This window comes from Mesocricetus auratus, unplaced genomic scaffold, assembly GCF_017639785.1.
Source record: "Mesocricetus auratus isolate SY011 unplaced genomic scaffold, BCM_Maur_2.0 Super-Scaffold_100023, whole genome shotgun sequence".
In the NCBI taxonomy this organism is placed as follows: Eukaryota; Metazoa; Chordata; class Mammalia; order Rodentia; family Cricetidae; genus Mesocricetus; species Mesocricetus auratus.
Window position 1 is genome coordinate 30,669,134 of NW_024429204.1, and position 288,358 is coordinate 30,957,491.

The 288,358-nt window shown below is 38.9% G+C and overlaps 1 protein-coding gene across 1 annotated transcript; it reads right to left on the reverse strand.

Annotated features, from left to right (window-relative positions):
• Positions 1 to 282,023: 282,023 nt before the first annotated feature.
• On the reverse strand, positions 282,024 to 282,323 carry LOC110342560 (60S ribosomal protein L23a-like). The gene has a single exon (XM_040730594.1). The coding sequence runs from the start codon at positions 282,319 to 282,321 to the stop codon at positions 282,076 to 282,078; it is 246 nt and encodes an 81-aa protein (XP_040586528.1). The 5' UTR covers positions 282,322 to 282,323; the 3' UTR covers positions 282,024 to 282,075.
• Positions 282,324 to 288,358: the final 6,035 nt, after the last annotated feature.

Below are 288,358 nucleotides of genomic sequence, written 5' to 3' on the forward strand. Positions count from 1 at the left end.
GCTCTCCTCTGTTCTTACCTCAACTCAACCTTCCTGCTCCCCTCCTCTTATCACCCTCTGTTTGTGCGCTAGCATGTGCATGCACACACACGTGTAAATATGTGTGTGTGTGTGTGTGTGATAATCACAAAACTGTGTGATATGGATTGGTATAAAATCGTTTTTAATTGCCAGCTTTTTTAACTTTAAGATTTTGAAAAGTGAAGTACATAATTTTAATAATAATGTAACTGTCAAAATAAAAATATATTATTCTTCTTTGAGATTCTTAAAATTCTTTTCAAGTGCTCACATTCACGTTTTTTGTTTTAGAGGCAAGATGAGACACATAATGGCCTCTATTTGTGCAACACTCTGGCATAGAGACTCTTTCCTTATGGCTGTCTGCAAGCACGCGTTATATTAGGAATATCCAAACCAGTGTGTGGTTTTGCATTTTGATTAGTACCAGGAACCATGCATTCTAAAGAAGGCATTTTCTATGGGCAGAGATATAAATAGAATGCAATAGTTCTTAATAAGGTCCTGAGCTATCATGACACTCACTGCATTTGTGTTCTAAGAGCCTTTCCTTTGAGAGTCATCATGGGGCTATCCAGAAACCTGGCACCAGGGAAATGCCCCTTTATCCACAAGGATGACCCCAGCTAAGACTTTAGGCATCTGTGGAAAGGTGCCTGAACTGGCCTTCCCCTGTAATCAGATTCATAACTATCTGTATTATCATCATAGAACCTTCATCCAGCAACTGATGGAGGCAGATTCAGAGATCCACAGCTAAGCACTGGGCTAAGCTCCCAGAGTCCACTTGAAGAGAGGGCCAAGAGATAATGTGAGCAAAGGGGTGAAGACCATGATAAGGAAACTCACAAAAGCAGCTGACTCTTGACTGATGGCCAGGGAACTCGCATAAGACCAGACTAGACCCTCTGAATGTGGGTGACAATAGTGTGACTTGGACAGTCTGTGGGGTCACTGGCAGTAGGACCAGGATTTATCCGTAGTACTTGAACAAGCTTCGTGGAGCTCATTCTCTTTGGAGAGATGACTGGCTCAGCCTAAATGTGGGGGGAGGGGAGGGTCTTGGTCCTGCCTCAAAGTAAGGTGCCAGAGTTGTTGGCTCCCCCTGGGAAGCCTTACCCTCTCTGAGGAGTCAATGTGGAATGTGGTGGGAAGATGTATGCAGTACAAGGAACAGGAGAGGGAGTGGGAACTGGGATTGGTATGTAAAATGTGAAAAGACAGTTTATAAAATTTTAAAAAATGATTAAAAAGAGAACCATCCCTATGAAATCATGGGTTTCAGACCACACAGTCCCACCTGCTTACTCTGGGTTAGCATAACAGCTAGGAGCAGATCATGCATGCACAGCATACCAGGTTCACTTACCTAATTTGCACACGAGGCTAGAAACAGGTTCATCATCTATCTACTCGCCATACTGGGCTGGCTTCCAAGGACATGGGCCAGTGGCCTCTGTACAGTTCTTTCTGTCTAGAGAGGAACACCGTGGTAGATCCAAGATGCAGGAAAAAGTATAAAGAAAAAAAAATGTTGTTTTGAAATGACCATAAGATGTGTTTTATGATTTTCACATTATAGGTAGATGTATGGGAAGGCTAGTTCTTGCTGCATTGAAAGGATGGAATGGTGTTAAGTAGTAAGAACAAGTAGTACCTGTATTGGTTAATGACACAAAGAAAATATGTAGTGTTTTAATCCAGACAGGCATACACAGATAACCACAGGCATATGAAGGCACACATATACACATAACACACACAGACAATATGTCGTGATACACAGATACTCAGAGACACACACATACTATACAACACACACATTGCAATGCACACATATATAGCCAACACACATATAGAGATATGTAGATACAGACACACACGTGCTACACAACACACTGAGACACATGTAGACACCCACTATGTCACATAATGGCATATAGCCCATGACACATATGCAGAGACACATATAAAACCACAGAGATACACAGACTTGCACAGACACACATCTAACCCTAACAATAAACATAAGCATAAACAGATATGTCACTACACACCACACACAGACACACAGATACTCAGGCAGACACATACATGACCAAATTGATGTGAACAATAGGATATTTATTCCTCGTGCCTTTATTCGGTCCTTTATCCAGATTTGATTGCAAGATCTGTCATTATAAGCACTTGCTTAAACTACTTTCCAGACTAGTGGTGCTAGACACGTGTCTTAGACACTACCTCCTGATGATTTTTTGCTGTAATGATACATTTCCTTAGTCAGAAAAAGTATTATTTGCCTTAGGAAGCCCCAGATACTCACTATGTCACCCCCATGATACCATCCCCTCCTCTTTCAAATGAAACCCATGTGAAACCCATTATCTTTCTGTGCTGGGCACAGGTTGACTTGTCTCGTAGAGTCAGACATTTGTGAAGAAAAATGACAACCACTGACCACTCATCTCGTCTGCTTTCCCACTCGTAAGCACCTGCGGCATCTGGGACTTTCTATCAGTAAACAGCAGGACTTAATTCTCTTCAGCCTTCTCCTCCCTGTTCTCCCGGGTGCACTTTATATGTTTCTTCCCCATTCTTTCAAAGTCTGGTACCGCCTCTCTGGTCTTCATTGTTAGCCATTGACTTCATTTTCTGGTTCTATAGTAAGAAGAAATAGAAGAACAAATTTTTTTTTTAAATCCTGAACTCTAGATGTCCCACTTGACTTCTATAGTATGTGTGTCAGTTAGAAAACCCTTAGTACAAATTACTTCAAACTGCTGCAACATTTTAAATTTAAATTTAAAACAATCTTCTTTTACATACCAATCTCAGTTCCCTCTCCCTCCTTTCCCCCCACTCCCCCCCACCATCTCCCCATCCACCCCTCATCCACTCCTCATAGAGGGTAAGGCCTCCCATGGAGGACCATCAATGTCTGTCACATTAACTGGAGCACGACCAAGCCCCTCCCCGCCAGATCTAGGCTGTAATATACTCGATAAAATACTGGCAAACCGAATCCTACTGCATCACTGTGGCACAGTGGAGCTGCATTTGTTCTAGGGCTTGGCTTGGCTCATCTCACCGGGGGTCCTTCCTGTGTCTGTTCTCCCTGGGTAGCTGCCTTCAGTAACATGTGCCTGGGTTACTTGATATCTACATGCCAGATGCCCTTCTGGCCAGCTAATCCAGGCCTGCTGACCTCGTGAGAAGAACACAAAACACAGGGTGTGTCTTCCATCTCCTGGCCACTGCCAAAAATGCTACCCACAAAGACTAGCATTATTTTTAGTGTGGATGCAGGGAAGAGGAGGTAAGAAAGCTTGACCTCACGCATGACTCAACTTGCTAATAGCCATATAATTCCTTCTTACTGCCTTTGTCAAACTAACCACCATTTCTGAACTTGATTTTCATAGCTTCTCTTAAGCACGATCCTTGACTCAGACCTGGCTCCTTTATTGGCCAAACTCAACAAGGCAGACACAGTGATTCTATTAAGTGTTAATTCACATCCATCATGCTAGTCTTTGATCAAATCTTTCCTAAAACCCTCTTACTACATTTCTTATGTCATCCCATATGGTACATCATTCTGTATGGTGCTTTTCTTTCTGGCACCATGGCTTAGTTGATATTTCTTGAAAGTTCTCAAGGCGTTTGTGTTCAGTTTGGGCTGGTATTTTTCCAGAGCGCACCAGATGACAGTGACTAGCCTAATGAAGATCTCCCAGACTGAGCTATTTAAAATAATTACTCTCTCTCACCCCTCACTTCTGCCTTATCCTGGTGTGTTTTTCTCTCCTTGTAGTGTATGGTATATGGAAGATAATTACTTAGCGTTGTTCTGCTTGGGGCTTTTGACTTTCCAGTGGTATTAAAATGATGGGCACTTACTAGAAACTGTAGATGGAAGGCTGATTCTTTGTTCCTTTTTCTGGACAGAGATGTAGTTTATGAGCTGCACTGGCAATGCAGTGCAGTAATAGTGTGCTTCAGCTTTCAGTCAGCACACCCCCAACCTGGTCACGACTGTGAACTACTTACCGAATTCTGTGAATGCTAAGGGTGATGTTTCATAGGCTAGGTAGACAAAATTCGTTTCCAGCTTACAGTATTTTCAGCGTGGGAGTGATACTACAAGCCTCTACATTTGAATGTATTTCCTTCTTTACTTTGGACTCTGACTCACATGAAGACACAATAGCATTTGTTTATTGCTTTTTCCTAGTTGGCTACCACAGAGTTTGGTAGTGGGTATGTTTCCAGATTCATTTGTAGGCCAAGTGAATGGATAGATGAATGAGGAAACAGTAGAACATTATTGTCAGTTCAATTTATGCTAGTGTTCCTTTGGGTTAATTGTGGTATATTATCACTTAGAGCTTCCCCGAAGCCAGAGACAATATATCAATACAATAGACACCCACAGAGGTGGGTTAGTTGCATATGATAGAATAAAAAAGCAAACCACAGGAGAACTCTGGGAACAACCAACATAAACTTCATATTTCACTAACCATACTCAGGAGCTACAAGTGAACATTTTGCCTCTCAATATAGGGCTCAGCCTTCCCTTTCTTGGAAGCATGATGTCTCACGGCAGATCCACCATGATCACACAGCCATGCCAGAGACAGAAGTGATAGGAAAACTCAAGCAACTGACTGAGAAGTCTGAGTCCTCCCTTTTAGCTCACCACCCTGAGGGGAAGTCACTAATTATCCTCCAAAGTAAATTTTATTCACACTCCTATGCAAGTGGCATGAGTTTGAGATGATATCTTTTGGACATGCATAAAATTAGCAGATGTTTCAAACACGTAGATCAACACATGATTCCTAGGCTCTGCAAAGCAATTAGGCAGGTAATGTCTGTGTTCTCTGAGTAATTCATTGGTCAAAAGGAACAATACCTAATTATCTATTTGGAAACCACTTTGATAATGACCCACAGAATGAGACAAAGTGAATAAGACAATATGTTCCCTAGACACTGCAGCATTTGTGGTATAAGGACTATTGGGTCAGAGGGACCCAAGTTAAAACTCTAAGTCTATAATTTACAAGCTGCATATTCTTGGACTAATTGTGCAAGTTTTTTGAACCTTTATTTTCAGTTATTTTTTCTTCTGAAAAAAGAAAAAAATGTTAGATATTTAGTATATACTCTTCACTTTTGTCCCTGACCATCCAATAACCAAAGGAAAAAGAAAATCAGTGTAAAAGTTTGTTTCTCACCATACTTGGATTACTGCTTAAAGATTTCTCAGAATACATAGGAGAGGGAATAAGAACTCTACTACTTGTTTGGAGACAGGGATAAAGCAACTGCAGAAACCAGGTAAGTGTAGTCCTCACCTCTCATCAAGGAAACTTCTCTTTACAATGGCTAGAGGCCATTATGGGAAACTGCAACAATCAAAATGCAGAGTTGTGCTGCCCATTCCCAATGGATGTATATGTAATATAATTTCAACACTTAAGGCTCAGGGAACATTACAGAAGAGTCTGTGGAAAAAGTATAAGAGCCAGAGGACTAGGAATTTGCTATGAGACTGGTTTTCCTAGTAATTTCAGAAAAGTTTCACTGGCATGAGCCTAAACATGAGCTAAACAAGGACAACAATAGCAGTGCCCAAGTGGCTGTGGCTGGGTATGGGGTAAGCAGGGGTGGTAGGAGGCCTTAACTGTAGATGCGAAAGTAGAGTCAACCAAAGGATGTTGAGAGCCTGAGAGTGGAAGACATTCCATTCCCAAGGAAGAGAATACCAACTGCTTATCCAATTCCAAATGCTCGTTCCTAAAACCCAACATACCAGTAATATACAGACGGCGTAGGTTGTATTTATGTATTGAGGAATGTAAGTATACATATGCATGTACATGAATTATATTACAACAATAATGAAAAAAGAGGACATGGATCTGAAAGAGAGCATGGAGGGTGTATGGGATGATTTGAGTGGAGGAAAGGGAAGGCAGGGATGATAGAACTATAACGAATTTTTTAAATGAACAGCAAAGCTATGGTTAGACATGGTGAAGATTTCTGAATTGTTCTAGAGAACAATGCGAATTGTGCCAAGTGAATGGAAAAGGCATCAAAGAGGAGGTTGATGTTTACATCGGGGGTTAAAGGGATGTAGAAGGAAGAAGGTAGTATCATACAAGGGAGAGGCGAACATAGTGTTTTCATATAGTTATACATACTGTCTGAACTCAAGCCTCCATAGCCCTGAAAACTATATGGAAGCTACATTGCACCATCGGCATAGAAATTCAGTTTCATAATCATATTTTTGATTTTTTTCTCTTTCTCTGCATGTTTCTAATTTAAAATTTTAGTATTTGGTTGACCAGTGAGTGCATAAATACTGTAGCAAACCATGGAAATGTTTACTCTAATGGGTTAACTCCAGACTCGACTCAGCAGTTCAGACATTTCATCCTTCAAAAGAGCTCATGAAAAAGTTCAGTCTTCAAAGAGTCACAATATAGAGACAGCTTAGGAAAGCCACAAGGAAGAAACTTGACCATACAAAACAATACTTGGCCAGTCTGAGATAAACATCTTACAAAACCACTTAGGGCAGAGGTCCAACAGAAGAAATGTTTGACCCGTATCTCACTTACTGCTTGGTAGACATGTTCCTCCTTGCTTTGAATAAGCCATGAAAATTAGGGGGCTCTCTGGAGAAATCTGGGTTGTCACATAGTAATTAACACAAATAGCAATCTGCACTTGATGGATTATGTCTGAAAAATCATTTTTGACAGAGCACATCTCCGAATCCTAGGGAAGTCATGACAAATAAGTGTTTTCTCCCTCTAATGGCTTGAATTGCAAGATATTTCAGAAACAGGATCAGCAGAATACCAATTTGCCTGACAAGAGAAAAAGAATGTGAGGCATGCTTTTCTGACGTTTTTTCCCCTTGAGATGCCAGAGATTTAACTTGGATCTGCCACTCTTTGTCTTATTAGCAGTGAGTTCCAGAAGCAGGGGTTAGTGCCCTGGGCTCTGATGTGGTTCACATTATGCAAACACAAAGCACCCTATCAACATACTCATCTTGAGAAAGTCTCTTAGACTCTATTAAAAAATCTTTTCAAAGGAATTCTTGAGCCAAGACCTGGAGTATAAGGAATGCACACACACCTTAGTTTTCTCTGAGCTTTAAATTTTTCATGTTAAAACAAAAACAGAAGTTTCTTACTGCAGAAAACAGTGATCACCTGGGGATGATGAGCACCCCCTTCCAGTGAGTTTAATACCCTCAGTTTACCAATCTGGGTTTACATCCTCACATTTCTCCAGCTGGGAAGACACCCTAGGTGAGGTGTCCTTTTGTTTAGGATCTTTAAATGACAGGTTGTACTGGGTCTGTTCAAATTGACTAAGGTCAGATGATTCAAAAGTCAATGCCAGGCTAAGATTGTTGCCAGAACTGAGTTTTTAAAAAAAAACAAAAAGAGTCCAACAGATGGCATGCATTTGAATCTTAGGAACAGGGACAATATTGAAATCTTAAGGACAGGGACAATGTTTGAGTGTCAAGAGGATTTGGAATGGAATGGGAGAGACAGGTTTGCCCAGGACAAGCATCCATTTCAAATCAAGTAATTCCAGGTCAGAAACGCATTCCTTCACATAGTAGATGTGTGATTTTTAGCAAGCCATTTAAATTTTTCTGAGTGCCAAGGCATCATTTCTCCATCTCAAATGCAAAGAAAACACTGTCAACTTGTGCTTATTCTGAGGCTTTAACAAGAAAACAGAAGGGGGATATATATGAAGGAGACAACTATTCTCATGGGATGATATCATGGATGTAACAAGAAAGACTGACGAAGATGGTGAGGTGATGATCGTAATAGGCTGAAGAAATTCAGACACCCCCCACAGTGACTGGGAGCTGGAATAAGTGTAGCTTCGATGAGAAATCATTTGGCACATGGGAATTTTAAAACAGCATTGGAAGGACACACATCAACTTAGGGACTGATATGTTGGCTGAATGGAAACTGAACATTCTTCTCTTCCCGTTGTCATACCTTCCTTCATTTGCTTAGGGAACAGAGGTGAGTATAGCAGACAGAATGCTGCTGTCTGGTGGAATGTATCTTCTAGGGAGGAAGATAATAACCATTAAAGTGTCAAATCAATACAGGAGATGTGTTTAGGGTGTGGCAAAACATTTTAAAATTATATTACAGTCCGTGTATGGGGAGAGCTGTGCTGTTTGTTCTGTTTATATCTGGAGATGCCAGAAAGTCTAGAAAGTAGAAATTTTGAACTGAGTCAGAATGATTAAGATAGAATAATCTAGTTATATAAGGTTGCATACATCAAAATTTGGCTTGTTTTTAAGTGAAAAGGAAACTGCTTAGGGCCTTAAGCAGCAGATAACATAATCTGATTAGGATTTAGAGAGATTACTCTGATCTCTGAGTGTGGGATATTAAATTCTTGGGAGGGTGTGGATAAAGGAAAACAGAAATAGCAGCTAAGGAGTCCATTGCTGAAGTCCAGAAAAGAGGAGACTGCCCTGGACCCTTGGTCATGGAGAAATATGAATTATTGAAACTGGGCTGTAGGGCCATGGGGACAGACATTCCTTGTACTTAGAATGAATCTCGAGGTCCACAACTGAACTTCAAACTCTGTTTACATTCTTTCCCTTATTGCTTACATGTAGTCTAATCATGTGCACATGTGTATATGTGTGTGTGTGTGTGTGCAGTTTTCTCTCTCAATGCTACTTTAGTTCTCATTGTAGTATGTGAATGCTAGTGTGTATGCGCTACAGAAAATGTGTGGCGCTCTCAAGGCCCTTGTTTGAGATAGGTCTTTTTGGGTTTTCGTTGTTGTATGCGCCAGGCTAGGTAGCTCACAAGCTTCAGGGCTTCCTCCCATTTCACTGTAGAAACACTGGGTTCACAGGCATGAACTACTGTTCTGTCTTACATGAGAGTTATGGCTCTAAAGCAGGTTCTCATATTTGTGTAGGGAGCGTTTTCCTAAGTAAATTATTTTCTAGGCAACCTCAACACATACTTATTTGCATCAACCCTTTTGGTCCTGTGACCTTTACTCAGGCTGGTCTTCTGTCCTGGCTGCTGTTGAAAGCATCCCAGTCTCCTTTCCCTCTACCCTAATCTGTCTTCTAACACTATAGTTAAATGTCACTGCTTTGGAAATATTTTGGCTACACAGACTAACTTACCCTTCCCATCTCATGTACACTGGTTAGGACCTAGAACTACTTGGTAAAAACAATGCAATTAGTTGGTGTTGTTTTCCAAGGGGTTTCTGTGGAGTGATCACTTGCAGGCAGTTCACGTGAATTATATGGCTTTTCTTCATAGCAACATCATGCCTTTACATAGCTATGCTGTCTCCATTTCACACACAAGTAGTCTGGATAAGACAACTCTTAAGAGATGGGCCTGGCTTTTGATCAAGGATGACTGACTCAAAGTCTTCATTTTGAACTCTTAGCCTCTCTGATAGCCTGACTGTGACCTCCATGTTGCTTAGATTATGTTGCTTATATTTGTTTTCTCTGGGGTTTGAAGCATCATTAGATTTCTAAGTATGCCTGGATTGTTTTGAAATGTTGTGATGGTAACTGAGGGTCTAGTACAGACCCTGGGTGACAAATATTTGTTAATTGTTCATTATTATTTCAAACCAAAGGCATGTTGGAATGAAACCCATGGGGCTATGACAAGATATTCCTATAATGTTGAACCTGTCCTATGCTCTTGATAGCGATTTGGGCTCATGAGACACTTAAAGGTCACAATGAGGTCATGCCAAATGGATTTTATCCTCTGTTCATATCCCCTGAGTGACATAGTCACAACACTCTACAGCAGACACTTCCTTTGGAACAACCTGGAGAATTGCTGTACAGGTTTAAAGTCAGTGACTAGGAGGGTGGATTCTTGGGCACAGAGGGACATCAAACATTCATAGGAGAAACAGAGCTGCATTCATCTTGTCCAGTGGTCAAAGCATGTTAATATGGAAGCTTTTCTCCTGACTAAGGGGCTCATTCCTGAGACATGTACGTTTGACTCTGAAAAACTACTGTGTGACAGAGCCTTCTCTTGTACACAAACAAGTAAGATATCAGTGTGCATCTCTTCACAAGGGGCAGCTGGGAATCTGGATTCTATCATTCAGAAAGCTACATGTGTATGGATGTGAATCAGGATCTTCTTTTTTTTGGGAAACTCAGACCCCTCTACTACATGTGGAGAAGACATCATCTAGAATCCCATGAATTGGTGGCCAACTGTCTAAAACACTCTCTCTCATAAAACAACCTTCCTTTGTTCCTAGCTCTTTTCAGAGTAGAGAACTTAGTCATAACACACTCAGTTGTCCTTAAGTTCATGGGAATTCTAATTTTTAACTTCAGGCAATCACTTAGAAGACAATTATTCTGGCCTGGTGTATAAATAATAACAACATTGGCCAGGGAATGCCATGAACAAATAACAGCATCAAGAAAAGTGATAACAATGAGAAGAAATCTAGGGCCTGAGAGATGACTCAGTGGATATGGATACTTGTAACATGTAGTTTTTCCCACCAGCCTGGTCCCAGAGCCTTGACAGTCCCAAATGAACACACAGAACCTTATATCAATTATGAAGCTGTTGGCCATTTGCTTGGTTTCTTATTTGGCTATCTCTGACTTAATTACTAAGCCATAACTGCTAATCTGAGTATTTTCATGTGGTATTCTTTTACCAGAGAAAGGGTCCAGACCTCTTATTCCTCTGGTGTCCTACATCATGACTGACTGTGCCTCTGTTTCCCAGAATGCTCCGGACTCCTATTCCCACCTATCTTGCTTCCCTATTGGCCAACAGTGCTTTATTTAATCAACCAGTAGGACAACATATACACAGAAGGACTTTCCCCCATCAGATACTGATGACCAAGGTTGATGATCTGAATTTCACCTGAGTTATCCATGATGCTAACCGTTTGTTTCCATCAGAGTTCTATTCCCACTGTCTACATGGAAGCAGAAATCTCATTTTTTGATTGGTTAGAATCTTCCCACTTCCAGGTCTGCTTTTCCAATCACTCTGCCTCCCACTAGAAGTGATTCATTTAGACTTGTTTCCCACGGAGAAGACAGAACATATTCAGTTTCCTGGGGCCTGGAAAAATAAAGAGATGCCCATGGGGGATTTGTTGAGTGTGAATGTCCTCTGGTATTCCTGCTCATGTCAAGGAGTTAAAAATAGAATGCAGTAAACAAACCGTATTTTCTTCATGGAAAAAATTCTTTAGCTCATTGTGTGTGTGTGTGTGTGTGTGTTTGAGGGGGGGGATCCCTGGCTATCCTGAATTCACTCTGTATACCAGTTTGACCTCAAATTCAAGAGATCTGCTTGTTTATGCTTCCCAAGTGTTGGGAATAAAGGCATGTGCCACCACTGTAGGGCTTCTATATTAGCTCTTAATGCCATAAAATTGAAATGCTATTTCATTTTACATACTATATTTTAAGTGGAATAAGAAGTTGTCATTGAACTGGTGAGGTGTATTGCCATCAAAGATATTAAAACCAAGCTATGCCTCCAGCAAGCAACTTATATCTTCTTGACAGAAACAGAAATAAGAAAGAAATTCAGAATTGTATTAATTTATCAATAGGTACAATTACAGGGTTATCAAGGTTTATTGTAAGATCTAGTCCTGGAAAGTTCACAAAGGGCTCCATGGAAGAGGTGATATTTGGCATTTAAATGGCCATTATCTATGGGACCGATGGCCACATTCATTACCAAAGAGGCAGAAAATATCACGACTCATTTATAGAACCATGAAACATGGCTAGAAAGTACACATAGAAGACAGAGGATGAGGTAGGGTAAGGAAGACGTGGGGAGAGCAACACAGAATCATCCTGTTCTGTGTCCAAAATGAAGATGCCAAGGTCCAGGTGGTCTTAGACCAGTTTCCCATCATTGATGTTGTCTTGTGAAAAGATTTGAGGTCATAAGGTCAAATACAGCAAGCACCTTCCCAGAGCCGGCGGCAGAAGAGACTCTAGTGTGCTTTCAGTCCTGCTCTGTACAGGATGGAATTGGAAATGCTGATGAGCAGGTCAGGCATATGTTTGCTGGGGTGGCATCATGGCATGGACAAAAGAAGGAGAGATTCCTGAGTCCTCTTACAAGATTCAGAAAACCAAACAATTCTAATTTAGAGACACTGAGCTTCTGGACCAGAGCCCCACTGATTCTGTCTGGGGAATTCTTGGGCAGTGCAGAGAAAAAGCACCTGGGTCTTGATTTATAGTGATGTCCATGCCAATGACCTTGTGCAATATGGCCTGCACTGCAAGGTGTGAATTAGCCCCACAGAGAGGTGAGAGTCTGCTATTGTGGCTTTCCTAGACAATGACCTTGCTCTCTCGTCCCTTCCACTGTGCCCTGTCACGGTTAAGCCACCTACATAAACTCATTTTTTTACCTGTCTGGATTTCCCAAGAACTCCACGAAGCAGAAAGAGTCATCTCCAGATAGCACACTAAGCCAGAACTTACATCAGAGAGGCAAGTGGTACTCAAATGGTTTCCCCACATGCTTCACACTCATGCGCAGATGTCACAGAAGCTTCTCCCAGTGTGAGCTGAGCTGTCACACCGACTCACAGCACAGCCGTGCCAACATTAACTCCCATTTGCAGGTAGATGTCATCACCTAAGCTGGGGTAGCTGGCTGGCCCAACATTCAATGCTGAAGAAGGAATTGTGATGCTGGAGATGCGATTTTGTGTGTGTGTGCGGAGTATCCTGCATAGACATCCTTTTGCATCACAGTAATTCAGCAGCTGATTTAGGGATCTGTAAGCAGGGACTCAGAAAAAAAAAAAAGAGAAAATTTAGTATTCAATAAGAGTGTATGGAAATTTGCGCTTAAGAAAAAAGTCTAGAATTCTAGAGAGGTATTTTTAATCCTCCCATGTATATAACTTTTCTATTCTGTGTAGTAATACAATATTTTGAATTACGTTTATCTACATAGGGATATAGCATTGTCTTTTAGGGTACAGGGCTCTTAGGAAACGCATCAGGCCTACTCTCAACCATTCTAATATCCACCAGGCCAGCTGCCTTACCTGTACCCCATTTCATTTCTACAGTTACATCAACGCCCTTTCTCCCCACACATGCCTGTGTCTTCCTTTCTTTATGAGCCCATGGGTGCATAGCTCACTCACAAGCTCTTTGTTGTTGTTGTTTTGATGTTACAAGGATACCTGTGTGTCCTTCACTTTTCTTCCCTTCTGATTCCTCCTCAGTTGACACTGCGTCTTCACTCTCCACCCCGAACACCATCCTAGTATCCATCTATGAGCCTGAAGCCTCCTGCTTCTGAGCTTTCATATATCTTCTTTGAAAATGCACTTTTCAGCTTGCACTGCCATTTTGATGGTATTGTCCTTCTCAACTGGCTAACAAGAACTCAAAAGAGGATGTATACTCGCTATCTTTATGTTACAGAACATGATAGGATATATGGAAGTGTTATATTTACAATATAAACACACACACACATACACACACACAGCAGGAAGAAAGAGAAGGAGGAATGGAACCTAACATCACAGATCACCTGCATTTAGCAAAATTACCCCAGTACCTGCCCTCTACTCAGAAGCCAGGGACCACATTTTGGCTGAGTCTTCAATAGAACATGTGTCAAGAAACAAGATCTAGGGTGAGATTTCAAACACCAAATAGGAACAAGCTGAATGCAAAGTTGAAGTAAGTTAGTAAAGCATGAGGAGACAGGCATTTGGGTTTTTTCTGTGTGATGAACAGCATCATCTCTTCAAGGGCACAGGCTGAGTCACACCCAGCATGCAAGAGAGACATGGCTGGGTTCTGGAAAGGTGCCTGATTGCTCATGTCTAGATTAGTGCTGGTGACCATATCCTATCCTGTTGCCTATGCAGATCTTGGTCCTAAGCCTAAGCAGCTGACTGTACAAAGTACACAACGGAGGATGCATGGTATCCTATAAGCCTTCCAGTCTGATTTGTAGGAATCCTCCATGCTCTCCCCCATGTAACCTTTTGTTTGCAACTTTCCTAGATACATAAATAATAAAACTACAGATTCTATTTGGCTTAAATGGAATAACTTTTTGGTTGAAAATGATGGGATTGAAAAATAACAGTTTAAATTCTGGTTTTGCTACTTTATAATGCCGTGACCTTGGGACATGCCCTTTAGCTCTTTGAATCCCCCAAAATAACAATTTTAAATATATTCTCTATTCTGTAGACTTAATCAAATTGTAAGAAGGATCAAATTACCAAGTTCAGGGCAGTTTGGTGAAGCATATGGGGCTACTCAAAGCTGAATTGTTGTTAGTATTTCTCTATTTCTTTATTTACTTTGAATATTTGTATCCACACTTTAAAAGCAACTGACTTTCAAGAATCTTAAACAGGAGAGGAAACTTTAAGCTCTACCCTGTTACAGGAGATTGTCTTCCTTGCTATCACTTACTGGCCATTGAGTCTAGTCTTCCTGTGTGTATATTATTGCTGATAATCCAAGACAACAAGCAGAGTAAACTTTTGTAGCTTTTCCTGTTGGGGAAGTCCTGTTATTTGCCTGTGCATTTGTCAATAAAGTACTGTCTGGCCAATAGAAAACCTAGATAGGAGGGACTAGGAGTCGAGGAGGATTCTGGGAAGGGGAAACACAAGAGAGTCGAGATGTAACGCCATGAGGTAGGACCCCAGAACTATTCTCTGGTAAGAGACATACTTAGATTAACAATTATGGGGTAATTACTTAAAGCAGAGCTAGCCAGTAAGAGACAAGCAAGGCCAACAGCTTCATAATGAATATAGCTTCCTGTGTGTTTATTTGGGACTCATGCGGATCTAGAAACAGGCTCGCGTGGCAGAGTCCAGGCGGCTGGTGGGGGATAAACCAAAGCGGCTAGCAAAGAAAAAGCTTCTCTTAACATTTTCCTATTTCATTGAAAAGATGAAAGCAAGATCAAGAAATATAAATTAACTCTTTCAACGTGACATATCTGTAGGATGCAAAGTTGAAAATAAGAGACAAACTCTGTCAAAGTTGGTCTCCAAAGCATTTGTTGTTGGAAAGGATCACACAAGGATGCTGTCTGTGGATGTCTGCCTGGACCACACTGTCGGCTTGTCAAAAATGATGACGGTGTTCGGATAATGTAGCAGAGTCAGTCATCCCCTGGAAAAGTTCATCATGGCTATATATAGAAACAAAGAAATTTCTTGATGATGATTTGCCTCAGAGGATGACCTAATAAGATGGGAGTTGAAAATTTCACCCTTCATCTTTCCTTGTATGTCCTTCTCACTAATATCTTTATTCATATTCACGAATCTTATTCCATTGGATACTTTTGATAAATTCTGTGAGAATTGATCCTTTCAACTCAGAGAAGTGTACAGGCCAGGAGATATTTAGCCACTTGAAGAGCATTTGTGGGCACTATGTGTGCAGGAAACTCCAGTTACTTTGTAAACACTGAATAGAAGAACAAAGGAGGTGACAGAGACCTTTAACTCAATTTTCTACCTTAGATTGCCTTCTACATTCCCAAAGCAAGATACAGAGCATATATTATAGAGGCACAGAAATATTTGTCTGATTTTACTGGCTAAAGTGACACGTTCAAGTCTGAAACAGAGTTCCAGAGAAAGAATGAAGGGGAAAGTTCTGGAGAAGGCAGGTTCTGAATCCACCCCAGGTGGACTCACACACAGGCAAGGTGCAACACACTGATCTCATCCACTCACAAGGCAAAGCTGAATGAGAATTAGAGTTGACTACCTTTGTTTCATTGATGGGGTAATGTATCTAACAGAAGTAACTGAAGAAAGGATTTACTGTGGCTCACAGTTTGAGGGTGCAGTCTATCATGGTGGAGATGTCATGACAGAAGGAGCATGAGGAGGCTTCTCACATTGTATCTGCAGCCAAGAATCAGAGAGGAATGAATTCTGGTGCTTATCTCAATTCCTGCATGGAATCAGTCTAAGACTCCAGTCTATGACATAACACTGCCCACATATGGGTAGTCTGTTCTTGCTCAGTTAAAGGTTTCTGGAAATATCTTCGATGATATGCCCAGAGATGTGTTTTCATGGCAATTCTAAATCTAGTCAAGTTGAACCTCGCTCGATATTAACCATAACAATACCTAAATGGAATACTGATTTTTTGAAGTAATCCATTATATCAGACCAATCACTAGATCTTCTAGTCTTGTGGAGACCTAACTAAAAAAACAGAATTACTTCATTTAACCCAGAGTTCAGCCTACTCCCTAAGGGACAGTCACCTTTCCCCAGTATTTCATCATAGTCCTCCATATGTTAGTCCTCTTACTAGAGCTCCAACACCCTGTCTCACACATTCTCACCTTCCCTAGTACACTCTACACTCCTTATTACAGTAATACTTTTCTTTCAATATTTCCCCTATGGTTCCTCAAAATCATGTTAGTATTTTAGGCATCTGTCCCAGCTCTTTAGCACATTACTCAGCATCTTTCCCAAGCTTATCATCTTCCCAGTGTTCCGGTATCCTTCTCAGTGTGTCCTCATCATTCCCATCGCTTCAACTTCCTTCCAGTGTTTTCATTCATTACTTCAGCATCTTTCCCAAGCTTATCATCTTCCCAGTGTTCCGGTATCCTTCTCAGTGCGTCCTCATCATTCCCGTCGCTTCAACTTCCTTCCAGTGTTTTCATTCATTACTTCAGCATCTTCCCCAAGCTTAGCATCTTCTCAGGGTTCCGGTATCCTTCTCAGTGTGTCCTCATCATTCCCGTCGCTTCAACTTCCTTCCAGTGTTTTCATACATTACTTCAGCATCTTTTCCGTTGCATCAGCATCTTTTCCCTAGCATTTTAATCAGTAATCTCTCTCCTGCTCCACCATTCTTCCTTGTGTTTATATAATCATTCCAGGTACTTAGTATGCTCTCTCTTCCCAGTGCAGTAGCAAATTCCCCATGATTGCAGCATCTCAGTTAAAAGATCTCTAAGTTCCTCAGTGTACTGACCAATACTTCACCATTCATGCTGAGTAGTTCAAAAATTCTTTCCAGTGTCTCAGAATCATCTTTGATTCATTTTATTTTGTTTTGTTATCTTTATTTTTTTTTAAAGAAAAAACAAATCTTTATTATTTAATATACATACTATAAAGGAGACATGAACTGAAATGGAGAGAAAATAGGTTTTGTGGATCTGGGGGTGTGGATCCCTTGATAGTACTTGTAGGAAGCCCTGGCTCTGATTATATCTGAGGGTACATGATAATTGGGGAAGATTTCTCTTTTATTAGCCAATGTAGGAATATAGGGAAAGTAGGAAAATGTTCCTTACAACAAGTAAAATTTGACTTTTGAAATAAAAATACTAAACAAAACATTCCCAAATGGGCACATCCCTCAGTACATTGCAGCTATATTATTATTTACTTCTTTATTTCATGATTATTTCCCAGTGAGATTTGGCCTCTTATTTCCACTACTTGACTTTCAGTTCATGGCAACAGGATACTTATCTGATTTATATTTTTATTGGCTGTATACTTAGCAGATAAAAAGAACTAAATAAATGTTAGTGTAATATGTGACATTGTTTCGTGTCTACACATATAATCACAGCAGACTAATGAGGGGTTAGCAACTCTGCAGTAAATTTGAACAGAAGTTTAACTCTTCTGTACTGAACACTGACAAAAACACAAAAAGCCAGGGTGGTGGTGTGCTATTGTGTGACTTTTGTTTGTGAGTTTGAAAACTGTCCACTCACTCTAGATAAGGCACTGATAACAGTACAGGGACACTATTCCATCCAAGGTTAGCTAGATTGGTGATGAATGAATTGTTTGGGCTCGCTTACAGGAGATCACATGTGTGAGTTGTAGCTGTACTACCTAAAAACCCACTCCATCGTGTACACAAAAGTTTGTTTATCCCTCGAATACTAACAGACATCGTGTGTCTATAACACAAAGAGGGTTGCTCTCTCTGCCTGGACTCTTAGGGAAGTGCCTGGATACTACCCTGAATGAAATGATAGACTCTAGATATCCCCTATGCGGAAGGAATTGGCAATGGGGTGGGAGGATGGGGCAGATGGTGGGGAGGGGTGCGGGAGGAGAGGAGGGAGAGGGAACTGGGATTGACATGTAAAACAAGCTATTTAAAATTTTTAAAAAATGAAAAAAAAAGTTGTAACCACAGAGCTTCCTATACAACATGCAAGGTACTACTCCAGAGAGTCTATTCCCCAGTAGTTCTGCATCAATTGTTTGCTATTTGTGCAACCCGGAGGAGAGGTCCTCTGTGTGGTAAATTTCTGTGACTCCTGAGGCTTGTAAATTTCCCAAGCTTTTTGAGTTTTATGAGCCTTCTTCCTCTTTCCAGGAGGGAATGTTTCAATTCAGAATAGATACGTACACAGCAAGAACATACAAGCAAGAGTTAAAACGACCAAGAATTCTTGGCTTTAAGATTATTTAACACCAAGAGTTTGCCTTAGATTGAGGCAAGATTTATTGATAAATACAATGTTTTAAATGCTATGTCAAAAGATTCCCACATGATATTTTCAGCTTAACAAACCTCTGAAAAAGACAGATCATTACCTCTATGTTAGGGGTTTTTTTAAAAGGTGAGACTTAGGGAGGTGACACATCTAGCCAAGGTTACAGACCTCACATTGAATTGAGTTAAGAAGGTGAATCCAGGCATTCGTTCCTGAGAAAAATCATGACTTTCAAAATGTAGATAATTATCCTATCCATTTGAGTCAGAAATATGGGTACTCAAGTGAGCGATACCAAATAAATTTTTCCATGCAAAAATGTTTTTATAGATGTGGAAGTGCTTCTCTTGTTAACATTATCAATTTGGGTTATATAAATGCATAACAATATATAATATATATATACATATTACCAGATTGATTGAAATGAGAAACCACTGACCTGTGCTCAAAAAAGATGGTTATATAGAAAAAAATGTTTTGCAATGAGACATGGGTGATTTTTAATTAGTTTCAACATTTATTAACCTGTGTGTGTGTGTGTGTGTGTGTGCATGTTCCATGACGTGTATGCACAGGTCATAGTGACACTTAGAATCTTTACCTCCTTCTTTTCACCTCTTCTGTCCCTCAGTCCAGGAGATCAATCTTCAGGCTTCGTAGCAGGCCCTTTATTTGCCAAGCTACTTCTTTGTCCCAAGACACATGTTGTCTGATACTATGCCAGAAAGTTTAAAAAAGAGCAAGGTTCATTCTCTAGCAGGTTCCATTAACTGCAGTCGTGCTGTGCTTTTGTTTGGCAAATGCAGGTCTTCTTTTCCAACACTGGAGAGCCTCCCCATGAGTCAGTTACTAGCTCAGTCTCTCTCCTCAGCCTTTTACACCTCTTTTGTTACTGCTCATCATATGCTGATTTTCTGTATGCGAGAAAGACCAGTTGCTTCAGACACATAGCTTCTCCTTGGGGTTATATAATCCACACACCGACGAAATAAGTCAGGCAAAAACAAAACAAAACAAAACAAAACAAAACAAAACAACAGAGTCAGGACAACATGATAATGGTGGAGCGAAAATGCCAGTGGCCTTGCAGGGTCGTGTGCCAGAAGTGAGACATTGATGCTCCAATGCAGGCACATCCCCTCCTTCATTCTGCTTTGGTGACCTGGGGAACTGCTTCCTTATCTGCATCAGAGGGCTGACCATATCTAATGTACAAGATGTTTGCCCTGATGACGTGAGAGCCTTCAAAAGGCCTTTGGCTCAGAGTCTGGCTCAAAGTAGGCAGTAAAAAGAATTCAGATGTTCCAGACTGTCTGTCTCCTTCTACTCCTGTGAGTAGTTGAGATACTTGTGAATGGGAAAATTGACTACAGCTGAATTTTCTTTTAATAGGAAAGTTAAAGAAGTCAAAATGCTGAACATGGATCAATAATTATAAGGCCTTGAGTGTTTTGTGCATGTGGCTAAATTTATGAACACTGATGGTCATTTGATACCCATCTACTACTGTTTATTTTGTAGTTACAATTATTTTTCCATATTTGTTAATTTAAATTAGAAACAAACTTCTTTTACATGTCAATCCCAGTTCTCTCTCTCTCCCCTCCTCCCCTGCCTCCCAGAAACCCCCTATCCCACCCCCTTTCTGCTCCCCAGTAAGGGTGAGGCCTTCCATGAGGGATCCTCAAAGTCTGTCATATCATTTGGAGCAGGGCCTAGACCCTTCCCCATGTGTCTAGGCTGAGAGAGTATCCCTGTATGTGGAGTGGGCTCCCAAAGTCCATTCATATACTAGGGATAAATACTGATCTACTACCAGAGGCCCCATAGATTTCCCAGGCTTCCTAACTAATACCCATGTTTGGGGGTCTGGAACAGTCCTATGCTGGTTTCCCAGCTATCAGTGTAGGGTCCATGAGCAACCCCTTGTTCAGGCCAGCTGTTTCTGTGGGTTTCTCCAGCCTGGTCATGACCCCTTTGCTCATCACTCCTCCCTCTCTGCAACTGGATTCCAGAGTTCAGCTCAGTGTTTAACTGTGGGTGTCTGCTTCTGCTTCCATCAGCTACTGGAAGAAGGCTCTAGGATGGCATATGGTAGTCATCAGTCTCATTATCAGAGAAGGGCTTTTAAGGTAACTTCTCAACTATTGCTTGGTTAGTTGAAGTCAATCTTGTAGTTATTTTTAAGCCATGTACTTTTTCAATGTTCAATTGAATATTTTGCTTTCTTCATTTTTTTATGCTGGCCTCATACTCTCAGTAACCTCCTATCTCAGCTGATTGAATGCTGTGGTTGATAAGTGTGTGCCCTCACACCTAGCTCAATGTACTAAGAACATATTTGGGTTTTGTTCAATTGTTTATTTACCTTTGAATGCTGGGAATAGAATCTAGGGCCTTGAACATTTGAGACACTGCTCTATAACCAACCTATATATATAGCTGTCTTCATTCTATTGATATCCTGAGACATGTAAGATGTGATATGAGAGGGATAACTTTCTATCAACTAACAGGATTCATCAGTTATTCTGACAGAAGTAACTCTGAATGCAAAAATAGAGGATGGTGACATTCAGCTCCTATTTCTTGAAGAATAGTTGTGTAACAGGTTCTGAGAATCACTAGTTATGCATTTAGTCTCAACAATAAGAACAAGGATTGCTCTAGCAGTGCAGGCTAGCCATTTCCAACCAGAGAAATTTAAAGAAAACTAGTTTGAATGTATACTGTATTTATTTCTTTAAAGTAAAACCCTTTTGTGTACAATTTACATTCCAATACCTGCACACCCTGATGTCTGTAATTTGTGTGTGGATATGTGCAAATACTCATAACCATAACACCATAATCTATATACTAAGCCTATTTGATGCATCCCAAAATTTTTTTGTGTCTTGTTTTAGTTTATTGTTTTTGTTTTCCAGAAAGAACATTCAATATTCGATCTATGGCATTAAGAAACATTTCATTTCATAACCATATTGTTAACCTTGGTAACTATATGGTATAGTGGAATTCTTAAGTTACACTCCTAGTGTAATGGGAGTATGCCATTGTCCAGTACTTGTCAATCTCTGCTGTATTCACTCCAGTCATTAAAGGTATTTCATATAACAGCAGTAAGCACTTACCACAGTCAACTACTGCTCTTTAAAGAAAAAATAAAGTAATCTTCAGAGAAGATGATGGGCATCAAAGAACCTCCATATGGAATTAGCGTTCATTTTGGCAAATTTAGCCACTGGGCAAGAAACTGCTCTTGCCTCTACTGCTAACAGAATGCTGTCCAAATTAGATAAGCAAGACACAAAAGAAGTTGGCTGACAAACTTTACCAAGGCAAGATCAAAAAATTCTCCAAAACTTGCTGCTTCACAGAAAAGTCTGTTAGATATTCTAGGCCTGTAGACCAAAGTCGGGTGCCCCAACACTACAAGGGAACCTTGGTTGACTCTCTAGCTGTTTCTATCATTTATGTAATTTTGGAAGTTGCTTGTTTTCACTTCCTGTTTATCCTTGAGTCTCTGATGAAGACTAGATAGTTGTATTGTTTTCTTTGTTACTAAAATTCAGAAACGAAACTTACAAAGGAGATGTAAAGTTTATGAAGTTGAGAGAGTAAAAGATTAAGTTGTTTATCTAAAAAGATATTTTTAGGTTGGTAATACAAATTATGATAGAAAGTGGTTTAGGTATAAAATTTTTGACTCCCCAAGATAGAGGATAATAGAGTAATTTCTCTGAATGTGCCAAATACAAATGGACAATTTGTAGCACATAATTCTTATTGTATATCATTTTGCTGTGTTAGGGTTAAAATCTTTCATTTCTATTTAGGCAAAAGAGGGAAATGTTGCAGGTATTTGATTATATTGCAGGAAAATGTGTCACTATTTTATTCTGATTGGTTTAGTAAAGAGGCAAAAGGCCACTAGCTAGGCAAGACAGGATCAGCAGGACTTCTGGGGAGAGAGAGGAGCTTGGAATGAATCTGAGGCACCTGAGAGATGACAGTGAGATATGGGAAAATATCAGACGTACAGAATGGAAGAGAGGGAAGAGGGGATGTGGCAGAATGTGAAATAAATGAAACAGGCTAACTTCAGTTATAAGAGGCAGTTGGAAACAAGCCTAAGCTAAAGGCCAAGGTTTCATAATTAATAAGAAGTCTTCATATCATTATCGGGGAAGGGGCAGTCCCAAAGAAAGGCCAATGAGAAAGATTGACTACATTTGCCCATTTAAAAATCCCTCCCTTCCTCCCTCCTTCTTCCTTTCCTTCCTTGGTCTCTTTCTCCCTCCTCCTTTCCTTTTCCCTTTTACTTTCTCTTTTCCCCTCCCTCTCTGCTCCCTCCCTCCCTCCTTCCCTCCCTGCCTCCCTCCTTCCCTTCCTGCCTCCCTCCCTGCCTCCTTCCCTTCCTTCCTCCCTCCCTCCCTCCCTCCTTCCCTTTCTTCCTTCTTTCTTTCCCTCCTTTCTTGATTAAGAATCTCCAAATTTATCTTATAATTCTGGAAATTAGATCCCATTAAATACAGGTCTTAAAACTAGTTTCTCCCATTCCATAGTCTTCATCTTCATTTTTCCAATTACTTTCTTTCCTATGAAAAGGTTAGTTAGTGTGATATAAGCCATCTGATCAGTTTAGAGATTCATTGTTTGTATTTTGGACCATATCCTATAACTCACTGTCAGACCAATGCCAGGTTTTTCTCTGCATTTACTTCTAGGTACTTTTCAAGTTTGGGCTTAACATTAAAGATTTAGTCCATCTTGAGTTGACTTTCACTTGTGGCCTAAGGCAGAGGTCCTTGTCCTTTTCATTGTACATGACTATTATTTTATAACAGCAGCATTTGCTGAAGAGACTGCCGTTTTCTTACTGGGAATTTGTGGCCTTGATGTTAAAAACAGGTAACTCTATAAAATGGGTTCATTTTGGGGCTCTCTATTGTCCTCAATTGGTTTATATGTCTGTGCTTATGACAGGACCATACTGTTTTAATTACTGTAGCTTTATACTCTATTTGAAATAAGATAATGCTAAGTCTCCAGCTTTATTCTTTCTCAAGATCTCTTTTGTTATTCTGGGTCTTTTGTGGTTCAACATGAATTTTAGAATGCTTTTTAATTTATGTAAACATTTCAATAAACTTCATCAGTGATTGATTAAAATATAAACATCTTTCAGCTTCAAATGGCCAAACTTGAGCTCAAGTGATTTAGTCAAATCTCCAGGCTGGTGTACTACTTCAGTACAGGGTTAATTTCTGAGTCCTGATGTTTTTCACCAGCGATGAGTCCACAGTCTGGTCAGAGTGACTGAATTATTTTTAAGTTTTTAGAAAGAGGATTGGCTATTACCAGGCAGTTGTGTCAGAAGTGAGGCATGATGAGGGGATTTGCCTATATTCATCTTCTGTCTACCTACTCTTATCCTCTTAAAAAAGAAGAAATAAGTAAATAAAACAGGTAGACACAAAGAGGAAGCACTACCCAAATAAGTTAGCAACTTCAAGGACAGTGTTTGTGCCTCAATTCTCTGTGAGTTTATATCTAGGAGATGAACAAGGTGGCAATCCCAGCTAACCATGGATTTTGATTTTTACTCATATTCACATCTTTTTTTTTTTTGAGAAAACGTCATGCAATAGGAACCCATAAGAGAGGGAATGAATGAACATTTGAAATCACTTTCTTTGGTAGAAGGCAGAAATCTGTCTGTCATCTACATTTCTGGAGTTTAGCCCCGTTTTGGGGCAGCTTTCTTCAGGAAAAGTGACTGCTTTTGTAGGATATTATTTTAAGGCATGTTACTTTTGTTTATGCTCTGGAACATTTGTTTAATGATGCAAAGATGTGCTTGATTAAATAAAATTCACCTGAGGTCAGGTGGCTGGGTCTGCAACTAGCTGACAGGAAGTTGTAGGGAGTGTCCAGGTGGAGAAGCATATTTAAGGAGACAGGAGAAAAAACAAGGAAAAGCAGGAGGACTTCTTGGGAGACTTGGAGAGGTGAGGTAGGTGAGCTACTTGCTATTCAGCCTCTGTGGGAAGCAGGAGTCTACCTCAACCTCCGAATCTTGATTTCTTTAGCAGGACAGAAATTTAAATGAGTTTTCTTAGTAGCTTTGAAAGAGTCGATGCCTGCGGGAGCAGAATTCCCTCATGTTTGGTTCAGCTCTTACAGCCTAGCTGCTGCTGGCAGCTGCAGAGTGGCAGTTGCTGAATAGGATAGCCATAGCTTAAAAGGCAACCATAATTAAAAAAAGAATAGCAACAGACTGCCCTATCCTGAGATGTTTTAGAGGAAAGTCTAGCTGATTTCCTTGATGATTAAATAATAACACAGTCACAGATACCAAAAGAAAATGAAGGCAAGAAAATTTCAGCTCTGGGCGCGTTGCATGTAGACTTAGGTTTCTCTTGTGAGTTAGGAAATGGGGAGCAATAGTGCAATGAGAGCCTGATGGTGGGAAGGAATGTACCCTGAAGTAAACAACAGGATTTTTTAATTCTGGAATTGTACTTTCTCATGGTTTCCTTTAATTTTGAGATTATCACTACATTATTTCCTCCTTGTCTCTTTTCCCTTCAAACTCTCCCATTTACCCCTCCTCATCTCTTTCAAATTCAAGGCCTTTTTCCCCCAATAGTTGTTGCTACACACATATATAAAAGGGAATATAGATATAGAGTTCCTAAATATAACCTTCTCAGTCAGTATAACACTGCTCGTATGTGTATTTTCAGAGCTGACCATTTCATATTGGTTAACTAATTGGTATGCTTTCCCCTAGGAAAGACTGTTTCTCCCACTCCCAGCATTTTCTACTTGGGTAGGATTGAAGTTTGGTGTTCCTTCCCCCATCCATCTTGTCACACCTGTTCTTGTTGTCCTTGCTCTGTTCATGTGTAGGCAGCCAGGCTGGTGCGATTTGGTGGGTGTAACTTCTGACAATACTAGGGGAGACAGTCTTAGAGAAAACTCCATGATCCTCTGGATCTTACAATCTTTCTGCCCCACTTATGTAATGATATCTGAGATGTAGACTTGGGTCTTGTTTTGTAGATATATTCATTGAGACTGAGCTCCACACCTCTGCATTTTGATTGGTTGTAGTTTTCAGTAATGATGTCTATTTGTTGTAAACAGAAGGTTTTTTGGTAACTGGTATGGACTACACTCACCTGTGTGTACATGTCCAAATGTTTAGAATGTACATAGAGGTTATACTTGTTTAGCTAAAGTAGGTTCTCCTCCAAGATCCATGATTTCACTAGTCCTAGGTAGCTGGCTAGGTTTCCAGGACCAGACATAATTTCCCTCTTTGTTGACTGAAAGACCTGAGTTTTTTCAGGCTTCAGCCTGAATACCCCAGTGACGTCCGGAGCTCAATAACCAAACAGTAGGATGCAAACCGCACGAGGTTTATTGTTTACATAGGCATCTGTGGGCGATTAAGCAGCCTTAGCTAACTGAACGCGCCGGGTTTTAGGACAGTTTTTCTTTTATATACATAATTTTGGCAAGCAAAGTAACAGGGGTATTGTAAAAAGCTGAGCCACTGCAGGTGCAGATCTGGGCAAGCAATAGGGGATTGTAAGAGACGCGGGCATAACTCATCCTTCCTGGAGAAACCACAAGGTCAAGATTAAACTTATCTTAACAGCCTGCCGGTGTCCTGTATCAGCATTCTGGACCAGATATTCTTTTCAATTCGACCTTGTTCCCTGTCTAGGGGACCTTGGGGAATTTTCCACTGAGGCAACCTTCTGAATCTCCAAAAAAGGGGGGGGGTGTATTGAGGTTTTTCATGACCAGGTCTTAAGTCCAATTAGAGAGCTGTTGGTTACTGCCAAGGTATGGATGTCACCGCTGTACCCTTGGGGTATTTGTGTCATGCTGGTCATTGTTGTGACTAGTAAGCATCAATCCTGGCTGATTCTCTCCTTGAGAAGCTCATGTGGCAGCTTCTAGTTGTTGATGGTCTGTGGGAGGCAGAAGACAGGAAGCAAGGAGAGCCTGAAGGTATGAATGAATGCACTTTGGAGTAAACAATAAGGCTTTTTTTTCTGAATTGAGCTTTTAAATTAGTTCCTTTTGTCCAAAACTCTAAAAGTCCAGCTTCTAAAATTTTCACTCAGGGTTCAAAAAACTACAAATAAGTGAAGGAGCCAAAATCGGTGGGAAAAAGGAATTGACTCACACACGATTGCTCCTCGACCTGCCCTTTTCTTCCTCTTTTGCCCTCTTCCTTTCTTGCTGCTCAGTTTCTCTGTTTTCTGTCTAACTCTTTGCTTCTTTGTCTCTCCCCAGTTCTTGTGGGGAAGATGTATATGCTTGCAACAGTGATTCTTTTTACAATACAATGTGAGGCTTGCATTTCTCAGGGTCAGCTAGGCAGATAAGATTTACACACAGAGCAATAAGCTAAAACTGCTAGGAGAAACTTTTAGCATCAGTTGCTTAGGGCTGTAGGTCAAACAGAGGGCCTAAGTTTCATTTGCACCAGAAACAAAATCTGGTACTGCCTTCGGGTGCTCTGGCCTCAGTGGTGGCACAGGCCTTCAGGAAAGCTTACTTTTCCCTGAGGATGAGCAAATGGGCTGATTACCTTTGTCTTTCTCTTCTCAGGGGAAACAGGAGGGAACAGTAAATCTCTCTGAGCTAAAATCTTGAGTTAATAAAACAAGAAATTTGAGAATCTTTTAGTGCAGGGTCAGTTTAGGAAATTGCTTCTCTCTCTGCCAGTGAGGTAAAGCCAGACCATGCTTATTTTTTCTATCCATCTAGGTAGCTATGAATCAACAACTTTGGGCATGTAGTAATTCTATGTCCTTGGATATCTCGGGACGTCTTATATAGGATGCTTTTGCCTGGGTCCTAAACACTGACCAAATGGCTGTCAATAAAGATAATTGCAGGAAGGCAGATCTCTGCAATTACAATGGAAAGGGGAGCAAGTTCCCCATAGCGGGAAACAGGTCTCACACAAAGCGGAGGGATTTAGTCAGTAAAGTAGGACCTGGTAATGGAGAACAGGTATTCACACATAGCTAGGAAGTGTAATCAGTAAAATTCCAAGTGCATGGGAGAAATTTGTTCCCAGGAAATGATAAGGGAGTGCTAAACTGTGGGAAGGAAATCCCAAGTGTGTTGCAGAAAGGAATAAACTGCAGGACAAATCTACAGCAAGAAACAGGCGATTTCTTCTATGAGATTATAATGCCAAGTACAACCTGCATACTGGTTTCATCCCTCAGGAGAATCTTTCATTTCTCTGAGTTATCTCAGGACAGATGGCTGTATAATTACCGTGTGATCTTGTGGCTTATAGTACCTTTGTTAAGGATAATGTAAAAAGGAGGCATTCAGGTCAGTTCCTACTGGCTCTGTGTCTGAAGTGCATGGTATTGACAGTAATGTGAACTTAACCTTCCACCTCCAGGGAACAACTAAAAGCCATAGCAACAGTTAGTAAAGTTTGGGGATCCTCTTGGAAATTCCTGATGAACAATTCAAAACAGAGCTTCCCATGCCTGGAGCTGGCAGCCCAAATGACAAAATTGTACTTAAAATGTACACAGACTTATGAGCATTGCTTTTGAACTGGTAGACAGTTAATAGTATGAGTCCTTACAGCTTTTTCAGACATCCTTACTATTATTTTTACCCTCCTTTTCCCTCCTTCTGAGTTTATCTTCCCTACCCCTCACTAACTAGACTTTCATTTCCCATCAGACCACGTGTGCCTTGATAGTCTCCCCTCTGCTGCTTCCCTCACCCCCTGCCTTGGCAATGCTCTCATTTTCTTTTCCTCTTTTTCCAACAAGGCTCTTTTTGATGGAGTTTGATGGGAGTATTAGTTGCTTTTCTTACCACTGAGACAATAATGACTAACAGAAGCAGCTTAAGTGAGGAACGAGTAACTTGAGCTGAACGTTTCAGAGCTTTGTAAATCTATCACGGCAGAGAATATATGGCAGGAGTATCAGTCTATGGCCTCAGGAGGGTGTGCCACTTTGGCAGGTCAGGAAGCAGACAGCTCAGGTCAGAATTGGAAGCACACTTGACCATTAAAGGCCAGCCTTCGCCAGTCTATATGCTAAAGGCTCCACAGCTTCCAAAATAGTACCAACATCTAGAAACCAAGGTTTTGAACATGTGAACCTGTGGGAGATATTTCCCATTTAGCTTAATATTAAAAAAATCCAACCCCAGACCTTGTCTTTCTATGCCATAACAACCAACCCCTCAGTGAATATTTGCTACATTGAATTAAATCCTAAAAGAGGGAGAGAGAGATAATAACTTGACACAGAGAAGGTGTGGTGTAGCTGCAGCAATTCTTTTCCGCTGTAATGAATGAGGAACTTGAAACTGAGATTATTAACTGAAATCTGTCAATGAGTCTCTCTGCATGACAGGAACCCATTTCTTTCTGATTCTGAAACCTAGGCATGCTGTTATACTGTAAGACCCCGAATTTATAGAAATAAAATATAAGCTTAAACAGGGAGGGCACCCCACTAGAGAACTTGGGAAGTGAACAAAGGACCCCATCCCAGGAACCGGCCATACCACAGAATGGAATGTATGGTTTAGAGACCTTAATTGCAGAAGGGCTGTAAATCCACAAAAAGCCAATTATGGGCTGCCATCTGTGAAGAACTGGGCATCAGAGATGGGCAGACAAGACTAGTGGGAAACAAGGAGATAACACTATTTACTTAGGGAGATATAATTAACTCATGCCAAGGTTTGAGGAATTTACAACATGTAGGTCAGGAAGACACCTACTTCCCCAGGACAGGAGTTTTGTACCCCCTTCCCCGTCACGAGATAGGGACCCCTCCCAAAAGCTTGTGGTTTTTGTCTTTAAAAGCTGATTGTAACTGAACCTCGGGGCCAATCGGTCTAAAAGCTGACCGAGAGGCCCATCTGCAGATGCCTAATTAAAGCCTCTTGCGTGTTGCATCAATTGGCGCGTGGACTCTTGATTCTTGGGGTGATGAATCCGGCTTGGGGACCCTTCCTCAATTCGGGGTACCCCAACAATACCACTCTTTCTTTGGAGACTCGGAAGGAAAAGAACATGGGAAAAGTACTGTGTATAACAAACTGGATGAGACTGAAGTTTTTTCCATTTTTTAAAATTAATTAGAAACAAGCTTCTTTTACATGTCAATCCCAGTTCCCTCTCCCTCCCCTCCTCCCCTGCCCCCTCCAACTCTTATCCCATCCCCTTTCTGCTCCCCAGGGAGAGTGAGGCATTCCATGGGGGATCTTCAAAGTCTGTCATATCATTTGGAGCAGGACCTAGGCCCTCCCCGTTGTGTCTAGGCTGAGAGAGTATCCCCTTATGTGGAGTGGGCTCCCAAAGTCCATTCGTGTACTGGGGATAAATACTGATCTACTACCAGAAGCCCCATAGATTAACCAGACCTCCAAAATGACATCCTCATTCAGGGAGTCTGGAACAGTCCTGGAATTGAAGGTTTTAAGACTCAGGGGACTAAGTAGAGTTGTTGGAGACAACTCCGCTGTTAATAATTAATATAACCAAATTCAGAATCTGGGATTTGAGATCAGGCAAATTTGATCTTTGTCGATATTGTTACTTTAGAAGTATCAGACATATCTAAATAGTCTATGAGCCTTGATTGCAAAATAAATAAATGGAAATGATATCTTCTTTAAAGAAATACTGTGAGAATTCTGTAGATGATGCCTACCAATATGTAATGCCAGTTGCATTGAGGATTCTGCACATATTCATTTCCTCATTTGCCCAGTGAAGTGATGTGAACTTCAGCATCCTTCATACTACATGCATATATATATTTACCAGAACCAAATACAGAACTCAGAGGTTACATAGTTATGGTTTGTTTTTTTTTTTTGCATACAGGGTTGGCAGAAATCTCCTTTTGTTCCAGATCTTGAAAAGCAGGAGAGCAGAAAGGGGCTGATTTACGGTGGCAAAACTGTTTCTATGAAGTAGCTTTTCATTTGAAATCATTGGCTCGAACCAATTCATTAGCCAAACCACTGATGAATCTCCATCTATCAGGCTCTTTCTAAACCTAAATACCTACATCTAATGGAAAATATAGGTAGGCCAGCTTTTATTGTTAGTTCTGCATAACTCAATTTGGGTTGCTAGCTTAAACAATGGTTGCTGTCACACTATCTTCTTTGTTTTTGTCTATTGCTGTGGCAACAATGATTTGGGGCTGTTAAACATTTGAATATTCCTTTCCAAGTTGAGAAAATTGTGTGAAATGCGGGCAAAGCCTCTCAAGTGCCTTTATAACAACAGGATCCAGAGGATGTCATCTTTACATGTAGCTAATGGATTTCCTCCCTGTCTGTATCCTTGGCATTTCTTGATCTTGATTTGAGAAATCCTTGAGAATTTGGTTTATCATTGATGATGTTTTAGATACACCAGGCTTCTGAGAAGAGCATGGTTTTTCTTACTTTAAATGCAAACTGCAACATATATCTTGCTTCTTTCACAAATAGACACTAGACGAAGTAGGTAATAATGCCTTGCACATCTGGACACAAGGTGATCTTAGAAGGAATAACCTGCTTCTGGTACTATTATTGTCCCCTATATACCATTTATATTGGTTCTGGCATCTGTCTATCATTGTCCCCTTGTACCTTTGCTAGGAAGCAGATGAGATTATACCTATTTGAGACAATGATTATGTGACTAAATGGATGTTTGTGTTTTTAATGGTGGTGAATACTGACTCATTATTGAGGAAAACAAGGATCCTTCATGACAATTTGTAACCATTTATAACCTGAAGCCTCAAAATTACTAACTTGTGGAAATCTGTGTATGCTTGGAGATGTATTTCCATATGTGTCCAAACATAATTTTGTAAAACAATTAGAATAATGGCTAATGTTCTCTAGCTACTGCAGAGAGTTAAGTAAGTATAAATACAAAGGACAAAATTATTGTTGAGGCCTGAGTTATAAAGGTTGCAGAGATGCTACATAAAAATAGGCCTTAGAAGCTTTGTATTGGATGCTATTGAAAAATTCATGACAGCTCCCCTTCATTCATTTACTCATTAAATAATTAAGTGCCATTTTTATTTGTTTTGAGGGTTGCGTATCAATATTTCGTGGGCCTGTATCAAACTTACTGATTCTATATGAATTTAATGCCCCACCATGTGTCGGTCATTCTGGGGCTCAATTTTCCAGGTTATTCTGTCATCTTTGCTGAGTCTGTTGCTCAGGAAGCTGTGGATATCAATGTTGCTCCTGAGCTGATCATCATGCCCTCAAGTTAGCTGGGTGATTGACATGTTGTCTAAATAAAATGTTGGAAATACAGTAAGAGAATAGGGAGAGCCAACTGTCAGGGAAAAAAATGCTCTGAAAATAACCATTCAAATGTATGCAAATTGCCTAATTAATTGATCTCATTTTTGCTTGCAGATATCCTCTGCCTTCCCCTTTGTGAGTTGGGTACTTTTTATTGTGCTCCAAAACAATATTCCAAGCCTAATTAAACCTTTCAAGCTATAGGTTAATATTCAATTCATATGTAAACACATTTATAAACATTAATCAAATCTAAATTGCTCATTTTATAAATACTGTTTTATTCATTTTCAGTTAATGGATGTGTTCTCTGCATTTATGCAGCGGTGGTCTGTGGAGTTCATGTTTGGGGAGAGGATAGTTATTTAAATGGCAACCTAGTGTTTACTTTCAAGGCAATTACCATGTTGCCCTGTTCCCTGTTGTTTGTTTCTGGAAAGATTTAGTACAAAGGCTTCATTTGGTGTGTCGGTGGGGCGTATAAAATATAATGATGATGATCAGAGAACTATTTCATCCTAGAGCACTTGTGTTTAAAGAGATGTCAGAAGGAAGACATGTTGTCTCCTCAGGCTGGATGCATGCAAGAACAGAATCCCAGTGGATTCAATAGACTCTCAAATCTAGCCTCAGTTAGGCATGAATTTACTTATCTATGAAATTACTAATTTATATGTTTGCTTATTATTAGACAACCACCTTTTTATCCTTTCAAACATTCAATCACTGTCTGCTAAATATCTGCTTATGTCAAAACTTGAAAAATATGCTATTTTTTTTCTTCACAGTAATGTCCTCAGCTCCCTCACTGGCCCACTGAATCTGAAATATATACATCTTTGACAAACTCCCAGAGAAAATTTATGTGCACCAAATTTGATTACACTGCACACTCTAAAACACTAAAATGGGAACAGGGTAATGGATATGCAACATTGAATGAGGTAGACATTTCCTTTCTTAAGATACTATATTTATAGCAAGCACCTATCAGGAGACATAGGTGGTCTTTTGAGATCCCCAAACGAAAGGACAGGAAATGCCATTCTAAGAAATATCATTTCAAGTAGACCCTGAAGAATTAATGCGATCTTGCCACATAGAAAAGTTAGCCAGATTACGTATTATATAACATATAATTTATATTATATATTTAATATATTATGCATAGAAAAGGTAGTTGTGTTGGGAAAGCGTCATAGAGAGGCTCGGTGTACACAAGGGTAGAACCCTTACAAGGAGACTATTAAGAATAGCCCTGATCTAATGTTTTGGAATTCTGCTCTTCTCTCAGTTTTCTTTGGAGAAATTAAGTGTGTGTGTGTGTGTGTGTGTGTGTGTGTGTGTGTGTGTGTGTATGTGTGTGTGTGTGTGTGTTCAGTCTTGCGACAAGGAAATGTGAGAAAACCCCTTTGTCCCATGGGTAAACTGGTGAACAGGTGGCAGTGGCATGATTCAGAAGATTTAAATACAATTCTGAAGATCTGAGAACCAGAAAGCAATCCCAGTCTGGGGGCAAGATGGCCACGAAGAGACAAACTGTGCAGTCAGAGTGAGAACAAAGGAGTGAGTTCCTCCTTCTGCCATATGTTCTGGTCAAGTTTTCAGCAGTTATCTAAAACTGAAAGTATGTGTGCAATGTCTTCTAGGCTCTCCAGCAATGGATGAGAGGTGTGAAAAGTTGGGAAACAATCTTTGTCTAATTATCCCTTTGTGCCTCGTGTTTGTTCCTATTCTGGTATTTCTGGTGGCATCAATAAGAGTCTCTTGTGTCATAACACTGGACATGATGGGGTTGTTGTTGGGGCATAGGGTTGTAAACAAATTACATTACTTTGTGCTTTGTAGTAAGCTTAAAAGATCATCAAAGAGCCAGCATGATTTATCACTGAATACAAAATCTTCTAAATGTAGGCTTGGCCATGATTTCATCTCTAGATGATTTATGGGCTGAAATAAAATGTGGTCTCCAGCAATGCTCCTCAGAGTCACTGATTGTTGTATTATATTCAATTTGTAAGTAACTCTTAGTTGTGTTATCCCCCTTTGCAGACCTCTTTATTCATCTACTTTCTCTTATTTCTTCATCTTATATAGCATACTGTCATCTTCTTCAATGAGATAATCCTTGTTGACTCCTTCCATCAATCCACTGGGACACAAATGGACCTCCTGGGGGACATTCATGAAAGGTATGGAGGAAAGACATCTGCTCCTGAGGTACAGCAGCCTTCTTTCTGCAACTTGGATTGATTCCACTTTTATATTTTTATATCTGTGCCTCTGGATGAACCATGCAGCCTAATTTCTAGTGATGAGATTTCTAAAAGCCACAGTTTTAAGTCAAAATATGTTTCAGCTTGCAAGTGGTAAATATTTAATGTGTGTGTGAGAGAGAGAGGGAGAGAGAGAGAGAGAGGGAGGGAGGGAGAGGGAGGGAGGGAGGGAGGGAGGGAGGGAGAGAGAGAGAGAGAGAGAGAGAGAGAGAGAGAGAGAGAGAGAGAGAGAGAGAGAGAGAGAGAGAGAGAGTCATGGACCCAGTAGGGAGTAATGAGAAAATGGATGCAGAATTTCTAAGTGGGAAAATCTTGGTAGCTGAGTGTGGGAACACAATAAAGACTAGGATAAGAGGTAGCTCCTAACCCAGGAAAAACCCAGATGAGTTTGCAAATGAATGTAAGTATATGTTTGTGCACTGGTGTGCCTACCATGACAGCATATATTTCTGTGTTTACTTATTTGAACACACAAGTGTTCATGTGTGAGAAATTTATGTGTAGAACATACAAGAGTCACAGATCTGTGATGCACTCACTGACATTTCAAGGTCCAAATACAGCATTCCTCCTGCAGAGAAGTACATCTTAAGCCTTTATCCGAAACCCTGTTTCCTGAACTAATTCATGCTGCTCCCTGAGAGGCTAACCATTTAACATCCCTGTGCTTGAGTCTCTCTATGTGAAATGTAGCTAATATCTACTTCAAGATGCTGAAGGACTTAAAAACTGTTAATGCATGTGAGCCACATAGGAAAGTACTTGAACAACAATTTGTACTCGGTAAAAATCTGTGGCCACCAGTATTACTTTGTGTTGCTTTATTTTGTTGGCTAGTCTGGTACTTGATATGTAGACCAAGCTAGGCTCAGACTCACAGTGATCTGATTGCCTCTTCCTACTAAGTGATGGCTTTAAAGGTGTACGTCACCCTGCTGGGCCTATATTTGTTTTGTAGATAAGGAAACTGTGCTCTAAAATGGTTAAGAAATTCTGAGTCATGCAGTGGGGCAGAAAAAACAGTTAAGTAGGAGGTATGCATGTATTAAGGCGTTCAGCTCTCTTTTATGGATTTGTACTGGGAAGACACTCACGCAGTTCTGAGTACCCTCTGTATCCACTGGCAATTCTATAGCCCAGGCCTTATTGATAGTTATTTGATCATAAATTAGAGTGTTCACCCAATGGTTCTTCCTGTGGAACCTCCACGTGTGGGTGCATGTGTAAGTGTGGTCATGTGTGTGATTGAGAATCTCGCTTGTCGTGGCTTTACTGACAGCCTTACTTAGCAAAGGAGTTCCACCTTCCTCAGTAACCAAGCATCATTTGAATTTATCCTGAAAAGACTTGAATCTGAGAACTCAAACCAGAGGTAGGATTAAAACAGGAATCCAGGAAGAGAGACACAGAGTAGGAAACTAGATATATATCCATGTTTGGCAAGTAGGCAGCCATTTGAAATCCCTGTAAGAAATAAATATCCATGCTCCCTTTTCAATGTGAAGTTCATTTAGAGGTCACTGAGGAATAGAAGACAAGCAGGAGGGACTAGGATCCCATACTCTCTAGATAACAGTTGCCCCTTGCTTGCCTGGGTGTTTTTCCATTTATCTTAGGGTTGCAAAGTTAGAGACAGTCTGCCATGTAACTGAGTCCACTGAAGTCAAGTATAAAACAATGATCTCCGTGAAGAACTCAGTCAATGAGAAATTCAGGGAATGGGCTGATGCTAACAATAATGGGAAAATAACTATTTTTTGCATAAAATTGGGGCCAAAATACAGATGATTTTTCATTTCTCTGGGCTGACACCTGACTTTGCAAGTTTGTAAAATAAATTGCTTTACTTTGATTATGCTGAGTCTTCAGCACTCTTATTACAAAACAAGGATCACCCCTTAAGGGAATGCAGATCCAGGACCAGCAACTAGGCAACCATTTCAAAATTCATTTCAAACCCAGAACTTGCAGGGTAATCTTGGGAAAGCTATTTAATGCTTCTGAGAACCTGTCACTGCATTTTAAAATTTGGAAGATGATAATGGTACCTAAGACTGGATGAGTAGTAGCTTACACGGGGGTATACTTGCCATGCATTCGTCATCTTCAAATACTGTATGAGGATCCACTGTTGTAGCAGCTCCCGGCATATTGTGTAACTCACCGCCAGGACACCTTGTATGTACCATCATTCACCATCCTACCTGAAGACATCTTTAACCATGTCGCCTTTCCTGAAGGTCCTCATGAATTCCCACCCCAGCGCTGAATTCGTTATACCATTTTCTGTGTTCCCAGAATGCCTGGCATGTGTATTTTTCCTGCAAGCTTTTCTCCTGATCTCCACGTTAGAGTTCCTCAAGGGCACAGATTGGATCTTTTCATTACTGTGTCTCAGGAATAGCATTCAACAATGGAAGGGAATCTGAATACCTTTTTGTATTACTGATAGCAGGCATTCAACAGCAACACACCATATTACTTTAGCAAATCCACTGCTAATGTGAGTAAAACAAGCATAGTTTCTGAAAGTGCCAAGCAACTTCACTCCTCCATCCCAATCAGTTATCCTCACCTGGATATTTTTTATTTTTTAAAAGTTGTTGCTTTCCCTTTAATTTTCTATGTATTTCTGTGTATAGGAAATTACTGAACTAGGTTCGTTCTGTGCATTCTTATTTTATGTGAAGGGGTTAAATAATTGTATATCTTTGGCACTGATTTATGGCTGTTTCCATAGATACGCGGCCATAATAGCTAATTAGATGAGCTTGTTTGTGAAGTCCTTTGAGTGGCATTTTGCAATAATAAATGCCCAGCTTTTATTCAATTAGTGCGATTTTCTTATTTCTCTCAGGCAATACTCATAAATGCTACATGATGTCTTGCTTCAATAGATACAATGTAATAGGACTCAGGTAATCTTTTGATCCCTGTGTAGAAGCCTCGTTTTGCTCATTGCTGAGATTCAGTGTTGTATTTTCCCATTTAATGAACTCCCTGAGCAGGAGACTCCACAACAATGCACACTTGAAAAGCTCATTTTAGTTTAGAAAAAAATGTTTCCTGTATCCCAGTTCATTAAAACTTCACCAAGAGACCAGGAATATCAGTGAAACCATCATCTCTATTTCACAGCCAAGCATGGACACCCTCCCCACCTAGAATCATGGTGTTTTTTTTTTTCTTGACTTCACTGGTACCTGGCGTATCCTTGGGCCCACACTCACACCGATCACCCTGAGATACTCAACTGAAAGCATACATATAATTTGTGAACTTTCTCCATTCATTGCAATCCATCCCATTTTCAGTACTTTTTTGCTTCTCTAGACTGAAGTATTATCGTTTATACCTCTATGACTTTTGCTGAGACCCTATTTTAGTACATTCATTCAAAACCCATTTACTGATCATCAATAACCCGAAGTTCTTGAGATACAACAATGGTTAAATACAATTTTTACTCTTAAGGAACCAGTTTTCCTGTTTCCTTAAAGATCCCTGTTATTGACAGGGGCGCAGTAACATAATACTCGGTTTGAAAGATTTAACTCAAAAGAGTACTGGGTTAAAATTTTTTTCCACCTCTTGCTTTCCATAATTTGTATTATCATGAGATTTAGCCATTTTTGAGTGGTTCTCTTGTCTGCCCTAGTTATTCAAGGGCAGAATTTAGAAATAAAAGTTGGCTTTTGCATGGGTGTCCAGTTGAGTTTTCCATGAGAGTTTTGTTAGGGTTAATTCCATAGCCAAGCCTAGTTTCTAACTCACAACAATGTTTTTGCTATGTCCTCCCTCCCAAGTTCTGGTATCATAGGGATGAACTCATCATGTTGAGGGATCCTCGTATGCAGACAAGCACCAGCTGCTCCCTCTGCCTAAATGTTTTCCCTACAGACTTCTCAGGAAGTTGGCTGAGCACTGCTTATAATGCCTCCCAGCTCAAATGCACACTGCTCAGCAAATCTTTTCCTAAGCAATGCTTGCTCTGTCACCACCTTGTGCATCTTTGTCTATTTTAAATTTGCTCACCAAACTTGCCAAGAGCTGAATCTTTTTGTTCTTACCCAGCTCCCCTCCACTAATGTATTATGCTTATCACTAAATCTCCCTGCCTCCCCGCCTCCCCGCCTCCCCGCCTCCCTGTCTCCTTTCTTCTATTTGGCATCTCTCTACATCTTTAAACCATGTATGACTCTCAATGAAGAATTAACAAACAGCTGCCTTTTTATTGGAAGAACTATATATAACATATTGCACATCAGGAGTCAATGGAATAGGATCCCTTCTCAAGAGTTACCATACTCTTCTGAGATACAGATGTTCAAGATGAGTGGTTGTCCTTCCTTGTCATTTTTCCCACGCTATTTTTCCATGGGATATTCCCTTTTCTCCTTGCTATGTAAGGAAATTTGGGGCTATCATTCCCAATATGGCATTCTTCCTGAAGTGTGCTCTTCAGTGTCTCTCCTCTGTCTTCTTATATTTATTGTGTGCAATTCCATCATAACCAGTATCATCAACTTCTAATAGTGCTTCTTTGTGTGTCTGTAGACCCCGTGATCCTCTAGACAAGAGGTGACAAACAAGTGTAGAAATAATCTTGGCTGGATAAATGTGGGTCTTTATTCCAACAAGGAGGGTCAGAGGATGGGGAAGGTGTAGACAACATCAGTACTGGACACTGCCTATTTCACAGTTTTTCATTGCCATTAAAATCATTTCCATTGATAGAGGCCACTTTGAAAACCTGCAGGGGGTGGAGCACTAGTTGAGTTTTATTCATTTGTTTAGTTGAAAGTGATGGTATCCGAGGAGCTTGCATTCCAGCATCTTGTAGGGAGATAGTAGGACAGATGTTTGTCCTGGCATGCAAGGTGATGATACACTTCCATGGCTGACAAAGGCTTGCTTTGAAAACTGTCTCTTGAAGAGGAGTGTGCCAGTGTCTGTGACTGTTGATTGCATAGCTGTATGAGACTACTGTCCCTGTGCAGAGTGCCAAAATGTCATTGTCACTAATAGATGTCCTGAGATCTCAGACTTGAGCCCTGTGGCTGAGCCTAGGAGAGCAGGAAGGATCTCAGGGGCAGTTTTCATTTCACTTGGCATGACAGCTTGGCAGAAAGCAATACTATCATTTATTTGTTTATTTCCATTGCCCCAATTAATATCTACCTCTGAGTTTAATACAACAAATGACTGACATAGAGAACTACTCAGTGCCTTGTCATTCTGCTCCTTCCTGTCTTTGTGACCTTGGCCGAATCATATCCCCTCCTTTATATATTAAAACGATTAATCCCTGTCCTGTGTTCTTCGCTGGCATTTGTGAAGATTAAATGTGATAATGGTTGGAGAGTGCTTGGAGAACTGTAAATTGATGTACAAATGGAGGGGATTAAGGGATTAACTCCAATCCAGTAAAGATTTTCTCTTTATAGAACAACCCTCTATAAGCTGCTGACAAGTGCATGACATCTCCCAGGCAAAAGCCTTGATTTGCTTCCATTTCTCCCAATTCTTCGTGTTTTCTGCCCTTCCCCCAACACATTAAGATCTTTATCCAATATTCCGTACAACTGCATTCTGCTAAGGGCTTCCTACACCCATGTCAATGTGTAAGGTGAAAAAGTGCTTGCAAGCGTGTGAAAGAAGAAACTCCAAAACAAAACAAAAAACTGAGGAAAAACAATAAATATTTCTGTCTTCTTCTTATTTGCCCAAACTATTTATAAACAGAAAACTTGTTTTAAAACATTGCTCCCACTTCTGAGCTAGAGTGTCACAGTTCTTTATTTGTCATTTAAAGAGTGGCTATAATCTGATTCTTTTAATTTTTTTCACTTTGAGAATCTTCTCTCAAGCATCTTGCAAATTATTTCTCTTAAGAAAGGACCTTTGTTTTGACCTTCCTTTCTGTAACTGTTTTGGCTATAGTTGCAGAAGAGTGAGGTCAAAATCATCAATACACCCCAAAGGAACCAGACTGGAAACCTCTCCCTCTTCAGGGACCACAGAAGAGAACAAGCTCAAGACAAGCATACTATATGCAGAAGTCATGCAGCCTTTGATGCATTTCCATCTCTGGTCCCCTCTACCTCCAGAAGGGTGACTCCACCTGAATAATCTACCCTATCTTCTGTTATTATCTGCATTTTGCTATCAAAATATATGTTTAGGATCACAAGAACTTTGAAATTCCAGAGTGTCCAGTGCACTCCAGTGTGTGCCTATAATAATATGATAGGTCCACCAGTAAAATTGTTAAATACCATTCCCAGGAAAAAGCCACACCTGTGTTATCGACTCTATGAGAGTGATTGACTGAGTAAAATTTGTGATTATGGAGAGTTGGAAAGCCAGAGAACCACAGTATCATGGGCTACCCTTACCCTTAATAGACATTAATTACCTACCCTTGTCCCTATTAACATCCTGGTGACAATCAGATGAAGCCTATTGGGATGTGCAAACAGACCACTAATTTCCAGTCACAGAAAAGCTGAGAGTGTCATTAGGCTGCATCTAAAACTTGCTGCAGAGATTTCCTCACATTTTGCAGTCTCTCTATCTGGTATTTCCACAAAATGTATTTTCAAAGCATCTTGATCTTTTATTCTGTGACTGTAAAAACTTCATGAAATGGTTTGCACATTATAACATGTTATTGGAGCCACTCAAATCTCTTTTTAAGGAGCCAGTCCTATGAGGTCACTCATACTTAGCACAAGAATAAACCCATGAGGTGAGATGACTTGATAATATGCTTAAACTAACTTAGAAAATGTGGGGCCTGGGGGAGGGAACAGAAGAGGAGGGAGAGGAAACTGTGGTTGATATGTAAAGGAAAAAAGGTAATTAAATAAAATTAAATTTCAAAAAAAAAAAAAAGAAAATGTGGGAACTGAACAAAGAGAAGTCCAAAGCAGTGTCTGGATGTGTCTTTTTGGAGTTAGGAGATAACTTTTGAAATGGTATCTGCATTCTTTGCTTTTCAATGTCCCTTCTTGCAGTGGGTTCCCTAGGAGTAAGGCTGTGTAGTTCACCTCTGCCTCTCAGTGCTTACTTCCTGTCTATGATAGAAGCAATCTCCTTATTGAATGAAATAATATATGTATCTCTATATACTTGTATACATACATGCATAATGCTTCTATTCTATTTTCAATGCACATTTTCAGTGTTATCCAAGAAAGGCATTCCTCTCTGTAATAAACAATTCCATCAGTATTTTATACATAAACCCATATTTAGTGTACAATTTAGAGATTACTCCTATTCACTCACGTACCTCTGAATATTTATAAGAGATGTACATTTAATTAAAAAATTAAAGGAAAATTGTAGTGTAATTTCAGTTTTCTACATTTTCAGTTTTAACTCCCTTGGAGAAGACATGGGTTGAATGAAAAGCAGAAGCCAGGGAAGAACTCATTTTGTGATTCTGTGTGACTTTATATTCTATCTGCGGTAGTTGGGCTGGGCAGGGATGGGAAGGCTGGAGGCAGAAGATGAGGTAGGAGGAGGAAAAATATTTGAAGGCAGCAGATAGGAAATCAGCCAAATGAAAAGGTGCATTAGTTATGGGGTGAACCTCTCGGAAATAGTCAGCCGGGAAAATGACATTTTTCCTTGAAAACCCAGCAAGGGAAATTAAACTCCTCCCACTACCACCAGATAGCACAGAGGTCACTGCAATGTTCCTGCAGTCAAGGAGAGCCATGCTTGCTGAGTGTCTGCCATTCCCTATGGGCTTGTAAAAACAATTACCAGTGAAATTAAAATATTAGGCAAACCATTTCCAAATCCTAGGTCATTTATACATAGCACCTCCTTTTTAAATTCTATTTATTTATTTGTTTGTTTGTTTATTTATTTATTGCTGTTAGGGTGGAGAAAATTCAGCATGAATGCTAGCATTTTATTTAAATCCATGAACAATCAATATGTGACAGCAGTGGGTATAATAATAGTGTTGGAATTGTGCAGATTTGCCTCCAGCCCTCAAAGAGTAAAATGATGGTCACGGATGCTTCTGCTCCTGTTCCCTACGTTATCCTCTCTAATGGATTTGTGTTAAAATCTAATGAAACCTCTACAGATAAACAGGACCTGAAAACGTTCTGTGGAACTACAAAGACGAGACTTCTATTGAATGGCTTGCTTAAGTGGCGTGTGGAAGGGCCTTAATAAATACTGGTTGGATATATCAATAAGTCACAAGTTTGTGGGTATTTTGTTGAATAGAATAGAGTTCATGATCGACTCAGCTCAATTTTTACATTTCTAAGTTTTCGTTGTTAAACCTAAGGCTTTAAGAATACTGCATAAATGTTCTATATTGAACTCCTTGTTCAGCCCCCTTGTCTTGATTTTTTTTAATTTTTAAATTATCTTCATGCACTTCAGGCATGCGTAAACATACATGTGTTTGTGCATGTGTTTTTGTATGCATGTGGATGTGTGTGTGTGTGTTCATGTGGGAGCCGGATAACCTCAGGTGTTTGTACCTCAGTTACCATGTGCCTTTACTGCTTTATTAATTTTTAGAAAGGGTCTCTTTTGTAGGGAGATATCTTATTAGGCACCTGTGGCACTGACCACACACATTTGGGCATGGCCACAGGTGCATACATGGGTGTGGGAGAAAGACGTGGAGAGGCAGGTCTTGCACTCTTGGGGTTCCAGTCGGGTCTCAGAGACTAGCAGAGACTGTCGGAGGACTGACCCTGGGTAGTGGTCTTCTCATGTAAGTAACTCTCTCATCAATAAAATTAACTTACTTCATCCCAATCCCGTGTATTGTAATTTGTTCAGCTATACCCTCTCATTGACATGCAGTTGGACTAGTTAGGCTAGGCTGGCCGGTAAGCCCCAGGGATCTGCCTCTCTCTGCCTTCAAATGTGAGCTTACAAATGTGAGCTACTTTCTTTGCTTTAAATTTTTAGCGTGTGTTTGGGGGATTGGACACAGGCACTTCTATTTGTGCAGCAAGATTATAGTGACTGTCTCCCCAAGCCCACTTACAGAATTTAAATAAAAAATAACCAAAGGAAGGTGCACCTGGCTGCTGGCATCCCTGGGCTGTTCATTAGGTTACAGAAGAGAATGACTCAGCCTTGCCTCAGGCTGTTCTTGGAGGAGGAACACAGTACAATTTCTAGACTTGATTTAGAAGGCAAGCACAAGTTTTAGTCACTTTCCTATTCCATAATACCAAGCAAGTCACAAGGTTTCTCTACCCTTTAAATTATGCACTCAATAAGTATGAAATGCTTTTAAGGTCTTTATCTGGTTCTTAATGCATGACAGAACTTACTAATTTAAATCTCTCCATAATAGTAATACTAAAAATGTCCTATACACAAGTAATTTCTATAACTTGTCATGTAACCATCACTACTACTGTGGAAGACACATGTGTTTTCAACATGTGAAAGATAGCTAATTATTTATTCAAATCTATGTGATTATCAATGGATTTCTTTAATCGTTTCAGATCATGGAGTACTTAGAAACCTCAGAGTCTGAATATTTTATTTTTCTCCAAAATTTGTCTTGTGGCGTCCTGACTCCAAAAATGATGGTGTGAGGAGGTGTGTCATTTCCAAACTGATTATGTCATGAGGGAGGGGTCCTTATGATGACTTTAGTAGCCCAATAAGAAGACTTGAGAGAGATCCTTCACCTTTTTCGTCATCTGAGGATTCACAGCAAGGTGACCTCTGTGAGACAGAAAACAGACACTCATTAGATTTACAAGCTGAAAGCACATTAACATTGAACTTCTAACCTTCAGGATTGTGAGAAAATAAATTTATCTCACAACCCACCAGACTGTGACTCATTATAGCAGCATGGAGGAACCAGGATAAACATTCTACCATAAGGTTGGCCATAATTTCAACCTTTATATTCTCCCCAGGTGGTGTCACAGAAGGATTGAAACAGGTTGGTCAGCCTTCAAAGGAAGTGTGCTTCCCTACTGACTTACTGTCCTATTGAAAGAGGATGTCTGTGTTCCTTGGAGATGACCAGAGAATCTGCCATGCCATGCTCAAGGTCACTGACATGACATAGTATTTGTTTGGGGTAAGAGATGCGAAGGCAAACACGAGTAGAAAAGTCACAGATTACATTTTTGAAAAATAATAATTATCCTTGATAATGTGCAGAATGTCATTCTAGATGTTAGCATCCTTAATACTCTAAAAATTGCCGTTTTGTGTTAAAAACACACATTGCCATTCTCCCATTATGGTTTGGTGGTCATTGCAGATGGTGAGAAACCAGTGTCATTTATTTCAATCATAAATTAGAAGCAGAATTAGATAAATTTTATTATTTTCTATGCCATTCAGTTGTTCCCGTACTCAATAATTAAGACAGGGAAACTGGCCATCCAAGATTGAGTCTGCAAAAACCCTATCTTTCCCTATCAGTCTGAACTGGAGAGAGGGACTCGCTTGAGGTTAAAAAGGGTAGACTCAAGAATATCCGGTGATATTTAAATTTATGAGTTATGCATTTTTGAATGCTATTAGCTATATCTGTAAGTTTTATTAATTGTCAATTATTTTGATGATCGTGAAATTTTCAAATGCCTTCTCAGATGATGTCTTGGGAATTCTGCATTCTGTCTTATTCAGACAACTCTGACCTACTCCACAGAAAATAAAATAAACATCGAAATTTGGGACACATACTATCATCATATAACAGTGTTAGATTCTAGAATGTAATATAGATACAATTATATTGTAGAGTATTTAATCACTTTGGGAAATGAATATACTATCTTGTGAAATAAAATGCTATTAAACAAGTTAATCATGTAGAAATTATATAGATTGCATTGGAACAGTAGGTATGCATTTTTGCATACTGAGGTATTTATTTGCATATTATGGTCCCCATAGATGAACAGAAAGCTTCATTTTGAAAACATTAAGCTATCACATATCCATTCTACAGAGTTCACTCCTATCTGCTCTCATATACTTTCTCACATGTAGTTACAGGTTAGGACAGTTGACTCTGCAAAGTCTATAGTTGCAGAGCTGGGAAGCCCAAACTTTCTCTAAGTCACTATGAGTGCTATGTTGACTCCTCTGTCATTGAAGCATGTGTTCTTCCTTTTTTATATTATTCTCAGAACTCTTTAGTCCTGAAGGATGACACTCGTGCTCCAAAAAGACTGAACCTGAGTCACTGTCTTTAGCATGTCAGTTGTAGTGTGTTGGTCATTGTATTAGTTACTTTTCTGTCTCAGTTATAAAACACTATGACCTCGACAAATTATAGAAAAGTTTATATTGGCTTATTGTTCCAGAGAAGTAAGGATACTGTGGCAGAGAAGCCACAGGCATGGCAGTAGGCCTGGGGGCTGGAGTAGCAGTGTGAGTGTTCATATCTTGAACAACCTGTGCAAAAGAGAGAAATAAAGCTAACATAAAAATGGTAGACAAATATTCCTGTACACTGGGGCCCTAGAAGTTTTGGATGCAGCAAAATGAAAGAAGATCCCTAACTCACTTTTGCGACCCATGAATTCCAATAGGATCTCCAGTGTGTACACAGGATTTTCTCTACCTTTTTCAGCGAACAAAAGACTATTATAATAGGTCAAAGCAATGTTTTGTAAGCCTTTTCTACAGGTCATGTCTTTTTTAACTTATTTTTCACATGGTATAAGACTATTAACTCAGATATTGAATAAGCGTTGTTAACATATTCACTTGTATATATCTTATGAATACAAACTAGGTATTTCCCATTCTGATTGGTAGTAAAAATAACACATTTGTCAGAGCAATGTGCCTATATCATTTATTAACCAAGTGTCATAAGCAAAGCATGTTTGCTATGGTGACTACTGTCAGGACTTTTGTATGGCTAATCTTTCATTGGTTTGTAGTCACCCCCAGGAGATATCTTGTTTCCTCAGGGGCTTTACTGCTGTGCTAAGTATGAGATCTGAAGGGCCCAATACTCCTGCATCCTTTATCTCCCTAGGGATGACCTTGCTTTCTGACATTTTCATTTCGTGTAATTCAATAGTACACCTGTGTTGCCATTTTTGTAGTCATTTACCCTGACATTCGCATCCCGGATCTGGGGCGATAACATTTTCTAAATTTCTTCTAGGGAATGTGGGAGATTGTGTTTACTAACTTGAAGGCCTCTAGCTTTAACATCTGGCTCTCTGCTGCATGTGACTTAGAGCCAACGCTTCATTATCTTTGTGTACCAGTGGTGTTAACTGATAATAATGGCATTATGCTAAATGCTACTGTGTTCTCCGTATACTTCAAATGTTTGCCATGTCATGTAGACTTAAGACGTTCCTCTAGTATTAGTTACTTTTCTGTTGTTGTGATAAAACAGATAACACTTTTCTGTTGTTGTGATATACGTTGACCAAGTCAGTTTATAGAAGAAAGACTCTTATTCAGAGGGATAAGAGGGGGAAGGGGCATGGCAGAAAATGGCTGGCATTATGGATGGAGTAGAAGCACTGATATCTTTAAGAGCAAGCAGAAGGCAGAGAACAAACTGTCAGTATATAAGACTTATACTGTCAATGCCTACCACCCAGTGACATACTTCCTCCAGCCAGATGTACCACCTAAACCTTTCCAAACAGGGCCAACAACTGGGCACCTGATGCTCAAATGCTTGAAACAATAAGGGGACATTCCTCATTAAAAATAACCACATATCTTATCACAATCTCCTATTAATTCATCACCTATGAATATTTGAATAACTCAATATCCACTTGGTATCAAGGCCTTTCTATGTGTCACTTGCCATTAACACAGAGGCTACTGTTGCTGCATATAGCATCATGATCAAAGTCAAAGAGGTTTTATACTTTCCACGTCCAGTTTCTGTACCAACACTTTCTATTTGCCTGAGAGAGATGTCACACAACGATTAGACCTTGTTGAGGGGACAGGATTGGTCTTTGGAATGAAATAAAGCTTTAGTACTGATATAAAAAATATTAGGCCAAGCCCACTGGCCTCTCTGGATCAGTCATCACCTGTGTTTGTCTGGCACGGATCACTTCCTTTCTACACCGTCACTATTCTCCTTCCAATTCTTTGCTGACATTGACCTTCATGGTTTCTTGCCAAGTTGTAATCTTCTTATTTCTAACTTGTTCTAAGCCTCTTCTGCTGCCCCTGGAGTATGTTGATTCCCAGTTTTTTTTTCTTTCACACTTCTCTGGCCTCTGAGACCAGGTCAGTCACTACATATACTCATGTGTTTACAGTCTTTGTTCCCATAATTTTCATTTTCAACTCATCCACCCTGATATTCAGGCTGACAGCTGGGGAGCTTTCATGGAAAGTATAATGTGTGATGATCTGGTGTGGTGATATTTTGTTTATGACCTATTGAAGCTTGCCTGAAGATCAGAGTGCAGAACTAAGCCACTAGTTAGCCACACAGCTAGTCACACACCTAGTTAGGAACTAAGCCACTAGTTCCTTACACACACACACACACACACACACACACACACACACACACACACACGCACAATAAGCCACTAGTCACTCACTAAGTCGATGGTTAGTCAGAGGACTGGCAGTGCTGACAGTGGTGGCCACACCTTTAATCCCAGCACTCGGGAAAGAAAGGTAGATAGATCTCTGAGTTCAAGGCCACATTGGGCAACTTGAGAGTGATTCAGTCTAAATGAGAAACAAAGCTCACGCATTTAATCCTGGCACTAGAGAGAAATATAAGTCAGGAGCTCAGTGCAGTCTGGAAGAGCAACCGAGTTTTGGTGGAGAGCATTGCAGTCTGCAGTCACTCTGAGGACAGGATCCCCCACTTTGGTCTGAACTCTGGTAGAGGTAAGAACTCTCTAGCGTCTTGGCTGCTTTGCTTTTCTGATCTTCAGCTTGAACCCCACTATCTGTCTCTGGGTTTTTATTATTCGTGCTACAATCTGGCATTCAATGGGTCATCAGTCTCCAGGTTCTGGACTCCAGGGATGACTATAATTCTTTACACTGAACAAGTAACATTTGAGCCTCAGGGGCTCATTTAGCGCTAGATGTCATTGCTCATCCTGCTTCTGTTATGTTAGAATCTCAGCTGCTGTTCAAGTTTGAGTTAAGTTCTCTCTTCTATAGTCACCATGGCTTAGTATAGAAATCTTTAGATGATCCCTTGTGTCAGGGCAAATCAATAGGACAGAAGATGTATATTCTCATAACCCGTTCAAACTAGTTCCAAATATTCTTAAGACTATACATTCATTATCCAAATCCTCTAGATAAGTTTTTATATTACCACCTGAGAGAGGTGTATTTCTAAGACCAGAAGAAGAGTTAGTTGCTCTCTTCAGTCTTTGTGACTTTAGATGAGTGATTAGTGTCAGTTGTTTCTCTGCAGATGAGAAATGTCATTTTTCCCCCTCTGGATTTCACCAAGTCTCTGAGATAATTGGAAACACCATTTTAGATTCTAAACTATGGTTCAGTTCTTCTTACCTGTTGGTAATGCCACTTAGAACTCTCTAACCAGAAATGAAGGATAACTAGGAGTGAGCAAAACTGCCATATTGCATAAAGCTTATAGAAGTAGAAATACCAACTATTTAAGCCCTCTAAATCTCATTCAAAATAATAATAATAAATCAGTACATTTGCAACATTGTTATAATAATTGACTATATGTTTAATGTTTATTATGGACCTGGGTTAAGTACCATAGAAGGCTGCATTTGGTGTTTGCTACAAACCACAGTTAATAAGCAGTATCATAATCACTTTAACTAGAACATTATGTTTGAAAGCTAGAAATATATTTATCCTAATCACTTTAATTATGCAGAAACAGATAGATCAAGTGCTATTACTATATTTAGCAAAATGTTCACATTGTGTTTTCAACGTTACGTACATATGTATGTATATGCATACCATCCCAATTATTTCTTTTGTAGCCACAGATGAGTACATTTTTAGCACAGTGCCATACTGATTTTACAATTAAATGGTTATGTGAATGTTATTATGTATGTCTGTGATAGTTTAAACTGTTCTAGGGCTTGGTTAAATGCATCAAAGTTTACACTTATGTAACTTGCTGTCTTTTACTTGATGCTCATGTGTGTCAATTTGGGGCTATTTACCAAGTTTTGATAGTTTATTTTTAAGTCTATTTCCTTTCTAGTCTACTTTCTTAAAACTTACTGGTGTTTATAGAATATTCAGTTTTGTAGACACAGTACCCAAAGTTGTCTCATCAGTTTTTTCTGGCGTTTGCATAATATCAGAAAGCTAATACTTAGTATTCATATATTTTGAAAGGTGCTCCATTAGGAGAAAAGAGATCTGTGTGACTTATTTTAATTTCGTTCTAATTGTTGGAAAGGCTCAGTATCACTGGAATTGTAGATAAGAATTCTCTCTCTTGCTGGGTGGTGGTGGTGCACACCTTTAATCCCAGCACTCGGGAGGCAGAGGCAGGAGGTTCGCTGTGAGTTCGAGGCCAGGCTGGACCGACAGCCTCCAAAACAATACAAAGAAACCCTGTCTCGTAAAAACCAAAAAAAAAAAAAAGAATTCTCTCTCTCTCATTTGTTCAAGAAGTTACATTTCTTGCCAAGGAAGGAGTGTCAGAATACGCTTGGCCTACTATTTTCCAAAGGTTAGAGAAAAAACTCTTAGCATCCTCAATGTCTTGTTATTAGCAGGATTGATTGTTTTCTTCACTTTAATATTCAATTCTCATGCATGCCTTTGAAGCTCGCATTTACATCTTAAGGTAATATTTACATATCAATTCAATTCAAAATAACACAAAACTTCTGCTTTGACTTCTTTTTCAACACCTAACTTTCGGGGTGTGGTTCTTCTATATTTCTGTGTGTTTGAATGATTGGGTTTTTATTTTTTTACATGGCTCTCTGTTGCTTTATAGAACTGAGCAAGTATTTTTGTGTGTATGTATACATGTGTGCATTTGTGTGGGTACACACGTATACAATGTACATATGTGCACAAGTGTAGAGGGCAGACATTAACTCCAGGCATTGTTCTTGCAGTACAATTGAGTCTCTCACAAGTCTGGAATGCACTAGGCACGTTAGGCTGGCAGGTGCAGGAGCCCTAGGGATCTACTGACTTTGCTTCCTAATCCTTCAGCCCTGGGTTGTGCATGCATTCTACCTCATCCTGCTATTTTGACCTCCTTATGTGCATCTGGAGATCAGACCTCACAGTCTCATGACTGTGCTGCAAACCATTTGCTGACTGGTCCATCCCCACAAGCTCTGGTATGATCAGAGTCCCCGTTAACCATATAACAATGTAATATAATAGGTCATGTCATCTACTTTTGTACAGTTTTCATATTAGCACAAAACATTGTGTGTGTTTGCACTTTTCCAGTTTAGGATTTAATGAATATTGATTAAATAAATCTTGTCACTTGTGTTCTGTTTCACTATAGCTGTCTATTAAAACTCAGTACATTAAAAAAGTATACAGTTTGACCCACTGTTTTATATGTGTGGACTGTGAGTTAAAAAGTGACAAGACTGATTCACTTATGAACCCACAGAGATTATAACAACATGCTCATCTCTGCACAGGTTCAAGACAGATTGGGTTCCATCACCTAGACAGGGAGGATACAGCCACCACCTCGAACCTAGAGGCTATCTGCAACTGATGCGAACTGGCAAAGGCAAAATTCTCCACTGGAGTCTCACTGGGAGTATCAGCCATTCTCCAGGTCAGGCCCCACGCCAAGGGATAGTCGGCCAACACAAAGCAAACTCAAGATAGGTTTTGCTCCCTCGTTTTCCTTTGTTTGGGTATGTTGTCTTGTTGGTTGTTTGCTTGCTTAATTGCTGTTTTTTTTTTTTTTTGCTGTGTGTATGTGTGTGTGTGTGGGAGAGAGAAAGAGAGAGAGAGAGAGAGACAGAGAGAGAGAGAGAGAGAGAGAGACAGAGAGAGAGACAGAGAGAGAGACAGACAGAGAGAGAGAGAGAGAGAGAGAGAGAGAGAGAGAGAGAGAGAGAGAAATACTGGGGGAAGAGAAGTCATGTTCAAAATATATTGTATGAAAATACTGCTTTTCAACTCAAAACAAGAGTGACTTTGAGAGTCAGTGACTACCAGGCATCATTTAGTTCACTGGTACAGCCCCTGGGTAGCCTTCCAAGCTTCAGTAAATAATATCAACCCTCCCAACTCCTAGAACAACCTTGGCTAAACTCAGTCACCAAATAATAGCAGCAGCAGCAAAACAAACAAACAAAAAAACACAGGCATAAAAGTAGGAGGAGTTTGTGTTCCTGCAAAGAGGAGTTTCAGCAGGAGTGACAGGGTGATACAAGAGGGTAATGAGATTTATGTTTGTTGAGAACATAGACAAATGTTGAACTATCAGAGAGTATAAAAAATAATGGGTTTCATATATTTAAGAGACTTCATATGTTACCTTTAACTATCTGTTAATTACAAATAATGTGAATAACCAGTATCCATATAATTATATGAAAACGGTACAATATATCATCTACAATGGACAAACAAGTTGAATATGTTAATTGCATACCATCTACAAATCTTAAAACATCTACCATCTGATAACTTATAGAAAAAAATGTACCACTGTATATTTTATAAGCTTGGTTTATTTCTGCTTAATTTATAATCTTTTATAAATGTGTGTTGACATCTCCTCAAGTATCCATTAGTTAAACAATTGTCACTTTTGCTTTGACTTGTAGAAGTTACATTTTTAAATAAACATCAGTCCAGGATTATATTATCATTTTGGTGAATTATTCATTTTATTAATGTGTCAGGGTCAACCATATCCATATTAATGCTCTCTTCTTTCCCCTAATTAACATCTGTCTTGCCTATATTAAAAGGGTACCTGGGTGCAAATATTAATAACTGAGTAAATATTATCACATGGGATGTTTTCATTGTAGGTATTGGTTGGAATATCTTCTGCTTTTGAAATGTTATCTCAGAAAACATTTTGGTTTTATTCCCATGTGCCCCAGTGATGTTTCATCACAGAGAGAAGTTAATTTGTTAATATCACCATGGAGATTATTAAGGAACCAAACAGAATAACTTGAATGCCATGTAAACATATCATGTTTCTTTTTGTGTTTGGTAGTTCTGAAGAATGACTCCTCTTCCTCTAGGATATTTTCCCAGAATCACATTTCATCCACTCTTTATTTGACTGCTAAACAATTGCTCTCTTTCATTCTTCCCTCGGGCATTGCTTTTCTTAGGCCACAGTTTCATGGAGGGAACACATGGGCACCCTGACCAATCAGAAAGCCTTCTCTCCTATGAGGTTAGTTGGCATCCCAATATTCAGGGATTTTTACCTGACTTTTTAAGATCAAAGCCTTGCTATAAGTAGGTTTAACAAGCCAAACTTGGCCACCTCCTCCCAATATGTCGATTAAAGTTAAGTGATGACACAAAATATGGAAAATCATTTAATGTGGTAATATTGCTTGCAATAGGCATAGATAAAGAGACCTTAGTCCATTTGTGGGGTACTGAATGAGGTGTAGGTTTACGTAGAGGTCACAGGTTATGCATAACTATGGATTCATGGCCAAGGTGTGGTCTGATTCATCCCCCCCATCCCCCATCCCCGTAATGTCATTGTTTTGGATCCAGTGTCACCTGCATGGTGGCCAGACAAGTTATTAAAACTGTGAAATCCCTTTCTGGGGAAAAATACCTTGTCTAGGTGACATGAAGCCTTCAGCTTTTCTGTTCCACAAATATCACATATTTCTTCCCCAACATGACATCACATAACCTGAGGACGCCTGTTTTTTTTAGTTTCACAGCCAAAGGGGAGGGTTACAAGTGTCACTCTTTTTTTCTCATTATTTTTTAGTTTTATTTTATGTCTTTCTCATGTGAGTTTTAATTGCAACGATGCTGAAGGTACCTTGCTTTATTGACTCATCTGGAAACTGAGGCTTTTGTGGGGTTTATCCTCTTAGATGTTTGATTTTTTAAGATGGTTTGGTTAGTGGCATCCACCTGGTAGGTAGATGGGGATGTGGAAGAATAACACATAACTCAGGAAGGAGTTGAGTGAGACTCAAGCCACAAATGATGCACAGTATTCCTATATTTCACATAATTTAATTACAAGCCTATGTCCACATGCAGTGGGGGCTGAGGTCCTTGGCTAAACACTTGTATCCCAACAGTAATCTTCATCATAAAATGAAAGTGTTCCTTGAAAGGTAATCCTTGATCTTTGTTACAGAAAGATTTGTTGAATGAATAAATACACAATCTCACCAAACTTTGTTCTAAATAATATTGGGGTGTTAGGATTTTTTGTTTCACATTTTCTTTCACGTTAAATTTTGTTTTAAATTGTTTTTATCTTATAATTACTATAGGAAAATCAGATAATATTCTTGAATATATATATAGTCAATACAATTCATAGAAAATAAATACCAAGACTTATCTGGATTCCATTGAAGACTGTCTTAAGGAAGGCAGAGTAGACAGGAATTTTATGGAATGAATAGTATGAAGGGATTCTTTACTTTTTGCATTTTTTATTTATTTAATTTAGAAACAATCTTATTTTACATATCAATCGCAGTTCCCTCTCCCTTCCATCATCCCATGCCCTCCTCTATGTATCTGGGCTGAGAGAGTATCCCTCCATGGAGAATGGACTCCCAAAGTCCATTTGTATACTAGAGATAAGTACTGGTTCTACCGTCAGAGGTTCCATAGCCTGGCCAGGCCTCCTAACTGTCACCCACATTCAGAGCGCTTGGTTTGGTCCAATGCTGGTTCCCCAGCTTTGCTGCTGGGGTCTGTGTGCTCTCACTTTGTCAGGTCAGCTGTTGCTGTGGGTTTCTCCAGCACGGTCTTGACCCCTTTGCTCATCCCTCCCCTCTCTCTACAACTGGATTCCAGGAGTATGGGTCAGTGATTAGCTTTGGGTGTCTGCTTCTGCTTCTATCAGCTACTGGATGAAGGCTCTAGGATAGCATTTGAGGTAGTCATTAATCTCATTACAGGGGAAGGGTATTTAAGGTAACCTCTCCACTATTGCTTAGATTATTAGTTGGGGTCATCCTTGTGGATCTCTGAACATTTCCCTAGTGCCAGATTTTTCATTAAACCTATAATAGCTCCCTCTATTAAGGTATCTCTTTTCTTGCTCTCCTCTATTCTGGTATGAAGGGATCCTATAATGGCTCTTTGGACGAGCACATCTTTTTGTAGTAAGGGAATAACCTTATAGTTTGTTGACATTTTCTAAGGAAAAGGAAAGAGACAGTAAGTAAACTGGCATGTTTTGTACTGAGTAATTACAGTGTCTGTCCTCTAGTAGGTAAATTATATAGGCTACCTTGTTTGTTTTAACTCAGTAACTCAGGATCATACATTTCAAGTTACCTCCAAAAATAAGGCACAGCAATCTTGCTTAAGAAATACTAAGAGTTAACTTTTCAGCAGTTCTTACCATGTCCACTCTTTTAAATAAATATTCTTCTTTAATAACCTGCATAAGTTCCTGAACATAGAGTCTCTTTGAAGTTCATGAGTAAGAAGAATTAGAGGCCGAGTAAGAACCTGAACAAGTCTTGCAGCTAGTTAAAAAGCAGGCTTGGGATTTAGCAAAGTTCTTGCCCTTTCAAGCAGGCTGGCATCTTTGTTCTTTAATAGTCACTATTGTTACTTGCATGCCCCCAAGTGGAGGAAAACCAAAGGTCACATGGTTTCTGAGTAGAATTCATTAGCAGTATCAAAGGGGAAGAGAGCCCTAGAAGAGGCATGGACAAGGTAGTGTGCTGTCAGGAAGAATCCCCGAGTGGGAGGCAGGGGCTGCCAAGCATGAGATACAAGGACAAAGCCCTTTTACTCTGGGTGCATTGTGTAATGTGTGTACTTGCTATTGGGTGACATATGTCTTTGTTTGCCTATAATTCCACAACGTCTGTTAGGACCTGTTGGTGCCCTGCTTCCAGGGTGATAAATGCATGTAGACAGCTCACTGGGCAGGCAGCTTCTGTGTGCTTAAAGGGAAAGAATGCAGGCTTAGGCGGGACAACCCTTTTGTCTCTGGATAAGAAGGAAGAGTGGTATGTGTTTTTGTATAATAACAATGAGAACATGTTCATAATATACGTATTTGCACATAGTCACACATGGATGTAGAAAACATCTCTTCTGTGCATCTCTCCATCTGAAAAGGAAGTCCTCTCTGTAAGAAAGTGTGAGGTTCTGGGTGGCCATTCTGACTTTTAAAAACAACCTCCTTCTTCTAATTGTGCTATTCTCCATCTAAAAGAAGGAACACAAAGTCTAGCTCTTTGTACTTCTTGAAGGAGAAGACTAAGTTCATATCCCTCCAGGATTCTGGTTCTGGTAGCATATTAACATCGTTTGTACTTAGGGAGGGTGGCAGGGGAAGAAGAAATTTGAGATTTTGTGTACCTGATCCTTTGCTTCTGTTTTCTCAAGCGGACTTACAGTAACTTTGAGAGTATGGTAGAATCCCCATGTTCCCCGATTTCCAGTTACTCATTTGGGAAACAGACTCATGCAACTTCAGAGTAGGATTTCCTCATCTGTTCAATGAAGCTTCCCCTGTACCTGGCTTCTCACTGTCATGGATACAGCATCTCTCTTTAACCAACAGATTTCAAGCTTTTCAACAAAACTACCGAACAACAACAACAAAAAAATAGTGGCCATTAAAAATTCCAGCATTTATGTCATTCCTGAAAACTTGTGTTAGTTATCTAACATTTATTCTAAAACAGTTCAGCTTCAAACAAGAAACATTTATTTTTCTCACATTAATAGTGAATAAAATCTGTGGTCATGGGTTAATTGTTTGTGGTTCAAAGTCTCTCTTGAGGCTTATTCAACCTGCCAAGCCAGAAAGCAGTTTCGTTGAAATCCTGTGCTGGAAGAGAACATGTGCTTCTATGTGTAAAATTTGGCTCATGAGCACATGGACTGTTTCTTGGGATTCTCACATCTTGGCCTCTGAGTTCTCCCCAGTTTTCACTAGAGAATAGCATCTGACACTGTGGTAAGTGTGTAGGATGGAAGGTGAAGCCATTGCAGAACATAATCAAATAAGTCACTAATCCCTAGTATACAGGCAAGCAGGGATTTTAAGCAGGTCATAAACACAAGATCACTGTGGTGCCTCTGCAAGCCCACTAGAGCATTTCCCAACACCCGACTTGACAGAAAAGGGAAGAGAATATGAAAGCAGAGAGTTCCTTTAGCCTCCTTTAAAGATTGGTATGTAAAGCAAAAAATATTTGTAGAGAAAAAATGACAGTGAGTGTGGTGATATATTAGTTATGATTTATTAAAGCTTGCCTGAGGGTAAAAAAGCAAAGCTAGCCACAAACCACAGGGTCAGGAAGTGGTGATACACAAATTTAAGCCATACTAGGTAGTCATAGAATCAGGCAATGGTGGCACACATCTTTAATCCTATGATTCAGGAGACAGGCAGTTGGATCTCTCTGAATTAAGGCCACCATGGCCTACACAAGTGTGAAGAGTAACAGAGCTCATACCTTTGATCTCAGCACTGGGGAACACACACCTTTAATCCCAGAACTAGGGAGGTTTAAAAGGAAGAACTAAAGAGTCACATGAGAGATGTATTCTCCAGCTATGCTGGGGAGAGGCAGCCGTCAAGGATTGCAATCTGAGGACTCATGGTGCTGGCCGGATCACCCTTTCAGTCTGACATAGAGGTAAGAGCTAGTGGTCAGCTGCTTTGCTTATCTGACCCTCAGCTTGAATCCTAGTATCAGTCTCTGAGTCTTTTATTAATCGTGTTATAGGTGAATTCACATTATTTCCTCAGAAACAGGAATTGCGGTAAGTCTCATGCCTTTGTCCTGGTTCTAAATAGAAAAGTTACAATGAGAAGGAAACTGTTAAGAATTTAGACCCTGACTTCTAGATTCTTTAACTAAACTTCTCCAGTGTTAAGCCATGTAATTCACTTCGCTTGTGACCTTCTCTTCATTATTGTCAGACATTGTTACTTTGTAAGAGAGTAGAAAATATCAGATTTTGGGAAACTTGCTGTTTTGGCCTTGCCACTTTGACTCATTGGCCTAAACTTCTAATTCTTTCTTGTCAATTGGATAAAACCTCCTTATATGTGTATTTCTTTGGATCTAAAGAGAATAACATGAGATTCATTCACTGAAAGTATTTTATGTTTTGTGAGCCAGAGATGCTTGTGATGTTGAGATGAGTAAGGAAATAGATCCCAGTGGTAGAACATTTGCCTGGCACTTGGCCTTTTGTTTTCCCCCTTAGTACCCTTTGCCAAATACATGACCTAGAAATACACTCACTCCTGAAATATCTAAATAGGTCTGCTCAGTAGTTTTGTGATGATCCCTTTCCACAGGGGTAAATCCACTTTGCTTCCTTTGAAATGCTGGACTTCACAGAGTGGTCCATCCATGAATGAAGTGATCTGCTCACTACTCACTGCACTCAGGTGAGAATTGAGCTTTTTCCAGTCTTGACTTTGTACAGACATCTTATGGTACTTGTTCCTAGTGGGTTTTATCCCCTATATAATTGTGTACATACACAGTTGAGGGACAGTTTCCACTCTTGTCGGTGTAGTCAAAATCTCTTATCATTCAGTTGCGTCCTAACTTATTTTAGCTATCTTGGAGGTTGTAAACATTAATCTCCATTGTCAACTTGACTAGATTTAGAATCACCATAGAAACATGTCTCTGGGTGTGTCTGTGAAGGCTTCCTGAAAGGTTTACCTCTGAAGGGACTGCCTACTCCAACATAAGTAGTACCTCCCAATGAGCCAGAGTACTAGACTGAATCTGAGGAAGTAAATGAGCAGAAAACCTCATTCCTTACACCCTACTATACTATCGGCTGTGAACACAATGTGATTACAGCTTCATCCTCTTCCCACAAAACTTGGTCTGCCTTGAATATTCACCTCAAATTGTACTAAGCCACACTTCAGAGGTCAAAATAAACCTGTCTTCCATTCAGGCACTTCCTGTCAGGTATTTAGCTACAGAAATGAGAAAGTAATTAATACAGTGGTAGAGAATAGAGCCTCATGCAATGGTTATGGTTAAACCAACACTTCTGTCTCATTAGCTAAGGTCTAACAAAATAGTACCTACTGTTAGCACTGAATCCATTTTTCTTGCTCTTGAAAGTTGTGAACATGATAGCCAAGATGGTTTCTACTCTGTAGAATCCCTATAGACTCTTTTCATTAATGTTCAGTTCTTCACATTGCCTAGTGCTCTATTTCTCTTTGATTAATCTTACCATGTACCTCTGCACATGGTACCTAGGAATGAATGAATTGTTCCATCTGCTGTCCCCCAGGAAAGGACCTTACATTTGCATCATTATTTCAGTTCTAATTAGGCTTGTGAACACAATTGTGAATGCTTTAATCTTGTGTTTGGGAATACAACTACTTGTTAATTTGTTGGTTTAAAAAATATTTTCAGATGTTTTGAAAACTCTACACATGCAGCTACAACTCCTCCCAAATTTGTGATATCTTCTTTAATTATTGTTACATGTATATGTATCAACACATACAACTTACTGAATCCATTTAGCTTTGTTCATCTGCTCATATGCATGTATCCAAGGCTGACTGCATGGTGATGGGGGAAAAGTCCTTCTCTGTGTATGTTTCTCTTATTGGTTGGTGAATAAAACACTGTAGTCAATAGAGGTGGGGAGATAGGCAGGACTAGGAGGTGAGGAGAATTCTGGGAAAGGTATGCAAAGAAAGCCCACCAGGATAGTCGCCATGTTAAGGACCAGGAAGAAAAGATGCATCAGGTTTTCTCTGGTAAGATAAGACCGTGTGGAAATACATAGATTAGTAAAAATGGGTTAATAATTAAGACAGAGCTAGCCAATAAGAAGCCCTAGCAACCAGCTATCAGTTTTATAATTAATGTAAAGTCTCTGTATGCTTACTGGGGGCTAAAGTGAGGCAGTTTGGCAAAGAAACCAGCAACAACATGGGATTAGACAACTTATGTGGAATTTACTTATTTTATAGGTTTCAATTTTTAGACTTATCCTTACTTTCCATTTTCTTCATCACTGTTGTCCATCAAGGAAAAAAGAACTGTGTTCTGTCTTCTCAATTTAGCCTCTGGAGTGGACAGAACCATTAGACTGTGAATGTTTTGAATTAACTCCGTTGATTATGAAGAATCCCTTAAACTTTCCCTTTAAATCGAATTCAAGCTTCTTTTTCCAGACTGATTCAATTAAGATTCATTTTAACTGCAGAACCCTGTCTTCATAATTGTTCTTTTAAAGTCCTTTAAAAGACATGTATCACATTCCCAAGTGCTGTCTGGCTTCTGGTTTTACCTCCAATTCTCTACTTAATGAAGCTGAAAAGACTGGGTGATTATATTGTTCCTTTGTTTTTATTGGACAGGCCCAAGAGAATTGGTCCAATTCTGCTGAAATACTACTAATTTGACATTTTCACAAGGCTTCAGAACATGCTGCGTGTGTGCACAGAATGTGAGGTAACTATTTCTTTCCCTTGACTCCCCACTTTCTTTTCCTTCCTTCTTTTCTTCCTTTTTTCTCCCTTCCCTTTTTACTTCCTTCATCTTTCTTTCTTCCCTCCTTCCTTCCTTCTTTTCTCTCTCTCTCTCTCCCTCTCCTTCTCTCTCTCTCTCCGTGTGTGTGTGTGTGTGTGTGTGTGTGTGTGTGTGTGTGTGTGTTTTGAAGCAGGGCCTCCAACTGCAGCTAAAACTTACTTCTGCAGCTAGAATGGATCACCATTGAGTCTCCATGCTCCACATGATCACTGCAGTGATACACATAGATACTGGGGATCCATACTCATGTCCCCGTGCTGTCATAGTAAGCCCCTTACCCACTTCCCTGTCCCTCTACACCTGTGGAAGCAATTTTTAATATATTTTTATCAGAATGCTATCTCTTGATATTAGAGACTTGTAGCATACTGCTATATCAGTCTTGCTTCTTCCTGTGGACATTGGCTTATTGCTCAGTGGGAAAGTACCATGAGAAAGCTGTGTGACAGCACAATGTAGTCTGGGTGTGGTAAGTACCCTTCCAGAGAAACTCACATTATATTGTCTAGAATCAGAGACATTTATATTTGCTTGGATGAGTTATGCTATGGAAGTTTGTTCAGAGAAAGTGACTTGAACTTAAGTTATGGGGAATGTTCTTCTGTAAATGTTTGTTTCTTACTGGTGGATGAATAAAACACTGATTGGCCAGGCAGGACTAGGAGACAAGGATGATTCTAGGAAGTGTAGACAGGGAGGAGCTGTCATATGATCCCCAGAAGTGACATAGCTGGGCAGAAACTGCCACTAGCTAACCACAGAGGTCTGTAGGTCTGTACAGACAAGCCGGAAGTGACCTAGATGGGTGCAATCAGAATATAAGCAGGAACAAACTTCTCTGCAGAGACACTGAATAGTAGAGATGTAGGAAGCCGGAGGAGTTAAGAGGTCCCTGGACCTTTCCCCAGTAAGATGAGACCACATGGAAATACATGGATTAGTAGTGATGGGTTAAAAATTAAGTCAGAGCTGGCCAATAAGAAACCTTACCCAACAGCCAACAGCTTTATAACTAATATAGCATCTGTGTGTTTCTTTGGAGGCAGAGAAGAGCAGCAGGACCTGCTGAGCCAAGAAAACTCATGTTACACTTAAGTGCTGTTCAACAATGAATATAAATACAAACTACCCAGGAGAATTTGCTGAGTGTCACTTAGTTGCTAGACAAAAATACAAGAAACGGTAATTTTAAGGTATTTCTTCTGTTTCTTTATTTTTTGTTTGTTTGTTTCTTTCTTTGTTATATATATATATATATATAAAATCTTTAAAGGGAAACCAGGTTCTAGACTTAAAAACAGTGTTCTTGCTCTCACACCTCTTTTTGCTTGTTCCCATTTCTTTTCTTTAAGTTTATGAGTTTTCTTGGCACAAATTTCAGGGTGCAGAAATGTGATGAAGGATGGAGATGCATGAGCAAAAATCAAGAATAGCTATTCCTTCTGAGTCATGGGTCTTGGCAGGGTAGTATTAGGATGCAAACCTGGAACATCCATGATGGCCAGACATCAGACTCCCATAAACTGAAGGAAATAGTCCAAACAATTAGCATTCCAACATTTGCTAAATAGATGCAATGTCAAGTTGGTTTCTAAATATCTAGTTTGTATGCACAGACAAATAAGGCGGTTAGTATTCATCAAAGAAGGCCCTCCTTCCATGGAACAATGGAAAATACTGAGACTCATGGTTGTGCAAAGTGCTGAGATTAAGTGATTGGTGTGTACTCAGCCCTGAATAAGGCAGCTAAGGCATACCCCGTGAAGCTTAAGGAACAATGCAGAAGAGAAGGGCTGTGAAATATCTCCTGGATCCCATGAAGATGGAGATGTCTGCCGTTGGCCAGCAAAAGAACAGGTTCCTCAACAGTTAAATGTGGAAGGAGGAGGGACTTGGAGGCTTTGGATAGCTTTGGATAGATTTAGGGAGCAGGGAGATTACTTCCTTCATCTGTGAACCCACTCATGACCCTCCTAGGCCCAATTAGATACTGGTTAAATTAAATACATCACAAAAGAAAACCCAAAGTTATGAACATGGGGAAGTAACAGGTAGATGTGAGAAGGGATGATAAGGAGGTAAGAGATTGTATAGCAACCGAGAAACAAAAATTCATTATGAACATGTATAAAAGTGGCAAACAAAATTGATCAACAAAAAGTAAAAATAAATTTTGAAGAAATTAAAAACAATCTTATGCATGCTTAACTATTTAAGATTAAGACTTATATGTCACACATAAAGTCACAATCTTGGAGCAACTGCAGGTCTGAAGTTATGGTAGTATTATGAAACATTTATTTGTATACAGCACATCTTTATTTTCATGAACTTATTTCAAATGATACACAGCAGAGGAAGTCTATACAGGTTTATGAGATGTCATGTGATATTTTGATATGAGTGTATTTTGTGCAATGTAATTTCTCAAGCACTTTATTCCTTAAGTTTGAAACATTCAGATTCCTTCTTCCAGCTTTTGGAAATGTTGTCTTATCATCTATTGTCATACCACTGTGCCACAGTACAGCAGACCTTATGCCTGCCTGTGAATTTGTAACCATTTCTCCACTTTCCTTTTTCCCCTAGCCATTGAGAACCATCATTCTACCCTGCTTCTATGAGAAAACTTCAGATTACACATAGTAATGGACTCATACATCTTTCTCTTTTTTTCATTAACCATGTGGTGTTTATTGAAGGGGATGGGAATAAGAAAAGGGGGAAATGGGGAAAAGGGGCAGAGAAGGGAAAGCTATAGAGGAGAGAGAGGGGGAGAGAGAGAGAGGAGAGAGGGAGACAGAGAGAGGGAGGGAGAGGAGAGGGGGAGTGCGGGAGGGGGATATGAAGGGATGGGGGAAATGAAGGGAGAGAGAGGGAGATGAAGGGAGAGACAGGGGAGATGAAAGGAGAGAGAGCACACCGTCTCTTTCCATTCTGGATCATTTCACTTCATAGAATGACCCCTAGGTCTAGCTGTGTTATCACATGTAACAGGTATTCCATTCTTTTTATGACTGAATGGGATTCCACTGTGGGAGAATCTTGGCTAATTTTGATTCCTGTGTGGAACCACAGGCTGTATTTCTAAAACCCCTAGTGAAGTTGTTGCATCTTGTTTGTGGACCACACACTGATTAGGTCATTAATGGTCGTTTGCAATAGAAGGAAGATAATGGGAGGTAAATGAGGTTGCATGATAAGAGTAAACACGAGGCCTGAGATATCTCGGACCTCATTTCTGTTCCATGATCTTTGGGTCTGATCATCAGGAGTCTTCTCAGATTCTCTGCTGGCCAAATAAGAGATTAGTGTTAATGATCTCCTGCCAGGGAGGAGCACACCTTGGAGATTCTCTGTTGTGACAAGCTGGGGTGTACTTTTGGCCAGCTTTATGATCTTGGTCAAATCGCTTGAAGATCAGGTTCCTTATTTTGCTTCTTAACCATTTGCTTCTCACATCTTAACATGCCTGGCACACACAGAGATTTATCTCTGTGCACTTTATCACTTGCCTTTCTGGTTTCTGGTTGCCGGTAAGAGGTGCCGGTTAAAGGTTAATGTGAAAGATAAATGTCATCCCGTTTATTCTAATTGCCCCATCTCTATCAGTGGTTTGGATTGATGTAATTAGGACACTTTATATACATGAATGGGACTGTCAAAGAATAAAAAAATCCCAGAACAAAGAAAACATGACAAGCATTATAAAAATGTTGGTGTGCCAGAGAAATGACACGGATGCAATATTCTGAGTTCCACATGGGTGCAGCCGTAAACATAAGCATACACTTGCACACACCCCCTACACACAAATAGGTGAAATCTGAGATTATTTTATCTTGTGACATGTTGTTGCCTACCCTGACTCATGAAGTGGAATTGAGTAGATCACACTATTTCTTTGATACATTTATTAACTTGAAAAAAGATATCGTTGGACTAAACTAGCACATGATTTTCCTATCTATTTGACATTCAAAGACTCCATTTTGTCTGAGAGCATCTAGATGGGATGAGGCCACATTATTTCTTCTCCTTGGTAGCTTTCCACACAGTGAGGAAAGATTAAGATTTGTTTCTATAAAACACACAGCAGCAATGGGGAGAGACAGCTGTCTAAACAACTGGGAACTACAATCCAGGTGTGTTCTCTAGACTCAGAGGTCACTGTCAAATGGCCAAATAGATGGCCAACACAATTGGAAAGCTGGGATATTTTTTCCTCTTGATGTGGTTTTAAATATTTTTTAGTTTTGAGATTATAATATGGTTACATCATTTCTCTCATTCCATTTCTTATCTCTAAACATTCTCATGTACCCCCAACCCTGCTCTCAATCAAGTATACTGCCTCTTTTCCTTCTGTTGTTCTTAAATATATGTGTGTGTCTAAATACATAAATACAACCTGCTCAGTTCATATACTATTACTTGCATGTGTCTGTGTCAGGGCTGACCATCTGATACTGGATAAGCAAGTGGTGTGTCTTTCCTCCTATTCTCACAGTTCCTGAGTTTTCTGTAGTTCTTTTTCTAGAGTTGAAGCCTTATGAACCTCTCTTTATACACATACCCGTGTCTATTGGTCTCATGCTTGTACAGTTAGTGTTCAGGTAGTCACATTGGTGAGACTTCATGGATGTATGTTCTGACATTTCTAGTAAACACAGTCTCAGAGCAAACCTCCTGTTCCTCTGGCTCTTAAAATCCTTCTCCCCAGTACTGTGTAATGATCCCTGAGCCTCAGGTGCAGGGGTTGCAGAGTAGGTGTGTTAGTTGGAACTGGACTCCACAACTCATTTTTATTGCTGGAGAGATAGAAAGTATCTTCAATAAGTGATGCTGAGAAAACTGGATGCTCCCGTGCAGAAGGATGGATGAAATTAGAACCATTTGTATCTGTCGCCTTCAAATGGAGCAAAAACCCAAATCACTGAAACCCAAGTCATTGAAACAACTGGAAGAAAACACAGGAAATACCTGTCATGATGTAGGTGTGGGAAAGTACTCTGATTCAGACATAAGGCCAACAGTTGTCAAGTGGAATTCATAAAGCTATAAAACTTTTGCAAAGCTAAATAAACAAAGAGGAAGTACATAGAATGGGGGTGAATATTTGCCAGCTATATATCTGATAGAGAATTAATATCCAGACTATATAAAGAGCTCTAAGACAAAGAGTCAAAACAATCCAAAATCAAACAAGCAAACAAACAAACCAAGGACAGCTCATTCAAATAATGGATCTTGAAAATGACAGAGAATTCTCTAAAGAAAAGTGAGTAGGATATATCTCAAAAAACTGTTTATCATCCATAGTAACTAGAGAAGTACAGATCAAATCAACTTTAAGTTTTCATCATACCCTGCTTGGAATCAATAAAACAAAGGACAACAAAAACTGAAGGGAATAAGGAGAAAAGGGGTTCCTCATTCACTGTGGGTGGGATTGTAAACTGGTCCAGCTATTCATAATCTGAGTTTTTATTCTGTGACAGATTAATTTATGAAGAGGTCAAAATATAGGGGCCAAAAGGTTAATGTGCTCTTTCTATGTGACCCATTGAGTTCATAGTTTCTTCTCTGAGCCTGGGAGGGATGCTATTACTGATGGAAAGGTAACCAGTCAGTGACTATACCACTGAAGTCATTCCCATTTTTCAACATAAGTAGAATGACATGGGGAGAATCTATTTTCAAAGTTTTCTGTGGAAGCTGCGGTGGGTTCCACAATGAAACTAAATTGCAGGGCCTAGGAGAAATGCTGGTTTTACCATTATTAGTTGTTAACTATACAAGTCTTCTTTTCTCACATTGCAACATAAAGGCAATGTTAATTACATTTTAAAAATATTTAATAGATAAAATTAGAGCATGCACATCCCTTAATTAAGGCATCCCAATGTCCAGGAATGAAAAGAGACACTTCCCTTGTCAGAAGAATAACTTGGTGATCCAGTATAAGAATGGATGGCGTCTTTGTCTTTGTGGGACAGGCATGTGTGCTTGCCTGCCTCTGATGACTTCACTGCCACCGGTAACACATCTTAGCATATCAGATTCTAGTGACATCAAACAGCCCCAGGACAGATTAACTGCCCTGAATGCCACACTCTGTCATTTTCAGCATGACTTCACCCACAGATATCACAGGGGATTTCTCATAAAACCCAGCTTAGTGAGTTAATCAACCTTCGGGAGGTATTAGAGGACAGAATGGATGTGCATTTCAAAGGCTCTTTATCCTTAAATCATTCCAAATCGGGTGTCTGAACAATTTTCTTCCCTCCTGCAGCCAGCTTGTTGGTCAGAATTTATTGAATGCTTTTTACTTACTCTGGGTTGAGTGTAATCCTTTCTAGTCCTCCTAAGTTTAAAGAATGCATCCCTGACTTTGTAGGCTGTCTGTGAAGGGGAGAGGCTCCTTCTTACTAGAGTGGTAAAGGTTTAGATCTTGAAAAGTGGCAGCTAATGCTTAAATTTGCAAAAGCCTCATCCTTTGCAGTGCCATTCAGGGAGCATCTAAGCTTGAATGGATGAATTTTAATTTTAACATAGATTGATAGTAATATTTATTAGTTATTGATCTCTACTTACTATATGACAGGCATCTTATGTAGGTTAAGTCACTATACCACACAGCATATCATAGGAGCCCCAGGAGTAGCATCCTAGTGACTCCTCATTTTAAACTGTGAGAATAATACACTCACTTAAGTGACAAATCAAAATCTGAATTTGAGTCGCCTTCCTCTGTAGTTTGTACTTCCTTCCTGTGTATGATTTTTGCCCCACAATAAGAGGTGTTTGTTTGGGGAAGCAGAGAAACTAAATTAGTGTGAATGGGCTACATAATCAGAATTGAACCTCAACTGAGCGATGCGTGTTACTATGCGGAATGTTTTTCACCTTCAGAATGGAATAAAGATGCTGAAGAATTGGTACATCTGAGGATTTTCAGTCCAAGGCAAATGGGTGTTTTGGAAGGTGAATATAACTCACAGATAATTCATTAGCTCTAAGTTCACATGTGAGCAAGATTATTCTGGAATATTTTAGAGGATGGCAATATAAATTGTATGACACAGAGATTTGTGTCTGCTGGGTATACTGATATTCTGCATGCATTAAGTAGTATTTGATGGGGAGTTGATTTTTAGGTCCATTTATAATTAATATAAGTTTGCTAATTTGTTTACTGTGCTGTCTATAATGTTTGGCTGCATACGGTCCTGTCTGCAGCCCAAGCTGAACAGTCCTTCTTGGTACTTGTAAATTTTTAGGTGGTGAGTCCAACTTCAAGGATGGGAAGTCTCTTGGAGAATGGTCTGAGCCTCCCCTGTGTGGTACCTGTTTAGGAAGATCGGTACTTGTCCCTACTTTGTTGGGATCATGGAAGTGTGTATTTCACTAATCCTAGAGTAGAGTGTTTAAATATTAACTTCTTGATTCACAGATTCTTTAACATATGGTAGTGTGGCTTTATGTCTCACATATTGCCATAGGACAGGCCTGGGTTTCTGTCACATCAAGCCTGAATATCAGCTTCCTCGTTATTCTCTTAGGTCAGTGGATAGAGCTTTGGTTCCTCCATTCACATAAAGCTTACACATTTATGCTTTTGGTCTTTAGTAGACAGCGCTGCTGTTCAAAAGTGCCCTGATCTGTACTCCCCAACCTTTCTTAATATTGAAGACCCATCCCTCAGGCACAGAATTGCATACTTGGTTCCAATTCCTCCACAATTCTTTAGTTTTAATCAATTTGTTTTCATTGTGCTTGCTCTTTATCTCTTATTGGATTAAATTTATCTATGGAAAAATAACACACTCTGGTGGAGTTTTGCCTTCTATGTGTTTTGTTAGCATTCTGTTTTTTTTTAATCTTGGAGAGGGAGGGTTCAACCTGTTAAGCTCAATGGGATGCTTAAGCATTATCACACAGAACAAGATTTGATAAGGATGTAGATATTAAATTCTAAGTTTGTCGTGAACTGATGCCTTGACTCCACTTGATCTCATGATTGCTAATGTCCTATTAAGTCACAGGAGCCCAACTCTCTCCTCCACCCAGCACAGATCATGTGCAGTGTGGCTAATTGGCATTCACCCATTTAGTTTCTCTTATGTTAAATAACTTTTGTCGTTTTCCCTCAAAGATAACTCTAAAAATGCCCCCATCTGCTGCTCTGACGTCTTTGAAAGTTTCTTGATTTTTTTAATATCCCACAACTTTTGCTGTTATCTAGCATAACCTAAGGTTTGATAGATTTGCAGTGCTGTATTTTGTGGTGTTGTGAACCCACACCTGATACTTTGTATAAATCAAGTCAAACTAGATTCTGAAGTTAGCAGGTGTGTGAATTCTATGCCAAATAGGATAGTAAAGGTGAATAGCAAAAGCTGAGTCCAGAGAGTGGTGACTGGTAACGACATCTTCTATGAAAAAAAACCTCCAGGAATAAGGCATTATTTATATTTTGGTGGCAGGGACAACGTGAGGGTATGCCTTCAGGTAAGGAGACTACAGTCTAGTTATTGCAATTAACACTCAAAATAAAGACTCTTGGAACAGAAAATTATTTGAGAACCTAGGGACAAGATACTCTTTATTTCTAAACAATTTTGTCTTTAATCGTTGTTAGTGTTTCTACGTATAGGTGTGTATGCCAGTGCAGCACCCAATAGACATCAGACCCTTTGAAGCTAAAGCCACAGGAGGTTTTGAGCTGCCCTATATGAGAGTCTGGAACTGAACTCCAGTCCTCTGTAAGAATAGTCCACACTCTCATTTGCCAAGCTACTTCCTCAGTTCCCAACAAAAAGTTTTAAATTTATTTAATTTTTTTCATTTCTTTTTGTTTTGTTTTGTTTTCCTGAGACAGGGTTTCTTTGGGTAGCCCTGACTGTCCTTGAACTCGGATCTGCCCGCCCTGTTTCCCAAGTGTTGAGTTACAGGCATGTGTCCTTCCTTTCTAAAGCAGTGCACGTGTGTGTATGTGTGTGTGTGTGTGTGTGTGTGTGTGTGTGTGTGTGTGTCCACATTCACAATTCTGTTTTATTTTTAAGATTTTGGTGATTGAGTATCCAGATGTTCGTATTCCAAATATTATATTTGCCTCAGTAGAGAGAAGACAGGTTAAAAAGTCTGGGGACTCCGTAGACCTGATGACACTATGGAATGTACAACTGAGCAATGTAACAAAATGGCTTTTCCCTGCAGCCTCCAGTTGAACCAGTGAGGTGTGACTAGAGAAGTCTTAGCTAGAAACAAAGAGAAATTGCCTTTCTTTGCGAATGAAAGAGAAGAAATTGAGAGTATTTTTATCCCTGCCACGCTTTTTCTGGGGAAACCTTATTAGATTGTTACAGTCTTAGCTGATAAATCTGAGAATTCACTTTTATTTATATGTGTTTTCTCGGCATTTCCTGTGATAGACTTCAGTTGTAAAGAGAGTTATAAACGCTGTTTCCGCAGGCTGTTTTTAGTGTACTGTGTCTGTGTTATTTCCAAAAGGCCCACTGAGACCTGATTCCAAAAGGTCTTGTTGTTGGATAGGGGTCTACTTCTTGTTAGCTGCAGTCCAGAGAATTCTTGATTGGCATTCTGGAGCTGCTCCAATTACCCAAACTGTTCAGGGAAGGCAGCCATGGGATATAGCTCCATTGTGCACCTACACATGCTGGTATAGAGTTATTCCTCAGCCAAATAATTAACTTGATATGAATATGAATCCTTAATTTAAATATAATATCTAGCCATCTTCTAGCTATCATTTATCTGTATATAAATCAATGTAATCTATACACTTAGCCCCATTATGTTATAAAAAATGAAGATATAATAATATAGAATAAAAGCAAACAGAGCAAGAGGCTCTGCATTCTTGGAGCATATATTATTGTGTAGACTGAAGATAAAGAACAGTCATTAAGTATTATACTGGTTGATCAATAAGAAATTATATCCACACTGGATAGATCATGCCTGTAATTCCATCATCTCAAGAAGTTAAAACCTAAAAATTTTATATTAAAGGTCGGCCTTGACTATGGCGGATGTGCACTTCCAGCCTGGAGAACTTTAATGACATATAGCAGGTCTCTAGCATGTGTGAGACCCTAGATCAGTCCTCAAACCCAGTCAATCAACCAACCAATCAATCAATCAATGAACCAATCAACCAGTCAATCCATAGATAAACAAATCAGCAATTTCAGGTAGCAAAATAAAGATGAGTCAAAGAAAAGCCAAACATTGACTTGAACGATGGTCATATGAAGAAGAAGGAAGACCAGAATAAGAACCAAATATAGTGTCCAATGTAGGCACCAGTGAGAGAAACGTGTTGCCTAGAAATCTCTGAGTGGAAAGAGCTAGCCATACAAAAGATTGTGATGAGAAAGATGAACAAGTAGAAAACTATGTTTCAAACACACTTCACATGGTTTTAGCAGATGACTGTGGCTACTGAAACTATAGACACTGCAAGTTGGGACTGTAGGGGTGAACAGGAAGAGTAGAATTAAGCATGACAAGGTAGAGTGACCAAAGCCAAGTAAAGATCTGCCAATCATTTTTATTTCCATATGATAAGTATTTTGAGTAGAAAACAATAAGGATAGATTAACCACATCAAAGAAATTCTTGAAATTGGTAATGGGGAGATGGGAATGCCAGAAAGGTATGAGTTCAGTACTTGGCATTGATGCAGGTGATGGTGACAACAGGTTGAACCAGAGAAACTGATGAAGAGTATTTTTCTGGGGTTGTTGTTTATTTTTTTGGCTGGAAGTTTCAAGACATTACGTGAAAGATTGTACAGAGAACATTAATAAGTAGAACAAAGGATAATTCTTAAGGTTTTTTTTCTTTACCCTTGAATGCCTGGATGAAAGATCACCCCATGCAGAGATGGGAATATGGGAGAGTAGTAAATTAGAGAGAGGAGCTGACCTTCAGCTGGTGTATACTTCAGGGCACATGATTCACATGGTCATGCAGAGAGTGAATGCCAAGAGAGATAATAGGTCTAAAGATATGCTCTGGAGCTCTGCAATATTTGGAGGTCAGGAAGAGGAAAATGATACTAAAAAAAAATGAGTGCACATAGAAGTCAGCAGCCAGCCAGAAACTCTGATGTACTGAAACTCAGGGCTGAAGATATTCCAAAGAACATAGGAATCAGCTATGTCTAGATCTGCTGGTCTGCTGTATCAAAAGAAACAAGGCACAGCCACTGTGTCTTACAAGAAGTTATTATTGCTATCGAAAAGGATTTGCTAATAAGATATTGGACCTGATTGGAAATGCACAGCTGTGATCAGGACTTAAGGAGTAAGAAAGCAAGGGCAGCAGATCTTTCAAACAGTTTACAAAGAACTAAAGTTAAGAGGGAAGCATGAGTGTCTGAGGACCACTGTGTAAGGCAGTTGCACTTAGCAGTTAAGTCAGTTTGTCTGTTTGCAGTTCCCTCCACCCGCTCCTCCTCAACTCCCTCCTCCTCCACCACTTCCTCCTCTACCTCCCCTCCTGCTACTCTACCTCTTGCTCCTTCCCCACATCCTCCCCCTTCTCCACCTCCATTGTGAGGAAAGTTAAGCTTAAATTTTCAGCTCAATGTCTACAGTGAGTAATTGGTTGGACAATGTTATCTTATTTCTAATACAGTGCCCAAGTTGTAGCTTAGAGAAACATGCTTTCAGGGGCCAAGATCTTGGATGATGTATTCTCCATATGTCAATTTATATCTTATTTATTTTCACATCTGTTCCAGTATCTCATTAACCTCAGAGGCTCAGTGACCCTCTATGGAGTGGTTGAGCTGGCGTGATACTGGACAAAATTGGTTAAGGTGGCTGCTTTGGGTCATTTTAATTCGTTGGCTTCAGGTTCTCACATCTCCTTTCTTCTATTCATATTCTCTCTGTATCTCTCTCTCTCTCTCTCTCTCTCTCTCTCTCTCTCTCTCTCTCTCTGTGTGTGTGTGTGTGTGTCTGTCTGTCTGTCTGTCTGTCTGCCTCTTTTCTGTGTTTCTCATGAAAACCATGTAGTGATTTGTCTACAAAATCATTTCCATTTCTCTTCGCCCCAAGTTTCAGGGATGAAGTCCTCAGAGCCAGAAGACAAAGCTGATCGTTTTGGTGCCTGTGACTCTCCAATATTGTGAACACAGACAAGCTGCACCTTAATGGTTTTTCACAGTGCACCATGCCAACAGCTCATGGATCAGGGACTCCCTAAGCAGTAGTATTCCCTGACATGATGGATCATTACATTTTTGTTATAGTCTTTAGAGTCAATGAAGTGGGAAAAATGGGTTATCATTTTTAGTCCCTTAGGAAAAGAGCTATTTTGCCTTCCCAGTGGCACCACCTACCATTTTATCCATGTCCAGCATTTTAGACTTTCTCCCTCAGGCTTCAGCATCAATATTGTGCTATAACATCCAGGAAACCATGTTTGAAAAATCTTATCATTGGCATCATGATGGCCTCAGCATTTTCTAGTCTACTCAAACAAGGGTAGTAAGCAGGAAAATCAGAAAAAAAATGAAAGATATCATGTCAAGTTCACAGAGATTTTAGGATGGAACGACTTTAATACTGGTTTACTGATAAGTAGCTATAAGCCAACATGCAAAAACTAACCATATATTCAATCATAGACAGAAATATTTACATATTTGCATACCTAGGTGTTGAATATCCATAATTCACGTCCTCAAAGCCTACATTTGACTACTTGCAGGCCTCATTCAGTCACACTCTACCTATCTGGAAGCGTCTGTCATCTTATAGTCCCTGTCTATTCAACAGTGTTGAGGTGAGACCTGCCAAATTTACCAGTGTGAAGGTATAATAGAAATGCTAAGAATAACAGGTACACAACAAACAAAGGAGCAGACGTTTACTGAAACAAAAAGTAACAGAAATTTCATTGACAGAGACTTTTGATCATTTATTACTTGTCTGGAAATACTTAGGGCACTTCAGAAGACCTGTGCTTACGATTCTGAAAATCTTGGTGAGAAGCCGAAGACTCCTTACATTGGACATGGAATAAAATGTCAGTTGCCAGACCAGGGCAGAGAAAACCGAAGAATTCTGAAATTCTGATGACTGAGCCAAGACATTTATTTGTCAAATTCAGTTTCTTGATAGTTTAGGACAGCTTTGAAGCCTCCCATGTGTTACACTTGTATTTCACTCTTCTGAAACTCCTTTGAGTTCCTTTTTGTTATTAAAAGCAGTTTTCCTGGCATAACTGTGCTGTGGCTGTAACCTCAACAACATTTGGAATGCCGAAGCAAGGGAATTTAGTTTGTGTCCAGCTTGAACTACACAGGAAGACCCTGTCTCAAAGAAACTAAAACAAAGATAATAACCAACCCCAGTCCTTTGGTGCAGCAAGTTGTGCTAAACTTTTCTCTTGTGCTTTAATGCAATTGGGTGTACAGTGCTCATAATGGCTCTGAAATCCTACCACCATCATTTCACATACATAAAGTTAGCCTGTGATAAGGAAAGAGCTTATCAGTGTTGGTTGCCATAATAGGAGGGAAGAAATTGGGACTGGAGTTGCCATGCTACCATGGGTGTTGACTGGATTGCTACCTTTTAGTCCTATACAAAACTCAAGAAATTTAGTGTCCGTGGGTGGTGGTGGTGGTGGTGGTGGTGGTGACTGAATCAGGAGATGTAGAACCTGACTCTTTCCTGCACAACATGAAGGTACTTCATCCTCTCTCCAGCATCTTAACACTCGCTGTAACTCTAACAGTGGGATCTGGCTTGACCTTACTTCTCCCTAGGTTTCATGTTAAGCAAACTTATGTCAGTACCCTTCTCTGATGGTTTTGCAAAGGTCGGTCTCTACTCAAACCAGAAAATGCACGTGTCTCTACATTTAATTTTATCATAATTTTAGCAGTTTCCAGAGATCAGGTATATTTTAGAGATAGCAGCCTTGTGTGTAGTGGAGGCTCTGCCTCTGTAAATCCAGGATTTAACCTGAAGAAAATTGCTTAACCTATTTAAGTATCATTTTCTTTATCCGTGAACTTGGAATAATTAAAGTGAGTGTCTTACAGGGTTGTTCAGAAGATCAAGGTTACCCAATCTGTGTAAAGTGCTAAGTACAATTGCTACCAGATTCCTTTGAGCAGCCAATAAATGTTGGCTGTGACACTTAATGCTGACTCTATCAGTGCCAGTGTAGCAGCCTTAATCCTCACTAACAGCAGTGCCTCTGAGGCCCAGTGTCTCCTGGGAAGATGACTCTCTGTCCTGGAATAGATTATTTAAATTGTTTACAGTGGTGAAAATGAATTTGAAGCAGTGATTGTTTAATTGCACTGAAGAATGCACACCAGTAGCTGGAATATTTGTACAATTTGTGGCAGCCTTGAATCTTTGATTCAGTGGGTGGGTGAAGGATATCTTAGAAATCAGTTAGTCTCCCCCACGTAACTTTTATTGCAGGGGAAAAATCTGAAGCTACAACTCTGGGAGATATAACCAGTTTGGGTCATTAGCCAGCAGAAGTCAGCTTCCAATTATGTTCCCATCCATGAACTTCATCCTTTGTTTTACTTCATGTGACAAAAGGGACTTTGCAGACATGAATGGGATAGGGATGCTCAAATGGGTTATTATTGGGAATACTCATAGTAAGTTTACAATCTTGCCTTAAAATCCATTTTGAGGCTGGAATAAGTGGTTCTAGGGATTGCCTACTAAAACCCAGGAGAAAGGCAGTGTTATTGCTGTAGAGTGGTGAAAGGAGCAGGGGAATGTGTATTTCTTTTAAAGACAAGGGTATGATTTCTCAATAGGAGCCTCCTAAAGGAAACACAGCTCAGCCTGGTCCCATGATCTCAGCCCACTGAGACCCATGTAAGGCCTCTCATCTTTCAACCTGCAGAGCAACACATTTAAGTCCCCCTGTGTTGAGTAATTTACTATTATACTATCATTTATTAGAAAATGAATATAGTTCTCTGTGAAAGTGCAAAGACTTAAGTGCTAAATAATAATTAAGCAGCTCTGGAAGGAAAAGAGGAAAGATTTGACAGGAGAAAGTGAAAGAAATCAAATGGCCATTCCAACTCTTTGCAAAGTCTCAGTGCATCCTGTAAGGAGTTTGGGGCAGGTGATGCCCATCAAGGATGTATCACTTTTAGGTAAAGGGATAGCTTTATACTCTTGTCTGTCTCCATCACCTGACCTAGTCTCCCATCAAAGGGAATGGTCTGATGTGAAACATCTCTGCAGGCAAGGAAGAGAATGAAGAAGATGACTTTAGACTATACTTCTCTAAAGCCCTGTACACCCACCTTATATAAAATACTCTTCTTAAAGGCAATGTTCAGCCAGGCGTTGGTAGCACATGCCTTTAATTCCAGCACTTGGGAGGCAGAGGCAGGTGAATCTCTGTGAGTTTGAGACCAGCCTGGTCTACAAGAGCTAGTTCCAGGACAGCCTCCAAAGCCACATAGAAATCCTGTCTGGAAAAACAGCAACAATAAAAGAAAGGCAATGTTCAAGGCCATGGGAGCGCATATTTATGACTACTGTACCCACCCCCTGTGATAGTCTAATCCAACTTTCCATCCTCAGTTAGGAGCTACTGCTCTAGGGCTTCATGGTCCCTTCCCTCCTTCTGAGGAAAAACTTGAATAGATGAATGAATGAATGAATGAATGGGATGAGTGACCTACCCTTTATTTGCAAGCCTCAAAGGGTATTTATTGCCACACTCCTATCATTCCTGGCTTCCTTTCTCATCCATAACCTTTGCTGCCATGACTGATGTAGTTAAAAATATAATCAAAACCCCTATAGCCCAGACACTAAACCTCTGCTCACCATGTCATTAAAGAAGGGGTTTCTGTGCTGAGGCTACACAGGAGCACTCTTCCCTAACGCTGTTCTTCAGCTATTCTTTCAGGCAAACCACTCAGTTTCTGTTCCTGGGATCATGGTGCCTGTGCTTCCCTGAACATCCTTAGCTGAAGGAGATGACTAAACAGGCTACTAGTCTAGTTATTAACTCAATGAGACTCATATTGAATCCCAGTGGAGATGCCATTTCTTTTCAGATTTAGGACCTTCAGTTCAAAAGCCCATATTTTCTCCCAGTGGTTATTGGTTAGCATGCTAAAGGAGGGCCCACTTGGCTTCTGTCATTTGACTCCTGGATAACTGTGTCTTTCCTGTTAAAAACACACAGCCACTGAATGATTGCTAATGCCTTGTATAGGATGTAGCCCCTCCTTGATACTCTATCTGGAGAAGATGCACTCTGTCTTTCCACTAGGAAGACTAGGCCAGTGGCTGCTAGGTAGGAAGTAATAAGAGTCCTTGATCCCTTGATCTCAGTTCTTTTCAATGCCTATACTGTTCTCACTGGCAGAAGATACACTTTGCTCTGAGTTTTGGAGAGATTCTACGTGGATTAAACTCTTTTGGGAGAATATGTAAGTCCACTCCTAACACTGAATGCATGGTTTGCCTTTGAGAATGAAGCACTGGACTGCCCTTTTTGTAATGATCAAGTAGCATATACTTAACCACAAGGTTTTGAGGACTACTGACACATCAGAGGGCTTAGTTGTTTTGCTAGTTCACATGGTTTTATATTTGACAGTGGCTATGACTGTGGGAACTGGCATCGAGAATGAAAATTCATGTTAGTAGTCCAGTACTTTTAGTTTGTCTGCTGTAGATGCCCTGTGTAGCATTACTGAGTGACTACTGATAGAATATGACTGCCGCCAACTAGTCAAATTATTTTGTGCTTTTTCTCTGTACATTTTCTATGGTAGATGCTCTTTGATGCATATAGCATGTTATACAAAGGCTTTGAATACTGCCTACCCTCTGGCATATGTTCTCCATGTACCTTTTCCTCTAACTCCTCATCCTCAAATTGTGATATTTTCCAGCCCAGCCCCTGATTTGTTCTTCAGGCATTCAACATCGCAATGAAGCCTCAGATAATCTAACCCCTGCCACATCCTCTTCCTCCCCAAAGTGGATGTCATAATTCAGTGCCTAAAGCTTTTCCCATTGGGAAGACTTTTTCATTACCACTGTTTTACAAGACTACCTCTGGGCATGGCTGTGATGCAGCCAGCTTCCAGTGTTGGCTTGTGGTCACACACTGAGCTGTACATCTGTCAACCAAGCTCAGGATTTGTCTTGCTCCATTTGCAGGCCACTTATGTATGCACTAATGTCTTGCTCTAGGATTTAATTTGAGCCAGCTGCATAGCTATTCATCAATGTTACTAACATTTACAGATAACCAATGTTAAGAACCTAAGTTTTAGTTCATTAATATTCACTCCTTTTGATTTGTTTATTCTATTGTGCTCTATTTTCTTCTGTGTGTATGCTTCTTGAATTATAATCTTGGATCGTTGACTTTGACTTTTATATTTTCTGTTGTTGATGCCTTAAATTATAAATATGCTGTCTAAATGCTGATTTTTGTAAGATTTTGTGCTATTTTCTTCAACATTTTTCTTTTTTAATTTTTATTTGTTTTTATATTTTTGTTTAGAAACAATCTTGTTTTACATGTCAGTTCCACGGTCCCTCTCCCTCCCATCCTCCAGTATCCCCCACCAAGCCCCCAACCCTCACCCACCCACTTCCCAAGGATGGTGAGGTCTTCCATGGGGGATCATTAAAGCATGTCACATCATTTGGGGGAGGGCCTAGGCCCTCCTCCATGTATCTGGGCTGAAATAATATCACTCCATAGGGAATGGGCTCCTAAAGTCCATTTGTGCACTAGGGATAAATACTGGTTCCACTGTTAGAGGTCCTATAGACTGCCCTGGCCTCCTAAATGACACCCACATTCAGAGGGCTTGGTTCAGTCCAATGCTGGTTCCTGAGCTTTAAGACTGGGGTCCTTGTGCTTTCACTATGTCAGGTCAACTGTTTCTGTAGGTTTCTCCAGCAAGGTCTTGACTTTTTGTCTCATTTCCCCTCCCTGTCTACAACTGGATTCTGGGAGTATGACTCAGTGCTTAGCTATAGGTATCTGCTTCTACTTTCATCAGCTAGTGGATGAAGGATCTAGGATGGCAATTAAGGTAGTCATCAATCTCATTATATGGGAAGGGCATCAATGGCAGCCTCTCCACTACTACTTAGATTCTTAGTTGGGGTCACTTTTGTGGATTTCTGAACATTTTCCTGGTCCCAGATTTCTCTTTAAACCTATACTGATTCCCTCTATTAGGGTGTCTCTTTTCTTGCTCTCCTCTATTCCTACCCTGATCCCTCTTCTTCTCCTCCCCCTCCTCTTCTTCCCTTCTCTTTTTACTATCTCCCTCCTCTTTCCCCCCAGGCTCCCATTTGCTCAGGAGTTATTGTCCCTTTCTGCTTCTTCTGGGGGACCATGTATTTCTCTCAGTATCCTCCTTGTTTCCTAGTTTCTCTGGTTTTGTGGATTGTAGGCTGGCAGTGATTTGCTTAATTTTTAATATCCATATATGAGTGAGTACATAACATGCTTTCTTGTCTTTCTGTGACTAGGTTAACTCACCCAGGATAGTTTCTTCCAGATCTGTCAATTTGTCAATAAATTTCAAGACTTATTTTTTTTTCTACTGAGTAATACTCCATTGTATAAATGTACCACATTTTCTCCATCTGTTCTTCGGTTGAGGAGAACTTAGGTTGCTTTCAGTTTCTGGCTATTACAAACTACAGTGCTATCAATATAGTTGAACATATGTTCTTGTTGTATGCATGTGCATCCTTCGGGTATACGCCCAAGAGTGGAATTGCTGGATCTTGAGGTAGACTGATTTCTATTTTCCTGAGGAACCACCATACTGATTTCCAAAGTGGCCGCACATGTTTTCACTCCCACCAGCTCTTTTTCCACATATTCTCCAGCATAAACTGTCATTGGTGTTTTTGATTTTAACCATTCCGACAGAAGAAAGATGGTATCTCAGAGTTGTTTTGATTTTAATTTCCCTGATGGCTAAGGATGTTGAGCACTTTCTTAAGTGTCTATCAGCAATTTTAGATTCCTCTATTGAGAATTCTTATTTAGTTCTGTACCCCATGGTTTAATTGGATTGTTTAGTGTTTTGGTGACTTGCTTCTAGAGTTCTTTGTATATTTTGAAAATCCTCTGTCAGATGTGGGGTTGGTGAATATCTTCCCATTCTGTGGGCTGCCTTTTGGTCTTATTGACTGTATTACCTTTCAAAAGCTTCTCAGTTTCGGGAGGTCTCATTTATTATTTGTGCTACTGGTGTTATGTTCAAGGAGCAGTCTCCTGTACTGATTCATTCAAGGGTACATCTGACTTTCTCTTCTAGGATGTTCAGTGTGGCTGGATTTATGTTTAGGTCTTTGATTCATTTGGACTTAAGTTTTGTGAATGGTGATAGACATGGATCTATCTGCAGTTTTCTACATGCCAGCATTCAGTTCTGGCAGCATCATTTGTTGAAGATGTTTTCTTTTTATCATTGTATAATTTTAGGTTCTTTGTCAAAAATCAGGTGTTTATAGATGTGTGGGTTAATATCTTGATCTTCAATTAGACTCCATTGGTCTACCTGTCTATTATTGTGCCAATACCATGTAGTTTTCAGGACTATAGCTCTATAGTAGAGCTTGAAGTCAGGGATAGTGATGCCCCTTGAAGTTCCTTTATTGTAAGGGTAGTATTGGCTATCCTGGATCTTTTATTTTTCCATATGAAGTTGAGTATTGTTCTTTCATGGTCTGTGAAGAATTGTACCAGTATTTTGATAGGGATGGCATTGAATCTGTAGATTGCTTTTGGCAAGATTGCCATTTTTACTATGTTGATCCTACATATCCAAGATCATGGGAAATATTTCCATTTTCTGGTATCGCCTTTAATTTCTTTCTTTAAAGAGTCAAAGTTCTTGTTGTAGAGGTCTTTCCCTTGTTTGGTTAGCATTACTCCAAGATATTTCATGTTACTTGTGGCTATTGTAAAAGGTGATATATATAGTAAGGCTAATATTTTTTTTGAGTAAATCTTGTATCCTGCCACTTTGCTGAATGTGTGAAACAGCAATAGGAGTTCCCTGGTAGAATTTTTAGGTTACATATGTAAACTATCATATCATCTACAAATAGTGAAAGTCTGACATCTTCCTTTCCAATTTTTATCCCCTTGATCTTCTTTTGTTGTCTTATTGTGCTAGCTAGAATTTCAAGTACAATTCTGGAGAAGTATGGAGAGAGTGGACAGCCTTGTCTTGTTTCTGATTTTTGAGGAATCACATTGAGTTTCTCTCCATTTAGTTTCATGTTGACTGTTGGTTTGCTGTATATTGACTTCATGTTGTTTAGGTATTTTCCTGTTATCATTAATCACTCTAAGACCTTTATCATGAATGGGTCCTGGATTTTGTCAAAGGCTTTGCAGTATCTAGTGAGATGATGATATGGCTTTTCTTTTGCAGTTTATATGTTGGATTGCATTGATGGATTTTTTGTATATTGAACTATACCTGCGTCCCTAGGATGAAGCCTACTTTATCATGGTGAATGATTTTTCTGAGGAGTTTTTGGATTTAATTTGCCAGTATTTTTTTTTTTTGGTTTTTCGAGACAGGGTTTCTCTGTATTTTTTGGAGGCTGTCCTGGAACTCCCTCTGTAGACAAGGCTGGCCTCGAACTCACAGAGATCCACCTGCCTATGCCTCCCGAGTGCTGGGATTAAAGACGTGTGCCACCAATGCCTGGCTGCCAGTATTTTATTGAGTATTTTTATATCAATGTTCATGAGGAATATTGGTGTGTAATTTTTTTTCAAGTTGTGCCTTTGTGTAGCATGGATACCAAGTTATTTGTAGCCTTGTAAAAAGAGTTTGGCAATGACCCTTCTCCTTCTATTGTGTGGAACACTTTAAGGAATATTGGTCTTAGCTGTTCTTTGGATTTCTAATAGAGTTCTTCACTGAAATCATCTGGCATTGGACTTTTTTTGGGTGGGAGACTTTTGATGACTATTTCTATTTCATTAGTGGTTATAGGTCTATTTAAGTTGCTTATCTGTTCTTGATTTAATTTTGGTAGTGATATCTATCCAGAAAATTTCCATTTCCTTTAAATTTTCCAATTTCATGGAACACAGGTTTTCAAAGTATGACCTGATGATTCTCTGGATTTCCTCAGTGTTCGTTGTTATGTCCCCCTTTTCATTTCTGATTTTGTAAATTGCATGCTCTCTCTTTCTGTCTTTCGGTTAGTTTGGATGAAGGTTTGTCTATCTCATTGATTTCCCCAAAGAACTAGCTCTTTGTTTCACTGATTCTTTGTATTATTTTATTTCAACTTTATTGATTTATTTATTGATTATTTCCTGGCATCTACTCCTCCAGGATGAGTTTGCTTTTTTTTGTTCTACAGCTTTCATTTGTGCTGTTAATTCTTTAGTGTGACTATTCTCCAGTTTCTTCACGTGGGCACTTAGTGCTATGAACTTTCCTCTTAGCACTGCTTTCAAAGTGTCCCATAAGTTTGGTATGTTTTGTCTTCATTGTCATTGAATTCTAGGAAGTGTTTAATTTTTCCTTTATTTACTTCTTGATCCAGAAATGGTGCAATTGCACATTGTTCAATTTCCATGAGTTTGTAGGTTTTCTCCAATTTTTATTGTTGTTAAACTCTAACTTTAAACCATGGTGATTTGATAAAATACAGGGGGTTATTCCATTTTTTTGTATCTGTTGATGTTTGTTATGTTTCCAAGTATATGGTCGTTTTTAGAGAATGTTCCATGTTGTGCTGAGAAGAAGGTATAGTTTTGTGTTTGGATGGAATGTTCTATAGATGTCTGTTAATCCCAATTGGGTCAAAACTTGTTAATTCCTCTGTTTCTTTGTTAAGTTTCTGTCTGGTCATCTTTTCTATTGGTGACAGGAGGGTGTTAAAGTCTCCCATTATAAGTGTGTGAGGTTTTATGTTTGATTTAAGCTTTTGTAATGTTTCTTTTGTGAATGTGGATGCCTTTGCATTTGGGCCATAGTTGTTCAGAATTGAGACTTGATGGACTTTTACTGTGAAGTGTATGAAATGACCTTCTTCATCTCTTTTGATTGGTTTTAGTTTAAAGTCTAATTTGTTAGATATTAGAATTGCTACACCTGCTTGTTTCTTGGGTCAATTTGATTGGAAAATCTTTTCCCAACCCTTATCACTGAGGTAGCATCTGTCTTTGAAGTTGGGCTGTGTTTCTTGTATGCAGCAGAAGCATGAATTGTGCCTTTATATCCATTCTGTCAGCTTGTGTCTTTTTATAGGCAAGTTAAGATCATTTATGTTGAGGGATACTAATGATTAATTGATTGCTAATTCTTGTTTGTTTTGGGTTTGTTGGTGGTGTTGGTATTGTGTGTGGATTTCTCTGCTCACTTGTTTTTTCATTTGGCTTTTGATATAGTGGGATTATGTATTGCTTATGTTTTTGTGAGTGTAGTTAACGTCCTTGGGTTGGAGTTTTCCTTCCGGAAATTTCTGTAGGACTGGGTTAGTATATATGTATTTTTTAAATCTGATTTTGTCATGGAATATGTTGTTTTTTCCATCTATAGTGATTGAAAGATTTGCTGGGTATAGTATTCTGGATTGGCATCCATGGTCCCTTAGCTTTTGTAGAATATCTATCCAGGACCTTCTGGCTTTCAGAGATTCCATTAAGAAGTTGGGCGTAATTCTGATATGTCTGCCTTCATATATTACTTGGTATTTTTCCTTTGCTGCTCTTAATATTTTTCTTTATTTAGTAAATTTGGTGTTTTGATTATTATCTGGCAAGTGTTTTGTTTTTTTGGTGATGTAGTCTGTTTGGTGTTCTGTAAGCTTCTGGTACTTTCATAGGCATGCCATTCTTTGTGTTGGGGAAGTTCTCGTCTATGATTTTGTTGAATATGTTTTCTGTACCCTTGAGCTTTATTTCTTTGCCTAACTGTTATTCTTAGGTTTGTCCTTTTCACAGGACAAACCTAAGATTTGTCCTGTGAAATACTTCCTAATATTTCCTTGATGTTTCATGTTAGAGATTTGCTGGACTTAAAATTTCCTTGTTCGATGAATCTATTTCTCCTAGTGTATCTTTGACACCTGAGAGTCTCTGTTCCGTTTCTTGTATTCTATTGGTTATACTTACATCTATAGTTTCTGATCATTTACTCAGTTTTTCTATTTCCATCATTCCCTCATTCTGTGTTTTCTTTATTGTTTATATTTCAACTTTCAATCCTTGTATTGTTTGAACTGTTTCCTTCACTTGTTTTTTTTTTCTTGACTTTCCTTGCTTTCTTTAAGAGATTTGTTTATTCTTGAATTTTTGGTTTGTCTTTTCCTCTACTTCCTGAATTTTTTCTTCCATTTCTTTATGACTTTTTTTTCATTTGCTCTTCTTCTTCATAAAGTTGTTTTTAAGGTTCTTTTTTTCTGGTTCATCTGTGTTGGGATGTTCAGATATTGCTGGTGTAGAGTCCCTAGATTCTGGTAGTGTCCAATTGGTCTTTCTATTGTTGAATGTGTTCTTATATTGTCGTATTCCTATCCCTTCTTCCAGTGGGTGCAGTTGGGGTCTTTTTCCTCTCATCTACTACTGGGTGTAGGTGGGTCAAGACTTCAACATCAGCAACTCTGGATGGTCTGAGCTCCCTTTGAGTTCTAAAGCAGAGGGCATGGGGTAGGGGGAAGAGTCAAGCAGAGAGAGTAGGGGAGCCAAGGCTGCATAAGGGCAGACTCCGGATGGTCCAGGGTGCCGGGTACTGTCCACTACATGTGGAGCCGACCCAGGAAGTTCCAAGAAGAGGTTGGGCCCCACACTCACTTGAATTGGAGGACATTGGGGCTGTCTTTAATATTTTAAAATGTGCTCTGATTCAGACCGACAGCTGGGAGGCCAGCATGGGACCGATCCAGACCCCCTGAATGTGAGAGTCAATGAGGAGGCTACCTATGGGGTCTTGAGCAGTGGATCAGTGTTTATCCCTCGAATACTAACAGACATCATGTGTCCGTAACACAAAGAGGGTTGCTCTCTCTGCCTGGACTCTTAGGGAAGTGCCTGGAACCCTACCCTGAGTGAAATGATAGACTCTAGATATTCCCTATGCGGAAGGAATTGGCAACAGGGTGGGAGGATGGGGGGATTGTGGGGGGGTGTGGGAGGAGGGGAGGGAGAGGGAACTGGGATTGACATGTAAAACAAGCTATTTAAAATTAAAAAAATAAATTAAAAAAAGAATAATTTTGTATCTATCTTTGTAAGTATTTTCATGTCTCTATTGTCTGTGTGTTCCATTACTTTTTTAATATATACTGTGCTTATGCCTTCACTATAAGTATAATTCTTAAATACATCCCTTAAAAATACGTTTCAATGTATACTTTGGAGAAACAAATATTCCCTCCACCATCCATTTTTACTCTGAAATCTTTTTCGCATCATACTTTTTCTTCTTACTAGCATCCTCCCCTCTTTATACTTAACAGCTTCTTGCTAACAGTCTGTAATCAGGCGTTGTTTTGTATCATAGTCCTACAACTTCTATCTTTTCACTGAAATTCTTGAGTTTGCTTTTTAAAATATAAATACTGGTGTGTTTTGGCTCAATTCTACCATAATTTCTCTTTGTTTCCTGTTTATACCATGTATGTCTTATTCCTCTGTTTCTCCATTGCTTTCCTGTGCTTTTAAATTGTGTGTTAATATTTCATTTTCTCTCACTTACTGGTGTAAGTACAGTCACATATGTTACTTCTATAAATGTTATCATTTCATAATGAAGTATTTTGATGCCTGTCTTAGCAGCTTTACAGGATTTTGTAAGTATATATATGTGTGAAAATATATGTATGGATGCATATGTGATTTTTAATTGATTTTTTAATGTTTCCTCATGTGGCTTTCCTTTTGTTAATATTTTTCTTAGTTTTATTTTATTTTAGTTAAATGTATAATTTAACAAATTTATGGGCTACAGTAACAATGGATAGCAATATCAAGCACCACCATGTTAAACATGAATCATTTCTTTTTTGAAATTAATTTTCTCTTTTTGAGAAACCCATGCATGAGTACTGTATTTACACCATTTCTGCACACTCCTTCCCCTCATCTTCTCCTGTTTCCCAGCCTGTTCCCTCTCAAAATTTTATACTGTTTAGTTCTTTAACAATTGTTGGATATGTATATATAATATATATGCACACGCATGCGTTTATACATATGTATATACACGCACACACATATACCTGTTCAATCCATTTAGTGTTACATAGTGTTGCATGTGTCTGTGTGTGCTTGTGTGCATGCATGTGTGTGTGTGTATGTGTGTGTGTGTGTGTTTGTATTTAGGGCTGATTACTTAGGATTGGATAACTTATTTGGGGTTCAACCCTGAAGAAACCTATTTCTCCGTCTCTTAGTATATATTGTTTGTCTGTAGTCTTCATCTAGGGGTAGTGTCTTGGGAGTTGTTCTTCATTTATGTTGACATGTCATTGGTGTTGTCATTATGCTGGTATTGTGTATGCTGACATAGATTTCATCTGGCAGTATTTTCCTATACACTGAATATGTTCCTGTTATTATACATATTGATAAATTCCCTTTTTTATCCACTGTCCAATGACTTCAGTTTGTACTTACTTATTAGCAATAATTTTGTTTATGGCAGATTTTTATTTTCTTTCAGATATTTGAACATGTTGCATTTTGACCTCTGTGTGTGTGTATGATATCTTTGAAATAATCTTGATTGTAATTTGCCAACCTTTTTAGTGCTGAAAATTCATGTGTAGAAAATGGGTGTGTAGTGCTTATTGGAAGTTCCTTAACACTTGATTATATTTACTTCTACACAATGCTAACTTCAGTTGCATGTGATACAGCATTAAATTTCTTCCAAAGATTGTGGGTTCTGGACCTTGTTCTTTTTCCAGACCTCTTCTCTGTCTTTGACTTAAGTTTTGGATTGTCTATTGATTTGAACCCATGCCATAGCTCTTTCCTATGATATGGTCATAAGTCTTTGCAGACTATGAGATCAATATTACTTTTCATTTTCTATGCTCATTTAATATTTTTATTAATATCTCTTCTGTTCTCTGAAATTCTCCATCCTATTGTACATGCCAACTTTTGAAATTAAAAAATTTTTTTAGAGATATCATCTTATGTATGCCAGGGTGGCCACAAAATCATTATATAGGCAAACATGGCCTTGAACTTCTGATCATACTACCAGTACTTTTTATGCCTTTGACTTGTAAGCTTGTACCACTCTAATGGTGGGCTCTAATGGTAGGCAAATACTTTATTGACTTAACCATATACCTAGTTCTTAAATAGATTTGGTAGCTCCTTTAAAGTCGGTGTATGGTAATTTTAGCTTCCAGGCTATCCTCAGTCTTGCTTTATTTAACTAAGCTTTCTCTTGCCCCTAAAATATTACATCGTACCTTATAATGGGTCCTTGATTTTTATTTATCTCCAGTCAGTTACTCTGTGTGAAATACAATAGAAAGTTAGTAGGGAATTCTCTTACTATCCAAAGTGGTGTGTGGTTTCTTTCAATAAACCATGGCTATTATGTGGAGGATGGATTGACTACATGATCACAGAATGGCATCTGACAGGGTATGTGTTATTCTAGAGAATAACAAATACAGCAGCAGAAACTATGGGTATTATCAAGAGGAAGTGAAGAAAGGAGTCAAATTTGTGATCAGTTTTAATACTGAACAAGCATAATGTAGAAATAGGGAGATGTAATGAATGTGAACTATCATAGCTTTGTAGAGGATAGGTCTGTGAAGCACACAATGAAGAATTAGGAAGGATAATCACATAATTTATCACTGGGTCCAGCCTCTTTAGGGCAGGTCATACATCAAACATAACACATCACACTTGCAGGCCACACCCAAGAATTGGCATGAGGTGCCTGCATGGTAGTTGAAGAGAACAAACATAGCCTGATTTTAAATGATAGTAAAAGCCTATTGAAGCATTCTCTGGGCTCTCCTTGACTGGATATGCAAAAATATTTCAGGAGCAGAAGATATAATGTAACCACTGATTTTAATATCCTGTCAATGAAGCTGCTTGCTGGTGAATCTCTGCAACTTTGCTTTGTCCAATTCTGTGAGAACAAAAGCAATGCTGACCTGGATGAACACTCTGCTGTAGTTCTACAACATTTCAATATCTCAAACATTTTGTGCATACCATAAGACTGCCTAGTAAGCAGCAAATAGGCCTCAGAACATTGTTTGCTTAAACTGCATTATAGTTTCCTGAACTTACAAAGCATAGCTCCATGGTGGCTTGTTTCTTATGCATGACATATGGGGAGATTAGGTTTCAAAAAAAAATGAACCAAATATAATATGCTTCCAGAAGGACAAACTCGTTCCTAGCCAGATAGAGGATACTTAGTCTGTGAGTTTTTGGTATGGGGAGATCAGGAAAGCAGGTTAAAACTTCATTGCCTATCCAGAGGTCACAACTTCTCCTTTAAGACAATATTCTCCCCAATACTGACTCCATCTGAGGCTACCTCAGTGTGAATTCCTTCAGTCTCAAACTTCTCTATGATCTCTATTTCCAGGTGTTACCAGAGTGACTTAAGGATGGGAAGACAGGGTTTTCATTGCATAAAGTCTGTGTAGCAATATTAAGGAATTGCCACCTACCTTACAATTGAAACCACAACCCTTAAGGTTCTTCTTGAAAAACTCCACACCTGGAACTCTGCTTTACTTCATCTAATTTTTTCACTTCCATTGGGGGGCAGGTAAGGTTGCTCCTTTGATTGTTTCTAGGATAGTCTTTCAGTTTTAGTACTCATACATTTGATGCTAGCCAAACAATTAAATGAGTCGTTACTAAAAGCTCAGGGTTAAAACCACTAGCCCTAAAAATATAGAGTTACAGGCAGAAATCTACCTGGATTTTAATGTCTATGTAATTCTCTATGGCTTATCCACTAGATTCCTCATTATTCACAACCTCTATTTTAGAGATTAGGTGAATGTTTTTCCTTCTCTCCAGAGCAAAATTGTTTAAGTCCTGATGGTCAAGAGTTCACTATCAGACTTGGTGGTGGTGGTGCACATTTTTTATCCCGGCACTTGGGAGGCTTGAGTTCCAGACCATCCAGGGCTACATAGGGAAACCCTGCTTCCAAAAATCAAAACCAAGAAACCAACCAAAAAAAAAAAAGGAGTTCAGTATTAGTAAATCTTGTATAGCTGTGACTAATACTTGACAGAAAGAACTTAATGGGACAAGGGCTTATTGGGCTTGTGATTTCAGAGGTTGAATGATCACTTGGCCCCCACTGACCCTGGGTCTACAGTGGAATGCAACCTCTTGGTAGTGGGAGAAGAACCACTCACCTCAGAACAGAAAGAAGGGAGTGGGGAGAGGGACACAGTGCTGGGAACAAGATGGCCCTAGGGAAAACACATTGTTTCTGTGATCTACTTTACATAGTGAGACTATAACTTTAAAAACTTCCAGAACTCCCTACCATAGCACTACCAACTAGACTTTAACCAATGACTCTTTGGGGGACATTTCACAATCAGACCCTCAAGGAGTCCCAGAGGAAATGAGTCTTTTCTCCCCTGCTTAATGATTCCTATCCAAGTCTACAGTTCTGTGCTACAATTTTATCCTCATTGGGAAGACTAAATATACATCTATGAAAATTAGGGTCTGTCCACATGCATATTTAAAGGGTATCTGGTACATATCCTTGTTATTAATTATGTAACAGATGGATATTGATAAATATGCATATCCCTGAGAAGAGAACCCATAATTCTAAGTTGTTCCCAGTGACATAATTCATCAACATATGCATAATTAATTATGTGAATTCTGGAGAACTGTCTATATCCACTAGCTGAAAAAAAAACATATTCTTCTCCCAATAGTGTTTATAAGTTGGAACAGCATGTTTAACGACAAGTCACCGTCTCTGTCTACGAAAAAAGGTTATGAGGATGTTTCCTCAGGACTTGAGCTTATGTGAAGTGGTGTGGTTGAAATTCATAGAGGATAGAGTTTGTGCTGTCTTGGCTGTTGTCGGTGATTTGAAATAATACTGTGATTCAATAGCAATAATTTTTATTCACAAAGTGGGCTACAGTTAGTTCCTTTTGTTTCGTAGTTGTGGGGGGGAGTTGTTGAAAATTTTGGTGTAAAAATAGCTCTGCTCTGGGAATTAAGACTCTGAACATATCTGAGCAAATGGTCACCAACTGATTACCAGAAACAACATGATGATACATTTATGCCATGTATTCATGGTAATACTTAGTTTTATAGTAGATGCTAATACAGGAGATTAGTTAGCCAAATCCAGGCAAGGAATACATGACTCAGTATCTAGATAATTGTGTTCTACAGAGTTAGATGGCATTTTCCTTTAATTTAGCCACAAAATAACCTACTTGGATGGTCATATTTATATAACAAGGTTAGAACAAGATTTGTTTCTAGTACATAACCTTCCACACACTAACTGGCAGAAGAAACATTAGTAACTGAGCCTTTGAAGACAGTGTTGTGTCATTTAAACCTTTGGACCGTATCAGAAATGAACTTTGAAGCCATTTTCATCTATTAGTACTGATCTGGCTGTGCAAATTAGGGCTTGGGCTAAATCTTTCTTCTTGGACCATGATGCATTTCATAAGAGGGCACTGTGATGGCTCTTTCTCTATCTGCTCTGGATTCTTCCAGATACCACTGGTTGATCTGTCACATATATCTACAATAATAATCTTCCTCCTAACCATATCATGGAGTGATCATGTCTTCAGTATAGATAGTAGCATTGTCTCTTCTATCTGTGCCTGGTCAGTGAACTATGCTTCCTTCAGTGGAAAGGAACACTCCAAATGCTCTCCATGAAACCATCATGCCTCATATATGTGGGTTGTAAGTGGCAAATCAATCAAAATGGCTTGTAAGTTATATTCATACTTATAGAAGGCTTTCAAAAATTACTTTTAAAATATTTCTAGGCAATGGGAATTGTATCAATGTAGAGATACCAGATCCCTTCATCTAAGAAACTGTGCTGATCATGAATAAAACAATGAAACTCGTGATGAAGGATAAAGTGTGATATTAGGTCTTGAGAAGACGTCAAATAACTACATATCTCTGAAGCCATTTACCAGTTGCATTCTCACTTAAAAAATACAGTGACACATTTCCTTAATTTCTTTTTCTTGGAAAGGTAAATTGAGTTATCCTTATATGTGGTTAGGAAGCGGACACGTATCAAGGTGAAATCCTTTGCCTGTAATCAAAATTAGTGGTAGGCCAACTAGAGTTTGACTGAGTAAATTCCACTTAGAGTTCTATCTTTTGCTTATGCCACAGGAGATTGTAAAGTTCTGGAAGTGAGATCAAGAACTTAGCAAGCTCAAAGTGTAGAAACATCATGATGGCACACGAAGGATTCTAATTGTGAGGATGGCAAATAGAACATCCTTTGGCATTCCTTATCATGTTTACCTCTCCTCCGTGATTTCAACCAAACACTTCTGTCCTTGTTACTGAGATGCCATTCCAAGACAAACACATGAATTGTCACAGAGCTTGGATGCCAGATATGTCTTGTGTGCTTTGTAACTACTGGAGTTTTGAATAGTCAAGCAATTTGTTTTAATTGATAAGTCACCCTAAAACAGACAGAAAAACCTCTATTACAGACTCACTAATTCCTCATGTGTCTAATTCTACTTTTTACCTGTAGTATTCATCATAGTGCCTGATATATGCTTATTAAATGACTGAATAGTTTAATTTTATCCGAGGTATGACATGCAAACACCAAATTCTCATTTGCTTGCTATAAACTTACACCTACCTGATAGTCTCATTTTTTTCCTTTTACTACCAATCATAAGACACCTGTGGTCTTGTGTGGGATGTCCACTTCCCTAACTGCCCAGATTTTCATTGCACTCACAAGGATAAGAGTAGATTGCTCCTAAAAGGCTGTGTATAATAGTATGCTGTCCTTTCATCAGGCACACAGGGCAGCAGACTTAAAATATAAATAATGACCTGAAAGCAAGGTAATTTGGAGCCATTTCATAGCCAATGAACCATTATTCCTCCCTCTCATCATTGCATCTAAAACAGGCTCTCCTGTCACCTTGCTCAACCTCCATCATAAAATTAATTACCTCTAGATAGACCCCATTTAATTGCTCATAAAATTGATCTTACTTTTTTCAGATTTTATGGCAACTAGTAAGTCATCAACAAAAGTGCTGAGAATAAATGGGGTGCTCATTAACTACTGTAAAATAAAATAAAATAAACTCGTGATGAATGTAGGGGCTTTGGCATCTGAGAAGATGCTATGTGGTGGACATCTGTAAATAGCACAGAACCACAGAAGAGCTTACCGAGGAGAGTTCAAAAACTGCTCAAGTAATTGAAGACAGTAGAAAAGGTGTTTTGACTTGTCTTGAAAATCAAATGCATTTCCTTTCAAGTCAGCACAAAAGAACAGTTACTACCATCCATACACTAACATGGAAGCACTTATGTTATAGAATGAACCGTGGATTATTGTTAGCAAAACCACAATCCCAGACTTGTTTTCTCTATGTGATCACCCTTTACCTCAGGGGGAAAGAATCTCTCTGCTTTGCATTAAAATGTAGGTTTCTCATCATTGTGTTAACCACAATAATAATTATTTCATAGGGTGTTGTTAGGGTTTGAACAAGACAATGAACACAGAACACCCTATGAAGAATATGATCGAAAGAAGACATTTGGTGAATGCAAAGTGCTACGGTATTCTTAGTGCTGCCTCTGCTGGTGAACTAACAAGTAAACAAAAACATATGGAAATGAGGCAGAAAGATGATGTTTAGAATCCAAGTCCAGTCTTCAATCTTGAAAAAAATTGCTTCATCACTCTATCCCTCCATGGACTCATTCTACGAAGGAATTCTTAATTGGTTAGATCTGAGCACAGTAGGTGGGACTCAACTCAGAAGAGTATTTGCTGAAGACAACTGCCCACATGTACGGCAAACCCGCCTTCTGCCCACATTATCACATTTTGTTTCCATTCTGAATGGAGGGATGAATGTGACTAATATTTGCCTTGTATTTACTTGGGATAGCTGAAAAACAGGCTATAGGGTTGGGGAAACACTCCCTGATGCCTGCAGCTAAATGGTGCTCTGAAATCAAATGGTTCTACTCTGTCCAATTTCTGAGTATTTCCCTAGATATTGTTTTCTCTAAAGTTTCCCACCTCTTTTTTTGTTTCTCATCCCACATTTCTCTGAAACTTGTTTCTATTCTTCTAAAGAGAGGAATAGCGATCTGTGTTGGTGGCGCTCGCCTTTAATCCCAGCACTCAGGAGGCAGAGTCAGGCAGATTTCTGTGAGTTCGAGGCTAGCCTGGTTTACAGAGCAAGTTCCAGGACAGCCTCGAAAACAATATAGAGAAACCTTCTCTTGAAAACCAAGGGAGAGTGAGAGGGGAGAGAAAAGAGGGGAAGAGGAGAGAGAGAGAGAGAGAGAGAGAGAGAGAGAGAGAGAGAGAGAGAGAGAGAGAGAGAGAGAGAGAGGAGAGAGGAATAGCACTGAACTGCTGGCACCAAATTTTGACCTGTATGGTCGCTTACATCCTGCTTTCACACCAACATTAGTTTAAGTATATATTCCTGTCAGTTACTTTTCACTATCAAAACTGCAGTTCCACTCCAATAATGTTTTTGTGTGTGTGTGTATGTTTGTGTGTGTGTGTGTGTGTGTGTGTGTGTGTGTAGCTATGATATATAAATACAAAGTGCACTAGTCTGCCTTACCTCTAATTTCAATGCAGGCTTCACTAAGGGTGTGTCAAACTATTTGAAGGCATATAAGCCAGTATGGAAAGCTCATGGACACCCTGTGATAGGTCTTTGAAGAGCAGCAACCTTGAAGCTGAGAACCCAAACCCAAAGCCATACAGCCCAAATATCTAGATCAAAGAAAACTGAAAGGCAAGATGCCAGAGCAGATATACTAGGAAAAACACTATCAAGCTGAGTATCTGCTTCTAAAGTTCGATGAGTGATGAGGGCAGAAGTAGCAGTTCTTAGAAGCCTTACATAATGAACTCTTAGTTATCTTTTGGGGAAGCAAAAAGACTTGGATTCTCATCAGCATCATCTGTGATTCAGCATTGGGTACATATACCAAAGGGTATTTCATCAAGGGCATTCATTATATAGAAAGTGTGGTCTGGGAGGAAATTATTCTAAAGGAATGTTGGTTAAGCCAAGCACATTACAGAATTATGAGACTTTAACATGAGTTCTAATAATAAAATAATAAAAATCTGGAGCTGGATATAGGAGTTAATGCTTAAAGATCAGAGAAGCAGAGCAGCCAGCCACTAGTCCTTAACTCTACTGAAACCTCATACCCCAAAGAGGAGATCCTGTACCTATGAATCCTCAGATGGAATACCCAGTCCCGTCTCTAGTAATCCATAGGCTGAATGCAGTGAACTCCTGTCTCTTTCTGCTTTCTATTCCTTTCTCTCTGACTATCCATATCACTCCTGTCTCCACTTCCCTAGTGCTGGGATTAAAGGTATGTGACTCCCAAGTACTGGAATTAAAGGTCTGAGCCACCACCTCCTGTGTCTTTTTCTCTTTTAGACTGGATCAATTTTGTGTAGCCCAGGGTGGCTTTGAACTCATAGAGATCAGCCCACCTCCGCTGCGTAAATGCTGGGATTATGTCTAAGTGCTGGCCTCTATGACTAAGAAGTAACTAACTCTTCACTCTGGTCTTCAGGCAGACTTTATTTGTTAAAGCACAAACAAAATATCACCACAGTTCTCTGAATCCTTGTAATGCTAATATCAATTTCTAAACTCTGGCTGTTTACCAAATGGCACGAGCAGATAATTCCTCCTTTTTAAAAAGAAATGATAATTACATTGAGCTAGTAGCCCATGAGGCACCGCTCTAGAGAGCACAGCTTAATAGATTTCTTAGATATTTGTATCATTTTCATGGCTACAACCATTCTATTTTTATTTATTCGGTGTCTTGTAGAAAAAAATAAAGCAGTCAGTATATGATCAATCTATGTAGACTAATTTAACTTTGGTCTTTAAGGCTAAATGCATTGCTTGACCTGAAATTACAATAGTCTGACGTGAGTTCTCTTGAAAGTATGAGAAGCTATCCCTTCTCAGTGGCAAATAAAAAAATATCTCAGATGTATCAGCAAACTGACTCATAAGGTAGGGGGTGACTGGGATGGTCTAGAGTTGAATCTTAGAGTTGAATCAGGATATGAAATTTCCAGATATGTAGTCAGACTGTGGGACTGATTAATCATTGCTGGAGTTAAGGGAACTTGCATTCAGCTCTATTTACAAAGAGCTGCCTAGCATTTGGAAAACTTTCCTAACCTTTTGTGATCTTAATTTTACAATATATAAGTATTCCTGTCCATAGTGAAATTGTTGGTGACATTTGGGGGAAAACATATATAAACTCCCTATTTCATAATACAAGGTTCTAGTTTCCTTCCTGGGAAGATGCAATTGGTTATGCTGTACCCCTAATAAATCAGGAAGTGCCCAAAGATGCTATAAAATACACAGCAAAGTCCTGCCAGCAGAGAAGGGCTAAGCCAGCTTCTTGAATGTTGGGATTGGCTGGTTGTGTAATTTTAGCATGTGTTAGCGTGTATGGGGGAAATCAGAAAGTGGAAATTTCAATCAGCGGACATCCATAATCCAATGGGATTCGCAGGTGTCAGGAGCTAGCATTCTGAGTGTTCTGTGTAAGCATGCTTGACAGCTCCAGTGATGAGGAACTGAATATAAATAGGTTACTTTCCCTGTGTCATCTTGGTTACATACAATACTTTTATCCAAGTCACCTGCTGCTCCCAGAGGTCTTCTCTAAACAGATTTTAGACACTTGACCTATGCCATTGCTATGCTTTTCTTGACTTAGTAGTCTAGAGATCCCCACTCATTGAACTCCAGAACCTGTCTAGCTTTAAACTTTAAATTGTGAACAATCTGATTGCAGCCCTCCCTGGAGTTATAACCGAAAGGTAGTTGTGAAAAGACCTACTGTGATCCTTAGGGCTCCAGACTGTCTCCCAGTCTGTTTTCCCCTCAGGGAGGCAAAGATGCAGTCCTCCTCAGACAACCACATAGTTTTCTAATAATCCCCCTACCAGGACAGAAAAGTAACAATGCACAGACACTTGGTCTTCTTACACGCAAGTAAAGCAAGAGTTGATATGAAGTTTTTACAAATGATGTCCCCTTTTCAACATTAGTAGCAATTATTGCAAATGTCCCTGCCATCAACATCAGCACCACTGTGGAGACATGTAGCATCCCACCAGGTACTAGAGAGATGTTATCAGGGCACAAAGTGAGCACTAAAGACACCGAAAGCCACAGAAATGAGACAGACGTGTCAGAGATGGTTTTCTATACATCTGGGATCAGGGAGATATTGAGACCACTAAAATAACAATAAAAACCACTTTATTTTTGTTTCTTGACATTACTTTTTAAACCCATTTAGCATTGGTATCTTTCCTCTGCCTGTGGATGGAAACTCACAGTTTTCCTGATTTCCTTGTCCCCTTTCAATGAAAAATTGAAGCACACTATGTGGTTAGGAGACAAAGATGCCCAGATCTCATAAATTACTATGTGAAAATCTGAACCCTTACTGGGGTTTGCTCAGATCCCACTGCCTACTCTCTGGAGACAGGGAGATGTCTTTGCTTAGCTTCTGTTCAAGTCGGATTTTTTTTTTGCCAATTTTAGTATTGTGGCCATGAAAAAAGTGCAGTGTGAAAACTGTTTTGTTGTTGTTTGTTTGTTTTCTAGCACCACCACTGATGCATACATGGGCTCACCCTCACATAGCAGTCATGCTGAATGAGAAGATGTAGAGTTCTGGAGTGCAGCACTGCCCTGGCTGTGAGAAATGGTTCCATCCTCGCATTTCTTGGTCCAGACTCATAAAACACTGTGATCTCCAGCAAGCAGGGGCTGTGGAACAGGGGTTAGGCAAACAAGCAAGCAGTCCTCTGGTGTTGTCCTGAGTTTTCACATCTGACAGAGAAACTGCCTTGTCCTTACTTATTTTTATAAAGTTATGTAAATTAGAAACTTATTTTACATATAAATCCCAGTTCCCTCTTCCTCCCATCCTCCCATCCCCACCCCCACTCCCCAGGGAGGGTGAGGTCTTCCATGGGGGAATCAACTCTGTCTCATCTTTTGGGGCAGGACCTAGGCCCTCCCCTGTGTATCTAGGCTGAGAAATTATCCCTCCATGGGAAATAAGGATAAATACTGGCTCCACTGCAGGAGGCCCTACTGACTGCCCAGGCCACCTAGGTGACACCCACATTCAGGGGGTCTGGTTTGGTCCTATGCTGGTTCTGTAATTGTCAGACTGGGGTCCCCAAGCTCTCACTTGCTCAAGTCAACTGTTTCTGTGAGTTTCCCCAGACTGGTCTTGACCCTTTTGCTCATCACTCTTCCCTCTCTGCAACTGGATTTCAGGAATTTGTCTCAATGCTTATCTGTGGATCTCTGCATCTACTTCAATCAGCTACTGGATGAAGACTCTATAATGGCATTTATGGAAGTCATCAATCTCATTATAGGGGAAGGCCATTTAAGGTACCTTCTCCACTATTGCTTAGATTGTTAGGTTGGGGTCATCCTTGTGGATCCCTGGACATTTCCCTAGTGCCAGAGTTTTCTTTAAAACTATAATGGGTCCCTCTATTATGGTATCTCTTTCCTTGCTCTCCTCTATTCTTCCCCCAACTCAATCTTCCTGATCCCTCATGTCTTCCTGTGTTGATATTTTGCTAAGTCCCCCAGAAGCTCTAGGCTGAAATGTGTTATTGGTTTCCATGTGGGGAAACTTCCTTGTTTATATCTTCCTGAATATCTTAGTGCTTCTGTCCTAACAACACCAGACAGCCCATGAATGCTAGATGTCTGCCCTTGGGGTGAAATCCCCTTAGAAATGGCACAGTTTTCTCCTCACTTTATCTTGTCCTGATGCCCTCTGCATTTCATAGAGCATTGTGACCCTGTGATCCCACAGTCTGTACTTACACTGATCTTCTCAGGCACAGGACAGCTTGAGTTGTTATGTCTGCTTCAACTGTACAGACACATATCAAACCAGCCATGCCAGGCAAGGGAGCATAGCTCAGAGGGTAAAACACTTTAAGAGGAAAATGTAAAGACCTGAGTTCAGTTCTCCAGAACTCACATAAAGCTGGGGGCAGTAGTGCAGTTCTGTAATCCTTCTTTCTCCTATGGGGAGATGGGACTGGGAGACAGGAAAATTTCTCAGAGCTTACAGGCCAATCAGTCTGCAGTATACAGCGCTGGAGTGAAGCAACAAAGAGAGGGCCCAGCTCAAACAATGCCAAAAGTCAGGGCTGTCACTTGAGGACATCTTCTGACCCTCACATGTGGATTGTCTCACACACATAGACACACAGATACACAGACACACAGATACACAGACACACAGATACACAGACACACAGACACACAGGCACACAGGCACACAGATACACAGACACACAGATACACAGACACACAGATACACAGACACATAGATACACAGACACACAGACACACAGATACACAGGCACACAGGCACACAGATACACAGGCACACAGGCACACAGATACACAAACACACAGACACACAGGCACACAGATACACAGACACACAGATACACAGTCACACAGACACACAGAGATACAGACACACAGATACACAGACACACAGAGATACAGACACAGAGACACACAGATACACAGACACACAGATACACAGACACACAGACACACAGAGAAACAGAGATACACACACATAGTCACACACACATGTACACACAGAGTCACACATACAGAAACACACACAGAGTCACACACACACATACATACACATAACTTTCTTGCTGGACAAATACCTTCTAAACTCAGAGCATTCCCAAGAACCTTTCTAAAACCCAAAACGCAGAGTCAGTGATACTCCCTACCTTTTTCACCCCCATGTGTGACACCAGTGTCCCCAGTTATTTGCCTGTGGTGTTCTGTTTCCAACTCAATTTAGAATGTAGCATCTGTTGAGTTCATGCTTCATGAAGCATGAAGAGTACCATTTTAACATCCCATTACAATCCCATTTAAATGCCATGGATGCCTGTGAGCTGTACTAACTCTTGGTCAGAGGGGAAAAGTCTAAATCCAGGGAGGCTAACAGGGTCACACATGTTATAGGCATTGTGAGAGCTGACTCTACCCATCACTTTGAAATCATTGACCATGCAACAGGATCAGCCACTGCTGTTTACTTTATGTGAACACATGATCCCATGGACCAATCATTAGTTGCCACACATTGGAAATTGCTCAGTTTTCTTACTAGTAGTTAATCCAGGTACTCTTCACTTGCACGATAGAGGAACTGAAGCAGTCCTGCCTTGCATCCAGGAGATATTAGCCATACTTTCCCAAGTCAGGACAACCAAAAATGTCTCCAGTCATTGTCAACTGCCATCCAGACCAGGAACCATAACTCTGAACTGTAGGCCACCTGTGGTGGGACAGGGATTTAAAAAGAATAACTGGCATAATTCACCATTGGAGATGCAATTTACCACGTAAACCTTAATATATAACTTTTCAACACATTAAATGCATATGACCTATGGAAAAAGAATCCAGGTATCTAACATCTAGAAGAGCAAAAGTAAAAGATGTTTGTTTAATTTTGTATGTTTGTGTAAAGGGAGCACACTTGTAATGGGGTACACGTAGAGATCAAAGGACAACTTGCAGGACTGTTGGGGAAGTCCTGTGTATATGTCAATAAAGCACTGTTGGCCAATAGGAAAGCAAGATAGGTGGGACTAGGAGTCCAGGAGGACTCTGGGTAGGAGAAACACAGGGAGTCAAGATGTAACGCCATGGGGGTAGGAAGCCCGGAAACCTCTCCAGTAAGAGACATACTTAGATTAGCAATTATGGGATAAATACTTAAGTCAGAGCTAGCCAGTAAGAAACAAGCAAGGCCAACAGCTTCATAATTAATATAGCCCCCTGTGTGTTTATTTGGGACTGATGCGGCTCTAGAACCAGGCTGGCGGGAAGGCTTCTCTTTACACAGGACTTAGTTCTTTCTCCTATTATGTATATATACACATATACACACATTTAAATTCATTCCATCAAGGTGACACTGGGCCTCAGGACATCAGATGACATCAATAAGTCCTTGTGTAGAATAAACAGTTTTCTGTTTGTGTCAGGAACATTCCATTTTGAGGCAGTGAATATTATTTGAGCAGTCTGCTCAGTCTCACCATCCCTTTTGCTTGGATTTAATTATATTTATCAGGTTCTTTGCAGGTAAGCATAGCCCCTGTACTAAACAGAGTGAATTTATACCAAAAACCCCATACAGCCAAGGGACAGGACAATAAACACCAATTTTCCCTCCCTTTCTGAAGTGTCATTTCAAAGTAGTATGTACACAGAATAACACAGAATAAAATCTTTTGGAATTGCCTCTTTCCACATAGAATAACTCCTTAGAGATTTTTCCAAACTGTTGTTTGTACCTTTTTATTGCTGAGTAGTACTCTGTGGTGTGTATGCACCAGATTGTTAACGACTTGTCTGTTGAAGGTCATCCAGAATGATTCCAGTCTGGAGCTATTACATGTATAGATTTGTGAATAGTTGTGCTGCTGTTTTATCTTTGTCCCACCACCTTTGACAGCCCCAAATAAACACACAGATACTATATTAATTATTAAACTGCTGGCCAATGGCTAGAGCTTCTTATTGGCTAGCTCTCTGTTAGTTATTAACCCATAACTACTATTAACCCTTAAGTACTAAGCTATGTATTTCTGCATGGTCTTAGCTTATTGGAGAATGCCCAGACCTTTTACTCCTTTGTGGTCTGCATGTTGACTGTTTTTTTGGCAGGCTCTCTCTGACTACCTTTCCCGAATTCTTCTCATCTTCTAGACCTGCATATTTTCCTGCCTCTTTGGTCAAACAGTGTTTTATTCGTCAACCAATAAGAGAAACATATATACAGAAGAAGAACATACCCCATCAAATGGTTGGGCACAGATTTTGTTTTAGTGAAACGAGTTTTTCCCCTCTTCTGTCTGTTTGATAAATAACCAAATAAGAAGCTGCTTGGATGTAGGGTCATTCTGATTCATTTTGCAGTAAGTTGTAAAACTCACTCTACATTTCTAACAACTTTGTAAGAATTGTTTATTTTCTTTTCTTCACCATAAGTATTTGGGCTGTCATAATTTTTCCTAATTAATTTCATTGAATCTGACATTATGGGTAGCATCACACAGTTGTTTTATATGCCTCTGAACACTTCCTTTTATATGCTGTTTAGTATCTGTGCATTCTCATCAGTGTAATTTCTACTTGTTACTACTTTTTTAACCTTTGAGTTTGTCCTTTGGCAATTTCATGCATGGATCATGTGAATTCTGATTGTTACCCCCCCACACCATAATGTCCCTTCTACCTCTGTTAACACACCGTCGTCTCTTCAAGTGACTACCTCACATTGTGACATACAGCTGCACTACCCTAAATGGGCCCAATCCCATCTGCTAGTTTTAAATATTGAGCTTGGCAAATTGTTTTTATTTCCTAAAAATAATCCTATTATTATATAGAAGCTACATGATATTTTATCTCTATCAAGACTGTGATTTTTTTCTTCCCGTTCACATTATTTTAAAAATATATTTGTAAACACACACACATATACACACACACACATACATATACATACATACATACACACGCACACACACACACACATACATACACACACTAGTAATTTCTTTCCTTATTTTAGATCAAGCTTCTGATGTTTAATTCCCAGATGGGAAAATTTCATTTGGTCTATGCATGTATATTTATGCACAGACTTACATGTGTTACAGATACTTTTAGGTACATAGTTATTAGTATGGTTCCTTATACTGAAATTTCCCTTTCTTTATTTTCTCCACTGTGCCAAGAATAAAGAATGTTTGAGGATTTATTTTCTTTTTAACTATGCATGTGTGTGTGTGTGTGTGTGTGTGTGTGCGTGTGTGTACACATGAATTTAGAAGGCCTGAGGCATGTAAAACCCCTTGAGGTAATTGTGAGCTACTTGGTATCAGGACTGAGAACAGAACTTGAATCTTCTGTAGAGATCAGTGTGTGCTCTTAACCACTGAACCACCTCTCTGGTCCTGAGAAGGTATAACTGACCTCTAAAGCCTTTTTATTGCTACTTCTTTAAAGCCCTTGTCACATTATTTGACATCTGGTTCATTTTGAGTTGCATTAGCTGGCTGTCTTTTTTAGTTCAGGTTATACATTAAGTCTCTATTGTCTTTATGCTAGATCCCTAAAATGTTTCTGTGGGAAAAGACAGTTTGGGGCACAATACAAGGGGAGAACTTTTACTGTACTTTATTATTTTAGAGACTACCAGTTCACTGTTTTGAAAGTGATATTAGAATAACTCAGTGTCAGGATGATTGTGTGAGACCTGGGGTAAGAATGAGTCACTCCGGGCTATCTTTAGTTGGTGAGTCAGGGGCTGGTCAGCTCTATATCTGGAGGTTTCCTGTGTTGGGTTATGAGGTACAAGGTGCACCACGCCTCTTCTGCTTCTCCAATCTAGATTCCAAGGCAGCCCATTTTATGTCTTGGAGTCCTCAGGTGGTTGACTCATCATACTAACTGGGACATCATGATGGTATTTAGTTTTGTTTGGACAAGGAGTCTAGGCAACATTTTTTTTTTGATTTTTCGAGACAGGGTTTCTCTGTGGCTTTGGAGGCTGTCCTGGAACTAGCTCTTGTAGACCAGGCTGGCCTCGAACCCACAAAGATCTGCCTGCCTCTGCCTCCCGAGTGCTGGGATTAAAGGTGTGCGTCAGCAGCATTTTAAACAACAGTTTTCCATAGAGATGAGGCAAACCCACTTTCACTTTCTGACATTGTGGTTTGAGGTACTTTTATCTGTTCCAAATAGAGCTGGAGGTTTATTTAGGATATTCCTGTTGACCTCTATAACCCAGAGAAAACATGTCATCCTCCCCCTCACATGTGAGGCCTTCACAGGTTAGTCAGGTTTCCTACTCTATTATTAGTGCCTTTTAAATGTATGATGAGCATTCCCCATTGATTGACCTTAAATAACAGCTCTCTACCATTATTAGTGCTTGCCTTTCTGCTATTCCTCTCTCCTCTATTTCACTTAGAAAACAATTCTAGTTGGTGGGATTTCTTCCAGTGTTTTCCAATTGAAAAAGACAGGATCAGTGTTTAAAAGACTATAGATGCCAAGTCTGGAGTTTAAAACACTTCTCTGGGCTGGTGTCAAAGCTATAAGAATGCATATTAGTGAGAACCGAGGTTGACCTCTTAGGTGTGACTTCATTTGTAAATGAAGAGACATGCCTAGGTGCTTTGTTTCGAAGTCAGTTGACATTCTGTTATTAAACCAATCCAAACTGTATTCTCCAATGAATGTCTCAAGGGAAGATTTCCAATTCACTTTGGCTACTTAAAACAGGTTGTCAGACTAAATTAAGGACTACTATCTTGTTCAGGCAAATGTCTCTATGTAACTCCTGGTGGCTTTCCTTGATGAACAGTATACCTGTCTTTGCAGTCTGACTGGAACATGAGGCCAAAGATAAAATGACACCCTAGAGAACAATAACTACCTATCCAAAGGTATAACTGCCATGCCATGCGTGTGCATGCCTACTATTCTTTTCATGGCAGATACTGACAAACTTGGCTCCTGTGTTGGGGGAATCTGCATTCACTGTTTAACCACCTCCTCAAGTCCCAGACAGTAATTACTCAATGCCAGATATTTAGCTAAGTGCTGGTGTTGTAGCCAACAAGATCACAAGACCCTTGGGAGGTTCATCACCAAATCAGAAGGAAGACTTTACAAAGCAATGCGTTCAAGGTTGTCTTGCTGTCTCACAATTATGGCAGGTATACATAGAATGAAGGTATGTGACTCACAGCTTAGGCAAGTGGGGTGCTGTGGAAGAGTGGTAGAGAAAGACACGAGGGCTACCATGGTTGAGGCTGAAGGAATAGAGAGCTGGTGTTGGCAGCAGAGGTGGAGACTAGGGCTAGGAGGTAAGGCACAACAGTATGATTTGAACATTATGGAAGGTGTCCTTGGAGAGGTGGGCAATGAAGGGCTATTAACATGCCTTAATTACTGTCATCTTCAGAGAACTTATTGTGTCTGACTTGCTTATCACACAGAAATCCCTCATGGCTTTTAGTCAATTCATGTGGCTCAATGTACAAAGGAAAGATAAGTATTATAAACTTCAAGGCTCTTTTCCTCCATTTCTTACATAATTATTATTATGATTATTGGTTTGTTTTTTCTTCCATTTCTTGCATTCTTTTGGTTTGTCTTTTCTTCTAACTCTTTAAGGGATTTTCCCTTGTTGGCTTTGAGGGCCTCTATCATTTTCATGAAGTTGTTTTTAAGGTCATTCTCTTCTACTTCATTTGCATTGGAATGTTTGAGTCTTGCTGGTAAAGAGTCTCTAGACTATGGCGGTGTCATGTTTGTTTTTCTGTTGCTGAATGTGTTTTTATATTGTCTCCTTTCCATCCCTTCCTCCAATGAGTACAGAAAGAGCCTCTTATTTGTCTGATGGGTAGGAAATCATGGATCCCTTTAAGCGGGTGCAAGCAAGTCCAATACTTTGGTAGTTCTCCTCTTCCTTGTCCTAGTCCTGGTCCGCTGGATGGAGATGGAGACTAGGATGCTGGGGTGCATTGGCTACCACCAGAGTGGTAACTGTAGTGGCACTTCCCTAGGACAGGAATGCTGCCTGGGAACAGGCCCTGGTTTACCTGGTCCTTTGGGTGGAGAAGAAGATTAGGACTCTGTGGGGCATTGGCTCCACTGGGAGGGGAGATTCAGTGGCATTCCTCAGACACTGGAACACAGCCCAAAATCAGGCCCCTGTTTACCTGGTCCCATGGGTGGGGACAGCATTGTCTTGTTTCTGATTTTAGAGGAATCGTGTTGAGTTTCTGTCCATTTAGTTTGATGTTGGCTGTTTGATTTGCTGTATATAACTTTTATTATGTTTAGGTATGTTCCTGTTATCCCAGATCTCTCTAAGATCTTTGTCATGAAGGGGTGTTAGATTTTGTCAAAGACTTTTTCAGCATCTAGTGAGATGATCATGTGATTTTTGTTTCTTAGCTTGTTTATATGGTGGATTACATTGATAGATTTTTGAATGTTGAACTCTCCCTGCATCCCTGATATGAAACCTACTTGATCATGGTGGATGAGTTTTCTGATGTGTTCTTGGATCCGATTTGCCAGTATTTTATTGAGTATTTTAGCATCAATGTTCATGATTGCTATTGGTCTGAAGTTCTCTTTCTTAGTTGTATCTATGTGTGGCTTGGGTATTAAGGTTATTGAACCCTCGTATAAAAAGTTTGGCAAAGACCCTTCTGCTTCTATTGCATGGAATACTTTGAGGAGAATTGGTATAAGCTGTTCTTTGAATTTCTGGTAGAATTCTGTACTGAGGCCATTTGGCCCTGGGATTTTTTTGATTGGGAGACTTTTGATGACAGCTTCTATTTCCTTAGGGGTTATAGGTCTATTTAAATTACTTATCTGTTCTTGATTTAATTTTGGCAAGTGATATCTATGCAGAAAATTGTTCATTTCCTTTCAATTTTCAAATTTTATGGATTATAGGCTTTTGAAGTATGACCTGATGATTCTCTGGATTTCCTCACTGTCCATTGTTTTGTGCCCCTTTTCATTTCTGATCTTGTTAATTTGCATGTTCACACTTTACTGTTTGGTAAGTTTGGATAAAAGTTTGTCTATCTTGTTGATTTTCTCAAAGAACCAACTCTTTGTTACATTGATTTTTTGTATTGTTTTCCTAGTTTCTACTTTATTGATTTCAGGCCTCAATTTGATCATTTCCTGACATCTACTCCTCCTGGGGTGAATTTGCTTCTTTGTGTTCCAGAGCTTTCAGTTGTGCTAATTCTCTAGTGTTACTATTCTCCAGTTTCTTCATGTGGGTACTTAGTGCTATAAACTTTCCTCTTAGGACTCCTTTCAAAGTATCCCATAAGTTTGGGTATGTTGTGTCTTCATTCTCATTGAATTCTAGGAAGTCTTTAATTTCTTTTTTCTTATTTCTTCTTTGACCCAGGAATGGTGCAATTGCACATTATTCCATTTCCATGATTTGTATGGTATCTGTAATTTGTGTTATTATTGAATTCTAACTTTAACATATGGTGGTCTGATAAGATACATGGAGTTATTCCAATTTTTTTTGTACCTGTTGATGTTTGCCAAGTATGTGATTGATTTTAGAGAAGGTTTCATGTGGCACTGAGAACAAGGTATATTCTTTTGTTTTTGGATAGAATGTTCTATAGATGTCTGTTAAACCCAATTGGGTCATAACTTCTATTTCTTTCTTAAATTTCTATCTGGTGGTCCTGTCTAGTGGTGAGAATGGGTTGTTGAAATCTCCCACTATAAGTGTGTGAGGGTTTATGTATGATTTGAATTTTAGTAATGTTTCTTTTATGAATGTAGATGACTTTATGTTTGGGGCATAGATATTCAGAATTGAGACTTCATCTTGATGAATTTCTCCTTTGATGAGTAAGAAATGACCTCCTTCATCTCTTTTGATTGATTTTAATTTGAAATATAATTTATTAGATACTAGGATTGTTACACCAGCTTGTTTCTTGGGGCTATTTTATTGGAAAATCATTTCCCAACCCTTAACTCTGAGATACCATGTCTTTGAAGTTGAGGTATGTTTCTTGTATGCAGCAGAAGGATGGATTCTGTTTTCATATCCATTCTGTTAGCCTGTGTCTTTTTATAGGTAAGTTAAGACCATTAATATTGAGGGATACTAATGACCATTGATTGTTCATTCTTGTCTGTTTTGGATTTGTTGTTTTTGGTGGAATTGTGTGTGGATTTCCAGCCATTTTTTCTTTTGGGTGGGTAAATTAGGATTATCTATTGCCTATGTTTTTCTAGATGTAGTTAACTTCTTGGCTTGGATTTTTTCCTTCCAGAACTTTCTGTAGGGCTAGGTTAATGGATATGCATTTTTTAAATCTGGTTTTGTCATGGAATATTTTATTTTTTCCATCCATAGTGCTTGAAAGCTATGGGAACAACAGACCTTGGCCGCAGACCCACTTCCCCATTTAAAACATTTGGACACTGGTATGAACCATGATGAGTGACAAAAGCCCCTTTTCAGTATTTAAACAGGACATAGCCACTTGAAATGTCAGCCTTGATGGCTCCTGTTTCTGGAATTGTGCCTATGCCAGTGTATTTTTCTGGAGAAATACAACTTGTCCTAATATGACAAAAAGGAGACTTTGGCTCAATTCGCATATTCAGCTGAGGCTACTGACGTTAAATCAACAAACTACACCACTACAGAAACAAATTGGTACTCTATGGATAGTACAACAAGCCTCTTGTTCATACTTTATCATACTATACATGTGTAACATCAGTGAGTATACATAATGTATCTATGCAAGTGTGCCTTCTAAATGCTTTTATAAGTGGATCTTAAAATGATTGTAAACTTTATCACTGTTTTGATTGTCAAATTGTAACTGTAAATCACCCTTGTAACAGAGAAAGGCTGGTGGTAAAATGCTATGGCCCAGATCGGGGGATGGGTAGGCAACAGAGAGGCGCTATATCAATGGGGGTCCTGGGAATGGTGACACTGGCTGTAGGCATTCTGGCTTCCTGCTAAGTTCAAATGTGCCTTAGCTGAGTAACCTGTTGTTACTCAGCTAAGCCCATGGCAGTCCCGGTAGCCATAAAGCCTGATTACAGATGATTCTAAGATGAGGTTTCTCTGAGGATGGTCAACCTGTGGGGTAGAGACCTCACACCTAAGACAGGGGTAGCCAGGTACCCCAAGGACGGGATAGGGAGGGCTACCCTACTTGACCTAAGACAGGAATGCCTCATAAGAAAATAAAAAAAGGGGGATTTGTGGGAACAGCAGACCTTGGCTGGAGACCCACTTCCCCATCAGCCTGGAAGCAGGCAACTATGAGACAATGTTTACTGAAAACATGTTTACTGAAAACAATCCAGTTCCCTAAGAAATGTTTACTGGAGCTATAAGTTCCCAATAAGGGCTCGCTCACTGAAACACCCTGACTTTCATCTTTCCAATGGCTAGCCGCCTCTCCCTGCCCCCTGCTGCTACTGCTGATTCTGGTGTCAGGTATATAACCACCAGCCAGAAGGAGGGATTGTGTATGTGTGTGACAGAAGCTTTCCTGGAGGGAAGCGTTTCTTGGGAAGTTCTCTTGAGCCTTCTTCGGGAGCATAAAGTTTTCTTAACGCAACCGACTGGTCTCTGTGTCATCAATCCCAAACACCCTTGCCACATTCTCAGATACAGACTGTGCAGTGGGCACGGCAGAAAGCTTTGCTGGTTATAGCAGTCTGGGATGGCATCTGTGGTCTCTTAGTGTTGGTAGAATATCTATGACCTGGCTTTCAGAGTTCCTATGGAGAAATCACGTGTGATTCTGATAGGTTTACCTTTTTGTGTTACTTTGCCTTTTTCCTTTGCTGCTCTTAATATTCTTTCTTTATTCTGTATGTTTGGGGTTTTAATTGTTATGGGGTGAGGGAACATTTTTGTGGTCCACTCTATCTGGTGTTCTGTAAGCTTTTTGTACTTTCCTTGGCATGTCTTGTTATAGGTTGTGAAAGTTTTCTTCTATGATTTTGTTGAATATTTTTTCTGCCCTTTTGAGGTGGGCTTCTTACCTCTTCTATACCTATTATTATTAGGTTTGGTTTTTCCATGGTGTCCAGTATTTTCTGGATATTTTGTGTTAGGGATTTTTTTGGATTGAAGATTTTCTTTGATCAATGTATCTATTTCTCCTAGTGTATCTTTAGGATCTGAGATTCTGTCTTCCATCTCTTGAATTCTGTTGGTCATGCTTGCATCTCTATTTCCTGATTGTTTACCCATCTTTTCTATTTCCAGCAGTCCCTCTGTTTGCGTTTTCTTTATTGCCTCTAATTCAGTTTTCTGGTCTTGAACTGTTTCTTTCATCTGTTTGATTGTATTTTCATGGCTTTCTTTAAGAGATTTGTTGATTTCTTATATCTTTTTGGTTTGTCTTTTTTTTTTCACCGATTTTTAAGGGATTTTCTCATATCTTCTTTAGGGGGCTCTATCATTTTCTTGAAGTTATTTTTAAGGTTATTCTCTTTTGCTTCATCTGCATTGGGATGTTCAGGTCTTGCTGGTGTAGAGTTTGTAGACTCTGTTGGTGTCATATTGGTTTTTCTGTTGTTGAATGTGTTTTTATATTGTCTTTTTCCCATCCTTTCTTCCAGTATGTGCAGGAGGAGTCTCTTCCTCTTTTGGTGGGTATGTGAACAAGGTTCCCTTCTGGTGGGTACAAGCAGGTGTAATACTCTTATGGATCTTCTCTTCCTGTGGATGGAGGTGGGACTAGTACAGGTGCCTTAGCAGTCTCTGGGTGTGCTGAACCCTGCCAGAATGGAATCTGCAGTTCTCAGTACCCAGATCTCAGGTGACTCCGAGGAGGGTCCCAGAAGACGGGCTGGAAACAGTCTCATGCTTAACTCCTAAATTATTAACCCATTTCTTTAATCTAAATATTTCCATGTGGTCTTATCTTAGTGGGGAATGGTCCAGGGACCTCTTACCCCCTGACATCCTACATTTCTACTGTTCAGCATCTCTGCGGAGAAGAAAAGAGAGTGATTTCCTGTTTATTCCGGCTTATATTCTGATTCTATCCAGCTAAGTCACTTCCTGCCTGTTTGTACAGACTACCAGTTCTCTATGGTTATCTAGTGGCATTTTCTGCCAAGCTATGTCACTTCCTGCCTACATTTCCCAGAATCCTCCTTGTTTCCTAGTCCTACCCATCATTCTGCCTGGCCAATCAGTGTTTTATTCATCAACCAATAAAATAAATATATACACAGAAGAACATTCCCCATTAAATCTCCCAGTGGCATGAACTATGTTAGCCAGTGATGGATAAAACTGAACAGGAACAGTGACAAAATCCCATTATATGCTTTTATAAATTTTTGCATTTTAACCTATAAAAATGTTTTTTACTCAAGAGAAAAATATTTAAATATTTGAAATTGTGAGTTAAAAGGCATGTTAGGTAAATTTTTTGCTGAAAGAAAGAATGGAAGATGAGGTCTACTTAATAAATCCCAAAATAAGGAAACCTGCCAGCAAAGTGGTTCTTGAATTTCTTGAATTGAGACTTGAAGAGCTGAACCCCGTGGAGCTCCCCTCACAGACTTAGCTGCAAAGGAAACAGAAATTGCAGTGATAAGGTGTAGAGTGAAGAGTGAAATCTATTTAAAAAAGGGTGCCCATGAAGGGATGTGGGATGCAGTGCCTGCTAATGACAACCATGGTGTACTCAGTAACGCTGCCTTAAGTTCCCGCCTTTATCACAAATGCCTTAGCAGGATTGTACAGGAGGCTTGGGTTGTATCTGACTTGTAATATGAAGAATCTAGCAGTTTTAGCCCAAGACTGCCATCATTAGGTCTATATTTTAAAAAGCACACCTGACTAATATGTATAAAATAGAATGCAGCACACGGTGACCTCACTCTATTTATTTAAGGCTCTGTAGCTAGCTCACTCCAGGAACTAACTGATTCTGCTAAATTTGTGTTTAATTTTGAATATAACTTGAATTTTTTAAAATAGTAAACAGAGTAGCTGGACAGCAAATCCAGTCTGTGACTCCAATAACTGTTCATTTGCTCTGAGTCTTGCAGTGTAGTGGTTCTGCAGAGAGTAGGATACGACTCATGGTCACAGAGTGAGTGTGAGGGTTCCAAAGTCAATCACATGACAGGAGAAGACGCTGAGTCATGCACTGTAGTTTGAAGTTTTGGGTAGCCTCATTTTTTAAAGTTAAGGGTAAGTGTTTTGCTCATCTGAACAATTTCCTATTATGTGTAAGGCTCCTTAGAATTGTCAAAAACAAGATTTCAAGAAGCATGGGGAAATTTTTGACTTCCCAAGCCCTCCCTCTGGCAAAAACACAAACAACAATAACAACAAAACAAATCCCAACTGGGGTTGGTAAAACTGATTTAAAATTTTATTTTATTTAACAAGAAATTTGTGTCAAGCTACAAGTTATAAAGTTTAATGAAGTATTTCTCTCACATACATTAACACACACACACACACAGACTCATGTGTTCATAAGCAGGTTATAGAACAGAGAAAAACTTAGTAGCCAAGTTCATGTTCTAATTTTTTTCTCATAATCACCACTGAGCTCATGTTTTAGAAGATAGTGATGACTGGGTCCAAAATAATTTAAAAAGCATCAATTCCATTTGTTCCCGCTACTTCTTGATGATGAAACTGATATGATGCTGTCTCACAGGTATAATTGTGAAGCCCAAGCTCCTCCTCATCAGCTTCCAGTAAAACAGGTGGCTTCTGGAGTGGCTGTCAGTGAATTCAGGGAGGGGCATTTGCAAATGAGGTCAACATGTGCTCACAAGTCAATGTTTCCCCTCAGTTCTCAATGCTGCCACCTTGTGGCAGGGTATGAGATCAGCATCAACTGAATCAGCAGAATGAACTGAGAAATCAGAAGGTATTTCAGGGCAAGTGCAATGTGACACTTCTGCACCTGGATGTTCCTTCAACATGGCTGCTGGGACACCCCACTGCCCAGCTGAATCTTTTCTGGAGTCCATGATCTTCAAGTTCACCATTCCTGCTCATAAGCTGTCCTGACCCTTTTGTCTCTTTCTAAGCTAGTCTTTGTCAACTACTTCCCATCATTCAGGAACAGTGATGAAATTGGGAAGCTCAATGTAATGAAACTGAAACAATATTATGCACCCTGTTACCCAAAGTACTTTAAATCCCTATAGGATCTACTTTCCTTTATTCACTATTTCTAATCTTTTAGAAGCAGCTACTTCCTTCTTTCTTGATATTTAATCCAGTCACACTTGCTTCCTTATTTCCTAAACAAAACTAAGTATATTATTGCTTTTGACATTTATATTTGTTTTTTATATGTAATCAATGTATCATTACATCATTTCCCCCTCCATGTACCTTCCTGTCTTTCCCATGTCCTAATTACCTTCCTGAACCATCTTAAATTCACAGCCTCCTCTTCCTAAAATGTTGTTATGTGTGCATATAAATAGGACCTGGCAAATCCAGTCAGCGTTGGGCGTGTTTTTATGTTTCTAGGGATGAGCCTTTTGCATAAATTAGCCAATCAGGGTGCTCATCCTTCGGAAGACCTATTCTTCCTCTTTCAGCAATTGTAATTGCCTATTGCTTTTCATCTAGGTATGGAATCCTGTGAGATTTCCCTTGCCTATGATGGGATGTCAACTCTTGTTGGAATTGTTCATGTCCTCTTTGGGAAGCCATGTTTGTTAAGATTTTATGGGCGTAGCTTCCCTGTTAAAGTTAAATGGTATGATCTCATAGCAGAGTTGCTGGTCCTCTGGCTCTTATAATCTTCCTACATTCTCTTTTCAGATGTTTCCTGAGCCTTGGGTGCTTAGCTGTGTGGTAACTGTATCAACTGGGGCTGAGCACCCTACTGTCAGTTGGGCTTTGCATTTTGAGGTGTTGTGTAATCATTTCCTTCAGCTGCAAAATATTCTTTGATTGTGGGCAAGAACTACATTGATTTGTAGGTATGAGGATGCATATTAAGGATGCAGCTAGGAATAATACTATTCTGGTTTAGGAAAATGGCAGTAGTAAGCTCTCCTCCTCTGAGATCTATGATTTCACTAGCTGTGTGCGCCAGGCAAGATTTCCCTCCTGTTTGGCAGGTCTCAAATCTAATTTGGCAGCTGTTGGTTACTGCCAAGTTATATGTGCCACTATTGCACCTTTAGGGATACCTCTCCCAGCCGATCCCTGTTGTGGTTCATAAACCTTGTGGATGGGTAGCACTATTTATTGTTTTTTCTCCCGGGCAGTTTGCATAAACATTCTGGTACTGAGAGCTAGTCCTCAGGGAGAAAGAAGGTTTCAGGTCAGTTTCGGCTCAAATACTCCTAGTCCTAGGTACAAAATGCGAAATGGACCTATCTTCAATTTCTGGGGGGCAATACAACTCAAATGTGGGTTTCCTTTACCTGATACTCACATTTTTGTTTAATAATCTTTGGCTCTTGTGGAGGAAATCATTATTCCAAGTTCTCAAGTGGTATAACTGCATTTAAACTTTAAACTTTAATCTCTCTCTCTCTCTCTCTCTATATATATATATATATATACTGTGTGTATGCATATAAATGAATATGAACGTACATCTGAATATATACACACACGTATATATTACATGTAATTTTAGACAAACATAAAAATCTTTTCCATGTGTCTTTTCTTATCACCTTTGTTATTTATCTTTCATTTCACCTCTTCTTTTGTTGTTCTTAATCTGTAGTGCCTTAAATACTCCTTCAGGTTTCTTGTGAGTCTTTCCTGGTTCTGTTTTATCTTGTTGACTATTATCTTATCAGTGAGGACTTACATAATAGTGGCTCTAAATGAACTGCTTTCTCCTGTTATTGATGTGACATATACAGGGTCACATTTCTTCCTCATCTTTGCCTTCTAACACAGTAGGCATAAATGATAACTTTGGTCTTCCTCCCTTCCACTCACTAACTCACTGTTACCGCTGCACATCAGTCATTGCCAACACCTACCACCTCCCCCCACCTCTCTCCGCTCCTTTCTTTCTTTGACAGGCAATCTCACTCTGTTGCCCACATTGGCTTTGAACGCAGCAACGCAGGACAGCTTCAAACTTGTGGCAACCCTCCTGCCTCAGCCTCACAAATTCTGAGATTACAGTTATACTTAACTGAAGATAAGCTCCTTTATTATCAATTTATCCAGTTTCCCAGTCTCTTACCATTTCTTATTGGATCCTATTTTCATAAGCTCATTGACTTTAAATGAGCCTTTGAGTAAATCTCTTAATTGGTTTCTATAGTTATCATAATGCTATTGGCTTTATTTTTTTCAATCAGCACATTTTCAGAGCTGAAACCTATAATACAAAATAGGCACTTGATCCATCAATATTTACAAAATAAGTGCAAGCATTTTTAAAATGGAAACATGTATAAAATAAATAAAAGGAAGACTGGCATGATGTCTGTTTCATGTCTCCAGTGATTGCTATAATCAGGCCTGCCCACCTTACACTATTTTAATTGCAAATCTTACCATGTGATACCTTGATTAAATACCCTCAATGGTTTCCTGTTTCTCAGGAACGATGGCAAGATTGGGAAGGCCAAAGAAACAGAACTAAAATAGCACGTTGATGATATTTTGACAGAGTGATCTGACAGTAGTCATATCTTTCCTTAACCCATCACCTCCCTGTGAGTTCCTGAGGTAGGCATATCCATACACACTTGGAGTATAAACAAATTACCCAAGACTATAGCCTCAAATTTCAGTGTGAGACATTTATCACAGACTAATAAATGGGATAAGACTCATGGAAAGTTCCACTACACTAAAAATAAGCATTTTATTGAGATTGATTATACCCAAGTCACCATTTCCCTGTGACCACTCCATATCTGTTATTGCTAGCACCAAAAATGTCTTTGGTCTTCTATGACGCAATAAAATAGCATTCCATTGGGTCCCAATCAATATATCAAGGGAACACAGGATCTGGAGCAATAATACGATGAACCCAGGAAACTGATTCTGGGTTTGTCACTGTCCAAGCTCTTATACCCTCTCAGCATAGTACAAATATGTCATTCTACTGTGATTTAGAATATCAGGTCTTTCTAAAATACAGAGTAAAGATGGCCTTGAGAAAATGTCCATGATACAGAAGTCTGTCATCATCAGAAAGGCTGGGATTGGATGTGGAAGGCATGGCAAAGAGCAGACATCATTCCTTTCCTTTGTTCCCCTTGGATAGTGAGTCAGGACCGGTTGTGTTCTCTCTAAAATTATTGTAAAATAGGGCTCTTACCTTTAGCCTATAATTGAAAAATTGGGGAGGCTGAAGTAAAAGGATTGCACGTTGGACACTAGCATGAGCTATACTGTGAGACTCTGCCTCAAATGTAAAAGACCTAGAAGCTGTGCTATTTTTACACAACTTTCTCCAACCCTTCTCCTTCTGTATGCACCTTGCTGTGATCAGTGAGGTGCATCATTTTCACAATGAAACACAAAATACCTTAATGAAATGGCCCCAAGAAAGCTATTTAAAAATTTGCTACCCATTCAACTTAGCACCTTACAATATCTAGAATAAGCTGTCCAACAATGTGATACCATGTGTATGTTTTTTTTGGGGGGGTGCTTCTGTAGTATAAATAGATTAGTGGTTTAAATAAGAGAAATTTATTTTCTTACCAAGATAGAAGATAGAAGCCAGAAGGAAGAGATCAAAGTGTCAATAGGATCCTTGGTTTCTCTCTCTGACACACATAGGGATTTCTTCTTTTAATGTCTGCACATGGCCTTTTCTCCACATCCTTTAAAGACATACCATTAGGCTTATGTAAGTGATTCTAGATCCTGTCATGTCGGCAATATTATACATAACTGAAGATAAGCTCCTTTATTATCAATTTATCCAGTTTCCCAGTCTCTTACCATTCCTTATTGGATCCTATTTTCAGAAGCTCATTGACCTTAAATGAGCCTTTGAGTAAATCTCTTAATTGGTTTCTATAGTCACTTTTCCCTAAGCTACAAAGTCAGGCTTTACATAAAGTAAATCAGTAAAACATTCCTGTTTTAAAAATGTTCTGTGATTACAAGATTTTGTCTTGAGACTAAGGCAGAACATCTTAAAATGGGCGAGACACTCCATTCTCAAATTCTCGCCCACACTTCCGCATCTTTGTCTCTTGCCTCCTTAAAATGTGTTCCAGTATTTTGAGCTGCCTATGTGATCCTGTTTGCAATTCATTGCCTCTCCCACTTTGTGTTACTTAATGCGCTGACAGCATCCCATGATGCTCCAGATATATTCTTTTTACTTTCTTTCTTAATTCTCTACACATATGTAAGAATGTCCTAAGAATTTTTGAAATTTTTATGAATTTTTTTGAAATCTTTTTTTGAGAAACGTTTTAATGAAATGAAATCTGTTATGAAAAGATTGCCTTTAGAATTCTTTCTTTTTGAAGTTTCTTCCCTTGCTTTGGTAGTCAGATCATTATTTTTCCTTAATTCATTGAAATAGAAGCACAATCAGACTCTGTTTTTAATCATTGGCGACTCCAGCAGAAGGCTGGTTTACACACATACAAATACACATGCATACATGCATATTCACAAACGCTGTCTTTCTTACTCTCTATCCATATATATTAATTTGTTAAGCATGTATTGTTCTTAATAAAGTTGGATGTTTGATAAGTTTAGACAGTGTGTATACCTGAACATGTAACTGAATTCATGGGGTTGGCGTATTCATGATATTTCCACATGACTCTAGGGTTTGCTCCAGAAAGAATTCCTGCTAAAGAAAAGCAAAAATTGAAATTTACCTAATAAGATGCCTCAGCTACCAAAAAGGCTGATTCTGAGGTCAGGCAGATAAATGTCTTTGAACAGAGTACACCTTTCCATCATTGGCTTTTCATCACTCACCTCATTCCACAATGCATACTGCATCCACTGCACATGAGGCATCAATCTTTCTTCCAATGTGCTTCTCCCTCACATGCAAGCTATGACCTCCATGTTAGCTGCTTATATCATCACTGTGAGCAAATAGGTAGCAAAGCCACACAAGCAAGGGTGGATGTGTTTTTGCTCACAGTTTTAGTGCCTTCAATTCTCAACATCGGCTCACATGGCTGTGAATTGGTGATGAGGCAGAGCATCCCAACAGTAGGAGAGCATAGCAAGCATAGTTGCCAGAAAGTAAAGGGAATCAAATGAAGTCAGGACAATCTATGCACTCAAAGACATGCCTCAGTGACCTGCATAGTCCCAGCATCTCCTGATAGCCTATTTGTGTCTTTATTGCAGAAGTGAATGAAAACATCCTTTCTGTGGATGCCCATGTGATCTAATTGTTTCTGGAAATGTGTTGCAGGCACCAGTAGAGGTGTATTTTACTAATCTTGGTGACTGTCAATCCCAACAAGTTTCTGAGCAAGATTAACTGACCCCTCCCTATTATACTCTCCTCAACTCTCAATTTTCAAAGCCATTTTTGTCATTAATTCCTTCACAGATTGATTACGAATCAATATAGGAATTGACATTCCCTATTTACAAGGACATAAATAGAGGAAGGTTCAGGGAAGGAAGAAGGGACAGGCATGGATTACATGTTATATCTCAAAATCATTTTCTACACTGAAGTCACAATCTGCATAATGATAACTTATTCTCAGGAAGTAATTGATTATGTTTCGTCATGTTAAATATACTCAAGCTGACAGTGAGGTTTTAGGCTGTTGCATAGCTCACTATAGCCAGTATGAGGGAAAACAGAAATGGCATCCAGGTCTTCCTAAGACCTGAGCTGTTGTGCTGTACTTAATTCACTGTCTATCCCACACACCCTGGTCATTCCATCCCCCCAGAACTGTGTTCTGTTCCTGTTTGCTACATGGTAGATCTGTATTCTGAAGTATGAATCATGGCCAGGACAAATCTATCTATCCTGAGAACTGTGTGCAATTGTTTGGATGCAGGACAGTGACTTCATTGACCCCAGAAGACTGAGGAGCAGTGGAACGATCCATGTCTAAGAGAGAACTTTGTGATCTGACATGTTGAACACAAATATACAGCAAAGAAACCACACCACCTCTAGTGGGCTTCCTACATTGTCAAGTTGTGATAGATGAAGATTTGGAAACAGGCTAGGTTAGGCTTCAGAGAGAAAGAAAAATTTCCCTGATGTTCACACTTGATTGAATTTGTCCATGATTTCCAGTCTTTACTTATGATAGCATAATGATGAGCAGTGGTCACCATAAGTCTTTTCTATTCTTCTCTTCCTCTGGATATACAGTCATCAGCACTGTGCTGGAGAATGTAGAGACTTCTTAGTACAGAGCCTGCTTTTTTTGCCTGCTTCTTCTAGCTCATTTTCAAGCATTATATTTATATAGTTCTTCAGGGAAGCATCAGCTGACATTCCAGTGAATGTCCCCACAGCACAGTATTTCCAGTCTCTATACTTTCGAACTAATTACAATTTTGTCTGATTATTTGAGTGGTTAAGTAGTCGTTCATCAGTTAGCATATTCCTGAGTGTAATGTGTAGCTGGTTTATCTTCATTCTGTTTCCACAGTACCAAGCATAGTTCTGAACAAACAAAAGAAACACTTACACAGTAAGTAAGTGATGAATACACATATATGGGAAGAGTCAGCATTTATGAAGCATGTGATGAATTGCAATTGGTCTTCAGCACATCTGTATGTGATGCACACACAAAGACTGACATTGCTCATCATTATGCACTGAGCCCCTTGCTCCTTCTTATGAACCTGATGCTTTGGTCTGATTCTTGTGTCTTTGAAGCCAGTTGCTAGAGTTCATTGGGAATGTTGTATTTGCCAATTCCACTTTACTTCCTCAGTCCAGAATTCAGACACAAGCAGCAAGCCTTTCACTTATCCAACTTATCCAGAGTGTATTCAATAGAATAATCAACTCCCAGCATGTTCCATACTTGTTGCTTGTCAAAGCCTCTTACAGTCAAGAGATATAAGTAATTGGTATGGTCTACTGGGCAACACGTGTGCTGTGAGTTTCAGGATTTCAATTTTGCTCTTCCTTCAAGAACACTCTATTTAGGCCAGCTGGAGTGACCTTTCTGCTTTCATCTCTGTAGTGACAAGAAATACTGTGACTGGCAGACTGGCTGTTATGTGTAGCTTCCATCCATCCCTCATAGAGTCTCTGTTTTCTTCCCATAGAGTGCTGCAGCATACTTTTAATTGTCTATTTATACTTATCTGTCATTCCCAAATTTAGCATAACTCATTCAGAACCATTGGCCTACTTATCTGAAGTCCCTGTCTTCCACAAGAGGACTTATGTACAATGATATTTCCTGAAGTCTCTTTATATGCATTGCTATGATAAATGAGCCAAAAATATAAACATTACATGTTCCGTATATCAAGGTGGGGAGTGGCAAACAGACTTCTTGAAGGGAATGATAGCATTTTTATTTTTAAATGAGGCACTCCTAGCTTAGGTCAAGTGGGGTCACCCTCCCTTGCCCGTCCTCGGGGGACCTTGAACCCCTGTCTTAGGTGGGAGGGGTCTTCCCCACAGGTTGCCCGTCAACAAAGCGCCCCAACATTAGAATCATCTGTAATAAGGCTTTATGGCTATCGGGATTGCCATGGGCTAAGGCACTTTGAACTCAGCATGAAGTCAGAATGCCTACTGCCACTGTTACCATTCCTAGGACCCCCACTGACATAGCACCTCTCTGTCACCTGCCCATCCCCCAATCTGGGCCGTAGCATTTTACCACCAGTCTTTCTTTGCTACAAGGGTGATTTATAGTTAAAATTTGACGGTTAAAACAGTGATAAAGTTTACAATCATTTTAAGATCTACTTAGGAAAGCATTAGATAGTGCACTTGCACAGATACATTAGGTACAATCATTGATGTTACACATGTAGCATTATAAAAAATATGAACAAGAGGCTTGTTGCACTATTTACAGAGTACAAATTTGTTCCTGTGGTGATGTAGTCTGTCGATTTAATGTCAGTAGTATCAGCCGAACATGTAACCCGAGTCAAAGTCTTTTTGTCGCACCAGGACAAACTACATTTCTCCAGAAAAACACACTGGCATAGGTGTGATTCCAGAAACAGGAACTACCAAGTCTGATATTTCAAGTGACTATGTCCTGTTCAAATACTGAAAAGAGGCTTTTGCCATTCATCACAGTCCATACCAATGTCCAAATGTTTTAAATGGGTCCTTTTTTCTCTGTTGGCTTCACGATGAAAACTCATGGGTCCGGAAGGTTAATGCAGCAGGTCTGTTGAGAAACTGGAAAATCTCGAACCGACTGTTTTCTTTCTTTCTTGGGCTCTAGATTCGATGACATCAAGGGTCAGGAACACTGATTTAGGAGATCTCCAACTGGCTTGGGCAGGCTCCCATGGTCTCAGGTCCAGTTTTCTCTGCTCCATGCATCTCACCAAATGTTGTGACAGCTACTGAAGCTTTATTCTTTTCCTGCAAGAAAACACAAACATGCCCTCGACCCCAAATTAGGGTCTTCTCCACTGTCTAGTGTATAGATGTTTCCATTTGACCTGAGCAATAGTTGTTTAACTTCCATTACGTCAGAATCTGTCTGAAGCAGATTCCTCACTGGCATTTACATTTTAAAAATTTTTAAATGAGGAGTGGATTATTTAATGAATCATGTGGGGACTGGGGACATTACTCCCCCTTTTTTATTTTTAAATTTTGTATGAACTGTTGAAGTTGGACCATAACAGTAGAAGGATTTGTCTACCCTCCTTAGTCAACTATCTAGGTGAATTGGGATCACTATTTAAATTATTAGTAGATGTCCTTTAAAAGGGACATAACCATTAAGTACCTTTGAGAATCATTTAAGGATTGTAAACTATCCCAAATAGTCCCTTTTTTTTTCTAACCTGTAGCTCCACTAGTTGACAAGGCCTCCTTTGTATCTGAGCTGACAAGGCCTAATTTGCATCTACACAGACACCTTTGGTGGTGGGGCCTGCCAAAGCAGCAGGGCAGTTCCCTGAAAAAACCTTTCTCTCTCTCTCTCTCTCTCTCTCTCTCTCTCTCTCTCTCTCTCTCTCTCTCTCTCTCTCTCTCTTAATTGACTGGCTCTGAGGGCTTAACTTGAATTTTTTGTTAAAATATTAACCGACTGACTGGATGTTTCTTTTGGCTATATCTAAATCAATTTAGGTAGTTTTTAACTGTTTGAAGGGATTTAAGTATCCCTTTAATCATATCCAAGGCAATTAGAACAGTTGCTTTTGTCAACATTCACGCATTTACATTTCACACTTCATACATACTGACGTGGCCACGTCCATACACACAGACCATGCATACATATCTCTCCTTTTGCCTAGGTTATGATTAGTTTGTTGAACTGAAACTTCATTAACACAACAACTCCAGTCAATCTTTGAATTAAAACAAAAGGTTGAAAAAGTTCTGTATGTCCCTCATCATTTCTTTATTTGAGAAGTTTTGAGTTACACTCAGGGGCTACAGCCATACCCACTCCTTGTAATTCTGTAGATGCAAAGTGGAAAGGCCAAGCTTTTGTCAAAAGTTTTTAGAGATGACTCACAAAATTGACCTTAAATTTGTATCAATAACCTACCCCATATAAATGTAACCAAACATTTTTATTTTATATACCTTTGTCTTTTTCTTTACTGAATACGAATACCTCATTTATTAACTTTACCAATTTTTTTTAATTTACCCATCTTTAATCTATCCTCCCATTGAGGATGATCATCCAATCCACCCTCCAACTGAGGGCAACTTCTTATCTTAGGTTCCCTTTTTTTTTTCCTGACCTTTGTTAGGTGAGGGCCTAGACATTTAATCCAATCCACCCTTCAACTGAGGGTGATCTCTTAGGTTCCCTTTCTTTTCTGACCTTTGCCAGGCAAGGGCCTAGACATTTAATCTGGTATCCCTAGCTTGGTACCCCCTTTTTAATACATTCTTATAGCCTTACTTGTTGGCTATCCTTTTAGATCTCTGAGTTTTTCTTTACTTTCCTGACCTCAGTGGATCAGGTGAAAGACTGGCCTTATTTATTAACTTTACCAATTTTTTAAATCTTTAATCCATCCTCCCATTGAGGATGATTTTCCAATCCACCCTCCAACTGAGGGCAACTTCTTAGGTTTCGCTTTTCTTTTTTGATATTTGTCAGGCAAAGGCCTAGACATTTAATTTGGTACTCCTAGCTTGGTACCCTCTTTTTAATACATACTTATAGCCTTACTTGTTGGCTAGTCTTTTAGATCTCTGAATTTTCCTTTACTTTCCTGACCTCAGTGGATCAGGTGAAAGACTGGAGATCTTTTATTTTATTTTTTTATTTCTTATTTTACCCTTTTTTTTTTACTGGGTTTCTCTCTATCCTTTTGGAGGCTGTCCTGGAACTCGCTCTATATACAAGGATGGCCTCCATCCTACCTACCTCTGTCTCTCGAGTGTTGGGATTAAAGGCATATGCCACCAACACCCGACTCTAAAGATCATAGTGAACATCCTTCCAATCTGGGACATTTAAGCCTCCCCCAGTAATGAACCATGGACTGGCACGTTCAATCCATTTTAAAAAGCCTTCCAAGGTTTTAGACTTTACTGTAGTCCCATGTCCTTCAAGTAACTTTTTAACTTGATACTGTAATTCAAGCTTCCCAGAACTATTCCCCATGGTTTCTTTTCTTTTTTCCCCATTCTGTTCCTGGCCAGAAAAAGAGATGAACCCACTCACTTACCTTTCAAGATCTCAGTGGGACCTCCAATTGTCACACCTGCTGTGCAGCCTGCATCTGAGAATGTAGCGAGGTGGTCGGGATAGATGACACAGAGAACGGTCGGTTGCTTTAAGAAAACTTTATGCTTCCCAAGTCGGCTTAGGAGAAGAGAAGTCCCTCCAAGAAAAAACGCTTCCCTTTTTAAGGACTTCTGCCATCCATCTACATACAATTCTCCAACAACTCTCCCAGACTTCTCACCCTCCTGGCTAGTGGTTTAATCTCCGGCCCCAGAATTGGGAAGAAACAGCAGGGGGGACAGGAAGAAGCATCTAGCCATAGGGGGTGTCAAAGTCATGGTGTTTCAGTGAGCGAGCCCTTATCTGAGCCCTATCAAGAGCTTTATAGCACTGAATTGTTTTCAGTAAACATTATCTCACAGCTGCCTGCTCCCAGGCCGAAGGGGAAGTGGGTTTCTGCTCAAGGTCTGGTGTCCCCACAGCACAGAGAGTGAGGAGAAAGGGTAATGCGCAACAAATTTAAGAGTCTTAATGACATGAATTACCAAATGAATTTCATGGATGAAGCACAGAGGATTGATAAATATTAAATTGATAAATATTAAAGTGATCTCTTGCCTATGAGCATGTTGTGTTTAAAAGAAACACCAGTCTGGTTTTAAAAGGGAAGTGAAGTAATTCAAACCCTGATACTTTCCTCAGAGACTAGAAATGGAAGGTTTGTCATGCTTCTGAACACAGTCTACACATACATGGATATGCTTATTTTCCCCATTCAATATTTTCACCTTCAACCCCACCAAATGTGTGCTTTGGTTTCTCTGATGCCCTGGGAACCAGTTTGGAATTGCCTTGTCTGTAGCTTTTACATGTAATCTCCTCTTTCCTTTATTCTGGACTAGTAGAGGCATGATGGCATTTTGTTGAATACATTTCTAGTTTCTATGGACTTCTGAAACATTGTTCCTTTGTATATTCCTCTTCTAAGAGAGCAGAAAATCTGTGTATCTAAGAGACAAACACAGGATATTCTTTAGGGATATAAAGGAGAGGGGACTGTTGAATAGACAATGTGCAGGTAATGCTAGGAGGATATTACATTGTGATCTCAGGGAGTTGGTTTCTCTTACAGAACAATACACTATATTTGGGAGAATTTTTTTCTTTTGGATCTTTCTGTTCTTATCTAAAATCTGGAACCATGAAAGATGGGTTGAAAGTATTAGTCTTTCCTTTAACCCCTTTATCCTTTATTGAATTGGAAACAATCATGGGACTTTTTTTTTGTCTTCTTATGATATCACTTTTCAAAACCAGAAGTCATGAAAAGGTACCCATTCATGAAGAAAGTAAAGGCTTAAAAGTGAATTGTAATTTGCATATTTATATATGTCTTTTATATATACATGGCAGTTAGAATTAAGTTGTTATATATTTAATTCTTACATGTTCCTGCATGTACCACATTTCCTGAGGACAGGAAATGAAGCACCAGTGATGAGAAGAGAGCTTTGAGACATAGCTTCTAGTTCCTGAAAAATACTAGAATGGAATCACAGAAAAGAACATTGTCAGACAGTCTTGGTTAAACCTAGTGGGTCATAAAACAAATAAGAGATGGATATGGAAAAGGGTCTTGTTGGTGGAAATATGATAAAGCAGATGGGAATAAAGAAGTTGAACAAACAGTAACCACAATACATTGTGTAAGTATGAAACTGTCAAAAATGAATATAATAAAAGAAAGGGGGAAATCAAAGACAGTCACCTCTGAACTCAACCAATTCCCACAACAGCAGGCTACCTCCATGTCTTCTCAAGTCGCAAACCTTCCCTGAGGCTGATCTCTCATGGCCTTCTTAAAGAAACAGCAGGCGAGCACCACCACACCATCAAAATGTTCCTGACAACAGTTCCATCTTTTTGACACATACTTAACATGCCAAGATATAACCCTGCTTGCTTTAAAGCTTCCCTGTGGTCTTCAACCTTGAAATAGAGCAAGTCACACATGGATCTACCAATTTTCTATCTTGAAGTATGACCTGAAACAAATCATGTGCAGTAGTATGCTCCTAAATTGAGTATTCTTAGAGATTCACCCACTCATATCCAAATATTTTTTTTATGTGAACATGTGTAAGATCTCTAAGTAAAATCCCACGCATCTATGTTCATGAAGGACATTGCTTCGGTTATAACACCTTAGCCCTTGCCATAGGTAAACTCTTTTGACACATTTTTATTCTTTGTATATACTTTGTTTTGGCTTTGCATTCACCAAATGCAAAACCATCACCTTTAGTCATAGATAGCTGAATAAAACATTTGTTCTTCCCAAGACCTATCTTCCCTCTTAACAATTAATTACATAAATATACCTTTTTATTTTCTTTTTAATTCATTACTATCCCTAATCTCTAATCCTGGAGGTATCTGAAATCATGCTGAAATAATTGTGGTAGGAGAGTAAAAGAATTTCCTGGAAAAAGCTAATGGGAGACAGTCATGAATCTGTTATGCAGAGACAAAGGTTCCTTTGAACAATCTGGCTATTTAGTGTTACCAGCATTTGTGATACCTCAGTTCAAGTAAAAAAAAACCCAAAAACATAAACAACAAGCCAGATGTTGGTGGTGCATGCCTTTAATTCCAGCACTCAGGAGGGAGAGACAGGTGGATTTCTGTGAGTTCGAGACTAGTCTAGTCTACAAGAGCTAGTTCCTGTCTCAAAAAACCTAAATAAATAGATAGATAGATAAAATTATTTCAAATGAATATGTTTTCTATGAGATTTCTGTTGCCTATTGGAATCTCACAGGATTTTGCTCCACTCTACAAGAAAAGACAAGGTTTGGGTCAAGGTTATTCAGTAATACAAGGTAGTTTAAGAGTTGTTATGAAAGCTGGGGGAGGGGAAAAGTTGGGCTTCTCTGGGTGTCTTAACAGAGATGAAGAAAAAGAATTGTTATGAAAGCAGTTTATCTGTCTCATTTCTCTGAAAACTGGATTTCCTTTAGTGTTGCTAGTTTTAATTGTTAAAAATCCATTTTTTATCAATTTAATTCAATTTCCTCTCTTGGTCATATTAATTATATAATTATAATAATGTATGGATTTTGAAATTAATCTATATACTTAAAAGGTTGCTTTCTGGAATTAGACTTTCTAGGTCCAAATTCAAGACCTATAAAAGAGTACTTTGACTTTAAATGGTAACTTCAGCAACAACTCCTCCTCCTCTTCTTAATGTTTTTTGGCCTCAGTTCCTTCAAAGGGAATATGCATTGTTTACTACTTTGTATAGACTTTTACCAAACATTAGGGTTTTAAACCATAGCCTATTTATATATATCCCACAGGTCTGAAAGTTGAGTAGTATTTGTCTAGATACTTTTCTACATGATTTTGACAGGTGCCTCTCTGGTATTCAGATGATATGTGGATCAGTCTATAGGATCCAAGAAGGTTTTGCTCACACATCTGGATCCTTATCAGGAAAGACTGGGAAGTCAGATTCATATGGATCTTCTAATAAGGAAGTATATGGTGTCTTCATTGTGGTGGTCTCAGAGGTATATAAGAATGCTTATATGTGCTTTGGAGCTTCAAGAATGACATTCATAGCGATCAAGATACTCTTGTCTGTCCATATTTATTAGTTTTTTATGTAACAAAATACCTGGAATAAAAAAATTAGGGAACAATTTATTTTGCCTCAAGATTTTAGAGCTATGACTTCATCTTTGTTGAGAAGGTGATGTAGATATGGACTACATATTGAACAATTAGCAAAGAAGGGGCATGGAGAAGGCAGAGGTGGGTTGCCGCTAAGGATCCATCCTTGGTGGCCTTTTTCCTTCAGCTTCCAGATTCTAAACTTTCTAAAGTTATATCATGAGCAAACTAGGAATATTCATATTCGAATTACACCACAGACCACACCTTTGCAGGCACCAAGTGACATTTCCTCATACTCTCTATAGACAAAAGGATCATAAAGTCAAGAGTACATGGGCCCCACATTAACAAGAAGTATGTAAGAATTCATTTTAAAAATGTTCAATCTGTGAAATGAGATAAGATCTACTTTAAAATCAAAAATCTTTCTCCTATTCTGAGAATATTGGAAACATTGTTGCCTGGAGTAGAAACCAATGTGTTTGAAGAGCCTAAATTAAATTAGGCATATCTGGTATGACAGAGGCTCTGAGATTAAAAATAATCCATGTTAGAGCTTGAAAGGATTGTTTCTGTAAATGGTTAGGGGAGAAGTGCTTCCTTGGATTTATTCATGGCTATATTGGAAGTGACAGTAGGTATGTGCTCTTCTTATGTAGCTATTGTGCTGGGCACACACACCAAATACACTTAGGAGTGGAAATAATAAATCATTAGAACTGTGAGCTTCTCTTGCACAGAACCATGAGGGGGGAGGATTCCCCCAAGCAATTCAAACTCAATTACCCTGCTCACAAGGTGTTTGAAATGGAAACAAATGAAGAAAGCAGGTGTGGAAGCAGGCAGCATTCATCAGGGCAGCTGGAGACACTGTGTCCTGGGCCACCGGGTAGATTTGGTTAATTGAAAACAGGAGTAAAAATAATGTAAGTAGCTCCAAGTCTTTGTAGATCATGTCAGTGTCAAAAAAATCATTTTTCTTGTATTGTCTGTATTGTCCTGTAGAGCACAGCTGGTTCCTTTACTAACCAAGTGGCATTTAAATGCATCAATGACCTTGTTCAATGTTAGAGACTATACTTTGTCAAGACTAGAGTCAACACTTTGATCCTGGCCCAATCTAATGGCATGTCTCTGTACAACAGGTTTGGGCTTCTCCAAGTAAATGCCTCTTGTTCTTTGAGGATTTCTCAAATCCTGGTCTGGATGATGTCTGTTTTACTGAGGGCTGGGATCCAATGTTGTCCTTGAATCCCTGAAGCAGTTCTTGAGAATTTCAGTACTATGGGAGGGTGGTTTAAATAATAACCATTTATTTTCTTATAATTCTGGAGGTTGTATATTTGAGAATAGAGTGTCTGTATGTTGGTTTCTTCTGAGCCTATTTCTTTGGGTTTTAGCACTTGGTGTCATCACATGATTATCTGTTAGTTTTTATCCGTGTCCTAATCCCTTCTTCATATTTGGATGATGGATAGAATTAAGCCTTAAATTCCTGCCCCCATCTTAAATCGCCAATTTAATTTTTTTCTTCAAAAACATTGACATCATGGTATACTGAGATTAAGACATCAACATACTGTACTGGTTTAGTGAGGAGCATATTTCTGCCTGTAATGGAAACACAATTCCAAACATACTCATGTCCCTATGTCATTGGTCATATTTGTTCATATACTAAATGTTTTTCAAGTGTTCCAAAATCTATGTTGAGGCCTTAGAGTACAGCAGAGTGTAACTATATGACAAGTCTAAGTCTGGCGAACTCTGTGTGGAAGATGGGTCCTTCTTATTATGCTTTCTAATATATCATGTAGCATCAACACACATATGATGATTTGTATGTTACAGTTTTGATATTAGTTTTAAAGAGTTTGTAGAGTGAGGCTAAGAACCTGAAACTATATAGGTTACAGTCCCTTGGTGAAAACCTGCCATTATTCAGTTAAATGAATATAGTGTTAAAATAACTTTTTTTTCAGTTTATCTTTTTAATTTTATTTTGCATTCTAACCACAGTTCTCCCTCCTACCATTCCTCCTGCCCTTCCCTCTTTTCCCTCCCCCAGCCCAACCCCCATCCCCCTCTCCCACAGGGTAAGGGCTCCCATCGGGGATCGACAAAGCCCCCCATTAATTGAGGCAGGACTAAGCCCACCTCCCCCATACCCCACATTAAGCCTGAGCATGACATCCCACCATAGGGAATGAACTCCAACAAGCTAGCTTGCCCATGCACCAAGGATAAATGCTGGTCCTGTGGTCAGAGGCCCCTCAGATAGATCCAGCTACACAATTGTCTCCCACATTCAGAGAGCCTAGTTCAGTCCCATGGAGGTGCAGGAAGTCAAACACCATAGATACTCACTCATAAGTGGATACTACATATAAAGACTAACCAGACTACAATCCGAAGCTCCAGAGAAGCTACGTAATAAGAAGGACCATAAAATAAAATATCTCCTAGTGGCATACTGCTATATCCATAGATCGTTCCATCTATCAGGCCTTACCAGAGACGCTGCTTCTTGCAGTAGATGGTGGCAAGTAACATAGAGACCCATGACTGGACAGAGAAAAGAGAAAGAGAGACTTTAGAGCACTCAGCCCTGAATGGGTTGTCTTTATCAAACCCTTCCCCATAAGGGCCAGGGAAATGTGAAAGAGGGGGCAGAAAGCTTGGAAGAGTCAGAGAAGGTGGATGATGCTTTTAAGGAAGCAGCATTTGCCAGATACAACAGGGCATTAAGAAAGGCTTGTGAGTAATTGGATATAGGAATCTGGACTGAGAGAGAGAGAGAGGAGACAAGAGCTGGGGGTTCTGAGTTAGGTAAGTTAAAATTGCATAAAAGCCAAACCCAGTGAAGAGAACATTAGGAGAGAAAAGAGAACAGATACTGTCAGTGCCCACATGGAAGCACTAACTGGACTTAATAGGTTATAAAAGTACATGAAATTTGGAGGGAGTATGCTGGTGGGAAAATGGTGAATAGCTGGAGTGAGGAAGTGGGACACATATATAATCATATTCCATTCATATGTGTAGGAAACCCTCAAGAACAGGCAAAATTATAAAAGGAGCTAGAACAGATAAGTCAACCTGCTCTTTGTTAACACATCCACAACTGGGCCCTGAGTGGAAGGGAAACAGGAAGAGACAATGGAGGCAATAAAATGACATGCAGAAAGGGAGGGTAGCATGCTGGACATCAGCAACAACAGTAAAGATGTTCTGAGTATGGGAATATTTACTGTAATTTTTCTGTAAGTTTACTAAATAAAAGAGAAGCAACCACGAGAGTCTGCAAAATTGAGAGCATCGCATCATTCTTACGAATGGGCTTTAGTGCTGAGGTTAAGAAAACATCTTTTGGAAGTAAATCAAAAGGACTATTACACCATCAAGTGGAATCAGAAGTTGTGTTCAGCTCTTCCTGTAATATTGTTGACCTGGGATTCATAACCCAAAGGACCTTGACTACAAGCAGCGTTGTTACTTCATCCTCCAGCTTTCTGTCCAGGATGGGTACCTTAGTCTATCTTTTATTGCTCTTTCAGAATACCCCAAACTAGGTAGCTGTGATGATTTGGATGAGATGTGACCCCCTCCCTTGCTAATCTTGAGAATTTGAATAATTACTCACCAGTCAGTGGCTACTTTGAAAGGATTAGGAGGTGTGCCACTGAAGGTAAGCTTAAGGTTTTAAAAGCTGTTTGCTTCGTATATCAGAGAGCAGTTAGTACTGGAGCCCATTATCTTTGGAGGGATATCTTGCTGAGCCTAGATATGGGGGGAGGACCTTGGTCCTGCCCCAAAGTAATGTGCCAGAGTTTGTTGTCTCCCCATGGGAACCCTTACCCTCTCTGAGGAGCGGGTGAGTGATGGGGTGGGGTAGAAAGGAGGAGGAGCAGGAAGGGGGGAGGGAGTGGCAACTGTATGTAAAATGACAAAAGATTGTTTTAAAATAAAAAGTAAATAAACGCCTTTAGCTAGCCCCACTGTGTTCTCTGCTTCCTGTTTATCGATGCTGATATGAGTCATTTCCTGTTCCAGTTCCACGCCTGCCTGCTGTCATACACCCTACCACAATGACGATGAATTCCCATCCCTTTGGAAGTCTAAGCCCCAAATAAACCCTTCCTTCTATAAGTCATGGTGTTTTATCAGGGCAACTATAGAAAAGTATCTAATACAGTTACTTAGAAAGAGGACACTGGGAGTCTGGTATTTGACAAATACATCTGGAAAGAACTTGGTTCTCTGTCATAGTATTTGAAAAAAATTCAATTCAAGTGGGCGCTGGCAGAGAGCCACTCCTGCCTTGTAACCCTTTTCTTCCAATCACCCACTAATCTATGATGACATGGTCACTTCTTAAACACCCACCTTCCAACATGGCCAGAATGGAAATCAAATTTTAACACGTCTCTCACAGGACAAACTATTCAAACTCTAATCAAGGGCTACATCCAGAACCTACTTAGTACTTGCAGTTCTGGTTCAAACATGCCAGTTGCAGCCCTCTCTTGGGTCAAATAAACAGAGCTAAAGCCTTTGAGATAACGTGGCAGCTGCCAGTTAAAACAGAGGATGGGATAAAAGAAAGAACATTGCTCACAAAAAGCCCTTCCTGACGAGGGAAGAGAGGTCTTGCAGATGGGAAGAGAGGTTCTGAGCGACAAAGAAGAATATAAGGAACAGAGACGTTGATCAGTGAATCGGTGTGGTAAAAATCCAAGGCAGATAGAGCTACAGAGAAGGAAATTCAGGTTCTTGTAGTTGCAAAATGCTGAGGGCAAATTCTCAGTCAGATTCAAAGTCCCTCTATGCTCACAGTCATTTGTAATAATTATATGATGTCATCTTACTCAATAATGGAACTGAACACTTCAGCACCTGCCTTAATGGGTTCGTTCCCGGAAACCCATGCCTGCTTTTCAAACCTTCCTGCAAGTGCTATAAGGTTCAGGCATTACACTGGCCTGCTCTGTCACCTGGCAGAATGCACTCAGGCAGTACTCTGGACAGCCCAGGGTTCCAGGAATACTAGTCTACGTGCAGGTGCAAAGGTCCCCTTTAAGAGAAAGACCCCCACCCACTTACTCTCTCTTTCTGCTCTCCTCTCTTTCTGCTACTGTCTCCCTCTTCTCTCCTGTCCTCTCTCTGTCTCTGTGTCTCTTTACCTCTTTTCTCTTTCCTTCCCCCTTCCTCCCCTTTCTAATAAAACTTCTCACTCAAGCTGTCTGCCTGGCGGGTTTGTTCACTCCCGCCCCTTGTCTCAGTCACCCTGTCCTTCCATGGAATCTGCCATGGCCCCCCATGCAGGACTCCCTTCCAGCTTTATCCTAACTTGAGCAAAAGAACAAGTGCTGCTTATGCTCTGCCTTGACGACCACACAGGAGTCAGGATCACGAGAAGTTATTTTCTACAGGTATTGTAGAGATGTTTTGGTTTCTAAATGTCTTGCTAAAAATTTTAAATCTTAAGTAATGCTTCTTAGTGTAAACAAGCTTTTCTCACTCTACTTTGCTGCACCTCAAGCCTGTTAATTTAACCAGCAGATCGAGAAGGTAAGTCGCCAGACTTTGTCAGGCAACTGTCCTTTGTCATTTAGGAGGGAAAGAGGCAAAGGGAAGAGACTCATCTGGTTCAGATTCATTATTAACCATCCGTGAATATCTGTCTGTTTCTCTGGGCAACAGCAAGATAATGAAATGTTTTACACAAGAGGACAAACCTGTGTAGGGCACTTTATCTTAAAATCACAACAACAAAATTGATTTGCGATTGCTTGGAGTGACATCCTATTTTGCATGTCACATAGTAAATGTGGGCTCCACTGTGAAAACCTATTTCCTGACATCTGTAAAGCAACCAATGTTTCAATCTTGCTTTGTATTTGTCCAATCATGATGATTGAAGACAATGCTAGTCTCTAAGGGTACATTGGTTTGTGTGAAGCAATGTGGGATTTACTGCTTATTTGGTGTATTTTCCATTTCTTAGATGAAGTTATTTCTCCAAACACTCTAATTGGTTGTGAAAGGCTAAATGCTTTTTTACATTACCCTATATTTTGACTCTTAAATAAGGGAGTTAGTTGTTGACTAAGCTTGTGTTGTGAGATGCTTCGAGTATATTAGTTAATCCATAGTCAATATCACATGAGTAACCTAATACCCTAAATTCAGCATTGAAGAAATGGGATTTTAGATTCTCACATTTTGGAGTCAACAGAGTTACTTCTGTGTCTTATTAGTCCTTTGATGTTTGAGTTACAACCTCTTAGAATAAAATTCTCTAATCAATAAAGTTGAAAAGGTAACATATCACCTAGAGGAATTTTGTAAACTTTGAACGAATTGTGGTAAGTTGTAGTTCCAGCTGGATTTGCTTGAGATGCTTTGGTTTGTTTCATCCTGGACTAGCTTCTATTAATTATTTTTATGTCCACTGATGACCACAGATGTACCATCTTCACAAGATTATGACCATAATCACAAGTCATCACAAAGCGCATAAGAGTTGACATAAGAGAAAACAACTCTCAGGTTCAACTAAAAAATAGTAATGTTTTCCTAATGATCTTATATTGATTTTATCATAAAATAAATACACCCCCCCTATCATTTACGTTTTTATAGTCTGAACAAAATAATATAATCAAGCATGTTCAAGTGTAGTGTGCCATAATGCCTACATAATGTAAATTTCCATGCTTTCAAAACTAGTTACAAAACAAAAGCATCAGTCATTGACATTCCCAAGAAAGCTGTGATCTCTAACACTCACAACTCAAAGATTATGATCAATATTTAACTATTGTTATGAATATCAGTGACATAGAACACTGATATCAAAGGATTTGAAAAATGGGTCATATTTTATTGCAATTTGTATTTGCAATAACCCTCTGAAAAGAATTGATACACCTATATAAAACTGAGGGTTTTGAGCTTTGGATGCTTTCAGGCATTTCCCAACATAGAGGGGCATCAAGTATGTATAGACACAGGTATCTACATTATAACCCACTCCAGGGTAAATATTTTTCAAACTAGTTCTTTGTTTATTTCAAGTTACTCATTTTGGGGTGCTTTTTTGTTTGACTCATTCATTATCCACTAGTGGGTAATATTTTGTTTTGACTCATAGGATAGCCTAGACAGCATTAGGGCTTAGAACAGTGCTGTGCATATAAATTGTGAGTACAACAGAATGTGAAATGTTCTAACACATAGGTAAACCTGAAGTGCAGGTTCAGTATATTTTGGATAATGCATGCTTTTTAAGGACAGTTTGTAAAGATCATTGGATGCTCCCAATCAAGAAAACAAACATTGGGCTGGAGAGAGAAGGCTAGACTCATGTGGAAGTCAGAGGACAACTTTTTGGAATAGGTTTTCACCTGGAAGTATACAGAGGTGAGTTCTCCGGTGTTATTTCTGTCACTATGATGCTGGCCTACTAGCTTTCAGTTGATTTTTCTATTCCCACGTCTCCTTTCAACAGAGGACTGCTGTGTTTACGTATGTGCAGTATCATATTTTTATTTGTTTTGTTTTCCACTGGGATCAACCTGACGTCATCCGGCTTGGGCACCAAATACTAACCCAACTCTGAGTACTGAAGAGCTGACTTTAGAGGTGTGAAATGACATGGTGAAGGTCCAAAGGATCCCAAACACAGAATACCTAGATTTGAATACAGACATCTTTACTGTGAACCCAGTGCTGTTTTTATTGCTGTCAATATAGAATTGAAACATTTGCCACAATAAATCAGGGGGGAATTGCTTCTGAATTTTTTAAGTCCAGAGCATCAAGCAACTGTGTAATAGAATGTTCTGTGCTTATTTATAAATTATGCACTTATGTAAATCACAAAATATATTAAAATCAGGCCCTATTTTAAGATTAAGCAGCTAGAAACTGTGAATTTTCATTTTTAGGCATTCTGGAATGTAAGATGGCTGCATAAGAATAAAGGCAGATTTAGAGGTGAGTGAAAGCATCTCTTTGTGTTTCCTGTTGCTACAGATGAGAACATCATAGTCCTGATCATTCTACTACCGTTTCTAACATACTCAGAAAGTCAAGTGACAAAAGAAGCTTGTCAGGGAGTTTTATATGAGAAATCTCTAACTGAGAAAGACCCAGTTGGTGGGTACCACTGTTTAAAGTGTGAGCAGTGCTTCTAGGGTTAGCATGAAAGGCCTCATGTGTGAAACCAAGAATCATCCTGGGAAGCATCCAGTCTTTGTTCACTCAATCATGTGTAAATGAGTATGGCGGGATTCATGGTACATGCTTCCAGAAAATGTAAAATTCTATGAATTCAGTTTTACTTGCCTTGAATCCCTTGAAAAATAGAATACCTGGGAGCTTGTCCTTGCAAGCAGATCAAGGGTTTATATTTCTAGCATTGCTCTATGGTAGTGACATGGCATTTGGGTGAAGCATCCACCCATTTTGAGCTCCTCTCATTCTCTTTTCTTGACAAATTTGTTCACAGAGACTGTGATGACCAACCTTTCATTTTATATGTCGGTTATGTGAAGCCCACAGAGCTAATCTGCTGTCAGAATAGCAACTTTGGACTGCTTTGCTCCATTGTGATGTGACAATGGAATTTAAAGATAAAAGATATTTGTTATATATTTTTGAGAAAACTATTTGCACCCTGATTAATTAAAACATATAAAAGATAATATGAATGGCATCAATCATAGAAGTTTGTTGTGAAAAGGAAATAACTATAGAATTTTGCATAGTGCTTGTCATGTAGCTGTATCTCAACTTCTGTCTCTTTAACTTGTGTGTTCTCTCTCTCTCTCTCTGTCTCTCTCTCTCTGTCTCTCTCTCTCTCTCCCTCCCTCTCCCTCTTTCTCATTTGTAATTGCCTGCTTTTCTATGTCTTGTGCTAGGTAAGATATGTGTAGTTGTGAACAGCACAGGTAAGCACCCAGTCTCATGAATAATTAAATTTAGTAAGGGAACAAATGATCAAAATAAAAATTATTTAAAATTGGTCCACATTTTAACTGGTACGAGGGAAAATGACAAGGAAATATAAAGCACCTTGGGCAAAGAATGGGGTCACGAAATTCTTCTTCAGGAAATACCATCTTCGGCAGAAACTTCAAGAAGCCTATCTCCATGAAATGTCATAAGAATCTAAATGTCATGCAAAACCTAAATTCAGGCAAGGAGCGGTATATGAGTGACCTTAGCAGAAGAAACAAGATGAGATGTGTCCAAACAGGAAGTGGGCATGGTATGCATTCTGTGTATGAAAACTTAGTGGATGGACATAGTTTATGCATTGGTCCCATTTCCCACACCCCTGGAATGTGTGCCATCATTTCCTATCATGTTCTTAAGTGTAGCCTTATGGATCACATTTGACCTCTTTTCTTTACCTATCTGGTGTCAAACTTTCTTTCGTGCTCATCTAAATCACTTATCCTAGGATAGCTTTCTTTGGGCAACTAACGGCAATAAGGACCACCTATGAACTGCACGTACCACCCTGAATTTTAAAGTGTCATAGAATACAATACAGTTTTGCCATAATGGTTGGTTTTCTAATATGATCCTTCTATCTTCAACTGTACCACTGATCAGTGTTTGTATTGTTATCACTACATAAATTTCTATAAGGGCATGTGAATCTTTTCTACTGAATATGTGATGTGTCACATATTATGCTATGAGCACACATAAGAATTAAATAGTAATTAGGGCAGGAATAAAGCTCAGTAGATAAATCATTGGCTTGAAAACATGAGGTCCTGGTTTAGGCTCTCCAGAACCCATGTAAAGTCAGGCACACTAAAGCACATCTGTAATCCCAATACTCCTACAGACAGGTGACAGAGGCAAGTAAATCTGCTGAAGTTTTTAAGCAAGCTTGTCTCATAAATATAGTGGTTGGTAAATATAGTGGCAAACAAGAGTCTTTGTCTCAAGCAAGGTAAAGAGCAGTGACCAACTCTCAAGGTTGTCCTCTTACCTCCACAAGCACATTCTGCATGTGCACTTGCACTCACATGTGAACAAATACACATGAATACACATACATAAAATACTCAACTTACACACACACACACCACACCCCTAAAAGGTATCCACAATACCTTATTACATTTCATTCATTTTTGCTGAGGCAGCAAATGTTTCACAAATGGCTCAAATTCTCTTCTCATAGTATGAGAATAGTTGCCCAGGTGGGACATCAAACTCTATACAATTGGAAAGCTAGTGGGTCATGTGACTGGATCATATGCCTGAGTCCTGGCCAGAAGAAGATGAGAAAATGCCTGAGACACTTTTATTTAGACTAACCCGTCTTTCCTAGTCTTCGTGTTCTGCCCCCTAGATTTCCCAGGTATATTTGGAAGTCTTGTATGTAATGAAATCAAGAGTCTTGATGAATTTGGTCTCTCCTTCAAAATCATGGACTCCTCTTCTTTGTGATATATAACTCATTAAGTTCATATAGGGTTTCTCAGATGTGTATGTGTTGAGGTTTGAGTGTTAGAGATAGGATAACCTACCTGGGAACTCATCCTGGAGAAGACTGTCTGCTCTTTCTCATGCATAAGTTGCTTGGGAATGGGGCCTTGTGAAAATTTCTGCCATGAGTGAAATAGTGACACTTAATATTTTGGTAGTATCCAACGGATGCCTAACTGCACTTAAGACCACTCAATCGGGGAATTGCATGCTTGGCACTATATGTATAGCCAAGTGTCTCTCACTAGTGAGATCATATTGCCTAGAGAAGAGTTTACTACTTTCCCCTTCCTAAACTAGAATAATTTCTAGCTAAACTCTCAAAACACCGATCCTTATGCCTGCAGATTACATGTAGCTCTTACCAAAGAAGCTGCTTTTTCATAAAGACATCAATATAGAATTGTGCATCTGCTCAAAATTCATCTGGGATTTTAAACCATCCATGGCTTAAAGGATTAACTGGAAGTCAGGGAAAGTCTTAGTTTAGGAAGAGTAGCAGAACAGTCAAGATTCCAGATTGCGTGGGAACAGCTTTATCCATGGTTTATCAGGGAATTCACTCTTAGGAACAGCTGAGCTGTATTGGCAACCAAGACTCAGCCTCCTAAGGTAGTTAGAACATGTGTAGTAATCCCTCTCTAGGGAGTGTAAAGGAAAGAAAAGGTTCAGGAGGACTCTATGTCATGTCCAGAAATAGTATCACAATCCTGGTACCTTACTTGGAAAAGGGTGAATTTGATCAGAGACCAAACTCTCTTAAACTAGAATGCAAAATGAAATACTGTGGTATTGCTTGAGACATACATAAATAGATGCAAAACCTGTGGCTTCAATTCTGATTTTGAATACAAAGCATTTTTAATAACATTTATTACTTAATAAGCACCCTGAGAGGATGTTGTATATGGTGTGCACTAAGCAAGTTGAGGTTTAATAAATACTTATCAGGTTTTTGTTTGTTTGCTTTTTCTCCTAGCATTCTTGTAATATCAGATCTGGGAAATGTCATTTCTCCTACTATTTGGCCATCAAAATACACACTCTAACTTGCAAGGTTGATAGGAACTGATATTGTTTCATAAGCGGATACCAGGTCTGTGTAGGAATAGTGATTTTATACAATTCAAACTATTGTTGATTGTAGTAGACATTAAGCACCTCCCCAAAGCTAAAACAAAGGATCTTTATTTTTTCCCATGGAGAAACAATGAATAATAGAAGAAGTAGATGTTTCATCTGATTTAAACCATATACAATGCAGGCATGTGATTCCTATAATCCTAGACCACCAGAGGCTGAGCCAGGAGAATAGATATCTGCAAAGCCAAACTCCATCTCAGCAAATAGAGAGATAAGTACATATCTAAATCAAACAAAATATACATTGTAGGCAGATATAAACATACAATACAACGTCAAATTGTTATAGTCAATTTTGACATCTTCATGTGTCCATTAAATTGAAGAAAAATAGATAAGTTCAAGCCATTGATGGGACAGCATGAAACAGTAATGCAATATATGAGTGCAAACTACTCACCATCTCTGTGTTTCCCAAGCATCTATTCACTTGTTCTTTTATTTTCCCATGAACTTATGAAAAACAGACATCATGCCACTGAGAAGCCTGGGGCTCATTTGGTCTAATTATATTTTATCATCCAATATCACATCATCAAAATGTTATTAAATCAGCATTTTAAAGACCTACTTAATGGCAAGCAATGTTCACTGCCCTATAATGCATGTCAAACTGCTTAACCCCCAAGAAAACTCCCAGCCTACAAAGAGATTATCCAACAATTCTAATAGCTCCATGTTGCGAACAGAGTGACCAGGGGCAGGAGAGTACTATGAAACGCAGTAGGTGTAAGTGAAGTGTCTGAAGATAAGGATTGGGGCCAAATCATCTCAAAAGAGATGGTTTGGAAGTCATTATTACTGTGACGATGGGAGAGGGGAATACATTAAACAGGAAGAGTAAAAGGCAAAGGTTTGTTCTCATTCAAGGTAGTGGCTGTGTTGTAGGCATTGCATTGTATGCTTGTACACTGCCTTTTGTTCAAGCCAGCTTTTTGAGATCTCTTTCCTTTAACATTAATTGAACCAAATAGACATTATTTATGAAGCCACAAATGGCATCTTTTATTTAAAACATATAGCTATGGTTTTAATATGAACTTCAGAATGGCATGGCTCTCCTCAGATGACATAAATTTATACAGCCAATATAAATAGCTAAAATAGTAAGAGAAACAAATAAAAATTCCATTTTTTAATACAAAGAAGGGTCCTTAACACAGTAAATAGCTCACCAAATTTAGCCACAGAAAAGACCCTAGAACAAAACATTTATTAAAAGAATGTTGTAGGAATGTTGATCTAAGAACCTGAAGACAGAATTTCTCCTGCAATGAATAAGAAATTATGTGCCTTTCATTTTGGGGAAACAATTAATATATCAATTAATTAATATCAATTAATATCATCAAAATAATTCCCCATAGAAATATCTGTATACCAACCCCATTTAGATAAACTCTCACTGAGTTATCCTGCCCAAGTTATCCTAGCTTGTCCTGAGTTGACCATCACAGTGGTATGGGAAGGTTTGACCATCATAGTAACTGTTTTAAAAGACTGCATCATGTATTACAAAAGGATCCATCAATAATTCTTTGATGCATATGCTCCTGAGGTTGTCTTTTAATGCAGAACTTTAGTCATTATGTTCCTGAGATATAGGACTAATGCAAAACCTCCCTGAGGTGTTCCATAAGCTCCCATTTGCTTCTTCCTAAATAATGGGATAGTTCATAGCTGAGCAGTTGAGGAGTCAAAATACCACCCTTAGAAAATGATTCTTCAGGGTGAACAATACATCCATTTTCTTCTCCATCATCACCTTCTATTGAACCAGGGGAGCTTTGAGAAGATGCCTAATGTCCAGTGCTCCCCCAGTATCTTTCTGATCAGAGACAACTTTCCATTTCTGTGTGTCAGAAGGAAAATGGTTTATTGTTTCATTTTATATACGGGCATTTTGAAATGTTTATGATAACCCTCATAGTAAATATTATGGTAATTACTACCAGCTATGGACTAGAGACCATAACTGAAGTGTGACACAAAAGAGAAGTTAGCATTATACAAGAAGAGTCATTTCCATGTCTACAGGGATTTTATGGATTCTTTCTTTCTTACAGTTATGGGTGATGCAATCTAAGATTATTGCTTCAATTTTGCAGCTATACTTCAGACAGGTTAGCGTATTTAAGTGAGGTTACACAATCAGTTATCATTGGAACTTGGACAGAAATGTCATCTTGTGACTCTGAGCCATCCGATTTTCCTTTACCAATCAAGAGTAGCAAGATAGAATACTATTTATTCTTTTGCATTTTCTATCTAGAAGGTATATACAAGGAGGATCCCAGCTGAGACTCCTAGTAATAGCAGATATGTAGCCTGCACTGGCCATCTTCTGTGACCAGGCAAGATTTCAAGTACAGAGACTGGGACACCAACCCAGCCACATAACCTTTGACCTACAGTCTGTATTGCTTATGATTTGTGCTGGGGTAAGTGTGGCCTAGAGATTGAGGGAGTAGCCAAATAATGACTGGTCTATCGTAAAACACATGCCAGAGAGTAAGCTCACCTCTGAGTGCTTGAAGCACCAGACCCACAGGCTGGATGACCCAGGACCTAGGTTATTCATTAAATAATTCTTTAAAAATTATTTTTATTTATTCCTAAAACTTTCAAATAAAATATTTTTTGTCATATTTACTTTCAAATCCTCCCAGATCCACACCTTTCCCTACCACCCAACTTTGTATCCTCTTTTTTCTTAAAACCAACAGGTCCAATTTGTGCTGTGCATATACAATGGATGTGTGGTCATCTGCTGGAGTATGGTCATCTTACGAGGGGCTAAACTCCTAAGGAAAACTGACTCTTCTTCTCCTAAAAAAACAGTATTACTTCTAGCCCACCTCCCCACCTACATGCTGGGCTTTTATCTTCTTGGGCTTACTCAGGTCTTGCACATGTTGTCATTATCATTGTTAATTCATGTGGGCAACTATTCTGTTGTAGTTTTCTACCACCTCTAGCTTTTACAGTCTTTCTGGACACTCTTCCACAGAGAAAACTCACCATATCTTACCCAGCTGGTACAGTAATGTTACAGAAGGAATTAGCCATTTTCTGATTTGATTTGTAACACACTCCATAAGATGAAACCTATACCTTTTTACCCATTGTCTCTGTGCCAAATCCCTGTGGCTAGACAAGCCGTAAGTCTTAAGGAATAACTTATGCTATTATTGTGTGAGATAGACATACCATTAAACTGACTCCTGATGACTTATCTTTGTACCTAAATATTAGTGAATCTTTGAACCTCTATCAGAAAAGTGATTTCTTTTGTCAGTAGTTGGTGATTACAAAAGACCAACAACTGTTCAAGATACAGAGAAAAAGAGACTGTGGTATGCTTAGCTCTGAATGGGACATCTATAGCAAACCACCTCCTTCCAAGGCTTAGTTATAAAATAATTGTAATCATAATCTGTATCATGTGATAGTTGTATGCTATACAGATTTAAAATGCATATGAAGCACATGTCTAAAGTAAAGTGTGGAAATAGCAGTGATTGACAATGTTGGCATTAGAAAATGTAGTGATGTAATGGTTGTGATGATGATGATGATGATGAGAGAGTTGATATTGGTGGTGATGGTGATGGTGGTGATGGTGTGGGTAATAGTGATTAGAATCATAGAGATGGTGATGATATTGGTAATGATGATAATGTTGATCTTGGTAATTGTAATGATGATGATTATGGTGTAGCTGATAGTGAGCAATGGTCATGGTTATGGTGATGATGATTTGGGGTACTATGGTACTGATATGGTCGATAACATTGGTGATGGTGACAGTGATGACAGTAGTAATATGAATACTAACAGAGAAATAGAGCTTCTAGCTTCAAAATCAATGTGTTTAGACAAGACATGACTAATATTACAGTGCTTTTTGCTTTAGTGGGATTCTACTGTTTTCTCTAGTTTAATTTTTCCTGTTTTGGAAATACTGATATATAGAAATACAGGCCTTAAAATTATGTGACCAAGTAAGATATATTTTCTACTTCTAGTTAGGTCATTCCTCTTATGATGGTTTACTGCTCATAATGCCACTGTCAGCACTAACGTTAAGGGCAGTTTTTTGGATTTGTACTTGGTTTTTCTTATCATAAGTGCTCATGAGTAAATAGACAATGAGAAGATGATGACTCATAATATTCATTTTGCTTATGGTCCTGGAAACCAGGGAAATTGCTGTTTTAGGAGTTTGTGGTCCTGATATATGGGAGATTGTTCTGTTCATTGGGTATCTGAGCTCTGCCACTATTACAATTCCTTATCCTATTATTGTTAAGATGGATGTAAGTTGGGCCTGGGCTAACATGATGCATATCCTTGTGCTTATCTACCTAAGGATATTTGTAATTATGTAGAGGGTTTCTCATTAGCTTTGTATTATATATAATTTAAAAATGTTGTCATAAGGCCGGGCGTTGGTGGCGCACGCCTTTAATCCCAGCACTTGGGAGGCAGAGGCAGGCGGATCTCTGTGAGTTCGAGGCCAGCCTGGTCTACAAGAGCTAGTTCCAGGACAGCCTCCAAAGCCACAGAGAAACCCTGTCTCGAAAAACCAAAAAAGATGTTGTCATAAGAATTATAAGAAATAAACCTGGTTTGTTCTGAAGTTGCTGATACAGTATAATTTAGCCTGGAAGATATATCTCAATAGGTAATGAGCTATTTATGATAGAGGCTAATTTTCTTTTAAGTTCACATTGCCTTCCAGAATACTGAGAATATAGTAGGAACTCAATGATATATTGTTTACTGACAGCTGTCAGCAGTGTCTTTAATAATAATATCCTTAGTTTGAATGTATATATATACATATATATGTATATATATATATATATCCTTGTTTTTGAGTTATGAGTAAGAATTATCTTTAACCATTCACAATTTTAGTAAACAAAATGGGACTTTAAATATAGCCTATATTATGCCATCCATATTGATATTTCATAGCTACCCAGTTCTTAGCTCTTCTGCATCCTGCTACTTTTCTTAAAATACTCAATGAATTTTGACTTTCTCAAGGATAAGATCTCTGAAATTCATACAGATTTATTCTACAGAATCTGTAGATTGCATCCACTTTTGTCAAAGATATACGTGCTGGCATTCTATATATTCTTAAATTACTGAATAAAATACAGACTGTTTCTAGTGGAATATATTATAGATAGTGTTTTTTAGTCTGAAAGTCATTATATTCCTAGATAGGGAAATAATTTTATCCAACATGGAAACAATACCTTAAGCAATAACTAACCAGTGATAACATGTTGACCCTGTAGAGTCAGTTTTTTTAATGATATTAAGTGCTGATTGATTGTATTATTGGTTCATTGTACCATGTAGAATAATTAATTTTGTTATCTTACAGTTGTTGTGTGAGTATATATATTCTGGCTGTTATTTAATTGATGAGTGTTCCCCACAATAAAGAATAACAATTGGTATATTTTGATGATGGATCCCCACTAAATTTAATTATTTGAAACCCAAGTGGAAAGCAAATTCACTTGTGTTCATAAAACTTGTGGAGTCCATATGGGTGAACAGATTGCTTTATTCACAGGTTGTCCCATGTGGGGGTATAGCCAGAGATAAATATTCCTACTTTTCTGTCCTTGATGGCAGCAAGAATCAGCTTGCAGCAGTCGCAATTTGTGGTAATTTGGAGCTAACCACAAGAACATCAACTACTAAAACGTGCCTGGTTCTGTCCTACTGCAATTGCCTCTAACCTATCTCCTATCTTGCTAATTTTCTAATTTAATGCTCTTTTGCTTGTACTGCCAGATTCAACTTCCCAAGTCACCATCCCAAACAAGGTCATGTTCTGATTCCAATAGCATCCTTTTGTGTATAGAATAAAATCAAGTAACTTGGACTGATGTTCAAGATTTCTTCCACTCTTGATTCTACAGTGTTTCCAAGCTTAATCTGCCTCTCATTTTCAATATCTTGAGTTGCAGTTGAACTGGATCATCGAGTATCTTCCAGGCATCATGGATTTCCTAGCTCATTTTCTACCACTTTTTGCTCAGTCATTATCTATGTCCAGAAAATATTTTCCATATTTTACACAGTCAGTTGGTAAGGCATTCTCCAATCTATCAGAAATACATTGTTCAACTCAGCCCTTTACCCCCTTCTCATGGTGTTGGTCTCAAGCTGGAGCTATTTTTGGTTGGCCACCCCCATAATTACTGAACCACATGTATCCCAGCATATCATGTAGACACGACAAATGATAGGTCAAAGATTATGTGTCTAGGTTGGGTTCCCAATCTCTCCACTCAAAGTCTTGCTTGATTACAAGAGATTACCAGTTCAGGCCCTGAATCTTTCATTGTTAGGAGATCTTAACCAGGGGTCACCCTCATAGAATCCTGGGAGTTTTCATTATACTAGGTTTCTAGCTAATCCCAGTCATGCCCCTGATTCCAGTTGTCTTTCCAAATAAACTCTCCCTCCATCCTTCCCCAAACTGATTCCTCCTCTTTCCATGCTGACTTCCCATACCATGGTACTTATGTGATCAGTGGATAAATAGTAGAAATTCTTTTCTACCATGAACATTCTGTGGCTCAAACTCATGCCATCTGATTTGATGAGAAGAACCATTGTTTGCTGAGCTGTTGCGCCGACTTTCAATCTATATCTCTCTAAGAACTATCGTCAGGGGGTATAAGTCCCATGATAACAACAAGAACAACAGCAACAACAAAACAAATTGAAAGGGCCAAATACAACCTAGGATTTAAGTATTGTTTTTTTTCTGACACAGAATACATTGCATATTCTTTGACTTTTTATCTTGGTCCACACAATCATAAATGTGATCCATCCTTCTCTATCCACTTGAGTTTTACTTACCTCTCCCCTCTGCAGGGACATGAAACCTCATACTTACTAAGAACAAATGATTTCTTCTCAATATGAGTTTCTTTTGTACTACCACACCTGACCAAGAAAATTAAAGAAGAAACTTTCTATTCTTGCTGATATTTTCAGAAGGTCTCAGTTCACCATGAAAAGAAGGGCATGGTTAAATTTATGGTGATGTTGTATATGAGAGGTGCTCCTCATATCATGATAGACTATGAAGTATAAAGCAGGTGCCAAGCTATGTCCTTTAGAGGGTATCCCCAAACAACCTGTCACTTATTAACACTAACCTTGCCCTTCCTCCTAAAGTTTCTTTACTCAACCAAATCAACACCATAAGCTGGGTGAGAATTTTCTTAGGCACAAGCTTGTGGAGCATTTCTGTTTGAAATCACATCATTCTACCCTGTCACCAAAGGCTCATAGACATGTACGTAATTCAAAATGTATTCATCAAGAGTTTGTGGTGCAGGGTTGGGGATATGGATAATTTATTAAGAGCACTTTTTACTTTTTTGGGGGAAGTAGTTAAAATTTCAGTTTACCTACATGGCAAATCACAACTCTCTGAAACTCCAGTTCCAGGGGAATCTATATTTTGGCCACATGGGCTCCAATCACATGCATGGTGCACAAACATGTATGCAAGGAAAACCACATGTAGATATAATAATAATAATAACAATAATAAAAATTAATAATAGTATTTTTAAAGATATAAAAGAGTCTACAATGCCTTATAAGTCTGAATACTATTCAAAAGTCTAAGTCCATGGTCTCTTTTGAGATTCAATGTGAACTCTTAATTATAAGCCCTTATTTAAAAAATGTGCTTGTGATTAAAATGAAACAAAGTAAATATTCTCATTATAAATGAGTAGGAAAAAAGGATGGAAGGAGAAGAGAAAAATAATAATAAAATGAATCCTATTGACAATGTCTCACTGAGCCTTCATCTGAGAAGTTTCTTCTTCTTGCAGTACATGAGAGCTAACACAGAGACCTACACCTAGAAAATGGGCAGAGAGTGAGAGACTTTTCACCACTTGGTCTTAAGTGGGAGGTCTTCATCAAATCTTCCATTTAGAGCTCAGGGAATCTCTGAAGAAAAGGAGATGGAAATATTGTAAGAGCCAGCTGTGATGGATGATTCCAAGGACACACCAGGCCTGCTGCACATATGAATTCAGAGTCTGTGGCAGCATGTACAGTGCATACACAGGTTCAAGTCAGATGGAGTACCAGCATTGAGCAGAGGAAGTGTAAATGGGCTCCCACCCTAAACAGAAAGCTGTCTGCAATTAATACCTGATGGCAAGGGAAAAAAATCTGTTTTCTCCAATGAAGTCTCAGTGGTTATATAAACCACACTTCAGGGTAGGCCCCATGCCCAGGAATCAATGGCCAATATGTAACAAACTCAATTGATTTTTGTAGACTTGTGCCTTGGGGGTGTGTGTGTGTGTGTGTGTGTGTGTGTGTGTGTGTGTGTGTGTGTGTGTGTGGTATTGGTCTTGGTCTTTTGCTTGTGTAGTTTTTGATTTTTGTCTTTCTGTGGTTTTTAATCTGTGTGCTCCTTCTTATTGTTGCGGCTTGTTTTGTTTTCTTTTTAACGAAAGAGAAAGGGTGTGGAGTTGGGTATGTAAAGAGATAGGGAGGATGTGGTAGGAGTTTGGCAGGAGAAAATCACACACACACACACACACACACATATATATATGAAATTTTTTTCAATTAAAAAATTTTAAAGACAAAAAATAGAAAAGTAAGACATACTACCTGTCTATGGGAATCAAATATATATATATATATATATACATATGTATGTCAATGAAAGACTGTACTAAAAAGAGCCAAAAATCCAAGCCAGACAAATGATGATTCCTATAGCATCTAATGGGCTTGGGGAGTCCCTCCCCATGGCCTTGGTTCTTCCAAATTACAAAACTTCTTCCTTAGAGAGTGTCTCTACCTGATCTTCATGTTCTCAAAATTTCCAACACCCTGAGGTCTCTAATGAAATTTTAGGCATTGTTCTTCAAGCTTCAGCATAACTACTTCAGGCCTCTCTGCAGTGAATTGGTACCCATTGCCTAACCTCTTAGACTTTTCTCAGATATCTTGATGCTAGACTAAGATCCTGTTACTTTTGTATTCTATGTCCCTGAAAAAAAAACAGAACCACGTTTATTAAGCCAGTTTATTCTCCCAAGAAGTAGCCATGTTTTCTTGAAGCATAGCTGTAGTGGCCTCTGAGTGCCTCCTGACAGAACTGGTTAAAATTCTTCTCATGTGTTCCTGTTTTGTTCAGGATATCTTTACAGCTCTTGCCTTTAAAAAATTCCAAATGGGTTTAATGTTTTACACCCTTGTCCTGCTATTGTGAAAGAGTCTCCCTCAAAGTAGTTTTCCCATTAGTTCAGTACAAAGTACCTAGAACATCTTCAGTGGTAATAGTCTGTTCATACAGCTGCTTTGCTTACAACTTTAAACATATCCTATTCCCAACTAAGTCATTCACCTCCACATCATACTATTTTACTGTCTGTCCTTGATTCTCATTGTAAACCCAGAGAGCAGCAGATAACAAAATCATAGGATAGCTTAAGTCCTAAAACTATCTTCATTTATTTGTTACTGATGTAGTTAATTGGTTTGAAGTCATCCTCACTCAAGTTTCCAGGACATAGACATATTAATTTGTAGAACGTATTACAACTTCTAGTCTACTTCCCAATAAGGTTTCTACAATATCTGGGACTGCATGGGTATATTCTTTGTCTTCTCGGTTTTGATTGGTATTCTAGTGATCTGATTAAAGCCCATATGCCCAGAGACTTCTAAATTTGTCCTAATAACATATTCTAATGGCCTAAGAACCACTAGATGATGTTAAGTTAAACAATAGGCATCTTTCTCAGGAACTGGGTTTCTGAATTGGTTATCTTCGTGTTCTTATGTTCAATACCTTATATTGAACAACATAAGAAAGAAATAACTTATTTTGGCTCATATTCTTAGTTCAACATGGCATGAAAGACATGACAGAGTTTACACAAGTACAGAATAGCACAGGTCAGGAAAAAAAGAAAAGCCAGAATTAGAGGCTAGGCTATAACTTCCAAATGTCTTCCTCTAGGGACCTGTTTCCGTCATCCATGTATCATCTCCTCTTCATAGCTTCCACAAACCACAGTGTCATCTGATGGAAAACAAACATTCAAGACCTAAACATGTGTGGTGAATTTGAAATTTAAAGTATGATACTCTTAGAGGCAGTAGGACAAGGTATTAGACACATATGTAGTAGCATCTTGCCTCATCAATTAAGTTGTAGTGGTGGCCACACCTTTTGGGCATGGTTTCAGGTGCAGATGTGACCCATTATAAGGTAGAGGAAGGGATAGCTTGTGTTCTCTTGGGTTGCAGAGATCATTGGACTGGCAGAGACTGCATCTTCTGGATCAGGAAGGCAGCTGAGGTTATTTACTCGTATCTGTGTAAGGGCTTTCCTAATAAACACCTCTTTATCATTTATCTTGGGTCTGGTGGACTCATTTAAACCCCACCTTCAGACATAGGTCTTACAGAGCTCAAGTTCTATAGGTTTCCTTTGAGAGGCACAGAGCCTTGAGTAGGAAGCTTAGATATTTTAATCCTCAGTTGCCTTATGGAGGTAGCATTGAAGTTCATAGAGTGTGTTACAAAGACACAGAAGAGTCTATTATATTTACGGAATATTCAATATTTGAGAGCTATAATCTAGTTATGTGTCTAAGGTTTTGACATACCAATGTTTATTTCTGTTGAGTTTTCAAGTGAGGTTGATAATTCAGAGCATTGAATCCTCCTTAAGAAGTAGGATTTAGAATTTCTATTAGTATTTTCAGACATATCATGCTAGTTGAGAGCTGCCTGGAAATGACTCAGAGATCAGAAACACAATCACATTCACCCCTGACCCAACTGAACAGTGACTCATGGCCTCCTTTGGCTGTCTTGCTGTGAGGCCATGATAGAAATTATGGAGTTGTCAGCAGTAGAGTCGGGGTTACAGCTTCACACTGGCCATCCTTTATTATGTCAACCCTGCTTGATCTTCAGATCTGCTCAGTCTTAAGCAGCTGTCATCTGACATCATCTGATCTCATTCTGGGCAATGATGGGGTATAATCTAGTGTCCTCACCTTGCCCCTACATAAGAAGCTCAGATTGACACAATTTTTCCCACAGCAAACAAGCTGCATTCTGTACTATGTCACTGATACTTAATAATTATGGGATTTGATAACAGGTCCAAGTCCTAGTTGCAGGATTTGTGAGTCAATTTGGAACAAATGGCTTTTTTTAATGTGCCAGCCTCTCTTTACCCAAGTTGCATTGGAAAAGACATTTATCTCTTATTGTGGTTTTCTCAACTGTTGACATCTATTATATGTGCAGGAGAAAATATTGTGAGTGAATACTGGGGCACTGATGATGAAAGTGATGTGAGAATCACAGTCATTAGAGGAAGAACAAAATAAGAAGAGAGAAGGTAGGAGGAGAGGTCGGCTGGGGCTGACATACCCCAGGCTCTTTTCCTCTCAGCAGGCTCAGGATTATAAGGTCAAACCAATTTCCATCAGAATGAGGATAGTTTTCTTAATATTTAGATTTATTTTACACTAGTGCTCAATTTATTTGTCATCATGTCTACTTCTTCTGAGATTGGAACTTGGTATATTATGTGAGAAGAGCTACAGAGAAGGGTTTTTTTTTTAATTTCCCTTTTGTCATGAGGATTCATTATTTTTTTCTAGCTGAAAATAAGTTTCCTTTATAGATTGCCTGAGCCCAAAATAAACAAAAATGCTCTGGGAACCAACTAATAGATGATTCAAAGATGAATTACTCTAAACAGACAGTAATGGGTGTGGATGGATGGATAGGATCACTCGTTATTGCCCACACAGTCTATGTATAATCACATTGTGTAGACCTCAGGTATGCTGAACACTGACAGTGTCAGAAAGTCAGAATGCTATGGTCAAGACTAGATTTATAGTCCTCTATTGGAACTATGCTATTCCATGCTAGGTTGTAGGAAACAGATGCTTGAGTGATAAAGGGGTTGAGGCTTAGGATGTTGGGGTCGACATGTCTCAAAAGACATTTCTTGAAATGAAGTCTTGTATCTGCATGACTTGCCCAAATATTATGTGAGAAACACAGGAAAAAAAAGAGAGAGATAATGAGGTAAAATGACATTTGCTGGCACAAGCTTGTCCTGTAATCCTAGAACAGAGGAGGTAGATGCAGGGGGATCAGAATGTCAAGGTCACCTTCAGCTATGTAATGATTTCAAGGCCAAACTAAGGTGCCAGTGACTCTGTCTCAAGATTTTAAAAGCATTACAGTGTATTAGAGTTCTGGGTTTGGGGTACTGAGGGATGGTTGCTGAAAATATGTGGACTGTCTATGATTTCTAAGGTTGTGCTTTGAAGAAAACTGACTTGTAAAATTTATTCTTAGTAATCCCAATTGATAGCCTCAAAATGCATAAAAAACAGTAAAGAATTGCAAAGTCTTGTGGTTTCTGTAAGTAGAGTTTGGGGTTTATTTATTTGTTTGTTTGTTTATTTATTTGTTTACTCCTTAATTCATTCATTTGTTTTTTTGAGACAGGTTTCTCTGTATAGATTTGGAGCCTGTATTGGAACTAGTTCTTGTAGCCCAGGCTGGTCTTGAACTCACAGAAATCTACCTGCCTCTGCCTCCCAAGTGCTGGGACTAAAGGCATGCGCCACCACTGCCTGGTGGGTTTGGCATTTAAAAGTATGTTGTACATTTATGCATTCCTTTTCACCGAGACACAGAAGCTCTAATTTCTTCCTTTGTTCAATCTGCTCAGCCTTGAAGGGAGCAGACAGTTTGTGAATTCCTCATCTTATATAACAGAAGGCATATACCTGGTTTTGCATTTTAAGATGGTGAAGTTAAGGGAGTCAAGCTCAATGTTTGTATTCTAGAGGTTGTCCTACCATCTTCCTCCATAACTTGAGGGGACAAAGAGCTCTGAAGCTCCTTATTACTTTAACTGTGTTTTCCTTATCTCAACAGTACTACTAAGACAGACTCAACTCAAATGCAACAGGCTACTCAGCACGACCAGCATCACATACCTGTCACAGGTAGACAGTGGCCTCACACAGATTTTTCTTTATTCCAGTCACTGAGATTCTACAGTTGGAGATGCAAACATATACTGAATTATCACTACTCTTTTATATTCAAATATTGGTCTCCATTTACTCTGGAAGCTATCCTCTACTTATGGCAAAATAAAGATAAAATTGGGCCTTTTATCTTTAAAACAATCTCTGTCACATAAATTCAATATGTGGTGATATATTATTTAGGATTTATAAAAGCTTGCCTGAGGATTCAGAAAACAAAGTCAGCCACAAGCTATAGAGGTCAGGCAGTGGTGATACACACTTTTAATCCCAGCAGCCACAGAGCTAGGCAGTGGTAGCACACACCTTTAATCCCAGGACTCTGAATTAAGAAGTAGACAGGTCTCTATTAGTTCAAGGCCACACTAACTATATGAAATTGATCCAGTCCTATAAGAAACAGCTCACACAAAGGTGATCTCAGGGCCTGGGATCACATGCAGAAGCAGGCTCTTCAGTAATCAGTCTCAGGATTATTCTCCAGCCACTCTAAGGAGAGGCAGCAGTCTGAAGATTGGTGAGAGCTCATAGAGATAGGATAAGCCCTTTCAGTCTAAAGTAGAGGTCTCTGGGGAGAGGCCCACCAAATGATGGCCTCTCCCTCAGAGATTCTCAAGACCACTCCCACAGGGTATTTCAACTGCTCCCCAGAAACCACACATGCGGTTTTCGCAGTCACCCTTTCCTGTCGTCTCCACTCTGGGGGACAGTAAGGTCATCCAGGAGCCCTGTATCCATTAAAAATGGGATTTTTCTGATTTGGTTTGATTTGATCTGATTTGGATTGCTGTCTTGTCAGAGAGGCTTATCGGGGTATAGAAACTTTTCAGTTCTGTCCTTTTCTTCTGCTCTCTTAAGACATGAAGCATCATTCTCTAGCTTGAAGACAATAAGGTAGAAATTCTTAGTACCAGCCTGTAGGACTATGCCTGCAGTTCACTGATAGAATGCTTCCCTAGCACATGTATTGCCCTCATTTAAATGCCAAGTGATGCAAGAAAAGCAACAGCAACAACTCATCAGATAAGTAAGAGACAAATTAGATCAGCATGGCTTTCAGAACAGTCATCTTTAGTTCAAATGACTTTCCACCTGGGATGGCTGTTGTCCCTCAGACTTTTAACAACATGTAGATTCACTTTTCATGACCAGTAGTGGGCTAACTGTAGAGATCTACTGATTAAGAGTCTAGATTTGCTCTAAATATTATAAAATATACAACATGCCCACAGGATAAAACTGGGTGTATGAGCCACACTCAGGTTTTAAAAGCATAGCTTTAAAAACTGTATATATTTTACAAGGTAAGGCAACCCAAACACATCAAATGTGAAAACATTTAACTATTCCTGACTGTAGGAAAACATAGGGCTAAAATTTTAAAAAAGATACTTTCATACCTAACAGATTTAACTGAATGCTTTCTTCTTCTAGCTCAGCACCATGTTGTCTGAGGCTAAACACTGATTATGTGTCAGAAACTTAGTTATACACATAGACATAAATATACCTTGGCATACATGCATGTATATATGCATGTGGGAAAAGACAGATACATGTGTTGAGGCGGGGTTATATGGATTATTCAGAGTGGATTGTAAACCCAAGAGTGTAAATTTCAACTCATGCACCATAAAATACTGTCTCTCTGGATTAGATAAGTCACATCACCTCCCCAGGGCTCTCTACATTCATTATGAAGAGTGGTTAATGAGTCTACCTGCCCCAGTAACCACTAAAAAGAACTTAATAAGATATTGCCTATAAAGTAATTAGCAAAGTATTTATCATAAAAACCAACTTATTAAAGGGTTGATTTTACTTCCATTGGTTATATTAACACTACCATATTTAGAATTAAGCATAGCCAGTTATAACATTGGTCTCTGGAGTATTTATCCTAAAATTTCCACATGGTAGTAAGGTAAAATGGGCATGTCTTCAAATAAATGATTAATCAAACACATAAAAGGATATCCAGTATCACTGGTCATTGGGTCAGGAATTGAATCTGTAATGAGAAAGTTCCTTATATTCATTCAGAGATATAATATAAAGGAAACACAAAGAGTGCAGAGGGGTAGAAAATGAAAGGTCCATTTATGGTATGGTCTAGAAACCACAGGTTATCTATATCCCAAATCATTGAAACAGCAATTGAAGTGCTGTCTGTACCAATGATGTCACAGTGGCACGTTTTCACAATTCCTAAAATGCACAATTGCTCCATCAAGAAATGAAGGGATAATTGCACAGCCATACAATGAAATATTATTAAAACTGAAACAAGAAGGAAATGCTATAAGATGATACAATACAGATTGATTTTGAGGATATTATGCTAAGTTAAATAAACTAGTCACAAAAGGATAGATACAGTTTTATTTCATGTGTACAAGGTAGGTGATTAGAATAGACGAAAAGAAGAATAGGGTTTCAGGGGTGGCTTACGAGGAGAATGGAGGCTATTTAATTAGTGCTCTATTTCAGCTTCACATGTGAAAAGCTACAGATATAGATAGCAGTGATGGCTGTGCAACACAATGAGTGTACTTAATATCTTAACAATGCTGCCATTTGAATTACATAATGCATATCTCTTTCTGTATTTACAATTAATAATGGGGTTTTCACTAAAAATGGAATCTTTTGGATCTTCTTGGATTGTTAAGCCAAGACTTTCCACAATGCTCTGTCACTTCCATGAATAGGAACCAAGCAGCCAAACAGACACCAACACAAAGTATTCAAAATGTTCCCAAGTCTAAGGCAGGTTTGTTACATTAGTCTGTTGCCCTTGTCTTGGAAAAATCCTGCCCTGTTAGTGAGAAAGCTATCAAGGTAGACAATTCTTTCTGTCTTTGAGACTTTAAATAGGGAATTTAAGAAGGATTTAAGGGTAGAAGACAAGGGTTTTCACAAAAATTTGGCTGAGTTTTTAGGAGAGTGTTTTTGGGCAAATCAATGATATTTCATAGCAGCTTTTTCCATTCATAAAATTCAAAAACATTTCAGTTGCCTCAATAGTTTCTGTGATGACTAAGTGTCAGTCTTCATAGTATTTAGAGTAACTTTTGCAACCAGTAAAAACCAAGTAAATGCGGCTTTATTAAGTAAAATTTAAGAAATGCTATAAGGACCATAAGGAAGGTTGAAATGAAAGAAAAAGGCTTATACTATTGTGTGAGAGATGTCATAAGTTTGGTGCCCAATCCTGCCTCACATCTTCTATCTATTTACACTCAGTTCATACATTTAAACTCAATACCACCTTGAATAAAGTTTTCAGAATAGATAATAGATCATTAAAATAAAACATTCGCATGAAAACATGTCAAACACTTAGTTCTGTCAACCAAAAAATAAGTGAAAATCTGATGTTATTATGTAGTTAAAGAAAATAACTTAGGCTTATGCAGTGGCAGAGTATGTAATTCTAAAGTCTTCCCTGAAAGAATACTGGAAAGGTGTGAGCCAGTGATATATGTGTGATTGTTATATAAGTATACACTGGGCACAGGGATTTGGTCAAGATATAGACAGCAAATTGTATGTTATTTGTAATGATGGCTATCAATCTACTCAAAGTGTTTAAAATGTCAACTTCCTACTATATATTTTAGTTTATTTGCAATGTGTGCATTTTCTTTTTAATTAACATGAAATGATACTTTCAAAAAGGTGCCTTTAAAGTTTATTGAAGTTTTATAAAATGCTGAATTGAAAATACAAGAGCTTGCATTTGAAAATTCTAAACTTATCATTTTTGCTTTATTATATGTAGTGATTTTCTTTAACATAATGATCCTTCACTCCAGTGTTTAATTTCCTTCTTCTGGTGGAGTGTGATGAGCAGATTGGAGTGAATTATTTAATTAATAGTTTTGAGATGAGAGCTCAAGAAATGTATAGATTTGTCCATCCTGTACCTCTCTTTATGAGTTTGCCTATATTCATAAATCATGAGCTCTCATTTTGTCTTAGCCATGTTGGAGAATTAGTTTTAAAAATTCTAAATAAATTGAGAGGAAGAGGTTTGCTTACTCTTAATACACATTTCAACTAGTCAACCAACAGCACTCGGATGGTTCATTATCTACCAGCCTCCTAAAGCACTAGTTAAATAGTAAATTATTTTAGTAATACTGACAATGTATTAAGAACTAGACGTTAGGGGGTTGACTGTTAAGCTTTGTTTAATGTTTCAAGATATACACTTCACTGAAAGTCAGCCAAAACAGACATTGATTTGAAGGGTCATTGTAGCTTCAAGGAAGAGTTTCCTTTGAAAACAATAGAGGTCATCAAGTGTAACTTCAGAAGCAATTAAAGATATATTTGAAGACTATAGTTAGAATGAGGGAGCCAGATGATCATAGTAATTGGAGACTTTCAAATATAGTAATGTAATGAGAGATTTATTGCAGTTCTTGGAAAGAATGTTTTCAATACAGAAAACCAGTACATTACTAAGAGTTTATACAAAATATAAAAATTTATATGAGAGATTTGGTGTGACAGAGAAAATGTATTTCAGAAGAATTTGGGACTATATCTTTAATATAGCTTTTACTTTTAGGTGTGAGACATAAAATATTTTTATGGTGGTGAAAATAATTAGGTGTGCATAAAATTTGATTAATATAGTGAGGAGAGGAATAAAAGGAGAACTAAGTAAAAGAGAAAATACACTATGTTCATAGATATTAAATTAACACAGTAAATATATCTATTATGTCAGTTAGGCTTAAAATATATACTCTGATATTTTGAGGATTATAGTTAATTTTGAAGCATTCTAGCTGAATGATTAGATTATAATTGCCCTTGTTTCAAGTAGTCTGTACAAAAATAGCATAAGAGCCTTTATCAAGTGATGGCTACACTATTTTGCTGCACTTAAGAGAACATTTTAATGTCTATGTTTCTTACAATGTGTTACTAAATAAATGTATAATACATTTTAAATTCAAAATTAAGAACTACTATCAGATAGTAAAATTCCTACATGTTTCTAACATTTATAACCATGAAAAATGCACATGGATCAAGAGAGAAAATAAATTTTCAGAAATTTGCTTGCACACTTGCACACACACACACACAAATGGATATTAGGAGTACACATTAAAACCTTTGAAGTAATACTGAACCACAATGACTAATGTTGAATTTGGGGTTTTGTTGTCTATTCTTTAAATTCATCTGTCTATACTTTTTACATGCCGAATCAGTTCATTTGGATATAACCAAAATAGGCTTTTTAAAAGTGTGTTTAAAATTTAAAAAGTTGAAAAGGAAAGGAGGGATGGAAGGAAGTAAGATGGGCACAATTCCTCAACTGAGGTTTCCCTGAGTTTAGTTTGTGTCAAGTCGACAAAAATAAATTAGAAAATGTACTGAAGAAAAAAATTAAACACGAGTGAATTTGGTGATATATGTAGCCAGAGTTTCTGTTTCTCAAGCCAGAGTGGAAACTCAATCTACAGAGATAGACCAGATCTTAAAACATTAAAAGCACAATATGAAAAATATGAAATATAGTAGAATATATATGGGATCTTTATAGCTCACAATGGAAACCAGAACCAACACTCTCAAAAGGATGAATGAGTAGGAAGGAAGAAAAGAAAACAAAACTCTATTCTGAGAACTGAATCTCATTAAGAATGAATGGAAGGTATTCATACCCATCTTAAGGGCAGCCAGCAACTCCCACGTAGGGTAAGATAGAGAAACTTGTTGGTGTTACTCATCATGAGTTAAAACCCACACCAGGACCTAATACAGGCAAATTAAGATGATACCATGTGAAGACAGAAATTTTATACACTGCTTTAATTAAACTTTATTTCATTGACATCTTAACAAAAGTATGTGTGATCGGTATCAAATACATATCTTTTAAAATTGAATATTACCACCAAGTTATACTAGATATGGATAACTGAATCTTGTCTGGACCTGGAAATACAAGCCTTTAATCTCAGCACTCTGGATGCAGAGGCAGGTGGATCCCTCTATATAGAGAGTTCAGTTCTACAAGGCTCATAGTGAGTGTCTGTTTCAAAATAAACACTACCACTTTAATAAATTTAAAAGAATAGAAACATAATCAGTTTGATCATCACAGCATGAACACTGCTGAAATTCAATACCCAGAAATTCTCTGAGCTTTTATAGAAATGCACTGCTATTTTTTTAAAATCTCTTTTTCCAAAACCAAACAAAAGATTAAAATGAAACAAACAATTGGGAGAAGTTAGAGGAGGGTACAAAGCTTTAAACTACATTGTATAATTTTTTATTACAAATAATAATAGCAGAAAAATAAGTAAACAGAAAATGTTAAAAAATATTATTTCCCTGAGAATTTTAGGCAGTTTAGTTTGACCATATTTAACCTCTTTCCTCAAGTTCTTCCAAATCCATTCCCCTTCCCATCTAAATTTGCTTCCTTATTTCCCTATCAAAGCCAATTTTAGTAAACAAGACACAACTAATTTTAAATTCACAGAAAAGTATGATGTAAAATCCATTATCTAAGATTCTACTAAAACATAGAAAAGGAAGAAAAACATGTATATAATTTTGTACCAATTAGCTAAATTGTCACAGATATTGCTACCTCCTAAATTCACTTTCATGTTTATATTCAGACAAAAGCTATTTCAAACTTCATTAGAGACACCTGTCTTTTTGATGAGCCACATGAAACTTAGAATCTATGACTGCTCAAATGCTCAGAATAAGTCACAGCTGAGGGCTAATCTACAAACATAGCATTTATCACAACCACTCAGATCAGAGATCAATGAGGAAGAGGGAGCAGGAAGATTTCCAAGGCCAGAAGACAGAGAGGAGCACTTTGAAATGCTGATCTCTGGGAATGGCAAAGCCAATGCTATAATGACCTTAAAATAACACAGGACAAGCTGACAAGCAATAAATTGTGGATCTTAGATGGATCCACTGGACCCATGGATCCCAACTGCTCCATATTGAACTATTAGCTTTAAGTACAGGTTATGTATAGATTCTAGGTAATTGTCTTCAGTTGTGTATAAAATAAAGTACACTCTGGGCTCCAACTGAAAGTTCCAAACCATGGCTATACAGTTAATCTTGGATCTCAAAGAAAGTAAAGAAAGAGAGTTGGGTGGGGGAGAAGAATGAAGGATGTAAGTAAAAAAAACAAGGATGTTTTAAACTTTAAAATTTAAAAGAATTAGAGGGGAAAGTAATTGGAGGGAGGATAGTAGAGATTAAAAATTATTTAAAAAATGTTAGCCGGGCTTTAATACTAGCACTTGGGAGACAGATGCAGGCAGATCTCTTAAGAGTTTGAGGCCAGGTTAGTCTACAAAGTTACATAGAGAAACCCTGTCTCAACAAACAAACAAACAAAAAGTATTAGATGTTACAGTAATTAGAATGTCTTTTATACATGAATGAACTTGTCAAAGATAAATGTAATCCAGTTTGTACATTTGATCCCAACAACAAGAAAGAATAAATTAGATCTGGTTATAAAAGGTATAAATATAGGAAATAAGAATGTAGGTATTCCAGAACCAAGGAATCTAAAGAATATGACCCAATCAAATGAAATAAACATAGTTGAGTGACTTTCTCTCTAAGTTGATGTTGGCTATCAGTTTTCTGAAATGATCTTTATTATGTTGAGGTATGTCTTATTTGCTCAATCTCTCCAGAACTTTTATAATGAAGGTATGATAGTTATTGTCAAAGCATTTTCTACACTAATCACATGATCATGTGGTTTTTGTATTTCGGTTTACCTATGTAGTAGATTACATTTATTGAGTTTTATACATTGAACCATGCCTATGAAGACTACTTGATCATGGCAGATGATCTTTTTTTTATGTGTTCTTATATCAATTTGAAAGTATTTTACTGTTGATCTATAATTCTCTTTTTTATTGGGTCTTTATGTGGTTTGTGTATCAGAATAACTGTGACTTCATACAATGAATTGGATAATATTTCTTCTGGTTCTATTTTATGGAATAATTTGAGGAGAAATGGTATTCTCTTCTTTGAAAGTATGGTAGAATTCTGCATTAAAACCATCTGACGCTGGGCTTGTTTTAGTTGGAGAGCTTTAAATCAAGTTTAGTTTTGCTGGGGGTAACACCAAATACTACTGGTCTTTAAAAAAAAGCAATGATAAAATATATCCTAATGATATTCTACTATATTCATAGATTTATGCTTTATTTAACCATTATTGGAAAAGCTTCCTACTGTAGCAGATGGGAACAAACATAGAGACCCACAACAAGGCATTGCACATACACACACATATACACATGTACTCACATGCTGTGCCCACTGTACAGCCTGTGTCTGAGAATGTGCAGAAGGTGTCAGGATTAACGACACAGAGACCCATCGGTGGCACAAAGAAAACTTCAAGAAGGCTTTTCAGAAGGCTCCTCTAGAAGGCTCTGCTTTATTCTTTCCCTGGCTGGTTATATATGCCCTGACATCAGAGGTGGCAGTGGGTGGGTCAGGAAGAGGCGGTTAGTCTTTGGAAAATGTCAAGGTCAGGGTGTTCCCATGGGCGAGCCCTCATCAGGAACTTATTGCTCTGGGCACTGTATTGCTTTTAGTAAACATTGTCTTACAGCTGCCTGCACCCAGGCCTCTGGCCAAGCTCTGTTGTTCCTATACTCGCATATGTACATGCACAGACACATACACAAACATACAAACAGAGGGAGGGGAGAGGGAGGGAGAGAGGGAGAGAGAGAGGGAGGGACGGAGAGAGAGAGAGAGAGAGAGAGAGAGAGAGAGAGAGAGAGAGAGAGAGAGAGAGAGAACCTGCAACATTCATCTCTAAATGGGATTTCTCCATCAAATTCCTCCCTTCAGAGCCCAGAGAATCCCATGGAAAAGGAAGTAGAAAGACTGTAAGAATCAGAAGGGATAGATAATACCAAGAGAACAAGACACTCTAAATCAGCTGAGTACAGCTCATAAGAACGCACAGAATCCTGGAGTCCAGCCTGGTGATTGATGTGCATCTCTGCATCTGGATGAAGGTTCTGTGATGACAGTTATGGTAGTCACCAACCTGAATACAGCAGAAGGCTAGTTCAGACACCCTCTCCACTATTGCTAGGAGTCTTAGCTGGGGTCAACCTTGTGTATTCCCGGGAATTTCTCTAGCACAAGGTTTCTCCCTAACCCCATAATGGCTCGCTCTATCAAGTTATCTCTTTTATTGCTCTCCCACTCAATCCCCCTCCAACTGGAAGAGAGGGAGGAGGAACTATTTGAGCAAGGAGAGTCAAGATCATGAAGAGAAAACCCATAGAGACAGCTGACATGAGCTCCTTGGAGAACATGGACTCTAGACTGACAGCTGGGGAGCCTGCATGGGACCTAAGTAGGCCTTCTGTACGTGGGCAACACTTTTGTATAGCTTGTTCTGTTTGGTGTGCCTCTGGCTGTGGGACAGGATCTATCCCTGATGCATGAACCTGCATTTTGTAACCTATTCCTTATGGTAGGATGCCTTGCTCAGCATTGATGGGGGGTGGGGAGCTCTGTCCTGCCTAAACTTAAGGTGCCAGTTTTTGTGGATTCCCCACAGAAGGCCTTTCCTTTTCTGAGGAGTGGGGGAGTTGGTGGGAGTGAGCAGGAAGAGGAGAGGGAGGGGGAATTGTGGTTGGTATGTAAAATGAACAGAGAATTAAATTTTAAAAAAGACCTAAAAAAAAAGAAACCCACAGAGACTGAAGCATTTTTGTCTTTTTAGTGGCACTGCTGAGTATGTGAACAAGTGTGTCTCTTATTCTGGTGCCTTCCTTGAGGATCTTTTTCTTTGGTTTGCCTTGTCAAACTTCAATGTGATGGTGTCTGTTTTACCTTTGTTGTTGTTGTTGTTTATCTCTTAGAATCCTTTTGTTTTGCCGGGCATTAGTGGCCCACGCCTTTAATCCCAGCACTTGGGAGGCAGAGGCAGGCGGATCTCTGTGAATTCGAGGCCAGCCTGGTCTACAAGAGCTAGTTCCAGGACAGCCTCCAAAGCCACAGAGAAACCCTGTCTCGAAAAACCAAAAAAAAAGACAAAAAAAAAAAGAGAATCCTTTTGTTTTCTAGAGAGGCAGGAATGGAGTGGATCTGGGAGAGAGCGTGGAGAATTGGGGGGAAAGCAGAAGGAGATAAAGAGGTCATCAGAATGTACTGTATGAGAAAAGAATTTTCAATAAAAGAAGAAAAAGACTATGTGTCTGTCAACATCTTCTATTAAATATCTGTTTAATGAATCTCTGCATGGAGGAGGAGCATGACTAAGTGAGCAGAGTGATTTTCAAAGTAGATAGTATTTTCTGCATGTACTTGGAATTTAAAAAAATCACAACTGGTATGTGATTTTTCTCTTAAATCATATCTCTAAATATGGTTCTGTGTTAAAGTAGATATAAAACATTTATCACTACTTATGCTATTTATAATTGCTAATAAAGGAAGAAAATAATGTGAAAAATTGGAATCAGTTTTAATGTCTATCAGTAATAATTAAAGGCAATAATTTACTTACTTAAGTAAGAAATGATTAAGACATAGATGTCATTATTTGGAGGTACTTTCAGGGATAGAAATCAAGGTGATGTTTTAGGTCTGGGAAGATGACTCAGTGTGTAAAGTGTGTATTGTATAAGTATGAGGATCTGAATTTGGATTCTTGAAATTCATGTAGAGATTGGCCTGGTATTGTGTATCTCAGCACATGACAAATTGGGTGGTAGAGACGAGAGAAATCATAGATAAGGATTATCCTAGCACACGTAAGGGCAAACAGTTAGTGACCTTGCCTCAACAAGGTTGACAGTGAGGAGAAACAAGAAAAGGGTTTTTTTGACCTCTACATGACCCCTGCACCACATGTTTACTCATAGTCACATATTCAGATTTAATATCAAAAATAGATTATGATTTATCAAAGAGAAATATCAGATGATTTTGTAGTTTGCTCAAATTTCCAGAGTATGTTTGTATATTTTTGTATTATCCTACATTCATAAATCCATGTTGTATTTATCTGATATACACCTTGTAGACCCATGGGTTCCCTGGGATGCACAATACCCTTTTAACTCAGCCTTGACCATTTTTCAGACTCAAATGTCATCTCTGTTTTCTTCATCTAAGACTCACCTTACATCTACTGACAACTTGGTACCATTGTTTTGAGCACCTGCCAAACATACTATAACCATGATGGTATTGACCTGAATATCATAGATTTACCAAGTATGAACACTAATGGGTGAAGTCTCTTTCTTCACTCATCATTATTTCTATTATTTTGGAATCAGTGAATAGAATGAGTCCCTAGAAAGCCTATCATACAGTGAGAGGGGGGGAAAAAAAGAACACTTTCTAGTGAGAGATGAGAGAAGATAATCTAATGGGTATTTTTTTCATATTTTACTGCCTATGTCTGTGATAGAAGCAAATGTAATTTTTATGTAGTTATGAGAAGGAAAATTGAAACAGGGATCATTTTGTAGCATTATCTCCCTGTACACTTGTTCGAACTTCCCTTTACAATTGCTGCTTACTACTCTGGGGTAATTGCATAGGTCATTTGTGGAAAAGCATAATTATACCTTAAGGCAATGTTCCTGCATGTATTATTAAGTCATGAATTTTTCTAAAGCAGATGGCAGTAGAATCAGAGAATCAATAGATCAGAAGGAGCTGAAACCAAGCTAGGCTCCTGGCCATTTGTTGTTTTTGTTGTTGATGTTGTTGTTGCTGCCCCACTCTTGTCCAGATGCAGGATAATAAGGGAGGAGTTGTTGCCTAGTAATCAGGCTGAGGAGTGTTCTTGGTCATGTACTGAGGGGTGCTGGCAGACCACCACTGAGGCTGAGCAGCAGGAATGAAGACAAGAGGTGTTAGTGCTAAGTAACCTAACTGTAGATTGCTATCAGCTATTCCTGTGAGCTAAGGTTCTATTCATTAGGAAGCTGGGGAGGGGGCAGACTATTCTTAAAAGGACTGACAATATTTACATGAGGTTCTAAATAACAATGACCGCTCCTAACAGGCCATGACCTACAGGATAAAACCAAATACTACTACTATTCTGCTAAAGGAACATAGCAATAAAGTGACTCCTAAGGATGTTCTTCTATACTCACAGATCAGCATCTTGCTCAGAGAATCTTCCTCCTGAAGTAGATTGGGAAAAAAACAAAACAAAACAAAACAGGGATTAAAAGCTGGACAATGTGGAGAGAGTCAGAGACCTTGGAACACTCAGTTCTAATTGGGATGTCTCCATTAAATCCCCCCCATAAAGCCTTAGGAAACTTTGTGGAAGAGAAAGCAAAAAGATTGAAAGAGCCAGTGGGGATGGAAGACACCATGGAAGCAAGGCCTTGTAGATACAACAGGACTGACGCACATAAGAACTCAGAGACTCTAGCAGCCTGCACAGGGTCTGCACAGGTCTAAGTCATATGGGCCCCAAAATGGAGGCGAGAAGTGGACAGGTGCTCCCATCTCTCACCCAGAAGGTATATCTAATTGGCAATGGCAATGGCACAGTTTTCTCTATGGAGTCCCACTGGGTATACAAACCATTCATCAGATCAGGTCCCATATCCACCAGTAGATAGGCAACACAACAGAAATTCAATTTGTTGTTTTGTTTTTGTTTTTGTTTTTTTCTTATATATTATGGTTTCCAGTTTTGTGTTTTAAATGGGAATCCCATGTGTGCAAATGTGTGTGATACTACAACTCTTACAACTCTTTGTGTTTCTTTTGGTTTTCCTTTTCAGTTTATTTGTTTTCTCCTATTCTGGTTTGTTCATTTTTTTAGTTGACTATTTGTTTTCTAATGAGAGAGAGAAGGAAAAGATAAGTATTTGGATAGGTGGTGAGACAGAGAGAGTGTAGGAAGAGTTGGGGGAAGCATGATCAGAATATGTTGCATGGAAAAATGTATTTTCAAAAAGAATTAAATTATATGAAAATGAAAATACACAGGAATTGTTTTCAACATACTCCCTCTTATGCACCTGAATACTGGAACCAAAAGAAAACAATGCAATAATAAAGCAGGTGTTAACTTCATTCTCATATCTGTAAATCGTCTCTTTACCTTGCGAACATTTTTCCCCCATTTTGACACACAGCCTTGGGGAAAGACTTCTTTAACGAAGAGATAAGACTTGCGGTGAGCAAGGCTTTCTTTCCCCTTCCTCAGATCACATCTTAGACTGAATGTTTCCACTGTTGCTCTGTGATGTCCTCCGTGGAACTAAAGTGTCTGTGAGTTTGGAACATAGACGGTTGATGGAGTTCTTTTGCACAATCTAGGCATATTCACATTGATTTATACTTAGTAAGATGTGGCTGCTACATTGCTCCTAAACAGGGTTCTTAAATGGAATGAACAGAGAGGACTGCTCATGATACTTTGGTCCAGATAGTTTTGGAAACCAAAGACTCTCTGTCCCTGCACAGGCCTCTTGGAAGCCATACAGTTAACTCCATTGGGCTAATGCCTTCTTGACTATCTGTGACATTTCCGTATTTGAGATCCCTTTAAACAGAGGAGCCGTGTTCCCTGTGTCCTCTAGTCTCCCAGGTCAGCAGAACTGGAAGAGACTCAATCTCTGAATTAGAATCCAAACACAGACACTTTGTAATTGTTGTTTTAAACAAGATGTTTAGTTGAGCTTTTTTTCTGCAACTACAGAATGGGTAACTTTGTGTTTCTGTTGTATTTCATTTGGTTTAGAAAATTCAGCCTCTTTTAATATGGAAAGGACTCCTTGATCTTATTTCTGATTCGTGCGCTAATAAGTTCTGCAAACATCTTTTTGGTCTTTGAGTCCTGGAAAACAGGCCCTATATCCTTTGGAGACTGAACTCTCCTAGCTCTGGTAGCTTCTATGGTTGATGATTTTGATATGCTTACTTAATTTTAAAAAGCATTCAAAATTATGTCTTGATAATTATACACATATACAAAATTTATTTCAAAAATTAACTAATTACAAGCTTTAAAACCATAAACCTTAATTTAGAAAAGTTCTATGCATCTTTTATCCCATGTATCAAGAGTGGCATTTTATGTAACTTATGCTGCCACAACTAGTAAATGACATGTCACTATGTAATGAGAAATCTAATTTTAGGGAGTCTATGTAATTTTTACCCATATTCCAATAATTACTTTTCCTTATTGCAAAAGCCCAACAGACTAAGCACTTTCCTCAACGAGGGCTGTCTTTATTAAGTGTTTAGATAAAGTCATAGGACCACAGATCAGGGATTTGTTTGTTTGGTTGGTTTTTGTTTTTTTGAGATAGGTTTCTTCTCTGTGTAGCTTTGGAGTCGGTCCTGGCACTGTGTACACCAGGCTGGCCTCGAACTCACTGAGGTCCACCTGTCTCTGCCTCTGCCTCCTAAATTCTTGAATTGAAGGCTTGTGCCACCACCGCTTGGCTCAGATGGGGATCTTAAGAGAGAGTTTAAGACACAGGGCATACATGAAACTGTGTTTGCATTCAATCTGTTTCTCTTCCAAAGAGGTTATGACATTCATAGAAGGGTTCAGCCCATGATTTTCCCTGTCTTGAAGAAGTAGATAGACTTTGTTTTACATTGATGACCAATTACATGTCTAGAGCATAAATGTAGAATTGAGATGGGTGAAGAGTAAGGTTAATATTAGGTTAAGAGGCGAGGTATTTGGAAACATGTATAGCCTAGTAAGTGATGTGTATGTGTGTGCATTCCTGTATGCATAAATGTATGTATGTGTGTGTGTGTGTATTTAGGTGTATACGTACATGTGTGTAGGTACAGGTGCATATGTGTGATCATATGTGTAGTCCAGAGGTTACTTTTTCTTTTCCTCCATTTACTCTTTTCTTTTTTACTTTTCTTAATTTAAGTTAGAAACAAGCTTGTTTTACATGCCATTCCCAGTTCCCTCTCCCTGGCCTCCTCCCCTGCCCCCCACCGGCCCCCTGTCCCATCCCCTTTCTGCTACCCAGGGAGGGTTTTAACTGTTGCTTTTCAGGCACTACTTGCCTTGTATTTTAAGGCAGAATCTCTTGCTGGTCAGAAATTCACCTTGTAGATTAGGATGACAGGCTAGGGAGTGCTAGAGATCTGTCATTTAACATTTTCCCAGCTCTGAAATTATAAGCATGAATGGCAAGCACTTTGTCATCCATAACTAGTGACTATCCTAAACTTTAGAAATTAGCTCCCTTTTAAGGACACACACTCTTGGACCAGGTAAAATATCTGGAGAGAGGGAAAGATGATGGGCTAAAGAAGAAAAATGGTTTTTATCATTTACTGCTGGTGTCTCTAATAGAATTTAAGATTTGGTTTCACATAGCATTGAGAAACAGTGAGATTCATTTTTTTTTAAGTTCGAATAACATAATCCCCTTCTCTCCATTGCTTCTTTCTCCTTCCCTTCATGTCTTCTTCCTTCCTGCCTTTTCCATTCTTGTTTTTTTTCTTTCTTTCTTGGAAAGAAAGCAGGTGTCTTGGTTACATTACAAAGGGCAGTCTGATGGGCAGTAACAAAACACCATACACGGTGTTATGAATCCTGATTCATATTTTGTTTGAGAAGCTGATATCCAAATAGTCAAAGAATTTCAGTGTTGTGACATAACTTGGGAACTGCTCCATCCCATTATCTACATTGTGCAGCAATCCTGCTTGTGGATCTTTTCTACACCCTTTTCTACAGAGACTAATATACTCAGATTTTTGAAGTACAAGTCTGCGTGCAGAACATAGTGGGCATGTTCAGTCTGTACTGGAGCAAAATGGTGTTGCCTAGATGCCTTTGTATATGAACACATGAATCTGGGATCCCGTACAGTAGATGTCCTTTTGTAAAATGGGTAGGTAGAGGGGTCAATCTGACTCTCTCCCTGGGACACCTACAGTGATGTTGCTGGTGTGTGGTACTGAGACAGGTATCCAGTATGCTCTAAGTTCTGTGTATGGGAGAATAACTGTGCTTGGACTGCTCTGTCATGACTGTGTGCCATCAATCCAAAGATATCTGATCCCCCCAGAGGCTGCATGAAGGCTGTAATGTAGTAAATACTTCTTCTCCTGTTTAAGATAGTGAGATTGATTTTACTTTTAAAATAAGGAGTGTGATTAATACACCCTTCAAAGGCCCTGCTTTATCTAAACAATAAAACGTGATATATTAACATGACAGCCAAGCCCTGCATGGATGAGACCCCTGGGGCATCTCCTGTTTCAACTCCACTCATGCCTATACCCCATCCTTCTGAATATTCACACTCTATTTTAGGAGACTTTGGGTTAAACTAATTTGTATTTTATGATGCTGACTCTATCTTCAGATCAATTACAGTTGCTTCTTTTTCTGTGAGTGTGTAGTTGGTTAAGTATCTGAACCTGGTAACTTCCTGCTGCTGTTCTAGATTTTAGGAGAGCAAAGGTCATCTTTCAAACATCAACCTGAGTCTCATCATAATCAGAAAGCACACTTGCAAGCAGAAGTTCATACAAATGATCATTGAGCCCCTTACACATGGGTCATTGGAATAATTACTGAGTATAAACTACTGAAACTCTGAAAGGGAGTCAGCAATAATAAAATAAAAACAAGTTATGGCATGACTTTTCTAAACACAGAAATGAAAAGCAGCAACCCTTGTGGCGTTGCTGAGGTAGTCAGGAAGCCTAGAGCAATGAATATTAGTGCTTAGCTCGGTTTCTTGATTAAAAGTCAGCCTGGTCCCCAGTCTATATGATGATGCTGTCTGCAATTCAGGACGGGTCCTCCCTGCTCATATAAACTCCAGAAACATCAGCAAAGACACACGCGGAGGCATGTCACCTAGAGATTCGAAATACAATCTAGTTAAAAATGAAGATTAATCTTTACAGTGGGCAAAACACTGCAGGGGTAGGTATGGCATAAGTCTGAGGAGGTTGGAGTTTTATGTTCTTGAGGATGCTGCTGTCCAAAGTTCCACTGCTGGTGGTTTTTCTTAGCTGCAGAAGTTCTGATTTGTCCATAGTCGATTCTATCACTGCACAAATAAGCAGTAGAAAAAAACCCACTATCATGCTTTCTTCATCTACCTTGTTACCCCCCTCCTCTGAGTCTTTTATTTGCTTCCTGCTCATCACTCGCTACCTTATGCAGTTTGTTTTATTGTCATTCAATCTCATATCTATAATGACTGAGCAAGGAAACACACTTAAAGAAGACAAGCTTCATGGAAATTAGTATGGCTGGAAGGTTTATTGCTGTAGTGGCACACTGTGACTATGCTACCTTTTATATTTCATATTTGAGGGCGTTTCTTTTCTTTCCCTTTTTTTTTTTCATTGCATGCTTTCTTTTACCAACAAGGCTGTACCCATTACCCTAATCTCTGCTTTATTTTCTATCCTCTGACAATACTTTACTGTTTCTTGCAGTAAGATGGCCTTCCAGATGATTCCTCCTCATTGTCCATGAAGAAATAGTCCTAGTATCCCAAAGCACATGATCTTGTACTAGATTGCTTCTTTTCTCTGACCCTCCTACCAGATGGACTGTCCCTTCATAGCAGTAGGAATATTCTTTATCTCTATATCCTATATCCTAAGGTCTAAAATTCCTGTGTTATCTCAATTCATTTCTATTGTTTGAAAATAGTCTACTCCCCAGAGACAAAGGGGAGGGGAGGGAGGCAGAAGTCATAGAGAATTGATCATATGTATTCTCTACATATCCAGTCCTGTTCATTGTTATCACACAACTGCTAAGCAAATACCTTGAAATATAGTAGGTTATAACAATGGTTTTACTCTTGCTTATGATTTTGAGGCTTGGCCAACTGTTGGCAGATTTAGAGTGCACTTGACTACATGTTCCCAGTTGCTTCTATATAATTCTCATTCTTTGGGGGAGAATAACTTTTGTGTCATGTTCTTTCCCTGCTAATTGCCAAAGCTTGTGGGAAGACTCAAACCCCAAATCTCTTATCACATTGTGTTTGGTAGCTTCTATTCACAATGGGATGTTACATGAGCCAAGACTAATAGCAATTATAACATTCCCTACCTACAATACAGGAATTTGAAAAGTAAATATATTCTCTTTATAATATTCCAAATTACAAACAAGGCAAAAACCACCAACCATCTGGTGAACAATTGCCTAAAGATAATATTTGATTTAAGCACATTTCCTTTTGTAAAAATTGGTTTGTATCTTGTATGGGGGAAGCAAACTCATACCTGAAATAGGGTACAAATTGTAAGATGATAACCATGCTACTTTTGGGGGTACATGTTGGGATATACAACTTGTAAATTCAGTGTTTCCCCAAAAAGAGATACTCAGAGATCAGTTTTATCCCAAGGAAACCTCAGACTAGAAAGTGAGAGAAGCATGCCATTTAACCATTTCTGGACTGTCTGATGATGTCCTGCTTAGAAAATACATGTGCTTCCAAACAACAGAGAGAAAGTACAACAACCTTACTATGTATCAGAAGAAATTCCTTGACCAAGACACAGTCAAAGGGAGACAAACATAGCTTACCCTTAATTTACTTAAATAAGATCACTGGCTGCTACGTTTCCCTGTATCCTTAGTTCATTTCTCACTACTTGGCAGAAAAAAATATGTCTCAGTACATGTTTGCTTTAAGCACTGTGGTGATGGAATACTTTCAGACTACTGATAGACTGTCATAGCCATCATTCTCCCTTCTTCTCCGATGAAGAAACTAAAGCCCAGATGGCTGATGTGACTTTTCAAAGATCGCACAAATATTTAATGTTGAAGCTTTACACAGAAGCTGGGACTGATAGCTCCCAGCCTCATGACTTTGTGCTAAAAATTGCATGAAAATTACCTGAATCTAGTTTTCGAAGGAATAAAAAATAAATTGTACAGCTGGGACTCTGTGGCAGTGACTGTAGCACAGTGTAAACTCTATAAATATTTGTTAAATTGAAATGAGAGAGACATTGGAAAGGTTAATAAGCATCCTGTGGGCTGCTCCAGCCTTCATTATGCTATGATCAGCAAAGTGCTCCTGTACACTAGAAGTCCCTTTACCAAGGTCAAAGGGGTCTTCTACAACATCCCAATAGTGAGAATACAAAATCTAAGCTTTCACTCCCAGCATTATTTTTCTTAAATTTCCTAGAGTCTCTGGATGAATTTCTGTAAGCTCCATCTGTGGATAAAGAGGTGTGACATTGTTTAAAGGCATCCCATTGTAGTCTGAAACTCAAGCTGCTGAGAAGGAAAAGACAGTAATTCAAGTTGTCAGGGCACTGAGAAACCTGCTCTAGGGTGTTGTAGTCATAATGGAAAGAATTGTAATGCTTGAATGTACTTATTCTTGGGCCTATTCTGAAACTTGGAGTGTATATCCTCGGCAGGCTTAATGCAGACAATTACAGTTAAACCCCAGCCTCCAGATAAGCTAAAATTTCAGGCCCTGGTAAATAATTTTATGTTTACAGTCTCCTAGGATGGATGCTGTCAACTCTAGGCAGGGGGCAGGCAAAACACTGAGAGCTTTATTCCATTAGCATCAACACCAGGAAATCCTTATCTTTTTCAATGGCAGTTCCAGGAAGGAAGAGAATCTTCCCCCAAATTCCAGAATTTTTGTTAGGATAGAATGAGACTAAGCGATTCATTCCACTAGAAAGTTACCCTCATTGCAAATGACCTTCCAAAGATAGGGCAGCCGCAATCAATAGAAGGACCTAATGGATCTCATTTGCTACTAGCTGCATGGGGAGGGGAAGGCATGGCTCACACAAAGCAAGGAACTGTTTCTTCTCTCTTCCTCCACACAGAGTTTTCCTGCCTGTGCCCTTCTCTGCATTTGTTTTTGAGACAGTGTCTTGCTATGTGGCTGAGGCTGACTTTGACCTTGAGATCACCTTTCCTCCTGAGTGCTGAGACTAAGGATGTAGTCAGCAAAGATTCCCTCCCATATCTTTGATCCTGTTACCTCCTTTTTGAGGAGCAAAAAGGAGAATGTAGAATTGTATCAACATTGGCATAATCCCATCTTTTTTAATATAGTATAAACCTAAAGGCTTTTAGATTTTTATGTTTCAAAAAGCCACTATTTTTCCATTCTGTTTTATCCTACTTCTGAGAAGAAAACCAAGTTCTAGAAAACAATAATGGTCTTTGTCACAGTCATTTTAAAAATTAGTTCACAGCAATATTAGTTCTTAAGGGTTCTCAGTGCTCAATACTGTCCAGTTTGATGGCCTAACCAATATTCTGTTTGTCTAACCAGCACCAATAAACTTAAGGATTTGTGCACAATGTAGAGATACCTTCAGAGAAATATGAAACATGCATTAAACAATTCTCATTTTATGCTTATTTCACCCCAAATTATATGTCACTGGCCCATTTAATTGTTCTGTGTCTCTAAGAAACATACCAGACAATCAAATGCATCCTGAAAATAAATGACCGATTACAGGGAAGGATCCAGAAGGACATGGTCCACCTATTATGTAGAGGCTTGTCAGCATGATGGGTCTGCTGGATCAGTGTAGGATATAGGAGTAGTAAACCATCGTTTGACACTGAACACTAGAGAAGGTCATTCTGTTCAGCCCAAGGTTTCCATCTGAAATATGCATGTAATGAGAACAGCTCATCAGGTTTCATGGCGATTGTTAATGGTTTGTCCTTCGTTGTACTGCTACCTTGTTGAGGCAGCTGGTTTTCCAGTAGATCTTATCACTCTATCAACTGGTATAACTTCATGGAGGGTAAGCATTCATATGTGGTGAGACCTTGCTTGTACAAATGAAGCCTGTCTGAAGGTCAGAGAATGGAGCTTGCCACTAGCTAACCATAGAGGTCTAGAGGTCTGCCACTGTTACACTTAACTCCTTAGCATCTCAGCAGAAAAGCCAGTGAATTCCTGTTTCTCCCCCCTGTTTCCACCCAGCTACCTCACTTCCTGTCTGTCTGTGCAGCCCTCCAGACCTCTATGGTTAGCTAGTGGCAAGCTCCATTCCCTGACCTTCAGACAGACTTTATTTATACAAACAAAATATCACCCCATTCATATTAGTTTACATTTTGGATTTTAATTAATAGATGCTTCCTTATGTTAACCCAAACAAAGCATTTGATACAAACTTCAGGAGATTTCATGCAACCTAGGGATAAAATTCTAACTAGGCTTCAAGGCTCAAGAACTCAAGGCTCTCCAGGAGAGCAAGGAGTGTTCAATCAGTTCCTCTCATTTAGGGAATTTACCATAATTTCTATTCTTTGTGACTATTCCCTATACTGTGTGAAGAACTTGAGTGTTTTTTAACTTTTGGCCTTCACAGGAAGTCGGGGCTACTTTTCATGCTATATTGCCTTTCCATATGGATGTGCTCACAAGTAGCTCTAGTTAAAACTGGAAACCTTTGTCTAAACTTTACTTTCTAGCGGGAAAATTTCAAGACAACTTGGTGCTTTAGAGACCGTTCAGTCAGTAAGTGTCTGTAGCATAAGCATGATGATCTCTACTCAGATCCTTACCCATATACTTACTGTTGGGTGCAGCAGAATATGCTGTGACCTCACATTTGGGGAAGAGGAGACAAGAGGACCACCAGGGCTTACTGCTTGAGGAGTCTGGCCAAATTGGTGGAGTCAAGGTTCAGGGAGAGACACTGCCTTGAACTGTAAGGCAGACAAGTAATTTAGGAACACACATACACAGTGTCAAACTCTGGTCTCTGCGTGTACATGTGTATACTCACATATATGTACCCATGTACACACATGCACACAAACACATGTATGCATGTTGGAGAGAAACTTTGGAGTGCATAGTCATTGTGGCTTGCTGTTGAATGCATGATCTCTGGGAGCCTTTTGTCCATTTGTCCTTCTGAGCTTGCTGTCTTATAGGACGTGGCACAGACAGCTCTAATCATTACACTTCATACAGTAGGATAATGCCAGGGATCTGCACATGTTCTTGGCTGCATTTTTTTGCCTCAACATGATGAGATCCATGCTTCTTGCTTGACTGTCAGGAAGAAAAACCTTCAGCTGCATTAGAGAAAAGGCTTATGTAGTGAAATTTTGGACTTCCTCTATAGGTGGAAAAAAACTCAAAGACAGTTTCACCAAGTCATTGAAATGAATGTACTGATGTTTATGCCAATGTTTGACAGTTATGGCTTTGCCTAATAAGTAAGGTTCAATTTGTCACTATGTGCTTCTAAGTTTGAGTTCATGATAGCAGGGTAGGCAAAGAGGCAGGAGCTTGAAGTAACTAATCATATTATGTACATTCATGGGGAGATAGTATTGTATTAACGCATGTACACATGTATTTAATTCACTTTCTCTTTTTACTCAGGGCTGGGTCCTGGTTATGGAATGCTGCCACCCACAGTAGATGGGTCTTCTCACTTCCAGTAGCAGAATCAAGCTAATCCCCTTCAGACATGCCCATAGACCAATCTGGTCAAGAAGACTCCTTGCTGAGCTGTGCTTCCTAGGTGATTGTAGATTGTGTCAAGTTCATGATCAACACTAGTCTTAATGTTCTAGAATTAATATGCCTTCATAATGAGAAATCAGAAATTTAGAGATTAATAAAGGAAAGAACTCTCAGTAATAGTGTATTTCCAGCTCTGGTTTATGCCCAAAGAGGAGCCAGCCTGGAAAAGAAAAAATTTACTAACTCATATACAGTTTAGGCTTACGTATTCCACATATGCTATCATCCATAAGTCTCCTTCAGGTTCTGACCCCAGGTTATATTTTAAACAATTTAAACAGAGACAGGAGACTGAAAGTCTGGGCACTTAGGCAGATGGGAAATTTACAGCAATGATATTTCATATTGCCGGGATTATTTTAAGTACTCTGGTATTGTTCTATTTAAAATAGTTGCACTGCTGGGTCACCATGCCCACCTGATAGAATTATGTTTCTTTCAAGAGAACTGAAGGCTTTATGGAAGGCCAGGACTTAACATTGGTTTTAAGCCTGTGCTGCCCCCTTGAGCTGCCTGTTATAAGCGTGTTCTTTGGGAATGGAGCCTAATGACTGGTCGATCCTGGTGAGCAAACATTTATATCCTTGCATTGTGAGTTTTGCTAATTTCTATTAGGCTTAGTTAGCCTTACTTACCTTTCAGACATTTTGGAGGCAGCCATCCTTTGACTAAATTCTGTTTTGTGTGTCTTAATACGTCCTAAGCAAATTTACTAGTGAATCCTTTATAACATCAATTCTATTACTTCCAGTTCCTACTACATCAATAACACTAGTCAAAATACCTACTTAAGCACTATTATTCCCTGATTTAATCAGAGCCCGATTCTGTTTGTAAACGTATGTAAGTAAGCCAGACTCAACAAATTTTGTGGGCTAGAGAGTTGCTTAGTGATGAAGAATGCCTACAATTCTTGTAGAGTACCTGAATTTGGTTCTCAGACTACCTGAGGTATGTTTTTGGAGCTCATAGTAGGTGGACCTTATTTGCTTGTAACTCCAGCTCCATAGGACTTAACATGTTCATTTGGTTTCTATGGGAACGTACACACATGTGAATAGTTCCACATATAATTAAAAGTAAAATGAATCTTAAAGAGAAGCAAAAAACAAATTTCATGTATAATAAATATAATTCTGCTTATATGTGTTACACCACTGTAATCTGAGGGAAACTTCCTATTTCAGCTTAACATAGTCTATTATACAACAAGATAATAATGAAAGTAAGTTATAGATTATTATGATTATTAACATACATATTCATAGACCCAAGAATCCAGTATGGAATGGATATTGATTTCACCAATTTTTTAGGTTACTAGTATCTATTGATAGCTCTTACCCTGCAGTCCATTCTGTTAGTGAGCTAGGCATATGACTGAAAGAATTTTACTGACACTAAGACAATGGTTTCATGTAGACATTTATTTTTCCAGACAAGTTCTCACTCTGTCCTAGAACTCACTATGTAGCCCAGGCTGGCCTTGATGTTATAGATCCACCTTCCTCTGCTGCCCAAGTGCTTAGATTGAAAGGGTGCATCACTATGTCCAGCCATGCACACATTTAATTGCATGAGAGAGTAAATTTGTTTTGAAAATAGATTCTTCCCTCATACAATAGATCTAAACCACAGTTCTCCCTCCCACAAATTTTTATAGCCCTGACCCCAGATCCATTCCTACTCAGTGGTTTAAAAAAGTGGGATCATGAAGTTTGCAGGCAAATGATGATCTATTTAACCTCTCACGCACCTTATTCTCCGTTTTCTATTTTCTGATTTCCTTAGTAATACATACGATTGTATACAGGGCCCTGCATTTTCTGTGATTCTTAGACAAGATATAGGTGTTCCCTTTGACTCATTCCATTGTTAGTTGTAATTAAGGTAACAGCAGCCACTTCCTAGTGTTTTTTAGGAGTCATTTAAGATTGTGGTAATAACACAATAAAAGCTATCTGATAAAAGGGTAATGATGATAGATAATGATGGTGGTGTCCTACATTGGGGCATGATGGTGCCGGTGGTGGTAGTGATGATAACAATGATAGTGACAATGATGACACCTGAAGTGTAAATAGTGGAGAGGGACAGAGCTAAAACAAAGGAGAACTTGCTATGGTAAGGACAGGCTGTGCAAACAAAAAAAGTAGGCTTAAGCCTTAACATCACAGCTCTCAATTGAGCAAAGTATTGACTTTGCTAAAATTTATTACATTCTTTCTGAAATGGTCTCTGAAATAGTGAATGATAGTAATCTAAGTCACAGGCATTTGATTTGAAAATTAGCAAAATAAAGTCTAGCTGATGGATTACTTTCTGATTAGTGTACTCTGTGATATATTCTTGCATTTCGTAAGTAGAAACACCACACAATCCTGCCTTAGTTTCCCTGAGATAATGAACACTTTTTTTCTGAATCAAGCACCTAAGTGTCAAACACTTCATTAAAAATCAATGAATTCATAATGGCAGACAAAACACACACACACACACACACAGAGACAAATATACACACTAACATGTTTTTATGCTAATACATATAATCAATTTGAATATGTATATACACATGATTTACAAAATCTTAAATACATGAAATTTGCCATAGTACTTTTACTTATAAATGTGAGTTTTACAAGAAAAGTGTATTATCAGACACATTTCTCTTTTTCCATTGTTGTTCTAAACACTTGATAAAGACCAACGTAAAGGAGAGAGGACGTATCTTCGAATCGTAGTTTGAGGTCACGATCCACCATAGCAGAAAGACATGGCAGTCAGAGAGGCTCTTGATTTTGGTCACAGGAGCATGGAACTGCTTGCTCATATCTCCGCAGCACCAGAAGAAGAAACAGAGAGGTAATAGGAAATATGACTGGGCTATGAAATTGTTGAGCTTGTCCCCTACTGATGCATTCTCCTAACCAGGCTCCATCTTCCAAATGTCCCACTCTCTGCCAAACAGTGCCACCAGCAATGCACAAGTAGTCAACATGTGAACCTATTGGTTTCACATTTTCATTTAAATCAAATTAGTACTGCCCTTGTCCCATAGGTCTCATGGTCATACCATAAGGCAAAATGCATCTCTGCAGTCTTCTACTTCTAACACTTCAAAATTCCAAAAATGTATTTTCTAAAACTTAAAGTGATCAATTAGTTTCAAGCTGCTGTAAAATCAAAACCAAGTTACATTTTCTCAGGGTAAACATCCCCATTCCCAGGAGGAGGAGCAGGAGGAGAGGGAAGAGAGGGAGGAGGAGACTGAAAGACTAATGTAATCCAGCAGAGCAAACACTCAATCACAAAGTCCCATGGTCCACATCTGGGGTGTTTTGTGCCATTATCTGTGCCCCAACAGGTTTGTTAGTCCCTCCCCTCCAGCTCTCTTACCTGTGGCACAAATTACTTTGTTGATTGACTCCTGTAGAGATCCACAGCTTTCTTCAATAAATGTCACATTTGTGACATCTCCAATATGTTGTGTTTTCTATAGAAACTTACATTTCTCCTTCATAGTTCTCTATACCATTCAGGAATTTTATTGTTATATATTACTTGGTCTCAGTTTCTTTAGGAACATGGGTAGAATGCTCCATGACAATAAAACTTGCATTTTGCATTCCTATTGTTAATCCTACTGGTTGAGAATTAAGACCAATATCACAGTTTAAAGCCATATTTGAAGCAAGCCTTAATTAGCTAAATACTGGCCAAGTGGTTTGGCTCTGTCCAGGTCCATACCCAGATTCCTGGGAATGGACTAGAATCAAGTATGGCAAACCCATATGGAAAACCCATTAATTCATTGCTTTTTCAATCAGGTCCAATCAGAGGCAAGCATATATCTTCATATTTCCTGCCTTCGTGTCTCCCACCCACATGTGATCTAGCACCAACCAGTATAGATTGGTCAAACAAACATGTTTACAGGAGTGAAAAACATGTGGCTTGCTATCTCCCATAAACAATGCCTCCAGCATTTCAGGAACTGTCTGTCCTTGAACATGGGACTTGCAGATCAGAGGGATTTTTGTTTCCTGGATCTCTTAGGTATAGTAATTAAAACTTAAAATATAATACTATAAAATCAGTATCGCATGGTTAACGTCAAACTCTTGTGCCAACTCAAGATGTTGTTGGGCTGATTTGGACCACAGCAGCCTCTGTGTGCCTTTGAGGGTTAACTGGGGAAACTATTCTCTTGGAGGAGAGTTTTTAAAACTTTTATCATTTTCAACATTTCTCCTGAGAAATTTTTATGTATATAAGTATGTTCAGTAGCCAAATCAGATCAAGCATTTGATAATGATAAATCATAAAGAGTTTTATTTTAAAAAATTCTTTGGTACACATGTTGTTCTTTTGTTTGTTATGTGTAGAGTAAATGGAACATGAAACCATGCTTCAGTCGCCGGTAGATAGAAACAGGAACCATGAGACTCAGCAAACCCATGTGGAGTTTATTGGAGAAAGGGGTGAGGGGACAAAAGGGAATGTATAGTAAAGGCAGAGAAGGAAGGGAGAGAGAAAAGTGAGGGGCAGAGAGAGAGAGAGAGAGAGAGAGAGAGAGAGAGAGAGAGAGAGAGAGAGAGAGAGAGAGAGAGAGAGAGAGAAGTGGGGAAGCGAGAGAAGAGAGGGGGCAAAGGGAGAGAGAGAGTAAACATGTGGAGATGTTCACCTACAGGGAAGCTTGCACATTCACACCGAGTCCTGCAACACAGGGCCCTTTGAGCTGTCTAAGTATCTGCCTGAATGCCAATATGTGTGTCCCACTCATTGTCAGGGGGCTGGGTCAGCATAATGCTGGGTTCCAACAATACATATAGTTTTTCCATGTGTTAAAAATAAAAGCAAATTTGTGTAGTTATAATATGTATGTATTAACTTATTTGTATAGCCAGGTATATATTTTGGCTGGATATTTGATGTTTCAGGGCACAGATATGGCCAACATTTTTTGGAGCCGGTTGTTAATTTGATTTTAGCTTCATCAGTGTTCAGAATACAACTTTGCATAAATATGCAGTGTAAGAAAGCTGAAATAGGTTGAGGCACATTTCAGAAATTGTTAGAAATTCTGTCTTTATCTCAATGCAAAGCTAATTTAACAATGATTTATGAAACTTAAGTTAACCGGTCAAGAAGTAATTTCTAAAATCAAATATTCTAACACATTGCAATCCAAAGATGTACTAATTTTATATTTGCATGGAGAATGGTCTCAATTTTCTGCAATTAGACCACTTTGGTGTCTATAAAAGCAGACAAGTGTATTTTCAGTACAACACTGCAGCTTGTAACATACGAGATTCTGCAATGTGAGCTGAGATACCTCAGACACCATTCATTGTCACTGCTTGTCGTGATGTGATGGAATGCGCATTGCAAAGTGCTTCTGAACCAATGCTTCCTTGAAGTTGCACCAAAGATCACTAATGAGCACTTACCGTTCTTTACATATGAATTTGATCTGGATTTTTGTCATTGCAAATTAAAAATCTGTCACTGCTGCCAAACTTTCATGTCTTCCACATTCAATTACTAGGGTCAAGATCCCCAATTTAAGAATCTGTGCCTTAGTAGACAGTTCTTCAGTAGGATGCCCTGGAGGCTTTGTTTGTTAAAGCACTTTCTTTTTAAAGTGATAGGTTTTTCCAGTGAATTTGTAGTTGTACCTCTAGAGCAGTTATTTGGGTAAGATCTTTCCTTATAGTCATACTTCCTGGTGCAAACTTCAATGTTTCTAGTTAATAATTCTAATCTCTTTAACAGCTCTTTTGTCAGTCCACATGTTGCCTGCTCTTCCTGTAACTTTATCCTCTCCTCACCCAACTGCACAAATTCCAGGCATGTCTGCCTCATCCTCTTATCATTTATCTGGGTAAGATCAAGGAGCAGTAGCCATCACCTGGGCTTCATGCTATGCTGCCTTGAATTTTCTTTATCTAACATCTTAGTCCATTATTTAGGACCCATGCAAAAACTTGCCTTAGGCAAATTTTCATGATAGGGGCAGAATGTTGATATCTTCCCTGCAGGAGCATTCATGAGTGAGTGCTGGCTCAGTTCCCTATATAGGATCATTGTTGTACTGTGAAACCGCAATAGTAAGGTCTTTACCGTGAGCTCCCTATGGGCATTCTGCTTCGAACTGACTCCAGAATAGCACGTGAAAATATTCACAGTATTCTAGGACCTCACCCCACAGCTCAAAATTCTTTTACATCCCTCCTATGAACCAATTCCAAAGGCAACAAAACAAAAACAGGGTCAAGTTAGTTATAGCAATAATTTCACTTTTCAGGACCAGTATTCTGTATTATTTTTGAGACTTCAGGGATAAGATATCTAATCTAGAGCAACTTAAGAGGAAAAAGGTACATTTTAGCTAATGGTGTAAGGCCACGGGGTGTATTTTGGCTTGTACTTTGGCATGGGAAGGCAGCAAACTAGTAATGGTTCTTGTTTATGATGGTGGAATCTAAGGCAACTTTTGCACACCCTAGCAGAAGAGAAAGCAGAAAGAGATCAGGAGGTGGGACTGGTTTGTAGCCCGCAATGGCTGCCTTCTGGGGACTCATCCTTGCCACCCATATCCTAAAGGTTCTGCCACCTCAAAACTGGCACCAGCAGCTGCATCTCATGTATTCAAACACTTGGACCCTTGGGGAACATTCTCCATCCCAATCACAGCAAGTGGTTGTGAGAATATAAATTCTACTGGGTAAGGCAAGTATGAATTTGTAATTTGTTTTCTTTTCCACATTGTCTCATTCTTGTTGCTGAGATCACTGGTAAGAGAGGATAACATGCCTTGCTTTATGGGTCAGATGCTTCATTCAAAAGCTCTAGTTACTGTACCAGGTTCCATTTAATAAATTGCTGCTGAGGTTACAATAAATGGCATCCCAGGAGCTTCAGATCCATTAAGAGACAATTTGCTAACTCCACAGGAGGGTAGATCAGGAATAGCCATGACATTTCCTATACGCACAGAGCTGAGAGCTCCTCCTCACATCCATTTCATACAATTAATTCAGAAGGCTATTGTATGCATTATACAAATGGACAAACTAGCCTTTAAAATGACTGGGAATGTGTCAGAAAGGATGTCACTGCCTGAAGGGGACCTTGGTGGCCTTCAGTTCTACTTCTCTTTTCTCTCCGATGGCACAGGATGTCCTGTTATGATCTCTGCATAACTCTCAAGCAAAGCTAAACCAGTTCATAGCAAGCGCTTCTCAGGATTACTCTACACTAACAACTTTAATCCTTAGCATAAGGCTTAAAGGTAAGGAGGGAAAACACATAATAATCTGTTTGAGCAACAGTGGAAGAACTGGAAATACTTGTTGTAGGAAGGCACCAGTGAGATCCTAGAAGAGTAGCCATACGTAAAGTACACTGAAATTTACAAACCACAAACGCCTCCCTGTCTCCTCTCCTACCCTGCAGAAGATCATATTGCTTAGTCTATTGTCTTGTTCTTACAATCAGGAAAGCTGAAGCTTAAGCCTGTTGCCGTGTGTAAAATGGTGCTGATAGAAAGTTAGAAAATCTCAAGGTAACTACTAGGTTACTCCATGTTATTAGGTAGTTATCTTGCTGGGTGTTGGTGGCGCATACCTTTAATCCCAGCACTTGGGAGGTAGAGGCATTTGGATCTCTGTGTGTCCAAAAATGATGCTAACAGAAAGTTAGAAAATCTCATGATAACTACTAGGTTACTCCACGTTAATCAGGTAGTTATCTCATTGACTTATTAGTAATATTAGAACTTACCCTGACACCTATCCAACTCCCTGACCTGTTTCCTCTGCATGCTAAACTCTCTTTACTTCTCCCTCTTGACGTGTCTGTGTCATTGCTGGCTCTATGAAGTTTGCATGTAATTTTTCTTCAAAGTATTTATATTTTCTGGTTTCTACTTACTGAGAAACTCTTCACTGAGGTCTTTATAGCTTAGCAGTCTCAGGGCTCAGTATGCTACAACCTTAATTTAGACCTCCTTGTCTACCTCATCTGAAACCATTTCTCCCTTTTGAATTTTTATCTCCATGGGTCCACTCATGTCCACTTTAGTCATGCAACACTCATCTCTTACATTTAACATGTCACTGAAGGAGAGCAGGTACATTGTGTTTTCTATTCACTATGGTATCCTCAGTACCTAATTTGGTCCTTTGTGTACACTAGATGTCAAATAAATGTTTACACAATGAGTGCAAAGAAGATGTTAGCTTTAGAAGAAAGAAAGGTAAGATGTTCCGTGAAAGAGGAGAAATAATAAAACCATTTGGAGCTCCAGAGTCAAAAAATGGGCTTGATGAATGAGCTTTTGGAGATATAATTTAGTAAGCAAAAGAAGTACTTTTTAAAAATATTGTATACATGTGTCCTTCATGCTGGGATGCAACAGCTTGCAGGGCATTTGAGGTGGAGCCTTTAATGAATCTTGATGGTAGGTTTCAGAATATTGCTACCCAAACTGACATTTTAGCTTTGCCTTGAGCAGGATATTTCAGTGTACTTTCAGTGTAAACTTGGAGGGTCATTTCATTGCCTTGGCATCACTCTATACTTCCATTGCTAGAGAGTGACACATGGAATTTTATTTTCAGAAATAATGATGCCTTAAAACATGGATGCTGACTTTGATCCTAGAGCAATAGAAGTTAGTGTGCTACAAATTCCCCAAAATATATTTATACTCTAAATATGAGTCAGCATATTGACCTTGCTGGACTAGAAAATGTTCAATGTAGTAACCTCTGCTAAGTGACCAGATTCCTTGAAGGCACTATATGGGAGTTGAAATTTTGGTTCTCTTCCGACTATGTTAAGAAAATCAACACTGATACCACCAGATCAGCTTTGGTACATGCACATCCATGGAGTTGATCCCATAGGGATTCTCCATGTCTTCAATTGTTATCTCATTTTAGTTCTCATGTTAATATTGAGATAGCCAGTGCTAGAGTTTGGAAAACACCAACAAGTAGAAGTCTTCTACTATTCTGAGTAATTGATGTCATTTATTAGGCACATTTACCTAATTCACTGGTAAATGGTGTCGGGTTGGATTGTGCAAGCTGTAGAAACAACTTCACTACCCATCATAGTTCACCATGCCATCCAATCTCAATGCACTTCCTTTAGTTCACAATAGTAGAAGTAAATGTTTTTGTTGGGATGATTGTTCATGATTATTGTTTCAACAGAACCCTGGCACGAATCTGGTTTCCATAATTTTTTTCTCGGACATTTATGATACGATATCAAATTCATAAAGTATGTCTGAGACTTTTCCTCCTTCTAGGATTAAACAGTTCTCCTCCTCCATGAGTTGGAAGATACATGCTATTTTCAATGGAAAGAGATATTATATGAGTTTTCATTTATTTTCAGAGATTTTTATGTTCTATACTATATGTAAGTTCAATTCTTGATATCATACCTTCATTTTAATATAGGTCGTTGTTGAGCTTGCTCATATATGTATATTAGTGCATCTGGCAAAAGCAAATTCAAGAGGAAGATTTTTTGGCACTCTGTTGTATGTGTCCTATGGTCAGACATTTTATCTCCATATAGACTTCTCACAGCTTATAATTATCTGCTGCAGGTGGCTTGGATTTGTTTCTGAGCTCCAGTGGCTTGTGCTGTATTTGGTTACCAGTGGAATTTTGCCAAAATATCCTCAAAGCATTTCTCCCACTATGTATATCTCTAATAACAGGAGCTGTGTAAGATCATCAATCCTAAACAACAGGGCTTCTGATCTAGCATCCCCACCATGCATAAACCTGTCCACCTCTTGGCCACGTAAAGATGAGTCAAAGAACTATACCTAGGTGGCAATATTAGCTTCCAAATCTAAAGAGTCTCACCAGATGGGGGATTCTTTCCTGCATAGTAGTAGGTCCGAGACATAGTAATTTACCTTTTATATTGGAGACTATGTTTGAAAAAATGTTATTTGATAATTTCATCACTATTCAATCTCTAAAATTATGAAGGTGAATGACCTGCAAATCTTTCTGAGGTTGTATTACCACCCTTTAAAGCATGTGTTTTTACCCATGCTTTTAGAGGATTAGACATCATTGTCTCACATAGCTTAATCAACATAGTACCATCATTGTAACTGTCCCATGTCATATTAGATCATACCTAGAAAGTATAATTAACATTATACATTTTAATGACAGGTAATAGACAATTCCATATAGCCTTAAAACAAAATTCTGTGTGTTCATGTTTGGTATACATGTTGAAATTCTGTATGACTTGAATTCAAGCATATTTTCTCATTTCTGATAAGGACAGAATAAAATAGCATACACAAGCCACATCACACTTACTTGAAGGCATGATGACAGCATCTATCAAGTAAACTATATTAGGTATGGTGACTCCAATTAGGCTTTCTGTTTGGTTGAGTTTGATGTGGGCTGCAATAATCCTCTGTAATTCTTCCTGTTCCTATGTCTTTCATGGAGTTAATTAAAGGAAACCTCCACAGTTCTCATTCCTTCCTCTTCTACACTTTCAGTCTTTGGAAATGTTCTGATCTTCACTTTCATTTGGGATGTAGGGTTGTTTTTAATTTACTATCTTAGATAGTTGGTAGTTTCATGTTTTCCTATTAAGACTTCCATACTATGAAAGATTGATTACTCTATTGAGCAAGACTCAAAAGGAGGAAATTTTGAGAATGTCTATGCCTCAGTAGAATGCTTATCTAGAAAGCCTGAGACACTAGTTTAAATGTCCAGCACTACAATGCCCCCCACAATGCCAAACAAAATCCAACAACAACAAAAGAAATAGGTACATTATTTCTAATAGCAAACCATCTACTTGAAGTGCATAATATTACAAAATGCCCACTGGGTGGGACCATTGTAAGCTATATACCGGCTAGGACCACTTACTGCCATCAGGACCTTGCTGTAACAAAGGATTCATTACAAGAATCAAAAATCTTAAGCTTTAGGGTACAACTATCAATCCACACAAAGAGATAGGCGTAGCAGTTTGGATATTTGGTGAGTGTCATTAACATCTGTAGCATACTGACTTCCAAGGGATACATGCTCTGTTCTCTTTATGCCTTTCTCAGATGGCTAGCTTGCTGTTGTTTGTAATTATTCTCTTCTCATATACCTTTAGGTTCATCAGTAGAGTTTTTAATGATTAGACTACACTTTACCTTCATTTTCTACAAGGGCAGTGCCCCAGTGTCCAGTCAGACAGCTAATGCTTCTGTTCTAAAGCTTCATGTAACTACCTGCTGCTACGTTGAGTTACTGTGCATACCAATGCATGAGGATTGCAGCATCAGGGGGCGACTTCTTGGTGACATGCTTGAGTCTGCCCTTTCGCTTACTATTGCCATTGCTACAATTTTTGAAATGGCCCTTATTGATATTTTGACTTTTTTTGTAGCTATTCTCTTATACAACTGTCTGGAAAATGTAAAATCATAGGGACAGAGAACACATTGTAGATTGCCCAGTACTGGGAAATAGGGAACACTTGACAAGAAATTGACAGCACGAGGATATTCTGGAGGATGATGTCACTCTTCTGCATCTTGCTACTTTATTTCTTTTTAAAAAGCAATTAGCATTTAAAAAAAAGAGCATCTGCATAATAACAAAATTGTGCCATTTCCTTAGCTTTATGTTAACCAATAATGCAGATACACTTCAAATATAAATAGAAAATGTCCAACATTCATTTACAAAGGTAAATGAAAGGTGGTTCCCACAGCAGACAGAATGGCCGTGAGGTTAATTGTTGCGGTTTCTCTGTTGTTCCACTATTTCCTTTCCCAATTTGATGCCTTTTCTTTCATTCTGTCTCCATGCCTGCTTGCCGGAAGCCTATGTCTGGGCATTGTGCCCAGTTTGATTTAATTTTGGTTTCCTACTTATGCAGCATCCTTCGCTGTGGTTTGGAGATGACATTTTACAAATTGTATTTGGGCATTTTTTGCTTATTTATGGTGGAAAAAGTATGAAAGCTTGTTTTTAACTAGTTTAGATAATAATGTTTAAAATAGAAGAGATAAAGCTAATAGCAAATGTTAATATATTATAAATATGTGATTATACAGGACATGTATGTATGTTTATATTAATTCAAATAGAGCTACAGATTTTAAAAATGCAAGAAAGATGTCGTATTTTTCTTCATTTCCAATGCTTTCCTGAACTAACTGGGAAAAATAGGTGAGAGGACAAAATAGAGGCATGGGTGCATCAGAAAATATTACTTAAACACCTTACTGCGCTAGAGATTCATCAGGCAACTCAGTATGTAGAACTGGGAACTCAACAGGGTCCCAACTGAATTCTCAGGTTTCTAAGTACAAACTAAAGAAGCAAGAAAGAAAGTAGGCCAACTAGAGCCCTGCTTTGACTGCTTAATGTTCTGCAAATCTTCCTTAATTTGGGTGTGACATCAGTAATGAATTCTATAATGTTTCTGATCACTTTGATCCATTAAACCATAAAGTGCCAACTACATGATCTCTCACAATGAAAAACTTCTCTTGTGATGTCAGCTTTCTCTCCCTATGATGAAGACCCACTTTTCTTGACCTAATCCTCTGAACAATATAAATAAAAGACCCAGAGACAGATATTGAGGTTCAAGACTCAGGCTGAAAATCAGAGAAACAAAGCTGTCAAGCCAGTAGTTATCACCTCTATGCAGCTGAATTGGCAATCCTGTTTCCACAAATCCTCAGAGACAAAAGGCTTTGAATTCCTGTAGCTTCCTCCTTATTTTCCTTTCTCTGGCCAGTCATATCCTCCTGTCTTCACCTCCCTAGTGCTGGAATTAAAGGTGTGTGATCCCAAGTGCTATCACCTGTACGTGAGTTGTTTCTTTTATGACTGGATCAATTTTGTGTAGTCAGTGTGCCTGTGAACTAATAGAAATCTGTCTACCTCTTAATCCTGAGACCTGGGATTAAAGGTGTGTGCCTGGCTTCAGTAGTTAACTAGTATGGCTGCTTTGCTGTTTTGATCTCCGGTGGCTTTAGCAAATCATAAACAATATGTCACCACAATCCTCACATTTTCTCTGAGTTGTGTCTGATCAGTAGTCTCCCCAGGTCGAGAAGAAGAAGAAGTGAATGGTGAAACTGGAGGAAAGCTGTGACCTGAAGAGGGTTTGGGTTCTGTGTAGGCACTGGTGCTGAATCATTTAGTGTGTTTTAGGAACCGCTTGGAATCTCCTGAAGGCTGTTTCCTAGGAAAGAGCTTCTCATTCACATCTTAGCGTGAGCAAATCTCTCCTCAGCACTCTGGCTATTCCTAAATTTGGTCTTCTGATACCATTGCATTCAAACAAAGCTTTCTAGACGTGACCCGGGTAGCAGTTCTTGAGTCTCCTGTGTCTAAAGCGTTGGATATACATCCAAGTGGTTCATTACTGTCTGCAAGTTCTGAGTTTGATTTAAGGTGAAAGACCAGAAGTCTTTCACTTCCCATAGTGAGCAAGAATTACCATTTCCCTGCAAACCTGAGTGAAGCATTATTTTAGCCTTCGGTTCTCTCCCCCCTCTGCTTATATCTAAGGTAACCATCACCATCTGGTGGTTCCATTTACAAAACTGCCACATCAATGGTGACTTGAGACTCTGTCCTTTTATTAACACTTGTGACTTGTGAATGTGTAAGTCCTACTGTGAAAAGATCCAAACTAGATCCCAGAGTAGGGAATAAATGGAGCTTGCTATCTACATTGGCTTCATTCCTAGGATGTCTGTGGAGATTAACTCTCAGTAACACAGTACCACAAGCTTGGCATGAAATTTTGAGGAGTGTTACCTAGGATTGGTTTCCAGCACACTTACATGTCATTTTCTGTGTAGAAAACAAGGATCTGGAAGTTCTCTTTGCAAGGGACAGAATTTAACATGGAGATAAAAAACACAGATTTTTGGACCCTTAGTTGAAATTTCTGTCAAAAAAGCTAGCAACTATGAAATGAAAAAAAATGACAATAGCCTTAGATTAGATTGTGTGTGCTTAGAATAGTATAAATAACAATTGCTTAATGAATGTTGCAAAGGTTTATAAATACTCGAACAAACCCTGAGACTGGAGCTTTTGGAAAGAGATCTTGATGGGAGAGAGTTGTCAACTCAGGTTCTTCATGACATCTCCGAGAAGAGTACTGAATTTAGCTCTGGTATGCTAGGGAAAGAGAGTATGGATGGAAATGAATGAAAATGCCCATGATCCATGATTTGGTGGGAACACAAAGGACAGGCAGGAAAGGTCTGGTGGGCTCCTGACCCACATAATTCAAGTCAATCGTGAATCATATTGATAGGGTACGAATCCAATAAAATAAAAGAGATGACACCATTCTCTTAATGGTAGCAGAAATAAGATCTGATATTTCGATGTCTGGAGCTGGTGTAGGGAAGAAAAGATTCCCTAATGTGTAGCACATAAAACTTAAATTGGTCAATTTTTTGGAAAGGCATTTAGAAAAAAAATATAAATACCAACAAATGTGTGTTCTCTAACCATACAGTTGTTCTGTAATCTTACAGATACGGTGGTGATGGGGGAAGTCCTTTCTGTGTATATGTTGTCATATTGGTTGATTAAATAAAGCACTGTCGGCCAATAGGGAAGCAAGATAGGTGGGAGTAGGAGTAGAGGAGGATTCTGGGAAACTGAGGCACAGTTAGTCACGATGTATGCCACCAGAGGAGTAAGAGGTTTGGACCCTTTCTCCAGTAAGAGAAGATCACGTGGGAATACTCAGATTAGCAGTGATGGGTTAATAATTAAGTTAGAGCTAGCCGATAAGAAACCAAGCAAACTGCCAACAGCTTCATAATTAATATAGTGTTTTGTGTGTTATTTGGGGGCTGAGACAGCTGCTGAACCCAGGCAGCTGGCAGGACGACTTCATGTTTCATGGTGGCAATTTATTCTGGAAAAGGTTAACTAGGACAAACACGGATGTTTATTTCTGCCTTGTCTCTGGTATGTTAACACTGACAATGACCCAAATATTGTGGAGTCAAAGTTTTCCTTACAAGGAGGATGGCTATATGAATTGTGATTTATCCAAATAATGAAATATTAGTCAACATCTAAGAGGACTGAAGTAAGTATATGTTGAAATGGAAGGATTGCTACAGTCATCAGTAAATAAAGAAGTAAAAGCAGAGCTCAGCCCCCAACCTAGCTATTTGGGTCTAAAAATACCCAGATATTGTGTACCTAACATATTCGTTGGCACTAGTGAGAGCACTGAAATATTTCTCAAAAGTATTACAAGAAAATTACCTTGTTTTTTAAGGACTAGGTGGTTTCTTTTTGTTTTCATAACTCAGAGCAGTTTTTAATTTCTCCACCATGCACCTGCATTTTCTTTACTGTATCTTTTTATCTATTTTATTTTATTTAAATATCCAACTCAGTGAAGATGTTAAGGTAATAGAATGCTGAGGATACAGCAATGGAGAAAATGTTCAGATGCACCTGTTTTACTTCAGCTTCTGGACTACTAGACTGTCTTTGGATGGTGAAATTATGCCCATCCTGCCACCTAGCCATTGTCTTGATTTTGCCTTGTTGACAATTCATTTTATTTGTGGACTGCCTTTAGAAATCTATGCTTTTACTTCTGAAACTGTGCTTCACTTTGACAGGGTGTTGCCGTTTCAGGGGTTAAGTAGTAACGTCCAGGTTTCATTTCCACTTATGATTACCATGAGTTGGTGAGGTTGTATATTTCTTTCAGGAGTTTTATCTGACCATGGAATGCAGTGAGATTTCCATGTTGGTTTCCTGATGCAGAAATATTAAACTACACAAATTTAGGGATGTCCTATGATATTTATTGAAAGAGAAATCACTTACTTGAAAAGCCAAGAAAGCGAGAACCAGGTCAAAACTGAAACCAAAAGCTAGAGTGTCTACTCCCCCAGCTCTTTTTACCCATACGTTTTATGTACCTGTGAACACACCACACAGGAGTGGTCAGCGCTTACGGATATGTAAAATCACTCCCTACAGCTTCCAGCCTCATGCTTCTGAGAAACACTACCCTTCATTGTTAATGGCTCATAGGCAAAAGAATTGGAGCTACCCTAACTTTACCTTAGTGTCTTCATTTGCATGCTATGTGTGTTCTTTTCCCTTATTCATGGCCCTACACCATCATCTGGTCCTCAGTTCTCCTCTGGCCATAGATGCATCTCTAGTTACAGCACTATACTTCCCTCTAATGTGCTCAGTATTTGGACCTTTCTAGTTAGGATTACAGATCCTTTCATGGGAACTGACCCAAAAGAACAGTCCTAGATCACAAACCCTTCTCTTTGTGAGAATTCAATTTACTGGACTGTCCCTGTAAAATTACCTGTCAGCTACCTGTCAATTGGTTTACTTTGTAACTATCTTTACCTACTTTGGGAAATTCTATTTCTGTTTAGTAGGTTTTTCCTCTGCACTATACTGTTAACACTACAGCTCTCTTGCCTGGACCTGACCCATTAAAGCAATAGCTTGCAAAATTGAATGCATCAGGAATCATCCAGGGATCTTGTTAAAATGCAGATTTGGATTCCTTATGTCTAGGGTGGAGCTGAAGATTCACCAGCTTCTTAACAAGCTCCCAGGTGATGGTGCTCCTACTACATCCCCATTTCCTGCATTTCAGAAGCAGAACCCTGAAACACTTGACTCCTGACTCCGTATCTTTATTATCCTCCAGCACACTCAGTTGGTCCACTGTCTCCTCTGACCAGGGCTGATAAGTGGATAATAGCACCTAGTAGGTGACTTGATAGGAGTTAAAACACAGGATGTGTTGACTTTAGTATTGACAGCAAGGAAACACCCCCTGCTTGGGCTTTGCACAGTAAGTATACATCATATTGACCAAGTACATACATGCCAGGCACATGTCAATATCAAAGCAAATTCCATTTGTGCTTTGATAAGAGTGAATCTCACAAATATATGAGCACTGCGAGCACTAATGTGATCCAGAGTTTGCCTCTGAGGACCCTGAGGTTAGCTGAGTAGCAGTAGGTTTCACAGAAAGGGATAGGGTTGAAAATGACACCAAGATAAGATCATTTTTCCTATGTTGTTAAATGTTGATTTCATTTTGCTTTCATAATATTGTGCTGAATAAGTAGATGTGGTGACTGTATAAATCAATTTTATGACTCCAAATGGATAGTCACTAGCATTTTAGAGTTCTTTGTGGGTCAGTTTTATTAGATTAAGAAATACCTAGGAGTTTAGCAATCCACACTTTTCTCTCTCTCTCTCTCTCTCTCTCTCTCTCTCTCTCTCTCTCATGTATGTATGTGTGTGAGTATGACAAAGAGAGTTTATTCATTTCTAGTAATAATCAGATTACCAGTGTTACAGTAATAATCAGGTCACCAGTAATAACTAGGTCACCTAGCCAATAAATGAAGTGATTTATGGTATAATGGTAGTTTGTGAGGTGGTGAAATGGATTGGTGAGCACAGGTGGGGGCGCAGCTTCCTGGAATCCACTCTCTGGGGCTCCTTACGTCCTGTATGCACTCTGTCAACTTATCTGCCGTGGTATCTGGTACTCTGATGTCCCCATTCCATCATCACCATAATGAATGACCCCTCCTTCTCTCTAGTGCGGTCATGTCTGAAGAAGAACTGTATCCTGAGAATACCATTGCACAAATGATCAAATTGTATATTTTATTTTTAATGTTTATAATCAAAATCTAGTCCCACTGGGCGGTGGTGGCGCACACCTTTAATCCCAGCACTCGGGAGGCAGAGGCAGGCGGATCTCTGTGAGTTCGAGGCCGGGCTGGACCGACAGCCTCAAAAACAATACAGAGAAACCCTGTCTTGAAAAAACAAAAACAAAACAAAATCTAGTCCCAAATCACCTCCCTGCAAGACGTTAACTTCTTTCTTTGTTTCGGAGACTGGCATTCTGCTAGAAGAATCATTTTTAAAAAGACTGAAATAAATAAGGATCTTTATGAATCTAAATCCTGTCTGACCCTGGGAAAATATGATTCAAAGGTCTTGGTTGGAGTATAGGAATCTGCAATTCAAAATGTTCCACGAGTAATTTTAATATACACTTACAGTGAATGCATTACCTAAACGACCTATAAGGTATTTTTTTTCTCCTTGTGAGAAAGGTTTTTTTTTTTAACTTTTTAAAACGTGAGTTAGAAACAAGCTTACTTCACATGTTAATCCCATCTCCCTGGCTCCCTCTTCTCCCCTCCTCTCCCTCCATGCACCAATCCCCCAACCCCCTACTGCATCCCCCTCCACTCCCCAGGGACCTCCAAAGTCTATCATAGCATCCTAGGCCCTCCCCTATGTGTCCAGGCTGAGAGAGCATCCCTCCATGTGGAATGGGCTCCCTAAGTCCATTTGTACACCAGGGATAAACACTGATGTACTGCCTGAGGCCCCCATAGATAGCTGAGGACTTCTCACTGACACCCACATTCAGGGGGTCTGGATCAGTTCCATGCTGGCTTCTCAACCATCAGTCTGGGGTTCAAGAGCTCCCTCTTGTTCAGGTCAGCCATCTCTGTGGGTTTCACCAGCCCAGTCTTGGCCTCTTTGATCATTACCTCTCCCTCTCTGCAACTAGGTTCTAGAAGTTCAGTTCAGTGTTTAGCTCTGAGTATCTGCCTCTGCTTCCATCAGCCACTGGATGAAGGCTCTAGGATAGCATATAAGGTAGTCATCAATCTCATTATCAGTGAAGGGCATTTAAGGTAGCCTCTCCACTATTGCTTAGATTACCAGTTGGTACCATCCTTGTAGATCTCTGTAAATCTCACCAGTGCCAGATCTCTCCTCAAACCTATTATGGCTCCCTCTATTATGGTATCTCTCATCCTGTTCTCCTCTACTCTTCCCCTGACTCAAACTTCCTCCTCCCTCATGTCCTCCTCTCCCCTCCTCTTCTCCCGCTCTCTTTCTCCTAGCTCTCCCTCCCCTCCCCCCATGCTTCCAGTCCTATCAGGAGATCCTGTTCCATTCCTCTTCTCCAGGGTACCATGCATATCTCTCTTAGGGTTCTCCCTGTTTCACAGACTCTTTGGCAGTGGAATTATAGGCTGGCACTCCCCTGATCTGGGTCTAAAATCCATATATGAGTGAGTACATACCATGTTTGCCTTTTTGTGTGAGTGGGTTACCTCACTCAGGATGGTTTCTTCTAGTGCCATCAATTTGCCTGCAACTTTCAAGATTCCATTGTTTTTTTCACTGAGTACTACATTGTTCAAATGTACCACATTTTCTCTTCAGTTGAGAGGCATCTAGGTGGCTTAAAGTTTATGGCTATTGCAAGTAATGCTGCTGTGAATATAGTTAAACAGACATCCTAATTGCATAAATGTGCATTTTTGGATGTATGCATAAGAGTGAAATTGCTGGATCTTGTGGTAGACTGATTTCCATTTTCCTGAGGAATCTCCATACTGATTTCCAAAGTGGCTGTATGAGTTTGTACTCCAACCAGCAGTGGAGGAGTGTTCCTGTTTCTCTACATCCTCTCCAGCATAAACTGTCTTTGGTGTTTTTGAGTTTGGCAATTCTGACAGGAGTAAGATGGTATCTCAGAGTCATTTTGATTTGCATATCCCTGACGGCTAAGGGTGTTGATCACTTTCTTAAGTGTCTATCAGCCATTTTAGACTCCTCTGTAGAGAATTCTCTAGTTCTGTACCCTACTTTTTAATTGGATTATTTGGTGTTTTGGTGACTAGCTTCTTGAGTTCTTTGTATATTTTGGAGATCAGCCTCTGTCAGATGTGCGTTTTGTGAATATCTTTTCCCATTCTGTGTCTTGTCTTGCTGACTGTGTCCTTTGCTTTACAGAAGCTTCTCTCTTTCTTGAGGTCCAATTTATTAATTTTCAATTTAGTGTCTATGCTACTGGTGTTATGTTCAGGAAGCAGTCTCCTGTACCGATTTGTTCAAGTGTACTTCCCACTTTCTCTTCTAAGAGGCTCAGTGTGACCGAATTTATATTGAGGTTTTTGGTCCATTTGGACTTAAGTTTTCTGCATGGTGATACAGGCCAGCATCCATTTATGCCAGCACCATTTAATAAAGATACTTTCTTTTTTTTCCATTGTATAGTTTTTGCTTCTTTGTCAAAGATCAGGTATTCATAGGTGTGTGGGTTAATATCAGGGACTTCCCTTTGATTCCATTGGTCTATCTGTCTATTTTTGTGCCAATACCAAGCTGTTTTCATTACTAAAGCTCTGTAGTAGAGCTTGAAGTCAGGGATGGTGATGCCTCCGGAAGTTCGTTTATTGTACAGGGTTGTTTTGGCTATCCTGGGTCTTTTGTTTCTCCATATAAAGTTGAGAAATTTCCTTTCCAGAACTGTGAAGAATTGTGCTGGGAGTTTGATTGGGAATTGCATTGAATCTGTTGATTGTTTTTGGCAAGATTGCCATTTTTACTGTGTTGATCCTACCTATCCAAGAGCATGGGAGATCTTTCCATTTTTCTGGTATCTTCTTTAAGTTCTTTTTTTAATTACTCAAAGTTCTTGTTGTGCAGGTCTTTCCCTTGTTCAGTTAGTGTACCCCAAGGTATTTCATGTTGTTTGTGGTTATTGTAAAGGGTGATGTTTCTCTGATTTATTTCTCAGCACATTTATTGTCTATATATAGTAGGGATACTGATATTTTTCAGTCAATCTTGTATCCCACCACCTGGCTGAATGTGCTTATCAGCTGTAGGAGTTCCCTCATAGAATTTTTTTATGTCACCTATGTAGACTATTATATCATCTGCAAATAGTGAAAGTTTTACTTCTTCCTTCCCAGGTTGTATCCCCTTGATCTCCTTTTGTTGTCTTATTGCACACTTAATCACACTGAGAACTAGCTTTGACACTGATCTCCAGTAAACCATGTTCTAGCTTTCAGAGTGGAATGTGTTTCCTTCCCTGGAGGAGCAGGCAGTGCTGGGGAAACCTGTTTGTGTCTGAAATCCTTTCCACTCATGGTGAGTGATTAGTGTGACTGCCACCGCTCCTAGAGCAATCTCCACCTGGGATGCACCATTGTTCAGGTGATAGGTGGCTTAATTAGCAGGAGTCAAGGCACAGCCTCTAGCTTTCTGGGGCTCCACAAAGCTGTGGAGCATCTGTTACGACTTCAGCAAAGCCAGAGGGATGGATACTGATACTATGGGGACTAGTCATTTCTAGGGTTTGTGCTTCTGCTGATGAAATTGTTTGCATGCAGGTTGCGCACATGGATCTTTATACGAAAAGTCACAGAAATCACCTTGGCTTGAAAGCATGTAACAGTCAAGTTTTGTCATAGAGAAGAGACTTACTTATGTATTGAGGGACACATGGTGCAGGTATCTTGGTCAACCATATATTCTCTCTCTCTTTCTTTCTCCTCTCTTTGTCTCTCCACTATCATCAAATATTAGAAAAATGGAATCCCTGGGGATGTAATCTAAAAGAATAATTCTGTGACTTTTATAGCTAAATATATTGATTCTGCATGTCAGCATGTTCTGACATATCCGAAGGAGTTTTTTTTTCTTTGCTAAATTTTGGTTTCAGGGAACAAACAAGTAGCTCAACCATACTGGACAAGTTTTCTATCATCAACTGACATTCCCACTCTGGTTCTTTCATTTTCTCTTGAATGCTTTTTTTTTTTTTCGGTTTTACGAGACAGAGTTTCTCTGTATTGTTTTGGAGGCTGTCGGTCCAGCCTGGCCTCGAACTCACAGAGATCCGCCTGCCTCTGCCTCCTGAGTGCTGGGATTAAAGGCGTGCGCCACCACCGCCGGGCTCTCTTGAATGCTTTTTAAATTTTATGTTTTTTCTTAGTAACATGTAGCAGTTGTTTGTGTTAATGTCGCTAAGATATCTCAGTACAGGTACAATATGAATTAATCAAATAGGGCCTGTTATTAATACCTGCCATTTCTTCATATCTGTACCTATTTATGTCTATAGCTTTACAAAATAAACAACTGCTTATTGTGAATTACAATCACCTAACTGTGTGTTGGAACCCTAGAACTTGTTATTTGTTCCATGTTTAATATGCATTATTCAACATCCTTTTTCTCTAAGAAACTGTCCTAATACTTTCTATTCTGTATTCTGCCATTCAGAACATCTTTATTTAATGAAGGGAAACAAGTAATTGTTTTTATACATTTGTTTATTTCACTTAACTCAGTGACAATATATTTTATTGAAAACACTAGAATCTCTACGTTGTGGATAAATAACATTCCATTATAGATATACAAATTTTATTTAATGATTCATTTGTTTAGGAGCATCAAGACCAATTTCATATTTTACCTATTGTGAACAGTGTATGATAAATATGGGTACATGGGTGTCTCTTTGGATATAGCCTAGAATTGCCTAGCTGGATTATATGGTAAATATTTCCTTTTAATTTTTGACAGCTTTATATTTGCATTCAATATGTTTTAAATATATTCACCTTCTATTACCTTCTGCTATGTCCCTTTAATCCACTCTGTACCTATTCTTAAAAAAATAGTTCATATGGGGGCCTGGAGAGATAGCTCAGTGGTTAAGAGCACTGACTGCTCTTCCAGAGGTCCTGAGTTCAATTCCCAGCAACCACATGGTGGCTCACCACCATGTGTAGTGAGATCTGGTGCCCTCTTCTGGTCTGCAGGCATACATGCAGATGGGTTACTATATACATAATAAATAAATACATCATAAAAAATAGTTCATTAACATATTTCAAAGTGCTAAAAGTAAGGGAATGCTGAGCACTCAGTCCCAATTGGACACCTACACCATCATGCCAAGGACCAGAGAACATCACAGATGAGGGACTAGGAAGATAGGACATGGCTTTTGCAATCATGACACACAGCAGCAATAGATACTTACACAAGATTGGCCCACTCAGTGTTCCATCATCGGTAGAGGAGGTTCCCACAAGGATCCATCCATTCTTGAGGATCTACTAATCATTAATGGTAAGGATGTTCTTACCCGAAGTCTGTTACTAGATTTCTTATATTACAGAAAGAATACTTGAAATTTACAAAACAATGAGATGTAACTCATATTGTCTGACCCCAAACCCACTCCCTTCAGACATATATTATTCTAATTGCATTTCTCATTAACCATTATTGGGGTATTTCTAAAGTGTGTATTGATAACCTTTGGTCATAGAATGCCTCATTTTCTTGAGCAACTGTGTGCAACATTGAAGTTATTGAATGGTAACGAATTATAGCATCTCATACCCACTGATTGTAAACAAGTCTTCATTTACTACTCAGTTCTCATCTCTCAATGAGTAATCCAAGACTAGGCCTGTAATCAAACTGGGTTATCAAGGCTCTTCCTCTACTCTGTTCTCTGGTAGGGAAAGACTCCTTATCTGCTAGGCTCCCTGATGGGTGATGTCATTCTGTAAATCTGTCTCTTATTGGTTGTTGAATAAAGCACTGTTGGCTAATAGAGAACCAAGATAGGTGGGACTAGGAGTCAAGGAGGATTTTGGGAAAGAGAGGCAGAGTGACACCCCATGTAGGCGCCAGAGGAGTAAGAGGTCCGGACCCTTTTCTCCAGTAAGAGAAATACTTAGATTAACAATTATTGGTTAAATACTTAAGTCAGAGTTAGCCAATAAGAAACCAAGAAAACAGCCAACAGCTTCATAATGAATATAGTGTCTTGTGTGTTATTTGGGAACTGCAATTGTGTCAGGGCCTAGGCAGCTGGCAAGGAAGACTACACTCTACAGTTACCAGGCTGGATGGGTGCAAGCTAGGGATACCACTCTGAATTGCTTTTCTTTAGAATAAAGTGAAAATCTGGTTTCAGCTTTAGAAGTGAGATCACTAATTACATATGCAGACCCTAGAAGTGCCTACTCAAAAAAACAGGAGAGAGAGAGATTGAGAGAGAGACTGATAGAGAGAGATTGAGTGAGAGAGAGAGAGAGAGAAGAGAAGGATATGGGGGGCATTCTTAGACTTCCAGTACCTAGAATGATTTATTGGTGAAGCAAGAACTTCCAGTTATATAATACAGCTCAAGCAAATTTCTCTCTCATTTCCTACTGTCTATTTAATTTTCTCTAATATTCAATAAATGAGATGCATGGTCTTCTTTGTAAATCAGTATGTTGTGTCTGTTTTCCAATGTTATGACATTGGGGGATGAAGCCTGTACGTAGTGATTAAGCCACATGGGTGGATATCTTGTAGTATTAGTTTCTTCCTAAGAAAATGTGATGGGAAAGATTTATCTTAGAGCTTTTGGGTAAAAGGGGTACTTTGAGTTCACAGTAGTATCATGGCTATTTACAAGACAGGAAGGAGACCCTTTCAGAATCTGATTGGGATGACTCCTGAGATCAGGCTTATATCTTTTAAAACCTTAATCATTATGAGAAATGACTGTTTACAAGCCACTGAGCCAATGATATTTTGTAATAGAGACTTGCATTAACTAAATAATTACCTTATTTACCCCCCTGATAGTTGGTGATTCAATTTAGAATTACTAATGATTGATGATGTTGTATCTAATAGTCTTTGTGTTTTTTATTCTTTAACCTGTAGTTTACCACCTGAACAAACCTTGGTTAACTGCTATGTTATCTTCATTCTGAGATCATCAACTTGTACTTGCTGCTTAGCTCAGAGAAAGTGGTTGTTCGCACTCAGCCTATAAGTTCTGGTCAATGTAGTGAAAGAATCCAGGTTTGGATTCAGTCACACCTAAAATAATCCAAGGACAACTTTGAGGTACCATACCTCAAAGATATTCATTACTAGCTTTCCCCCTCATATTTGTAAATTTGTTTTATCCCACTATAAAGAACACTAGTAATAGCATATAGGATAATATTAAGATAACTCATATAGTCACCAGTGTTCCTACTTTTTTTATTATTAACATTTAAAATATGCTTTAAGCAATTTGAAAATATACACGGAATTACTTATACCTATATTTTTGTTAATTAGCATGAAAATTCATCCATGTGTATTTCATATAAGTACAATATTACACTGTATTTTTAAATATATAATTTTATTTTGTAATTTAAAAATAAATGACTACTAAAAGAATTAATGTATCATTTATACAATAAGCAGAACTGTGTACTGGTTCATCTATGCTATATTTAGGGAAACAGTTTGTTTACTCTATATGTTTCTGATCTTTCTGTGAAAAGAAATGATGAGGCATAGGACTTCACTCCATAACGATCAATACCCATGATTTCCTATGAGTGTAGACTTCACCAAATGATTTACAAATGACAGACAGTCAACTGCAAAGCAGCAAAATGGAACTTGATCTTGGATGGGGAGATGGCTCAGTGCTTAAAGCTCTTGCTTTCTGTGCATGAAAGCACGAGTTTGGATTCCCAGAATCCAACTATATTGGGTGGGTATAGTGGTTGTCCTGTAATTCCAGTCTCATAAGGTAGAGATGGAGGATATTCAGATATAGCAATCTGATTAGAGAGTCTAGTCATACAGGTGAGCTCTTGGTCGAGCGACCCTGAAACAATTAATAAGGTATAAGAGTTAGTCATCTTGGGCCTCCACACCCATATCCACACATGTGTACACACCTACAAATCTATGACAGCATGCATAGAAACATGCCTACCTAGACACACACACACGCACACACACACACACACACACACACACACACACACACTATAACTCCCTTTAAAAGCCACTCCCAACACATGCAATACACCACACAATTGGAAAAGCAAAGCAAAGCAACACGAAACTTGACAGGCAGACCTTGCATAGTTCCCAAGAAAGGTACAATAGATACCTTCTCCAACAGCATTTAGCAGCATTCAGCTTTTCTTTTGTTTTCTGCCGGGTGTTGAAGCATAGGTATCAGGTATCTTGTTTCTAAGCCCTCCTCAGCATCCCTCATCGGAAAACAGCATTTCTCTCTGCAAATTTCCCCACCCAAAGTCAGAAAACAAAACTAAAAGTATAGAACTCAAAATCTATTAATAAATAATGCAACCAACAGAAAGGAAAGAAAGAAATACTTCCTCCGGCATGTTGTGATAGAAAAGAAAAAGCAATTACCAGAAATGAGCGTGTGTTCAGGATGACTTCCTTCATTTAAAAAGAGAACGGTCCACTGCCAGCCCACCAAAACACAGGATACACATCCAGCTGCACAATGGCAATATGATTTTCTTCTCTAAATTTTATAGCTGTGATTGATGTTGACATTAGAATGAAACAAAAAAGAAAAAAAACAGAAAGAAACTGGCTGAAGTTCCACATCAAACATTCAGTGAGTCAGGTGGCATGCACTTGTGTTTGGTGGCATGCATTTGTCAGTTGTGTCAGTGTGAGAGGAAGGAGGGGGAGAAGGCTGTTCATGGGACTAGATGATTGTTGGGTCATGTACACATCTTGTAACATAACCTCGTAACAACCTGGAGGTCTGGTTCTCCTCTTTATCTTCTACTTCACAGTCGTATTAGGTGATCAACATGATCTCCTTTTAAGTTCTGTGACCATCTGTCTTCTCTGAGAGTTAATTTCCAGCAATGTCAATCTTATGTGACCTTTGACTTCTAGGGCACAAAAGATACAGTGTCAGAAATTTGCTGTTTTTCAAGATCATCACAAGTCTACTTTCTCAAAGTTTGTAATCAAAAAGCAATGGGAGTTTTTCATGAGCGTATCCACAAGACAAGTCAATATCAATTTTGCCTATTGGAAAAAAAATAAAAAGAAAGAAAATGCTGCCTGGAATTTTAGTGCCCAGTACAATTATAAGTATTTAAAAGTTTCAAGATGTTCTTTGGTCCTGCAGTACAGATTTTCATAAATTCTGGGAACAAGGTGCTGAAAACGAAATAACAAAATGTCTGTATCCACAAGGAGCTGCCATTTTAGCAAGTGGGATGGCGGGAGATTGCAAGCACCTATCTACAGAAACATTTAAGGGTATTTTTTACAGGGACTTCCTGCAAGGAAATTGCCTGTAAAGCTTTCTGAAAGAAAGGACTTCTGACTTGAGTTTTTGAAGGACTGTTTTGACAACAGAGGGAGAAATGTACTTTTTCATATTTCTCACCTACCATGTGAAGTCTGACCATTAAGAACCATTTTTAAGACTGTCTTTGTGAGCCTAGCACTTTGGACATATTATAGACATATAATCAATGTCTTTTAAATTGTTCTTGGAATTTCTTCTTTGTTCAACAGTTCTGGTAATTCGCTGTACACACACACACACACACACACACACACACACACACACACACACACACACTTAACACTCCTGCTAAGATTGATTGCTGTTAAGACATTCTGCAACAGAGTTCCACCAATAACAGACACTCAGTCTCCCCTCTTTTCCTTACACTTAGCCTTATCTCTGAAATGCTGTGGACTTCAGAGCATGAGATGGAGCAACAAATAGATCCTGTAGGAGAAATAACTGTCCATTTGGCAGTGGTGTTACTGTGTTTGCCTAGCCTTGGTTTTCCCCAGAAAATACAGGCTTTAAGGATATCTGCTGCTGGTATTATTAGTAGAGAATTACAAGTCTCACACTGAAGGAGGCCAAACAGCAGGGGATTAGGCATAAGAATTTCTTTGATTCCAACATTTTCTTTGCATGGTTTTAGCTGGATGTTCTTTCTATGAAGACAGAGACACACATCAGCTGGCTAAGATTCAGAAAAGCCAACTCACATTAACCATTAAATTTCCCACCTCCTCTGAGCACATTTCACATGAAACATTAGCTGACCTTTCTGTGAAAAATGTAATTTACTCTGAAATTCAGGGGTCAAGTGAACACAAGGAAAATCTGACATTTGAAATCATCATCCATTAGGCTTAGTGAGGCCAGAGATCATCTTAACAGGCAGCATATGTCATGGCAAATTGACAGGATTTTGACTCACAGTGAGTGTTTAGATAATTTTTTGAAGTATTTTTAAGCTACTTTTCAGTTGGTAATTTTGAAACTATTCTTTAGTGGCTAAGCCAGACAGAGATTGAATATTGATAGCAGAAGCATTATTACATACTGATAATGTTTAGCATTTAATTGTTCTCAAATTCCTCTTTATCAGTTCTTTCTGCATTTAGGGAGACAAATTAGGTTCAAGAAAAAGCTTCTACCATTTATTTTTTTATATGGCTCTGATCTTGTCCCTGAAATTTTGATTTTCTTTTATTTTTTTCTTATTTTAAATTTAGCTTTAAAATAAATTGATACACACACACACACACCACTGAGACAGCTCAGCTATGAAGAGACAAGTAAGAGCCTGCAATACCATTGGGAGAAATTACAACAAATGATATTATTTCAGATGTAGCAATGCTGAGTATTAACTTTAAGTCATACATGTAGAATACCTTCTATACAAGAGTATTCTGGGAGCAATGATTTGTGTGTGTGTGTGTGTGTGTGTGTGTGTGTGTGTGTGTTTTCAGGCTACACAATCAAAGCAACATCTATTTTGAAAAGTAAAAAGGTATTATTTTAACAAATACTTTCTGATGGTAAACAATACAGTGGAAACTTTTATGCCATTGTTTCATGCTATTAAATTAAACAGGCATGAATTCTTTTTGTAAGTCCTGCATGACTATTTATATCCCAATACATCTGAAGACCATGGTTGGCTAAAACACATGAATGTCTGCTTAAAATTATAAATCAATATTATTATTAAGTGGTGATTTAGGATGTCAGACCATGTTCCCAGAATTTTATGGTCTTTTCCTCATTATATTGTGTCCTGTAATCTTGCTAACTTCTGGCCTATGCTCAGATATATGCTAGGAATGTGTTTCTTTGTCATGAACTGGGAATAAATATATATTCAGCTACATTTCTCTTAGGGTTATCCCTACCAAAACAAAAGGCAAAGATGCACTGATGTTGGCTTACTTCTGGTACATTATCAACCTTAGAATACTCATATTGTAGATAGGCCTTCTGAAACTTCAGGGTATGTGTGTTTGCTACAAGCAGTTTCAGTGAGGCCTAAGAAAAGAACATTCTTTTCACTTGGGAGTCTGTTCAAGCCCAACTGGCATAGCATCTTTGTACCATTCCCTGCATGAGACTGTGCGACTAGGAAGCCCACTGTAGTTCCATTTTACGTGGAAATACTTGCCTCATGTTGGGGGCACCATTTATAGACAGAGGTTCTGTCCCACCTGGTCCAACTATCTATTCTAGAGTTTACATATTATCCTTCTGAGGTCTTTGATGGAGTTGAAGATAGATAGTTATGGTTATGGTTGTCTTTAGTTATAAAAGAAAAGTTACATATAAAACTTTAGACTCACAAAGATTGTATAAATGGTAGAATATTTGCTCAATGTTATTGGAATAAATATTGTTAACTATAGTTCTTGCTTGATAACTGTTTTGTTATATGTAATCGTACTATGTTAAAGTTAGAACCTTTCTTTTTACTTAGAAAAGAGGAGATGATGGGGGATGACTTTCTGTATGCTGTTAATATGTGTTTCTTTTATTGGTTGATGAATTAAACACTGATTTGCCAGTAGCCAGGCAGGAAGTATAGGTGGGGATACCAGACAAGGAGAATACTGGGGAGAGGAGCATTCAGAGAGACCTGATGTAGCTGCTGAAGGAGAAACAGGTTCCAGCATTCTCTGGTAAGCCAAGACCATGTGGAACTACTTAGATTAATAGAAATGGGTTAAAAATTAAGAGGAGGCTAGCCAGTAAGAAGCCTGAGCCATTGGCAAAAGGGTTTATAAGTAGTATAAGCCTTTGTGTGTTTACTTGGGATTCAACTGTTGTGGGACCAGCTGGGACAGAAACACTCAATTGACAAATGGCGAACAACATGGGGCAGGAATTTTCATGTAAAACCTGAGTAAAGCTTGAAAAGGGATGCTAAAAACAAAAGAACAATGCCAAGCACAGCTTCTTGGTAGCAGCATTTTCTTTGCTGGCCTCTGTTTTCTAGAGGCAAGCAGAGGCTCATGGCTTCTTTAAAGAGAGGCTTCCTAACTCAGCATTAGCAGCAAAACACACAAGGCTCTTTTAAGAGGCCCTGCTACCAGACAATGAAATGGTGTTAACATGAACCTAGAAACTCCACTACAGAAGTCCTAAACATTTCGTTCTACATTTAACTTGATTACTGAAACAATGGCAGAATTGGCTGGTGGAGAAAGTTCACTGTGGCGGAAGCAGTCAACTTGAACAAGGATAGCAGTGTCGCAATCCTCTAGAGATCCCATCAACAGTGTACAATCTCAGGGCTCACTTACATTAAGCCCAAATACAGGGTCAGGATAGAAGGCATGACTCCTTCTAGAAACATCACCCAATGAATGAGACACATGTCTTGAAATGTAGCTGTTATTCCTGTCCTAATTCCAGATTCTAACTTCTGCAAATGAGGGTGGATGAAATGTCTGTAATCACATCTATGTTGATACCAAGGAAATCATTTGAATTCAAATCTACAGCTTCTTCTTTTTATAATTTTTTCTTCATGGCTCTTTGATTCTCAGTCATGACAGACTGCAGCTTTTATTATATATGGAGATTATATGCTTTTAATGTGTAAAAGAATAGATGATTGACTCTTCAGCCATTTCTCCTATATTCATAACATCAAATCATATGTCATATGAGTCACAGAAATTAACAGTTTATGTAAAATTCCTCATGAATAGTTGAATTAGATGTCTTGGTTTATTTACTCTATCCTTTGGTATTTCCATAAAACTGGATCAAATTCACAACTGTCTGTACGTGGCATCCTCACCTGCGGTAATTTTCTGGCTATAGAACCTCCTTCTGTTCCTAAAAGATATGGACAAGAAGTCTTTGGGGACAATCTACCTCATGTACTAATAGGAATAATTGCTTTGGTATCCCCGTAGCTCTGCTGGCCAGGGAATCCTGAAGTATGTGGCCTGACTAGATGTCACATCTCCTCAGAATGAATTATCATTACTTGCCAGTGGTGGATATTGCTTCTTCCTATGCTAGTTTGTTTTATTGGTTTCTTCGTGGGCTTACTTCTCCCATTCTTCAGCTGGCTTTTCCTAAAATCACTTCCCAGCTGAACTATTAGTATGATAAACCTTGTCTCAAAGTGTGCTCCTACCTGTTCCAAAAAAAAGAGTAAGATTGCATTCATATAGCAAACTTACTGAATGCAGATATAAGTTAACTCTTGTGAGTCTAGGGATATGACAGCAAACAGAACATTAAAAGTGTATTGCATTTAGCACACAAAATAAATATTTATGTATCCCTTCCTTTGTGGCTCTCTAGGCTAGGCTGAGGAAAGGAAAAATGGGAAGAAAAAAAAAAGAAGTAAATTTAAGTTTAGATTCCTGATGAAATTCAGCATGTATCAAAACAGGATGCAGGAAACCTTACATCAATATAGCAATACAAAGTGTATAAAAGCCTTCACCTGTAATAAATGAGAAGCAAATAGTCAAAAAACTTCTCACCATTTCACAGGTGAGAAAATTAAGGCTTAGAGATGTGATTGAGGTGATTAGTCCTCTAGGTGAGTATTAAGCCCAGGGCTCTGGTGTCCTTCAGGGCTTCCTCAGCATTACAGCCTCTGTGATAAGCATGTAAAGACAACACTGCTACAAATTGATCATTTCCAGGAATCCTGGTTTGCTACTGAATTACAGTTTGCCCACCTTTTGAGACAGGCCGATTAGGTCACTGCTGGGAAAAGCTGCTTCCATGGCCCATTGATTTACTTTCATTGGACGTTTCTTTTCCTGGCAGTTTGTCAGTGATATTAGGTAAATGTAACTTACCATGCATTGCAGCATTTTATAACTCCAGGGAGGTGAATTAAAAAAAAAAGAGGAAAAATAGCTATTGCTTAAAATAAGAGGCCCAGACGTTGATGTACTTGTATGTGTGTGTGTGTGGAAGGAGGTTGCCATGGAGATTAAATCCTTGTTACAGTTTCTGTATGATATGGTGGAGGAAGCCTGAGGATACCAAAGGTTTTATCATCATGGGACCCATATGCTGACAACTACATCTACTGATAAACCAATTGAACTGATCACTTCTAAGTTCATTGCAGTTCTCAGGTGAAGGTTAATATGAATGGGAAATCAACTTTACCACCTGATGCCTAATATAATAGACATTGCTGGAAATAGTCTTAGTTGCTATTATTCTAGATGTAATGAAAATAAAGAACAAGGAGAATGCCAACAGCTACCTATTGATCATGCCCGTCATACAGGATATTGGACTGTATGTGATTTAAAAATTTTATAGGTCCATGAAAACATGAATATGTTTATTTATTTTTATACATAACTGTGACAAGGAATAAAGTGTGATCACCATTGTGCAACAACTTATTTAAATATTCAGGACTGAGACCACCATCCAGAGTTTCCTCCAAGAAAACCTTATATCCTCTTGTATGCTGAGCTTCACCTTGTTGGTACTCTCTGAAGACGTGAGCATCATTTTTCCAGGGTGTGAATCCATTGCTTTGCAGTTATCTCTCCTCTGAGGATCTCATTTAACCATTAGTGCTGAAACCTTATTCCAAGAATGGCTTCACTGACTGAGAAGTGGCATATTCAACTGGATGTGTCCCCTAACATTCATTTCCTCTTAATACAAATTTCTGCATTCTCTTCTGCTAGTTGTCCAATCCTGGTATACTTCCCTCTTGACATGGAATGTGTACAAAGAGGATAAGTTCTGTGTTTACAGTGATAAGTGCCAATCCCAATCACTGAGGTCTATGTTTCCAAGGACAGAGCCAAACATGCTGGCTTCACATCCTGAGTGCTTACATCACATAAACACATGTTCAGTAGCTATTATGTGTACGAATTATACTAAAGACAAGTACAATGTATACATTAAGAATTTACTAGAAAGGTAGATGGTAAGCCTGGGGAAATTTTAACTTAAATTTGTAGTAATAGTTCACAGTAAATGGGAAGACACAAACGTAGCCCATCTATAAAAAAAATCCATAATGAACAAAGGCAGGGAGAACAGAGAATGTAGAAGACTATCAGTTTCTCAAGAGCACACTCATCCAAATCTATTATTTAGAAGCAGGAAAACTGGATGGCATTGGAATGTAGTAACTCCTTTACAGAACTCATAACTGGCTAGATTTATGCAGCTATCCATGGGCCAACAATTGTTTGAGCCAACCAGTTCTCTGTAAGATTAAGCCAATTAGCTACTACAGTAATGTCAAATATAACATATACAGAAGGCTTCCAATCACCCAACACAGCAGTGTGGTCTGCGGATACACAGAAGGCATGAAAATTTGGAAGAAAAGGCACCCCTAAGTGTTTCTTCTCTTGCCTCAGTGGAATAATTCATATGATTGACTGAGTTTCTAAAATTAAATCTCTCCTTCCCAAATTATTCATCCTGTAGGAAGTTTGATCCCTACAGCTTTTGACTGACAAGCCAGGAAAATATAACTGAACAATTTTACAGCATGGTTTATATGATTTAGCCTTTCGTCTTTTAGGAAACTTCTTAAATGACTGGGGCACAGCTGATTCTGTTCATCAAAGCATATATATTATTATCCAGAGGGAGTTATTTAGGTTAAGAATGCTTTAATCATCTTGCAAAATCCAAAATGTAGAAAAACTATAGTAAATGAGTACTCACTATGTATCATTTGATCTCATACTTTTAGGTAGGTACTCCTAAAGCACACACAATTTTAATTACTATTCAGATTCCTGATCTTTAGTAAAGCATTTATGATTGATTCTTTAGAAGTCAATTCACAAATTTTCCTATTAATTTGACAAAGTGAGATTTGGAAATATGGCATGACTTTCTCAGAGGTTGGAAAAGCCAGATACGTTCCAGAAATTTGGTTACTTTATTTCACACTTTGTCTTATGTCAACTGTTCCTCTTCTCTGATTGACCAAAGGAGAGAGAAAGAAACAAATAGGATACTTCATACTGCACACTTAAAATCAAACCCCAAGTGACACCTGAGTCTTGGAGAAGTATAATTTTTCAGCCAGGTTTTCTAAAACATATCAGGATGGGCTTTTGAGTGTGTGGATCTGGCAATACAGGGAGCAGAAAGAGCTGTACACCCTGTGGAAACACACACACACACACACACACACACACACACACACACACACACTGACATTCTTCAAATATTCATTTGCTTCCCTGTGTTGAGCATCAATTAACCATAAGTCTCTTTCACAATCCCATTACACTCATGTTCCTTTGGCTGCAACTGGGCCTCTCTCAGTCAGGAGGTAATCAATGAAAGATAGATTTGCCAGACTTAATTGAATATTTTACATTCACAACTTCCTTATCCATTTGATAAGAAAAGAGATATTTAAATGGGTTCTTGCTTCCTTAATGTTAAAATGTCTTAGCTGTGCTTGCAAAATTGTTCAGACCATTAGGTCCTCTTCTATTTGGTAGCATTACCTCTAATTCATCTCCACTACCAGGCTGTGAGAAACTTAGTGGTCTGAATTCTTTCTTATTTGACTCTAGATTCCTTATTTCTAATATCTTGTTGTTTTTTTTAACAATTTTTTAAGTTTGTGTAAAGAATGTGTGTATTATGTTGTCTGTGTGGTGACTGAATAGTGGGATACAAAGCAATCTTTGCTTTCATGTGCTGTTATTCTAGGGAGATATATAGGAAATGAAAAGTTAAGCAAAGCAGTATTATGATTCTAAGTAATGAAACATCCTCATATGTTGGGATTGAAGGATATGGGGCATGGCCTCCATTGTTTATGACGGATCATTATGCTTTGCAGTTGTTTCCTTAGGACAATATATGAATGAAGGGAAGTAAGCATTACTTAATGTCAGGGGAATGTGTCACCAGAGGGAGCATCAGATAAATTCTCTGAAGGAAAGAACACACCTAGAATGCAAAAAAGGAGGTGGAGAAACATGAACAGAATAGTGTGGACAAAAAGAAATCTGTGTCCCCATACCATGTGTGATATGATACCCATACAGCATATATAAAATAAACTAGCATTAAAATAATACATCTTGGTAAACATGCAGTCTATATTGCTTGTCTGGAACAGATTTAAAGTCCATCTAATATGAATACACCCCAAATATTAACTCTATTCTTAAAGCAACAATTGAAGTGAGATATGCACCAGTAGTGGTGTTTGTCAAGATATTCCCATATGCACCATACCTTTCTTTTTTAGCTGAGTATGTTGGATGGGTGTGGTTTTTCTCGCTGCATACACAAGGAACTTACAGTGGCAGAATGAGCTGTCATGGATTCCAAACAGGAGGCCACATATTTTCCATAGAAATAGTGCTGAGCAAAGGGGTCAAGACCAGGCTGGATAAACCCACAGAAACAGCTGGCCTGAACAAGGGGGAGCCCATGGACCCCAGACTGATAGCTGGGAATCCAGCATAAGACTGTTTCAGATCCCCTGAATGCGGTTGTCAGTGAGGAGGCCTCGGCAATCTATGGGGCCTCTGGTAGTGGATCCATTATTTATCCCTACTACATGAATGGACTTTGATAGCTATGTAGAAGGATACTCTCTCAGCCTAGACACATGGGGGAGGGTCTAGGCCCTGGTCCAAATGATATGACAGACTTTGAAGATCCCCCATGGAAGGCCTCATCCTCCCTAGGGAGCAGAGAGGGGATGGGATAGAGGGTTGGTGGGGGCAGGGAAGGGAGAGGGATTGCCATGTAAACAAGCTTGTTTCTTTTTTTATATTTATATATTTATTTTTATATATTTATATAACAATAATAATTAAAGAAGAACATGCCTCAAATTTAAGGGGAAATGGACATATGACAAGGAAGAGATTGTAGAGGAGGAACTGATATAATTATATCTTTTTTATCATTTTTTAGTTTACTTTTAAATAGCTTGTTTTACATGTCAATCCCAGTTCCCTCTCCCTCCCCCTCCTCCTGCACTCCCCTTCCCCCCCCTCCCACCCTATTGCCAAATCCTTCCACATAGGGGATAACTAGAGTCTGTCATTTTACTCTTGGTGGGGTCCAGGCACTCCCCTAAGAGTCCAGTCTGAGACAGCATCTCTCTTTGTGCTATAGGCACACGAAGACAGTTTGTATACCAGACACTGATCCACAGCTCAGGGCCCCATAGGTTGTCCAGGCCTTCTCACTGACACTCACATTTGGGGGGGTCCAGATCAGCCCCATGCTGGCCTCCCCACTGTCGGTCTGGGGTCCAATAGCTATCCCCTGTTCAGATCAGCTGTCTCTGCTGGTTTTGCCAGCCCATTCTTTGCCAATTTGCTCATCACTCCTCTCTCTCTGTCACTGGGTTCCTTGGGTTCAGTGCAGTGATTAATTGTGTGTTTGCCTCTGCTTCCATCAGTCACAGGATGAAGGCTCCTGGATGGTTATAGACATCAAGTTCATTATCAGGAATGGGCATTCGAGGTGGTCCCTCCACTATTGCTTAGCTTGCCAATTGGTGTTATCCCTTTAGATCACTCGAGGTCACTCTGGTGCCTGATCTGTCTTCGATCCTATGTTTCCCTCTTCCCCCTATTCTACCCCCACCCCCTCAATTTCCTGTTGCCCCATGACCAACTCTCTTCCTCTTCACCCCCTCTCTTCTTCCCAGGTCCCACTCCCCCCCACCCCTCGCGTGTTCCCCATCCATTCAGAGGATCTTGTCTCCATCCTCTTCTCTTGGGTACTATGCATAAATGCATATCTTTTAGGTTCTTTCCTGTTTCCCAGACTCTCTATCTGTGGAAGTGCAGACTGGCACTATCCTGATCCATGTCTAAAATCCCTATATGAGTGAGTACATACCATGTTTGTCTTTTTGCGACCGGGTTACCTCACTCAGGATGGTCTCTTCCAGTGCTATCCATTTCCCTGCGAATTTCAAGATTCCATTGTTTTTTTCTGCTGAGTAATACTCCATTGTGTAAATGTACCACCTTTTCTCTATCCACTCTTCAGTTGAGGGGCATCTAGGTTGCTTCCAAGTTCTGGCTATTACAAACAATGCTGCTATGAACATAGTGGAGCAGATGCCCTTGTTGTATGAACTTGCCTCATTTGGATAAATGCCTAAGAGTGGAATTGCTGGGTCTAGTGGTAGATTAATTCCCATTTTCCTGAGGAATCTCCATACTGATTTCCAAAGAGGCTGTATGAGTCGGCACTCCCCCCAGCAGTGGAGGAGTGTTCCTCTCTCTCCACATCCTCTCCAGCATAAATTGTCTTCGGTGTTTTTGATTCTAGCCATTCTGACAGGAGTAAGATGGTATCTCAGAGTTTTTTTGATTTGCATTTCCCTGATGGCTAAGGATGTTGAGCACTTTCTTAAGTGTCTCTTGGCCATTTTAGCCTCCTCTATTGAGAATTCTCTATTTAGTTCTGTACCCACCTTTTAATTGGATCCTTTGGTGTTTTGGAGACTTGCTTCTTGAGTTCTTTGTAAATTTTGGATATCAACCCTCTGTCAGATGTAAACAAGCTTGTTTCTAATTTAAATTAAAAAAAGGAAATGAATCACTGCCCTGTCTTTTCAGAAGTTACATGGAAGTTCTCTCTTTCCTCTGATCTTAGAGACTTAGAGAAGCCACATACAAATAGGTCATGAAAACATCTTTTGTTTTGTGAATATTTTAGACCCAACAACTTTAGGCAACAGGAATTGCATTCAAGGGGTATTTGGAAATAGTTACATTGAGGTATGTAGAGCAAGTGGTCAGAACCAATTATCAGTTGTGAAATTTCTAGTTACCAGCAAATGAGTGACTACAGGTAAAAGTGTTTCTAACATCCAGTAAAGATTCTTTAGACTCCACATGGCAGCTGCAGAGTGAGACTATATCCTAGACATTCTGCAATTTTCCAAGAGATTTATCAGTTTAATTACTGAATGTTTTACATCCTGAGAAATATCAGTCCTAGGCAAACCATGATGGTAAGCTAATTTAATCATTGGTTTTTATGTGAAAACAAAATACAGCCTTGAGCCACATCCCAGAAAAAGGAGGAAGGGATAAGGTGACAAAACTTTTCTTTAGCTAGTGTCATACTTTGGTAAATATCTAGGTGAAGGTCATCTATAAGTGTCTATAAAGTTCAGTTTTGAAAAATCAGAGGAAGCTAAAAATAAGGCATGGTGGATAAAAGAAGACAAATGGATAACACTTGTACTAGTAAAGGAAATATGTATTTTCAGGCTGTGGTTTGAGGAATGATGTGTAGGAGGAAAACAATGCCGCCATTAACCATGTGACTTACTAGTGGCGCATACAGATGAGGTAATAAAAGAGCAGTTTACCACACCGATAACCACACCCACTTTAGGCATGACTAAAGACGTATATGGATGGACGTAAAGATGTATACAGACGTAGGCAGTGAACTATGTCACTAGCCAGGCCCACTTTTGGGCATGGCTAGGGGCGTTACAGGGGAAGGTATAAAAGACTGAACAATGGAAGTCTTGGTCTCTTTTTCCGGCTTTCGGTTTCCAGTTCGGCGGTGGAAAACTTCTCGGCTTATCTGGCATCATTTGGTGTCAGAAGTTTCAGAGTCCGGATCCAGGTGCCCAGAAAAGCGGCTGATCCTCGGCCCAACCAGGCACACGTGGACTCTCCTTTCGCTAAGTTCCCCACCACTTCTCTCGGCAAGGCACGATTCCTGCCGCCGGGAACCAGCACCTTCTACCTGCCGGTAAGGTTAGGTGATATTCTGAGATTTCTCTAGCGGCCACGTGCTCTTTTACTGGTGGCCTGCTGACTTTGGCCACGTGCTCTTTAGCAGGCAGCCTCCTGATTTCGGCCTGAATAAAACTCCACTGGTAACAAACTTAACTGCTTTATACAAGGTCAGCTAATATTACGATGCAGGATGTTAAGAATTTTCTTGTTTTTTGTATGGATGGGATTTTAGAAAGGGCTGAGGACCTACCTGAAAGGTACTTCCTACCCACGATAGTGATTATTAGTTTCATAATCAATACAATTTTGCTAAAGAAATGGTTCAAAAATAAGGTGAAACTTATACATGTCATACGGTCATTGCAGGATAGTTATGAAATATTTTTACAAAGAATTCAGGAAATGGAAAATTCCTTGCAGGATAGAAAGGAAAGTTTGGTAAAAAAATTCAGGATATTAAAAATGATAATGTAGGTCTGACAAACAGGTTTAAAGTGACGGAACAAAAAATTGAATCACTTTCAGGAAAAATGTGTTCAACAGACAGAATAGAAAAAGTAGAAGATAATGTTGAAACGTTTAACCAACAAAACTCTTCCATGTTTGATGATTTCACTAGCAAACTACAAAGACTGAAACATAAGATTGAAATGCTAACAGAAAAGAATTGTTCCATGTCTGAGAGCAATGACAAATTAGCTGATAGAACGTCATTTCTGGAAGCCAGTTTACATGCCATTGAGATACTTTCTAAGGATGAGAATATTAAATATTTGGAATCACGTGTAAATGATGAATGCAAAAAAATGAAAGATTCCATGACGTCCTTAGAAAATTATTTGTCCCAAGAACTTCAAGAGCTCAGAGAAACAATGATGAATAGACTGCAGGTTTTAGAAGACATCCAATCTGATACTTCAGAATCAGACATACAGGCAACAGGTCAGGACAGGAGTTTCCCAACACCTCTCAAATGCCGGAAAGATCTCCATAAGGTTGATATGCATTCACCTATGGTTTTCCCAGTATCTGTAACAGAAAAACCAGCAACGAAAAAGCATTCAAATGGTCCCATTGCTTATCAATGGGAACCTATACAGATGAAGGAACTAAAGGGAATCAAGAAGGCCATTGTTTCATATGGTCTTCATTCTTCCTATGTCAGAGAGCTCCTAACCTCATGGGCCCCTGTAAATAAAGTAACCCCAAAAGACTGGGACCAAATAGCCTCGGCAGTGCTCGAAAATTCTTGTCAAATTCAATGGAGAGCTTTATGGAGGCAAGAGGCGAAAGCCTTAGAGATTCAGGAATTAAAGAACGGTCATGAAGTACCCCAAGACAAGATTCTTGGGGAGGGTGCTTACACTGACACACAGGTTCAGTCTGCATATGATGAGTACATGTTGTCTTTATGCCATACAGCTGCTTTAAATGCCTTGGATAAGGTTTGTGAAACAGGAGAGATAATGCAACCCTATACCAATGTATTACAGGGCCCAAGGGAAAGGTTCACTGAATTTTTAGAGAGATTATCCAGAGCAATAGAAGTACATGTAGGAAATCCAGAATCTAGGTGACTCCTTATAGAGTCTTTGGCATATGAGAATGCAAATCCACAATGCAGGCAGGTAATTTGGCCATTAAAAATAAGATCAGCATCAGTGGAGGAATGGGTCCTACATACAGCGAACCTGGAATGTAAAAGTCAGGATACAGGACTTGGGTAGGCAAAGCTATTTCTACAGGCTTGAGGAGGCACCAGGATGCCAAATACCCTACCACGGATGATGTAGAGGCTTGGGTAGGGGTGGCAATCTCCAAGAATTTTAACAGACATAAAGATGCCATGTGCTTTAACTGTGGTAAAATAGGACATCTGAGTAGGAACTGTAGACAACGCATTCCTAGAAATAATGCTTTTACCAGGAATGCATCAAACAGAAGGCCTCAGCCTCCTGGTCTCTGCAGGACATGTGGAAAGGGCAAACATTGGACAAACGAATGCTGGTCAACTACAGATAGACAAAGTAGATCTTTATAGCCGGGAAATGGGAATCAGGGCCTCAAGCAGGCCCCAGAAGGAAAGATTATCCGGTTGTTCCCAGTGACAGTGGAGGACAGTCTCTCCCAAGACAATTAGAAGATCCACTGCCCATTGTAAATAATACGGCACTGGATAATACATTAGCTCCAGAGAATTAATCAATTATATCAGGAGGAAATACAAAACATATATTTTGGCAAACTTCTATATAATATCATAGACCCAAGTTACCAGTTAAAGTAAATAATATGGTGATTTTAGACATCGGAAGTGATGTAACCATCATTAATCAGAAGTCCTGGCCTCCAAATTGGGCTTTAAAAGAGGTTAACGTTCAATTCTTAGGGATTGGAACCCTATCAAAATTTAAACAGAGCGTAAGATGGATTGACTTTATTGGGCCAGAAGGACAGAGAGGAAGGTTAAAGCCATATGTTGCAGATATTGCCATAAACCTCTGGGGTCATGATCTATTACAGCAATGGAATATGCAGATTAACATTCCTCCTGTATCAGCTAGGAATTATAGACAAGCTCTTAGTGGTAGAAAGAATATAGTAAGGCAGTTTGTCAAATGGGCAGGCTGTACAGAAGCAGGATGCTAGTGCCAAACCTACAGAGCAACCAAAAGCTCTACCCTTAAAATGGCTGACAGATGAACCCGTCTGGGTGGGTCAATGGCCTCTGACATCTGAGAAGTTAGAGGCCTTGGAAAAGTTAGTTCAGGAACAGCTAGATGCTGGACATATTGAGGAATCAACTAGTGCATGGAATTCACCTGTTTTTGTTGTCAAGAAGTAGTCTGGTAAGTGGAGAATGGTTACTGATCTTAGATCCATCAACAAGGTAATTCAGCCTATGGGGGTCTCTACAACCTGGGATGCCATTACCTTTTCTAATTCCTAAGGATTGGCCAATTATATCTATAGACTTAAAAGATTGCTTCTTCACCATACCCACTTTGGGCATGACTAAAGACGGATGGACATAAAGACGTACACGGATATAGGCAGTGAACTATGTCACTAGCCAGGCCCACTTTTGGGCATGGCTAGGGGCGTTACAGGGGAAGGTATAAAAGACTGAACAACGGAAGTGTTGGTCTCTTTTTCTGGCTTTCGGCTTCCAGTTCGGTGTCGGAAAACTACTTCGATCATCTGGCATCATTACCCCAATGATGGATAATTATCACCTATGGAATCATAAACTGGTTATATTTTAACCATGGAATTTTTTTTAGCTTTTTATTAGCCCCAAATTGAATTTATAGTCTTATAACCCATCTTCTCTGTGTACACCCATTCTACAGTAATAAATCCTTCAGCATACGTCTATTAGCTCTATGATCTTGTACATTCTTTTCTTTATCTACAAACTCTTTCTCACATCTGTTTGACAGCAGGTTACTCATTTAAACTAATTCCATTGCCTTCAATCTAAGCATCATGTAATATGTTACATAATGCGTGCATTCAATCAACATTTTGTTCTGCGTAAACCTGAATTGAAAAACAAAATATGACTGAGAAAATGTCCTGCAGCTGCTGCTCTGTAAGTATCCAAAATATCCTGGGAAATCTAACATGAAGAGCAATACAAGTTTCTCTTAGGAACTCCTTAAAGCCCTGTTCTTGTGCAAGAAAAAGCTCACTTATCTCCTTTCATAAGACACAGATTCTGCACAAAGAATATCATTATGGAGCCTGTCTCCTTCAAATTAACAACTAGTGTGGTACATGGAGCAAAGGTAGCTTTTGTTGGTAGAGATACATCTGCAGAGGGTTGAACATATTTTCTTTGTATGTGTGTGTGTGTGTGTGTGTGTGTGTGTGTGTGTGTGTGATGATCAGCAAGAGGTGGCCACTGCTTAGATCATATAGAAAAAAGCTACTAACCCATGATTTTAAATGAAACAAACATAGTCTTAGATACTATAAATCAAGTCAAATGTCTTTCTCTGGCATATATGCATCACAATATATGTTAGTTATTTGTTTCTGTCCTTGGCATACAGTGAGCAACAACACATCTACACAAGGTGATAAAGTAATTATTCTGTTAAATTCATTGCTATATTCTTAGAAACATGATCTATAAAGGAGAGGTGTGGACTCAATAAAGATATGTATGTAACTAAAAAAACTTTAGAGCATAGTTGAAGTTTAGCCAAACAGCTACTTTTTAAAATTGTGAAATTTTGACATTTTCAACAGAGATAAACATCATAGATAAGTCCTAGAAATTTCTTGTGGTGTTTTTCTGTTATTATGGAATGAGAATATGAAAGGCAGAGTCAGATAGCTGTTACAAGACATCTCATCCTGACAGTTGTAGAATTTCTCACATCAAGTTCTTTCATTTTGTCAGAAGTTATAGGCTTGTTTTACAGTAAGTGAAAGTTTTGTAAATAGAGTAGATATTGACAGATTTTTTCTCCAAAAGTATTTTTAGTTTTGAAGGCTTCAAAACCTAATGTTTTAATACTCAACTTTGCCATTAAACCATGAAAGTAACTGTGGAAGTTATATAAACAAGCGAGCATAACTGAATTCCAGTAATATATAGCCAATGGGTGGCTATTGAACTATCGCATACAGTTTATAATGGTTGATACTTATAACACACACATTCCTACAAGTCAGAATCATATACCATGGCAGATTATTCAAAATGCAAGGTTTATGATATATTTGTTACAATTATTCTTTTGAGAATGTGGGTGAGTGCCAGATAAGAATCATGAAGACTCAACAGATGAAAATGACAATTGAGGGCTTTGAGGCTACATGTGACTTCAGATGACATAGACTTATATGAGAACTCATTATGAATGAGAAAGATAAAAACCAATGCCCTATCCTAGGACAAAGCTTAACATTGCCTTGGCTGCTTCTAACTGCCAATGGCTGATCCTTATTCAGTCCTTGTCATAGGTTCATACAGATGAAAATGTCTGAAGAGAGATCTCTATTCAGTATACATGTAATTCAATGATTAGTCATGAATGAATGAACAAACTCTCTAAATTTTCTGCAAATTGATATTTCTGTCTACAAAATACTTATTATACTATCTCTATGTTATAAATTTAGCATAAATTGTATATTTATTATATAATGCCTAGGAAGTGCTGTTTTTAATAAATATTTACTATCTTTAATAATAATTGCATTAATGAACAAATACCTTTTTATAATGATGTACTATCACAGGAAACATTTCGATACTTCAATGAGGAAGGAATATATATCTTGAGTACAAGACCAATCCATGAATCTCATGCTTGATAGTAGATTGAATAATTTGGCTCTTACTTCATATTTGGGGATAGTCATCACACTGACAATTCTCTCCTTGGTTGCACAGTGAAAAATCTAATTTATTAGGCTGATAGTCACTTATTTTCCATCACAGTCATCTTTGCCTGCTTGAAATTATTATCTTCAGGTTACTTTTATTAGTATTTGTGTTTTTCTGAACTTCTAAATAATACATGGCAGGTACCAGGTCCTTCATTTCTATTGATAATTAATTTCACCTACTGAGCACATTTTAATTTCCTGGATATCTGAGAATAGAATCTTTCTCTAAACCTACCTATAGTATGTCTATCTGTCTATCTATCTATCAATTATCTGTGGTGCCTGCACCACAAGCAACTCCGAGGTATCAGTAAAAGAAAGAACAGATGTCCAGCTGTTTGTACTAAGAAGTGTCTTTATTTTGAACGTGCTAAGAGGTCTCTCTCTTGTAGGAGGGAGCAGTCTTATATATAGTCTTACAACACAGTGGGAAAATCCCAGGTGGAAGAGAGCGTGTTTTCCTTGAGCTAGATGTTGATGTCAGTGGGGCAATGTGGGGGCAGTAAGCCAGGACTAGAAAACAGGATGCACCTGTGGCTATCAGCTGGCAAACAACTCAGAGACTCTGTGGGGGCTAGTCCCCAACATCATCTATATATCTATCACCTATTTTTTGTGGCTCACACTAACTTCTTATAAGGAAGTAGCCCTATATTTGCCTTATGTACATTGTATTCACCCAGAGAGGCAATAATAGTAATGTGACCAAAATTGTAGCAATGATTTGAAAAGATGTGAATCTTTTGTCCCTATCTGCAAAAATTTAACATAGTTAAAATATCACAATTCAAAATATAAACAATAGTGATATGTTGGTAATATTTGGAAATATTGAGCATGATAGAGCATTACAAAGAATTGGAAAGATTCCTAGGTTAGCTTCCTCATTTCTGTGTCCAAAAATTAACAGAAATTAACTCAAAGATAGTAACCACTCAATGAGTTACACACTTTTCCTTGAAAATATTTTTATTGAAAGTGATGTGTCACTGTAATGACACTATTAGTACTTTCTGTGTCCAACTAAAATGAATGTGATGATAGTGATTTTTATGTGCATTATTATTATATAAGCTAAGTGATGCCTACACATCTGGTAGAACAGGATTTATTGGCATGTCTGTGAGGGGAATTTTGAAAATAAATACTAGTATTACATAAGTAGACCTCTGTTTACACTATTGATACCATCTAATGAAAACAAAGTCAGGTTAGATTCATATCCAGTTGGTAGATCATCTCTTTCTTTTCTTCAGACTTCTAGTCAGTTTGGAAGAACCCCTATGTATGAATGCATACACAGGTATCAAAAATCTCACATGCATCAGTGGAAAGTAATTCTGGGATAGATGAGGATGGCTGTCTTCTGAGTCAAACTGACTACTTAATTCTGGGTAAATTAATGGTTTCTTTTATTTTGCCTTCATCTAATAATGGGTATCTCATTGTGAGCTCTCAGATTTCCTAAACTGCTCTTCTATCAAAGATTGAGAAGAGGGCTATTAACTGTTTGGTGACAGGGACAGCTTGGAAAAACTCCTTCAAACTCCCAGATGAGATTATCCCGTTCATTGGTGCACAGGGTAGTGGTATCCCTACCTGACTTAGTCATTAACACTTGTCACTGATTCCTTACATTTCCCCCTAGGCCCTGTGATGGATGCTGTTTTCCCTCTGATTAGAATACTGTCTACTGGGCCTGTGAGTACATTGTCACCTTCCTCCTAATGATCCCATAATGGCTTTTGAGCTTATCCAAGACACCTAATGGATGGCAGTGTCAATTCTAAGGTCCCAGATAATGCTTTTTCACTTGGAATTGTCTCTATTGTAATTTTGTTTCACGAGAAAGTGGAGCCAATTAACAATGTCATATGCATTTTCTATATTTTTCACTCAATAATTTGAGTTCAAACTTCATTTATAGAGGGACTAATAATACTGGTTATCTGGTAGGGTGTGCATTGACAGAACTCAGTTGAGTTATTACATATACAGCTATTTGGATAATTTCTTTGAACAGTAGGGCTTAATTTCCTTAGCTGTGCCATTCTCATTCATAACAGAGATATACTTTTTTGTAAACTGTTATGGAAGCTTATCGAATAAGGCTGAGGTTACTGAGGAAAAAGTACAGGGAGAAAATAAAAGATGTTATTTCTTACTATTTCTGAAACTTTGTTTGCATTTTTTGCTTATATATCGGGAATTTACTGAAGACAAGAAGTAAGTGGCTCTGTGTTTAAGGTCCTGTATTATGGAGGGTATTAGAACCATTCAAATAAGCCCCAGGGAGCTATAGTCATAACATCTACCTGGTGTGTGCAGTGTGGGTTATATGTAGGAGTCCACCTGAGATCTGAATATGACTGGGTTCTTCACTCCTCCTTCTGGTTCAATTTAGTCACATTATCATTCAGCTCTAATCCTCAGAAATGTGTTAAAAGTAGATTCAGGTCAGGAGAGAGATGGCTCATCTGTTAAAAGAATGCCCTGCTCTTGTATAAAACTGAACTTCAGTTCCCAGAACTCATATCAGGCAGCTCCCAACAATCTATAACTCCAGCTACAAGGGAATCTGACACCTCTACTTTGAGGCCATTTGCATTCACACACATATCAGCTCTTCCCCCAATACAAAAAGTTAAGAGAAAAATGAATCTAAAACTGTTTTTTTATTGTCATGTTCTTTTTTTTTTTAACCTTTCAAAAATTACATTAATGTTTAACATGCATTCAAATAACTTTCTTTTTTTTTCCAGTTTAAATTTACATAAGAAACGAGGTTGCTTCACAAGTCAGTTCCAGGTCCCTCTCCCATTCCCTCCCCTCCTCCCGTACCCTCCTCCCAACCCCCGCCCCCCCCTTATCCCCTCATGCCCCCAGGGAGGGTGAGGCCCTCCATGGGGGTGTCCATAGTCTGTCATTTCATATAGGGCAGGGCCTAGACCCTTCCCCAAGGGTTCAGGGTGAGAGTGCACCTCACATTTCTCTATGGGAGTCCAAAGTCCGTGTGTATACTTGGGATGGGTACTGATCTGTTGCCCAAGGCTCAATAGGTTCCCTAGGCCTCCTCACTGACACCCAAATTCAGGGGGTATTGATCAGTCCCATGTCATGTTCTTTAAAGGAACCCTGGCTCTGTCATCTTCTCCATGTGGGCTTTGTCCATGACTTAGAGGACTCCTCAACTTCTGTCACCCACCTATACTTTGTCTTTGGTGGGTGGATGATGAGTAAGACATGAAAATGCCATATTCTAGATGTTGTCATTGGCATGCTGAACTTCTCATAGTTATTAATTGCAAATTGCCCAGGTAAGAGTTGTGACATTGGCAGATACTATCTTTGAGGGATAGAGTTATTTGCATGCTCTAATCATGATAGATACTAACTCCATCTCATTGACTCTGTTTAGTGGCGTTTAATTTGGATCTCCTGGATATGGGATTCTGTGCTTTAGAAGTCTGATGAGAAGTCTTAGCATCTATCTTCATCCTATCATTTTTAGCAATTAGTTAATATGATCATGGTCCCCATTAGGCTCACACATGCAAGACCTGAAGTGCTTACTCTTAAGATCTCTTGGAGGCTGTGTTGTAACTAGCACTGTGACATCTGCATCATCTTCAGTCAGGAGGTTAGAAAGCAGAATAAGTGTTGAATTGGGGATTTCACATACTCAGAGTTTTCTCTTTCTTTGGTTTTTATGTCTTTAAATTTTTAGAATGTCATAATGGCCATGCTATATTTACAAAAATCCAACCCTTTCATTTTCTTCCCATGTCCCCTCATATCTTCTAAAATTTATGACTTCTTCTACTATGATTATTAAGAATATATATTGAGATGTATATCAGACTGAGTTACTATATAAGGAATACATGTGACTTATTGAGTATATATATATAATTTATATAATGTTCATATGATACATACATACATATATTACAATGTTACCTGTATGTCCACATGTGTTAGGACTGAGTACTTAGGATTAGAAGCTTACTGAAGGTAATTAAATTTTCATCTCTTAACAGTCTTGAACAGTCCATAGTTCTTTAAGGTGGGTGTCTTGCACCCTCTGGTCATCAGAGCTGAATTGTTGACTACTAATATCTTTTCAGGTCTCTTGAAGGCACCCATATTGTTGAGAATTTATGGGAGCAAAGTCCCTGTCACATCCAGAGAACATTATTTCACAGTGGTCTTCTCTGTACTCTGCCTCTTAAAAATCTTCTGCCATATTCTATGATGTTTCCTGAGTCTTCTGTGTAGAGGTTGTGTTATGAATAGCATAGTTGGCAATGGGTACTCTGTTTACACTTATCTGCATTTTACTAGCAGTGGTTCAGTGTAATACCTTCTGACTGCTATAGGAAGAAACTTCCCTGGCACAGTGTGAGAGCTAAGCTTTAAGGATACAAAGAAAATATTTAGAAGAATGTTGGGTACTATATTACTTTAGTAAAATGGTAGTAGCATTTTTGGCTAGGTTTTATAGTATCAGGCATAGGTTCCCAACTATTTTCTGTGGCAAGTCTGATCAGACAGGTGTTGACTACAACAAAAATATTTGTATTCACATTGTCAGACTGGTCATAATTGCAGTTCCTGAAATTTACAGTTGTTTAGGACTGTTGATAATATTTCTCCCCTGGTTGTTTATACAGTACCTTCTGACGCTATGAAATTAGCCATCAAGGAGGAAGTTTCCAGGTCAATCCAAAGTGACTTCTACAGGTCCTATGACCAACAGAATTAATGCCTTCATTAATATGGGCTTACTCTCGAGTTCTGGAAAGCAATGGTAATAATATTCAATGTTTAGTTGGCTCTTGTATTCTCTTGAGCAAATACTTGAAATGAGTGTCCTTCATCTGTTCTTCTGCTTTTCATTTAATAATCCATGGTGTCTGGGAAAAGCATTGTCATGGGATGAGCTTGCTATTCCTTCATGCAATCCTACTGCTAGAAGAAAGAGTGTGCAGCTCCTTTCCCTTAACTTCTTTTAGTACTGTCTTCTTTTTTTTCAGCTCCATGGAGACTCTCTGCATTTTGAAATCTCTAATTTTCATTATTTATCCAATGATTTCTTAATACTCACATAATTGTATTTCTTCCTAGTTTCCCCTATTTGAAATGTTTACTATAGTTTAATTTTCTTGTTTGGACTTGACCAATTCATCTTCATACATGGCTTTCATTTTTTTTTTTGTTTTGTTTTTTTTCGAGACAGGGTTTCTCTGTATTGTTTTGGAGGCTATCGGTCCAGCCCGGCTTCGAACTCACAGAGATCTGCCTGCCTCTGCCTCCTGAGTGCTGGGATTAAAGGCGTGTGCCACCACTGCCCGGCCATGGCTTTCATTCTTAAAATTCCTCTTTCAAACACATATTGTTACTGCATTTTCATACCTAGAAACAAAAGTTTCTGGGCTGGAAACATAGGTCTCCAGTAGAGTCCATGCATGACATGAATGTATTAGGCCTAGTATTTAATTACCAATCAGTACCACAAAACAAAAAGCCTCAAAAAAGTCACAGTACCTATTTTTCTGGATCAGTGATGTGATTTTGTACTATTTATGACTGTTTTGATAATATGCTCATTCACAGAATATTGGTTGACATTTTCACATTGCTCATTCAAGGACTTATTCATTCAAAGCTGCATGTCTCCCTTAAATTGTCCTCTTCAAAGGTCCCTTCTTGTCCTAAATTGCTTCAACATCCTGCATCATTTTCTTTTAAGTTTTATCAGTGGCAGCTAGTGAACCTTACACTCTTTGAAGGAATGTGTGTGTTTAAGGAATGGCTCATGTACCTACGTCTTCAGAATAAAATGATCTTGTTATACTTGAAACATTATTGGAATTAAACACATGATATGACTACAAAGTACTAAAACCGCGTTTCTGTGAGATTCATGACCTGCCTGGGAATTAACACATGGAGTGGCAGTTAAACAGCTAAATGTGAAGTAGAAACACTGGGTTAAAAAGATCATTCTTTAAGAAGAGCCTGTGTGTTTATAGTTGGAGCAATTTGTAGGGTGCAAGATTCATACTGATGTGTGTTTGGTGAATACTGTTGTCACACAGTGTATGTGACAGACACATGCTGCTTGGGTCATAGCCGAGTATGAAAACATGAATGAGCCATTTTGGGTTCAGGGTGTAAGTTCCCAGAATGTCACTGATGGAAAAATTCTGCAAAACAAAGACACATGCAATTATGTTGTACAAGAGAGAGTCATTTTCAACACACTCTGGCTGTCAGCACTGCAATGCACTCCCACTATCTTACTTTATTAAAATGTCACTTGTCATCTACTTTTCAGGAATTGTATTCTACAGTTCTACTTTGTACAAATGTAAATTAAAAGGCAAGGTGGGAGAATGTTTGGGTTAGGTTATTAAGAAAAACAGACACAACTTCCATATTAGCAATGCTCAAAAAATATTTGGGCGCCAACCTATTTTATTTTTCAGAGCTTTCAGAGACACAGTGTCTACCTCACTCTGTTGAGAATCTTAGTATCTTTATTTGACACTACTAGTACATGGCTGGGGACAGGCAGCAAACCAGAAAATAAATAAGGGCATGGAGAGACAAGCAAGAAGAGGCTGATTTCTTGGGAAATGTTTTATTCCAGCAAAGTGGGAGGCAGGACAGAAATAGAATGTAATAGCACTAAATAGGAAAAGAGACGAGAAAGAAGTTGTTGATGTCTGGGAGATCTTTCCCAACCATGACATACATGCAGTAGATTTCTAGTACCTAGAATGATGCAGCTGTGAAAAGAGTACCTTGAGTTGGAGAAGGTAATGCATTGGGTGGAGATAGTTCATTTTCTGATTTTAGAGAGGAGAGTAAAGCTGTTTGTGAATAATGCTGATGAATGCACCACATATTTGTATTCCAGAATGGACACCTGAAAAACAGAATCTAGATTCTTACAGGTTAAAGAAAAAAAAAAGACCTAATATAAATTCCAACTGGCCATGGAGATTGTCCTATTTAGTTAGGGTTGCTATTGCTGTGATGAAACACTATGTCCAAAAGCAAACTGGAAAGTAATGGGTTTATTTGTCTTACCCTTTCATACGGTAGCCCATCATTGAAGGAAGTTGGGACAGGAACTTAAACAGGGCAGGAATCTAAAGGCAGAAGTTGATCCACAGGACATGGAGGGATGCTACTTACTGCCTTGCTCAGCATGGCTTGCTCAGCCTGCTTTTTTATAGTACCTAGGACTATCAGTCCAGAGGTAACACCATATGCAATGGGATGACCCACCCCATCAATCACTAATCATGCCAATCACTAATTATGCCAATGTCCTATGTTGGTGTTCCCTCCTTTCTGATGACACTAACTCAGCAGTTCTCAACCATCCTGATGCTATGATCCTTTAATAGAGTTGTTGTGGTGAACCCAAATATAAAATTATTTTGTTGCTACTTCATGACTGTAATTTTGTTACTTTTATATATCATAATGTAAGTATCTGATGTGCAGGATATATGATATGTGACTTCATGGAAGGGTTGTTCAACACTCACAAAGTGGTCACAACCTACAGGTTGAAAACAATTGCTCTAACTTGTGTCAAGTTGACATAAAGCTAGCCAAGACACAAGTATATGTTTATAATGCCAATATTTAGAAGGAAAAATGCAGAAAGATCAGAAGTTCATTGGGGGCCAGCTTGGGCTACATGAGAACACTCATTCAAATAACGAAATAAATAACCAATATCTAACTAACTAACTAAATAAATAAATAAGCAAAATGTGGACTTGGCTATTGGGCAAATGTGCACTGTACCAGGATGTTGACGGTCGCTTCTATGTATTCTTACCTATGCCAGTGATCATGGAACATATTAAGTCTGACCATTGCCTAGCCACACTAGTGTTTATTATATTGCATATCTCTCATAGATGTGCCTTTTCCTGTGATAACCACCAATGTATCACAGGTGTATTGGTACACAACTGAATTATCCTCATCATGCACTTCTGGCACATTAAGGTACCCTCCTCTGAAAAGTCTGACTGGGTAAATGGAGACAATTATGATTGATCTATGTCTTAGGCATAGTCCTTTCTGACAGCTAAGGCCAGAGGAAGAGCCAGCAGGTTTGGCCAAATGCAGAGTGGTTGAGGCAGCTATAGTGCTCTGTTGTGCTAATGGAATTCTCTTAATGCTGAGAGATAAGTTTCGCAATTTAGTCAACAGCTCTGGACAGCTTTTCTGAGGCCTTACTGCTCCCACTGAGGCCCTGCTGCCTGCAAGCTGGAGCAGAGGTGGACAGCAAGTGTTCTGACTGCCTAACCCTTCTAGAGCTCCCTGCACTCCAGTTATTGACTGAGACAGGTCTCTGTGCTTGGGTAATTGCCTATAGAAAGCATCAGCACTGATAATTAGAACTAGCCAAGAGGCAAACGTGGCCTCTGAGAGAAACCATGTTGGCCTTGGTATCTATTAAAGGAAAAAGCATCTCTATTTCCACTTCCTCTGTACAATTTTCCCCTCTGAGTGTGTGAAACTGCTTTCACAGCTCTGGTTTTCTAATTTTCAAACCACTATGCTTGTCATTAGGCAACACTCTGAGAACTCCATCCTGCCCCTTTACATGGAGATCCTGAAGAAGGCTCTTTCTTTGTGCCCCCTATTTACCATAATGAAAAGAATATGTCAGTAGCTAGATAAGAGAGCCGGCTTTCAGTAGCTACTTAAGAGACTTTTGAGTTAGAAAGATATGAGTTTGAGGTCCAGGTCTGCCATGTGGCCTAAAAGAGAATCAATTGCACAATGTCTTGATTTTTTTCACTCATAGAATGGCATAACGTTAGCTTATCTATATACTGTGGTGTAGAGAGGATTCAATGAGATGATTTAGGTAATAGACTTACAACAAAAGTGTTGCAGGGTAGCAGTCCCTTTACAAACATTAGATGAGCTTCTCTCCCAAGATCATGGCTCAGCAACAGTAGAAACATTACTGAAAAGTCTTGTTTGAAGATAGAATTTTATTGGCTTTAGTTATGATGAAGCCAAAAGAAAATGGATGCTGTTGCAAAGACAGTGTTACTCACAATTTGGGAGAAGAGAGAGTATGCCACATCTCACTGGCCACACAAGGAAGTGCCAGACTCGGTCAGAAGTTCCAGAGAGCATTTATTGAGGGAGTGACTAGAAGCACTGTATGTTCCACCATGATTGGGTAACATTCTTGAATGCAGGGTTAATTTCTAAGGTTTTGGAGGCAGAAGTGGTAGTCTTTAGAACACAGGAGGGCAACTACGCATGTTAACTCAGAGAAGTTTTGACACCATGCAAAAGAGCAGTACAAGCTCAAGTGAGACCAAATCCCATCATGGAAAAGGGGAATGGTTATGAAATTCCACATCTAGCCGAACAGCTACAGGCAACTTATAGTTTCTGGAAGAGGAAGGGTCAATTATCTCTAAGAGTATAGCCCCTGACAACATGCTCCAGTGGTGGACAGTACCTCTGACAATGTTCTGGCAGCATACACTGGCCTTGATGGGAGAGGGGGAAACAGCATAAAATTGGGTAGGAAGAAAAGGGAAGTTTATCTGGGAAGAATTTGGAGAAGGAGGGTTAATATGATCAAAACACATAAAACATTTCAAATTACATTAACTCTTGAATCCCAGGCTGATGCCTGGGAATTCAGCATGGGACTTATCAAGACCCCCCGAATGTGGGTGTCAGTGAGGAGGCCTAGGTAATCTATTGAGCCTTGGGCAGTAGATCAGTACTCGTCCCGAGTATACACACGGACTTTGGACTCCCATCCAACAATGTGAGATGCACTCTCACCCTGAACTCTTGGGGGAGGGTCTAGGCCATGCCCTGGATGAAATGACAGACTATGGACACCCCAATAGAGGGCCTCACCCTCCCTGGGGAAATGAGGGGATATTGGGGGTGGGTTTGGGGAAGGGCATGGGAGGAGAGGAGGGAAATGGAGAGGGACCTGGGGGTGACTTAGAAGCAACCTTGTTTCTAATCTAAATTTAAACTGAAAAATAAATAATAAAAAAATGAACCTCTAAAACTTCTAAGATGAATGAGGGCATTTCAAAGATATTATTAAATGAAATGATAACATGTACTGAAGAAAATAAAGCTTGAGTATGAAGGGAGAAAAAAATTACATTTACTCATGTGGATTTAATCATTTTATCCCATTTTGAAGATGATCTATTCTGTGAGGAAATGCTTAACATTCTTTAGCTTGTCTACAGAGGGTTTGAGGCATCCCCCTATCTTGTGGTCTACCATTAACTGACTTGAAGACACTTACATGTCCTTTTAGATTTTTCTATATGTTGTATTTTTCTCTATATGGAGAATATTTAATTTGTTTTTATCATTGACTATGTAATTTACTACATATCCTAACTATTCTCATGGAATTGTTTAACATATCTTTCATTTTTCAATAATTCCTCACAGGAAACCTTTTTTTTAACCAACCAGGTCAGGAAAAAGCTATCACAATTTGCTGACATAACACCCCACATTTCAAGCCGGGCGGTGGTGGTGCACGCCTTTAATCCCAGTACTCGGGAGGCAGAGGCAGGCGGATCTCTGTGAGTTCAAGGCCGGGCTGGACCGATAGCCTCCAAAACAATACAGAGAAACCCTGTCTCTTAAAAACAAAAAACAAAACAAAACAAAAAAAACACCCCATATTTCACTTTAACATGGGTACAATTAATTAAATTTAGAGATATAAAGTCTTTCAAGTTGCCTGGGGCCTATACCTGTCTTGCTCAATTGCAATTTCCCATCCATGATACCTAACATATTTATAAAGGGTCTTACATACTTATCCCAAATCCATTTCTAAATGTTATAGGGATTGCTATTAATATTAATTCTTTCCTGCGATCTATCATAATTCTCTTGACAGTACATTAGAAATCTAAGCTTTTTCATATGAAGATGATGTATTAAAGTTTGTTCTTGATAGGATTTTTTGAGTCACTGTCTGGATGATAATGTGTTACAGAATTTATTGTATATCATAACAAAGAGCTACTTGGTGTTGCTTTGTAAGAGTTTAGTTTCACTCGATGACTATCAGTTCTAAGATTTTTATAAAAAACTTTGCATTCTAATTTATTTCAGGATAATCAACAGCTGTTTAAGAGCAAAGATGATGACCTTTTGGGCCTATGGTATGAAAAATAATATAGTCACAAAGAAAGGATATAATATTCAGGTTTTGCAATCCATTTTCTAGAGACACTTTGTTGATGAAACTGTCAGATCAATGCTATTGATCATGGGTAAAATTCTAGAGACATACAGTTCACCTATTGAGTCTATGTGAAAAGTGTCACAGAATAGCAAACTTGGCCACTAAGCCCAAGTATAAATATTCACAGAAAGACCTATACCTAAGAGCATATCACTTCCCTATGTAAAATAATGAGAAATGGGGAAAGCATCAGACATCTTACCTGTAGCTCTTCAGTATCTAACAAAGCCCCTACTCTTCCTGACACCCAGCAACAGAGATCAATTTTTCACTCTTGTTCTCAGCCCTAAGGACTGCCTTTCACTGCTCCATGTTCTCCTCATTCCAGAACATAATGTGAAAGGCAGCTCCTGCTCAGGTGTTGCCATTTCTGTGTCAGATGGGACAAGGGAGCAGGGAGAACCATATGATGACTGTAGGTCTGTTTTGTTCAGTGTCTCTTGAGTAAAGGGAAATACTCTAGGAAGAGTCTTTAGGATCCACCATTAGGAATTATACTTCCATTTTGTGGAGGCTACAGGTAGTCTGAAAATCATCAGATAGCAAATGAGAAAGGTGATCTGAATTTAACTATGAATTCATTTGGGATAGGCCATGAGGTGATATAAGAATTTAAGATATTTTTGTTAAATTACGTTTTGTAACCAAACTAAAGACACATAGGCATAATGATCATGGGGAGTTTTATGATATAAGGAACCAGTAGAAGTCTGTTAACCAGAGAACATATTCATACTGAAGGAAAATTGTGCTGAGGCTTATGGTATGTTACATTTGCCTTGGCTACAATTTTACCACCTCCCCTCAGTTTTTGTTGCCAGCCTATTGTAAGATTATTTCCTTTATGGAAATAGATTATTCTTTCAAATACTACATCCTGACCATAGTTTTCCCTCCCTCCACTTCTCCCTGCTCCTCTCCATCTTCCCTCTCCTCCAGACCCACCAACTCTCAGTTTTCTCTTCATAAAAGAGCATCCCTCCAAGAGACAATAGCCAAAGAGGGAAAAATAAAGTACTATAAGACACAGCATAATCCCATATATCAAGTCTGGACAAGGCAACACACTAGGAGGAAAAGGTTACTAAGATTGGACAAAAGAGTCAGAGATATATGGGCTCCCACTATTAGGAGTCATACAAACATACAAAACTACCTGCAATAACATACATGCAGAGGACCTGGTACAGAACCATGCAAGCCCAATGCTTGCTGCTTACTCTCTTTGAATCAATGTGAGCCCTACTTAGTTGGTTTAATGCACCATGTTCTTTTGGTCTTCAAACTTTCCTCCCCCTCTTCTGTCAGATTCTCTGATCTCTGAGGGGGAGGGATTTGCAGACAAATGAATGTAACTAGAAAAAAATCATCTTGAGTGAGGTAACCTAGACCCCTGAAAGACAAATATGGTATGTATTCACTCATTAATAGACATTAGCTGTTAAGTAAATGATAATCAAGTTATAATCTACTGACCCAAAAAGGATAGATAAGGATGAAGGCTCTGGGGGCGGGGGGGAACATAGACCTCCCTGGAAAGGGAAAATAGAATTAATTTTATGGATAGGTGGGGATGGAAAGGATCAGGAAAGTTAGGAGCAGAAGAGAGGATAATTTGATGGTGGGAGGGAAGGAGGGAGAGTATAGGAAGAGACAGCTTAAATTGGGGAGCATTAGAGGGTAGTATAGAAACCTACCACAGCAGAACCTTCCTGGACTATATGAAGGTGACCTCAGTAATGGAGTCTGAACTAGTCATCTTTTGTTGATAGTTACGGCTTCAAGTGGTGGGACTGTTTACATTTTGTTGAACATGTATTTCACTTCTCATCTTTAATCATCATTGGTAAATTATGACAGAACAGAGTTATCTTTTACAATAATTTTTCCTCAAGTTTAATCTTCACTGGTAGTTATTTTTTATAATCTTTTAACTCATTAACCCCCAAACTCAATTGCTAAGAATGTAGATGTAAGGATTCGGGCGTCATGCTGGCCTGCCCCGTCACCTGACCCAGTGCACCCAGCATGCACTGTCAGCGTGCTACTGCAAAGGACCCATTTAAAAGAAAGATCCCTGCCCACTTATGCTCTCTTTCCCCCTATCTTTCCTCATGTTCCCCTGAGGCAGGCAGGACATTTCCCATCTCCCTCTTCTCTCCTGTCCTTTTTGTGTCTCTTAAATTCTTTTATTTCCCCTTCCTCTCCTTTCTAATGAAACTTCTTACTAAGCTCTGTCTGCCTGGCATGTTTGTCCCCACCCTCAGTCACCCTTCTCTGCCATGGAATCTGCCAAGGTTCCCTGGTTGTGTTATTCCTAACACTAAAGGCATATGACAACCTATTCTCAGGCTAGTAGCCTTCATGACTACTAGGATGCTAGGTCAAAGCAAAATCTCTAAGCCAGCCCAGGCAAACTGCCATGTCCCAGGCAGAGTATTCTTAACTCTTAGTGGTCAGAATGCCCAAGAAAAATCCTCAGGCCAAAACTGCTGCCATTATTATTCAAATTCTGTTATAATATTTTATATTTATATTTTATATCCCTTTAGAATTTGTCTATATGTCTAATTCTGGAATTACATTGTTCTTTGGTCACATAACATCATGGTGGCTCTGCATGTGTTAATTTTTCTAAGAAAGGGAGGTCCTGATATCTTCTTCTTTTTATCATCTTTTTGCATCAATTTGCCCAACAATCAGTTTCTGTGCAGGGCAGAGGTAACTTCAGCTGACCAAACCTTAGCTTACTGTTGTACATGCGCCATAATTAGCCGAGTCTATAGTGGGAAAAGGCTTGAAGTCTAAACTGTAACCCGGTCCTCTACCCCACCAAATCGTGTTGACCTTTTAATGTTTACTTTGTTTTGACTATGTTGTCCCTGAGTAAGTACAGGGACAGATTTTTCAAGAATATCTCACTGCCTCCTGAAGAGACCTCTGCCTTCTTTATGTATGTCACAACCTCCAAGGCATAATGTCGCACCTGCTGTGCGGCCTGCATCCAAGAATGTAGCGAGGTGGTCGGGATAGATGACACAGAGACCAGTCGGTTGCTTTAGGAAAAACTTTATGCTTCCCAAGTCAGCTTTAGGAGGAGATTCCAAGTTCGCTTAGGAGAGAGAAGTCTCTCAGGAGAAGTCTCTCCAAGAAAAAAATGCTTCCCCTTTTTAAGGACTTCTGCCATCCATCTACATACAATTCTTTCCAGACTTCTCACCCTCCTGGCTGGTGGTTTAATCTCTGGCCCCAGAATTGGGGAGACACCACAGAGGGGACAGGAAGAGGCATCTAGCCGTAGGGGGTGTGAAAGTCATGGTATCTCAGTGAGCGAGCCCTTATCTGAGCCCTATCAAGAGCTTTAAAGCACTGAATTGTTTTCAGTAAACATTACACAGCTGCCTGCTCCCAGGCCGAAGGGGAAGTGGGTTTCTGCTCAAGGTCTGGTGTCCCCACAGCATAAGGAAGACATTCAAGTAGAAAAGGATGCCTTCCTAAAAACAGGGGAGTCTGCATGTTCAGAATTTTTCTGGGGAAGTGTAGAAGCAGTACTCCTGGGAGAAGGCATAAATGATTCACAAAAAATTTCCATCAATCCAATATCCCCCATTTCTGGAAATATTATAAGTCCCCCAAGTACGAAACAGGTAGAGCTGAAAACCAAAGGTGGCATGTCAGCTATCATGTGACTCAGCTTTGCTGGATCTTTGTCAAGCAGCTGTGCTAGCCTTATGACTTTTGCTGTTCCCATCAGATACAGCTCTGCCAGCCGAGAGGGTCCCATAGAGATCCCTAAACAACCCAGGCTGATGCTATGACAGAAGGTTGCTCTCTGAAAACTGACAGGGGGACCTATTGCCAAAGATAACATCCACACAGCTCATGGAGCATAGAGAGGTTGAGTTGGCATCTTCACGGAGGCTTCACCCCTACTTTGCAGTCTCTTATTTTAAGATTTTTCTATATCCTTTAACAAAAAACTTCCATGATATCCTACATGGGATACCTCTACAGGAAATAAATACAGACTCATCCATTTTAGAGCAGTCATTATTTCTTCTCTAGTGAAGGTTTGGCTGTCATTATTACATCATGGTTTTTTGTAACCACAAACAGTTGTGAGTTTCAGTGAATTTAGCAGTCTCACCTTATAAGTATTAAAGAGTTTTATTTTCCTATCTGGTTGAAAAAAATCCATGCTGATAACATGTCACTATAGTAAAATAATGCTTGCCCAAAGTGATAGTTGGATGACAGTTGAGCACAATGGAAATTTCCTCTGGTTTGCCACCTGCAGTCCTTCTGTGTATTTGAGTGTGTCACAATTAATCCTATGCATCAAATCTCATAAGTTGATATAAGTAGTAGGAGTCAGTGCACTCACTGAGGATATCACAGCTCCTGTTACTGAATATAAAATACTGCTGAAACTAAGAAAGGAAGCTGTGGTTAAATAGAGTTGAGTGAATAATCACAACCCTATTCCAAGTGGAAAATGTATATGTCCCCCTCTTCCTGCGTCAACAATTTTACATCTTTTCTCATATAGCCTTTGCCTTTTCCATTACTTTTCTAAACAGGCTATATATTATATTTAATATTTTTTAGTATTCTGAAGCCAATGGAAGAGGCCTTGCATATTTTAAATATTAAATCCCCTCATTAACTAAAAGTCACAATGCATTTACACAAATTAGGAGAAAAAAATACTACAACCAGGATTCGAGCTATTAAAAAGTTTATTCAAAAACTCAATTTGCAGACTTGCCCCAGGTGGACCAAGCAACCTGGAGCCTGGTGAGATTGCTGAACCACTCCAGTCCCCACTGTGGGCAGAGGTGAACTCCGGCCTCAGCTTCAAGTGACTTCCACTTGTCCACTCTCAGATCTTCTGGCCTGGGGACTGCAGGCAGGTTGACTTGTCTTGGGCTCACCAAGCAAGCTGGAGTCAGCTGATGGCACTATCCTAATCCAGTTCCCACCCACTGGGAGAGGGAGTGCCTTGACATGCGTGTACCCATCTTGAGGCACATCAGAGTATTGGACCTGCTAGTGCCTTCCAGAAGAGAACCTTGGACCTGTACCCACCAGGAGAAGAGACCACACCTATACCCACTGGAAGAAGTGATGGGAAAACAACAGTACAAGAACACATTCAACAACAGAAAAATCAATATGATGCCACCAGAGTCTAGGGATTGTACACCCGCAAGACCTGAACATCCCAACACAGATGAAGCAGAAGATAATAACCTTAAAAACAACTTCATGAAGATGATAGACACACTAAAAGAGGAAATGAGAAAATCCTTTAAATAAATGAATGAAAAGACAAACCAAAAATTGCAAGAAACAATTTGAACAGTGCAAGGTTTGAAAGCTGAAATAGAAACATTAAAACAAAAAAATAGTGTGAAGGATGCTGGAATTAGAAAAGGTAGGTAAATGATTAGGAACTACAGATACAAGCATAACCAACAGAATACAAGAGTTGGAAGAGAACGCGGTGGTGGTGCACGCCTTTAATCCCAGCACCCGGGAGGCAGAGGCAGAGGCAGGCAGATCTCTGTGAGTTTGAGGCCAGGCTGGACTGACAGCCTCCAAAACATTACAGAGAAACCCTGTCTTGTAAAAACAAAACAAAAAAAGAGTTGGAAGAGATAAGCTCAGGCATTGAAGATACACTAAGAGAAAGAGATTCATTGACCAAAGAAATTCTTTAGTCCAACAAAACCCTAACAAAATATCCAGGAAATATGGGACACCATGAAAAGGCCAAACCTAAGAATAATAGATATAGAGGAAATTGAAGAAACCCAACTCAAAGGTGCAGAAAACATATTCACCAAAATCATAGAACATTTTCCCAACCTAAAGAAAGACATGCCAATGAAAGAAAAAGGAGCCTACAGAAAACCAAATAGAGCAGACCACATCAAAAAGACTGCTTGGCACATAATAATTAAAACACCAAACATACATAATGAAAGAATGTTAAAAGAAGCAAAGGAAATAGGCCAAATAATATAGAAAGGCAAACATATCAGAATCACACATGACTTCTCTATGGAAATTCTGAAAGTCAGAAGGTCCTGGATATATATTCTACAAACACTAAGGGACCATGAATGCCAGCCCAGTAAACCTTTCCATGGAAAAAACAAGATATTCCATGACAAAACCAGATTTAAACAATACATGTCCACTAATCCAGGCCTATCGAAAATACTGGAAGGAAAACTCCAACCTAAGGAAGTTAACTACACTCACAAAACATAGGAAATAGATAACTCCACTTTACCAAAAGCCAAAAGAAAAAGCAGGGTAAATCCACAAACAATAACACCATCAGTAACAAATGAAAAACAACCAAGAATTAATACTCAATGGTCCTCAATTTCTATCGATATTAATGGTTTTAACTTGCCTATAAAGGGATACAGGTTAACAGAATGGATATGAAGACAGAATCCTTCCTTCTCTTGCATACAAGGAACACACCTCAACTTAAAAGACAGACATTACCTCAGAATAAAAGGTTGGGATAAGATTATCCAATCAAATGAACCCAAGAAACAAGCTGATGTAGCTATCCTACTACCAAACAAATTTGACTTCACATTAAAATCACTCAAAAGAGATGAAGAAGGTCATTTCATGTTCTTCAAAGGAAAAATCCATCAGGAAGAAGTCTTAATTCTGAATATCTATGCCCCAAATATGAAGGTACCCATGTTCGTAAAATAAACATTACTAAAACTCAAATCACACATAAGACTTCACACAGTTATAGTGAGAGACTTCAACACCTCACTCTCAACATGAGACAGGACTACCAGACAGAAATTGACAAAGAAACAATGGAACTAATAGAAGTTGTGACCCAATTGGGATTAACTGACATCTACAGAATATTCCATCCAAACACCAGAGAATATAACTTCTCAGTGCCACATGGGACCATCTCTAAAATTGACCACATACTTGGCAACATAGCGTACCTTGACTGGTACCAAAAATTGGAATAACCCCTGTTTCTTATCAGACTACCATGGTTTAAAGTTAAATTCAACAATAACACAAATTGCAGAAACCCTACAAACTCAAGGAAATTGAGCAATACACAATTGCTCCATTCTTGGATCAAGAAAAAAATAAAGAAGGAAATTAAAGACTTCCTAGAATTCAATGAAAACGAAAATGGGACATATCCAATCTTATGGGACACATTGAAAATAGTACTAAGAGGAAAGTTTGTATCATTAAGTGCTCACGTGAAGAAACTTGAGAACAGTCACACTAAAGAACTAATAGCATAACTGAAAGCTCTAGAACAAAAAGAAGCAAACTCACTCCAGAGGAGTAGATCGCAGGAAATAATCAAACTGAGGGCTGAAATTAATAAAATCAAAACAAAAATGATACAAAAAAATCAATGTAACAAAGAGTTGGTTTTTTGAGAAAATCAACAGGATAGACAAACCTTTATCCAAACTAACCAAAAGGCAGGTCTCAGATATGCAAATTAAGAAAATCAAGAATGAAAATGGGGACATAACAATTAACACTGATTCAGAGAATCTTCAGGTCATATTTTGAAAATCTTTACTCCACAAAATTTGAAAATTTAAAGGAAATGGACAATTTTCTGGATAGATATCACTTACCAAAATAAAATCAAGTATAGATAATCAATTTAAAGAGACCTATAACTCCCGATGAAATAGAAGCAGTCATCAAAAGTTACCCAACCAAAAAAAGCCCAGGTCCAGAATACTTCAGTGCAGAATGCTACCAGAAATTCAAAGATCTAACACGAATACTCCTCAAAGTGTTTCACAAAATAGAAGTAGAAGGTTCAATGCAGAAATCTTTTTATGAGGCTACAATTACCTTGATCCCCAAACCACACAAAGACACAACAAAGAGAGAAAACTACAGACCAATATCACTCATGAACATTGATGAAAAAATACTCAATAAAATACTGACAAATGGAATCCAAGAACACATCAGAAAAATCACACACCATAATCAATTAGGCTTTATGCCAGGGATGCAGGAATGGTTCAGCATATGAAAATCTATCAGTGAAATCCACCATATAAACAAACTGCAAAAGAAAAACCACATGATCATCCCACTAGATGCTGAAAAAGCCTGTGACAAAATCCAACACCCTTCATGATAAAGGTCCTGGAGAGATCAGGGATAACAGGAACGTAGCTGAACATAATAAAAGCAATATACAGTAAACCAACATCTAACATCAAACTAAATGGAGAGAAACTCAAGGCAATTCCTCTAAAATCAGGAACAAGAAAAGGCTCTCCACTCTCTACATATCTCTTCAATATCATACTTGAAGTTCTAGCTAGAGCAATAAGACAACATAAGGGGATCAAGGTGCTACAAATTAGAAAGGAAGAGGTAAAACTTTCACTGTTTGAAGATGATATGATAGTTTACATAAGTGACCCAAAAAACTTTACATGGGAACTCCTTCAGCTGATAAACACATTTAGCCAGGTGGTGGGATACAAGATACACTAAAAAAAAAATCAGTATCCCGACTATATACAGACGATAAATGGGCTGAGAAAGAAATCAGATAAACATCATCCATTACAATAGCCAAAAACAACATAAAATATCTTGGAATAATGCTAATCAAACAAGTGAAAGACTTGAATAGCAAGAACTCTGAGTCTTTAAAGAAAGAAATTAAAGAAGATACCAGAAAATGAAAGATCTCCCATGCTCATGGATAGGTAGGATCAACATAATAGAAATGGCAATCTTGCCAAAAGCAATCAATAGATTCAATGCAATCCCCATCAAAATACCAGTGCAATTCTTAACAGACCTTGAAAAAACAATATTCAACTTAATATTGAAAAATGAAAGACCCAGAATAGCCAAAACAACCCTGTACAATAAAGGAACTTCCGGAGGCATCACCATTCTGACTTCAAACTCTATTATAGTGCTATAGTCCTGAAACCAGTTTGGTACTGGCACAAAAATAGACAGGTAGACTAATGGAATCAAATGGAAACCCCTGATATTAACCCGCACACCTACAAACACCTGATTTTTGACAAGGAAGCTAAAATTATACAATGGAAAAAAGAAAGCATTTTCAACAAATGGTGCTGGCAAACTGTATGCCTGCATGTAGAAGACTGCAGAGAGATCCATATTGCCAGGCACAAACCTAAATCCAAAAGGATCAAAGACCTCAACATAAACCCAGCCAAATTTATCCTCTTATCAGATAAACTGGGAGGTACCCTTGAAGAAAATGGTACAGGAAACTGCTTCCTTAACTTTAGTAGCACACTGCTATTGACAATTAATAAATGGGACCTCCTGATACTGAGAATGTTCTGTAAGGCAAAGTACACATCAACAAGGCCAAAAGGAAGCCCACAGAATGGAAAAATATATTCACTAACCCCACATCTGACAGAGGGCTGATCTCCAAAATTTATAAAGCATTCATGAAGCAAGTCTCCAAAACACCAAAGGATCCAATTAAAAAGTGTGGTACATAAATAGAGAATTCTCCATAGATCTGTCTAAAATGGCTGATAGACACTTAAGAAAGTCCTCAATATCCTTAGCCATAAGGGAAATTCAGATCAAAATAACTCTGAGATACCATCTTACTCTTGTCAGAATGGCTAAAATCAAAATCACCAATGTCAGTTTGTGCTGGAGAGGATGTGGAGAAAGGGGAATACTCCTTCACTTCTGGCGGGAGTGCGAACTCATTCAGCCACTTTGGAAATCAGTATGGAGATTCCTCAGGAAAATGGGAATCAGTATACCACAAGACTCAGCAATTCCACTCTTAGGCATATACCCAAAAATGCGCATTCATACATCAAGGATGTCTCTTCCACTATGTTCATAGCAGCATCCTTTGTAATAGCCAGAACCTGAAAGTTACCTAGATGCCCCTAAAACTAAGAGTGGATAGAGACAATGTGGAACATTTACACAATGGATTACCACTCGGCAGAAAAAAAAATAGAATCTTGAAATTTGCAGGCAAATGCATGGTACTAGAAGAAACCATCCTGAGTGAGGTAACCCAGTCACAACAAGGCAAACATAGTATGTGCTCATCATATATGGATTTTAGACATGAATCAGGGAAGTGTCAGCCTACAATCCCAGGGCCAGTGAGTCTGGGAAACAGGGAGGTTCCCAAGAGATATGCATTATACCCCAGAGAAGTGGAATGCGATAGGATTTTCTGAGTGGATTGAGAACATGGGGAAAGGGGAGAAAGAGCTGGGAGAAAGTTGGGGGAGATCATGAGGGGAGCAGAGAACATGGGGGAGCAGGAAGATTGAGTCAGGGGAAGAATAGAGGAGAGCAGGATGAGAGATATTATAATAGAGGAAGACATTGAAGGCTTGAAGAGAGGATGGGGAGCTGGGGGTATTGGTAGGGGGTGGGGAAGAGGGAAAGGAGAGGGAGCTGGGGTTGACATCTGAAGCCAGTTTGTTTCCAATTTAAATAAAAATAAATCAATTTGCTATAGAAATAATATATATTAATAATCTATATAGATATTTTTCTTTCTTTCTTTTTTTTTTTTTTTTGGTTTTTCGAGACAGGATTTCTCTGTGGCTTTGGAGGCTGTCCTGGAACTCACTTGGTAGTCCAGGCTGGTCTCGAACTCACAGAGATCTGCCTGCCTCTGCCTCCCGAGTGCTGGGATTAAAGGCGTGTGCCACCAACGCCCGGCTCGATATTTTTCTATATACACTAAATTGAAAAGGATTCCAGGCATTGATTTAACTTCTAGGCCATTCTTTATGCATTTGTATTTGCATAGTTCTAAATGCAATATTTTTGCAGTGTTATCTATATTTATACTTTAAGAATTTTACTGTTTAGCAATTAACATTTTTAGTTTGTGCATAACATTAAGGATAAATTTGTAGCAAAATTTGCTTATCTGCTGCCTTTTTGTTCATTTATGTTACATTTATGCAAAACACATTCAGAAGATATAACATCTCATAGAAAAAAACTTCAATCATATTTTTCCTCCACACTAATTTTCAGAAATTGGATACTGAAGCAAATACTAATATGACGTTTAAATCTAATTTTAAAAATGTACAGTAACCATAACTAATCTTACCTCATACTTATGAGAATTCAGTTACACTTAATTAAAACACATTTATATTCAATAGAATACTGGAACCTCAATTTGGCAGCTAGCTAGTGACGTTTAAATTTCATATGTCTGTCAGATACATCACATGGTTTATGATATCACTTAAGTCAGCAGGAAAGAATTAAGTTACCACACCAAGTGTTGATATTTAATACAAAGATAAAATTACTTGGTGTTACATTTAGGAATTTGTTTTCAAAGTTAAGTGTGTGGTTGCAGTTGGGTTTTAAATTATTCAAAGAAATGCACAATCTCTCTTCATAAGTTCACCACTTCTGTTTGTGGCTTTGATTAGGAACCTATGAAATGCCTCTTTGTCATGGGAAATCCTACACCTAAAAATTGTTTGTGCTGGGATTAAAGGCATGCGCCACCACAGCGAGGCAGAGGCAGGCCAATCTCTGTGAGTTTGAGGCTGGGCTGGACCGACAGCCTCCAAAACAATACAGAGAAACCCTGTCTCGTAAAAACCAAAAAAAAAAAAAAAAAAAACCAAAAAAAAAAAACAATTGTTTGTGGTAGTAGGTAAATCACATAAGTGCATGTCTTACAACATACATTTTAAATGATAGTGAATTGGGGCTGAGATACTACATTTCATGTACATAGTTTACATTTGATAGTCACTCAAATTCCTGACCTGTTTTAGTTTTTGTATTCACATACAGTTGTGTCTGTTGAGAAAGATGCCTTCCCACATCCTTCTGTATTGTATTGTATTGTTATCTTCTTAGAACACTTGATTTTCTGTTTAGTAAAGAGATTTTCTACTAAATGATTGGTGTCAAGTATCAAGACTGTTCTGCTTGTCTTTAGAGAGATTCACAGTGTTTGCTTATTATAACTCACTGTGGATGATGCTGGTATATTGGTGTATTTTGTCAGAAGAGACAGTACTTTCCTGGTGAGTGCAGTTGGATTTCTCCCCGTCACCTACAGTCACACACATCTGATTCAATGTCTACAACATCCTGACCAAGCAGTCCTTCAAATGGTGAAATCAATACTTTGTCTTGCATATTAATTTTATTTTTTATGCTTGATTCTCATGGATTTCTCAAATTAATATACAATATAATGACCCTAAGTATGTCTGAGTTAAATGAAATGTTAATTTTTAGGCTTACAATGATTTTTCCTAGGGTTTCCTCATCACAGTTGGGTTCTATAGATCATACACATCCTTTTTGCTCAGCATGTAACTTAAATAATAAGGGCATGTATTTCAAAGAAATAAAGTGCCTTCAAAATCTACTTATAGGCCTTCTAAGTAATAAAAATAGATTGACTAAGCAAAATCTACTTATGTTTATTAAAACAGTTACTTCTTTTTTTTTTTTTTAAATAGCCAGCAGCGAAAAAAATATCATGACGTTTTGGTTGCTTGAGATCTTATCCATTAATAGTGTATCAGTTAAGAAATTGCTTTAAGAGGTCAATTCAACTTTAAAACTGTGATATGAATTGGAAATGTTACTTTACCCTTTGTCTTCTACTGCCATATGTTTGGATTGGAATGGCATTTTCTTCACTGAGTATCAGAACTGAATAAATTATCAGAAGTGAAACACTTGGTATATGATCTTCTCTGAATATATTAAATGCTATCAACAGTAGATTATAGCTATTATTGTCATTTGGTAGTGTTTCGTTAAACATGCATGAGTACATACACATAACACACACACACACACACACAGGTTTATCCCAATCTAAAATCTTCTTTATATGAGAAGACAAAATGTCTAATTCAGGCAGAAATTGTGTGAACTATATGGGAAGTAGTTATATTTAAAATATAAAAATAGATTTAAAAACCACAGCCAAAGGACAACTACATGATGTTGCTTTATAAATGTACAAAACAGTTTTTAAAAAAGCCATATAAAGTGTTTCAAAATTTCAAATTTTGAATTATTATTATTATTATTGTTGATATAATTGTATAAGAACAAACATAAAGCATATGATTTAAAGAATCCAATGGAAAACATTAAACATCTCCCAATTACAGTGTACAATATATTAGGATAGAGCTGCTGGCGCTAAGAGGAAAAAAATCACACAGTCTCTTAAACTCAGATCCTTCTTTATTGGTGGCTTCATTTCCTATTCTTTCTGATCTTCCTTCTTTCCTGTAATACATTTCTGTATAAGTCCTTCCAGTTTGAAAGTCTTCATTTCTGATATCAGTAGGTCTTTCCATAAATCTATGATGTAGTTGGATTTGTAGTTTTTAATCTTCATTTTGACAGATTAATAAGCTGACCCTGTTCATAAAATTTACAGCAGTTAAGACCAACCCAAGGTTCATGTATTCAAAATTTAATTATACAAATTTGTTTGAATAAATATCACATTACACTGACCAATATACTAATGTATGGAAACAATGATCAGTGTTTCTCAGGCAGATGAAAAAGTCCAAATATGAGGAATACTAAATTGCAAAAAGCCTTGTGAATGTGCGGATGAACCTGATAATGGTGGGAACTAGCAGAGGATGGAGGAGCACTGTGCACCTGCCATGGTGCCAGTTGCTATGGAATATGACTGACCTTTGAGCGTTTCTCCTCTCCAGCTCTGTTGACCCAGCTTCGGCACCATCATCCTGCTTAGTGCCTTCTCGTAGCACCTCTTAGAAGCCTCCAACAACACATAAAGAAATGGGGCTGTTGATTCTCTTCACATTTTATCTTTCCTCTTTCTTGAATTCCTAATCTGAGCTTCTAGAACTGTCCAGAATTTCTTTGTTTAAGGCTTTGTGGTTCTCTCCACCCCCACATCACCATCTATCTACACTTTTCAATTCCCTCTCCTTTCTTCTCCCTCCCTCCCTCCCTTCCTTCCTTCTTTCTCTTTCGTTTATTCCTTTCCTTTCCCTCTCTTTGTTTTCTTCCTCTTTTTTCACTTCTTCTTCCTTTTTTTGAACTTGTATTAGTCTAATATGGCCTCAAACTCACAGAGATATCTACCTGTGACTCCTGGGTTCTGGAGTTAAAATTAATATGTACCACCGTGACAGTCCCTCAAACTCTTAATGTAGTTTGTCTGAACCCTGTCTCTTCCTCCTTACCCTTCTCCTCTTCTGTTTCTTATGATATGAATTCATATTTATCTTAACTTTCATTGACTGTATGAGGTTAAATACAGGCCACTCCATTCTATCTAATATCTCAGAACTTCCTTGCACGTATATATCAACATCCCCATTCCTTTCAGCATCCTTCCTTTTATACTGCTGCTAGAACCACACCACCTTTTAAATATAATGGTGATGATGTCTTTTAGCCAGAGAGTGACTTTGCCTTTCTGGTTTTTATTTGAGCCCTGATAAGAGAAGGCATTTCTCTTCCTATGAGCTCCCCAGGAAATAAATCCATCATTAAAACTCAGACTGCGTTGTATTAGACCATGAGATCAACTGTACATATAAACAAACAAACACCAAAAATTCTTTGTTTGTTTAAATAACACCTCAAATAGCACTGGAAACACAGCCCACATAGCCTCATAAATTGAAGAATAAATGGGTGACTAAATTGACAGTATAAATGAAGTAAAGGCTATGTTCCTAAATGTGGTTCCTCTATGAAAATTAGCCATTGCACGTGAAAAATGTGATATTCCCTCCAGAGTCAATTAAACAAGAAGAAAATGGCAATGCACTATGCTAAGTATATCCTTTATCCATTAGACCATAATGGGTAAGGTGACCTCTAATTTAAAAATGATACTTTAAACAGAGCAAAATGATGTACTTAAGGTTTGCAACATAAAAATGCCACCGTAATCACCATCTGTACTATGAAACTACTGAGCTAGATTAAGTCTGACATTAACAAGAATTCTAACAAGTCATTACCCAGTGAAATCTTCAGTAAAACATAGCAGCTTTGGCTCCTTAGGAACCAAGAGACAACAGGTCTTAACAGGATTGGAAAAGGCAGAAATATTTCTAAATACTGTTAAACCAAATGCTTTAAGAGAAATACAAAGTATAGGGAAAAAGTGAAAGTAAAGGCGGATTTGACTCTGGGGCAATTGGACATGAGAATCTAGTACTCAGGAGATGATTACAGTTTACTGTAAACAAAGATGTCATTGTAAAGTCTATCAAGTTATATTATTATTGTTATATTACCTCATGCATTACATTCTAATCACAGGTTCCCCCTTCCACTCCTGCCATTCCTGCCCCACCAACCTCCTTCCCCAGATCCATTTTTCTTTTCTCTGAAGAAAAGAGCAGGCCTCCCACGGATATCAATTGAACATGATGAAACAAAGTTTTAATAAGACCAGGCACAAGCCTCATATCAAGGTTGGATCAGGTGACCCAGTAGGGGGAAAAGGGCCCCAATAGAAGACAAGAGTCAGAGACTCTTCTTCTTCTTCTTGTTCTTGTTCTTGTTCTTGTTCTTCTTCTTGTTCTTCTTCATCTTAATAATAATTGTATAAACTAATATTTACATTCATCAGTCTCATACTGGTGCTGTGTGCCACCAAGAAAGGCTTATAAACTGTACAGTGTGCCATATGGCTTGATACGGTTCCTTTATGGGAAAGGAACAAGGTTGAGCCATGTTTAGAGTCTCATAGCTACTAAAAGGCCCAGGAGCTGCCAAGAGACCATGCTCACCTGAGCATTCTGGATGACCTTGGATTGAGATGGTGTAATTTTACTATGATAATATGAACACTTAAACTTAGAGATATCAATGGCAAATTGAAAATGTTAAAGCAATTTGGGATGCAAATAGTCACACTGTGGTTTCCTGAGATTTACCTTCCCATCATCTCAAGATGTCAAACATTATCTCAATTTGATAACTTTGCTGATCTTGGCTTAATGGAATATGAAATCAATAGTAGTCTCCAGATAGATATCCTCCTCACAAAAAAAAAACTTACCTTAAAATTTAATGAGACTTGAGTCTCAGTTTCTAGATTTTTGGCAGTGTAGATGGCAGAAGATGAAATCAGATGACAGCTTTAGTAAATATTCTGATAAACTCAGAGTTAACCTTGATTATCTACTGACAAGATAAGGAACCAACCAGGAGATACATCTCTGGGCTTATCTGAGAGGGCATTTCCAAGGAAGATACAATGGGAGGCAAGTTCCACCATCAGAGTTAGTGCCTATCACAGGGTAGCCCAGAGATGAGGAGGTTGTTGTAATTTAAAAATAATTCAAGAGAGAGAAAGACTCCCTGAGACAGAGATCTTATTTTGGAGGGGTGGAAAGGGAATGGGAAAAGGGTAAACCAATCTCTGGGGATAGTAGCAACAGAAAAGAGAGGCAGAGAGAGTGGAGGGAGACAGAGAGAGACAGGCAGAGAAGCAGAGAAAGAGAGAGATGGGGAGAGAGAGAGAGAGAGTGGGGGGAGACGGGAAGACAGAGAGAGAGAGAGAGAGAGAGAGAGAGAGAGAGAGAGAGAGAGAGAGAGAGAGAGAGAGAGAGAAGGTGAGCAGAGACCTTTTAATGCGAAACATAGTGAATGTGCACTGGTGGTGCTCTTAGTGGCTGCAGCGGAGGGCATATTCTGTCAGAACCCCAAGGGCAGGACAGTATAGATGCCTGAACACTAGCAAAGGTTCCAGGAAAAATGTAGGGTTGCTAATGCTAAGATGAAAAAAAACAGTAAAGGAGAAAATTTCAGAGATTAACAGAAAAGGACAAAGCCTGTCTGAGTCTACATCTGTCAGGATTCTGACTCTGAAAATTGTGTCTTATCATAGAGACTTGGGAGAGGAGGGCACTGTGTTTATGAGCCATAAAATGTCAATAGAGACCTCTCCTCAGCCTCTTCCTCTTTTTTGGGGCGGTGTCGGAGGTCAGACAATGGGAAGAACCATGGTAAACCTCACCATGTATCTCTGTTACAACCATTGAGCAGGGAAAATGGAACATCTACTCTCTACTTTCACTTCTGCCAATATAAAACTGTGAAGATGGTCAGTTAAGGTCCTCACATTTGGTTTTGATGATTAGGCTGCCTTTGAAGCTATTCTGCAGACCAGCTTTATTTTGGGTCTTCCTTGCTTTTCCTCAAGTTCTGCTGACAGCCCTGGGATTTCCTGCATGAGAAACATCTTACTCTCCACCCAAACCGTTTAGTATTTGGTCAAAGGCACAAAGGAAACATGTATCCATTCCTACCTCCTTTCTACAAAGACTCTTCTGAAAGGCTGTAGAGTGGCATCTGCATTTATCTGCATCCTACTCCTCTCTAACTCCAAATTATAACTAAAACTCTTGGGCTTTGAATTTAGAGATAGCATAAATTTCCTCCCAGAGGAAAGGATATAGTCACAGGGTTCATCATTTTTCTCTAGGGCTCATGTTTCACCACCATTGTCTAATCTTTGAAAGTGTCTTTATAGTTGCCAACTTTGTAGTCATTCACAGAAATGGTCAAGTTTGATGCTTTCTGTACACAAGGCACTAGATTTACATGTGTTTGACCTTTGAATTTTCCCTCCTCTTAAATATTCTTTTCTTATGTATAACATCATGGCCATGGTTCTTCCTTCCTTACTTCCCCTGGTCTCTCTCCTCCAACTGTCCTCTCCACAATATCCAGTCCTTTTTGTCTCCCCTTAGAGCAGGCCTCACAGGGACATCAACCAAATACTGGCGTAATATGCTACAATAAGAAAAGGCACATAACATCACATCAAGTCTGGACAAGGCAACCCGGTAGGAGAAAAAGGGTACCGCAAGTAGACAAAAGAGTCAGAGATAGCCCTAGCACCCACTGTTAGGAATCCCATATGAATATCAAACTACTCAGCTATAGCATATAGGCAGGAGGACCTCGGTTAGACCCCTTCAGCCTCCTTGATTTGTTGTGAGCACCCATGAGTTCCATTCAATTGAGTCTGTGGACCATGTTCTCATGGTGTCTGTGACCACTCTGGTTCCTCTGATCCTTCCTCTCCCTCCTCTGCATGACTCCCTGATCTCTGCCCCATGTTTGAGACTGCATCTACTCCCATCAGTTGCTGTATGAAGACCCTCTGGTCTCTTTGATGACAATTACCCTAGGTTCTGACCCCAGAGCACCCTGCAGGTAGGACACACTGTAGGGCAAAGGTGTCGTGGCTGGGTTAGTATCCTAATCCCTCAACTCAAAGCCTTGCCTGATTACATAGATGACTGGTTCAGTTTCTGTGTCCCTCATTATTAGGAATCTTGGTTAGGGTTATTCTCCTAAATTTCTCGAAGTTTCCCTTACTCTAGGTTTCTACCTCACCCCTGAAATGTGCTCCCAGAGTTTCAGTTGTTTCTCCCAGTGTTTTCTCCATCCTTCCCTTCCCACTTGATTCCTCTGTTCCCAACACCACCTGCCCTCAGTTCCCCTGACAAATCTATTCTATTTCTCCTTCCAAGGGGCATCCTTGTGCACCCCCTTAAACTCCTCTTGTTACTTAGCATCTTTGGATCTGTGGACCTTGTCTTGATTATCTTTTACTTTATAGCTAATATTCACTTATAAGTGAATACATACATATCATGTTTGTTTCTTTGGGTGTGGCTTACCTCGTTCAGGTTGACTTTTTCCTAGTTCCATCTATTTGCCTGTAAATGTCATGATGTCATTGTTTTTAACAGCTGAATAAAAGCCCATTGAAGGATCAGAGGTTAAAAACACTGGGTGCTCTTTAAAGAGGACCCAGGTTTAATTCCCAGCACCCACATATCAGCTCAATACTATCTGTATCTCTGGTTCTAGGGAATCTAACAGGTATTTGACTTTTTATGCTCAACCCTGCCACAACAGCTTATTCACATTAGAAATTTACTTTTTTCTTGATTGTTAAAACTTCTAGTTATAGAATGTGTTTGATAAAATACGTATCATTAACTTCTTGAAATGAGTATTGGACCGTAAAGTTACTGGTTCTTTAGTATTGTATACTACACATCTTCAAAATCCTTAACTTGCATTTCCATTGTTTGATACTTAAAAATGCCCAGTGTCGTATATTTCATGATTTTTCTCAATTTCACAAATTAGTCACATAGCCTCAGAGAAGTTCAGTGAACTTTTAAAGGTCCACAGCTGGTTAGGAGCAGCAGTAAATTTCAAAGCTAGTTCATTCATACTCTGTGATCTGGTTCTTGCAATGGTGTTATGCTGCCACTAATCTCTGTGAAATTAGCCTGCCAAGTGCTTTGAACTCAATAATTATATGTTTCCCAGATCCTTTTTAATATTGTAAGAAAATATAAATACATATTTTTATATTTTCTTCCATAAGAAAGGCATTACAATGACCTGGGGAGGTTAAAAAAGAAAATTTGTTTCTTTCTTTTTAATTTAATAAAACATTGTCATAAATCATAAGAACATAAAAAGACACCTATGAGAGTATAAAATATGACAACCAATTTTGTCTCTCACCTTACCTTAGAGTAGAATTTGGAACTCGATGAGCAAAACAGCAGAGGAGGGGTCTTGCCTCTCAGTCCTTCAACATTGTTCAGGGAATTCCAGGCTGACAATCCCCACACATGCCTTCTGAGAGGAATTAGACAGAACCCCCAGCTTCCATTTTCCCTGCATAAAAATGTTTCATAAATAAAAAGTGGTTTACATATGATCAAACAGATTGGCTGAAATCAGAAGTAAATATATACAAGCCACCTACAAATGTGCACACATGGTAATTACACATTTTGTTCTTGGATATATCTTGGCTTCTAAAAATCCATCCACTAAGACAATACTCTCCTGAAAAATCAAGGGTCCGGCAACATCCAGAAGAATATTTAATTTTGTAATGTAATTTGTACTTTTAAAAAAATTAACACAAATAAATTATGAGTGTGTGGCTATATTCCATTTTCCATGTTTTGACACTGAACACTAAGCCACTTTGCTGTTATCTTAGTTACACATGTGCAAGGTGGTGGATTCAGCTCATTTGGACCAGGCGTGTAACTGGCTGGCTCTGCTTCTCACCATAGTTGTGAAGGTTGGCTGGGTAGCTCATATCCTTACAATTCTCATCCTTCATTTGTGTGCAGTGAGCTATCCCAGGAGTGCTCTTATCATGGGAATGACATGTATCAAGAGGGAGAAAAGGCCATACAATGCTTTTGTAGTCTGAGTCTGAGAATTGGTATCATTTTCCATGGCATTATCTCAGCCAAACTAAGCATGGCTAAATCCAGAATCAAGTATCCAGGAAAACATCGTGCCAATTTCTGAGAATGATCAAAATGGCATTTCTTCTAACCAGCAGAAATCAGTATGTAGGATTTGTTGTCTTCTTATATTCTGTATCGCAACATATTTTGTAAAATTACTTCCAGTGGAACAGGTGTGTGTGTGTGTGTGTGTGTGTGTGTGTGTGTGTGTGTGTTTCCTTTAGTGGTAAGCAGAAATCTATTCACTGAAACTGATGTTAAAACTTAGTACTAGAAATCTATATTTGTTAAATTAGAAGAGTAAAAACCTGACCTTTTAAATAATAGTTTCAAAATATTTTAGTCTATTTTAATTTTTTCATTTTTGCCATTTTTAACTTTTTAATTTCATTTATTTTTACTTTAACAATGAAGTTAGAACTTGATGTTATGGTACTAAGATAACACAGTGCTCCATCTTAGTCATTACTTACTTCTCTGTCTTCTACTGTCTTAATAGGACATGGTATGCATTCCTCTTTTGATCTTAAGAGTTGTTGGGGAAGTCTTATGCCAATAAAGCACTGTCTGGCCAATAGGGAATCTAGATAGGAGGGACTATCTAGATCCTTCCAGACTTCTGTGATTTGACGAACCAAGACCCCTGGAAGCAGTGGACCAGATGTTCCAAAAATTGAAACAGCTAAGATGATGCAGCTTTACAGACCCTGAAAATAAGGACTTATACAGGTTTCTGAGTTTTGTCATGATCCCCATGGTATGAACAGCGCCCCCTTCCAGCACGAAGCAGTTTGGACTGAACGACGTCCTAATTCCCATCTTGTTTATAAAACTTTGTTTTCACTTAAATGGGATTGTTTATAATTGGTTAATGATCACAGCCAATCTTTTTTAATGGTAAAAAGGGGAATTATGGTATGGGTATTGTTTTTCATTTATTGAGACAAAATCAAGGTCAATTTTGTGATGCTTATCTTTCTCCTCTTGATTAAGTATTGTGCTTATACTGTTCTTTTAAAACATAATACATAATTGAATACAGACTATAGTTACTTATAATAGAATTTATAGTTAGGTAAGTTAGGTTTTCTAGATATACAGAAATATATTTGAGATAGATAGACAGTCTTCAAACCTTTCAAAGACCTTCAGAAAATGGCATTTTAAAATGGTTTAGGGTTTTTCTTGACAATGAGAAATGTCTGCTCCTGGCAGCACCAATTATGTCTGAGAGGAAGATGGGCATTGAAGAAACTCGTTATGGAGTTTGCTTTCAACATGGCAAGATTAGCCATTTGGGCAAGAAACTGCTCTTGCCTAGACTGTTTGACTGTTGCTGTATAAACTGGACATGCAGAACCCACAGGAAAGTGACTGCTGACTCAGTCTTACAGGGTTCCTGCTTCATGAAAGAGTCTAAGAGACTTTCTACAGGACAAAGAAAAATGACTGACAGACTGCCAATGCAGATGGACAGTTTGAAATTTCCTGCTTTGCTGAAAAGTGTTCCAGACACATTGTGGCCTATGGGCTGAAGATGGATGCCCCAACGTTACAGAGGGACTTTGGGTGACTGTCCAGGCAGTAAGATATCTCTGTCAATCTTAGTGTTTATATATTATCCTTCTGTGGTCTTTGATGGAGTTGAAGACAGGTAGCTATAATTATAGTTTTCCTTAGTTATGATAAGAGATAAGCTACATATAGGACTTTGGACTAACAAGGATGAGATGGATGATATTTTCTTTAAATCTTGCTAAAATATTGTAACTATGTTCTTATTTGATAACTGTTCTGTTATACACAATTTGACTGTGTTAAAGTTAAGACCTTTCTTTTTGTTTAAACAGAAAAGAGGAGATGTTGGGGAAGTCTTATGCCAATAAAGCACTGTCTGGCCAATAGGGAATCTAGATAGGAGGGACTAGGAGTCCAGGAGGATTCTGGGAAGGAGAAACACGAGAGTTCGAGATGCAATGCCATTGGGGTAGGAAGCCCGGAAACCTCTCCGGTAAGAGACATACTTAGATTAACAATTATGGGGTAATTACTTAAAGCAGAACTAGCCAGTAAGAAACAAGCAAGGCCAACAGCTTCATAATTAATACAGCGTCTTGTGTGTTTATTTGGGGACTGCAAAGCGGCAGAGCCCAGGCAACTGGCGGGGGATAAACCAAAGCAGCTAGCAAAGAAAAAGCTTCTCTTAACAAAGAGTTATGAAGCTATTGCATATTTTGATTGATTTTTAAGTATACAACTTATATATATCAATCTCTATTTCTGTTTTATCTAGAACTGATGATACAATTGTTGTGAGTCTCTCCAACTGTATATTTAGTAAACAAGCCTGATATGAAATCTTCACTGTAGACTCTGCCAAATCAATACCATTGTCAGCTTCCTGGGCACATTTTTCCATGATCTTCTAGCTTGGTTTTGTGTGGCTGAGATAAAGTATTGATCAAAACCAACTTGTTGAAGAAGAAAATGTGTATTTGACTTACACTGCCATGTTACAGCTCATGATCTGGGGAAGTCAGGGCAAGAATTTGTAAAGGAACCTAAGGACAGACACTAAAGAAGATACTACAAAAGGATTCTGCTTACTGGCTTGATAGCCTTGGATTATCACCTACTTTTCCTATAGGGCCCAGGATTACTTACTAAGAAACAGTAAACAATGAACTGGACCCTCCCCCATCCAACTAACCAGTGCACACATCTAGAAAAACAGATTCTAAGGAAAAGACATGGACTTCTGCTCTTCTGTATATTAAGTGCCAATATTAGAGATGAGTTACAGGTGGGGAGATAGATGTAAATTATGGCAGAAGAATGTTGTCTAGTACTAAAATCATTCAATTTATTTTCTGAAAAAATTTAGTCTCTTCCCACTAACACTTGATCACTCATTAGCCCAGCAACACTGATAAGAAGATCATCTTATAATCTTTGTGTGTGTGTGTGTGTGTGTGTGTGTGTGTGTGTGTGTTTAACTTTGCTCTCCTGGAACTTACTTCATAGAATAGGTTGGCCTCTGACTCACAGAGATATGCCAGCCTCCACTTACCAAGTGCTGTGATTAAAGGCATGTGCCACTACCTGCCAGCATCTATATAGCCTTGCTTTCTTTGTGAAATAATTTTGAGCAGATTAGCATTGCTTGCTTGTTAATGGCATGTAAGAGATACCAGTTTGCTTAAATAGGAATGGCATCGACAGTCTCATATATTTGGATCCTTGGTCATTAGGCAGTTATGCAACTTGGTAAGGATTAGGAGATATGGTCTTGTGTGAAGAGGTGGAGAATTATTGGAGGAAGTGTGTGATTTTTGAAGTTTCAAATGTTCTATCCATGCCTCATGTTTCTCTTCCTGCTGTTTGTGGAACCAGTTGCACAGCTTTGAGCTACCCCTCTAGCATCCTGTCTGCCTGCATGCCATGTGCTTCCTGTCGTGAAGACATTTGACGGAACCAATGGACTATAAGCCATCTCCAATTAAATGCTTTCCTTTATAAGGTTTTCTGTGGTCATGGTGGTTTTTCGCAATGATAGAACATTGACTAAGACAGAAGTTGCTGCCAGACACTGGGGTATTGCTATGGCAAGCCTAAACATGGGTCTTCTTGGTGGAATGGAAATCAGACTTTGGGACTTTGGAGCATGAGAAAATTTGAATGCTTTAAGTAGGAGAAGCAGGGAAGACAGTGGTGCTGAGAAAACTGGATTGTGATGGACTGGCTTGAGAGGTTTCAGAGGAGAAGAATATTAGTAAGTAGACTAGAGATAGTTCTAGGGATATTTTGCTGAAAATGTGGATGCTTCTTGTCCGTGTCTGAAAAGTCAGCATGAGGTTAATTGAAGAGTTTTGTATTAATGCAACAGCAGAGATTTCAAAACAGTCTAGTATTAATTGTGTTGCTTGATTATAAGTGACCAATCTAATGCCAATCTGTAATTAAAAGCCTTCTCCATTGCCAAAGTGCATCACTGTCCTAGTGAACTACAGTTCTTTGATTTTGTTCCACAGCACTGTCTTTCCCCTTGAGTGATTTCCTCCTCCTCCTCTTCCTATTTGTTAAACTGTTTATCATGTGAGAATAGGATAATCACACCCCAGTGTGAAACACTCCCTTCATTTCCTAGGCAAACCTGCCACGATTTGCTTCTGTGTTGTTAATAAAACTCAAACTTGCCTGAACTTTGTCAGATTCTGAAATTCACCTTCCGTCTCTCTCATGTGTCAGCCTTAAGTCTCCCAAAAGAAAGACTGTGGCTGAAATGAAATTTCAAGAATAGCTACTCATTTATGCAGTGTTCCCACAGGCCTGATCTCAATATTGTTACAAAAACAACACCCGTGGAGTTCTAACCACATATCAGGCTACTTTTCAATCTCCAGGTGGAGCTCAGAGAAATTCAATGATGTGGCTGCCATGAACAAGTATAGCAGTGGCAAAGCAGTCTTGAAATTCAACTTTCCATGTGTAGAAGAGCTGACCTTTTCTGCTGCATCTCAGCCTATTGCAAGAAGCAGGACCTGATCCCTCTGATGGTTCCCTGTGAAATGCAAACCTGTGTGATAATTTTGGAAATAAATATTATTATATAAGCCATGGAACATATTTCAGATGCCAATATGACTTTGTACTTAGCTGATTTTAAACCAGCTATAGGAATATATATTTGTGAATACACAGTGGAGCTAACAGATAGGTATGGCCACTTTTCTCATTCATAAATAGAATACTCTGACGATTTGTGGAGAACACTCAATTGTGAAAAATGTATGCCTTACTTCCTACCCCTGCCTTTGTTGATGTCCTTTAATTTTTTCTCCCAAACCTTTACACGCACACATACACACACACAAAACATGAGAGAGAGAGAGAGAGAGAGAGAGAGAGAGAGAGAGAGAGAGAGAGAGAGGACAGTGGAGAGCAGTGGAGAGGGAGAGAGAGGGAGAAAGAGAGAGCATTACATTAACTAATTCCTTATCCATGGAAGATTGACCAAAAGGAAAGTTTTTTTTTATTTCAGGCAACAAAGAGCCTCATGACGTAAGTAAGGTACTAACTTGGGGGATTTCTTCCTTTTCCAGTTAGCTCAATAGCAAAGCTCTCACCTCAATGGTATAGCTTCCTTCGGGGCATCTCTGTGTTTTTTTTTCCATAAATTATCCATTGCTTAGAACTGACGTGTTTGCTCCTGTGATACTATTTTATGTCCTCAGAAGACAGCAACACAAACCATGCTATATCTTCATGTAGAGCATGACCTTCTCCAGGGAAGGATAAATTTCAACTGTCACCTATAGTATTCTTCACTAAAGTCACATCTAAAACCCCTGAGAAAGGACACTCTTGGTAAAGTGCGATTGGTGAAGCCTTTTAAAGAGAGTGGATGTTAAGCTGGCTCCTAGAGCCTGAAGGCAGTATTCTGTAAGCTAATTTAGACCTCCTATGTAGAGGAGAGTGAAGATCAAAGGCGAGGGGTTAGAGGCACATAATCCATGTTAATAGGAGGGAGAACTCTTCAGCAGAAAATACTCCAAAAGGAAACACAACGTGGCCCAAGGAAATGAACACCCTGTCATTTTGAGCGGGCTAAAACGACCTGACATCCTTACCAAGGTGATTTGGGCAGAATCAAGCACAGACAGCAGTTAATCCAAGTCATCTTTAAAATCCAGATATCTCTGTGGACAAAAAGTGTATGTGTATGTAATCAATACTGCTAATGCTAAGGAGAAGCAAATAATTAGTACTATACCAGCAGATACATGTGTGTGCATGTATAAGGGGTATCTTCAGATTGCTCAGCTATACTTCTCTGAAAATGCACTCAGCCGCAGCCAGGGATGTATCTCTAAAGTAATTCTATATACAGTCACGGTAATAATGAAGTTTAATAATCACAGTGTATTAGGACAATCATAATTGAGGTCAATAAGAACTGAGGTTGGTTAGTTGATGGCACAAAAGGGTTTGTATTTGAAAAAAGGAGGGTATCTCAGGGGAAAAACAGAAATCAAAGGGAATAGAAGTGACCCAGTCCTGATCTGATGGGATCTAAAGCTGTCTTTAAGAATTACAGTGGGGTCGTTTTAGTCTGTTGGCAAATAAGCAAGTGTTGAAGTTTTCATACATAGGAAATATTAGGTATCATGAGTTACTAAACACACATCATGGGTTGTTAAATATAGAAAGGTGTGAACTTGTTTTGAGCTTGGATAGGTAGTATTATCATTGCCAGTAGGGTATTTAATATTTAATACCTTAATATTTTAATATGAAGCATAGTCTACTAAGCAGTATATTTTTATATCCTTAAAATGGATTTATAATAGCTTTCTAATAATTACCTGTTCTTGCTGTGTTAGTATTACTAATTCTTCATTATTATTTTTATTTTGTGTGGTAGGGCCATGCTCTGTCAATACAATCTCAAACTCATGATGTAAGTCCAGTATGGTCTTGAACTCATGAGCAAACTTCAATTTTCCAATTGCTAGGGTTACGACTGTGAGTGTGCACAGTTATGCTCAGCCATAAATTAATTATCATTGCTTAAAACATCTGTGCAATATAAACAGACAGCTCCACTACAGTATTTAGAAACTGTTGGCTAAAGATCTGACCTCAGTAGAAGACTGGACAGCCTTAAAGTAGGAGTGGGCAGTGGGGCAGATTTCAAAGCATAACTGACTCACTGGCCAGGGTCCTCTTCACAGCCACATCAGTATTCTTTGAGTGCAAACGTAGGATAAAACTATAAGATTTTCTGGATAATTATGAGACTAGATGGGGCCATCTTGATGCATCCTCCCAAACCCCTCACCTGAACTGTCATCCTTCTCTTTTTCTTCTCAATATATGTTTTTATTTATTTAAATTAAAACATGCATGCTTCACATGTCAATCTCAGCTCCCTCTCCCACCCCTCCTCTCTTGCCCCTCCATTATTCCTCCTCCCAGTCCCCCACCCAACCCCCACATCATACCCCAGGGAGGGTGAGGCCCTCCTTGGGGGGATCTCCAGAATCTGTCATTTCATTCAGGGCAGGACCTAGGCCCTTCCCAATGTGTCCAGGCTGAGAGAGCATCCCTCCATGCAAAATGGGCTCCCAAAGTTCATTTGTAAGCCATGGTAGACACTGTTCTACTACCCAAGGCCCCATTGACACTACATTCATGGAGTCTGAATCAGTCCCCTGTTGACCTCTCAGCCATCAGTCTGGGGTTAAAGAGCTCCCCCTTGTCTGGTCAGCTGTCGTTGTAGGTTCCACCATCATGGTCTTGACCCCTTTGCTCATCACTCCTCCATCTCTGTCACTGGGTTCCAGGAGATCAGTTCAGACTTTAGCTGTGGGTATCTGTCTTTGCTTCCATCAGTCACTGGATGAAGGTTCTAGGATGGCATATAAAGTAGTCATCAGCCTTATCACCAGGGAGGGGCTGTTAATGTAGTCTCTCTGCTATTGCTTAGTTTGCCAGTTGGTGTTACCCTTGTATTTCTCTGGAGATTTCACTAGTGTCAGCTCTCTCCTCAAACCTATAATGACTCCATCTATTATGGTATCTCTCATCCTGCTCTCCTCTATTCTTACCTTGTCTCAACCTTCTTGCTCCCCCGTGCCTTCGCCCCTCCTCTTATCCCCCTCTCTTTTTCCTGGTTCCCTTTCCCCTCCCCCAATGTTCCCTATCTGCTCAGGAGTTCTTGCCTCTTTCTACTTCTATGGGGTATCCTTCATCTCTCTTGGGAACCTCCCTGTTTCCCAGACTCACTGGCACTGAGATTGTAGGCTAATACTCCCCTGATCCATGTCTAAAATCTATATATGAGTGAGTATATACCATGTTTGTCTTTTTGTGACTCAGGATGGTTTCTTCTAGTGCCATCCATTTGCCTGTAAATTTCAAGATCCCATTGTTTTTTTTCTACCGAGTAGTACTCCATTAGGTAAAGGTGCCCCATTTCAGTTGTGGGGCATTTAGGTTGATTCCAGGATCTACCTATTACAAATAATGCTGCTATGAACATAGTGGAACAGACATCCTTGTTGTATGAATGAGCCTCTTTTGGGTGTATCCCTAAGAGTGTAATTGCTGGGTCTTGTAGACTGAGTTCCATTTTCCTGAGGAATCTCCATACTGACTTTCCAAGTGGCTGTACAAGTTTGCAGTCCCACCAGCAATGGACAGGTGTTCCCCTTTCTCCACATCCTCTCCAGGATAAACTGTCATTGGAGTTTTTGGTTTTAGCAATTCTGACAGGAGTAAGATGATATTTCAGAGTTGTTTTGATTTGCAATTCCCTAATGGCTAAGGATGGTGAGCACTTTCTTAAGTGTCTCTCAGCCATTTTAGACTCCCCAATTGAGACTTCTCTATTTAGCTCAGTCCCCCATTTTTAATTGGATCCTTTGGTGCATTGGAGACTTGCTTCTTGAGTTCTTGTAAAATTTGGAGATCAGCCCTCCACCAGATGTGGAGTTAGTGAATACATTTTCCCAATCTGTGGGTTGCCTTTTTGTCTTACTGACTGTGTCCTTTGCCTTATAGAAGCTTCTCAATTTCAGGAAGTTCCATTTATTAATTGTCAATATCAGTGTTTGTGCTACTGAGGTTATGTTCAGGAAGTGCTCTCCTGTACCAATTTGTTCAAGGATTTATGTTGAGGTCTTTGATCCATTTGGACTTAAGTTTTGTGCATGGCGATAAACATGGATCTATCTACTGTGTATATTTACATAGATATGCATATGTACATACATACATATTTGTGTATGTCATATAAAGATATTTAGCTATTTTTCTTAATAATTATTTGTTTCACTTTACATTCCAAACTCAGTTCTCCCTACCACTCCTCTTCCTGTCCCCCCTCACCTCTTCCCTTCAGACCACACCCCTCCATCAACTCCTCATGGGTAAGGACTCCCCTGATGAGTCAACAGTAACTGGCACATTAAGTTGGAGCAGGACCAACCCACTCGCCCATGCCTTAAGGCTGACTATGGCCTCCCACCATAGGGAATAAGCTCTGACAAGCTAGAGGTAATGGGATGATCTGAGGGAGGAGTGAAATGGAAGACCAATGAAAGATATATCTTTATAGAGATAACCTGGTGTTTAACTCTTTTATGGCTGTCAAATGCAAGTTTATGTAGACTCTTATCTTCACTGGAGAATGTCAACACTGAGGAGCAAGGCTCTCATCATTTGATAGGCATGAAAAGGGCCAAACACCTACACCAGAACTTCTTTGTAGAGGGTGGAAACTATCCACTTGATGGTATTTGATGTAATAATCCCCGTTGGTTTCTGAAAAGTTCTTAACTGTAACAGAAAACCCGAGGCTACAAGAGACTATGTAGTTTCCCTACGAAAACTGGCAATAAGGAAAGCTAGTCACAGATGTTCCTGTATACACTGAAATTCACTGCCTTTTGCAACACAGGACTATAGAGGCTATAGCCCTTTAATCCTGTACTTATAGATTGGGGGAATACATCATACATTTCATAGTTTTAAGAATAATTTTATTTTACTTTCATCCATGAATACAATAGTTTGATGTCATAGCCCTTCCTACCGCTCCTCTCTCCAACCACCCTAGGTGCCTCCCCATTTATCTTCTTCCCAAATTTATGTACCCACTCATTAACTAGGTGAAATTTTGTGGGGATACATTGTCTTCTATTTGTAATGACACATTATATGTTTATATTTTCTTTACTGTCACATACTGTGGATAATGCAATTTGTTCTTAGAAACACCTATTCTAGGTGGGAATGTGTATACTGGAGACCTTTTTGTTAATGGAAGATTCTGGCACAAGTGTGGAGAGCATTTATCTTGCTAATTGCAATGCCCTTTGTAAAAGTTAGTGTAGTGCTTTTGCCTTCTGTACTTCTTCTTTCCCATCCAGTGTAAGGGCAGTTCTGAGGTATTTTGTGTTTCTTGTTTGTTTACATTTTAGTTTCTGCCACGTCAGAAAAAAATGTGTATTGGGTTATTTGATTATTTTTCTAACAGAATTTAAAGTGATCTCATGAAGTATGCAACCTTCCGGTTTCTTCTCTTGATTGAAAATTATGCAACTATTTTCATTTATTCTATTGAACATAGCTTTAGATTTTCTGATAGCTATACCAATATGTTCAATACTTATTCAATCATTTGGATATTTTTCTGACAACAGAAAATTCAGTTGCTACCAGGTTTTTGTTTATTCATTTCATTTTGTATTTTTAAACACTCTATTGATTCATAACTTCTCAAACCTCTCAAATTTTCATTTCTTATTTTTGCCATTTGGGAAATGAAAAAATGCAGCCTCTGGTCTTTTCTTTGCCTTAATGTTATGCAGAGGGAAACTTTCTTATATCTTTAAGTGTGAACTTCTTGTCAAAATAAAAAAAAATCACATAAGAACTCGTTTCTACATATCACAGAGATACAGAACTGTTACTCAAAATTAAACCACTAAGATTTGAAAGTTGAACTGCTTGCTACTGTCTGCTACAGTAACAATGGAAACAGCTGCTTTTGGGACTGATGCAACTGCGGCCTCTGATTGCTCTTTGAACTAGTAAATTTTACTCACATACGTACATAGATGCATACACACATTGGCGGCATGGGGTGGAGGTGGGATCTCGCTAACCATTTATTTTTTTGGTTATTTTTTGTGTGTTAAATGGTAAGAGTTCTACTTCCAGGATGAAATGGGGTAAAAAAGAAAACATTCCCTTCTTTGTAATCATAAAATTTAGAAGTTTGAACAAAATATAGAACTAGATGAAAGCTCTTTTTGCTGTGTGCCCTGCTGTCTTATTTTTCAGATAGACACCAAATCAAACCTAAATCAAACTGAGTACTGAGAATCACAGATATCAGGGGTCACAATTTGGTAGAATATCTGTGGTCAAAATTCAATGAGCCATACAGAGAAATCCTGTCTCGTAAAAACCAAAAAAAAAAAAAATTCAATGAGCCAATTTATCATGACCTAGTTCTTTAAAGGAAACCTTTAGTGGATCTTAATCACACCACATTCATTGTTTTTACTTTCAGGTCAGTGGTTATTGCTGGGCTCAGCAAGTGTCTTAGTGGTTGGGTTTACCCTTCCAGATTTTGGTCAGTTATAGGTTGGGTCCTGGAGACCCTCAACTAGGCTGGCTTATTTTTCCTCTTTCATGGTCTTAAATATTGTTTCTCTCCAGATGGTGTATAGTTGGAAGCACACAAGATCTGTCTCCTTTGAATCATTTCTTCCCTTTAGCAATAAGCCTTTTTATGTACATCTTTTCATTAGTAGACAGTGCATTTGACTCACTGTGGAATGCCAGTCCATCAAATCGTTGTACTATAGCTTTTCAAGTCAGATTTTGAAAAGCTGAGGTCATATTTGTTTCTAATTTTTATGAGTGAATAAAACAGCTATAAGCATTCAAGTGCATTTCATTTTGTGTGAACATGTTTTCAACTCAATCAGTAAATACACAGAATTATTGCACGATTGTATAAGACTACCTCTGTACTCCCCACATCTCTCCAGTCCTGAGATCTCCATCAAAGGAATCCAGACAACACACACAGTCTAGTTGGTTTGCCTCTTATAGGAGGGGCCATGATAAAATCTTATTCTTTATCAGAAAACCTCCCAGCATCAGTATATAAGCTTTGGGACTCTTGGAATTAAGTTTAGATAATTATCTATTATGTTCGGAACTCTGCTGTGGCTACAGTGTCAGATGTTAATTTTTTCTTTAGGCTATTGGGTTTTTGTTGTTGTTGTTGTTGATTTACTGTGTTTTTTTAATTTTCTTATTTTCTTTTTAAATTTAAATTAGAAACAAGGTCCTGCTCCCTTTCCCTCCCCTCCTCTCATACCTTCCCACCAACTACCCCAATACCCCTTCATTACCGCAGGGAAGGTGAAGCCCTCCATGGGGGTGTCCAAAGTCTGTCATTCCATCCATGGCATGGAATAGACACTCACTTAAGAGTCCAGAGTGAGAGTACATCTCTCATTGTAGAATGGGCACCCAAAGTCCATTTGTATTCCAGGGATAAATATGATCTACTACCCTAGGCCCATAGATTGCCTATGCCTCCTCACTGACACCCACATTCAGGGGGTCTTGATCAGTCCCGTGCTGGATTCTCAGCCATCAGTCTGGGATTCAAGAGCTAATTCTTGTCAGGTCAGCTGTTTTCTGTGGGGTAAACCAGCCCAGTCTTAACACCTTTGCTCATCATTCCTCCTTGTCTGTCACTGGGTTCCTTGAGTTCAGCTCAGCATTTAGCTGTGGGAGTCTGCCTCTACTTCCATCAGCCACTGAATGAAGGTTCCGTTTCCCAGACTCTCGGGCAGTGGGATTGTAGGCTAGTACTCCCCCAAACTGTGTCTAAAATCCATATATGAGAGAGCACATACCATGTTTGTCTTTTTGAGAATGGATTACCTCACTCAGGATGGTTTCTTCTTGTGCCATCCATTTGCCTGCAAATTTCAGGATTCCACTGTTTTTTTCTGCTGAATAGTACTCCATTGTGTGAATGTACCACATTTTCTCTATCCACTCTTCTGTTGAGGGGCATCTAGGTTGCTTCCAAGTTCTGGCCATTACCAATAATGCTGCTATGAACATAGTAGAACAGATATCCTTGTTTTATGAAGATGCATCTTTTGGATATATGCCTAAGAGTAGAATTGCTGGGTCTTGTGGTAGGCTTATTCCCATTTTTCTGAGGAATCTTCATACTGATTTCCAAAGTAGCTATATGAGTTGGCACTTCCACCGGCAGTGGAGGAGTGTTCCCCTTTCTCCATAACCTCTGTAGCATAAACTGTCCTTGGTGTTTTTTGACTTTAGCCACTCTGACAGGAGTAAGATAGTATCTCAGAGTTATTTTGATTTGCATTTCCCTGATGGCTAGGGATGTTGAGCACTTTCTTAAGTGCCTCTTAGTCATTTTAGACTCCTCTATTAAGAATTCTCTACTTAGTTTTGTAGCCCACTTTTTAATTGGATCCTTTGGTGTTTTGGAGACTTGCTTCTTGAGTTCTTTGTAAATTTTGGAGATCAGTCCTCTGTCAGATGTACACTTAGTAATACCTTTTCCCATACTGTGGGCTACCTTTTGTCTTGTATACTGTGTCCTTTGCCTTACAGAAGCTTCTCAGTTTCAGGAGGTCCCATGTATTAATTGTTGACCTCACTGTCTGTGCTACTGGCGTTATATTCAGGAAGTGCTCTCCTGTACCAATTTGTTCAAGGGTACCTCTCCCTTTCTCTTCCAAGAGGTTCATTGTGGCTGGATTTATTCCAAGGTCTTTGACCCATTTGGACTTAAGCTTTGTGTGTGGTGATAGACATGGATCTATCTGCGTTCTTCTACATGCCAGCATCCAGTTATGCCAGCACCATTTGTTGAAGATGCTTTCTTTTTTCCATTGTATATTTTTAGCTTCTTTGTCGAAGGTCAAATGTTCATACACATATGGGTTAATAACAGGCTGTTCAATTTGGTTCAATTGGTCTCCATGTCTATTTTTGTGCCAATACCAAGCTGTTTTCAGAATTACAACTCTATAATAGCACTTGAAATCAGGGATGGCAATGCCTCCGGATGTTGCTTTGTTGTATAAGGTTGTTTTGGCTATCCTCGGTTTTTCCATACAAAGTTGATTGTTGTTCTTTCAAGGTCTGTGAAGAATTATGCTGGTATTTTAATAGGGATTTCATTGAATCTGTAGATTGCTTTTGGCAGTATTGCCATTTTTACTACATTGATCCTACCTATCCAAGAGCATGGGAGATCTTTCCATATCTTGAGAGCTTCTTTAATTTCTTTCTTTAAAGACTCAAAATTCTTGTGATACAAGTCTTTTACTTGTTGGGTTGGTGTTGCCCCAAGGTATTTTATGTTGTTTGTGGCAATTGTAAAGGGTGATGTTTCTCTGATTTCTTTATCAGCCCTTTTATTGTCTGTATATAGAAGGGCTAATGATTTTCTTAAGTTGATCTTGTGTGCTGCCACTTTGCTAAAAGTATTTATCAGCTGTAGGAGTTCCCTGGTAGAGTTTTTTTTTGGATCACTTATGTAAACTATCATAACTTCTACAAATAGTGCATGCTTGACCTCTTCCTTTCCAATTTGTATCCCCCGATCTCCTTTTGTTGTAGTATTGCTCTAGCTAGAACTTCAAGTAAAATAATAAAAAGGTATGGAGAGAGTCAACACCCTTGCCTTGTTCCTGATTTTAGAGGTATCAGCCTGATTTTCTGTCCATTTAATTTGATGTTGGCTGTTGGTTTGCTGTATATAGCTTTTATTATGTTTAGGTTTGTTCCTGTTATCCCGTATCTCTCCAAGACCTTTATCATGAAGTGCTGTTGAATTTTGTCAAAGGCTTTTTCTGCATCTAGTGAGATGATCATGTGATTTTTGTTTCTCAGCTTGTTTATATGGTAGATTACCTTAATGGATTTTCATATGTTGAACCATCCCTGGATCCCTAGGATGAAACCTCCTTGATTGTGGTGGATGATTGTTTTTATGTATTCTTGGATCCAATTTGCCAGTATTTTATTGAGTATTTTGCATCAATGTTCATGAGGGATATTGGTCTGAAGTTCTCTTTCTTAAATGTGTCTTTGTGTGGCTTGGGGATCAAGGTTATTGAAGCCTCATAGAAAGAGTTTGGCAAAGACCCTTCTGCTTCTATTGCATGGAATTGGTATAGGCTGTTCTTTGAATTTCTGGCTGAATTCTGCACTGAGACCATCTGGCCCTGGACTTTTTTTGGTTGAACAACTTTTGTTGAATTCTTCTTTTCCTTAGGGGTTATAGATATATTTAAATTGCTTATCTGTTCTTGATTTGATTTTGGCAAGTCATAGCTATAAATAAAATTGTCCATTTCCTTTAAATTTTTAAATTTTGTGGAGTACAGGTCTTCAATGTATGACCTGATGATTCTCTGAATATCCTCAGTGTCCATTGTTATGTCTCCCTTTTCATTTCTGATTTTGTTAATTTGCATGTTCACACTGTGCTGTTTTTTAAGTTTGCATAAAGGTTTGTCCATCTTGTTGATTTTCTCAAAGAACCTAGTCTTCGTTGCATTGTATTCTTTTCCTAGTTTCTACTTTATTGATTTCAGCCCTCAGTTTGATTATTTCCTGGCATCTACTCCTCCTGGGGGAGTTTGCTTCTTTGTGTTCTAGAGCTTTCTGCTGTGCTGTTAATTCTCTAGTGTAACTATTCTCCAGTTTCTTCATGTGGGCACTTAGTTCTATGAACTTCCCTCGTAGCACTGTTTTCAAAGTGTCCCATATGTTTGGGTATGTTGGGTCTTCATTCTCATTGAATTCTAGGAAGTCTTTAATTTCTTTTTTTATGTCTTCTTTGACCCAGGAATGGTGCAATTGTGCCTTATCCAGTTTCCATGAGTTTGTAGTGTTTCTGCAATTTGAGTTGTTGTTGATTTCTAATTTTAATGCATGGTGGTCTGATAAGATGCATGGGGTTATTCCCATTTTTTGTACTTGTTGAGGTTTGATATTTTGCCACGTATGTGGTCTATTTTTGAGAAGGTTGCATGTGGTGCCTAGAAGAAGGTATATTCTTTTTTGTTTGGTTAGAATGTTCTATAGATGTCTGTAATCCCAATTGGTTCATAACTTCTATTAGCCCCTTTGCTTATTTGTTAAATTTATGTCTGGTATTCCTGTCTAGTGGTGAGAGTGGGGTGTTGCATTCTCCCACTGTAAGTGAGTCAGGCTTTATATGTGATTCAAGTTTTAGTAATGTTTCTTTCATGAATGTGGATGTCTTTGTGTTTGGGGTACAGTTGTTTAGAACTAAAACTTCATCTTGGTGGATATCTCCTGTGATGAGTATGAAATGATCTCCTTCGTCTCTTTTGATTGACTTTATTTTAAAGTCTAATTTGTTAGATATTAGGATTGCTATCCCTGCTTGTTTCTTGGGTCCCTTTGATTGGAAAATCTTTTCCCAACCTTTAAGTCTGAGGTAATGACTGTCTTTGAGGGTGAGGTGTGTTTCTTATATGCAGCAGAAGGATGGGTTCTGTCTTTGAATATATTCTGTTAGCCTTTGTCTTTTTATGGGTGAGTTAAGACCATTAATATTGAGGGATATTAATGACCATTGATTGCTCATTCTTCTTTGATTTGGAATGGTTGGTGGTGTTAGAATTATGTGTGGAATTCCACCCTTTTTTCTTTTGCCTGTTGTTAAGGTGGGATTATTTAATGTCTATGTTTTTCTTGTTGAAGTTAACTTCCTTGGGTTGGAGTTTTCCTTCCACAACTTTCTGTAGGGCTGGGTTAGTAGATATGTATTGCTTGAATCTAGTTTTGTCATGGAATATCTTGTTTTCGTCATCTATAATGATTTATAGCTTTGCTGGGTATAGTAGTCAGGGCTGGCATCCATGGTCTCTTAGTGTTGGTAGAATATCTATCCAGGATCTTCTGGCTTTCATAGTTTCCATGTAGAAGTCAAGTGTAATTCTGATCAGTTTGCTTTTATATGTTAATTGACATTTTTCCCTAGTTGCTCTTAATAGTCTTTCTTCATTCTGTATATTTGGGGTCTTGATTATTATATGCTGAGGGGCCTTTTTTTGTGGTCCTCTCTATTTGGTGTTCTGTAGGCTTCTGGTACTTTCATTGGCATGTTTTTCTTTAGGTTGGGAATGTTTTCTTCCATGATTTTCTTGAATATATTTTCTGCCCCTTTGAGGTTGTTATTCTTCACCTTCTTCTATACCTATTATTCTTAGGTTTGGTCTTTTCATGGTGTCCCATATTTCCTGGATGTTTTGTGTTAGGTATTTCTTGGACTTAAGATTTTCTTTGGTCAATGAATCAAATTTTCCTAGTGTATCTTCAACACCTGAAATTCTCTCTTCCAACTCTTGTATTCTGTTGGTTATGCATGCATTTGTAGTACCTGACCATTTGCCCAGCTTTTCTATTTCCAGCCTTACTTCAGATTGTGCTTTTTTATTGTCTCTATTTCAGTTTTTAACCCTTGCACTGTTTGAATTGTTTCTTGGAATTTTTGCTTTGTGTTTTCATCCATTTGTTGCATTTTTTGAATTTTTTGGTTTTCTTTTACTTCCATTTCTTGAATTTTTGGTTTGTTTTTTTCTTCCATTTATGCATTTTTTTGGTTTTCTTTTTCTTTCCTTTCTTGCAATTTTGGTTTGTTTTTTCTTCCTTTTCTTTGAAGGATTTTCTGTTAGAGCCTCTACCATTTTCATGATGTTTTATTAAAGGTCATTCTCTTCTGCTTCATTTGCATTGTTACAGTCTTGCTGGTGCGGATTCTCTAGAATCTGGGAGTGTCATATTTGTTTTTCTGTTGGCTGAGTGTGTTTTTGTATTGCCTCTTTCCCATCCCTTCTTTTAGAGGGTGAAGAAAGAGCCCCTTACTGGTCTGGTGGTTAGGGGACTAGAGTTCCCCTTCCGTGGGTGCAAGCAAGTCCAATACTCTGGTAGTTCTCTTCTTCCTGGTCCTAGTCCTGGTCCCGTGGGTGGAGAATAAGACCGGGAATCTGGGGTACATAGGCTCCCACTTGGAGGGGAGACTCAGTGGCAGTCTCCAGGCCCTGGAACACAGGCCCAGAAATAAACCCTTAATTGCCTGCCCCTGTGTGTGGAGAAGAAGACAGGGAAACTGGGATGCATAGGCTCGTGTTGGGAGGGAAGACTCACTGGTGGTCTGCAGGCACTGGTTTCCTGGTCCCGCTGGTGGAGAAGACCAGGAATATGGGGTGCATGGCTCCTGCTGGGAGGGGAGGCTTGAACTCTTTGTAGCAGTCCCCAGGCAGTTCCCAGACCCTAGAATGCAGGCGCGGATACAGGGCCCAGTTTACCTGGTCCCCTGGTCCCTGGTCCCCTGGTCCCATTGATGGAAGAGAAGACCAGGAATCTGGGGTACGTGGCTCCTGCTGGAGGGGAGGCTCTCTGTCAGTCCTAGGCTATCAGTTTTACTCCTAATTTATTTTCATTTATTTCCAGAAAGTTGTTAACTAGAATATGAGAGGTGTAGTTCTAGAATCTATGATCTATATTAAATAATTGTGACAATGATGTCTCAACAAGATATCTGGGGAGCTGAAGTACTCCACAGACAGATGAAGAAGTCACAGTTTTTAGTGAGTGTGGGTTGTCTATGTCTTTTTCCTAACATTCAAGCCTAAAGGCAGCTTTGGTCTCTAGGGTCCTACCACAATTTCTAAGTAGTTATATCAGCCCTAGAAGTACTAGAGACATGTTGAGAGGCAAGAGAAAAGAAAAGCAGGGATTCTTTATCACGCTTCTTTCTGTGAAAGTTATGTGTCTAGCAGGTACTCCAATCTACTATGCGACAGACAAGAGTACTCAGTCTGACTCATCTCTTAGCAGACATGTCCACTTTACTTTGAGGTTATAGACTATTGCAAGGACTCTGATTTCTGCTTCTTTTGTCCCTCATTCGTACACATACTCTGGCTCTCTAAGTTTCTGTAGTTTGATCTTTTAGCCTCTTTAATCACCAGCAAATATAATTCTGTGTATAAAACACATCTGCATTAATCCAGGCTAATATTTAATTTTCTTCAGTTGGACTCTGACTCATACAGCAATGTTCCTAAATTTCCATGACCTTTTAGAGCTCAATAAAATATAGTTTCATATCAAACCCTCAGCCCTTTCAGTTCACGCTTCCACTGATGTGTAATATTTAAATGTAATATAGAATAAAATCTATTAAAACACATTGGTAGCCTCAGAAATATTAGAGAAGAAACTTCCTTTAAAAATGGGAACAATATAATTTTGAATAGGAATAAATATCAATTCAGTGACATAATTTAAAGATAAATTCAAAGAAAGCCCCACAAGAAGTGAAACAAAAAGATTAACAGATACTTGGAGAGGAAATATTTATCAATGAATAGAATGGAGAATTTACAGTAATCTAATATACTTGCTGTTCCCGGAATGGTAGAATAGTTTGGTTAAATTACTTCTCCTACTATTATCTCTTATAAAAATGCACAGAATATTAACACAGGAAAATCTTTTGAAAATGTCCAAAGAACAATTGAAGCAAAATACTGACCTATCATCAAATACTTTACATGTTATATATTTTATGAAATGAAAGATTTCTTTTTCTCCTTGAACTCTGCTTGCTCTTTTGGAAGTGAAGAGTTATTGCTTTGCTTGTTTGAGGTAACAAACCAAGAGTTAGGAGCAGGAAGACTAAAGGAAATTTTATATGTGAAAATTGGAAGGAGCCTTAGGAGAGATCAGCATGAATGACCCAGGTATATATTCTTGCCCTTTGTTTTGTGACTTTTCATGGGAACATGGACACATTCCCATTACTCTCATATAGGATTCTGAGGGCAAACCAAGAATGTGATCCTATCCAATTCTCAGTTGGTGAAGCACTGTTTCTTACAGAAAGGAAAGTCAGCCTCAAGCTATAGAGATCAGGTAGTAGTGGTACACAGCTTTAATCTCAGGACTCAGGAGACAAAGGAAGATGGATCACTGTGAGTTCAAGGCCACCCAGGGCTATGTGAGACTGAATAAATCTAAAAGGGTAACAGAGATCATGCCTTTAATCCCAGATATAAAATGATAGGAGCAGGGTCCTCAGTAGTCAGTCTCAGGAGCTCTAATCTATATTAACAAATAGATTTATAAAATATAGATCATAGCTCCATATGTTTACCATAAACACTTCAAATCTTAATGTACTTGAATGTAGATTCCTACCCAAATTATATATAAATCAGCCAAAATGAAGAAATTGTACCATAAGACAAACATATAACACATATCTGTATACATTATATAAAATTACATACGTTATATGTGTTCTTGTATATGTATAGTCTTACATAAGTAGGTGAATCAATCTAAAAGGGTATTTATCCTATCTACAACATTTCCAGTGCTTTATATGATAATTTTTTTCAAATATTTATATAACTACAGAAACATGAAACTATAAATTTAAGCTATGTGACTATATGTGAAATGACATTTGAATTGATTTCATATCCTTTGTAACCACAAAGTTTAAATTTTTATCCGTTGGTGAACTCCACTTTGACATATGTAATTATTCACAAATATTTTCTCTTCTTTCTAAGAGGCTGGGGATGAAAAATACAAATAGACCAAGAAGACTGCATTTCTATCTAGTCTGGAATAGAGATTCCTTGGTTTGTCTTCCTTCCCACCAGTTTCTTTATACTGGTGCCTTCACCTTTATGATTCTGCACAGAACACTGTCCCAACTGGAGCTAAGATACAGACTAAGTGTTTCTGTTAAGCAAATTCAACTTTGAGTAATCTCAAAACAATATTTTTTTGTGGTATATCAACTCTTCTGACCTCAGTAAGTATGTATTAAAAGTAGGCTATACTTACCATCCTGCTCTAAGTGTCCTATACACCATCTTCAAGTACCTATGGAGCTGACTTTAACATCTGCTTTTTATGTGCCATGTGGTTCCTGACATGAAATAAAATATTAATACCTTGTATTTCATGCTGTAAATAATTAATACTGTTATCGCACGCTCTCTAAATGATATATGCTTTCACCTTATGGCTGTACTTTAGATCAAGCTGTGTCTCCTTTCCTCCTCATATTTGTGAGGTTTCCAGGGAAAAGGAAAACAAAGGAAAATGTATGATAAAAGCCATGTGTTTACTTGAATATTAATGCTTGTTGTGGTTGTACATGAAGCAGAATGATGAGACACTTAGAGCTTCAAGGCAGTTTGTCAGCACTGTCTGGCTCTCTCCACCATGTAAAATTTAAGTTTTCATGCTGAGGACATTTGCCCTCAAAATTTCAGGCAGAATGTCCACGTTTTTCAGAATGAGTACCTTAACTATTTGTTTTCTCTCAGATTAAATATTCACTTTGCCAATTATGCTTCATTTTATTTGGTTTGTGTATTTACTATTTTGCATGTGAGCATCATAAGGAAGAATATGGCTAAAGTCTTCAGAGCAAGCAGGAGAGAGGTACCATGTGTCACATTTTTGTGGCAATCTTCTAATTGAAGGTCAGTTGCCTTGGATGGTTGGTCATGTGTAAAGAAAGTTAATAGAAAAGTTTTCAATGATTTGAGAACAAAGCATTATCAAACCAAATGTAACACAACATAGCTTTACTATCTCTTTCATCCCCATGACTCAATACAACCTCTGTGTTCATATATACATTCAGCAACCCCTCCTGACACATTTGCACATTAACACTATAGATACCCTCACACAGTTCCCTCCTTCAACCTCAACATATAAAAATCACTCAGTGTCAAATAAAAACAGAGACATTTCTCCAGTGAAGGAACTTCTCATTTGGGAATGAAGGCAGGATTATAATCCAGGACAAACATGCACAGGCTTTTTTATTCTTTTCCTTCTTTCTTTCTTTCTTTCTTTCTTTCTTTCTTTCTTTCTTTCTTTCTTTCTTTCTTTCCTTCCTTCCTTCCTTCCTTCCTTCCTTCTTTCTTTCTTTCTTTCTTCTTTTTGGTGGCCTATGAATATTGTAAGAAACCAAAACAAAGAAATCCATGCAAGTTACAAAGTGTTTATTAGCTACTTTTGTTAACCAATAAAGATAACCCCAGATACTCCAGAATGTATTGCTGTTACCTTCAGGAAAGTAAGGCAGCAAAGACTTCCTCTTAGATTAATTGTACCAAAAGTAAGCCCACATTTGAATTTTCCACTGCTCTTCCCGTGTCTTCTGCCTACATGTAGTTTGTGGTTACTGGTCTGTCTGTAGTGTGACTGTTTTGTGTTTGTGTGTGTCTGATGCTTGCCAATCACAAAGGTCTCTTTCTGTGGCTTTTGAACAGCACACAAGACAGCATGGGAAAGGAATTTTTCACAGAAAACTTTAAGAGAGCTTTACAGGGAAGACTTCATTTCACTGACCCAACTGACCAAGAAACACTCAGTACTCAAACCAACATTGTCAAGCTATAGCCATGTTATTTGCAGCATTCATGGTGTTTTCCAAAACTTCTGGCTGTTTTTAGCAAATGATTACTAAAACAGAGGCATTTAAACTTCATTCTTCTAAGAATACATAATTTAAGATTAAAGTTATGAATTATCTTGGTTTCTTAAGCATGATTACATGGGATGTTCAAGACAAGTGTCTTTGGTTATATTGTTCTCTTAAAAGCAACTTAAAGTTAAACAGGCTTAATACATACTCTTAAAAGATCTCCAGCAGTATCATTTACTTACCTATGAGATCTGCCAAAAGTTCAGTCTTGGGGAGTAAAGAGATATTTTCATAAAAATGTATCCCTATGGTTAGCATTTTTAATGCTGGAAGGAGCAAAAAGTTCTGATTGGCAAGTTGCAATAGTTACTAAGGACAGCCAGTTTTAGGTCTGTTGTTTGCAGATCACCTGTTAGTTGCAAGGAAGACCAATGATATCTTTTAAGACAAGGAAGAATATTTTGCTGGGTTGTCCTCGGAAGGAATTCTGCTGGAACAATTCTTGTACCCTACACTTCTCCTCATATTCCTTCACCTTTGTTTTATTTTGTGTGAATCTAAGGATATTTTATGCATAGCTCAATTCCTTAACTTTTTTCATTGACGAGTATCCTTTTTTTTTGTTTTTAGTAAAATGTCATTGATGACAAATGTGAATTTAGGTCCTTAGGTTCCTCAATGCTATCATTGATCTTTCTTGGTAGATGGTTTATCCCCATATATGGAAGAGCCCATTTAAGAGATATGAAGCATATTTGGGTCAAAATATATGCCAGAGGGGAAAACACTTTTGAGAATAATCCATGTGAAGTTGTATTGAGTTTCATATTCTTGGCCCTATTGATATCTTTGTGAGAAATGACCCCAGAGATGTCCGACAAACAGGAACAGAAATTAAATATTATTACAATGTACAAGTAGTCAGTAATTAAAAATTACTTCTAAACTCACTCTACACTTATATATTCAAGTGAACACATAATAATACAGATGTGGTAAATCTGGATTGTTGAAAACAGATGTGTGTGTTTGTGTGTGGGTATGTGTGTGACATATCATAATTATCTACTTGCTCAGTTAATACATAATCCAGAACAGGTTTATTCTCCAGAGTGTCATGTTAGCAACAGAATTTGGGGACATTTCTTCAGCTCCAATTACTTTAGAGTCAGCTATATACTAGGTTATAGGAAATTAATTTCTGAGCATTGTTTCTAAGGAATTAACCCAAACCTGATGTGGAAAGATTAACCCATCCTGCTGCACCTATACTACTTGTACACTGTCTCTGATATGATAGCCTACATCAAAGTAGAATTAGCTAACATTTAGGTATCTCCCTTACATTGAATTTAGACACACCATCAAGCCTTCAAAACTTGTTTTCAATGTATTGCAGCACAAACTTTAGCTTGGTATGGTTAATAATCCAGCCCCCCCCACGCCCTCTACAAGATGCAACAGATTCTCATGTATAATATCTCATTCATTAAAAAAATACCTGACTTCAAGCTCTATTATAGAGCTATAGTCCTGAAAGCAGGTTGATATTGGCACAAAAATAGGCAGGTAGACCAATGGAACGGAATTGAAAACCCTGATTTTAACCCACACACCTATGAACACTTGACTTTTGACAAAGTAGCTAAAAACTATACAATGGAAAAAAGAAAGCATCTTCAACAAATGGTGCTGGCATAACTGGGTACTGGTATGTAGAAGACTGAAGATAGATCCATGTTTATCGCCTTGTACAAAACTTAAGTCCAAATGAATCAAAGATCTCAACATAAATCCAGCCACACTGAAACTTTTAGAAGAGAAAGTGGGAGATACTCTTCAACGACTTGGTACAGGAGACCACTTCCTGAACATAACACCAGTGGCACAGACCCTGAGATCGACAATTAACAAATGGGACCTCATGAAACTAAAAAGCTTCTGTAAGGCAAAGGACACAGTCAACAAGACAGAAAGGCAGTCCACAGAGTGGGAAAAGATATTCACTGACCCCACATCTGACAGAGGTGGGATACAGAACTAAACAGAGAATTCTCAATAGAGGAGGCTAAAATGGCCAAGAGACACTTAAGAAAGTGCTCAACATCCTTAGCCATCAGGGAAATTCAAATCAAAACAACTTTGAGATACCATCTTACTCCTGTCAGAATGGCTAAAATCAAAAACACTGAAGAAAATTTATGCTGGAGAGGATGTGGAAAGAGGGGAACACTTCTCCACTGTTGGTGGGAATGCCAACTCGTACAGCCACTTTGGAAAGCACTATGGAGCTTCCTCAGGAAAATTGGAATCAATCTACCACTAGACCCAACAATTCCACTCTTAGGCATACATCCAAATGAGGCAAATTCATACAACAAGGGCATCTGCTGCACTATGTTCATAGCAGCATTATTTGTAATAGCCAGAACCTGGAAGCAACCTAGATGCCCCTCAACTGAGGAGTGGATAGAGAAAATGTGGTACATTTACACAATGGAGTATTACTCAGCAGAAAAAAAAACCAGTGGAAACTTGAAATTTGTAGGTAAATGGATAGCACTGGAAGAAACCATCCTGAGTGAGGTAACCCAGTCACAAAAAGACAAAAATGGTATGTACTCACTCACATATGGATTTTAGACATGGATCAGGAGAGTGTCAGTCTGTACTTCCACTGAAGAGAGTCTGGGAAACAGGAAAGAACCTAAAAGATATACATGGTACCCAAGAGAAGAGAAATGTTGCAAGATCCTCTGAAGAGTTGGAGAACACGGCAAGGGGTGGGGGGGCGGGGGACCTGGGAAATAGAGAGGGGGAGAAGTGGAAGAGAGAGTAGGATGTGGAGGAACAGGAAGGTTGACTGGGGGGGGTAGGATAGGGGAAAGAGGGAATCATAGGTTAGAAGACAGATCAGGCACCATTGTGACCTCTAGTGATCTAAACAGATGACACCAATTGGCAAGCTAAGCAATAGTGTAGAGACCACCTCGAATGCCTATTCCTGATAGTGAACTTGATGTCTATAACCATTCTGGAACCTTCATCCAGTGACTGATGGAAGCAGAGGCAAACACCCACAGTTAAATACTGAACAGAACCCAAGGAACCCAGCGACAGATAGAGAGGAGCAAAGAGCAAATTGGCAAAGTGGGCTGCCAAAACCAGCAGAGACAGCTGATCCGAACAGGGGAGAGCTCTTGCACCCCAGACCGACAGCTGGAAGGCCAGCATAGGACCGATCCAGACCCCCCAAATGTGAGTATCAGTGAGGAGGCCTGGGCTAAGTATGGGGTCCTAAGCAGTTGATCAGTATTTATCTGTCGAATACTAACAGACATTGTGTCCATAACACAAAGAGGGATGCTCTCTCAGCCTGAACTCTTAAGTTCCTGGACCCTACCCTGAGTGAAATGACAGACTCTAGATATCCCCTATGTAGAAGGAATTGGCAATAGGGTGGGAGGATGGGGGAGTGCGGGAGGAGGGGAGGGAGAGGGAACTGGGATTGACATTTAAAACAAGCTATTTAAAATTAAAATAAAAAGAAAAAAGAAAAAAATAGGTACTGTCACTTTGGTAGAAAGTATCCAAAGTTTATACATTTTTAGGAATCATTAACAATAAAAGGATTAGGACTTATTTTTTTAGATTTATTCATTTTATTACTTCATGTGTATGCTTATTTCTGTGCACGTGTGTGTATGTATCTCACATTTGCTCTGTGTCCAGGAGACAGCATTGGATCTATTGTCACAGGAGTTACACATAGTTGTGAACTGCCCTGTGATTGCTGGGAATTGTACCTGGGTCTTCTACCAGAAAAACAGCAAAAACATGTTCTTAGCCTCTGAGCCAACTCCCTATCTCCAGAATTTATTTTTTTTGCAAAGAATTATGTTCTGCTGTCTCAAAATTTTAGTCTATTTTGAATGTCAGCTGGGTATACTTGGGAAACTGGGAACATGAAGCAAAGAATCTGAACTTGACTGTGAGTCTTAATAGTTGCAGCATTTGTACACAGCGTTAAATGTTAAACACCTTGCATCGTGGACAGATCAGGGATTTAGGTGATAAATCCAGCAATCACTTAAGTTTACTTCTGTAACAGAGAATCAGGAAATAAAAATTACAGCATTATCTTTTTAGGGATAGTAGGCGGTTTCTTTCTACTTCACTGTGGGCGAATTTCCTTTAAAATTTCCTGTAGAAGTGGTGGCCCAGTCAGGTATGGAGTGGGGCCTCTTTAAGAGAAGGCCTTTAAGGTTGACAACTTTGAGACTGGTGTAAAGAACCTGAGGAAATCTAATAAAGCTGGAGAAAATCCTCATACAAATGTCCTTTCTAGGAGACTTGTGAGCCACCAGTTCTTTGGATGAAAACACTGTAGAGAGGTAGTTCTAACAAACTGCCATCTTATGAAGGTATAACTTTAAAGGATATACATAGCCTACAAGTAATAACTGTATTTATCAGGCCTTTTTTTAAAAAAATTGATTTAAAATACTTGTAGAGAAGTGTCAAAGCTGTGGACTCTAGAGACTTAGAATGTCTGTTGTTAATACTCTCATGAAAATTTTGATGGGCATAGACAAGTTTTCTTTTTATCTCTATTATGATTTAAGATAATACCCACGAATGACCATGCTGTTCATCAGAATTTTATGTGATTTTTAGAACACATACACCTATAATGGACTCACATAAATACTATACACAGAATATTTGGGTCCCTTGAATACGTGATGGTGCCTTTGGCATCTTCCAGCTTGCTGAATAAACCTGATTATTCTACACATATATATGAGGTGACAGAACTGTCATTTGAGATTTTCTAATGGAAAAATCACAAAATCCATGTAAGTTAACAAAATGTAGAGTATTGACTGCAAAGAAGCCTGTAAAAAAATGACAAAAATATCCAGAATATTTTATCAAAATCAGACCTTAGGTCACCTTGATGAGCAGTCATTTAACCAGTATGATAATGAAAAGGCTTTAAAATGCATATATAAAGCTAATCAGGTGTTCATCATTTAAACCCTATGAAGTTTGCTTTAAAAAAAAAAGAAATGAAAAGATTAAAAAATTCAAGACATAAAACAAACAACAAAACAAAGCAAACCTCATTTTTTCCCTAATTTGCATCGTTTTATATGTTTATTGTAGCCATTATTTGGCCTTAGCTTTTTGAAATGCAGCCTGATTATTGGTTTGGACAGACCTCTAATTTACATCATCATTAAGGCTGGCCCTGAATTTGCAGTTCTTCTGTCTCGGCCTTAGGATTTCAAGTATGCACAAGAGTTAGTTATGATTAAGCATTATGTCTTTGACATTTTAGGTGAGTTAGTAAGTGATAATCTCTTTACATTGTTGGTTTTCTCCTTCTGGAAATGTATTTAAATAACATGGAAGTCAATCTTAATACAAATTATAATCTAGAGAGCCACTGGGAGGGTGTAGCACATTAAGGAGGAGATAAGCAAAGGACAGCAGTGCCTTGATAAGGGAAGGTGTTGTTTCTAGTGGCAGCAAGGCCATGAAGCAGCTGTTCTCACATATCAGATAATCTGTGTATCTGGTATTTACATTGTGATGCACAACAGTAATATGGTAGCAATGTTATCATTTTATGGTTGATGGTCACCACAACATCAGGAGATATATTAGAGGGTTTCAGCACTAGGAAGGTTGAGAACCACAGACATAGTGTCCCTTGCGTGTGTGGAATGAGACAAATATATCAAGAGGGGCCAAGTGCACAGCATGGAGCTTTATTGGAGGAAGATCATGCACTAAATTAGGAAGGCGCATCTCACAAGGCAGCTGGAAATGTAAAGAAAACCAAATTAGAATTCAGATTAATGTGGCTTGTACATTTTTATAAGGCAGATGAGAACTGTAAGGAAGTTCATAATTGGACTCAACTCTTGTTGTACCAATACAGGAATGCTTGATTTGTAGAAAAATCTTCCCGCAATATTCTTTTCAGTGTATCTGACATTATTATGGACACTGGACTTTCATAACACTGTCTCTCACAAACTTTCAGCAACTATCCTCAAACACATTGAAAACTGCTAAAGTCTTTAGTTCTGCCACTGAGTTGTTTTTCAAAGAAAAGTTCATTTTCTACACATACATATAATCAAATATGTATTAGGACTTTTATTTTAGTCACTTTTAGTTCTGTGGAAGAATAAAACCTAGAAGGTGAGCAATTTTCTAGGCCAATATATTATGGATAAATGTAACAATTGATGTAGACATGACTCCCCTAAGTTAACAATTGCTGTTACTTGATTTAACTTACTTAGAAGTGACAGACACTTCATGAGTATATTTTAGTTTATTTTAACATAGCAAATGTTTTAAAACTGAAATATAACATTATAAATACTTATTCCATTTATATTAGTTTATTTGTTGTGGATCTTCTCTATCATCAACATGAAAGCATGCAGAATCACTAAGGAAACACAATTCAGGGTATGTCTGAGTGTGTTTCCAGAAAGTTCTAACTGAGCTGGGCAGAAACACAATGTTGATGGAACCATTTGGTGGCTTAGGTCTCTGCTTTAATAAGAAGGAGAATTCTCACTGTGTATCAATATTCATCTCTTTTTCCTCTGGACACAGTAGGAACAGCTGTCTCATGCTGCCAAATCTTCCTTGCCACGATTGATGATACCCTCGAATTGTGACCCAAAGCACACCCTTCTATAAATTGCCCTTTCTCGTTATTTTTGTCAAACAATGAGTAAATTAACCAGTATAGAAAATTATTACTAGCAAGTGGCCATTGCAGTAACAAAACAGACTATACATATGGTGTTCAACATCTGCAACTGTTTTATGTGAGAAGATGAGGGATGCTGAGAGACACAGATAGTGGAGGGCACTCTCACAAGCTTCCACAGGAGGACAGACTCTATCAAGAACTATGCTAGGACACATACATGCTACCTTCTGGAAAAAAATCTGATTATTTTCTCCCCATATCCCAAGAGCTTGAACCATGCCAAAATTAAAACTAATGGATAAATCTGGTAAAGGGAGTCTCAAGAAACAATAGAATCCAGTGGTCCTGGAAACTATGTAGTGCCCCTGTCCAGATCAACATGAGAGCAAGCAACAGAATGAACAAAAATGTCAGAAGTGAGCCAATACCGGAAAGCTTACAGTTAAAAGCAAGAGGGATCCTGAGAAAGTTATGCTTGCTACAGAGACTAGCACCATTAGAAAGAAATCCCAGCTCTGTACTTGGGCAACAGGAAAAGTGTTTTGAAAGCAAGACTCCACCCATCGAAGGTTCCAGGTAGTAAAAGGGCAAATTCATTTGAAGGGAGAGAGTGTGAGCAAAGAATACTTTTCAGAGAGCAAAGGCTGATGAGAGTGATGGAGCAGGTTCAGCTACCCAGGCACGGAGGACTTTACAGCTCTGATCCAAAGGGGACAGTTTGGATCTTGAGTTGATTGTAGAACATGGCCCCATTGTTCTCATGATATTGAAGGCATGTAAAACCCAAGAGTAAGGTGTCACAGGGGACTGCTGAAGCTTTCAAAGAGTTACTTAGGCCAGGGATGTGGCAGCAAGGCATTATTCACAAGTGAGCTCAGGAAAAAGCCACTGTGAGAACTAACTTAACAGAGTGAAGCCTAAGTTACAATGGGGAACCCAGGCTTTTGGAGATATCAGGTTTTGGGGATGTCAAGAAAAGGTAGGTGAAGGAATTACAAACAGCAGAACAGAAGGGCTGTTTGTGGTAGAGAGGAAACCAGAGGGGCATCCATCAAAACTCCATCTAGATGACATCATCATGAACCATAGAAACAGGATGTAGATCAGAGAGGTTTGATATTTGCCCTGCTAGGTTTTGGTCATGCTTTCTGATCTGATCTTTTTTTTTTTTTACTGTTCCCATCTCCACTCTTATGTCTTGAAATGGGAGTGTTTGTTGTTTTAAATTTTATACTGGGAATAAATAATTTTTAATAAGTTTATTATTGTTTGAGAGTTTCATACATGCATCCAATGCCAGTGCCTTATGACAAATCTTCCCTTCCTTTCCTCCCTGCACCAGCAACTCCCCTCTCTCCCTACCACATTTCCCTGCTAATTTCACATGTATTCTCACCCTGTCCCTCTCCCTCTTCCCCTTCCTCTCCCTCCCTCTCTCTTTTTCTCTTTCTCAACCCAAGCTTCCACTGAGTTCTGTCTGTGTACTTATGGGTGTAGCACTATACACTAACTTTATAGGGACTCACAGACAAGAGATTTCCTTAGCTCTCAGTTGAGATGATAGAATTTTCAATAGTATTGGGACTGATCAAGACCATAGAGACTTTAAGGAATTTGCTAAATGCCTCTTGCATTGTGAGATAATAATGACACTTTAAGGACCAGGTTTGAAATGTTATGATGTGACATATTAGTGGCAGGTTAATCAGGCATTTAATTGTGATGTTAATCATCGCTGTCAAATTTAAGAGATTGATATAGTATCATCATAGAAACATGTGTCTGTGTTAGTGAGTGTGTTTACAGAAAGATTTAAGGAAATGTAGAAGAGCTATCCTGAATGCTGACTGTACATTCCATAGCTAGGACCCCAGACTGGATAGAATTGTGAATTGATCTGAGCACCCACCCACATTTTTTTGTGCTTCCTGGCTGTGCACACAGTGTGACAGGCAGCCTCCTGTTTCTGAAGACTTTGCTTCCTCGCCGATGTGCATTGAGTCTTCCTAGGGTCAGTTTGTAAAACTCTTCCTTCATTTGAGCAATTGCATTGCTGGTTGTAATACCCAGGAATCAGATGTTGAAGCACTGCATTGTCATGTGCACAGTTCCTTTGGACCATCTTTCTATCTGTGATCTAACTATTAATACAGATAAATTTATTTCTGTATCATATTTGATGCTGAAAACATTGATATGTTTGCTTTCATTAACCGTTACAATAGTCTTATTTACAAAATAATGACCTAAAGAAGCCAAATTTTTGTTCTAAGTTTTGATATAAATTTTAAAATATTTACTTATTATTATTTTATGTCTTGGCCGCAGTTTCCCTTCCCTCCTCTTCTCTCAGTTCCTCCCCATAACCTCATCTCTGTTCCCCCTCCCACATCCACTCCTTCTGTTTAGGAAAAGGGCAGGGCTCCCTTGAGTCTCAATAAAGTATGGCATATCAAGTTACAATAAGACTAAGTCCAATAAAGACTAAGTACCTCTCCTTATATTAAGGCTGGGCAAGGAGACACAGTATGTGGAACAGGGTCCCAAAAGTCAGTAAAAGAGTCAGAGACAGCCCCTGTTCCCACTGTTGGGTGTTGCACAAGAAGACCAAGCTACACCACTGTAATGTGTATATAGAGGGCCTAGGTCTGTTCCAGGCAGGCTCCCTGATTGTCAGTTTAGTCTCGGTGAGACCATATGAGACCAGGTTAGTTGATTCTGTGAGTTCTCTTGTGTTGTCCTTGACCCCTCTGGCTCCTATAATCCCCTCTCTCCCTCTTAGCAGGATCCTTCAAACTCTACCTAACAGTTGGCTGTAGGTCGGCATCTGTTTTCATCACTTGCTGGATGAAGCGTCTCTGATGACAATCGAGCTAGGCACTAATCTGGTCACAGGGCATAATGGTTTATATATGTATCCACTATTGCTAGTATTCTTAACTGGGATCATCATATAGATTCTTGAGAAATTCCCTTGTGCAAGGGTTTTACCTCATCTCAAAAGGCCTCCCTTTCCAGGAGTCTCTTCTAGTACTTTCCCCTTCCATCCCCCAAATCTGATCATTCATGTTCCTGTTCCCACTTTCTCTCAAATCCACTCACAGTATCTCTTCTATTTCCCTTACCCATGGTGATCTGGTAATCCCTCCATGAACCCTCCTTGTTACTTAGTCTCTCTGGCTCTGTGGATGGTAGTCTTGCTATCCTTTATCTTACAGTTAGTATCCACTTATAAGTAAGGACACACCGTGTTTGTCTGTCTCAGTCTGGGTTATCTCAATCAGGATGACTTTTTTCTAGTTCCATTCATTTACCTGAAAATGTCCTGGTGTCTTTATTTTAAACAGCTGAGTATTAGTCTGTTGTGTATATGTACAGAAATTTTTTATCAGTGTTCTCAGATGAGGGGCATATAGGTTGTCTCCAGGTCCTGGCTATTACAAATAAAGCTGCCATGATGATAGTTAAGCAATTAATAATCAGCAACCAATGGAAAAGGTAATCTACAGTTAATAAGTGCAACCTCATGAAGTTAAAAGGTTTCTGTAAAACAAAGGGTGCTTTCAATTGGACAAAATGGCAGCCTACAAAATGGGAGATCTTTTCCAAACCCACATCCAACAGGGGCCTGACGTCTAAAATATATAAACAACTTCAGAAACTATAATTCCCAAACCAAATAATCTAATTTAAAAAATAGGGTACAAATCTAAGCAGAATTCTCAACAGAAGAATCTCAAATTGGGGAGAAACACTTAAGGAAGCGTTCAACATCCTTAGCCATGAAAGATGGCTAATCAAATGACTCTGAGCTCCAATCTTACACCTGTCAGGATGGCTAAGATAAAAACCCAAGTGACAGCTTATGCGGGAGAGCATTGGAAAAGGGGGAATAATCCCATTGCTGGTAAGAGTGTGAACTTGTACAGATACTTTGGAAGTGAAAGGGGTGGTTTCTCAAGAAACTTGGAATAAGTAAGACCTAACTATACCACTCTTGGGCATATACCCAAAGAATGCTCAGTCATAGCACAAGGACCCCTTATGTATACTTTTATGATTGTTTTTATTTCTACCATGACACTTTAAGACCTGCCATTCACTGCATGTGAACATGACTCTATTTGTCAGCACACACAGTCAAACATCTAATGCTAAAATTAACATAGAAAATATTAGTTTTACTTTGCAACTGTTAAAATGTGACTAGAGTAGCTATGAACTGGGATGCTGACATGTGTATGTAGTAGGACATGAACTCTTTTGAGTATATGCCAAGGGGTGGTATATCTGGGGCATATAGCATTTCTATTTCTAGTTTTTTGATCACTTTCATACTGATTTCCAAAGTGGCTGTTCTAGTTTACAACCCACCAACAGGACCTATGAGTTCCACCTTGCCAAACTCACACCAGTGCTTCTTGGAGTCCTTATGATGGTCATTATGATTGTGGTGAGATGATGTCTAAGAGACTTTTTTTTATGGTGAAAAAGTATATATTTGGAATTAGCCAGCTGGACTCAGTTTAGATGATCCCAATTTTGTTGGCAACATCCAGAGCATCATAATCAGGAGCCAAGCGAACATATGCCTTCTTCTCTCTGTCAGGCCTCATAAGGGTGTTGACTTTGGCAACATCAATGTCATAGAGCTTCTTCACAGCCTGTTTGTTCTGGTGCTTGTTGGCCTTGACGTCCACAATGAACACAAGCGTGTTGTTGTCTTCTATCTTGTTCATGGCTGACTCAGTGGTCAGGGGGAATTTGATCATGGGGATTGACATGTGAAGCAACCTTGTTTCTAATTTAAATTTGAAAATAAAAAAGACTAAAAAAAAGTCCCAAGGAAAACATGTTTAATGGAGGGACAGAAACTTTGAGAACATGAACTCTCAATGATATAGCTGCCTATACAAGACTATGCCAGCCAATATACCTGTAGGTGGAAAGGGCTCCCAAGGCCATACCTTAGTTGCCAAGTTACAGGTACCTGATGACTAAGAGAGTGAGAATTCTTCAAAGAAAGATAAGAGTAATTTTAGCCAAATTATTTAAATATAATTTAATCAATTCTATGTTGCTAGTCTTGACAAGCATATATGCCCTACCTTAAATACTGGGGGTATATCTTGCATCATATATTTCTGCCTACCTATCTATATCATCTATTTGTCATCTATCTATTTATATTATGAAATAAACTTTATTAGAAAACCTGGAAATAAAACATGCTTATGTTATAAAATAAATTTTATTACAAAGCATACCTTTTCAGTAGAAGAATCACTTCATTGTATTTAACTCACAAGTAAAACCATCACAAACCTAGAATAATATACCCATTAATACTTGCCCATTTCCAAACTATACACCTCAATAAACTTTGATACAGTTAAATGAGTCATTCTGAAGCCATGGAGATTTGTTTAGGGTTTCAAATATTTATTGTCAATTACGTTTTTGTATACTTATCCAAAAAGGAGAATGAAAACATGAAAGAGTTAAAATTAGAACAATAAGCTTTCCATCACCTTTCATTAGCTGAGCATCTTTTATCTTCATCATGCCCTTCTTCATAAGCTAATATTCATCTCTGTTCTATTTTATAAATAATATGCTAAAACCACAGGTATATTTATGCCTGCTTTAAAGAAATGTACAAAATGCTGTGTAGTGTATTTAAACAGACAAGTGTTTTAGAGTAGCAAATTTTAGCTTTTCTTTCTCTTGTCTTGATAATACTCATCAGTCTAATTTCAAATGCTAACTTTTAGCAGAGACAGGAGAGTATGAAGAACAGAATCAAGCTAACCACTGAGATTTTGAGAAACAGTGAATTCAGCTTAGTGGAGACTTGGAAGATGAAAAGGGAAGTCTTACAGCAATGATGAGGGCTATTTGGTGTCATTATAAGGCATTTTTTATGGGGTTCACTCTATTGAACCTGAATACATCTTAAACATAAAGAAGTCATTTGAGATGTATGCTTCATCAAAAGTGTTTGATCCTAGAGTTTCTGCCTTATAAATGAATGCTAGCATATACATATATGGGGGAGATGGAATGATACTTAGATATCTGAACCCGTTACCAGTTGCAGTTCCTAAAGAATATGGTGCTATCTATATTGGTAGGAATGAGAATTATTCAGAGGCTGTGTTATAAATTAATCCTCTTCAAAACCCTAAACTGAACCCAAAAATGAACATTTAAAAAGCATGTGTCTGTCACATAGTTCACAGTTGCATTGACATGAGCACCACAGGCTTTCAGAGAGACCATGGGATCTGATTTACGTGAGCACAACTAGTACATCTGGATCCATGGCATACAATTTAAGTCTACAATGGTATGTGCTGCAGTGTGGAACTCCACAGCATACACAAGAGTAGATTTTATTAAGCATCTCATCAGACCCCTAAGAATGTCAGCTAACCCTTTCACATAGCCAAGTGACCAGCATGATGACAGTGATGGGCCATGTTATGATTAGCAGAGACCCCCAATCATTTAATAGATAGATTTACTTTAACAAATAATACAAATATGACTGCCTCTATGTTCATGTTACTCAGCATTCTTCTGGCATCAGAAAATATAAAAAGTATAAATGTGGCTGAAAATGATACATTGTTGTTATTATTTTTATTGTTATGAGCCTACAAGAACTCTAAACACTTGGTTTATAGTCCAAGGCTACCACAAATCTTCTATTTGTTTGTCTATCTATCTATGTATCTATGTATCTATCTATCTATCATCTATCTATCAAATCTTTCCAAATTCTGTCTCAATTTTGGCAGAGACTCATGGCAGTGTAGTGGGTGAGGCATCTCTGGGAATTATTTTCCACTCAGTAATTCTACAGCAGGAAGACAGGGGTGTGTTTTTGTCTGGCATCTATCTACTAAGAAGGGAAAAATTGAACAGAAGCCTCCTGCCAGAATAGAGACTTCCATCATATATTCTTAGCCAATTATGACTATTCAATAAATGAGGAAGGAACTGATAGGTGCAGCTGATAGCCTGCCTGTGGTCTCACCTGTAAGCGAAACAACTACACGGCAGGTGGGGGGAGGAGCTAGGAGGAATGGAGGGAGGGGAACTGTGGATACAATGTATTGCTTGAGAGAAGAAGCTATTTTCAGTAAAAAAAAATAAGTTCACAAAAAGTCCTTTATAAGAACAATTCTTCATTTTTCTGCTCTATGAATTGACCCAGACTTTCACAGCTTCTCCCTTTGTGTCTGTTCACCAGCTCCTATGCACTATGGGAGATATCTGGCATTGTGGAAGTATGCTGGGTACCATGGGAGAAGAATAGTCTGTAACGTCAGAGCACTCATAAAATAAATATGAGTAACCTCAGGAGCAGCACGATCTAATTTTTGACAGAAAATCTTGCATCAGACCCACTATTATATCAAGATAACAATAACAAGAAGCAGAAATTTAATACGGTTGTGAAGAAGAAATACATGAACTTTATGGAATGTAAACAAGCATAAAGATATTTATGTGCCTGTGAACATTCTTAGAGGAACTTTAACTATTATCGAACAACTTGGTGCATCCTTTGCCTATCAGTGACCCTTTCTCCTTAGTTATGCCTTCCCTTCTTTCTTCAAGGTGGATCTGACTAGGACTACTGATAAGCATCCAACTTGCTAACAGCAGAGAGTGAAGCATTCTTTAAAGGATGAGAAAGCCCAAGGGCAAGTTGGTTACATCACTCCTTGGGCACTCCAAGGAAGCCACCATATCTAGAAAGCATTATTTACTCAAAATACTGTTGCATGACCACCATCCTTGGTACAGAATGTCCTATATATTACCCCATTATACCATGTAAAATTCTTCAGAGCCAAACATTTCATTTAAATAATGATAACTACAAGGGTGCCTCTTGATTAGTTAAGCATTTTTGATATTTCTCTTCATACTACACAAGGTGATTGGATGGAAAGATGTAATTTCATTTCATTGTTTTCAATTACATTTCTAGGAATGTGGCGATGACTTATGGGTGATACATTATTCTCTCAAATGCTTTAAGTCAACCAGAAATATAAGTTGCTGTGTTTTCTGTATCCAGAACATAACCACAAAAAGCCACAATGAAGATGACAGGACTCTGTTAGCAAATCATATGAAAACAATGATTTGTTCTACCTATATTTCTGAGACCTACTGATTTTAAGATCTTTGTTCATAATGAGGAGATGTGGTCCCCAGGAGGTACCATAATAGTCTAATAAACTGCAAGGTGAGGGCATCATTTGACAATTTCGTATTTCTCAGATGAGTGAATCAAGCAGGTGAACAGTAGCAATACTAATTCTGACTAATGTAATTAATCTTCATTCCATTTGCTGTACACAGTGCATGAAAATTATCCTTGCACTGCAGAGGGTCTGCTTGGAAGCCTTTGAACATTGTCATGTCCCAAGACAAAATCTGATGAAATGACACAACCAAAATATATAGGGCTGCTAATATCTTTAACTTTAGTAACATCAGTTTGTTTAGATACTCCTACTCATTAAGAAACCAGGAACACCTTAGAATTTGTTGAGAATGAAGGAAAGACATAATAGTAAAGGTAGAAAGACTTCTAACTACCAGCTTCAAGCATGTGGACATATGAAAAACCAAGCACTGTAGCTGGTAGGGGTGATTTAGTATTACTAGCTGTTTGTTTTGTTTTGGGGTATGTAGTATGGGTGTGTGGTGGAATTGTTTCCCTCTAAATTGAAGTATTCTCTCCTCAAGGGAAGTAGAGGCTTATAAAATCTAAGCCGTTCACGAAATCTAGGAGTTTTCAGATGCTGAAGAGACAAGACTTGTGAGATCATTCCCAAGATAAATAAGCAGTAATTGCTGAGAGCCAACTTATTGTGGAGCTGCCATGGTTGCAGGACATCCCAGAAATGTGGCTTTTGTGAGTTACACCAATTTGAAGTGGGGTTTTGGTACTATAATACTCAAGGGACATCATACTTCTATAAACAACCCATCACTCCGTTTCTCATAAGTAACTTCAAAAAACCATTGACTCAGGAACCAACAGAACCACAGATGTATCTGGCAAGAGTAGTTCCATGGTCTCTGATAGGGGCCATAGAAAATACAAATGAGGCAGACCCATTTGTGAGTAGAGTATTTGCAGAGGTAATTCTAACTAATATAGATACCTCTCCTCCTTGCTGTGGTGGCAGTAGTGTGGACCCGGCTGTAGGTGAAAATATATGCAACCCTTGATGCACACAGTGTGGGAGTACAGTACCTTTTGGGCAAATTTCAAGATTCTGTCTCCTTTACGTTGTATAGGGTGATATGTCTCCTTCATGAATGATGTCATGGGATTTCAAGATGGGCCCTAAAGCATCGATGGACTAGGAAACGTATTCAAATTTCTAACAGTAGCATGTGTGGGATGTGGTCTTAAGCAGGCTGTGGTAGCAATTGTGTTGCATTTGCTTTGGTGGTATGACCGTAAAATGAGCTCTGGCCTTCTGCTCTGAACAAACGACATGTGCATACTGTGCTCTGCACCAGCCATCAATTTTTCAGGGAAAGTAGAAGAAAAAGAAAGTGAGATCATATTGGCATCACACTTTTTATGACTGAGATTACAAAGTGTATACTAATTAGATCTTAGGTGAGTATTAAGTGTTTATTTTTGGCATTCCCAAACCCGGGACCCATGAGAACAATCACACAGTAGGAAGGAGGGAGGAAAAAAACCAAATGAGATAATGCACTTCTCAGGTACAAATTTTAATTCAAAGGAAGGGGAAATCTATGATTCAGCATGAAGACAGGGACTAAATATGTTCCAGTGTGGGAAACTGATAAGATGCTTTATCTATAAGACTTTAAAGAACATTTTATTTTTATTTGTGTGTGTGTGTATATGTGTGTATGTTCATATTGGTAGGTACACATGATTGCAGTTGACCTTGGAGGCCAGACAAAAACAGCACCAGACTTTCTCGAGCTGGTTATGAATTGCCTGTCATGGGAGCTGGGAAATGAACCCGGGACTACTAGAAGATCATCACATGCTTTTAACCAGTAGGACACTGTTCACCCAACCCAAGGAACTTTCTGCATTAAAGTATGGCCAGTAGAGAAGCATCAGTAAAAACAAGCTGTCAACTTAAGCCAGGGATAAAGCAGGCAATAGCATAGCCTGGCAACCCCTGTTATTGAACAATGTACAGAATCCGAAGCTCAGGGTAAAGAAGGCAAGAGAATGACCTAGTTTTCCTTGTTCCTGAACTTTGTGCAGCAGCCTAAGCTTGTTCCACAAAGCCCAACATGGGTGGGAAGATGGGAAGGATTTGTCAATGATAAAGAGGAGGGATGGTTCTAGGAGAAAGTTTGTATATTACAGAAAGTGAAACAAGGTAATAAATCTCTCCTGTTTGCATTTCTCTTTACTGTAACAGAACACCTAACAAGAATCAATTTAGCGAGTAAATGTTTATGTTGGCTGACAGTTTAAGGAAATATATTCCATCATGGCGGAAAGTATAGCAACAGGTGAAGGATGCTACTAGTCACGCTGCACCTACAGCATGAAGGAAGTAAAAAGTGAACAAGATTGGGCTCAAACAGTAAATAAATTATAAATAAATAAATATAACAAGAATTGTGTCATGCTGCTTAACCTTATGGCCACCCATAGGGAAACATTTCCTCCAGCAAAGCCCGCAAAGTTTCCAAATTGTCCCAAACAATCAGCTTGTGACTAAGTGTTCAAACATGAACTTATGAGAAGTATTTCATATTCAAAGCACAACA

Bases quoted from the DNA above. Each gene is read 5' to 3' on its own strand.
- LOC110342560 (XM_040730594.1), bottom strand. From the start codon at position 282,321: ATGATCAAATTCCCCCTGACCACTGAGTCAGCCATGAACAAGATAGAA.